The sequence below is a fragment of the Ricinus communis genome, chromosome 1, assembly GCF_019578655.1.
Source record: "Ricinus communis isolate WT05 ecotype wild-type chromosome 1, ASM1957865v1, whole genome shotgun sequence".
In the NCBI taxonomy this organism is placed as follows: Eukaryota; Viridiplantae; Streptophyta; class Magnoliopsida; order Malpighiales; family Euphorbiaceae; genus Ricinus; species Ricinus communis.
In genome coordinates, this window is record NC_063256.1 from 2529719 (window position 1) to 2810371 (window position 280653).

At 33.3% G+C, this 280653-nt stretch overlaps 29 protein-coding genes and 2 long non-coding RNA genes across 67 annotated transcripts in view; 20 read left to right on the forward strand and 11 right to left on the reverse strand.

The window, feature by feature from the left end:
- The window catches only part of LOC8286713 (F-box/kelch-repeat protein At3g61590), a 3126-nt gene extending 258 nt beyond the window's left edge, over window positions 1–2868 (forward strand). Inside the window, exons 1-2 of one of the 2 annotated variants that reach the window (XM_015729099.3) lie at window positions 1–178; window positions 1400–2868. The exon at window positions 1–178 is cut by the window's left edge and continues 258 nt beyond it. In XM_015729099.3, the coding sequence (XP_015584585.1) occupies window positions 159–178; window positions 1400–2642 (1263 nt within the window). In that variant the 5' untranslated portion in view covers window positions 1–158 and the 3' untranslated portion in view covers window positions 2643–2868. The remainder of the gene's footprint in view (window positions 179–1399) is intronic. The other variant, XM_002511901.4, reaches the window with a different exon arrangement.
- A 1749-nt stretch (window positions 2869–4617) lies between these two features.
- LOC8286714 (putative phosphatidylinositol 4-phosphate 5-kinase 11) lies at window positions 4618–7628 on the forward strand. 2 transcript variants are annotated; one of them, XM_015728603.3, is made up of 9 exons: window positions 4619–5165; window positions 5266–5451; window positions 5752–5917; window positions 6076–6186; window positions 6311–6498; window positions 6606–6697; window positions 6824–6983; window positions 7111–7401; window positions 7525–7628. In XM_015728603.3, the coding sequence occupies exons 2-9, from the start codon at window positions 5303–5305 to the stop codon at window positions 7553–7555; spliced, it is 1188 nt and encodes a 395-aa protein (XP_015584089.1). In that variant the 5' UTR covers window positions 4619–5165; window positions 5266–5302; the 3' UTR covers window positions 7556–7628. The 2 variants fall into 2 exon arrangements, with proteins under 2 accessions (XP_048227270.1, XP_015584089.1); XM_048371313.1 differs by having other exon boundaries at window positions 4618–5165; window positions 7111–7628.
- A 1617-nt stretch (window positions 7629–9245) lies between these two features.
- On the forward strand, window positions 9246–13567 carry LOC8286715 (uncharacterized protein At5g41620). Its single transcript, XM_015729085.3, has 3 exons — window positions 9246–9917; window positions 10785–10910; window positions 11783–13567. Exons 1-3 carry the CDS (start codon window positions 9528–9530, stop codon window positions 13133–13135), a joined length of 1869 nt encoding a protein of 622 aa, XP_015584571.2. The 5' UTR covers window positions 9246–9527; the 3' UTR covers window positions 13136–13567.
- Window positions 13568–16301: 2734 nt separating this feature from the next.
- On the forward strand, window positions 16302–17464 carry LOC112537565. Its single transcript, XR_003081299.2, has 2 exons — window positions 16302–16893; window positions 17119–17464. It is a non-coding gene; the product is annotated as an uncharacterized LOC112537565 (long non-coding RNA).
- Window positions 17465–28303: 10839 nt separating this feature from the next.
- LOC8286717 (BTB/POZ domain-containing protein POB1) lies at window positions 28304–32760 on the forward strand. The gene is made up of 6 exons (XM_002511905.4): window positions 28304–28999; window positions 29916–30035; window positions 30770–30891; window positions 30981–31044; window positions 31144–31423; window positions 31710–32760. The coding sequence occupies exons 1-6, from the start codon at window positions 28750–28752 to the stop codon at window positions 32521–32523; spliced, it is 1650 nt and encodes a 549-aa protein (XP_002511951.1). The 5' UTR covers window positions 28304–28749; the 3' UTR covers window positions 32524–32760.
- Window positions 32761–33441: 681 nt separating this feature from the next.
- On the reverse strand, window positions 33442–35106 carry LOC8286718 (protein CURVATURE THYLAKOID 1A, chloroplastic). Its single transcript, XM_002511906.4, has 5 exons — window positions 34823–35106; window positions 34271–34365; window positions 34060–34167; window positions 33900–33971; window positions 33442–33727 (listed from the first exon to the last, which is right to left on the reverse strand). The coding sequence occupies exons 1-5, from the start codon at window positions 34983–34985 to the stop codon at window positions 33662–33664; spliced, it is 504 nt and encodes a 167-aa protein (XP_002511952.1). The 5' UTR covers window positions 34986–35106; the 3' UTR covers window positions 33442–33661.
- A 1004-nt stretch (window positions 35107–36110) lies between these two features.
- LOC8286719 lies at window positions 36111–38339 on the forward strand. Its single transcript, XM_002511907.4, has one exon. The coding sequence runs from the start codon at window positions 37274–37276 to the stop codon at window positions 38147–38149; it is 876 nt and encodes a 291-aa protein (XP_002511953.2). The 5' UTR covers window positions 36111–37273; the 3' UTR covers window positions 38150–38339.
- A 182-nt stretch (window positions 38340–38521) lies between these two features.
- LOC8286720 (GDSL esterase/lipase At4g01130) lies at window positions 38522–40749 on the reverse strand. The gene is made up of 5 exons (XM_002511908.4): window positions 40435–40749; window positions 39694–39912; window positions 39429–39586; window positions 39078–39345; window positions 38522–38983 (listed from the first exon to the last, which is right to left on the reverse strand). The coding sequence occupies exons 1-5, from the start codon at window positions 40694–40696 to the stop codon at window positions 38718–38720; spliced, it is 1173 nt and encodes a 390-aa protein (XP_002511954.1). The 5' UTR covers window positions 40697–40749; the 3' UTR covers window positions 38522–38717.
- Window positions 40503–41121, forward strand: LOC112537541. Its single transcript, XR_003081288.2, has 2 exons — window positions 40503–40644; window positions 40743–41121. It is a non-coding gene; the product is annotated as an uncharacterized LOC112537541 (long non-coding RNA).
- Window positions 41122–52450: 11329 nt separating this feature from the next.
- On the forward strand, window positions 52451–63516 carry LOC8286721 (putative glucose-6-phosphate 1-epimerase). Its single transcript, XM_015728929.3, has 18 exons — window positions 52451–52672; window positions 54003–54108; window positions 54245–54289; window positions 54438–54533; window positions 54623–54703; window positions 54881–54922; window positions 55105–55268; window positions 55408–55456; window positions 55569–55605; window positions 55854–56000; window positions 60322–60395; window positions 60561–60635; window positions 61222–61278; window positions 61365–61528; window positions 61993–62127; window positions 62495–62597; window positions 62801–62900; window positions 63164–63516. The coding sequence occupies exons 2-18, from the start codon at window positions 54040–54042 to the stop codon at window positions 63370–63372; spliced, it is 1647 nt and encodes a 548-aa protein (XP_015584415.1). The 5' UTR covers window positions 52451–52672; window positions 54003–54039; the 3' UTR covers window positions 63373–63516.
- Window positions 63517–65261: 1745 nt separating this feature from the next.
- LOC8286723 lies at window positions 65262–67233 on the forward strand. 2 transcript variants are annotated; one of them, XM_048372117.1, is made up of 2 exons: window positions 65262–66206; window positions 66462–66924. In XM_048372117.1, exons 1-2 carry the CDS (start codon window positions 65479–65481, stop codon window positions 66493–66495), a joined length of 762 nt encoding a protein of 253 aa, XP_048228074.1. In that variant the 5' UTR covers window positions 65262–65478; the 3' UTR covers window positions 66496–66924. The 2 variants fall into 2 exon arrangements, with proteins under 2 accessions (XP_048228074.1, XP_002511957.2); XM_002511911.4 differs by having other exon boundaries at window positions 65289–66206; window positions 66822–67233.
- Window positions 67234–70598: 3365 nt separating this feature from the next.
- LOC8286724 (serine/threonine-protein phosphatase 2A 65 kDa regulatory subunit A beta isoform) lies at window positions 70599–77778 on the forward strand. The gene is made up of 13 exons (XM_002511912.4): window positions 70599–70793; window positions 71828–72242; window positions 72424–72670; window positions 73429–73541; window positions 73801–73880; window positions 74026–74167; window positions 74303–74383; window positions 75071–75175; window positions 75901–76083; window positions 76255–76347; window positions 76836–76975; window positions 77064–77130; window positions 77447–77778. Exons 2-13 carry the CDS (start codon window positions 71850–71852, stop codon window positions 77564–77566), a joined length of 1764 nt encoding a protein of 587 aa, XP_002511958.1. The 5' UTR covers window positions 70599–70793; window positions 71828–71849; the 3' UTR covers window positions 77567–77778.
- Window positions 77779–78311: 533 nt separating this feature from the next.
- Window positions 78312–84277, reverse strand: LOC8286725 (aspartyl protease APCB1). Of its 3 annotated transcripts, none has more exons than XM_015729076.3 (9): window positions 83376–84277; window positions 81336–81453; window positions 80432–80661; window positions 80101–80340; window positions 79389–79542; window positions 79216–79301; window positions 78825–78944; window positions 78665–78737; window positions 78312–78563 (listed from the first exon to the last, which is right to left on the reverse strand). In XM_015729076.3, the coding sequence occupies exons 1-9, from the start codon at window positions 83990–83992 to the stop codon at window positions 78540–78542; spliced, it is 1662 nt and encodes a 553-aa protein (XP_015584562.1). In that variant the 5' UTR covers window positions 83993–84277; the 3' UTR covers window positions 78312–78539. The 3 variants fall into 3 exon arrangements, with proteins under 3 accessions (XP_015584562.1, XP_048226830.1, XP_002511959.1); XM_048370873.1 differs by having other exon boundaries at window positions 78830–78944; window positions 79216–79292; window positions 83376–84275; XM_002511913.4 differs by having other exon boundaries at window positions 78830–78944; window positions 83376–84270.
- Window positions 84278–85308: 1031 nt separating this feature from the next.
- LOC8286726 (actin-related protein 4) lies at window positions 85309–96913 on the reverse strand. Of its 3 annotated transcripts, XM_002511914.4 has the most exons (20): window positions 96754–96912; window positions 96579–96670; window positions 95740–95907; window positions 95555–95628; window positions 95391–95471; window positions 94542–94602; window positions 94332–94381; window positions 93252–93306; window positions 91610–91687; window positions 91451–91504; window positions 90638–90691; window positions 90489–90549; window positions 90198–90249; window positions 90012–90078; window positions 88862–88924; window positions 88700–88762; window positions 87740–87802; window positions 86875–86939; window positions 86077–86145; window positions 85309–85890 (listed from the first exon to the last, which is right to left on the reverse strand). In XM_002511914.4, the coding sequence occupies exons 1-20, from the start codon at window positions 96764–96766 to the stop codon at window positions 85845–85847; spliced, it is 1329 nt and encodes a 442-aa protein (XP_002511960.1). In that variant the 5' UTR covers window positions 96767–96912; the 3' UTR covers window positions 85309–85844. The 3 variants fall into 3 exon arrangements, 2 of the variants coding, with proteins under 2 accessions (XP_002511960.1, XP_048232891.1); XM_048376934.1 differs by lacking the exon at window positions 87740–87802; XR_007216679.1 differs by lacking the exons at window positions 85309–85890; window positions 86077–86145; window positions 86875–86939; ... (3 more) ...; window positions 90012–90078; window positions 90198–90249 and having other exon boundaries at window positions 91618–91687; window positions 96754–96913.
- A 6399-nt stretch (window positions 96914–103312) lies between these two features.
- LOC8286728 (protein ASPARTIC PROTEASE IN GUARD CELL 1) lies at window positions 103313–105443 on the forward strand. Its single transcript, XM_002511916.4, has one exon. The coding sequence runs from the start codon at window positions 103626–103628 to the stop codon at window positions 105111–105113; it is 1488 nt and encodes a 495-aa protein (XP_002511962.1). The 5' UTR covers window positions 103313–103625; the 3' UTR covers window positions 105114–105443.
- Window positions 105444–106324: 881 nt separating this feature from the next.
- LOC8286729 (peptidyl-tRNA hydrolase, mitochondrial) lies at window positions 106325–109237 on the reverse strand. Its single transcript, XM_002511917.4, has 8 exons — window positions 108730–109237; window positions 108562–108646; window positions 108144–108211; window positions 107986–108036; window positions 107831–107904; window positions 106897–106955; window positions 106735–106811; window positions 106325–106643 (listed from the first exon to the last, which is right to left on the reverse strand). Exons 1-8 carry the CDS (start codon window positions 109018–109020, stop codon window positions 106530–106532), a joined length of 819 nt encoding a protein of 272 aa, XP_002511963.1. The 5' UTR covers window positions 109021–109237; the 3' UTR covers window positions 106325–106529.
- Window positions 109238–109768: 531 nt separating this feature from the next.
- LOC8286730 (protein CASP) lies at window positions 109769–119413 on the reverse strand. Its single transcript, XM_002511918.4, has 19 exons — window positions 119006–119413; window positions 118092–118202; window positions 117645–117823; window positions 116830–116979; window positions 116259–116347; window positions 116030–116139; window positions 115737–115831; window positions 115467–115522; window positions 115137–115302; window positions 114508–114600; window positions 113858–113986; window positions 113403–113522; window positions 112867–112947; window positions 111935–112042; window positions 111648–111791; window positions 111459–111560; window positions 110768–110847; window positions 110108–110200; window positions 109769–109989 (listed from the first exon to the last, which is right to left on the reverse strand). The coding sequence occupies exons 1-19, from the start codon at window positions 119088–119090 to the stop codon at window positions 109932–109934; spliced, it is 2049 nt and encodes a 682-aa protein (XP_002511964.1). The 5' UTR covers window positions 119091–119413; the 3' UTR covers window positions 109769–109931.
- Window positions 119414–121325: 1912 nt separating this feature from the next.
- LOC8286731 (wall-associated receptor kinase-like 8) lies at window positions 121326–124435 on the forward strand. Its single transcript, XM_015728173.3, has 3 exons — window positions 121326–122328; window positions 122599–122763; window positions 123185–124435. Exons 1-3 carry the CDS (start codon window positions 121503–121505, stop codon window positions 124390–124392), a joined length of 2199 nt encoding a protein of 732 aa, XP_015583659.1. The 5' UTR covers window positions 121326–121502; the 3' UTR covers window positions 124393–124435.
- Window positions 124436–127977: 3542 nt separating this feature from the next.
- LOC8286732 (basic salivary proline-rich protein 3) lies at window positions 127978–129993 on the forward strand. The gene is made up of 4 exons (XM_002511920.4): window positions 127978–128926; window positions 129072–129143; window positions 129383–129595; window positions 129706–129993. Exons 1-4 carry the CDS (start codon window positions 128116–128118, stop codon window positions 129789–129791), a joined length of 1182 nt encoding a protein of 393 aa, XP_002511966.1. The 5' UTR covers window positions 127978–128115; the 3' UTR covers window positions 129792–129993.
- Window positions 129994–132320: 2327 nt separating this feature from the next.
- On the reverse strand, window positions 132321–150397 carry LOC8286733 (DENN domain and WD repeat-containing protein SCD1). 2 transcript variants are annotated; one of them, XM_015728955.2, is made up of 31 exons: window positions 149903–150395; window positions 149709–149802; window positions 148969–149170; window positions 148602–148743; window positions 148376–148476; window positions 146550–146613; window positions 146253–146366; window positions 144278–144498; window positions 144056–144110; window positions 143871–143954; window positions 142902–143097; window positions 142661–142787; window positions 142478–142529; window positions 142350–142394; window positions 142051–142126; window positions 141842–141915; window positions 141711–141761; window positions 141284–141441; window positions 141015–141062; window positions 139080–139137; window positions 138902–138985; window positions 138112–138367; window positions 137805–138004; window positions 136744–136808; window positions 136497–136620; window positions 136002–136183; window positions 135820–135891; window positions 135572–135732; window positions 135273–135314; window positions 134053–134261; window positions 132321–132755 (listed from the first exon to the last, which is right to left on the reverse strand). In XM_015728955.2, the coding sequence occupies exons 1-31, from the start codon at window positions 150068–150070 to the stop codon at window positions 132660–132662; spliced, it is 3621 nt and encodes a 1206-aa protein (XP_015584441.1). In that variant the 5' UTR covers window positions 150071–150395; the 3' UTR covers window positions 132321–132659. The 2 variants fall into 2 exon arrangements, with proteins under 2 accessions (XP_015584441.1, XP_048228182.1); XM_048372225.1 differs by lacking the exons at window positions 132321–132755; window positions 134053–134261; window positions 135273–135314 and adding an exon at window positions 135342–135466 and having other exon boundaries at window positions 149903–150397.
- A 5361-nt stretch (window positions 150398–155758) lies between these two features.
- On the forward strand, window positions 155759–157727 carry LOC8286734 (cytochrome P450 CYP736A12). Its single transcript, XM_002511922.4, has 2 exons — window positions 155759–156496; window positions 156774–157727. Exons 1-2 carry the CDS (start codon window positions 155822–155824, stop codon window positions 157602–157604), a joined length of 1506 nt encoding a protein of 501 aa, XP_002511968.1. The 5' UTR covers window positions 155759–155821; the 3' UTR covers window positions 157605–157727.
- Window positions 157728–158011: 284 nt separating this feature from the next.
- On the forward strand, window positions 158012–161867 carry LOC8286735 (carbon catabolite repressor protein 4 homolog 3). 2 transcript variants are annotated; one of them, XM_015728165.2, is made up of 13 exons: window positions 158012–158333; window positions 158485–158651; window positions 158737–158802; window positions 158875–158927; window positions 159007–159088; window positions 159520–159606; window positions 160025–160117; window positions 160236–160268; window positions 160422–160534; window positions 160662–160773; window positions 160854–160939; window positions 161024–161108; window positions 161491–161867. In XM_015728165.2, exons 1-13 carry the CDS (start codon window positions 158075–158077, stop codon window positions 161626–161628), a joined length of 1374 nt encoding a protein of 457 aa, XP_015583651.2. In that variant the 5' UTR covers window positions 158012–158074; the 3' UTR covers window positions 161629–161867. The 2 variants fall into 2 exon arrangements, with proteins under 2 accessions (XP_015583651.2, XP_048227420.1); XM_048371463.1 differs by having other exon boundaries at window positions 158488–158651.
- A 312-nt stretch (window positions 161868–162179) lies between these two features.
- LOC8286736 (lipase member N) lies at window positions 162180–170483 on the forward strand. Of its 8 annotated transcripts, none has more exons than XM_025159664.2 (9): window positions 162180–162205; window positions 166304–166477; window positions 166879–167275; window positions 167398–167678; window positions 167760–167828; window positions 167907–167963; window positions 168847–168899; window positions 168989–169064; window positions 169245–170483. In XM_025159664.2, the coding sequence occupies exons 1-9, from the start codon at window positions 162195–162197 to the stop codon at window positions 170179–170181; spliced, it is 2055 nt and encodes a 684-aa protein (XP_025015432.1). In that variant the 5' UTR covers window positions 162180–162194; the 3' UTR covers window positions 170182–170483. The 8 variants fall into 8 exon arrangements, with proteins under 8 accessions (XP_025015432.1, XP_048227404.1, XP_048227413.1 ...); XM_048371447.1 differs by having other exon boundaries at window positions 162188–162205; window positions 166299–166477; XM_048371456.1 differs by lacking the exon at window positions 162180–162205 and adding an exon at window positions 165056–165078 and having other exon boundaries at window positions 166923–167275.
- A 1252-nt stretch (window positions 170484–171735) lies between these two features.
- Window positions 171736–174740, forward strand: LOC8286737. Of its 3 annotated transcripts, none has more exons than XR_001536489.3 (3): window positions 171736–171961; window positions 172040–172237; window positions 174508–174740. XR_001536489.3 is itself a non-coding variant. In XM_002511925.4 (2 exons), the coding sequence occupies exons 1-2, from the start codon at window positions 171854–171856 to the stop codon at window positions 172121–172123; spliced, it is 192 nt and encodes a 63-aa protein (XP_002511971.1). In that variant the 5' UTR covers window positions 171737–171853; the 3' UTR covers window positions 172124–172406. The 3 variants fall into 3 exon arrangements, 1 of the variants encoding a protein (XP_002511971.1); XR_001536488.3 differs by having other exon boundaries at window positions 171737–171961; window positions 174503–174740; XM_002511925.4 differs by lacking the exon at window positions 174508–174740 and having other exon boundaries at window positions 171737–171961; window positions 172040–172406.
- Window positions 174741–175698: 958 nt separating this feature from the next.
- On the forward strand, window positions 175699–181369 carry LOC8286738. 3 transcript variants are annotated; one of them, XR_001536387.3, is made up of 7 exons: window positions 175699–175836; window positions 175920–176082; window positions 176169–176262; window positions 177066–177265; window positions 179189–179307; window positions 179856–180014; window positions 180111–181369. XR_001536387.3 is itself a non-coding variant. In XM_002511926.4 (6 exons), exons 1-5 carry the CDS (start codon window positions 175777–175779, stop codon window positions 179296–179298), a joined length of 627 nt encoding a protein of 208 aa, XP_002511972.2. In that variant the 5' UTR covers window positions 175699–175776; the 3' UTR covers window positions 179299–179307; window positions 179856–181369. The 3 variants fall into 3 exon arrangements, 1 of the variants encoding a protein (XP_002511972.2); XR_001536388.3 differs by having other exon boundaries at window positions 180284–181369; XM_002511926.4 differs by having other exon boundaries at window positions 179856–181369.
- Window positions 181370–190909: 9540 nt separating this feature from the next.
- LOC8286739 (histone deacetylase 15) lies at window positions 190910–201015 on the forward strand. 3 transcript variants are annotated; one of them, XM_015728957.3, is made up of 18 exons: window positions 190911–191119; window positions 191718–191970; window positions 192055–192225; window positions 192409–192523; window positions 192873–192955; window positions 194064–194139; window positions 194291–194355; window positions 194698–194753; window positions 196035–196158; window positions 196237–196362; window positions 196461–196511; window positions 196921–196989; window positions 198587–198695; window positions 199485–199564; window positions 199836–199918; window positions 200027–200072; window positions 200325–200499; window positions 200683–201015. In XM_015728957.3, exons 2-18 carry the CDS (start codon window positions 191740–191742, stop codon window positions 200799–200801), a joined length of 1779 nt encoding a protein of 592 aa, XP_015584443.1. In that variant the 5' UTR covers window positions 190911–191119; window positions 191718–191739; the 3' UTR covers window positions 200802–201015. The 3 variants fall into 3 exon arrangements, with proteins under 3 accessions (XP_048227803.1, XP_015584443.1, XP_015584442.1); XM_015728956.3 differs by having other exon boundaries at window positions 190913–191186; XM_048371846.1 differs by lacking the exon at window positions 200683–201015 and having other exon boundaries at window positions 190910–191186; window positions 199836–199914.
- Window positions 201016–201391: 376 nt separating this feature from the next.
- Window positions 201392–203149, reverse strand: LOC8286740 (transcription factor MYBS1). Its single transcript, XM_002511928.4, has 2 exons — window positions 202281–203149; window positions 201392–202068 (listed from the first exon to the last, which is right to left on the reverse strand). Exons 1-2 carry the CDS (start codon window positions 202697–202699, stop codon window positions 201594–201596), a joined length of 894 nt encoding a protein of 297 aa, XP_002511974.1. The 5' UTR covers window positions 202700–203149; the 3' UTR covers window positions 201392–201593.
- Window positions 203150–205719: 2570 nt separating this feature from the next.
- On the reverse strand, window positions 205720–212237 carry LOC8286741 (protein DENND6A). Of its 10 annotated transcripts, XM_048375182.1 has the most exons (6): window positions 212005–212220; window positions 211779–211834; window positions 209645–211406; window positions 209299–209491; window positions 206070–206404; window positions 205720–205986 (listed from the first exon to the last, which is right to left on the reverse strand). In XM_048375182.1, the coding sequence occupies exons 3-5, from the start codon at window positions 211252–211254 to the stop codon at window positions 206183–206185; spliced, it is 2025 nt and encodes a 674-aa protein (XP_048231139.1). In that variant the 5' UTR covers window positions 211255–211406; window positions 211779–211834; window positions 212005–212220; the 3' UTR covers window positions 205720–205986; window positions 206070–206182. The 10 variants fall into 10 exon arrangements, with proteins under 10 accessions (XP_048231139.1, XP_025015540.1, XP_048231157.1 ...); XM_025159772.2 differs by lacking the exon at window positions 205720–205986 and adding an exon at window positions 208321–208366 and having other exon boundaries at window positions 206175–206404; window positions 211779–212236; XM_048375200.1 differs by lacking the exon at window positions 205720–205986 and adding an exon at window positions 207364–207527 and having other exon boundaries at window positions 206175–206376; window positions 211779–212232.
- Window positions 212238–226671: 14434 nt separating this feature from the next.
- On the reverse strand, window positions 226672–235989 carry LOC8286742. 2 transcript variants are annotated; one of them, XM_002511930.4, is made up of 15 exons: window positions 235607–235987; window positions 235323–235488; window positions 233361–233451; window positions 233078–233162; window positions 232885–232969; window positions 231994–232063; window positions 230735–230804; window positions 229392–229437; window positions 229024–229273; window positions 228737–228942; window positions 228528–228602; window positions 227899–227968; window positions 227659–227739; window positions 227223–227302; window positions 226672–227130 (listed from the first exon to the last, which is right to left on the reverse strand). In XM_002511930.4, exons 2-15 carry the CDS (start codon window positions 235439–235441, stop codon window positions 227052–227054), a joined length of 1407 nt encoding a protein of 468 aa, XP_002511976.2. In that variant the 5' UTR covers window positions 235442–235488; window positions 235607–235987; the 3' UTR covers window positions 226672–227051. The 2 variants fall into 2 exon arrangements, 1 of the variants encoding a protein (XP_002511976.2); XR_007216482.1 differs by lacking the exon at window positions 226672–227130 and adding an exon at window positions 228347–228418 and having other exon boundaries at window positions 227244–227302; window positions 235607–235989.
- Window positions 235990–239218: 3229 nt separating this feature from the next.
- Window positions 239219–247668, reverse strand: LOC8286743 (DNA mismatch repair protein MSH2). The gene is made up of 13 exons (XM_002511931.4): window positions 247455–247668; window positions 247296–247345; window positions 247138–247170; window positions 245692–246765; window positions 244643–245197; window positions 244458–244568; window positions 244260–244349; window positions 244071–244142; window positions 243633–243743; window positions 242558–242684; window positions 241991–242187; window positions 240977–241129; window positions 239219–239858 (listed from the first exon to the last, which is right to left on the reverse strand). The coding sequence occupies exons 1-13, from the start codon at window positions 247489–247491 to the stop codon at window positions 239658–239660; spliced, it is 2811 nt and encodes a 936-aa protein (XP_002511977.1). The 5' UTR covers window positions 247492–247668; the 3' UTR covers window positions 239219–239657.
- A 9785-nt stretch (window positions 247669–257453) lies between these two features.
- LOC8286744 lies at window positions 257454–260958 on the forward strand. Of its 5 annotated transcripts, XM_002511932.4 has the most exons (5): window positions 258650–258965; window positions 259208–259354; window positions 259424–259519; window positions 259640–260649; window positions 260782–260958. In XM_002511932.4, the coding sequence occupies exons 3-5, from the start codon at window positions 259462–259464 to the stop codon at window positions 260845–260847; spliced, it is 1134 nt and encodes a 377-aa protein (XP_002511978.2). In that variant the 5' UTR covers window positions 258650–258965; window positions 259208–259354; window positions 259424–259461; the 3' UTR covers window positions 260848–260958. The 5 variants fall into 5 exon arrangements, with proteins under 5 accessions (XP_048226549.1, XP_002511978.2, XP_048226553.1 ...); XM_048370592.1 differs by adding an exon at window positions 257454–257809 and having other exon boundaries at window positions 258899–258965; window positions 259208–260649; XM_048370596.1 differs by having other exon boundaries at window positions 259208–259519.
- The last annotated feature ends 19695 nt before the right edge of the window (window positions 260959–280653 follow it).

Below are 280653 nucleotides of genomic sequence, written 5' to 3' on the forward strand. Positions count from 1 at the left end.
TTTTGTTCTAATAGCGAGCTGTTTCCACAGTCCCTTTTAGATAAACAGAAATTTCTGTTTTTTTTTTTTCTTCCTTCCTTTCTCGTTTTCTTTTTGCGCCATTTGTTTTCCTCTTTGAATCTGACGCCACCCAGTTGGGCAGCTGCATAGAACGAGGTATGGCGCATCATTATGTAAAGTAATATTTTGCTTTATGTTCTTCTATTTTAATTATTTTGATTCGCCTTTTGTTTTAGTGATCTGCTTCTATGTCTTTCTAAAAAATATCTGTGATGTTTTGGTTTAGTTATTGGTAGTAATTTTTTTTATTTTTTTGTTAAGTGGAGGCTTTGATGTTTGATTGATAACTGAGGTTGGCCTAATTTCTTTCCTCCACCTAACATTGTTCTATTATTTTGACTCTGAAAACTTCTCTAGGGTTTGATGTGTTAAAGCCATGATACTGTTTCCTGTGGGATTAACACCAGTTTGTTTTTATTGGATCAATAAACTCATTCTAGTTAGAATTACTGTTGAAAATGTCAATTAATAGGCCTTCTTTCTCTTGTAGTAATTATTTAGTGATTAATATGTGCATTAATAAGATTTGCAATCTAGATATGGTATTGCCATGTATGATTGCTTGATTTCTTTTGTTTGATATCTATGGCATCCCGGGCGTCTATGTCTAGCAGAATTTGCTTCTGGGCGTGCATTTATTTTGATATTTGGCTTGAGAGTTGCTATATTTCTTGCTGGGTATAATAATCATTCCATTTTCAATTGTTTTTACTTGTCTCAAATCTGAATATGGCATCAGTTTCTCCTCTGAGTATGCAAGTCATTTCAGAAATATGTTATTTCACAATTGAGATCTTTTCTTATGTATGTTTGCCTGGCATGTCTTGTTTTTAGCATTTTTTGGATTAGATTTTCTTATGGAATGCTTGGAGTAATGCTAATGGATAATTTGGTGTGTCAGTTTTGAATATCTTCATTTACTTCGGGGATCTACGATTTGGATATTTTAGAAAAATATGAGACCTCTATCTGCGATGCACTGAAGGTGGTCAGATTATGATAGTGGGTCCTATATAGAACTTGGTCGTTTGCAGGTTGGGTTATAAATGCATTGTCATGGTTGCTCAGCCTTGTTTGTTTCATTATTATGCATAGGGATGTGATCTGAGTGGGCTAAATGTGGCATTAATAAAGTTTGGAGCTATGTAGTAATCCGAGATTCCTTTTGCCTCCCCCTGCCCCCCAATCTTAGTCGCAATTAGTACATTGAAATTACTAGCCATGAGTTTCTGCTATCTTGTATTGTGCTTTAGCCTAATTTTATGGCTATAAGGTTTTCTTTAATCTCCTTTTTCTTATTTTAATTATTTATAACTTGTCCCCCTCCTCTGTCTGCCAGTCTTGTTGTTCATTGCCTCCTCATCATGGAGGGAGAGACATCATGGATCAGTGATTGCTTTGATGATGTGGCAAGAGACATTGGTGAATTTGATTCATTCTCAGAGCTTAGTGATGAAGGCAATAAAGAAGTTAATACCATTTCTGTGGATTTAATTTTACCTGATGATCTGTTAGAACGGATTTTAGCTTATCTTCCCATTGCCAGCATCTTCAGAGCAGGTTCTGTGTGTAAGAGATGGCGTGAGATTGTTAGTTCAAGGAGGTTTTTATGGAACTTCTCACGTGTCCTGCCACAAAAACCCTGGTATTTTATGTTTACAAGCTCAGATGAACCTGTTGGCTATGCCTATGATCCAATCCTTCGAAAGTGGTATGGCATCAATCTCCCATGCATCGAGACATCCAATTTGTTTATTGCTTCATCTTGTGGTTTGGTTTGTTTCATGGACAAGGACAGCAGAAGTGCATTATATGTCAGCAACCCTATCACCAAATTCTGCAAGAAGCTTGAGGAGCCTCCGGGTTTAAAAATTGCTGATTACAGTGCACTAGCAATTTCTGTTAACAGAACTTCACATGGATATACTATTTCAGTTGTGAAGTCTAAGCAAGTTCCAGGAAATTTTTTCCAATGGGATCTCTGTATCTATACTTATGATTCTGAAACAAGGATGTGGTTGACATCTTGGACTGAAGTTCTGACAGGCTGGAGAAGCGGCGATGAGAGCGTGATCTGTGATGGGGTTTTGTATGTTTTGATTTACTCAACTGGTGGTGGCACACCAGAGAATCGGCATGGTCTAATTACATATAATCTCTCTAGCAGATCTTCTCATGGTTTATTGATAAGGAGTTTCATTCGAGTACCTTGTCCTCTCACTTGTGGGCGTCTGATGAATTTAAAGGAAAAGCTGGTCATGGTGGGAGGAATTGGTAAACATGACCGGCCTGACATAATTAAGGGTATTGGTATTTGGGTTCTAAATGGTAAGGAATGGCAAGAGATTGCTCGCATGCCACACAAGTTTTTTCAGGGATTTGGGGAGTTTGATGATGTTTTTGCTAGCAGCGGCACAGATGATCTTATATATATACAGAGCTATGGAGCTCCAGCTCTTCTTGTTTTTAACACGAAGCAGAAACAGTGGAAGTGGTCACAGAAATGTCCAGTGACAAAGAGGTTCCCACTTCAGCTCTTTACTGGTTTTTGCTTTGAACCTAGGCTTGAGATTGAGCCATAATATTTTCTTCTTTTGAATCTAATGTGGCGGTGTTGACAAATTTGTCTGAAAATTCCCACATTTTCCTTTTTGTTTGTTTTGGCTCTGGGTTTCGACCATTATGGATTCTGTTATGGAAAAGTTTATACACAATGTAACAGCAGATAGAGCTGCTCATTTATGAAAATGGGACTATTATTCTTTGCAATGGGAATACTTAATGCATACAAGTACAAATTTGTCACGATATTTTTTTCCCCCTGGTTGGTAATCGATTATTCTAGATGCCCACCTTACTATTAAAACTTTATGCAATGTTTTTTTTTTCTTTCCTAATTTGGAGGAGTATTAATAGTTGAAAGGTTTTGCGGTTGATTATCTTTGTGAAGAATTCATGTGTATAGCTGTGTAGGTTCTCAGAGTTTATGTACAGAAGCTGGGAGTGTTGAAGTTGATTGGGGTAGAGTGCTTTTTTGGTTAATTATGGGGGATAATGCTTCTCCGCTGGAATTCGCAATTCTGCCGTCCCCTCCATATAAAAAATCAGAATAATGTATTCTGTTGTCTTTTTGCAGTCAAAGCTGAAAATATAGAAATGGGGTTCCATTGGATGCCAGTGACTTCACAAACTTTGGTGCTGGTTCTATCAAGTTTCCCCATGAAATTGGGTAGTGGTCATGATGATTGTTGATGTTGTCTTCTTTGCGGGTCCTTGTGAAATGTGCAATTGGCTGGCATTTCCTATGTACAAGGAGATGTAATCACATTTGCTTTTATCTTCTCATTTGTTTGTATCTGTCTGCAGTAATATCTTTTTCATTCTGTGTTTTGTAGTATATATTCATTTGATTTAAGCAACGTTGCTTTCGTATCTTATTTCAAGTACATCTCTCTGTTTTCAATTTCTTTTTTTTCTTTTTATATTAAAAAAAAAAAACCAAGTACACCCTCTGTGATACAGTGACGAGCTGTGTATTATACATAAAACTTTCTGTAGATACGGTGGAAAAAGATGGCCGTCTGCAGCAAAAAGATAGCCCAAATAGTCTCGCTGGCAGTGTAAATGTAAGAGTAAATTGGGTAAATGTACATACAAGGCGCATGCTGGGCCGATTTCTTCTCTTGTGATATCAATTTAAATGACGAAAGAGAAGACGGCCAAAAGCACCAACCAAATAAAAGCATCCTGGAGTTTGGGTTGGAGTTCCAACGTCTTTAGTAACCCTTCCTAATCAAATCAAATCACCGTTTTACTATAAAAAGAAAATGGAGAAAAGTACAAATATACCCTTAATCTAACTTTTAGCGCAAATAAATACAATTTTTATCTTTTATTGTATTGTAAGCCCCTTATTAGACTGTGCTTTCGTCCTTAGCTTAACACCGTTTTTCCTCTACTTATGTGGCAAGTACGTGGGACCATCATCACTATTTTACAATAAAACATCAGATATGTTGACCTTAACACTGCTAGTTTAAAGTCTCATCATTAAACTCTCCATCTTTTCTTTCTTCTTCTTCTTCTTCTTCTCCATCGTACTCTTCTTGCTCTCCTTTTCGCTTATGTTTCCATAAGCCTCTTGCTGTCGAGATTGAGAAAGAGGGTTATGGGTATTATATTTATTTTCTTTTCTCTATTAAACTCAATCATAAAGATATGAAAACTATGCCAAAATTGACATGATTTGATTCCCAAACACAGGACTTCACCTCTGCTTTGTATTAATATATATGTGTATAATTGCTTTCAAAATTAATTTAAAGGCTTATCCACTCTTGACACCAAACATTAGGGGTAAAAATGCATATTTTCCCAAAGAAAATGTAACTATGGCCTGCATTTAGAACTATCTCGATCGTGTTATGTGTTGATCAATATAACTTACCTCTATCTGATTTTCACTCTCCTATTCTCTTCTTGTATTATACCAGTTATTAAAGCTAACAATTCAAAACATTTTAAATGTAAAGACTAAAATTGCACTGCCGAGGTACCATGATAGTTGCTAATTAATTGTTGCTTTCTTTTTCTTTTTCTTTTTCTCTTTTACAAGTGAATAATAATAATAATAATAATAATAATAATTTCTTGAGCTACATAATTGCAGTTCTTAGATATAAAGCTTTTTTCTTTTCTTTTCTTTTAAATTTAAATTTGTTGTTTAATTGGGTCGTTTCGATACCGGTCAAGAAAATACAAGCTGGATTGAACGCGCAAACCTCGAAACGAATAACGCCCTAACCTGCGTTGAATTAGTTTAAAGGTCAGGAACCCAGCAAAAGGCTAACTAAATCTGGCGCCAAATGCTCTCTTTTTTCTTTGGATTCACAACCCAACGGCCATAACAGAAAAACAGTGTCACTTACAATAAACTAACAACAGCATGCCATCACTAATTTTTGAAGAAACGTAAAAACAAAAGTACAACCGCTACAGCTATTTTTGCAGCTGAATCGTATATAAAGAACATCATTTCATCAGTCCATATTTATTCCACAAGACCCACTTTTTCTCTTTCGAAGTTCTTCAAGAACCGAATTAAGGTACTTTTTTCGAAATTTTCTGTTTTTATATCTTGTTTTTGTTTTATTTGAGATAAGTTCAAATCACGTTCTGTCAACTGGTTTTATTTTTTTCAATCAGAATTTTGCTTTCTTTCACAAAAGAAAAAGGGTGGTAGATGGCGGAGTCAAGCGAGAAGTTTAGACCAGTTGCATCCAAAGATTTTCAATATAAAAGGATACAGTATCATCTTGAGGAATCTACTTATCTCGGCCCAGGCAAAGTTACCGAGTTAGAATGGAAAGATTATTGTCCTGAAATTTTCAGGTCTTTTCTTAATGCCTTATTTACATATTTTCTGAATTTACGGTTCTTCTGTAAACTTAGAAAATTCTATTTTGATGTTAATTTCATGACTAAGTAATAGGGAACTGTAAACATGACGCTATTGATTCTTGTAATTAGCAATCACCTGCATCGTTGACATCAAATCCTTTCAAATTTTATTTTTTTTAACAGACCATTTTGTTTCTGGTTTCTGCCTTCTTGATGATGAAACATGAATTATTATTATTATTATTAAAGGAGAAATGGGGCTAAAAATTTTGATAATGCATTTCTTACCAGACACATACAACAGCATGACAAGATAAATCATGCTGATTACACCATGTTGCTGTGTGCAAAGGACATCTTAAAGGAGGTCTCTTCACCGGGAAAACCGGGTCGGGTGATTATTTTGCCAACCAATAATAAATTTGTGATAAAAACCCTGCGAAAATCTGAAATGAAGGTGAGCAAATTAATGTTATTTCTGTTCATCAAGTAGATTTATCAATTTTCATAAAGAAATGTCAGATCCTGTTGTTGAGTTAATTGAAATATGCCAAGGTGCTTGATTTTTTTTCCTATTTACAAATACCAGCAACCTGACAAACTCTCATTGTATAGGTTATCCTAAATACTCTTCAAAAGTACCATCGCCATCTGATGAGGAATCAATCCACACTATTGCTCAGATTGTATGGACTTCATTCTGTTAAACAGTTCGGAGGTCTAAAGGTAAACAAGATTCAGAGAGAAACAGTTTGCTGCTCTCCTGTTTGAATCGATGCTGCAGTTCTTTTATATTTCTTTTATTATTATTACTATTTTCATATCAGTTATCATGATTCTGTATGAACAGGTTTACTTCATTGTTTTTGGCAATCCAATTCTGCTTGATATGAACATCTATTGCGTTTATCATCTCAAAGGCTCGTCAAGAGGACGAAAGGTTCAAAAAATGAGAGTCGATGAGTATACCATACACAAGGATTCAGATTTTGATTATTGTTTTTACCTAAATCCATTGGTTAGAGAAAAACTCTTAGAGTAAGTCAATTTTTTCTGCTATACTTTAAAATTTGATTTTAGAAAAAGTATTATTAAGAAAAGTTACCCTAGGCATTAATTTAATTTCATCGTCTTCTCTTGTCCAGGCAAATCAAGATTGATTGTGATTACTTAGAGGAAGAGGGCATAATGGAATACAGTCTTCTGATAGGTTTAGCTATGCAAACTTCGTATACAGGTGATTTTTCATGCTATAAGATCCTCCAATTCTTATTTCATGGCTACTCAGTTTAGCCCTTAATTTTGTGGCCAGACATCAAAGGCTTATTCTTTTTTTTCTTTTTCTTTTTCGGTTCTTCTCAAGGTACAATTGATAGCAGAAGTCTTTACAGCAAGAACACAGACTCCACTACATCTTCTTCTCCCACAGCTTCAATTGATAGCGAAACTATCTCCAGTCATTCTTCACAGGAGTTTGAGGATACTCAATTGAGTTTTGCTGATGCTTGCCAAGAGCCTGATAGGTATTGCACTCCCGCAGTAGAGTATTTCGAACTCGAGACCTGATCATGCAGCCCTGGGAGGTGGCTTGGGTATCAGAAAGTACATTGTGTTAACCCACAGCTGACAATGTCTTCGTTTCTGTTGCAGTAACATATACAAATTCGGCAGAGGGTTGCCAGCACGTGCAGTCCGAGCAAATACGACAGAAGTAGGAGAACAAGAACCGGAGAGCTTCAATGTGATGTTATATTTCGGAATAGTCGATTTCTATCAGAAGTTCAATGTGGCCAAGCGCATTGAGCACATTTACAAGTCAATACAATACGATTCAAAGTCGATCTCTGCTGTAAAGCCACAAGAATATTCATCTCGCTTCCGATATTTCCTTGAACAAACCTTTCTAGCAGAAGACTCTGTGGATTTTGGAATTTGCAACTGGTACGTACGTCCTCTGTTCTCGATTTTTCATATCACCAACTATTACGCATTCTTATTTCTTCCATAAATTACGTAATTTTGCAATTTGTGTTTTTTTTTTTTTTTTCTTTTCCCCCCTGACAGGAAGACTGATCTACCCTGCCAAAATCTGTGATGGTCTAATTCTGTATTTGGAATAGAGTGGATTATGGTCACTTATGGATATCCTTTTGGGTCTTATAATGTAATTTTCTCTTTTCGTGTCCAAGATGGAAAATATAAAATATATTTTAATCATTAGTTTCTTTCCGCTTAACACAGGTGAATTTAAAATTATGAGCACGCAAATATGAGATAAGAACAGAAATGCTCTTGTTCTTGTATTATTCACATAATTGTGTCATCATTCAGGTCTTCTTCTTCAATTCCCATCATAGTAAGTTTAGTAGATGAAAGCCTTTTACGACCAATCCTCCTGGCCCTGGCTTTTAAAGTCTCTCTTTTTTAAAAAAAATTAAGTTCGCATTTCAGCCCAAATTCAAAGAAAATGGACCAGACAGACAAGTTTTGTCTGATATGGTCAATAGAAGAAATCATGTAACTTGAGTAAGAGAAAACTGGTAAGCAGAGACAGAAGGCAAAAGGTCAAAAAGACGAGCAATAAAACTTGGTAAATGACTTTCATTATTAGCCGTGGGTGTAATGTTTGGTTAATATAATGATTGCTTATGTTGGATGAAATATTTGGGATGTTGCGAGTATTTATGGGTAGCATTGCGTGCCCTTTGGACCACACTACACCATACATTCATCAAGTGGTCCATTTTTGGAGTCTTGTGGTCTTTTTTCTATCTGCCAAAATTTAATACAAAACTCAGTAGTGATTAATTGATTCGAGTTCATTGTTCTTTGTTTATGAATGAGCAACTAACTAGTATAATTGATCGAAATTACATCCTTAAAAGAACACAAAGCAACAAACTTTATTACAATTTTGCACGAGGGGCGTTTCTGTGTATGGACCACAACAAGGTCCGGTTGTATCTGACAGGCTTTACTGGACAATTCGAAGCAAGTCTTGGACTTGAGAGTCGTTTCCTAGCCCTACACGGGTCAGGTGCCACTGCATAAAAAAGAGAGTTCCCAACCACATAAACCCCTAACCAGGCCGAGGCGGGTGATTTGCTGTTGCTGCTCACGCTATTCAATAAGCCGCATGGTTAATAACTTAAAATTCTATTGTAATCTGTGTCCCCAGAGAGATACTTAGCTATCATTACAGGATTAATCATGCATGTATCTTTTAAGTTACAGCACCTCGAATTACTCAGTTGAAGCTTTACTAGTAGCAAGTAGTTTTAATTAGTTGCATGAACGCGTTCTTTAGAAATAGTTAGCAATCTATTTATAATTTAATCAGTTATAAGCATATGCGTTGGCCACATGCCTCTGTTGCTTAATCCAGTTATCTACTAACACCAATACCCTTTTTCTTTTGGGTTTTCTTTTTGGTATATGTTATTTACAAAAAGCCTCAAGAAATCTTCAGATTGTGAATTATATAGTCCACAAAATGAGAACAACCCTACTTATTTTGTGAATGAATGATTACTTATTTCGACTCCAAGAACTCTTACAAGAGTAAAATATAACAGTGAGCACATACGTTTTAAATCTAACATTTTGCTTTTGCTTTGCAAATAGCAAGTGTCAAACTTGAAAAGAAAAAAGGAAAAAAGTCTATGCTAACATGTGAATGACTATTATTTTACCCAGAAAGAGTACAATGAAAAACATGATAAACAATAAATCGGTGGGTGGAGGTTCGGAGTCGCAATATTCCAAAATTCCACCTCCTCAACCTTATATAGCTTAGGTGGCCAAGCTAAGCCGTAGGGTAAGAAAATGTAAAAAGAATTTAACAGGAAAATAATCGAAGAAAAGCCACGTATCCTTTAAAAAAATTTAGTCGGCCAGAGAGAGAGGGAGAGAGAACGACAGTCCAACACTTTGGAAACTCTGAGCGGGCACAGAAATAACAGATGAGAGAATAGAAATGGAAGCTTAAAGATCAAAAGATGAGGGAAATAGAGAACAACCCACTCTTTGAAGTTTGAGAAGAAGAGTAAAAAAAGAAAATAAAAGAAATGGAAAGAAAAGAAAAAGGTTTGGAAGTGGTGGAGGATAGACAAAGGACAGGTAAAAAGAAAGAAGAAAGGAAACGAGATATGGTACTGATAGTAGGGAAAAGAGGAGGCCCGTCTACTCCATCACCTACTTGGAGACTTGAATTCTCTTCTTTGGCTGGAACTAACAGTAGCAGCAACAACCCTATTCAGGAATTCCTCAATACCAACACTGGTGTTTCTGCTAGAAAACTTTGTGCCAATCTTTGGGAGATTCAGCCCCACCTTCAACTTTCACTTTCTAAAATGACCAAGAGTCTTCGTCCTAGAGGGGCTCGCTACCACAAGAAAAAGAAGCCCTTTGAATTTCCTTCTCATTTGGTGGAACCTCCTAATCACCCACCTCATCAGGTTTTTCAATCTTGCCTTTTCTTTTTCTTCTTAATTCTGGTCTTTTACTCCGCTAATAATGCTTCTGGTTTTTGCTTGCTTTCTTTTCTTTTCTTTTTTCTTTTTAAAGGATTTTTGTAGAGTTGCTTAGTCGATTAACTGATATGCAGAAACAGTCAAGTGTTTGGTTGCTTGTTTCTCTACTTTCTTGGATATTGTGGCTCTGTAATTAACCTTTTTAGACTTGCTGTTTAAAAAACCACATTTAGTTGTACTTATAATTACCATCTCTGGTGCTGGTGGTCCCTGAACAGATTTCTTTTATCTATTTTCCTGATTTGGTGGTTTCATTTGATAGAAAGGTTTCTTATTTAAGTTCAGGCGGTCTACATTTTCCCAACTGCTGGTACCGCATTCTACAATTGAGTTTATGACCTGTGTTAGTGGATTCATGCAATTTCAACAATTACTTTATGCATAATGTTGCTGTGAGAAGTATCTATTCTTCTTTGGAAGTGTATCATATGCCAGTGGCAGTGGGGTTCTTTTCCTTCTTGATTTTATTTGGCTACAAAAGTATGTATCTGGCTGGCTACTTTGTTTCTTCCTTTTAGGTGTGATTTTGCTAAGTGCTAATATTTCGTCCAAGTAGCTTTAATCATGGTTATCATATAGGTTGTAAGTATGTAAAAATCTGTCTGACAGGATATAAGCATCCATTGTCTATTTTAATAGCATCTGCGATTTTTGGGTAGTAAAAATTTCATATTTCCTGCTTGATGTTCAATTTTTTAATCTTTGATGATAGAACAATAAATTGATTTCCATTTTATCTGTATCTTGAGTACTATTTTCAAATGGTTGATCCTTACTCTTTCATATTTCCAGCCAGCAAGCGCAAGTCCCTCAAGGAAACATGTGACACAATCGTTGATGCAACACCGGCGATCAGTTGGTAAAAACAGTCATGCTTCAAAACATCTATCTTCTTCAAGTTGTGGCAGCTTAATGGAGGTAACAAAGTAGTCTCCTTGCTCATATTCGTGTACAAGTTTTTTTTTTTATAACATATTATACTTAATTTAAAATCAATAAACTTGAAGGTGGAGCTTTCTACAAGTCCTTTTGCAATTTCAAATGCAGCACTGGAGCTCCATATGTTTTTTTTTTTTTTTTTAACTATATTTACAGTAGAGCAGGAGGCTTTCCTTGGAAATTGTCTCATTTATGAGCTGTGACACTTACAAGATATAGTTGCTCATCTTCTTTAGTGGTTGTCTCTCTGCTATCAAAATCAAGACAACAGTTTAGCATCACACACTTTGTTAATTATATTTTAGTTTTACCCTGGAGATAATTATATATACTATCTTTCTAATTCTAGTATCATGAAAAATGTTGTCTTGTTTTTATGAGCTATGACACTTGCAAGATATAACTTGGATAGCTCATCTTCTTTAACGTTTGTCTCTCTGCTATCAAAATCAAGACAACAGTATAGCATCGCACACTATTGTTAATTATATTTTAGTTTCAACTTGGAGACATTAAAATATATTATCTTTATTATTTTAGTCTCTTGAAAAATGCATATGGCTGCTTGATGATGTTAATAGATAGATACATCAGTTAAAGAAGATGTGCTGCGTGAAATATGTTATTCAGTAGTGCTAATAACTCTTTTTGTTTCAAGGATCCAAGGATATATTGGTTATCAAACTTGGAAGATGACATAGAGATGCTATTTTATTTATAATTTTCTGATTTAGTGTGACGGCACGCAAATATACATGAGCTAATCCCACATCATTATTACACATCTGTTCTCCTTGTGCTTCCCTTCAGTGGCAGAGCTGTTTTATTGATATTGCCTTTCTTCTTCACAGGTAGCGCCATATAAACCTCTAAGGACTCCTTCAAGTTCTTTAAATTCTAAGGGCAAGATAAGGGAATCAAGTTATAGCCTTAAGACGTCAGCAGAATTGCTCAAGGTACTCAATCGGATTTGGAGTCTTGAAGAGAAGCAATCATGCAATATGTCGTTGTTGAAATCTTTGAAAACGGAACTAGGCCATTCTCAATCACAGATAAAGGAGTTGCTAAAAGAGAAAGAAACTAGCAGGCGGGAAATGGATGACTTAATGAAACAAGTTTCAGAAAATAATTACCTTAGGAAAAATAAGGAGCAAGATCGAATAAAATCTATCACTGAGTCGGCAAGAAAAGAGCTAGAAGATGAGAGGAAGTTAAGGAAGCACTCAGAGAGCCTGCACCGAAAGATAGCTCGAGAGCTTTCTGAAGTCAAATGTGCTTTCTCCAGTGCCTTAAAAGAACTAGAAAGAGAGAGGAAAGCAAGGATTTTGTTGGAAAAGTTGTGTGATGAGTTTGCTAAGGGAATAAGAGATTATGAACAAGAAGTGCGATCCCTTAGGCATAAACCAGAGTTGGATCATATTGATAGGGGAAAGCCTGATCGCCTGGTTCTCCACATTTCAGAAGCATGGCTTGATGAGCGAATGCAAATGAGACTAGCAGAAGCTCAAAATAATTGTGCTGAAAAGAATACAATTGTTGACAAGTTAAGTCTAGATATAGAAACCTTTCTCGAAGCTAGACACTCCAATGGATTGAGGAAAGATGGTAGCTTTGTTACTGAAGCCAGAAACAACAATTGGTCACGACGGGAGTCCTTTCCATTAAATGAGGCTGTAAGTGCACCTGAAGATGCAGCCGAGGAAGGAGATTCTATTGATAGCGATTCACGTTTTGAACTAAACAAGAGTGCAGGTAAAAGACAAAGTATAAGCAGCTCTAAACGACGAGGTAATATTTCTTCGGGAGCTCAGCTTGAGGAAATAATGAAATCAGATCGTATGAAGAGAATGGCTGGGTCAAGGGAAAATAGCAAGGGTCGTCGCTTAGCTGGATTGCATGCAAGATTCAACTTAAATGATGAGTTGGATAACTTAGTCAGAAATCATTCCATGTCATCTGAAGGTGATAAAATTCACCCTGAAGTTGATATCAAAGAAGATTCTTATGTGGAGCCTGTTTCTGCGGGACATGCAAGTCCAGTACAGAAGTGGATGTCAAAATTGGCATCTCCAGAATTCGAAAAATCAGAATCTTCTCTGCAATTGCCTAGAGGTGTAAAGGAAAATACTTTGAAGGCAAAGCTGTTTGAAGCGAGATTGGAGGGTGAGAAATCCCGGTCAAAAGTCTCTAAAGCTTCCGTGTAAGAGATATTAGATATGCCTGAGATAACAAGCTTTCTCAGAGCGAAGTTTTTGTATGCAAGTAGCAGTCAAGATACTTTCTTCTAACACGCTCTGTTCTGTAATGTTTCTGTGCAGATGGTATGTTAGTTCTGCACTTGTAAATTTAGGAATTAATTTTGTAGATGGAAAATGTGTTAGTACTTTCATTATGATATGAATGAGCTAGAAATGTAGTCCCTCTTGAACCTTGAAAAGTTCTCTCTGAGAAAGCTTGTTATTTCAGTCATATCAAATATTTCTTGCAAGGAAGCTTTGGAGACATTTGATTCTTTTGGAGACGGGCTATGAAAATGGATTCCATAAATCTAAATACCTGTCATTTCATCTCGAGCAACATCATGTGATTTGAAGACATATCTAACATCTAAGTAATCATTGCGGTTATCCTGTCTGCATTTGGAGCATTGTCGTTTCTAACCTGCCCTCCCTTATTTTGGTTAATGTGGTGTTTGGTTATTATGAATCCATTATCCATACTTTCTGACACACGTTGATATCAGTATTAGTTGGTAAGCGATCAATGGTTGTCGGTTGAAGGACAGTTCACTGAAATTCTAGGATTACGCATGTTTTTATTCCAGCTTAAAAGTACTGAAAGTGCAAATTAATGATGTAGATGGGAATTCGAGAGTGGGAGTGGAAGTAGTTACAGTAAAAATGCTGGTAGTGAAGAAGATTGTGAAAATGATATATAGTGAAGAAGATGATGAACTTGTAGATTCAGACAAAGATAAGCTGGATGATGAAGATGATAGCTGTTTCAGAAATTTGTAGATTAGGACATATGCCGCGTTAAAAGAAATAGTAGGACTGTGGGAGGAGATGATGTGGAATCTAATAAGACTGGATATGGCAAATCCAACTTTTGAAATTGGGATGAAGCCTGCATACAAATAAGCAAAAACGAGCAATGCAAGGGAGGAGGCTTGTCCTTTTAATTTCAGGGTATCTCTAATTTCTAGAAATAGAGAAGCATTTTGCAAATAAAATTAAGGACGCAGTAGGCAGCATGATGATGATGATGATGATACTAGCCATTGCTGATGCATATGCTGTTGAAAGATTTAAGGTTGACCTGACCAGTAGCAGCAGTCAAAGGTTACTACTATTAGTAGGCTCAAGGCATGGAAGTTATATATTTTTAGATTCTTTTTTCCTTTTCTATTTTATGATATTATGATCAATAGCCTTTTTTTTTTTTTTTTAATTTTCTTAACAGTTGTTGGTATTTTTGTATTTATATACATTACTGTAAATTCAATTAATACCTATATTGCTTTATTTCTATTAATGTATGTATTCATCAATATATAAATAGCATTTTAAATTTAATTTAAGATATTATCCTAACCTAAAACTAAACTCATAGATCTTAAAACCAATTTAATAGTCGTGCGTCTTCCCCTCGTTTTTCTTATTATTGTTTTGTGTCTTTCGTCAATTAAAACTAAATCACACGCATTAACACCGACATAAAAGAATGTAAGGACCTCTTTGCAATATAAACACTAAAACTACTGCCCTGCACTATACTATTTACAAATTGAACATAATCTATAATATTATATTAGACTAATTATATGTTGACTCCACTAATGACTATGATTCATTAGTTAAATTAGGATTTATATGATAATGATACGTTTAGTGGCAGATATTCTAGAAATATTCTGCCTCCAAACATCACGTCACCTTAAATTCGCCTAAAATATTTTTGATTGGCCGCCATTGGCTAAAAAAAGAAACTGTGTATTAAAGTGTCTGAAAATTTTTTAAACAAAGAAATTCAGATCGTGCGACCATCTTAAAACGATGGTCAAACTATGCTGACCACTGAGCCAATTTACCCAAAAATCATTTGATCAAATTTTAATCTAAGATTAAAAGGGTTTTACTAGTTTGCTCACATTTTTCAAAATTGCAGAAACATCTTAAGTTTATATCTTTTATTCCATCACTACCCATAAAGAGTTGCAAAATGATGAATTACTTACATCATATGCCCTACAATTATTGGATTATTATGATCTTTAATTATTAAGAAAAATAAGTTAATAGCATTTTTTATGTGCTTTAATTACTAAGATTATATTAATCCAAGAGTTTAATTAACCTATTTAAAAAATTAGATTTCCATCAATTAGAGATAATTTTGCAATTTTATGTAGTCCTAACTCTAAATGTGGTGTGTAAGGGGTTAATTATATATCATTAAATCAGTAATTGCATGCTTCTGACCACTACAAAAGAATACATGTATATATCATGCTAAATGATGCAATACTGTACTTTCACCGAGACCTAAATTAATCAAAAGTAAACCAGAAACTCGAATCGACATCACTTGGCTGAATAAAAAAATGCCTGAGTTGGTTCTTTCAATGGATTAAAGAAGAAAAAGAAACAGCATCTCATTTCAAAAAGAAAGAAATAAAAGACTATACACGTAAGAAATCATCCACTATCCCCACCATAAACAAATAAGCAGGGACTAAAGTGTGTAATGGCGCAGAGATATTTGTTGATTGATAAGTGACAGAGACGCCACTACCTTATTAAACATCTTAATTTATTTACAGTGTAACCTCGCGCAAACTGAGAATGTGATGAAGAAGACAGAGTATTGCATGAACAATTAGGGGTCAATTTTCTAGGGTTAAGAGTTAGCATCAGTTGTCCATTATCTACACCAAAAACAAGATTTAGTAGGGTTAATTGCATAGTCTCATATGATTTTCTCGCAAAAGTGGTGATATTCAAAGTCTGGTCATGGTGACACAGAAATTTATGGATGTACTGGACCACTGAGCTTCTCAGTCTGAGCATACAATAACTAAAATGGCTGAGAAAAACATTATGTGTTAGAGCACTTGTCTTTTAAGTAAGATTTTCTGATACATTAAAGTAATTTTGTAAGAACAGAGAATAATTATGGTGCACCGTTTCCACTCATTATTTTTTTATATAATTCTTTTTCTATTGAAAGAGGAAACATTACCAATAAAACGGCAGAGACAAACGCAGCTTCTCATAAAATAAAAATAATTAGCAAAATGGGACCCTGAAATTATGCTGCCAATTAGCCATGGTCTGTGACCTAAATTGCCATATATAATCCTTAATCATATACCAACCCAACCAATCACCTAAACACGTTAATGGAAAGTTGCAAAATAAAGGTACCAATTATCGAGAGGTTTCCCTACTGTTAAAGAAAGAAAATCCCATCAACAGATGTTTAATATTATTTCAAAAATGAACGATACAGATGGAACCTCGATCCCATTCCTTAGCCTATATAATGAGCCTCTCTACTTCATAAGCCTTGCAAGTTGCGATCAGTTCTTTCTTCTCCATTGTTGTTTCTGTTATCTTTTCCTTTTTTTTTTTTTTTTTTGCTTAATAGCTTTCTGAGGGGCATACTTCACTCGAAAAGTGTGGTGGTACCAAGCCAGTAGGCTGTGGAAATTTAGAATATTTATATGGTTTTCTTGTATTTTAATATAAAGTAGGGTTTCTGGTTAGGCGTAATGGTGCTCTCTTCACTCCTGTTGTAAAAGGAGGTGATGGTAGGCCACGGCTGCTAGTTCATGAATACCCCTGGCTGCGCAGGATTAAAGTAATAAAGTTTGCGCAGGCTAAGGGTTTGCATGACCTGGGAGACGTGGTTACCTTCTTCTTTTTTATATTGGAGTGAAGGGAGCTCTGTTGTCTCTCTCGTAATCCTTTTTTCTTATCTCTTCTTTATATATTTGTATGTCCACTTGTATTAGTATATTACTGCAGAATGTCCTTGACAGCATTTCCATTGAATTACGTAAACCAGAACTCTTTGTTTTTAAAAAAAGAAAAGAAATCAGTCACCAAATCAATTTCTATATGTTCCTGTTTCGGCTGTATATAAAAATTAATATGCTGACTTGGCTGATTTGATTACGTTTCAGGTTTACTTCTGTGGAAGATTCCAGCTAACCGTACAAGAGGGCAATTGCGTATAAGAACTAATGCTGTGTCTGGAGCATAATAAAACGATGAGATAGCTTCTTGTTCCCACAATCTTATCCTTCTGTTGGACATTGGCGAGAATCTGACATAGAAAAAGTTACAGTATGATGGATATTTCATATTTAAAGTTATATAATTGTTTCTCAAGGTCTGAAATGCAGCATTTTGTAAAATCAAAATGTGATTTCATTCCAATTATGTATGCAATCGAAGGTAGTCTACTGGAAGTTTAACTCTTGTTTTCTTTTATAATAAATAAACATGAAGATTATTTCTCCTTTTTTACTATGTTTGTGGCTTTATTCTTTGGAGCGTTATTAAATATAAAGGAATCTCTTGCAAGAACAGTGTGGTTCCATGTAGTCGGACAATGTCTCGTTAGTTTTGGAATTTCAAAATTGAAGATTTCAAACCGTTGTGTCTTTCTTAAATCCCAGCTATGCATATACTATTAACATGGGCTTAAACAAAATCACGATTGCTCTCTAATCTTTACATATGAAAAAACAAGGTGTAAGAAATCAACTTTATTCCCCCTTCATATATACATTTTTAAATTCTAAAATACTTAAATATGTCTATTCGAGAAAAGCAAGCATATTTTAATCATTTTGGTCCCTTTATTTTCATTAGAATTTATGATTGAAAACCCTATATAAATTGTATGGGTCTAAGCAAGCAATGGAATCTAGTGGGTAGACCCTTGTACTCTCCAAATTAGCATATGTTTTTTTTCCTTTGTGCAGAATTTGAGTCAGATGCTCTTTTAATACATATAGTATTTTAATTAAAGCCGAGAAGAAATAAAGAAAATTAATTAAAAGATGGCAATCTTGAAATTGGTCATTTATTCTCCACGACAATTGTAGAAAAATATGAACCTGATAGAGCAAAATCACAGCTAATAATTTGAGAAAATAAAGATAAAGAAAGACAAAATACACAATAGAACACACAGATATACGTGGAAAACCCCTAACCAAATTAAGGTAAAAACCACGGGCAATGATAGAAGAATTTTACTATAAGAAAAAATAATAGGAGTTACAAACTCTCTATTTATAAAGGAGAAAACACTAAAATTCTCTCTTTATAATAGGAGAAAAATAATTGCTTAACTCTCTAATATTTTTCTCTTATTTTGGGATACTTTAATAACAAGGTGAGGCCTCTATTATATAGGCTTGGAAAGTACCTCCACATTGTTAACTTAGCAATGTGGGAGAAAATGCTGCTCAAATATCAACAATCTCCCACTTGAAGATTTGATTGAGGATCAATCAGATCTTCACACCGTTCTTTCTTCCTTGCCTTTCCATGCTGCTTATACTTTTATCAGGCCACTAGAGGATTGACACCAAATAAATTTATCAGTGTTAACTGCCTTCGTCAAAAAATATGCTAGGTTGTCTTTAGTATGAATTTTCTGCATATCCACAGTGCCCTCTTCCACTCTTTCACGAACGAAGTGATACTGGACTCGTATGTGCTTTGACTTTGAATGAAAAGCTGGATTCCTTGCGAGATGCAAGGCACTCTGACTGTCACAGAACAGAGGAATATGCTCTTGTTCGTGCCCGAGTTCCTCCATCATCATTTTCAACCATACTGCTTCCTTACTAGCTTATGTAGCTGCTACATATTCCTTACATTGTTGATGTCGCCACAACTGCGGTTTGATACCCACTCACGAAGTGTGAACACATACCCTGTAGTAGATTTGCTTTTATCAAGATCACTGCATAATCCGAGTCAACATATCCTCCCGATAATAAAGTCCGATCCTCCATAACATAATGCAACATCCGAGGTTCCCTTAACATATCTTAGAATCCTCTTTATGACATTCCAATGCTCTCTACCGGATTCGCCATGTACCGACTTACTACTCCCACTGCATGTGCAATGTCCGGTCCTGTACAAATCATCGCGAACATTAAACTCCCCACTGATGCATACGGTACTCGAGACATTTCCATCCTTCCTTCTTCACTGCTAGGACTCATCTTTGGAGGATAATTTGAAACTAACGGGGAAGTGGGGTAGAAATTGACTTACAATCTTGCATATTGAAGCGTCAAAAGACCTTCTTCAAATAATTTTCCGAGAAAGCTAAATCTTCCTATTGTTTCACGTCTCGGTGAATTTGCATCCCTAGAATCTTGTTTACTTTGGTCCCAAGTCCTTCATTTCAAATTCCCTAGCCAACTGTGCCTTTAGTTCTTCAATATGATCTTTGTTGGGGCTCGCTACCAACATGTCATCTACATACAATGATAAGATAACAAAATCACTTTTACCAAACCTCTTGAAATATGCACAATGGTCTGCATTAAGTCCGTTATATCCAAGGCTCATGATAAAGGAATCAAATCTCTTATACCAACACCTCGGCGCCTGCTTTAAACCGTATAGAGATTTGTTCAACCTACAAACCAAGTTCCGCTTTCCTTTTTCTTCAAAACCTTCTGGCTGGAGCATATAAATTTCTTCCTTAAGATCTCCATGGAGAAAAGCTGTTTTCACATCTAGCTGCTCTAGATGTAAGTCAAATGTAGCACACATCGCCAAGACTACTCGAACAGTTGTTAATCGAACCACAGGGGAAAATATTTCGTTGAAGTCAATCCCCTCCTTCTGAGCATATCCTTTCACCACCATTCTTGCACGAAACCGCTCCACTTGATCATCACTATTTCTTTTGATCTTAAAGACCCATTTGTTGCCAATGGCCTTTCTTCCTTGTGGTAGTGGCACAAGCTCCCAAGTCTTGTTCTTATGTAGAGCTTCCATCTCTTCTTGCATTCGCCATCCAACGAGATGCATCCGGGCGCTCATTGCTTCTTGGAGAGTTGATGGCTCTCCTTCCCTCGATTAGAAGGCGATGTCGGCATTGCTGCCTATATCATAATCTTTATGCAAGGTTGGTGTAAATTTTATACGTTTTCCCTTTCCAAGTTCTGACTCTTCAACTTCGGCTGACTCTTCAAACTCGACTGGTTCTTCCTCTTCGTGCTCTGGTGCTACTTGGAAGAATCTTCTTCCGTAGACTTTCTTTCCACCCTGTATAGTTGTAGTCTCCGAATTTTCTTCTGAATTGCTATCATCTTCTCCCTTCAATTTATCTTCTAGGAAGATTACATCCCTGCTGATTATAACCTTGTGGGCAGTGGGATCCCACAGGCGATACCCCTTCATACCATCAGCATATCCCAAGAACAAACACTTCCTAGATTTTGGATCCAGCTTTGTAGTTTCTTGGATATTATACATCACATACACAGGACTTCCAAATATATGGAGGTTTGAATAATCAACTGGCTTCCCAGCCCACATCTCCATCGGTGTCTTTTGATCAATTCTTTGTAGATGGAGACCGGTTAATCACATAACAAAGTGTTAATCGCCTCGACCCGAAATGCCTTATTTAGGCCTGCGAGCTCCCAACAATGCTCTAGTTCTTTCTAACAGAGTTCGTTCATCCGCTTCCGCCACTCCATTTTGTTGAGGAGTGTATGCCGTAGTGAGCTCTCTTGATGCCTTCTTGCTTGCAAAAGCTATTAAATTCATGACTTGTGTATTCTCCTCCATTATCTGTCCTTAAACACTTGATCTTATTGCCTGAATCAAGTTCAACCCGCGCTTTGTAAGTTTTGAAAATTACAAATACATCTCCCTTGCTCTTGATTGGATACACCCAACATCTCCTTGAGTAATCATCGATGAAGGACACAAAGTACTTAGCTCCTCCTAGTGATGAAACCGGTGCTTGCCATACATCAGAGTGAACTAATTCTAGAACATCCTTGCTTCTAGAATTGGATGTATTGAATTGTAGTCGATGCTGCTTGCTTGTTATGCAATACTCACAAAAGGGTAATGACACCTTTGTGAGACCAGGAAGTAGATTTTTCTCAGCAAGAATCTTAATGCCTTGTTCAGACATATGTCCAAGCTTCTGATGCCACACCATTGCAGATCTCTCGCTTGAACTACTTGAAGCAACAGATGCTTCACGCTTCAGTCTCTCCAAAACATATACAAATTAGCAACAATTTTTTCTCCTTTCATAATTACAAGCGCTCCTCGGCTAATCTTCATGATTCCTTTCTGAACTTTGATAATGCAATTAAGATCATCCAGCTGTCCCAGAGATAACAAATTCTTCTTCGGACCTTCCACATGTCGCACTCCTTGAATAGTGCGACTGCATCTTCAACTGATAGTTCTAATGCCTATAATCTTTAAGGTATTATCTTCACAACTATACACAGATCCTCCTAAGATAGGTTCATAATGATGGAACCACTCTCTTGAGAGGTCATGTGATAAGTTGCTCCCCGAGTCAAGAAGCCATACATCGTGAAATCTCTTCCCGCTTTCGGTTGATATTGCCGCTTCACAAGATAATACATTTCCATCATCCAAGTGCATGCCACATTCCCTCGAGGATTGGAATTCTTTAAACTCCAACAATCCTTCTTCAGGTGACCTTTCTTACCACAATTGTAGCATTTATAATTCTTCTTACTCTTTGATTTTGATCTACCATGATTGTGGCTCCCACTTGGACCACGTTCTGTTGATCTCCCTCTCATCACCATCAAGGCTTCCACTTGTTGTGAACTTGCCTGCTTGTCTTCCTTGTTTCTTCGCCGATTTTCTTCTTTAAGAATAGCGGCTGCTATATCATCAAAGACTAGAATTTCGGTAACAGCATTATTTGTCAAACTGATGATGAGTTGATCATACGAATCAGGTAGACTTTGGAGTAGAAGTTCTGCACGTTCTTGTGACTCTATTTTATAGCCCAACGATATGAGTTGAGAAAATAGAGTATTCAAGACATTAAGATGCTCTGTCACTGAAGTAGATTCTGACATTCTCAAGGTGTAAAGTTTCCTCTTAAGGAAAATTTTATTGTGTAATGACTTGGCCTCGTACAGTCTAGTGAGGTGGTCCCAAATCTTCTTTGCCGTTTTCTTTTCTTCTATGCTGGACAAGATCCCATCTGCAAGTGCTAGATGAAGGTTTGCAATAGCATTCCCATCCATCTCGTTCCACTTATTATCATCTGTGAGTGTTGTCGGTCGTTCAGCGATAGCATGCAAGACAATTGTCTTTTCTCAATACGGCCTTTATCTTTAATTTCCACGTTGAGAAATTACTCTCGTTGAACTTTTCAATCTCAAATTTTGCCGCCATTGCTTCTATCACAAACGGTGCGTTTTAGCTTGTAAAATGAACCGCGATAATGAACACAACTCACTAGGTAAGTTCCCGGGAAAGGCGGAGGGTCCTGGCCGGACCTCTTAAATACCAATCTCCTTAGATGAACCTTCCCTAGATTGTAAGTATTCTTACTACTCCACACAAGCTCTTTTGCACCAAAGAAAACCTCAAACTCCCTGTAAAAGATCGGTGAAATGCAATCACAGAATTTTAAGGAATTTCTTACCAACCAGTGCTCCGATACCAATTGTAGAAAAATATGAACTGATAGAGCAAAATCACGGTAATAATTTGAGAAAATAAAGATAAAGAAAGACAAAATACACAATAGAACACACAGATATACGTGGAAAACCCCTAAACAAATTAGGGTAAAAACCACGGGTAATGATAGAAGAATTTTATTATAAGAAAAAATAATAGGAGTTACAAACTCTCTATTTATAAAGGAGAAAACATTAAAATTCTCTCTTTATAATAGGAGAAAAATAATTGCTTAACTCTCTAATGTTTTTCTCTTATTTTGGGATACTTTAATAACAAGGTGAAGCCTATATTATATAGGCTTGGAAAGTACCTCCACATTGTTAACTTAGCAATGTGGGAGAAAATGCTCCTCAAATATCAACAACAATTTCAGTTTTACCAAAGTAAAGTTTTGAATCAGAATCAAATGCCTACAAAGTTCTGCTCAATCATTTCACCTTTCATTTCAGTGTGTAACATAAAATTATAAATTAGGTTAAAAAGAATTTTCCTCAAAAGAAAATGTTAAGATGAATAGAATATAAATCAGCTAAATAATAATAATAATAATAATAAATCACCACAAGAACCTTAAGATGCACTGCACTTTAAAATAGCTGACCAATCACGTAACTGCAACTTTCTTTGTCAGAAAAAGAATATACCAATAAAATGGTTCCAATGTTAAAGCGAATACAAAAATAATTTGGAACCTTAAATTTGACGGGCATGGCCTACACAGGTTAGTGCCCTAAAAAATAAAAGCCACCAATAATTAGAGCTAATTACGAATAATTGAACGTAAAGTAATTACTAATTCATCTAATAGATTCCTAATGGCATTAATTTGCCTTGGTATTGGTAATGCATTCTTTCTTACGTATTTTATGCATTAACCTTAATTAGTGTTGGAGGTAATTACATGCGTGCATGGGGGCTCTCTTCTAGCTCCGATTCTGAAAGGAGATGATGGTGCGACATGGCTGCTAGTTCATGAATACCCTTTGGTGCGCAGGTCAGTTCTATGTAGTTGGCAAATGGCAATGGTGATGCGCAGCCTAAGAGTAAGCATCTGCTGGGAGCTCTGTTTACCTTTGATATTCTTTTTGGTATTGGGGCGAAGGAAGCTCCTATATTTACATGTTTCTTTCCTGCCACTTTTAGCTAATTGATTACTGAATATGATAATATATATAGTACATGCCTCTCCTCGGAGTTGCTGTAATTAGTTTATTTCTCTCCCCCGCCTTACTCTTACTCTAATTATGATTCTTCAAGTTAATGTATTAATTTAAATCTATTGCTGCCAAATAGACAACTTTTAGTATTTTAGCATTAGTCAATTATTTAAAATTTAATAATTTAATTCGTTAGAATAATAATATATCTGAAGCATTCCATGTTAGATTAAAATATATTTTAAAAATTTGACAAGTCACTGTACTAGTCATTAAACTATTTAACCAAACTTTTAACTTAATTAAAAATTAAACACAACTTTAGACTTCAAAAATCCACTGGACTTTAATAATAAATCTTGGCTGTAATTCTTTTTTGTTTTCTCATTTTCTATTCTTTTTTTTCTTTATTATTACAATAATATTTTCTTTTTTTAGCTTAATTAATTAATATTAATTACTTTTTTTATTTATTTTCATCAAAATATTATTTTCAAAATAATAATAATAATATTAATAATCAAGAAGAAAAGAAAGTAAAAAATAAAAAATGAAAGAGTGTCGAACCATTAAATTAGTAATACTTTTGCATTTGTCTGTATTTAAGATATTATTTTCTTTATGTTTCTTATATGTCCACATGTCTATTTGAGAATGTACTATTAGTTCCTATTTGGTGTAAAGACTTCAATATTGAACGAGTGTCTAACCACTAAATTAATTAAATATAAATGCTAATTGTAAAATAACGAGTATGTATAGTATATGAGAGCATTTTCTCTTAATTGTTTAGGATGCTAGTCCATTGAAATTGATTTTTAAAAATTAGAATTGAATACTTCGCTTCAAAACTTTAGAATTAGAGATTTCATTTTATAGCATTAGAAATTCGATGTCCTAAGATTTAGGAGATTTTATTTTTTTTCGATGAATAAATCACCAGATTTTAGACAAGTGACTAATTTATTATTCAACTTAAAATAAAATAATTTTAATAAAATAAAATAAAAAAGATTAATAACTAAAATAAAATTAAGTGTAAGTTATGTCACTATTCATATAATTATTCTATAGGTTCTTAAGAAAATCCCTTAGCTATACTTTTAACGGTGGCATGATTAGAGGGTCTTACTCTTTCTTTAATTCATCCCATTACCTTATATGGGGAAGCATTACATGTTCCAAGCAAATCTTCAGTCGCAAGAAGATTAAAGAAAAAAAGAAAATTATCTACTCATTTACTGAATTTTAAGAAAAAAACACATGGACTTCATTAGTTTTATAGTTGAAATAAATAAATAAAAACCAATACTGTTCAAATTCTTACACAGTTGTCTTTCCCTAAGCAACAAAAGGAAAATCTGGAAAAAGAAGTTTCAAATGATTATTTATGGCACATAGAGATGGAATGGCAGTGGTTGACTGAACCTCCAGAGAACGCATCTCTGTATCACCTAACAGATAATCTAGCTTTTCCCAAGTAATTAATTCTGAAACAAAAGAATTGGCACATAGTAGAGTATTAGAGTTTAAACTTCCAGAATTAAAAATGGAGATTATCTTGAAAAGAGAACTGACCGTTAGGGATAACACTAACGTCAACCACATATATTCCTTTTATAGCCCTTTCTTTCAGAAACAATTAAGGATGCCCAGTGGCCCTCCATTATGGCTCACTGTTTTCCAGAAACCAACCTCTTGTTTCCACTTTTATTCTACTATTATTATGATCACAATCTTAAATCATCTCCCTCCCCTCGTTTACAGAGAAGATCCATACCCAAAGATTTCCTTCACTTCACTGCCTCCCCTTTTATTTATTTTATTTATTTTCTTCATCGTATCGCATGTTAACCAATGGGCCATCCTTTTCCACCTACCAGGGTTTCCCTTTCTTTTATATAAAGCTAAGCTAACCCTTTTGTTCCTCATCACTTACCTTATGCATTTTCTTAATTAGTAACCATTTTAATTAGTTGGTCGATATAATTTTATATATATATATATATATATATATATGCGGAGCTCCTTTTGGTCCAAAATGAGGACTCTGAAAGAGGGCATAGCAGGTCTGCTAGTTCATGGATACCTATGGGTTGCAGTTGGAAACTAACACATTTTTGCGCAGCTTAAGGGTTTGCATGACCTGGGAGACGTGTTTCCCTTCCCCTTTCCTTAATTGGATTGAAGGGAGCTCCTCCTGTTTATTTGACTTCTCTCTTTTTCTCCATTTTATTATTCTTACTCTTTATTAACATGTGTAAATTTATTTATTATTTTTCCTCAGTTCTTCATGAGTGCAGATAATTGGTCGCGGGATAGAAGAAGCATACAGGGATTTATTCGTTGGCATATATACATAATATATGTTATATTTTTGGTGGTGTAGTGCTAATTTGCTATTATTTATTATAATTATTACTTGCGCTCTCTAACACAGTTCATATCTTATAAAATTATTTAAAAATTATAACATGTGAAATTCCAGGTTAGCTTTTCGGAAGTGTTTTTTTGCTAGAAAATGGTGTTAAAAAAGACTTTGATGAGAATCCAATCAAGACAGAGATGGCAGTGATGTTCATCTTTCCATATTAATGTAATGAGTGAATTTGTTTAGCAATGATGTTTTTTCTAAGACAAGTAAACAATTAGCCCTTGGGGAACCATAATGACTAAAAAGAAATAATATTTAATAGCCCAAATAAAATTAGAGGCCATACAATATGAGCCCAAATCCAAAATCCAGAGTGTGGCCCAATTACGTCAACACATGAAACGGTCGCACTCGCACAGAAAGAATATGACAGGCGAGAATAAATAAATAACGAAACACGCTTTCCCAATATCTTGAACTCAAATTGACCCATAGCTCTCTATGAACTCTTCAACCTTCCTTCTCTACACAATTGCTATTTTTAAATAAAATTATCTTTTCCTTAATTTCTAACATTAATTTCGAATAAATCTTAGTTGGAATAGCTTTTTTTAATAGTATGTATTTCACCTAATTTTGTTTTGTCTCGTATTAATATTTAATTTCTCTTTTCATATATCATGTTTTTCACATGAAATAGGTGACCACTGATAAAAAATATAACACCATAATACAATCAATTATTATCTCTTTGTTTCTAGTCCCTCATGCACGCCATGATTGAGATTCAGATGAGAAATGTCTGCTTTTTTTAATAAAAAACAAAATATGGTGGGTGAGGCCACATAAAATTCCAACTAATATATAATAGGCAGTTTAATGTTCTGGTCAACCGACAACATTTTTATAGTTATTTTTGTTTGAAAAGTTGACAGAAGGGAAAAAAAAAAAAAAAAAGAGTACTTTTTTTAGATGATAAAAATCTAGTTAAACCAAACTGCCTCGTTTCCTTCACCCGCCACCGCCGCCGCCACCACCACCACCACCACCACCACCACCGTACCGTAGAGCACCGACCACGGCCGTCGCTTGATAAGTCTGCTGCTACTCCCCGCGTCCTTCCTACTATCAACCGGATTCTCTTTTGTCTTTGTTTTCTTTTTAATAAAATCTCATCAAAACTCAAACGCCTGAGTCTCTCATTGTAGTAAATCTTTGCTAATCTGATTTTCACTATTTATTTTATGCTTTTCTTTATACCGGAATTAATAACTTAATTTAATATATATATATATTTGATATATATATTTATATTTTCTTTAAATAATATATAAGTGGAGACCGATATTCAAGACTTTCATCTTTTAAAAGCAAACACTTTTACCACTTAAATTAGATATCAAATATTATATATATTTACATTTTGATACATAAAGATTTTATTTTGATACATATACTTAATTTTTTTTTTGCACGTTATATTTAAATTTATATATATTTTTATAATTTTTATTAATTTATAGATGAATAAATTATATTTTTAGTTAAATAATTATTCTAATTCTAAAAAATCTATATTAATTATATTTAATTATTATATTAATTAATAAATTAGATTTAATATTAAATATGATACTGATTCTATTTAAATAAATAATAAATAATTAGATCAATTAATAAATTAATTTTTTAATTAGATGATAATTTTAATTTTAAAAATAATATCTCAAATAATATTTTTAATATTATATTTTATCAATAAAATTAATGTTTAGATTATATAATAATTTTTATTTTTTAAAGTATAATATAAAAATTAGTAATATCGATGATATATAATACTTAATTAATAAATAGTTTTAAAAATATTATTATATTATATATTATTAAATTTTAAAATATTAAAATATATTTATTTTAATTTTTTAAAATATTAAAAATTAAAAATGTAATTAAAATTTTATAATTAAAATCACAAAACAATATGCAATACACCGATTAATAACAATTTGTTATTTAATTAATTTTCCGAATAGATAAAAGTTTGTTTTGTAGACTTGAGCCGTCAAAAGTTTGATAGTTGAGATGCCTCTTCATCTGAGTCTAGTGCCTATCTTGATATGATCTACTTGGCATTGCCTTCAAATTCTTATAATTGGTTCTTCCGTTGAGTTGGTCAAAAATTAGAATCAGCTTAACAAAATAATTAAACTCAAAAATAGGGAATCAATTCCACAAAAACAGAAACGACAACAAACAAAACAAAAAACGACCAAACTACGAGAACTGACTGCACTTTCAATTGAATTGGAAAGAAATGACAGGGCTGATATCTTAATATACCCCAATTTGTAAGCAAAACTGTTAGTATCTTAAAAATATTTCCTTTATAAATTTATTAATTTTCTGTTGCACAGAGATTGTAGCCCGTCACAATTCTCCCTTCCTTCGAGAAACCGCGAGGCTACCCTAAAACGAAAATTAGGGTTTCAATTTTCAGTTTTGCATCTTTATTTGTTTCTGATTTTTGAAGAGAGTTAATGAGAGGATCAAATTCGGATCTATTCGACCCTAGAACGGAAATGGAGTCGGTCTATTCCCGTGGAGCATCTTCTTCAGATGGAGACTTCGGGTTCGCTTTTAATGATAGTAATTTCTCCGACCGCCTTCTCCGGATCGAAATCATGGATGAGTCCCCTGACAATAGATGTGATGGTGAGGGATGTAATAGTATTGCTGATTGGGCTAGGCACCGTAAGAGGAGGAGAGAAGATATCAAGAAAGATAATGGTTTGTGCTTTTCCTTCTTTTTAAATTCCCAACCTTTTTCTTCTTTTTGTTTTCGGTTTTCTTTGTTTACCTTGAAATTCTAGGCTTTGTGTTGAATATTATTTTTTCCCAGCTGTTTTGGTAATCTATTGCTCTTTGTTTGGATGCTGGGAAAAATTTAAGAAATCTAAAACAGCGTCTTGCCCATGGCTTAATTGCAAAATTAATCTAATGCTTCTGTTATGCATATTATCAGCTGTCCTACGAATATAAAGTTGCTATCTTAGTTTGTGGGTTGTTGAGAAAAATCGAATTACTCAATTGTTTCACCAGAATTGCTTTTTTTTTTTTTTTTTGAGGTTTTACGTAGGTTGACATTTAAGATGATAATGAACTATGCCATTGAATCTCCTTCAAGCTTTCTTTATTACCAAGGGTAAATGGTGATTGTCCCATAAAGTTAAATGTTGAACCGGGACAGTACAAAGATAACTTCAAGTAGTAGGAGTTACTTTCTGTTGAGCTGGGATGAGCTAACTCTTGCTGTCTGTACAATGTAATGTTTTGTGAGATTGTTGAACAGATGAAATTTTATCTCTTAGCCCATCTTAGGTAAAATAGAGGGGAGTGAGGAAATTATAAAGGTAAAAATCTTAATCTGTTGCTATGTGCTCATGCATATGCTCTTTGGACCTCGTACCATATGCGGTTTCACCTTTACACACGTTAATGTTATTTGGTACAATTTCACATTGCAATTTCTCTAGCATATAATCTCTTCTTTTGTGGCAGTAATTTTACTGATTTCCTGACTCACAACACTGTCCATTTAAATGGATGTATATTTTTTTCTTCTGATACATAGGATGTAGCTTTAGTTCTAGTATCTATTTGAGGTCGTGCTGATTTTTGGTTATTGTTCATAATGTGCTTTCAGCTGTCGAAGTCTCTGCCGGTGCCGAGGAGCAAATTTTAAATCAACCTGATATGGAAGATTGTGTGGGTTGTGAAAATCAAGATGAGGATGCAGTGGCAATGATTGAAGAGCCACCTTCTGGTACTTTACTGCTAAAAACTCTTATGTAGTTCTTGCATTGAATATTTTCTATGTGCATGCCTGTTCTGTTTTTGGAGGACTGATGACACCTGTCTATCTGTAACGATATTATCATTTTTTTCTTTTCATAATAAACGATGTTATCACTCGATGAGGCCAATATTATCTGAACAAGATTATAAAGAAATCCAGCGGCAAGTATTTTGAAAAAGGATGTAAATCGGTCGTAGCCCTTCCAAAACTATTTTGGAGATTATTTAATGAAGTCAATATTACAAGTTCGATCTGCCTTCTGAAGTTATTTTTATTTTTATTGTTGTGAGCGGACTATAATAGAATGCAGATGCAGATGTATTGGCTAATGGCTATTCTGTAGCCTATTTTCTTGGGGAGAAACTGAGAAGCTGATTGGTCCATTGCCCACCTTATTAGAAGAAGCTATTTGATACACTTTGTGAAATTTGAGTTCTCAGGACTTTCATGTTATATTATTTCAAGCAGCATTATGATTTTTAAGTTTAGACTTAGAATTCCGTGTCATTAACTTTTAACATTTCTATCCGCGTACTGCGTTCAATAACCATGATGTTATTTCATATAGATTAATAAGAAATACTATAGTCAGTATAGATATTGAAAATCATTGTTGCGATAATAAACATGCAGTCATAATTTGTTGTTCTGTTTTCTCCAAAATATTTTGGATCAATTGAGTGTGCCTGGCACTGTTACAGGTGATGAAGCTGTAGATGGTAATGAGTCAACCTGGAGCATGGATTGTTCTACAGTTGTGAGAGTTAAAACATTACACATCAGTTCTCCTATTTTAGCTGCTAAAAGTCCATTTTTCTACAAGGTGAAGGTTCTATTTTTGCCAGTCATTGTCAATGTCTTGATGAAATTGCTGGATTGCATTATAGTTCTTAAATATTTTTTTTGGGGCAGCTCTTCTCAAATGGAATGAGGGAGTCAGAGCAACGGCATGTGACCCTACGGATTAATGCCTCTGGTATATTCAAAAATCACTGCCCAACTATTTTAATGTCTTCCTTATTTTTGGTTAGGAAATATTTAAAAGTACTAACTTCTCCAAAAAAATTTGGAACAGAGGAAGCGGCCCTGATGGAGCTTCTGAATTTTATGTACAGCAATAGCTTATCCACAAATACAGCTCCTGGCTTGCTTGATGTGCTGATGGCTGCTGACAAATTTGAGGTTGCTTCATGCATGAGGTATTGCAGCAGACAACTGCGTAACATGTCTATGACACCAGAGTCTGCTTTGTTGTATCTAGAGCTTCCCTCTAGTGTCTTAATGGCAGAAGCAGTCCAACCGTTGACTGATGCTGCAAAGCAATACCTTGCATCTCGTTATAGGGATATGACCAAGTAAGATTCGACTGTTTCTTTCTTCTTGTTTTTCTTTGTGTTTGAATTTCTTTATACTTGTGTGTCTGGTCTCATTTAGTTTTCCATACTTGTGAGGGAATGGTCCATTAATACTGGAAAATTTAGGCGGTCCTATCTATAATACATGTTCAACTAGCTGCAGTTTCTTAAAAGGACATATATGCCAATAGCTGCAAAAACAAATTTTCAGCTTTTCTTTTTCTTTTTTATATGTATATTGGCCTGAGTTTATGTCTCTTTGTTTAATTGTTTGAAATTAAACCAGGTATCAAGAAGAGGTGATGTCCTTGCCTCTGGCTGGAATTGAGGCAATCTTGTCTAGTGATGACCTGCAGGTTGCCTCAGAAGACGCTGTTTATGACTTTGTTTTGAAGTGGGCCAGGACGCAGTACCCAAAACTGGAGGAGCGCCGTGAAGTCTTGGGTGCACGCCTAGCACGTTTCATTCGCTTCCCTTACATGACTTGCCGGAAGCTTAAGAAGGTTCTAACATGCAGCGACTTTGATCATGATGTTGCATCCAAGCTTGTGCTTGAGGCTCTCTTTTTTAAGGCTGAGGCCCCACACCGTCAACGGTCCCTGGCTGCAGAAGAGTCTGCATCCTTAAATCGTCGTTTTGTGGAGCGTGCATACAAGTATCGTCCTGTTAAGGTGGTAGAATTTGAACTTCCTAGGCAGCAGTGTGTGGTGTATCTGGATTTAAAGCGGGAAGAATGTGCAAATCTGTTCCCATCGGGACGTGTCTATTCTCAGGCATTTCACCTGGGCGGACAAGGATTTTTCTTGTCAGCGCATTGCAACATGGACCAGCAAAGTTCATTCCATTGTTTTGGATTGTTTTTAGGGATGCAAGAGAAAGGAAATGTGAGCTTTGCTGTGGATTATGAATTTGCTGCCAGGGCAAAGCCAACGGAGGAATTTGTTAGCAAGTACAAAGGGAACTACACATTCACTGGGGGCAAGGCAGTTGGCTACAGAAACTTATTTGCTATACCGTGGACATCTTTCATGGCTGACGATAGTCTTTACTTCATAAATGGCGTCCTACATCTTAGAGCTGAGCTCACTATCAGGCACTGAGTCGAAGCTTTCTGCTCTTTAAGTTCTAACCCTTTTTGCTTTCAGTTTCAACTTTTAACTTATGAAATGTAATAAGTAGACACTGGGCACCGAGCTAGTTCTGGTTTGAAGGATATGAACAAGTTAGAAGTTATCCGTTTGTTCCTGGGCAATATGTAGGGAAATGTAAATGCGCGGTTGGATCCTGGGGAGGGGTTTTCTTGGTTTGACCAGTTAATGCAACTTTTTTAAGGGCCATTTAGCTGAGTGCTGCCTTAATTTACTTTTCTTACTATTAATTAATTGGCTGTGTTGTATCTGCATCATGCAATGCTCGGAGTCCTTAATTCTCAGATTCTTCTTTGTCAAACGGTATTGCTATTGGGCCCATTAAAGGAAATGGCCCACGATTATTGTTGATTTTTTTAGCTCGGTAATATGTCGGCTTTCTAATTACAAAGGGTAATAAAAATGATTTTTTACGTTTCTCTTTTTTATTTTTTTTCTTTAATTTAATAAGATATTTCTTTCTTTAAGATTTATCAATTTTCATGAAGTAATATATATTAAATTAAATATTTGCTTTTAATATCCCAACCACTAACTTAAAAAGGCGTTTATATTTCTTTTGTTGGTTTCGCATAAGATTAAACAGATTCCTCAAACCACACAGAGAGATATAGCGGTGCAACATTATAGCTCTTATATTATTATCCTAATTAGAAGTATGGACAAGCGAGATTACAAACTAGTTAAGAGTTTTAAGAACGTTATTATTATTATAATTATCTTTTTTATTTTAAGAAAAAGGCCTTCTCTGTCAATTGCCCTGTGAGTCAGTTATGTACACAAGGACAAAGAATGGTTGTAAAAAATGCTGGCTTCGGTTACGTTCGGAAAGGGAGTAAACTGCATATGGTGTATTTAGTCATTTGATCATATATAATCAAAGATTGTAATTATCCACTTTTAGCATACACATTAAATTGCTGATCCTTATTACAAAAACGAACTTGGGAAATTACAAAAGAGGAACATGATTCATACAAGGTCCCTAATCTACAATACAAGATACAAATATGTCTTACAGCAAGGGTGCAGAGTACTGATATTAAAGATCCACAACAGGGGAAGAATTTTGCATCTTAATCATGTGGATTTATTCACTTCCAGCAATCTTCTTCTTCAGTGCTTCAATATCTGTGGCTAGTTCCTTTCTGCTTGACTGAGGAGGTGAAATATGCTATGTTAGCAATTGGTTGACGAACTTTATATTATAAATATCATCAGCTGTAATCTAATGCTATCTGAAATTGAAGCCATCTTGAGAAGGTAGAAGCCAAATAAATAAAATATATTTTGCATTCAGAGCAGATCAAGCATTCATGTAGTCTTACCTTGAAGAGAAGGTATCTGTAGACAAACCATCCTGTATATCCAAGGCCGACCAACTCCATGATTTTGGGAAGCTGGTATAAAGTAAAGGAGCAGAATATTAGACACCTATTGAAAAGCATAGCCATTTCCTTATCATTTTCATTCAAAAAATTAACCCACCAAAGGTACTGAGTTGATAGCTCCAACAACAATTGATGATAGCCAAACAGCCACTATTGCCCCACCTCCATAGAGAACAACTGTTGACTTGTTTTCGAGTGCATCCCACTAGTAGTAATATTCAAAGCAAATTAATCGAGTACTGTATAATCAGAGATGATAAAGAGAAAAGCTTTTATGTAAAAATAACACTAGGCCTTTTGATTCATACCCTTGCCTTCAAGTCTGTGAAGAGCTCACCAGCATCAACTGGAGCAGACTCTTCTGATGAGGCTCTAATCTGAAGGAGAGAAACCCTGCGGGATGCTGGTTGAAAAAACAAAGGGGGCTCGCATTTATACAATTTGAGAATGTTCAAGTAAACTTTGTATGCAAGCTCATTTCTTTATCACAAACAAGTGTTCGCCATCTATGATAAAGTAAATAATCCCAACTTTTACTAGACACCATTGAACTCATTGATAGCAATGCCACATAAATAACAAGGAGAGAAACTCAACAGTACAATAGAAAAAGTCCACAATTTTGATCCTGATAAGGTACTTCTGTGCTTCAGGCAACTGATTAATGCTTTTCCTTTGTTGGCCAACCAACAAATCTTGCAGAAATTTTTTTTATTTTTTTTTAAGATAATGTTTTTATTCCTAATTGATATGAGCTGTAACATTTATTAAGGTCAATTTCTACAAAAATGTACAAGTGGGATTTACTTAGTTTGTCTTACATTAATGTAAATAAAAAGAAAAGAAATAAGTCACAGTACCTGAGACTTGTTTGATGGAAGGGCGGAGGGAGTTGGATGACAAGCGAGGTGGCAGGTAAGGCAAAGCAGAGCAACGGGTAGTTCTGTTGACAGTCGGAATCAAAGTGGCGGTGGTTGTCGCCATAGAAGAAGTAGCTGCCGCCGCATAAACCGTCGCTGCCATTTGGATATTGATGTGTGGCTGCCCGAACGCTCTACTCCTATCCTCTGTCCTTGGACTTTGATCTTCCGAGTGTTCTTGTTTGTTTTATGTTTATTTTTATTTTTATTTTTCTGAAAAAGTATTAATTTTAATTTTTTGAGTGTTAGTTTATTTATCCAGTGATGATATTTTTGTGCGGAGTTTCTGACTCTCATTTAGCTGATGCCACGTGGTTGTTCGGTTAAATTTGATTGGTCGATTCCCTATCTGCAATCCACGTTTGAGGCGCGCTTTCTTTCTCTCATATATCGCCTGCCCATAGTCCCAGTTTCAATCCTGTGTTCCCGGGTGTATACTCTTAAGTTATACAAATAGTTATCGTTAGTATTTTATATAACTAAAACAATTAATGAGCTAATCTAAGAAAAAATAAAAAAATGGTGGCCCAAATATTAAATTCAATTGTAACACAGAAAAAACATTTAAATTTGATTTTCTGATATAATTGTTTAGTCCTAAAACTCGTAATATTGCTAGTGGGTGGCTCATGGTATTGCCAAAAAGGACCTCGTAGATGAACCCTTTGTGTACTCATATAGAATGTGGCCTATGTTAAGCGTTCCAATTATTTAAGAGAAATGGAAAAACATAATGAACTCTTCAACCAAGCCCCATTTGACAGGCCCATTGATGTACCCACAGGATCTTATAATCTTTCATTCGGCTCTGTGGACCTATTTTTATAAATTCTGGAAATTTTATAGTCATTTTGTCTCTATAAAAAAGTAAAATTTACTTTTACTATTAGATAACTAATAATAATCCCATATGATAGACATAGAAATAACATATATATATATATATATCTAAATTTTTTTAATTAAATGATAATTTCAATTTTAAAAAATAACATTTTAAATTATATTTTTAATATTATATTTAATTATATAATAATTTTTTAGTAATATCTATTATAGTATTAAGCCTTATAATATTTTAAGATAATTTTTATATTATTGTACTAATAAAATTTTAAAATTTTAAAAAGTTAAAAATATTTAAAAATAATTAGTTTTTGTTTATAAAATATTATAAATTAGTATTAAATATAAATTTTATTATTAAATTGTATCTATTAACTTAATTTTATAATTGAAATAATAATAACGATGTAAACAACTAATTTATATATAACTATATATGCACTTCATATTTTCTTTTAGTACCAAATACATCATCATTCACATATAACTCTACATAATAAAAGCCCGATGGAGAAATTCTAACATTAATTTGAACTGCAATCTGCTCATCAATAATTATATTAACATATATAGAAAAAAAAATAATTATACTGCTATATATGGTCCGCCTCAGATCAATTACTATATCTTTAAAAAAAAATAATTATACTGCTATATATGGTCCGCCTCAAATCAGTCGCGATATCTTAAAAAAAAATAAGCCACATGAAAAAAGAGGTTATCAATTGCATTGTAGTCCTATAAATATATACAAAGAAAAATTGTTATTTATTATACATAGACAGAGACATGGAATGCATAGAGATGGAGTAGGGGAACTTTCCCAACTTCACTTTTACCTTTTCATATAATACCCAACTTTATTTCATCTATTTTTGAAAGTTATGGGACACTGCACTTAACTTCCTAATGCCTCCTTGGCAGCTTGGCACTGTTTTTTCATACCAAAAACCTTCTTTTTTAGTGACTAGGAATCTGTTAAAAAGCCATTGTACAACTAAGAAGAAGCCCTTCTTTTTTGGTGCCAGTCTAACATAGGCTCCCCAACAAAGTACATCACCCTCTTGTGACACATATTCTTGTTGCTGTATTTTCTCTTACCTTTTCTTATGACAGCCTAGTTCCCTCTTATTCTTAGGAAATTCTGATGGCATCGTATGATCCCATGTATCATTTGAAAATAAACAATAAAAATAAAAGTCAGATTCTTTCATCTTTTTTCTTCAAAACTACTCCCTTTTGCTAAGGTGTTTCTGGTTTACCTGCTCGGACATTGTCTTTCATCTAATACCAGACCACTTCTTGGGTTTCTATTTTTGCATCATTGGTCCCAAATCTTGATTCTTGGAAAGACACCTAGATCAGTCTTTATTGATCTCATTTCTTATTTATATTTATACCGACAAAGAAACGATTTCCTTTTTTTTTCTTCTTTGAACAAATTTTATTTGGAGTTATTATCATCTGTTAGTCTTCTCTATATATTACCAGTCTTTGGATGGATTTAAGAATTCTTTACTAAACATGTGAATTGGTGATAATCTGATGGGGTATAAAGGAAACTTGCACATTATCCACACCATCTTCTTGTTAATGTCCATGGTTCATGGCTCAAGCAGCAATGATCCCGAGTCTTTAGACGCATCAATTTACAACTATGCAGTGGAAGCATTATTAAGGCAACATACAGGTAAGTTATTAAATGTTTCTCTCCCTTCAAATTTCTCCGGAATAAAAGCATCAGTATTTAGAACAAGGAGTGGTAGTTTATGGCAAAGAGGAGCCAATTTCTCTTCCGTTTATATCCCATCAGGAGTTATTCCATTCCCATTTGTGAAAAGATTAGCTATCGTATACCAGAACTTGGGGAATCGGTCTTCTCATTACTATAAAGTTCCTGGTTATTCTTTAGTTGCTCCTGTTGTTGGTTTCATGGCTTACGATGCTTCAAATTTAAGCCTATTAGGTCGTGAAATGCTTCAGTTGAGCATCATGGGCGATTCCATTGTAGTCAAGTTTTCCAAGATTGTCAGGAAAGATGGCAATCCTGAAGATTTGAAATGTGTCAAAATTGGTGAAGGTGGCACGGTCCAATTTAGGAACGTAACTGAAGGTAATACTTGCCTCGCACAAAGCGACGGACATTTTTCTCTTGTTGTTCCATCTTTATCAGAAAGCAAGGTGAAGAAGACTTGGGAATGGTGGGTGATAGGATTTGGAATTTTACTTTTTGGAATCATATTGGTCGTTGTGATTTTGACTACTGCTTGTAAAATGCTGAGAAGTAAAAGGATTGCAGAAATGGAGGGAGAATCTGAGAAAGGGGTGGCCTTTGATATGAAATGGATTGGGAAAAGTAAAATGCCTTCTGCTTCAATGGTAAGAACTCAGCCTGCCCTTGAACATGGGGACATTCCTTGAGTTGCAGTTCATTAAGTTTCTTAGTAAATTTTTTCTTTCTCAATCTATTGTTCTTTTCTTTTTCTTTTTTTCCCCCCATATATGCATGGACTATTAGTAATCTGATGCATATTGCTGCATCTATGGTCACTATTGGATTGCCAGAATTGATGTATTTATACAGTTATAGCAAATTTTTCTATTTTATTCTCCTTTTGAGTATATACTGATACTGATAATTCATATTCCAAAATGTTTGGGGAAGACAGCAACTTGGCCTTTGTGACAGTAGTAATCATTGGCATGAAAAATGAGAGGATAATTAGGTCGGTACTAGGTTAACAAAATAGTATAAATTATACTCTTTCAAGAAGTTAGAGCGATCTTTGAATCTTTTGTCAGAATTTCAATAACTGCAGTCTTATAATTAAAGATAGCCAATGTTCTGAGATTGACAGATGATCTTTAACTAGAAACAGAATCCCAGAGAAAAGGTATTAATAAGCTAATATTCTCTGTTTGTTATTAATTCCTAAAATTAGGGCATACTAACATTCCCTTGTTGCTTCTGAAATTAATATGAATCCCATCAATGGATAGGGTGGAGGCGACAGTGCTGGAAGGAGAAAGGGGGGTCAGAATAAGAGCCACTGAGGATGGCCATTGCAATAATTTTGTTTGCTGCTTCTGTTGCATGGATTCCATCCCAACTTACATAATTGTAGGGATCATCACAAGCTGCAGCTGTTACTTTACTTCCATTGATAACTTTAGTATTTCCACAATAAACTTGAGAATCAAAGTTGTAGGCACCTCCTCCATGTCCACAACATGCTTTAATACCGTATTTAAGCCCTGCTCCGGAACAAATGCCAAATAATTATTAGCAAATTCAAAGAAATTCAGGCTTATAGAATCAAGAATATTGCGTCAGATAATACAGCCATACCATGAGAAGTGGGATGCTGGAACAGGTCTAGCAGAACAGCATGGATGTCTATATATACAAGGGAAGCATTTGGAAGTGTCTTTCTTGTTTCGGTTAGTGTCTGTTTCAACATGTTATTGTAGTCCATCACTGCGTTGTTGTAAGAGATTAAGCAACCAAAGGCGTCGAGGTCGCTGCTGCGAGGATGACCTACCAGCAGTGAAGGATAACAGCCTACTGGTGCAAGATTCAGCACCAGAAATGTACGCCCTCCTAATCCATATAGCTCCTTTGAAATTTAATTCATCAGCCTCAGCACTAATAACAAAATGAATTCAACAGCCTAATCACTTGGTAAAGCTACTGACTCACTTTTATAGTGCCAGCAATTTGTGAAACTACTTGAGGAAGATACTGCTTGACTCCACTTATACCAACAGCTGCTAAATTAGAAGTGAAATCATTCTGACCAATAAATAATGTGTAGATAGATCTTTTGAAAATATGTGGGGATGGAAGAGTACTCGATCCTGAGCAACAGCGGTATGGTTAGCTTCTATCAGGAACAATAACATTATTAGCTGGTGAACTTCGTAAACAACAACAAAAAGAACAAAGATGTTCATTATTATGATACCTCTTTCATTAGTGGAATGAAATTCTTCGACTTTAACTTTGAATTCCTTCATTTGGTTAAGCTGTATGGCAAGGAAAAAAGGGCTGAGACCACTAACAAACAGTGAAGTGTTCGGCATGAGCACAGTAGAGGCCAATGTTGCATAGTTGGCCCCATGTCTGTAATCAGATCCAATTGATTGCAGGTATGGACTCAGGAATGGAAATCCAAGAGCTTGAGCTGCCAATTTAGTAGTAATCTTTCCATCATGAGATAATTAATCATCACAGACTTTATAACCATAGTAAAGTTAACGTTACTGAAGAGTGGTGGAGTTTCAGGATTTCAATTTTCAGGAACGAAAAAAGCTGATAGGGAGTATTTCTACTACATTGTGATCCTGATTGAAGAAAAGGTAAGCACACATCTAGATAAGGACTCTCTATTTAAAATTGATGTGTATCATACATTATTAGGGACTCCAACCTTTTACAGCTTGGCTTTTTGTCTTCTGATAGGATATTGCCAAAACAAGAACAATGGTCCTGTCAAAATCAGACTTGTCTTCTCTATAAAAGATGAGGAAGAGTAATCAATCTAAAGTGATTCAAACTCACTTCCAAAACGATTTAAAACCATTTGTTAATGGAAAGAATTATCTCTTAAAGATAATTATAAAAGTAAAGAAAAATAAACTATTTCTTAAACATGTTGAAAGTAAAGTAAAAGAAGTGTCGGTGGGAAAATGATCAAAGGTTTTACCTAAGAAATCAACAATTAGCCTGCCATCAGAAGCCCGACCAGACGGTTTCTTGAAGTAGGTCATGCCAAAAGGACCTGACTGCGCTGGAAATGCTGCCCAAAAGCCTCCGGTATCAGAATTGGAGTCACCAAAGTTGAAGATTGCCTCAAATTCACACTTGGAGTGACTTAAACTATTTAGCATTGCCATCATCATTATGCAAAATACTGGTAACTGCCGGAACAAAACCGCAGGTTTTGATGGTAAGCGGAGCTTCGTCATTTTTTCTTACTAAAGTGGGTTCCTCTCTGTTTGCTGCTCTGTACAGGATCAAAACTGGTCTGTCATTTGAAAAAAGGAGGAGGTGAAGGGAGAGCAGTTCCAAAAGCAAATATATTTATATCATTGTTAATTTTTGTGATCACTTGCTGTTATACATAGTAACTGACACGTGGATGTTGATGAAGTGAAGCGGATGCAGATAACATTCTCTTTGGCTATTCTGAGCAGAGCACATATGTAGGAGAAAGAAGCGGTTTTCATGGTCATTTCCTTACCTAAAAGATTAGCAAGTGAGAAATTGTTACATTAATTTGATCTAAAATGTTATCTATATACAGTGACTTGCGGCTATGTATATTCTCTAATTCATAATTTCTTCTACGAGTAAGAAGAGTTATATTAGGAAGTCACTTTATCTTGATTAATCTTTTATGTTTTTGTTTCTTGATCTTTGATTAATCTATATGTTCTTTCAGTAGAGAATATATATATATATATATCCGCTCTAGGGTGTCTATGGTTTGGTTTAGATAATTTTTGTGCAGCCTTATCCAGCCAACGACAATAAAAAAAGTATGAAGAATTGTTGCCAGTTGATCCAATATATATAGGCTTCTTTCCAAATCTGAAATGCAGAGTGAAATGTTCCTTTAAACAACAATATGGTCTCTTTTTCTTCAAGCAACTGTCATGAAATTTGGGCTCGCAGTCTCAAGCTGTTAGGCAAGGCAACCATGGACATCATCTCGGCCAGTGCCAGACCGTACTGGGAAATTGGATTTTTCTCTGGGCCAGACATCGTTTTCCCCCAAGATTGATGCTACTGTAGCTTAATCCTGCTTAAGCTAGAAGCCCAATCTTCTGCTTTGTTCATTCCATAACTGGAGTTTAGTGCTAGTAGTAGCATAGTACAGCACCCAGGTGTAATATCCGTGAATACACGATTACTCCAGGGGTATTTTCGGAGTCAGGTAAGGCGTTCACATTGACCAATTCGGATCCAGAATGGGCGAAAAAGAATAAAATAATAATAATTTAAACAAAAATTGGGGATCCGATCTTTTATTACATTTTCGCTTCAGGTCCACGTCAAACTGGGACCCAATTATGTTGCGTAGCTAAACTATGTGCCTGCAAGACACGTCATCTTGTCGGTAACGATGCCTCGCCTCGTCTCGTCTGGTTAACCCTTACGAATAAAAAGATATATTTTCTTTTTCATAAGAAAAATAAAAGAAAGAAAGAAAAAGAGGAGGCCACCACGTCAGATCCCTCCCGTCATACGTCTTTTTCTCAGCCTACCGCATAACACGCATCATCGTTCATTTTGCCAACTAATCGACGGCCTACGTTTGATCTCTGACGTGGCTCTCTGACGCTGATGTCACACCCCACCAGGCCCAGTCACATGCACGCTTTTAATGTCACATAAGGATTCAAGCACTTTCTTTTTTTCTGTTTTTTACTTCTTTTAGTACTTGTGTAGCTCACAAGCTGTAGCTGCGATGGAAATACATGTGAGTCACCTTTTGTTTTTCAAATAATTCCTCTTTCTAAAAAATAAAAATAAAATCTCCATTAGTTCATTATACTTAAATTCCACTGATAAGATATCTCTTCACCGGTTTCCTATTTATTTAGTATGTCAGAATGAAAGCCTGCTTTTTATTAAAATAAAAAAGAACATAGAAAAATTCAATAATTTTCTACACTTCTTTTTTATAAATTACTTTTATATTTACTTTTTCAAATATTTGGTTATCTTATTTTGATCTATATAAATTATTTTTAATTATTATAATTTATATAAATTTTATAGAATCGTATAATTATTCTCTACAAGTTAAACATTTGGATATTTAAAATTTAGATTTATGAGTTTATCTAATAAATAATATATTCTTATTTTTATAAAAATATAAAAATTGCAAAAAAATTAAAATTAAAATTTCAACGGCATAAATAGACCGTGAATAAAGAAATATTAATTTTAAAATTATTGTGATATTAATAAATAAAATTTTAATTATATTATTTTTTAATTTAAAATATATATATTTAACTTAAATATTTAAATACATGAGTAAATTTATGGTCTAATAAAAGAGGTGAATGTAAAATATTTTCTTTCAATATATAATGATACTGATAATTAAAAGATAAATTTTATAAAAATTATCGCATGGTGAGATAGATAAAGTAATTTTAAAAATTATTACGTGATATATATATTTTTTAAAAATATAATAATCTATTAATATTACTAATGACTAATCCACCAATTATAAAAAATAAAAAGACTTAAAACTATAGAAGAGATGACATGTGAGAGAAAAAAAAGTAAGAGAAAGAAAAATTAGATCTTTTATCATAATCTTTTACTCCTTTTCCATTCCTCTCATGGAAGGGAAAAAGTAATTCAATTGTTGTTATAAAATTCCTTTTAAAGGAAAGACTAAAAATAAAATAGTGGATTAATAAGACTAAACCACCGCAACTGTTCACTGCACCGAAGATCATGAGCATGTACAATCATCAAATAATGCACATAAAATAATATCCTGTTAGAGGGCAGTAAGAAAAACAATCAATAATGGGGTAACACGTGGACTACACCTACGTGGATACTGCATATGACACGTGGGCCATCCAGGATCTCCAGAAAGTCTACGAGGCATTGATAAGTGAGCTGGCTACGCAACCTCCAGTGGACCCAATTATAGTGGGGACCACATGGTTTCTAAGTCCACCTACGTGGGACACGTCAGTATTCAGACCACATCTCACCGACACACGCGAAAGCTTGTGGGGACCGCCTCCTCTAGTACTCGTTAAGATTAATAAGATGCTTTTTTGGAAAAAAATAATAAACAATATGGGCGCCAATTGCAGGAAGATACTCTCTCCTTCATTATGTGGCGTGGCCACTTCACTATCCGTCCGATTAAATCCGTCCTTGCCGTAAGATTAATGTCGTATATGGGTCCCATCCTTCTGATTTAAATAACGTCTTTTCTTTTTTTCTTTTTCTATTTAAAAGATTACTGAAAGTGGGCGAGATCTGTGCGTACACGCGGGCCTTTGTTGAGGTGACTTGGAAAAGTGATTTTAAGATTTAACAAAATGAACGGCTAAGATTAGGGACAGCGTGATATTCGAGTCAAAACATGGAGTGCTCTCCGCATAGGAAAAAAGGTTGAGAAGAGAGTGCCACTGCTGCCGCACAAATTTACTCAACTACCCTTCTTATTCCCTTTTTGACCCTCGACTAGAACGCACACAGGACACCCTTTCTCTTGCGAATGCAATTCGTCATCGTTTTATTCTTAATTTTTTTTTTTTTTTATCGATATTAATTCATTAATATTGTTTCTCATCCATTACCCAAAGATAATCTAAAATTTAATCTAAATGTCATCCGATCGTTATCATATATATTATTAATAATAAAATTTGTATTAAAAAAATAATTCTATAACCAATTTTGTGATAATATTACTTTTTATTAAAATAAAGCTGTGGAAATGAATGAATCGATGATGATGCTCTGTTATCTTGTGGAATATGTCAGTCTTATCTTTTCTTCAAGCATACCTTGCAAATTTTGCTCATTTGCTGAAACTGGATTCCTTTAGGAAGTTGCACTGTATAATTTGAGGCGGCACCACAAATGGCCCCATATGACTACGCACCCAAACTCTATACTGTGGCCGCAAAAATACAAGGGAAAAAAAAAGAAAAGAAGCAGTAGAGCTTTTTCCTTTTGGCTAATCATGATTTGTGCCTGCACGTAAGTTCTAATTAAATCCAAGCAGCAAAAAGAAAATATTCGACTTTGCTGAGATTGCATGTCTTTCTGGTTTTTGGTAATGAAGGTTGCATTAAATAAATAAAAAAATGTACCAGAATTTGTTTAGTCTAAACGGGCAACTTATTTTACTGATCTTTATTAACTAAAAAGAATGTTGTGTTTTTGCCATTTGGATAAATTATTTGTACGACTCTGCTTCACTTAACATGTGTTATTTCGAGAGTTAAGGAACAGTGATGTCAACTTGATAAAGTCAGTCGAATACCTGCAACATAAGAGGGATTGAAAATGGACCAAATTCTCTATATATATGAATTACTTTCACTTAAACAAGTCAGTAATAGTCTGAGTTTGGAAAAGTGTTCATAGGGTTGTAATTAGTTACCTTGAATGAAGGTGATTAACTCGGATGAGTATGCGTGCATCAAATAGGAAGGGACCAATCAATACGATTAGTTCTTAATCCTTTCGTCTTCTACATGATGCAAATTACTCATTCGAATTTAATGAGATTCAAGTTTTTATATATTTTTATAAGAGTGGATGACCTATTAGAGTAAAATATTAGATATATAGATTTTAAGCGTTTGGAACCAGAAAACTGTCAAATTTGAGGAGAAGAGAGTTTGCAGTGGCCTGAGCTGTGGTGGTACTTGTGTGCCAATGACGCCCAGAGCTGGAAATTGTTGAGAGCCTAGACACGGTTCAGTATATACATTTGTTTTGAGCCAACACAAAGTTCACTGTTTTCATTTGCCATTTTATGTAACTGCTCATATTCTCTTATATTCTATGTTTGATTAAAATCTATGAAAAACTATATTTTATTTGAAAAACAAACATAAAAAAAATAATAAAATTAAAAAAAATATTTTAGTATTATAAAATGTATTAATTTACTAAAGTAAAATTTATTTAGAAATTCTATCATTTTTATTAGAATTTAGTTTAACTATAACTAATTTCATATTTTTAAAACTATTCAGGCTTTCTTCCTACATGTAATAGTCGTGATCATAACATCCGTCGGTATGTTATCTAATAGCAAGAGGCGCTTCCCTCGAAAATGTTTTTCGGTCTATCCCCTCTCTAAATTGTAAATTTTTAAAAAAGAAAAATTAGTAATATGATAGAGAATGTCTTCTTGCACCATAATTGAATTTGTCTCTTCGAAAAGTAAGCCCAAAGCCAATAATACTAGCTAACTAATTTTCAGCAGTTAGCATGCTATAAGGAGCCAACAATTGTTTTTTCTTCTTTCTCTTTTTTAAGACATAAATCTCATTCTTTTATTGTTTTCTTATTCTTATTCATAAAAAGAAGAAAAGAAAAACACGTTAGAAAGAAAAAGAAAAAGTCACAAATTTTCTTCTTTTATCCATATTCATCAATAAAAGACTCTCAAAACCGAGCATAAAGAGTAACTATTACGAGAAAGGACTCTTTTAGTGAAGAAATCAACCACTCAATTGCTGAAACACTTATTGAAACAGTGAATATCATCTATGACTGCTGGAACCGTACATCAGCAACTTATTATGTGCGGGAGACTCTTTTCCTTTACCAAATGAATTGCTCCTCTCAACGCCAAAGCCCCCCCAGACTGTCACGGGCTTGGTGTTTTCTACCAACGAACCGTGCGGCACTAGCTACTTTCTCGCGGAAACAAGTAAGCTAGTCAACCTTACTCTTCAAATGCTAGGCAAAATGCTAGCTAGGATGGCAAGAAGAACAAAAGAGAGCTTAAGAAAGCTTAGAGAGAGAGAACTTCTAGAGAGAGAAACTACTTGCTCTTCTATTAAGCTTGAATTGCTTGATGCTTACAAATGAATTCTCTAAGCTATATATAGGCCTCCACCTCCTCAATGGACGGTGGGGATACACTCGATCTAATGGCTAACATTAAGTATCTAGAATGTTCTACACACTTCCATACTTATCTACACATTATACATGCTTCTAGATTATTCTAGAATGTTCCAGATGCTTCCAGATGTTTTCAGATAACTCTAGAATGTTCTAGAATCCCTCCTTGCTTTGTAGCGAACTCTGGAGGCTTCTTGGGCCTTTGAATCTTCGTGCGAGAAGGGGAAATATGCGGGCTGTGACATTCTCCCCCACTCATTATGGTGACGCCCTCGTCGCATCCCCACTGTATGCCTCGATTATGCCCTTGAAGTTCCTTGGCAAATCTTTGGCCTTGATGGCGAAGGAGCTTTACCATCATTAAGCCTCCCTCCTCAAACTCTGAGTGTCTCTTCTTTCCATCCGCCCACTTCTTCATTCTCTTGGCGGTCTTGGTTAGAGGAGCACATGCCCTGTCGGCTTTCTCATGCCATCCCTTGTACTTCGGTAATGGCTTTAACAAACTGGCGGGCTTGTTTTGTTCCACCTTGTCTTAATCCAACAAAGGGAAGTTAGCATTAGTGGTGGAAGCTAAGTTTGCTTTGCTAATTAGTGCATCGGCCACTAAGTTTGCCTTTCCCGGCTTGTACTCCTTCACAAAATCGGACTCCACATAGGATGCTTGCCATCTTACTTGCTTTGGAGTTGGCTTCTTTTGCTTGAATACCGGTGGTTCACATGGAGCCTTGGATGGCCTAGTGTGGCTAGCATCCAACAACTCTTTTGGTTGCCTCCGCAACTCTTCGAACTCAGGGGGTGCCATGCTATAAGGTACTACTGTAAGCGGCCTCGTACCTTCTACCAGCTCCATTTTCTGATCCACCTCTCTCTTCGGTGGAAGCTTCTTCGGTAACTCCGCAGGCATTACATCCCCAGACTCAGTTAGGACCCATGTTATCTCCTTTGGCACTTCATCTTGTGGCGATACTGCCATTTCTTCCTTTATTGCCGTAAAGAATGACGGCTGAGCCTTCTCTACCCGCTCAGATAGTTGCATGACCGAGATCTTCATATCTTTTACCTTGGCTTCTCGTTTCAACGGTACCATGCAAGTATTCCCTTGCTCCAAGCTACACATGGTGTTGGCAAAGGGAAGTGGGAATGCATTCACTTTGTCGAGAAACTTTATGCCAAGCACTATCTCATAATCATCCATCGTTATAATGGAGAAATTCAAGAGGCCAGACCACTCACCGAGGCTTACTTTGACATTTCGCGCAAATCCACATGTTGCGCTCGGTGCCGAGTTCACAGCCTTGAGCCACCCTTGCTCCTTCGCATACTTGATGCCAAGTCTTTCTGCCTCTCTTACCTCGAGGAAGTTGTTGTTAGCCCCAGTATCTATTAATGCTTCTACCGTACGGCTTCCAACCTTCGCTTCCACAAATAACCGGTCCTTCTTTTCGGACTTGGGCATCTCAAATTTAGTTTTGATGGCACTGAGAAGTTGAAGCGACCCCATCTTGGACTCCTCTTGCACTCGTTGGTGTTCTTCCCTTTCTTCGACCAACGCAGAGAGCTTGTTCTTTGTAGGGCACTCTCTCGCCTTATGCGGTCCATTACAGAAGAAACACTTGATACGAGGCTTTTCTCCACCTTTGTCATCCTTGTTGCCATGGTTGCCTCCCTCTCTCGGCTTGTCAAACCTATAGGAGCCTTCCTTTTTATGGTGGCGGTCTCCCCCATTCTTTCCATTGTCGTTCCTTTCTTGGTCAGGCTTGTGCTTGTCTTGCCTTCTGATCTCTATCAAGGATTCGGCCACGGAAATGGCGGTGTTGAGATCTTGGACACCACGGCGCTCCAACTCCAACCTTGCCTAAATTTGCAACCCATCCGTAAATGCAAACAAGGCTTCTTCATCGGTATAGTTGGGAATCTCAAGGAGTGTGTCGGTGAATTCTTTAACATACTCCTTGATACTTCTCATATGTGAGAGTCGTCGCAACTTGGCCCTTGCATCTTGAATAACATTCTCGGGGTAGAACTGCTTCTTCAAATCTTCCTTGAATTCTCCCCACGAGTTGATGGTGCATGTCCCTTTTTCTATGTCGCCACTCCTCCTTCTCCACCACAACATTGCGGTATCTTCTAGGAAGAGTGCGGCAGCGTCAACCTTTTTGGCTTCTTCTACTAAGCCAAGTGCCTTGAAGTATTGCTCCAAGCTTCATAGGAAGTTATCAATTTCCTTCGCGTTCCTCGAGCCTTTATAAGCTTTAGGCTTCGGAACATCTAACTTCGATGGAGTAGAGACTATCATAGGCACGCTTCCACTTCCCTGGATAGCTGCCTTCTTACAGAGGATAAGCTCTTCCTCGGTTGCCAACAACCTAGCAACCATCCTATCAAGCATTTCCTTTAACGTCACAACCTCGGCAAGGAGAGTTTTCTCCACGGTCTTGGCTTGTTCTTGACACTTAGACATCCCCTCGTTCAAGGCAGCTTGCATCCCCTCTTGAAGCTCTTCTCTTCCATTCTAGAGCTCCCCGATGCGTTGGTTTAAATCCTAGAACGTATCTTGTCCCTCGGCCACAGTTAGCTCTACCTTGGCTAGCTTGGCATCCATGTCAGACACAACATCCCTCGACCTTCCTCTCTCATTCCTTGGTGGCTTGGACGGTTCTGGCTGGTCCTTCACAACCTCACTCTGGAGTTGCCTTACCTCTTCCGAAATTCTAGTAGCCTCACTTGCTCCTGATGTTTTTGCCATTTCAACGATTGTCTGCCCTTGCTCTGATACCAACTGTCACGGGCTTGGTGTTTTCTACCAACGAACTGTGCGGCACTAGCTACTTTCTCGCGGAAACAAATAAGCTAGTCAGCCTTACTTTTCAAATGCTAGGCAAAATGCTAGCTAGGATGGCAAGAAGAATAAAAGAGAGCTTAAGAAAGCTTAGAGAGAGAGAACTTCTAGAGAGAGAAACTACTTGCTCTTCTATTAAGCTTGAATTGCTTGATGCTTACAAATGAATTCTCTAAACTATATATAGGCCTCCACCTCCTCAATGGACGGTGGGGATACACTCGATCTAATGGCTAAGATTAAGTATCCAGAATGTTCTCCACACTTCCATACTTATCTACACATTATACATGCTTCTAGATTATTCTAGAATATTCCAGATGCTTCTAGATATTTCCAGATGATTCTAGAATGTTTTAGAATCCCTCCTTGCTTTGTAGCGAACTCTGGAGGCTTCTTGGGCCTTTGAACCTTTGTGCGAGAAGGGGAAATATGCGGGCTCTGACATTCTCCCCCACTCATTCTGGCAACGCCCTCGTCGCGTCCCTGCTGTATGCCCCGTATCCTTCCTTTCTTATTTTTTATGCAAGGCCTTCATCAAAACCACATTTAAAGAAGCCACGACAAGGTGCCACGGACTATAAAACGACTTTTGTTTATTCCGATAGGACCCTTCCCTATTATCCTCTTTGTCAGTCTTCTCACATTCCTTTTGTAAATTGTGAATTCATCACTACGCATATTCGAAATTCATAAGTTACAATATAAAAATCATAAATTAAAATAATAGATTCTTATGTTGAAAATAAGTTTATTAGTAAAGATTAATGAATATATACTTCATATTTAATGAATCTTACACTAATAATATATGAAAATATAATTTATAAGTAATGCACCTAAAGTTTATGTTCAATAGATCCAACACTAATAATATATAAAATACAATTTATGAATAATGAACCTAATATTTATGTTTAATAAATCTGCCACTAATAATAAATGAATATACATTTTATAAGTAATAAATGATAGATTCACATGTTAAAAGCAAGTTCATAAATAAAAATTAATGAATATACATTTTATATTTAATGAACCTTATACTAATCACAAGTGAAATATAATTTATAAATAATGAAATTAAAATTTATGTTTAACAAATCTGACACTAATAATAAATGAATGCATATTTTATAAGTGTTGGATCTAAAGTTTATGTTTAATGAACTCGACACTAATACTAAATAAGTATACACTTTGTAAGTAATGAATATACTGTTTGTACATAAAATAAATCAATATTCATAGGTTAAATAATAACAAGTTCATTATCTACAAACTACAAATTTATTAATATAGTATGCACATTAATATCTATAGAATAATCATTTAGACTGAATTAGCTATTTGTTTATATAATTAAACTTATTAAATTTTTTCTTAATTTGAATAAAATACTATAAAATCATTAATTATTGTAGAATAAAGAAAGTAACTATTAATAAAATTTTGAATAAAAAATAACTAAAATTTTTTAAAAAATAAAATTACTTTTAAAATTTAAAATTTAATAAAATTAATAATTTACCAAATATCAAATATAATTTTCATATTCTAAATTTTATAATTAATTATTAATTTGTAACATGAGTATTTTATTATCCAAAATACTACATAAAAAAACTAAAAAACTATATATATACAAATAAGAAAACATATAAATAAAACTTTAAAAATATTTATTATACACGTATAAGATGATTGAAGTCCACAATACTGTATGAATCTGGATATATCATGCTGCGACCAATTTTTCATATTGTGAGGTTATTATAAGAATCCTCGTTACCACAACCTATTTATGCTAACAATTAAAAAATGATTTTCAAAGTCTATATGTAAAAATCGAGCTTTGAAAATATTTAAACAAAATAATATATATATATATATATATATATATATATATATATATATATATATATATATATATTTTCAAAGTATATATTTTCAAAATTAATGACATGAAATTATTACAATATAGCTATTACATTAACTCATAAATTATTTTAAACATATAATAATTCATAATTTTAAATTCAAATTTATTAATTTCTTCATTATTTGTAATAGTTCTTTACTTGGGCTTATATTTTTCATAAATTATTTGTGATATGTATGCTTAATTCTAGATATATCGAATTTTTATTTTAATAATAATATGCAATCTAAAATTATATGTAATTTTATAATTTTTTTAATTTATTCATTAATAAATTATATTATAATTAGACGCCGAACTCTAATTCTAAAAAATAGTAAATTAATTATATTTTAATTAATAAATAATTTTCTAATAAGATAATAATATAATTATATTCTAATAAAAATCACACTAATTATATTTTAATACTATATTAACTAATAAATTAATTTTTTAATTAGATAATAATTTTAAATTTTAAAAATAAATTTATTATAAATTTTTAAATATCTAATAATAAATAAATATTTAATTATATAATAGATCCTCAATTACAAAAGAATAATATCGATTATATTAATAGTACTAATTAATATAATTCTAAGATTAATTAATAAATATTTTATATATAATTTTTATATTATTATATCAATAAAATTTTAAAATTTTTAAAAAGTAAAATAACATTTGAAAATACTAATTTACTATTAATTTTTAAAATATTTATAAATTAATATTAAATTTTAAAAAATAATAATATTTATTTAATTATGTAATTAAAATAATAATACCAGCCGTCTTAATTTTTTAATTTTGTATTAAAAAATATTTGCGATCAACGATATATTTAATGGAACTGTGGAACAGGAAAATAAATGATAATTATCAAAATAATAATTAAAAATAATAGGCAACTATTTAATTAATTGGTTTAAAACAGCCATGTAAGCATCCAATTAGCTTGTCAATGGGTGGGCCGGTCATGGATTTTAAACGAGCTATTCATTGTGGTTAATGTTTTTAGATTTCTGAATTTGATTTATTTAAAATAAAGCAAAAGAGACCACGTAAGCCACATGACGGGTGGAATAGGTTGGACCCAAGCTCGAGACGCGTAGATCGAGTTGTTGACAAACACGTGTACGGTAGAGGTGACGTTGGAATAAATTAAAGGCCAGCGCGAATATCGATGGGCCAGCTCAACAACCACCACATCCCTGTATATACGGTGTACGTATACACTTCTTATATATACGACACGTGTCTGGTGACGTGGATGTTGGGTTGGCGCTCCCTTCTGGTTCTTCTTCTCCAACCCTCTCTCTCTCTTTTGCGGTTTCTTTCTCTATCTCTCTTTCAGAGAAAAAACAAAAAAACAAAAAAAATCCTCTTTTTTTTCGTTTCCCTCTCTGCTGTAGGGAGAGAAAAATGCAGAAGCTGAGAAGCTACTGGTAGTGTGTTCGTGAAGTAATTCCAATTAGCCAATAGTTGAAGATACTTTAAAGCATTAGCTTGTAGGGGATTTGATAATTTAAGGTATGTAGAATTTTAAGTTATTTTTTCTCTGAAGATTTTAATCTTCCGATAGCGAACTTATTTCTCCAATTGTGCAATTACTTTTTGGTTGGTGAGAAAATGTAGGAAACACAAGGAAATAGATAATTTTCGTACATATAGATGCGAAACGCTGAAAACTTCACTGAAATAGTTCCTTTCTTTTTTCTTTTGATTTTAACAATTTTTTTTTTGCATAGCTATGGATTACAACGTGCCGTTTTGTCATAAAAAAGGATCAGATTATAATTAAGTTTGTATAGATCTCTTGAAGAAAATTTGAATCAGCTTTGGATTTCTCTCTCTTAGTGAGTTTTAGAATTTTTTTTCTCCCTTTGAGTTCTGTTTCTTCTTTCTTTTCTTTTTTTTTTTTCTTTTTTTTGGAAAATCTGAAGAGGACTAATTAGATGAAGGAAAAGGGGAAATTGGGCAATTTGATTTGGAAGATGAAATTAATTGAAAAGACTTACGGCAGAGCGTTCAGCACTGACTGGTTAAGAAATTCAATTCACATGAATTACACAGGGCTTAGCTCCTGTTTCATGAGGGTATTTTTGTCTTTTGGTTTCATGACTATCATGGGGAGAAAGATTTTGCTGCTGCTTAGTCACTTCTCTCTCACTTTTTTTTGCTACGCGATGGCTCATCAAAATGACGTTTACACCCTCGCCTTTCAAAACATTCTCAACCTGTTGAATGCCAGCCCACGGCTCTCCTCTTCCCTTCTTCTCCTTCTTTGTTGTTTGTAAGTTTATAATAATAATTATTTTCTTTTTAAAGACTATTAATCTGTATATAAAAGGGAAACTTCAGCAACCTCTTCACTTGATATTAGTATAATTCTTGAATCTGAAGAAAACTCCTTCCTGATCCATGAAATATAAGCTGATTCTGAATTAATTGTATAGTTTCTTAAGCACTTCATAGTTCTCCCTCTTCGCAAAACGTTTGGTTAAGCAAATCTTGTTGAGCTAGTATTTACTTGTTTAGCATCAGCAAAGAGATAGTCATCTATGTCTTGCTGGGTCATACTCAATAATGGGATGTGGCAAATTAAATATTTGGGGCGAATTAATGCTCTGGTGGGTATCAAGACGCGAGAAAGATGGTTAAGCTTGATATTTTATTTTTTGAAACATATGGTTTACCTTGATGCAGTTGCATATGTCCCGACTCAGTTTTAATCTCAGAATTTTGGTTTCCTTGTGGATTTGTTTTACCTTTTTTCCTTTTATTTTATTTTTTTTCGTTTTTCTCTCTGCTCTTGTCCTCGCTCGTCAATGCTATCTTGACATGTCTGCCTTTGATGCAGGTGACTGAGGTTTCTCAGAAAAAAAAAAAAGAAAAAGATGAAAATGGGAAACAATGAAGAGGGGAAGTCCGCTAAGCGTGATAAATCATCTTCACCTGCACCCCCGGTAAGATGAAAACCAGAAAAAAGAAAATGTTTCTTTTCTGGAAATTAGAATGGGTCGTGCAGTAAAACCTTCAATTCAGTTGTTATTGTGTGATCAATCAACTTCTGAGTATTGGTCAATCCTTCTGTATTAACAGGATCAGGCCAATATTCATGTCTATCCTGACTGGGCGGCCATGCAGGTTATCTACTTTATGCATGCCCTTCTTTCCTTTTTTATGTTGTTCTTCTTTTGCAATCGCTATAACATCATTAAAATGTTTATTCGTTAATGAGCGTTGATAGTCACTTTTGCTGATAGTGGTATTAAGTTGCTTTTATCCTCTTCAGGCATATTATGGCCCTAGAATGGCTCTTCCACCATATTACAACTCAGCCATGGCGTCTGGTCATGCTCCTCATCCTTATATGTGGGGTCCACCACAGGTCAGAGTTATATTTTCCGTTTAAGATCTCCAAAGTCGAAGAAGTAATAAATTCAACCAAGGACTAACATGTCCTATTAATTCTTGCAGCCTATGATGCCACCTTATGGGACCCCTTATGCAGCAGTCTACTCGCACGGAGGAGTTTATGCACATCCAGCGGTACCAATAGTAAGTCTTGACCTTTCTTTCCCTACAACTGCAACAGAGATAGTGTTCCTTATATATTCAGTTTGCTTTGTGCCATAGAGATAGGAAAGTAGTTAATTTTATATATGTTGAAGGTTTCAATATTGTACTCAATACTTGATCGTATTTCCCATTATTCTTTTTTCTTTTGTAAATTAGGGATCACAACCTCCTGGTCATGGTGTTCCGGCATCACCTGCTGTAAGTGACGCTTGATATTGCCTTCTGTGCTCTTCCATTTCCAGTTCTGTTACTTGGTTTAACGTATGTATCAATGAAACAAAATGATTAGGAAATAAGCAGTTTGAAAAGGAAGAATTATCATTGCTATGCGTTCACAAATTGGTATTGGATATAATATTAACATTAAAGCAATAATGCAGGCTGTGACACCTCTGAATGTAGAAACACCTACAAAGTCTACAGGAAATGCAGACCGAGGTTTAATAAAGAAGTTGAAAGGATTTGATGGGCTTGCAATGTCAATAGGCAATGGTCATAGTAAGGTGGAGAGTGCTGAGGGTGGGGAACGCAGGCTGTCCCAGAGGTTCGGGACTAACACTTCTGTTTTGAGAGAGCTACTATTTACTTGGAGAGTGCCCAATTGACTGGGTTTTCTTTCTTAATTTATTATTTTATGGCTATACCAAACTTTTAAATCTAAAGCCGTTTGATCATGTGAACAGCTCGGAGACTGAAGGCTCCACCAACGGAAGTGATGGCAATACAACTGCGGTGAGAACTTGTCTTTTTAATAGCATTTGGGAGCATTGTCAATTTTTATTCAATTTGATTTTGAGTGGACGGCCATGTTAAATCCTAACAATAGTCTTTATCCTTGTATCAGGGAAAGAAAAGGAGCCGCGAGGGGACGCCAACTATTGGTAAATCCTTTTTTCCATAAAAAATATATCTCGATTTAACTGTAGGGTCGACCTGGAATGACAGCTTTTTTAAGCATCAGTTTTCTAATCCCTTTATGTGTTATGCTTGACCATTATTTAAGTTTGTGAAATGGCAAAATTGGCCCCTACTTTGAAGAAGCAGTGGAACCTATATTCATAAGCCTTCTTGTCCAAAACTTCTAGTAATGGTTACTTTCTAATATATCCTCGAATATTTATATCAACAGGTGGAGAGATTAGAACTGAGACACGGGTCAATTCTCTTCCTACTGGAGAGGCGAAGTCAGTGGGATCTGTTATTTCACCTAGCATGAGCACAGCATTGGAGCTCCGGAACTCCCCTGTGAGTGCTGCTAAGACTAACGTTCAACCTTGTCCAGTCCTGCCTCCTGAAACATGGATACAGGTATTGTATATTTGTATGCCTATGGTACTGTCTAATCTTTTTTTTTTAAAAAAAATTGTTTCTCTCTCCAGTGCATCTCTTATCCAGATCCTGAATGCATTTCTCTGCTTTAAGAAGTTCCCTATTGATTTAAAACAATAAATGCATTATTTTAAGCACTCTTTTATGATTTTTGGATGGCCCTTTAGAATGAGAGGGAGCTGAAGCGGGAGAGGAGGAAACAATCGAATCGAGAATCTGCTAGAAGGTCAAGATTGAGGAAGCAGGTAAAGCAAATAGGAATCTGCTGTTGGTTTGAACTTCTTATCTTTTGTGTCAATTGAATATCTGAAACTTTTTCTTTTGCTATTCCTCCTATCTAGGCTGAGACTGAAGAACTTTCTCACAAAGTGGAATCCTTGACCTCTGAGAATTTGGCACTAAAATCAGAAATACATCAAATGTCTGAGAAATCAGAGAAATTAAGGCTTGAAAATGCAGCATTACTGGTGTGCCTTAGTATCCTTTGTGCCAACGTTTACCCATGTTATTTTAAACTCTTCTTTCCCTGATTCATGATTCTGGTGGGTGATACTTGAGGTGTTTCAATATGCAGGAAAAGCTGAAAAATGCAGAGTTAGGACATTCACAAGATATCATGTTGAACAACAGTGATGAGCCAAGGGGCTCTGCTGTTAGCACAGAGAATCTGCTCTCGAGAGTGGATAATTCTGCCTCTGTTGAAAGGAAAACAGCGGAAGACGGTGATATATATGAAAGAACCTCAAACTCTGGGGCCAAGCTGCATCAACTGTTGAGTACAAGTCCGAGGGCCGACGCTGTGGCAGCTGGCTAATTTAAAAACTAGCTCATTAATTTTAGAGGCAACCATGTAGTTTTGGCATATTACAAGCCCAAAATTACTTCTAACATGTAGGAAAAGGGGGGACGGAATGGCTGAATAGGGCTGGTGTCCATCTCTGAAACTTGTAATCCAGTTATAAGTGAGGTGTCTCATGGTAGGACTGATGCATTAACATTGGGTGGGGTGGTGGGGACTGTCATAAAAGGTAATGTACATTGAAGAGAATTAGGTTATTTGGTTTAGGAACTTTTTATATGCATATGTTTGTGCGATTTTACTGATGTAGATACAGTTTTATGATGATATTTATGTGCGAGAAAGATGAGTAATTCGACTAAATACAGGATGATGATCTGCACCGGGAGTCGCCGTGAGGAGAGCTTAAATAAGAACCACCGAGTAACTTGGATATTCAGTATCAGTCATCTTTTTTTTTTTTTTTTTTTTTTGGTAAAAGAAGATTCTCGAAATATCTAAGACCTGTGCGAGACTTTGTTCGTTTGTTATAAAACCTGTGAATTTCACCAAGCTCTTTTAGAGCTTCATCTCAAGGAAGGGATTATTGATTTGTTCTAAGTTGGGTACCGCCATAATTTCCTCTTTTCACGAGCATATGATGTTTGATTGTGGAGATGCGCAAACCAAATTCTTTTTCCATTTTTCTTTTCTTAAATTTTTGAAAATTGGTTTTTCTTACTGTTGAGTTTGAATTCTGTAGCTCTTGAGCTTCATAATTGTGTAAATTTCAGATTACTAAAGCTAAATTGTCTACTTAATTCTGATTTGCCGTTTATCCGATTATTGATAAAATAATAGAAATTTATTAATAGAAAAAAGAAAATATTAGGTCAGAATTTTCATTTCACACTGGAGCATAACCACTCGCTACCTATGTCACTTCTCTACTCTTATCATTTTAAAACATTTGACATAATTACCACCGCAGGCTTATTAATAATATTCAAAGATGTTATGGGAATCGGGTATTGCTATTATGATCTTTTAAGTACCTCAGACAAATAAAGTTGTTCATACTTAGTTTTATTCACATCACCTTGTCAATTTGAATCCCGTCACCAGCTACTTCAGCAACGGATTATTTTCTATAGTGACGTGGTGATATCTATTAGAGTACAAATCAGAGGTTCTTAAGACCTAATTACATGATGTAAGTGAGGGACAAATACATACAATATGGAGACTTGGTTCTCCTTTTTCACCTTCACACTTGATCTAATATAATATAGAAAGCTATGGGTCCTAAGAAACAGAGATTAAGGCCCAACCTAGCTTCATGTAATCCTAACAAACAACCATTAAAGTCAAGCCCATTACGTATGATCATGGATTTAGCATCCGAGTGCAATTTAAGAATTCTGAAAAATTACAGAAACAGTTGCCCCCGCACCCCACCCCACAAAACTGGAAGGCTGGGAACATGATTCAAAACCCCAATCTAAAGTCCACAATTACCGGCTTTGTCTGCTGGTCCCACTCCTGATCTTATCCCCTCCTGTCTCTCACTTGCTTAAACCCTTTTCTTCTTCTCATATTGATGCTCTTATAGAGCAGAAAAGACCATGTCAAAATTGTTCAATTTTCAATAAATTTGTATTCTGTATAGTACACCAACATTGAGAAACTATGTTAAAGTACAATTTGAAGTGATCCACGTACGTTTTGGAGGCATCTCTCTCACTTACCAAATTTCTTTCAAAAAAATAAAACTTTTTGATAAAACATATTTCAGCTGTAAAGATGGAATGGAATATGGACTGTCGAAGGATGATTTTAGAGGTTGATTCAGTTCTTATGGCTTTCGAATGCTAGTGACGGGTGGGATCATGCATCTTATTTATAAAAGTATATATATACTGCTACTAATAAAAAAATATATTTATAAAAGTATTTTTATTTTAATATTTAGTACGATATAAATATTTTATTATTTTAAAATTAATAAATAATTTTAATTATTTATTAATTTAATTTAATTCTAGACAAATCAAGGGTGGATAAAATCTTTTTTAGTACATTAACAGAATTATCGGGACACAAATGGCCATGCTTGAGTCACGTGCAAGCTGAGAGCGAGCCGGGTGCTGTTGTTTTCACCAAAGTAATGGAAGTCAATAGTCAAACCTTAAAAATTTCATAGTCGATGGGCAACCTCCATTATAATCGCAAAAACTAAGAAAATAAAATAGTAGGTGCAGGGCCCATCATCCTTTATATTATGTACTAGTTTAAAATTAAAGGAATAAATATTAATATTAGTATATTCTACATTAAGCAAGTCTTTCTAATTTTTCTATATGTTTATCTTTCTCTGTAATCAATACTATTGAATGAACAGTCTTAATCTAAAATATTCCCTGTTTATAAAATAATTTTGAACCGTTTGTACAGGGTACGTGTACTTCTCGTATCTCCACGTCCCTAGATCTCTGCTACTCCTATCTCTTCTTTTATTATTGTTTTTTCACTTCCTTCTACAATCTTGCCTTCTACTTTTGCTTTCTTCCCCCCTTCACATTTATGTCGTAAGAATGATAATCAATAAGTATAATCAAGAATGCTGTTCTTTTTCTCTTTGTTTTTGCACTTCCCTTTTAGGCTCTGTCTCCGTTCGCTTTTCGTTCTAGATTGCAACTTTTTGATGCAATTTTAAAGGCACTAAAAGGGTTTCTACGTTTGAAGCCATTCTGGGTTTTGATGTTACCAAGTGGGCTTTGTCATAATTTCACTCATAGCGCAGTTAATAGTAATTACTATACATAATATACTTCAAGAAGAATAGTGTTGTGTTTGGTGGATTTTTGTGATTTTTGGATCCTGTAGCTGGGAAAGATTAGATCTTTTTTGTCTTTAGTTTTTCTTTTCCCTGATGAGGGAAAGAAAAAGTTTTGAAACTTTGGAGAGAATATCTCATAAAGGTTATGATTTCATTTATGGTCTTATCGTCTGATTGTCTTCTTCTGATGTAAATGTGACAAGTTTCTGGTGATTTCTTTATCAATTATAGGTAGGTGTTGGCCTATTAAGTTGCCAAATGTTTCAATTGCTCGGTCTCTTTGTTTGAGCTCTAGCCGTTTTCTTGTTACTTCAATCTCATTTCTCTTGCATTTTAGTTTATATAAGAGAGATTAGTATTAGAGTTCTCTAGATCGAAGGTATAGTGAGAGCTTGTGCTTTTGAATTCACAAGGCTCACCAGATATTTGTTGTCAACTATTTTGAAAGGTACTTTTACGTTTCTTTTTAATTTCATTGGTAAGGTATCTGATAATTCTTGGTATTTTTTAGAAGGCTTAATTAAAGATTAGAAGTCCGTTAGGAATCTATTTGGGTGGTGTTTGGATTTCAAAGAGGGTAGAGTACTAGAAATCTCAAGTTTTTCTTCTTCAAAATGGGGCATTCTGCAGCTGTCTGGGATCATAGAGCAGCCATTGAGATTGCAAAGGACTGGAATGGTATCGACCAAGTTGTTCTTCGAAACCCACGAGGGGCCTCTGCCAGGGTGAGATTTTTGTTATTTGTTTCTTTCCAGAGTTAATGAATTCACTAATCACTATTTCTTATTGATGTAAAATAGGGAATTCAACTAATGAGGAGTAGATATGTTCTGTTTAATCTGTGGAAAAACGTGATAAAATTTGATGGGTTTTTGGTTTTATGATAATAGGTAAGCCTGCATGGAGGACAAGTAGTTTCATGGAGGAACGAACAAGGGGAAGAGCTTCTATTCACCAGTAGCAAGGTCCATTGTTTTTCAAAATCTTGACTTATATCTGTCCTGCCATGTAATATTTTGTTTAGTTAGGTAGATGTCTTGCCTGTAATGTACAGTTAGGTAAAGGTTTTAATTTTGGTTTTGGGGCCATTATCCAGAAAATTGACATTCAAAATTATGGAGCTATACCAGTCAAAAAGTTACTAGAGATTGATCTTCTAGAAAAAGATCAGATCGGAATTTGCTTCTGATAAATATTTATTTTTTCTAGCCAACTGCCAACTCGTTAGTGAAGGGGAAATAGGGTAGTTTAGATGTCTTTTTTGTTTTTTTGTTTTTTTATTTTTCGGAAAATTAGCTTATAACTTGCCTACATTGCCCATTTTACTCCTTGAGTCTGCCTCTATCCTAGATGCAGGACTGTCTTTAACTTTTTATCCCAATGTTTTAGCTCCATGAAGGGCTATAGCACTTCAAGTTCACCATATTATGGGATCCTAGTTGTTTTTAGTTGCTAAACAGGCTATCCTAGGTTATGGCTCATCATTAACAACTATTACCTGCTAGAGCTTTTGAGGCTGATCTACTGTGTGTGATGTTGCATTTATTGTAGGCAATCTTTAAGCCTCCAAAAGCAATGAGGGGAGGGATCCCTATTTGTTTCCCTCAGGTACTTTGATCATTCTCTTCTATATGCATGAACATAATTTCTGTCCTGGATTTCTTGCTTATAAATGCCGTCTAATGCTCGTGAAGTTTGGAAACTGCGGATCACTAGAGCAGCATGGTTTTGCTAAAAACAAGATATGGATAATTGATGACAATCCTCCTCCTTTGCACTCTAATGATTCCCATGGAAAATCCTTTGTTGACCTACTGCTCAAACCATCTGAAGAAGACCTGAAGGCATGGCCCTATAGGTATAAGCTTGAATGCTTTAAGTTCCTGTTTATGTAAAAAAAAAAAAGAGAGGACTTTCATGTCTGTCTGCATGACTAAGCTTTTGCTTGACAATAATAGGTTCTTCAGTCTCTAATTTATGTTTCTCCTTATTATTGAGTTATTTGTTTTTTGTGCCCTAAAATGTTTGAATTTTTTAATTGGTCTGTAATGAAGTGAATTTTCTTTACGTTGTAATTATGATATAATTTGCCTGGACAAATTATTCCGAAAGAGATCATAGGTTCTTTCTTTACATTGTAATTACAATCTAATTTGTCTGGACATATTTATTCTGGAAGAGATTGAAGGTTGCGGACACACTGCAGAAATGTTGACTTGTCCCAGAACCACATCTATGTGAACTCAGCTATCTATATCTAAGCCGGCAATAAAAATTAAAGTGATTAGTTCTTTTAACTGATCTTTATCTTCTTTGTTTCAGTTTTGAGTTTCGTCTTAGGGTGTCGCTTGCAACAACAGGAGACTTGGCACTAATATCAAGAGTTCGGAACATCAATGGAAAACCATTTAGTTTCTCATTTGCATATCACACGTATTTATCTGTTTCTGACATAAGGTATAGATTCTTTTCCAAATTTGGAGTAATGCCAATAGGATAGTTGGGCTTTTGAGCATATGAAATATTCCATATTTATTTTCCAAAAGCAAAATCTTGCTCATGGCAATATGGTGACTCTGCGCATTTATGGAACTCATCTGATGAGATGTATTTTGGTAGTTTGAATTGCATAATTCATTTTCCTCTCATACTTAGAAGTGAATGTGTAGTAAGTTTCCCACCAAAATTGAATATATAATATTTTTTCACTTTGCGGAATCCACGAGTCAGTATCTCTCATGCTTCAAATTTTTGCATTTCTGTTATGACAAGTAATTTCCATTAACAGTCCATATGCTTACATGAATGTCAATTCTAAGTTCAGTGAAGTGAGGATCGAAGGACTGGAGACACTCGACTACCTAGACAACCTTTACCAAAGAGAAAGATTTACGGAACAAGGAGATGCTCTAACTTTTGAATCTGAGGTATATATACTGGTTAAAACATAAATAGCAGGTAGACTCGGGAATCATCAATTATCAGACTTACTATTGCTTATAACATAATTTAATAAAAATCCAACTTCTGATACTTGCATGGTTTTGGAATTAGATATAGAATACAGACTATATCCTATTTTATTTATCCATCCATTTGCTTTTACTTATTTATCTGATCTGTCTGGCAGGTTGATCGAGTTTACCTTAGTTCTCCAAATGTAATTGCAGTACTTGATCATGAAAAGAAACGGACATTTGTCATCCGAAAGGAAGGATTACTTGATGTTGGTAAGCTACCATTTAAAAGAATATGTATAAATTACCAACACATGCATGTGCACACGTGTTTTGAGCATGTGCATGTTGGAGCAAAAATACACCAAACTGAGTGTGGTGATGACAATTGTTGAACTTCTTTTATCTGTTAATATCAATGATTGTGAGGAAAGCTCACTGCAAAATCTGCACATGCATAACTTGGTAAGTGCACAAAAGGTTATATATGGTCCCCCCACATTCTTCCATAATATGTTGTAACGTTTTATGAACAGTGGTGTGGAATCCATGGGAAAAGAAATCAAAAGCAATGGCGGATTTTGGGGACGAGGAGTATAAACATATGCTGTGTGTTGATGGAGCAGCAATTGAGAAAGCTATCGCGTTGAAGCCGGGCGAGGAGTGGACAGGGCGTTTGGAGCTTTCAGTTGTGCCTTCGAGTTTCTGCAGTGAACACTTTGATCTTCAGAGAAGAGGCTTTTGAAATGGTACAGGACTAAATGGCTCCTGGTGATGCTTCAAGCTTTTGTTTTTCTTGAGCACATGCAATAGTTTTAAGTATTGAACAAAATGTAACCTTCTCTTCTCTTCCTTTATTATTATTATTATTATTATTATTTTTTTTAAATTGTGAAACATTAAAATGTTTTAATTCAGAGTACTGCAATGGACATAAATAAGGGGCCTCTCGGTTTTGGATTATAAATGGATCAGTACATTTATAACATGTTAATTATAAAAATATTATATCATATGTTATCCTAATTATTTTCTTTTTAATCTCATATGTTATTTACATATGCGTAGCAAAGCCTGTGTGATTAAATATGTCTAAATATGAAAAGGAAGAAGATTAAACAAGGCTGTTCATCTAATAACTATTATCCAGGTTAAGATCTGATACGATTAGTAAATGAATCTGATTAAAGTTTGTCGTTTTTTCTTATTATGGATTCCACAATCCGAATGGTCAAATATAGAATTCAGCTCGGGAAAACCCTTGAAACCAAAATTATAGCTGATGGGTTTTAATTACTGCAGCATTTTACTAGCTTAAAATGATAGTACAAACTATCTAAAATATCTGTCATTAAGAAAGTAAAAAATTGATTTGATTTGTTAAAAGGAAAGAAAACAAATACATTTTTATTTCTGCTTTGTCTTTTCATACTAATTTTATAAGTTTAATAGTATTACATGTACATAATATTTAATTTATAACAATTTTTAAATTATAAAGGACATCTACAAAACTAATTTATTTTAGATCCATGATCCCAAATTAATTATGTGCAATTTTACCATCCAGAGTGTGTCTTTTGTTTGCTTTTTGGATGGCGTAGGCAATTTGAATGTTGAAATCGAATTCAAAGGGCCCTAAAATAGAAAAAGACATTTCATCCAACAGCAGAAGCATTGGGTAATTTTCCAGCAACAGCTCGCATTCACACATATCGTATCCATATATAACACTGTAAAAACATTGCATTGCCATTGGTCAAATCCTTTGTATTTTAGGTATCCAAAACGACAATTTGTTTTTGGTCCTAAAACGACAATATTTTAGGATAACGGCAAGAACAGTGGTGTCCCACGTGGACGAACATGCAGCATTCAACTCATTCCTTGGACGCATTCCAAAATATGCCCCTCCTCACAAATACAAAACCACCTATTCCTTTATATTTTCTGTACTGCTGCTCTTTGGTGAATAATTGTAATAGCTGACAGGATATTGCCTGTCTCAATTCAATTCGAGCAAGATTTTAAATTTTTGTTATTTATAATTAAATGGATTAGTATTATCTAAACAGCTTTTCTATAGTAGGAAATAGATAATCCTCATTAGATTCATAATAACATTCTAAATAAAATGAGCAAATCTTACTTAGCTGCGTACAAGGAACAAACCATGTACATGAATCTGATTGGTTCTTTCTAAGATAAGCAATGTCACGTGATTTTATAAGGCACACACAGGGTGAAAAAGCTTGCCAAATACATGCAAAGGAAAAAGGAAATATCACTGTTAACCTTCCAAGTTTGCCCTTGCTGCTTTATAATATGAACACAAATTGAAAATGAATTACATGAATAAGGTGTCGAAATTGATAAAAGTATTTAATGTATAATTTAAAAAACAAAAGAGAAAACAGGTATAGAATTAGAAATGTTTTCTTCCTAACAATTGACTGAGTTTCCGGTTACAATATCTAAATTTTTCAATTATATTTTATTGCTTTAAACCATTTATCTACTGACGTAATACATTTGGGAATAAATTATTCCCTGAAAAAGTAGGCGATAGAATGCAAAAACTGCCAAAACATTTCCCGCCATGTCAGCAAGTGGACGCCGCGCGTGAATCTCGCCAACTGAATTTCTGCCACTGCCAAGCTTCCCTTCCCTTCCATAAAGAGACAATTCCTCAATCTCTCACTTCATATTATTACATCCCGATTCGATTCCATTATCATCGTCTCCAGTTTCCCTTTCTTTAATCTCTCATCTCATTTCTCCCTGGATCCACTTTTTTAAATTTCAGAATTAGCCTGAATTTTTCCAAAAAAACTTACAAACATCGCATAATATGGCAGCACAGGAGCAGGCAATGAAACCGATTCTCCAAAAACCGCCAGGTTTCAGAGACCCAAGCAAACCAGTTCCAAGACCGCCGCCACCGTTGCGAAAGGCCGCCTTGCCACCTTCATTCCAACCGAGAAAAAGACGCAAGAATTACGGTGGTATGTGCTGCCGCATTCTTGTAATTATCTCATTCACCGTCTTATTAATTCTCTTCATCCTCGGCGGCGTTTTCTACCTATGGTTCGATCCAAAACTCCCCGTTTTCCACCTTCAGTCATTCAAGATTTCTTCCTTTCGCGTCACTACTAAACCCGACGGAACTTATCTCAATGCTGCCACTGTGGCAAGAGTAGAGGTCAGGAATCCCAATTCTAAGTTAACGTATCGATACAGTGAGTCTCAGGTCCAAATGACACTCGGTCAGGATCAGGGGACTCAATTGGGTTCCATGAGTTTACCTGGATTCCTTCAGGATAAAAAGAACACCACCAGTTTCAAGATTCAGATGAGTGTGAAGAATGAGCTGATTGAGGATGGTGTTGGGTCCAGGCTTAAGTCTCAGTTCAAAAGTAGAAAATTGGTGGTGAATGTTCAGGTTACGACTAAAGTTGGAGTGGATGTTCAAGGGTTGGAGATTGGGATGTTAGGGGTGGATGTGTCGTGTGATGGTATTACATTGAAGCAGATTGATGGCGATGATATGCCTAAATGCAGTATCCACACACTCAAATGGTAACTTGTTTCCAAATTTTCCTTCTTTTCCTTTTTTAATTATTGGGTTATATTTTATAATGAGTGTGCTATGATACCTTGATCATTTTGAATGGGAAATATTGGAAATTTCAAATTGGTTCCCTAGGTTTACTGGGCCTTGTACCCTGCTAATAATGACAGAGATTTAGTTATTAACATTTAAAATGGTCCAAATTCTAATTTGGAACATCTAAGAGGTGTTCTGCTCTTCCCTCTTACATTCGAGCTGAACAGGTGGATGCAAACGTTAACGTATCAGATTGATTAAGTGCAAGAAAACTGATGTAGCCGCTGAAAGTCCAACCCTATGACATAAGGTGTCTCTTCTTTTAGGAGGTTGATGATTGCGTACGTTGATCCGTTGGTGTCAATGCCAACAGTAGAATTCCTGTCAAGACCTGAAATCTGATTTTATCGTTAGGAATTTGGATTCTTTCATATTTTAGTATCATCATCAATCATACCCAATTTTATTTGCTTCATCCCTCATCAGGTCTCTCTTTTTGACAAATCTCCGTTTGTTTATCCGAAGTAACTATATATAGTGATCTGTGGATTGACCTTGCTGATGTATATTTGTTGATTTGGGTGCAGGATCAATATAAATTGACAAAAACTTCTTGTGCAAGGAAGTAAATGACGCTAAAAAGAAAGATCGATGATACCATACATCGAATTGCAGGCAAACATTTGTTCCCAAAACAGCTTCCTGATAATTTTGTCCAATTCTAAAATATTGTAATTATTTACTTTAAGTTGAGGATGCATGGAATGGAGATGGAGATCTGAGAGTATCATCGATAATGGTCCAACGTGGGGTCCAAGTTCAACCTTCTTAAATCTTTGATTCCTTCATCCTTCCCTGATGTAACGGGGATACGTAAAAGAAAAGTACATAGCTATAATTATTTGTTTAATTCTGGTTGTTGATATTGTATACCTTTCTTTTTGTCTAAGAATCTCGTTGTTGGGGGTGGGGCTGCAAATGGCTCTCCTGGATTCCTGATGGACTGTCATGGTTACTATTCTTGAATCTTGTTTACTTCTATTTTCAGAATAAGCAAAGAATGAATCAAAGTGAAACAGGGTGCTAAGTGCTAACATCTTAGATTGTTTTTCCCTGGAATAGGTATCGGATAGAGTTAATGTGGGAAAGACAACTTACGACCTACTACTATAAGTGTCTGCCTCGTTAAGTCAGGATAGTGAGAGAGGGATGTCATAACTCCTTTGGGTGACTGATTGAAAAATTCTTCCTAACTCTCCTTCATTTGCATTTCCTTTTAATCAATGAAACTTGAATTCTCACATCCACCATTAAAACGATCTCACTTTATTAATAAATTAAGACATAGATTTATATTATGAAATTCTTCAGAAAGACATTGAACTCATTAGCTATTTTCGATAAATAGTTCAAATATTGAATCCACAACGCAGAGATTTAAAGTTTCTTTTAGCGGAAACAAGTGAAATGAAAAAAGTAAGGTGGTGGTGGGTGCATTTTACACCCTAATCACTTTCTTTTCTGTGAAATAATACTTGTCGCAATAATATAAAGAAGCTTTTTGTTGGAAATAATAAGTTGTCCAAGGAAAGAAAGGACTTAAACCAACAAAAAAAGAAAGAAAGTTGAAATAGAAAATCACGGCCTGAATAGATTGTCAAAGGGTGGAATTAGGCAGGATGTTCATCCATCAGATGAAATGTTTACAAGTCTGGTTATAAGTTTCTATCAACCCGGATGGCATGGGAAAATGGGTTTACATTTTACATTGTTGCTTTGCTTCATGAGTACATAAATCCTACTATGATGACCGACTATTTGTTTAATATAAATACATTTAAACTTTTTTATACTAATATTTTATATAAAATTAATCTCTATATAATAAAAAAAAATTATGGTTCAAATTTAAATAAATTATAAATAAGAATAAATTATCTATTATAATAAGTTATAAATTTTTTAAGTTCTAATTTTAAAAAATATTTCTCTATTATTTATATATATATATAACTTTAAAAAATAGATATTTTATTATATTTTATCTTATTATAATATCATTTTATTTTATTAATTTTATTTATATAATATGATATATGATATTTACTTATTTTATTTCTAGTTTTTATCAATTTACCAACAAAATCAAGTATTAAGTCTAAAGAAAAAGTTTAGTATTCAAACCTTCATTAAATTATAATCTCTTAATAATAATAAATTTTATTTGGTTTCAAGTGTATGACTGTAGACAAGTTTTATTATATACATTTTCACTAATGAAGTCAATTTTTCATTTTAAAACTACGCAGTAAAAATAATTATTTATTTACATTTATTATAAAAAAAATAACTAATTTAGTATAGATTTACGCACTTAAACTTAAAAATTTTACCTCTTAAGAGCATATGTTTAGACGGACAAACATTTAGTTAAAATCTTGATATTTATTAAACAAAAGCTTGAAATTTTTGTCTAACGTATTTTATGGAGAAATGAAATTTTAGTCATTAAGCTTTTATTTATTTGTAAAATAATCTTTAAAGGATATATTTATCATATTTTTAATGTTAATTCATATAAATATAATTATAAAATAATTAATAAGTTACTTTTTAATAAAAATATAATTTAAAGAAGTATATTAATTGTATTTTAACATTAATCATATACATTTAACTAATAATTAATAAAATATCAAATTCTATCTTAATATTTCATTTATAATTTATACATATTTTATTTTAAGGTTGAGCTTTGTAAGTGTTTAAACATATTTTTAGGACATTTCTATGTGTTCAAAATACTGGCATAATATTATTATTTATATAACTAATCTTTTATTTGAACGTTTATTATTATTATTTTAATTATAAATATTTTCTAAAAATATAATATTAATTTTATTTTATAAAAATTATATATTTAAAATATGACTAAAATATATATAAAAATTAATAAAAATTTGAAGTAGATTAATGAAAAAAACTTTTTAACTTAATAAAATTTACAATATTTACGTGTGAGACATGAGCATTGAGAATGTTTATTTTCAAAAGTAAATATAATTTTTTAAATTTAAGTATGACCTTTGAATTAAATGAGTTATTTACTTATTTAATTGCCAACAATTGAAGTAGTCTAGGATTCACGTGTTAATATTGTAAATTTTTTTATTTTATTTTAAGATAATCATAATCTTCAATTAATTGCTTGAAATTATCATAAATTAGATTTATAATAATAATAATAATAATAATAATAATAATATAAATATATTTTAATAATTTTTTCAAAAATATTTTAAAGTAGAATAATTAGTATTACAATAATATAATATTAATTTTTAAAATTATAATCATTATTTAACTTGAAGCTAACTTATTAATTAATATCCTAATTATATTGATAACAATACCATATAATAATTTTACACATGATAAAATTCAAAGTCTTTTTGATAATACCATGCTAGTATTTCTCACTTAGAACTAATTACAAACTAAATCCTAAACCTTACACTTTTTAACAGTTTTATCAAATTGTTTCAAGATTTTAAAATAATTTAATTTATTTTAAAAAACACTTTCTGATGATAATTTTTATAGTTTCTCAGTAAAAAAATTATGCAAGAAATCGATTATACTTATTAAAATAATAATAATAATAATAATTATAAATCAACAAAAAATAGTTATCTTATATTTAATAACATTACCATTAAAAATTTCATGTACATATATTATCTCACATATTTTACATCTAAATGCAACAAATTTTTATTAACTCACTAACTTTTTATTAATAAGTAAAATTGACTTTTCATGTCATTTTTTTATAATATTTTAAAATTGTTATCAAAAAATATTTTTAAAAATATAATTATTTAAAATTTTAAAATAATTAAATAAAATTGTTAAAAAGTATAGAATTCAAGATTTAATTAATAATTAGGCCTATGTGGCAAAGTTTTATATTTGCACTTGTATTTAATACCTATCTTTATATATATTGACTGTCGGTTGGTTGGTTATGTGCTATTTTGATTATAATTTTTATTTTATATAAATTAATTTTTTATCAATTTAAAATTAAGATGTAATAGAAATGTAATATAGAGAAACTTTTTAATACTTCTCTAATGAAAAGAAATAAGGAATATTGAACAAATTGAATTGAAAAACTGAACGAATTGATAAAAGAAAAATCAAACGACTAACTTATTAACCAGCTAATTAGCATAGAAGATTAAATTTAAAATATAATTTAATGGTTCGGATAAGGAAGCTATGACCATGTAAGTAGAAATAATAAAAGAGAAAAAAGGAAAATCCATAGAAAATGGGCTAAGAATACGGGCCGACCAAAAGATCTGAAGTTCTCGCAAAATAAACCCAAACCCTAAAATTAAGAGCAAAATTCAGGGTAAAAAAGAAAAAGTAAATGCTTTGGATCTCTCTATTGACACCAAGAGGATCTGTCTGTTTGCAAGAACAAGTGTCTTTACAGATCGAGCTCCGAGAACGAACCTCTCTCTCTCTCTCTCTCCATTTTCTTGAAGGTATTTCTGATTTCAATTGGAGCCATTTAAATTGTCGAATTCCAGATCTTAACCCTACAAAACTCCAATTATCATTTATTTGTTTATTTAGTTATTAGGTCTATCAATTCTGACGTTGAATATCAGTTATCATGTTACTCTTGTGTTAGAGCATTTTATCATTCAATATCTTTGATCATGTTTGATTATGGAGGTTATTTGTGATTAGTGAATAGTTATTTGCTGCCTTCTTTTTTGTGTTAAAAAAAAAAACATAATTGAAGATGCATTTTGGTGCACTTAAAAATGGAGAACTTTTCTCTAATATTCATGTAGGATCCACATGAAAGATGTGCAATTGAGTTTTACCCACATGCATGTGAGAGGAGAGTGCATTTTTTCTTTAGTACATTGGCTATGTCGGGGCAATATATATATTTTTTTTTGCTATTAGATTGGTGGCTTTGATGTTAATCAAGTGCCAGGAAACCCATATACTGTGCTAAGAGAGATATTTAGTATGCTCTTTATCCCCAAATAGCATATAAGATATGGCAATGGATTTTTTATTTGGCAGTGGCATAGATGATTGGTGGACTAAATGTGCTGTAATAGAGGGGGTAATGCATGGTGTCGGTTGTTTTTTAACACAGAATGGGCCCGCAATTCTGTGCTATCATCCACCTTAACAAATTAATGGCTATTTTGAACGGAATCATATTAAAGGATACAATCACACTGCTAACTAAAATATGTTAGTAAAATCAGAAGATATGGATATAATTGTAAAAGCTGCTTAAGTTTTTTGTTCTTTTTTTTTTCCCTCTTTTTCTCCTTAGGCCTTCAAATGAAATCCAAGTTTGTTTGAGTAGTTTAGTCAGGCTAAGTTAGATTTATTGTCCCATAAAATTAACATCTTACACACTAGTTTTTCCTGCATTGCTCAGCATGCCAGGGGGGGTATCCAAACTTTAATTATATTGCATGTGTCATTTGTAAATGTCTATTTAACATTGATTTATTTGCTGTTAACAATTTTGTTTCTATGTTTGTAGCTGCAAGAGCTAAAGAGTGAATATGGCAACAGTTGATGAGCCTTTATACCCAATCGCTGTTCTTATAGATGAGCTAAAAAATGAGGACATTCAACTCCGGTTGAACTCAATCAGAAGGCTTTCTACAATTGCACGTGCACTTGGGGAGGAAAGAACGCGAAAGGAATTGATTCCTTTCTTAAGTGAGAACAACGATGATGATGATGAAGTGCTTCTTGCAATGGCAGAAGAATTGGGGGTCTTTATTCCTTATGTTGGCGGCGTGGAACATGCCAATGTTTTGCTTCCACCACTAGAGACTTTGTGCACTGTTGAGGAAACTTGTGTGAGAGACAAAGCAGTGGAGTCCTTATGTAGAATTGGGGCACAGATGAGGGAGCAGGACTTGGTTGAGTATTTTATACCACTAGTGAAGGTATTACATACCACTTTAATGCTATATGATTTTTCATCTGTCCATTCCTGTCACCATTTAATGTGCCTGCCATTTACCTCATTTTATCGTTAATAATCTGCTGCTGCTATTACATAGTATGGTTGTAAAATATTCTGTTGGTCTATTTTCTCCACTTTCATTTATAGTTTGTAATGTTCAGAGACTGGCTGCTGGTGAATGGTTTACTGCTCGAGTTTCGTCGTGTGGCTTGTTTCATATTGCATATACAAGTGCCCCTGAGACAATAAAAACTGAATTACGAACAATATACAGTCAGTTATGTCAAGATGACATGCCCATGGTTCGAAGATCTGCTGCAACAAACCTAGGAAAATTTGCTGCTACTGTTGAGCCTGCCCATTTGAAGGCTGATATCATGTCCATATTTGAGGATTTGACGCAAGATGGTATTGCATTACCTCATGATGCTTTTTTTTTTCCTTGATAGTTACCACTATCATATTTATAGTCATATGCATACATTTTTTGTTCTTTGATTATCATTGAAAGATGCGCCCACAATTTTACTTTGAAAAGGACAAGCTGCATCTTACATTTTGCTTATTCCAAAACTCTTCTCTAGACTTTTAAGTGGCATGCCTTTTTATTTAGAGAATAGAGTTATCTCTATTTCAGAAGTTGTACTATTCTTCTACCAGCAGTTCAAAAAGTTCCCCCGTTTTCCTTTTGTTTGCAATAACCTAACAGAGCTAGCCTTCATGCTACACTATACTGTCCTCAGAAAGATGATGAAATTTAATCTTGTCAGCATTTATTAAACACTTTCTTTAAAATGAGTGTAGTTGTCTTTATATTTAAAAAGTATCCACTTGTTAGTAATTTGCATGAAATAGCTACCTGCATTTTGCGTGTAATTGTCTCTGCCCCCCGTTGATTATTTTATACTTGTGCACTTCTATGCAATTGTTTTAGTTTTTCTCTTCCCAATGTTTGTATTTTGGAATACATGAATGAAAAGCTAAGTAAATTCTAATTGCTTGAAAATCATAATCTGTTTGTTTTTATCTATTTATTATATTTATTTATCATTATAGAGACAAAAGAAGCCTTCTTTAGGTTTATTTTAAGCATATCCGACATTACTGCATTAATTCTTTTTTAAATGGTGAAGTATGTCTGAGTCTTTGATTTATCTTCATTTCAGATCAAGATTCTGTTCGACTATTGGCTGTAGAGGGTTGTGCAGCTTTAGGCAAGTTGTTGGAACCCCAAGATTGCGTGGCACATATTCTCCCTGTCATAGCCAATTTCTCGCAGGTAAGCCATGTTTTGGCTTTTTATTTGTTTGCTTAAATAGAATTCTTTATTGTCTTGATAAGTTTATGTTTCATTTTCTTATTGGGTTGAATTTAGTGCAAATTAATTCTAGAAAAAGTATTTAGTTATCTTCTTCCTAGATGTATAATGTGCAAAGGGAGAGTTGCTTCCTTTTCATGTTTTATTATTCCTAGAATGATATTTTGCTTAATCATTAGGATTTGACCATAGCACATTATGCAAAATTTGATCTGACCAGGATAAGTCTTGGCGTGTCCGTTACATGGTTGCAAACCAATTGTATGAGCTATGTGAAGCTGTTGGCCCTGAGCCCACCAGGTAATTACTTTTGTGCCATATAGTAGACTTTTGCGTGTGTTTTTATACAATCAATAAAAAATCCTCAACATATTATGGATCTTCTATGATTGTGAAAGTACTTGTTGCTTGAATCCTAATTTGCTGGTATGATGATATATTTTAGGTCAGATCTTGTTCCTGCATATGTCCGGCTACTTTGTGATAATGAAGCTGAAGTTCGTATAGCTGCTGCTGGCAAAGTAACTAAATTTTGCCGAATTTTGAATCCAGAACTTGCGATCCAGCGTATTCTTCCTTGTGTGAAGGTATTCATGCTCGTGAAATGGTTACCTATTTCAAGCAAGTTTCTTGTTTAATTAAACCATTGTGATTTAGTTCTGGTACAGTTCAAGTGTACCATCTCTAATGATACCTGACCTTGTTAAGTTTGCCTGCTGTAGGACTTGTCCACAGACTCATCCCAACATGTACGTTCAGCTTTGGCTTCAGTTATAATGGGAATGGCACCAGTTTTGGGAAAGGTAAGTATACTGTCTCTGTAATTACATTGTTATTCTAACTTGAAGGGAATAAGGGAGTTGCATTTCCACAGAAGTAAACTATTCTGTTTGTCTCAAACCGTGAATGATATAAAATACTAACTTTTTTGCAGGCAACTGCATTATTCTGAGTTGCATGAACATCTTGTGATCTTATTTTAGTTCTAATGTATTATAGTTTTGAAGTTTTGTTTTCTTGTAAATGGTTTGTGCTCATTTGGTTCTTTGACACATGGCTTGTTGCTTCTACAGTTTGTTGCTTGTATCTTTATTCTTCTCTTTTCTTTTTTTATGCATTAACTGCTTATCCAGAAAGAGGGTACTATTATTATGTGTTCTTGCAAGTGGACAATGTCAGGGCAGTCTCATTCTCAGTTCCTGTTACGATTCTTAACATCTAATACTATTTATCACTGCTAGGTTTTCTTTTGCAATCTGTTATAAATCCTTATATAGCCACCTACAGCGGACATGCCTGCAGATATATCTGTATTTTGTGTCTTTGGTGATGATATCTGCACACGACGAGGCAACTCTCTCTTTATACTGCTTTTGATTGATTTGCCGGATCTCTGATATAATGATTTATTGCAACCCAACTTGCTTCATCCTTGAAGAGAATCATTGTTTCACTTCCCGTATATGACATTTTATATTGATGGTTTACAGGATGCAACGATAGAGCAACTGCTGCCCATCTTTCTCTCTCTTTTGAAAGATGAATTTCCCGATGTTCGTCTTAATATTATTAGCAAGCTTGATCAAGTCAATCAGGTTCGTACAAATTCTTGAATTGATCCTTTCTAACTTCATCTGTTAAGGAACATCTTGATGAATGCAGTTGTATCTTTTCTTCAGTTCTTTTCACCCTCTTCGTTTGAGTAGTGGTACTGAAACCATGAACAGCATCTATGGATGAGACGATAAAAAATGTTTTGGATATTTAGTTTGAATTCTTGTCATGGTTTCCAACAATTTCTGGTTTCTTGGTCTCGAATTTGATGGTTTTCATTCCATGTATTCTGTTCTGGTGAAGAAAAAGTAGCCCCTTCATTTCTTTCATGTTTGCTCTTCCATTGAAGCGTTAAGTCGGCAGGATTCATGTCAAATAATGAGTTGATTTATAATTTCAGCACTAGGGGAAAATATATATGACATGTGATTCCTTACAAGATATGCTGGTTGCTTAGGAGTATTTTTAGACATTAGCACTTAGGTTAACTTTCTTGTGAAACTGTGTATGAAATCTGTGGGGTAGGAAACCAGCTGTATGCAAGTCTAGATGTTAAATTCTCATCCGAAACTTTTTATTAGCCATGTATTGCACAAGTTCCTTCTCTCACATTGGAGGTCTACAGGCTTAATTAGGGACCGACCATGTGAATTAAAAAAATCATGCTAGATCTTCAATTCCTGCTGGCAGTTTTCTTTGCAGTCATTATTCATTACGCCGATTGCTTACCTTAGTTATATTGCTGACATGCCATATGAATTTCCAGGTCATTGGAATTGATTTACTTTCCCAGTCCCTGTTGCCAGCAATTGTAGAGCTTGCAGAGGATAGACACTGGAGGGTCAGACTTGCAATAATAGAATACATACCCTTATTGGCTAGTCAGTTGGGCGTAGGATTTTTTGATGATAAGCTCGGTGCTCTGTGCATGCAATGGTTAAAAGACAAGGTTTGTGAAGCTTCATCACTTTTCATTATCAACCCCTCCCAAAGCAAGGTTGTAGGTTGTTTTTGCAACTTCTGTTAGCTTAACCAAGCATCTTGCGGAACTCAGTAATTAGCATCTTTATGCTGTGTTTTTCTTTTTGTGCTTTTGCTAACTGTATTGGCTAAATTGTAGGTTTACTCAATTCGTGATGCAGCTGCTAATAATGTGAAGCGCCTTGCAGAAGAATTCGGTCCAGACTGGGCAATGCAGCACATAGTTCCTCAGGTTTGTTCAGCTGTATCACAATGTTTTTGCTTGTGATTATTCTTCAGAGGAGGACAATAAGGTCATATTTGCTATTCCATTAGTTTATGTGGGATACAAATCTCACGGTGCTTGAATTGATATTGGAGAGGGGATGCCTCCTGTAAATGGAATTACCCCCCTTAACCTGCCCCTGTGAGGTATAACATTTTGAGCTCGATTCAAACATAATGGCCTTAGCAGAGTTCAAGTCTGGCAGGAAATGATCTGACCAAGCTTGAAATTTGAATAGTTGAATCAGCTCTATTCATTTTATGCTCCTTGGAAAGCTCGTGTGGAATAGGCAAAGATTGGGAATAGAGATAGAATGGGACAGAGTAAAACTATTAGGCTACATGGAAAGGTTCCATTAGCCTCCATCTATAGAATTTTAATTTCTTGATTTTTCTTTTCCTTTTCCATTTTCTTTTGGACTATATCTTCTCAACTACTTGGTAAACTGTTGACAGGTTCTGGATATGATTAACAACCCTCACTATCTGTATCGAATGACCATTCTACATGCAATTTCTCTGCTTGCTCCTGTTGTGGGCTCGGAAATTACTTGTTCCTCACTTCTTCCTGTTGTCGTCACTGCATCAAAAGATAGGTAAAGCAGCTCGATTTCAAAACTTGACTATAAGCAATAAGATCTTTGTCACTATGTAGGTTGTGGAGCTGAGAATTGCATGTTACAGGGTACCCAACATCAAATTTAATGTGGCTAAGGTGTTGCAATTGCTTATCCCCATAGTTGATCATTCGGTGAGTACTTTTCTCAATTTATTTAACATTTATGCCTGGAAGCACTGGCGATGACATGTGATGTTAATGTAAGTGTGCATTTGTTCAGCGCACAACAAAATTTACCATGATTTGGTGCTTAAAACTTCTTTCTTGATGATAAGACTAGGGTTTTTTTTAAAAATTTTATTTTCATATTTATTTATTTAAACATCATCATGAGGCTACATAAAGTTCAGAATATTTTAACAGGGCTGCAGTTTAGCATACTCGATTTATTCCACCTCATACTCTTGCGGGCTAATTGGGAACTGACACTGGTTTATGAACGCTGCAGGTGGTGGAGAAGACAATTCGTCCATGTCTGGTTGAGCTGAGTGAGGACCCAGATGTTGATGTGAGATTCTTTGCTACCCAAGCACTACAATCGAGTGATCAGGTCATGATGTCTAGCTAGATTGAATTTTGTTGTAATTAGGAATTCTTTGTCTTCTCTTCTTTCCCTCTTCAGTTCAGTTCAATCTATCTTACTGGCGTGTGTAATTCCTTACTAACGGTGTGAAGTTTTCTTCCACTGAGACAATCTTTTTCCCTTGGACGGTCTCTTGAAAACATATCAGTCTGTATCATGTCGTGCTAATGGCATATCCAGTTTTTCTATTTATCAAATTTGTTTGGCAAGTTTAGTTAACCATTTAAAGAAAAAAGAGTTGCAGTAATCTATCTGATAGGAGCTGCTGCTAATTGGGGGAAATTAAAAATATGATATCTTTGGTTCGAAATTGTTGGCCCCCTCCCTTTGGAATAGTTGGAAGCACAAGGCAGAGATGGGAATGCGTGTCACTCTCCAGCAAAGGTAATGTTTTTCTAGAAGTATGTAAAATAACCATATAATTATATTATCGTTTTATTTTTAATTTACATGGAAAATCACATTTTAATTTCACATCCTTATAAGTACTATATTCGGATTCATTAAATAGCTTTCAAATGTATGTTCTCGTAACAATTATTTTTTTATTTCTTTTTCAAACACGAATCAATCTTTTATGCCATATTTATCTTTTAAAGAATATCATTATTGTAAATTATTCATTTTTTACATGTAAAAATTAGTTGCTTAAAGCATGATTTTAACAAAAATCATTTATATAACTGAATTCATTGTTTGACTACAATCAATGAACTGAAGTGGATTGGCGTTGGATAATGAACATATATATGTATATATTTTATCAAAACTATTAATAGTATAAACAAATGACCTCATCAAGTAGAGATAATTTACAGAACTGAAGTAATGATGTACAATAACATCTAGTTTTGTACTAAAAACTATCCCTGGAAGAATGGGAGGGTGCTAAATGTTTTAGGCTTGATACAATCTGATTGTGTCCACCCAATTTTGTTGTTGACATTGTCATATATGATCAACTGCCCCCGCAATGATATATCTGCAAGGAGTCGATACGAAGTAAACTGGACTGAATAGAATCCATGTGAGAGGTTTCTTAAAAGCTCGGAGCTTATTATAAAATTTTATAAGCAAATATACCTCCAAGTATAATTGATGATCCATCATGCACATCGCTACCGTCAAGAATGCCCAGGCACACATTGCCTTTATTCTGCAACAAACCAACAGTGATCTCATTACACAAACCATCCATCTTCTATACAATGTACACTGTGTGAGCTTCATAGTTAAGAGCAACCTTACACTGATGATTAAATAGCCTTCTGGAGGAATCCGAAACTTAGTCGAGATAATCCACCATTTGCTTCCAAATTGAAGGGTTAAAGTCTTGAAGTATTGCTTAACATCTATAACAGATCTGCATGCATTTGAAACCTCTGGTTACAGTAAGTATCATATGCGTTATAACTTTCAAAGTAAATACCATTCTGTGATTTTCCCTATGTGCTACTCTTGGGCATTTTAATATGATGCCATTCAGTTATCATTTCTGGAAGCACATAGAGAAAAAGAAAAGAAAAGAAAAATCAATCTTGAAGAGACACTGAAACCTTGGCTAAGAGAAGCTTGGAGACAGTCTTTTGTAGTGTCCTATCACGTTTATAGATATATCTAATTTTCTGCTGTACCTGATTGGGAATTTTGCTCTCCAACAGAAGGGCAATGTTGGATCTGATGTATCTTGGATAAGTGCCTCTCCGGAAACCTGTTTAAGCTATATCAATGCATAACAATCAGAAAAATCTTCAATGGAACAGTAAAAGAAGAAATTGGTGGCATTAGCAGTGATGAAATTACTTACAGAAGCAACCAATTCAGAATATGCTTCTTTTGTGAAGTATGTATAAGAACTGCCACTATCAAACACAATCCTTCTCACTCTTCTCTCCTGCCCGCCTAAACTGAGCGGGCCACTTCCATAATTTAATTTCATAATCTGTGTCTGATATGAATCTCTGAGAAAGAAAATGTACAAAACAAAGATGATAAAAAATATCAAAGTGAGCAAAACAAATTAGTACAAGACCATTTTAAGTGGTTTATAAAATCAAACATGCACACAAATGTACAGATAAAAGAAAAATGAAGAAGGATTATAATGGGAGGGTGCTGGAAAAGTATGAGCAGGAAGGAGACATGGGTGGTTGCATTCCTAATACTGCTACTGCAGGAAGCTTTTGGATACAAGCACACTATTTAAAACTGAAATTGCAGATTTTAACATGCTGCATTTACTAAAAATTGTACAGGAAAACATGAAGTACAGAGCTTCTTCTTCTCCCCTTCAGCTCACTAAGTGCTAGGTAAAAAATGATTAAATGAAAGTGCTCTTACGAAAATTTCAATCAAACATGACATGATATTTAACCAAAATGGTTGCCATTTTCAGATTGATCCGGTCATAGCATTTTCTGCCATGAAACATTCTCTGTAGTAAAGAAAAACATTACTCTAGAGTTTAAAATCATTATCATTATTGTTAGAAAATATGATCTTCATATATATTTACTCACATGGATGGACTGTCGAGCATGGGAACCCATGACATGCCCCATCGTGGTACAAAATCATCACCTAAGAACATGTAACCACCACCAACTACATCATTGGCAAGGCAATGACCTACCACATTATTAATAATCCCGCGGTTTGCCAACTGAGAAGGTAAACTAACTTTAGCTTTGCTCAGTCCAAGAATTCCATCTGTCTTCACCAGTGTGTTTAAAAGTAAGCCTTGCTGATCATATGCACACCTTCCAGAAAAATATAAATGAACGTATCAACACTATGGAATCAAATTAAGTAGATATAAGAAATGAAAATTGGCAAGTAATGAAAATTTACCCAAAATTAAATTTTAAATTAGTTGAAGATCCATTTGCCATAGTTAAGTGAAGTTCATCTCTTGCAAGAACTCCCATTGATGAGCTATGATCAGCATATTCGATCTCATAATCACATTGTTGGCATGTTTCACAATACCCTGCCTTTTGATTTCTGTGAAGTTCCACACATAATGAGTCCTTTGGTGTAACAATATTGTCTCTTCTTGGCTTGTACAAAGCATTGGCTCCCTACATCAACCATATAGAACATTAACTTGATCTCCATAAATTTAATGAAACCTTGAAATTTCACCCGTAAATTATCGTTGGTAGATACAACTTATCTTTTACGGATGTACAATAGTAAGGATGTGCAAGGGAAATAGCAGTTTGTCATTTGACACTTGAATAATAGGATATGTACCACTAGAAGAAGCATGTCTAACACTCTAACTGCACAATAACTTCCTTTTGCTCAACTATTATAACAACAGTCAAGAACAGTAAGAGGTCACAGTTATGACAAGAGTTAAACCACTGCAAGTCTGCAACTGCTTGTCTTCCAAATTTCTCACATGCAAAGAAGATAATGAAATGGACAGTGGCAAGTACCACTTTTATCCACATATTCTTCTAATTTTTTTCTTTTCCCTTCTCTGTTCTTATGTTTGAGGGGCAGGGAGTTGGAGGGAAGGAAACAGATAAAAGCAAGAAAAGGCACAGGCACTGATGTATTCACCAAAACATAGCCGATGGAAGTGAAAGGGCTAAAGAAAAAGTTGTACAATATCAGTTATGACAGCAATCAGAAACAGATTGAATGTAAAATCTGAGGATACATGTCAGATCATAAAGGAATTAGTTGCCCATGTGTCCCATATATAACCCACTGGCTCAATGACCAGTAACAATTTAGGTGTTACCTTGGCACAGCTAGTGCAAGGAGCATCACATTGAATCCATGTTAAATCACTTGCAGTATCAATATCCAGATAGTAAGGTCTTGGAGGGTTCCCAACAAGTATGTATGTGAAGTACAATCTGTATATAAGAAACAGAAATTTTGGATAGGATCAGTACTGATGAGAATTTTAATGCATCCAAAGGAGATAGCGCCAGTTAAGCCATTGCATTGACAAATTCCAATACGCATTCACAGCTAACCAGCAAGAGAAAGTTACATTATGCTCAGAAATCAACCCAATGGGGTTCATCAGTCAGACAAAAACTGCAAAGATGCTTCTTTTGATAGGTAATAAAAAGTATTTTCACGAAAAAAAGAAATAGAAAGAAATGGTTCTTTCTTTTCATGTGTGTGTTGGAGAGAGAGAGAGATGCTTGAAAAACAAAAACAAGAAACTAATTTCAAGGTTGAGCAGGAACTCAAGAAAATATGGTATTCCACTAAGAATTACCCAAAAAGAAGATCCCTAGAACCTCTCTTCTTGAGTAGCTCCACTTGTATCTCCACCCCCTCAACTAATTGACTATTCACATATTCCACATGAAAATTATAAACAACAGAAGATTGAGCAGGAACTCAAGAAAATATGGTATTCCACTAAGAATTACCCAAAAAGAAGATCCCTAGAACCTCTCTTCTTGAGTAGCTCCACTTGTATCTCCGCCCCCTCAACTAATTGACTATTCACATATTCCACATGAAAATTATAAACAACAGAAGATTAGAGCTAAACATTCTCACCCCAGTGTCTAAAGCTATCCCTTAAAATCCCAGAAAGACTCCAGATATCAACAACTAAACTGCAAACAAAGAAATATATAGGGGATGTGGCATCCTGGCCACAGAAAAATGAAGCAAAAAGATGTTGCATGTCTCTAGGTCCCACTTACATGTTCAACACCACTTTCTCATCCTAAAACTTGTCTTTATCAAGTCATTACCTACAGTAAGCATTTTCCACAAGTCACATTTAAACCACACAGGTCGCCATTTTAACTATCCACAAGTTCTAAGGGAAAAATGTCACATTCAAAGAACTTATAAAGCTGCATCATAAGATTTAACCTCAAATTCACAAATTAAAATTGCAATCTCGATCAAGTGAAATCCAAAAATATAATTAGAAACACATTTGGTAATTCCAGCATCCCATCTTCTGGCATTCTTATAGATCTAAAATAGAATCCAACAAATCAGTCCACTCATAAGCTCACTGTAATTGCTTATCATCTGCCCCAATTACAAATTACTCCAGAAAACAGTACCTTCAATTTTTCTTCTCCAAAACATACGTTAGAAAGCATATAAAACACATTAGAAAGCATATAAAAATGGTGTCTGCTGAAAAAATAATAGAAGCAAATTGACTAGCACTCATCTTCTTTAAATTCCTGTGATGCATGAAACTTTGTAATCATGAAATAAGCTTTGATTACTAGCTAAACACCACAGAATTTTTACTGACAAAGCGCACAAACTGATTGACACAGCATTCCACTCCTGTAAAGCACTTTTGCAGTTTCAGCACTTGATAGCTATATTATCACAAATAGATATGCGCCATAATATAGGTGTTCATGCTAAAAGACTTACTATCAGCACATATTCCACTGGTTATGCGACATGAATGCCTCAATCAGAAGATTAGGAGGTGTTTTAAGTTCTTCTATGTAAAGTACCAGTCAAGAAAACTAATAATCAACTTAATACAGAAGAAAAAGAGCTAACTAAAAGTTGGATCATAGCACTAGGTACCACAACAAGATCAATTATCATTGTGTATGTTGCAACTATTGGCTCTAAATATATATACTTTTTGTAGAAAAAAAGCACCTTCAGAAAGCCCAAAAAGGGTGCTTGTTAAAGATATAAAGGGTCCAACAAAAGGAACCTTTAGTAGTCCTTTAAAAACTGCTCCTTCTCAAGTTAAAATTGGCTCTCTTTCTCTTTCAATTGCTATGTATCCAATCATGAATGAATAAACTGGACACATACGTACCCATCTGGATAAACATTGCCTCTAACAGGAAAAACGGAAGAAGAATCCACAGCAGCAGCATTTGAAGAAGCCAACTTATAGTTTCTATTAGGAACAATCACATCATCATCATTAACTGATGCCACCAAGCTCTCCTTATAAACAGACCTAATAGATTTATGCTCAAGATTACTCTGAGAAATCTCACGAATGCCAAATTTATGATACAAAGGGAAGATAAAAGATTTAGTCTTTTCATCATTATCATCATCAGAAACCTTTAATTCTAGAAGGGTATTTGAAAACAAGGACCTATAAACAATAACAGCAAAAAGAGAGATGCACAAAAGAAACAAAAGCTTTCTTGGAGTACTAAAATAGAGACCAGAGAAAGAGAATTGGATTTGTGGGTTCTGTGGTGGTAGAGATGGAGACTGAACTGGAAGTTGAGATTCTCGATGGGTTTGGATTATAGAGGGTTCTTGTTCATGGTTTTGGTGAGATTGTGGATAAGTAGCATCATGATCATCATCAGTGAGTGTAAAAGCAGTGATTGTTTTGCCTAAAGATGGGTTATTTGGTGGTGGAAGTGAAATTATAACTACTTTAACATGAGATGACTGATCATCAGATTCCATTATCTCACTCTCTATCTCTTATCTAGGTATGCGTCGAATTGATAAAAAAACAAGATATAAAGATTGAAACAATCAGAGAAGAGAAGGATGGTGTTTTTTCTTTTTCCTATATATATATATATATATATATTATACTACTCAAAAGGCTTGAAATTCTTCTTATATCAATTGTCTCTAAAGTATAGACAGAGCGAGAGAGAGAGAGAGAGAGAGAGAGAGAGAGAGTTGAGAAGTCAACGTGAAAGGCAATGGCGTAATAGAGATGGCAGGGGGAAGAATGATTCAAAAAGAAATCCGAGTCAAATAAGTGAAGAGTGAAGGATCGAAGAAACAACCTGAACCATTTTTTTCCAACTTACTTTGGCCCCTTTTACATTCATTCCAAATGTTGCTATTTATTTCTAACGTCGTTAAGAAATATTATTTATTCATATTTAAAAGTGTAATTAATTTACATAATAAAAAGTATTTCAAAATATATCTAAATGAAAACTGAAAAAATTAAATTTTATAGATTTTTTAATATTATTTTATTTTCATAAGTATGAATACTTTTAACTTTTAATAAATTTTAGTAATAATTCTTTTAGAGGAATGCTATTTTTATATATATATATTCATAAGCATTGAAACCTGTGGCACATGAGGACACTTCATATTTTTCAGAGGCAGGGAATTGGGTCGTGTACAAACGCGCCAATTGTTGGTTATTAGTAAATGAAAAAAAAATTATTACTAATTAATGTACAAATTCTACGGGAGTCAGTAGAATTCGTATTCTATCTCTCATATTTTAATAACACTCTTTCTTCTATTAATGAGAGTGACACAAAAGTAATCTCACAGCAATTCTTCCATTTTTAGGTAAAGTATTCCTTTTGAGGATTTTTAGTAATGGCTTTCTCAAAATTCATAAATTCTGTCAAATTTTATTGTTTGTTTGAAAAAGAATCCCTAAATTTTGATAAAATTCATCATCCCAGAGAATCTTTAGAATGAAAGATTTTAGAAATTCCCACAAGTAAATTTTTATAAAATTCCTCAATTTAATAAGTGGGAAACTATTCCACTTTTTATTTATTTCATAAATATCTTTAAAATTCACTTATCAGATATATGTACTAAACAAGAAAGCATAAACAACTCAGTAAAATTAAAAACTTGTAAACACCTTAAATTTTATATAATTCATAATTTTTTGAGACCTCGTTCCAAACAAGGCCTTAATAATATTGTTGAAAACTAATCATTCACTAGAACTCGTTGATTTTTGAAAACCATCTCATGTTAAATAAAATATCCTTTGACAATTAAAATTAACAGAAACAAGAAGATTCAAACTCCTTTTGTGATTGCCAGTAGAGCAGAGTGTTCATTAGCATAACCCTGTTTCCAATATAGCTACAATTATAGCCGAAGGCAGAGATTGGAAGACAGTCATATCCCATCTTAACAGAAGACTGCTAATAATGAACATAAATTACCTTTTGCAATGTCTAAAAGTGCCCCAAGTTTCCTACGTCTATATGTTAAATACCCAATCCAACGGCTTCACAACTGATGTTAAAAAGTTCCCCAGAGAACCGGATAACATGTAATCTAAGTTAGGCATACAATGTATAGTTACAGCTTTGTGCTGAGTCCACATACCATAAATTGGATTAGAAGCTATAATAAATCTTTGTCCTATAAGGTCAGTGTTATGGCACAATATTACTTTCAAACCTAAGATGACAAAATGGGAGCTTGAAAATCGCAATTTCTTTCAACCGCTTTTCCCAAACCATAGCTTATCCACCATTATGTGCAGGTACACACTCGCATCCCTCACTTTGCTTCACAAAGAAGGTAATCAAGGGCATTTTCTCTGTACATAAGAAGCCCCGTGCTCTTCATACCTGTCAATATCCACATATTTATACACTAGGAAAAATATTTACTCAACATTGATTCTATTCAGAGTCTTAAAAGGCAAACTAAGAAACTGTGTATTAGAGCTTCTTAGGAGCAAACTTGAAAAGTAAACATCCGGATTAACCAACCACACTTGTATAATAATAATGGACTCCAGACATGGTACTTACTCAGACTTTGAGAACCACATCTGCTGGAATGAACCAAGAGATGCCAATATACTCCCACCTATCCATACACTGCACAAGTAATTGCAGCATCAACATGAAAAGAATGATGCATTAGATCTGGAAGAAGAAAAAGAAATTGCTAGGGAAATTACAGGGGAAGAGAGGCTGGGTGTGTGCAGGGAAAAGAAGAAATAAACAGACTTGTCAACTGCAGCACCAGTGTGACAGTAAATACTACTCAAGATGCTTCCAGACGAAGGAAAGTAACGTGTCCGTTTCGTTACATCTTTTGTGTATATGTGCCCATTCAAGGAAAGTAATCACATCCTAGAGTAGCCTAGCCCTCATGAAAACCCAATGCCTTAAATAGTATCTAACAAGAGCAAATAAGTATCAAGGGATTTAAGCATATAAAACCAACTGACTACCTGCCAAGGTCATACCATACGTAGTAAGATCTGAAGTTGTCAGAGCCCGAGTCATTAATTACGCTAGTTTAGTAGTTTCTAAGTCGCAACAGTTTTTTAACCATATTCCACACTGGTGCTCAGGGACAAACAAAAACCATTTAATGATCACTAACTAATACATTATCCTTGTTCAGAAGCTTTAACCCATCTTAGTGCAGCATCTTTTAGGCGCTCACTGATGAACAAAAGAACGGATACTCTATGTGTGCTTTATCAATTTAAGCACATCGCAATGGCAATCAATAGATTGGAAAAAGCAAATTTCTGACACATGCACATTCACAAAAAACACACCATGTATGGTGAGAGAGAAGCACTCAAATCAAACCTGAATCTCCTTTCTGTTGCATTTCCACTTGCTAGCACTTTAACTCTAGCAGCTTGAGGAGACTCCTGTATAACAATTAATGGCCATTTCATTCAATCAGACCTGAACGTCAAATTTGTGTTCCATTTATTATGGCAGCACTACCAATTTGGCATCTAGGTGAAAACCAGTATGAACAATTTTGCTGTGCAATTTTTCCTATAATTATGAAAAGATGTATTCTGAGGTTCGCACAGCATAGAGCACAAAGGGTGACAAGCACACGCAAAAGAGGTGGGATGTGGGGGGGAGGACAATAAAACAATTATCTTATATGACTAACAAGATTTAGATTTGAAGTTGAAAATGAAAAGACTATTCTTCAAGGGCATGTTTGGCACGATTAGGAATCAAGAACGGAATGCAACTCTTGTCAAAGGATTTACTTGATTGAAATATAAGGAATCCAAATCTTTTATGATTTTTTTTTTCATTTGAATAGCTTAAATTTAATAGAAATAACATCTAGTTGAAAGTATAACTTCATATGCTACCATCTCCTTTTATTGATTATTTCAAAAATAAATTTGCAATTTGACTACAAATCTAACATCCATTTTCAATCCATTCCATCTCCAAGGTGTATCACGGTCAAGCATGTCCCAAGTATCTCAAATAAGGCTGATGATAATGAAATTGATGATATAAAGCATATTATAGAATCACTGAATACAAACAGTGTTTGGCTTTACAAGCCAATAATGTTTAGATCACGAAACCTAGCATTTAAGCATATAGAACAAAGCCCCAAGAATTAACTGCCAAACATATGAGAAGATTAAACAATAAAACAAAGAAACAAATAAAGTTTACAGCAAAAGGGCACCTCAAGCAAATCTTTTTCCAGACGTTCCTTTAACTGTTGCATTGATGCTGTGCCACCAGCAAGCTAAATGACAGGAAGCAGAAAGGACTAAATCGATAAGAAATTACAAGGACTGATGATCGACAAAGTTAAGATACTAAACCATGAACTTCTGGTATAAAAAGCTATAAAGTTCAGATGGAAAAAAGGGTTGGACTTTAATGAACTTCTCGCTGCTTTCACAATTGGGTTTTCATGTTCGGTTAGATGCATAAATGTCATACCAGCGTGCTTATAATTGATATCCAAAAGATTGGACATGAAACTTATGTGATTTTCCTCATAAAGCTACCTAAGGGCAAGAAAACGTTAGTTTTCTAGGAATAACTTTTATGTTTTAAGACAATGAAAAAAACACGACTGATTCAGGTCCATGATGCTCGTAAGATACAGACATTGCTCACACCACTCCCACACACTTTAAAAAGAGAAGTTGAAAAACTATGCGAAAAAGGATTTTCCCAGATACCAATACTTTCAGAATAATCACACTTCATTGAAATACCTGTTTCGTCCTTTATTCACAGAATGATCACAATGTTGTTAACAGGCTCAATTTTCAGCATGTCTCGCAACAACATTAACACTAATGAAAAATATAGTGATTGTATCCTGAGAGGATAATGCCAACACAATTGCAATGCATCTGCATGCATTTTCTCTATGGCAGATAATATATGTCACATATTGCATTTAACTTTAGAGGGAAAGTAATTGAGGTGGTCAAATATCTTTGATGCAAAGGAGGTTTTTGATTCCTTAGCAAATTAGTAATATCTCTGTCTACCAAAGGTTGCTCGACTGTTGTGACAAGACATCCTTGCAAGAGTTATCAACGCACTAAGAAAAACTAAACTGCTAGAGTATGACAATCTCCTACTTCCATAATGAAAAGAAACTTTAACTACTGCAGTGACTTACCAAGATACTACTAAATAGTTCTCTCCGTATATCCACATCACACTTATTAATGCTCTCTATGACCTGAAAACATAAAAAAGAAGGATGCTATGATAAAGATACTAAATATTCGAGATCTGTATATTTATTCAAAATATTAAGTAGAAAAGAGCATGAATTTACCATTTGCGGCAAACCTCGAACATTAGGAGCTATCTCTGGAGAATTCTCCATACCAGGAATTGTCTGATAGTCAGATGGAAACAAGGACCTATTAGTCAAAAAAATCCAAATCTTGGAAGAAATTTTCAAATTGGTTGCAATTTAGCCAAGTTCTCAAATTGGTCACATTACATATGGTCTTGATCATGTGGCAGTTCAATTGAATTAAAATATCATTTAACTAGTGAAAACTATTGCCAACTCATTAGAATAAAAGAGCTCAGTTAAATTTAATAGGAGATCCAATTAATTTATGAAAAATAGATATCCAAAGCCTTTTCTCTCTCCTCAACAGTAATTTCTCTCCTCTCTTTATTTTTCTTTCATTTTCTCATAGTTTCTTATTGCCCAAATACAAAATAAGACTTATTAAAAGGCTTATCTAGCTAATCCAAACCACTCTTCACCAAAAGCTATTGTCAAGGATGTAATGAGTTACAGTGGCTGGAATCGCATGTTACTGCGTGCCCACATGAAAGGTGATGGATGACGAGGTTCAATTTGGTATTGATGTTGTGAGAAGAGGTGAGATGAGATAGAGATGGCTGGAAAATTTAATGCTACCAGGTGCAAGGAGACAAGAAGAAAAGAGAATACTTGATGAAGATTGCCAGAAAAGATAATATATATGAGGTACGTAACTCGGTATTTTTGGATAAGAAGGATATGTGATTAGATTAGTCAAAATTAGATTAAGAAAATGTAAGAAAGACCAGTTTACCTTAACCAAGATTTTAGGGCCTTTAATCATGGGCGTGTAAGTTTTAATTGACTTGGCAAATGATTCCTACCATTCAAATGATAAATCTAAGTCGCCTATCAGCAAGCTCACATACAAACATGTAATGCACACTTCATTTTCTGAAATTTTTAGAAAATGATCATACAATTGCTGCTTCTTAATGTGAGCACTGGCGAAGATTACAAAAATGAAATCGATGTAGGTAAGTTAAAAAATAATATTACTTCTAGGATGTAACAGAAATGTACACATGTCTCCAATGAATGTGAACTGTACAATGGCCATGTCCATAAACAGATATATTTGAGCGACAAAAGGGTTGGAATGGACACAATATGACAGAATGCATCTAAGAATTCATGAGCACACCTGAGCCAGAGGTGGATTGAATAGAATATCTGGAATCTTGAATCTATCAGCTCCAATTTCAATTGTCCTGTTTTGCATTTGAAAATTCCAAATCAGATACTTAGCTAGTAATTATCATGTAGTATGAAACCAAAAGCTGCTTAACCAGAATCCACACAGGGGAGTACAAGTTTACAAGAGACTTACTGGCCATCAGGAAGCTCATATGGAGTCATTGGAATATTTGAGTACGCTTTTTCTGCATTTATGAGGGAAAAAGTGGAGGAAAGAAGGTTAGCAGATTAGAAGACCCAGTATAATTAACACCTTTCATAAAGCTTTTCATGTACTGGCGTCTAATAATGATGATGCAACCAAATGACTGTAAAAGGTATTTAATATAAATATAAAAACAAGATTATCTTCACAAAAGCCAAAGATGCACATGGAAAAATCCACAAGCAAACATGGAAAAACTCATATGGAGAGAATACCGACCATCATAGGCTGTATCTGGGGCTCGACACACGCATTCCTTGATATCACTTGCAATTATCCTCTATTTCCAAAGAGAAAACTAAATAGATGTACAAAGAAAATAGATATCTATCTTCACAAGGAGAAACATTGTGGGATCAATAACAGACCTGGGAATAGAGTTTGTAGCTTTCAGTTGTATTTGGGAAATCAACATCCACTGTCTGAGATTTAAAAACAAGTGGAAAAGTGTCAAAAGCAATACCAGAACAACACACATAACTTAGATCAGGACACAAAAGAGGAAGAAGATTGATGGTCGTTTCACATAAGAAAAACCAATATCCCAGAATAAAGTTAGTTAATTCACCTTGTAATTTATTTCAGCCCATTTAGAGCATACTGACAAAGATGAGTCATACTAAACTCGAGACACCTAGAAAGCTACAGTAGAGTTCTAGTAGTATGAATAATATTCATGATTCCATGCACTCAGTTAACTATTTTCACCAGCAATTATAAAAATGTAACCAGATGAAATTTGCTTGAGGCAAGTATTACCGAACTGTTAATAAGCTATAGAAATTGAATATAACAGAACTGTTTTTAGATGCCACTCCACAAACATTTTTCACTGCTCACAGGTCCTGTGACAGTGCACATGTGCCTTTTCAGTCAATCCTAAAACTCTCTATAGCTATTAAATTGCCAACCGTAGAAACCTACATGCTTTTCCTATAGCTAGACCTGCTCCCTATTTTTAATTAAGTGTGGAAGTACAAATCTAGTTTTTTTTCCTAAAAACACAAGCGGAAATTAAGTAAAATGAAATGAGATTTTAACTGAACGACAACAACTAGAAAATCTGTAGTCTGTACAATCAACATCTCTCTCCCTCTCCATATGCAAATGTGTGTGAATGTGTGCATGTACGTAATTAAATCAAGTTAACACGATAAACTGCAAGCAACAATTTGCCATACCTGAAATTCGCCTGGCCGGTTTTCCTTTCTCCTGAAAGAGTACCTAGGTTTTATCTGCAAAGTCAAATAAAAGTTCATATTAAGGACAAAGCAAAAATAATTACAAGTCTTACCAACGTAACTTGCCTTTCAAAGTAATATTTATAAGAAGTCACTTACTGTGATACCCTTGCTCTCCAAGCTTTTCAATAAGCAATCAGTGAGAAATTCTCCTCCTATAGGAGAAGAAGCCACTGCCTATCATCAAAAGAATGTAGAAAAGATAAAGTAAAGAAAGGCTGTCAGTCTGTGACAGGCTGATAAGTAGGAAGAGAAGAACACAAAGTTAACCAAATTTCGTTGCGCGAAACTCTCCGAGTATTTAAGAAAGGGGAAAGCACAATAAATTCTGCATATTTAGGAAAATATATGGTCTAAAAATAACCATAATCAAATATCAATGGTTATGGCCATTACGTTTTTATACCCCTTAGGTCACGTGAATGCCAGCAAACTTTTTAAAATATTTATATGGCTTTTCTACATAAGTAGCAAACCAATCAGCCTCTGAAACACTATCCATGCTTTCATACATAGTCATCAACCATGAGATTAGCAAAGCATTATTATGTATAACATGCAAGTGCTTTACTAATAAGAGTTATTATTTTGAATAAAGATTTTATCTATATGCACTGAAAGCATTAGTTCCTTGCAGCTTCTGCTACAATTTTGGATTTTTGTGTATTAGATGTAATTTCTAGTCTAAAAAAGAAAATCCACATCATTAATGGTTGCAAGCATTACATAGAGTCTAAAACTGCCCATTTCCACAGCAGCACGACCATGGCTAGGAAGGAGAAAGTGTTCACAAGTTATTCCTAGGAAGAGAAGACGAAGACAATGTTGAAAAGTTGTTAAAGATTGAAAAAAGAGCCTCTCTTTTATTTTATTTTCCTGCTTGGCAATCATAACTATGCAAATTGAATAATAGAATCAGTGGATTCTCTGCAAATTATGGGCAAATCATGTTAATGGATTAATGTTGCAGCTATGAAAGATGCATACTGGTTGATAGAATGCAGAGAGATGACCAGCAATTTCCCAAAATGATAAATAACAGCACAAATAACTGAAGCTCATAAATCCTTGCACGCTTGCACATTCTAGATTTCAGGACACAGTAACAAATCTTTGATTCACAAACAAAGGGGCACAGCACCAGCTATAATATATATGAAGGAGATTACAATGAAACAAGGCAAACGTGCACAAATGCAAACATTTAATTATTTAGTCAAATTACACAGTGATATGCCGCTACTGCTATCAAAATTCAAAATCCCTCAAATTCATTAACTTGACTAATTTCAAATGAAACCAGTGGTGAAGCTAGGAGTTTAGTCTGGGCAGGCCAAATGTATCACTAGTAATTTAAAAAATTCTATATCCAGTAAGATTTAAGGGAGAGTACAAAAAGGTAACTTGATTTAGACACTTTTTCATTTAAAAGTCTGGCGTTTTTATTGTCATTTAAAATCTAGTAATATTTCTTTTCAACTTTAATATCCTATCAACTAATATTGTTAGAATTTTATGATCTCATACTATATGATTTTCAATAACAAAATTATTTATTAAGTGATTAAGCATACAACAAACTATAATGAACTTGTGATAAATATGATTAATATAGAATTTTATTAGGAATAAAAAGAAAAATATTTTAAATCTTTTGTAATATTTTTAGGAGTATCCCAGCAGTTAGTTTAATAGTGCATCACTTAAGAAATGTTACACTTGGCTGTAAAAGGTGAAATACCTTTTGAAGAACATAACCATCGTGCACTGGAGCAACTGTAGTTGATCCTCCACCACTGCAATTGTACCATTTTACTAAAGTTAATTACAATTTAACCAGAACTAACTGATACATAAAAGTAGGATGCAAATGAAATAAAAGGCAGAAAATATTGGAAATAAAACACTTCCACTTTCCAAAGGTTTAAATATTTTAATACTCATCTTAAAAGTATCCAACTATTGATGATTATAGCCATCATTCTAAGCAGGATATTAATTACTGTAGATGCTATGAGATGTCCACAGACAACTAAAAGCACAGGAGAAAAAGAGTTCAAAGGCTCACGGCAAACAGATATATGGTGTAAATTTCACTTATAGGCTTATCATCTGCAATATTTTCTACTTCACAGTGTTCATTTTGTCTTACATTTGTGATTCTCTAAGCAAAGTTTTTGCTGATTCAGTGTTGTCCAATTTCAGGATTCAGGGCTCTTCAGGTAATTTTCAGTTTTGTGAAATGGACAGGGCAGTAATTTTGTCTCTCAAATGGAGTTAAATAAGATGTCAAATTATTATAAAACCATCATTAGTTTACCAGACAAAAGGCTCAAGTTCTCATTTAGAAATCCAATCCTAGTTGAAGTTCAAATACCACATGATTACTTTGTCCAGCATACCCTTCAATCTTCCTAGCACATTAATATCCTCAATGAAAAATCTGTCAGAGTTTCACCTTTCACCACTGCCATTGTTATAATAATTTCTCTTTATTTTATCTATTTCACTTCTGAATTAAATTTTCCCAAATACAGAAAGAAAGATGAGTGGGCATAGACTTTATTTTTCATTAATTGCGTCGGAAACGCAGTAAATGACTGCAAGTATCTGCAATGTGCGTGACATGCCAAGAGTTTTGGCCACAGATAAAATGCAGAAGAAGGTATAAAGTGGCTACTTCAATTGTGAACAGAAATACAAAGAAGTGGCAGCAATCCAAGCACGAAATAATGCCAAAATCAATGAATAAAGTCAGAGCACTAAAAAACAATAATTAATAACAATAAAATAACTTCAACAACAATAATCTATATCCTACCTATCAACAACTAGTGATGTAGGACGTCCTGAGGCAAAAGATGTGAGAACCTGACAATAAGAAGTATCTCAATCATTGTAAATAAAGACCATGATATCTTACTTCAAGGCATGGGAGTGAGAAGAACATTTAACAAAATTTTTTTGAATTATGTTCAAAAACTATATATAAAAGTTAAAGTTATTGGCATAGGATGAATTAAGCCCATACAGCATTTTTGGCCAAAAATAATGCTGGAACATTGTATTTTTCAAACATAAGCTCTGCAGTCCTGTAAGAGATGAACAACCCAATCATCATGAGTAAGTATTAAATCATTATGATTCCAAACACCAAGACAAACAAAATTAGTTGTCTTTCTCTAATTAGTAAAGAACAAAGATGCTAAGCTACTTGAATTTAAGTTAATAACAAAATTTAAGCACATCAGGTTTCTTTTGAGAAAATTTGTTATTGCTACTAGAGCAAAACAAATATGAATCGGTTTAACTGTAGTAATTTGAAGTAAGAAACAAAATATACCGAGCCAAATAAAAACGAATATGTATCTAAAGGATATATCATCATAGTTTGCATCAAGGAAGGTGGCAAGGAAGATCTGAATACTTGCTTTGGTTTGTAGTTATTTTCCAGCAAGAATAAATTTTGCAAATGAGATTATTTCACCATTTTTTAAGCATATAGAATCAAATTACAAAAGAAAAGCAGCTAAATGAGTAAAATATATGTCGAAAGTAATCTGTAGTTATACATCCCTTGCTACTTATAGATAACAATCCTTGATGCAACTGCTATACCAGAAACAAAACTTTCAGCCTAAATGAACTCCATTTTTAGTTGTCACTCTCATATAGTAACAAGAATCAGGTTCATTTGTTTGATTAAAAGAGCTAATTCCAGTTACAGGAGGGACACATGGCTACTCCACATGGCTAGGGAGCAGCATACTCCACATATGTATACCAACCATCACAAGTCACCAATATAATAAATTATGGCAATTGTAATTGACAAGAGAGCTCTTTATTCACTCTCAAACATAAAATGTCTGCAGACTACCTTTCTCTCTGCTGTTGACTGTTGAATGAAGGTTCTGCAAGCAGCATTGGATGCTCTTTAGGATCAATCAATAGACATTCCCTAAATGTATCAACATTTTAATCAAATTACTCAGAATAAAATATTAAAAACAAATATAGTCTCAATAATTGGCCTGCCACTACCTGAAAGCATGGTCCCAGATATTATCGACAATATCCCAGTCAACAACAACTCCATCCTTTATGGGTGACAGGACCTGATAAAACAGTAAAACAACATAAAGCATTAAACATTATATGGCTTACAGATATCCAGACCAATCTTCCAAATATAATTAAAAAAAAAAGATAATTAAAAAAGAATAAACCTCCATATGGTCCCGGCGAAACCCTACAGCTTGAGATCCTACATATAATTTACGTTTTCCCTTCCCTTTTTCAGAATCTTTGCCATTATTGTTCTTAGAATCTGCTGAAGGGTTCTTCTCATTATTGGTAGTATCATCCAATTCCATTTGATCAATTGATCCAACAACCTGTGAAGACATAACATATAAACCAAAACAAAAGTTCAATTACTCTCCTGTTAATTATAAAACTCAAAATCCAACAAAAGAGATTCCAGTTACATTTACTGCCTCTTTGGATTATAAAGTTTTGGAACCTCTAATTCTTCAAATTTCAACCCACCAAGTCGGTGGGTTGGGGAGGCTATAATTTAAAAAACTTTATATTATCTTCTAAACCTTCATTTACCATCCATACCTCCCAAAGAAAGTAAAATTAAAAACTCTTACCTCCTAAAACCTTACCTCCATTTACTTTATAAAACCTTACCTTACCTTACATTACCCTCATTTTTGCCAAACATATCAAACGGTAAAAATGGGAATTAGTTCAATTCACACGTAACTAATGGCTCAATCGAAAGAAAAATAAGAAAAAGAAAGTCTTTTTTTTTTAATGACATTAGCATGCAATTCTACCTTCTAAACTTTAGAACCTTAGCAGTAAAGAGATAAGCATAAAAAGAATTCATGTTATATTATTGGAGTGAGTAAAAGTTCAAGCTTGCAAACCCTAGTTAGGTTTAACTACCTAGAAAATTAAAATCATCGGTTAATCAAGTGCCAAAAGAAAAAACAATTGCAAGGAAAATTGACAATGTAGGTCAATCAAGAGACAGAAGAGTGAGATTGAGACTAACGGAGGGGAAAACGGCTTTTGGTGCATCTTCACCAGCGTAGCCAGCTTTGCAAGTATGAGAACCAAGGTCAATTACTATAGCTGATACTTCATCTGCATTTCAAACACACCAAAAAAGATTTACTGTTACCTGGTTAAAGAATTAAATTACTGTTCTTGAGATATTTTGAACTCACCTCCTCCGTACATGATTGCGAATTAGAGAAAGAGAGAGCGAGGGGTTTGTATGGGGGTGTAGTTAGGGTTTTAGAATATGCTCTCTGGTCATGGAAGAGAAAAGACCGAAACAGCGAGAGAGTGTTGACTTGGATCGGGTTTTTTTAGGTCCATTTTTGGTTTTAGCCTGTTAAAAATTAAGAAAATTTTTTTAAATACAGTATAATTATTTTTTAGTTGTTTGTTGGTTATTTTTTATTTATAAATTGTTTTTATTATTTTATTAAAATAATAACCAATTAATATCATATTTAAAATTATATTTTTGATATTTTAACATAGTAAAAATGAAAAAATTAAAATTATATCTTTTATAAAAAAAATTAAAATATATAAATAATTTCTATTTTTCCTTAAAAATTTTGTCCGCCTCTAAGTAAGTCAATCGTATCCCTTAGGTCCGTGACTCTTGCCTTTAGAATGAACTAAAATCAGTTTCACGGTGTATAAGGTGGCATGATTTTTGTTTAGGTATCAAAATATTCTTATGTCATTTACTAGGAAATATTTCTTAAAATGTTTGAATTAGCAGCTTTCAGGCTTTTAGAACTAATCATTAATTTATTTTCTGTCTTTATTATATATAAGATAATAACATAAAATATATTGAGTTGATATTAGATATTAAATTAAAAATATGATATTTTAATATTCGTAAATATTTATTAATTTTTTATAATACTAAAAATTCAAGAATCCACTGAACATCAGACATGAGATTTTTTTAACATCTTTTCTAAATAAATAAATAAACACCTCCCAAAAGAATACTTAAGACATCAGACATGAGGCTTTGGGTCACAACGAAGTCAATGATAACAATGCTATTCATCGGACCATGGCAGAGATGGAAGCATTGAGGAAAAAAATTATGTATTTGAATGCAACTGTCACTGAAGCAAACCAAGAAGCCAAGTGTTTGAGGTTTAGTAGGGATTTTTATAAGGCTGTGTTTGTTGTTGCAATGTAGTTGTTCTTGTACAACATATATCCTTTATTTATATTTTAGTAACAATTGAGATTTAGTAGGAACATATACTTGTATAAATTGAATGGAAACGTAATAGCAAGTGTTTTATCTCAAAGCTGATATTTTCTATATAGTTATATGTTTGGATATCTAATTTGTAAGATAGCTTTTAGTAAGACAAATATGATTAATGAATTAAAATAAAAACTGTCTTGAATAAGACCGAATATATTTAACCAACAATGCATTAATTAACAACATCCCAAATCATTACAAAGACAGTCTAATTGCCAAATTATAATCAAAATTATTATAATTAAAAAATGAATAAATTATTTTGTATCAATTCACTCTTTACAAAAAAAAATGATATGTAGCTACAAAATGAATAGTTTGGGTGTTATGAAGCCAAAAAACTGTCCTAGATAGTCATGCTCCTTATTTTAGTATTTGTTGAGTATTTCTACTTGAACCAATATTATACCCCTGAGTAACAAACTAATCTGCATTTTGATATTGTATCCCTTGATTCTGCAAACATTTCTTCCATGTTGGTAATTTCTTCTTTGATATATATTCCACTTCAAATCTTCCTTCATTAACTACCTCGTTAAAACTAACTTGTGAACTGTTGCATGGATTCCTCACAATCACGTTAAAAGGACATGCACCTCCTTCTTTGCTGCTACATCCCATATGTGAGTTCTTTACTGTATATCTATCATCTTTACTTTTGCCTTTAGACTTTGTTTGGCTGTAATACTCCTGAATAAATACATTTTCTACCTCAATTTGAGAAGACTGCCCACTATTTGAACTTTTTCTTATCCATTTCCTTGCTTTTTTCATTGGGGTAGAAATCTGTTAAAAATACTAAACATAGTTATAAGACACCAAATAACTTCAAAATATTAGTCAATAGATTATGAGTACTCGAGTTGCTTTTTCTCTATTAGGACAATACTCAATTATGTGAATTGCTCTTGCATATCTTATAATGCATTAATCTTTCTTGTCTTCTTAATTTACCAACTTTCTTCACTTCATCTTTATCTTTTCTCCATGACCTCTTTGGCCTTCTAGGCATCTTTCCAACTTGAGGTGGAGCTATTGGTGTAGTTCCTAGCTTTGGCCAATCCTCTTTACCCCTTAGAGGCTGCAGTGAATATGAATAAGCCTTCATATAGGTGTTTTTGTGATACCAGTGAGCCACAAAGTCTCATGGATCCTTATATTGGCTATACATAGCACAAACTACATGTTGACATGGAATTCCAATCAACTGCCACTCTCTAGATGTACATGTCTTGTTCTCCAAAGGAACCGTGTGCCTTATTGCAACATTGTGAATGAATGTTATTTCAAATCTTTCATCTTTGTTGAAGTCATTGTACCATAGATAACTCAATTCCTTATTCTTTTCAAGCTTTTTTAAATGTCCTAAAGATATCTGAAATCCAACTACTGTCAAAGTTTCTTTTCTTCCAAATTCTGTTCATAACCTGTTTTTTAATGTCATCCAACATTGTGATGATAGGCTTACACCTAGCTTCTAAGATCCAACCATTATAAGTCTCAGTTAGGTTATTATCAATCACATCACACTTTGGTAAGTCCAAGAGAAAGAAAGCCTTAACCCATTGATGCATTGGGTGCTCAAACAAATCATCCACAATTCCTACTCCAAGCTTTTCTAACTCAGTAATATTACACTTCAGTTGGTTTTGGAAGGTGGACTTTGCACAGGCCCATAAGGCTTTTTTTCTCTCATCTCCCCTCTATTTCTTAGACCAAGCAGCATTATATGTGTCTAACACATATTCGATGATGCATATTTGACAATTCTTTTGTTATTGCACTTTCCAAGTCCTGAAAAGAAAACACAATTCGTAAATGTAAAATGATACTGATATATTAATTAGGTAATGTAAATTAAACACTAATAAGAAATACGGACCTTTTGCATGTTAGAAATAATTGTATACCCCTTTTTCATCTCCAATAGGCAGGTCATGTTTCAGACATCTCAAAAACCAAGCCTAACTCTCTTTGTTCTCAATATGTACCACTGCCCATGCTAATGGGAATATCTGATTGTTCCCATCCCTCCCAATTGCATATAAGATCTGCCCCTTATATAGGCCCTTTAAAAGACAGCCATCTAGGCCCAAATTAGGCCGACAACCTTCAATACAACCTTGTTTACATCCTTGGAAACAAACATAAAACTTTTCAAATAGATTTAGTTGTCCACCACTTTTGTTGCTTAATTTCACAATGTATGTACTACCAGGATTTGACACTCTCACTTCTTCCACATAATCAACTAAGTCAGCATATTGTTTTTCATAATCTCTTAATCTGCTTCATCACTTTGACCTTAGTGTTCCTACAAATTGTCATGCTTTCTTCCAGTTTAAAATCTATCCTATATAAAGCTCTTATTTCTTTAATCTTAATGGTAGGTTATGTCATAATTCTTGTTTTAAAAAGTGTGGCTAGAAATGCGGAATTGGCCATCATATTTCTATCCACTCTAGTTCACTTATACCTTGGGTGGTAGGCCTTGACAATGAAAGTTTCATTAGTACTATCAATGCTTCGAAATAAAATCCAAAGGCAACCCTTTTTATAGTGTGCTCTAACTTTTTTCACTTCATATTTTTTACAAAGTGCACTTGTAAATCCTTCATTACAACATATTTTGTAACTGCATATCTAAATTGCTGGACATTTTCAAAAACCATCCTTAAGTAGAAGACTGGGTAACATCAAATTTAACCCTCTTCTTTTAGCCTCATCAACACAACTATTATCATAATTACTGTAATAACTCCCTAAGTCATCATTATCTATGTATTGTGAGCTGTTAGTTGACTCATCATCACTCATCCCTCCTATCTCATCTTCATTATTAACTTCTTCATTTTCTTCTTGGGTTTGAGCCCCATCACCTATGTATTCAATCACCACTTTTATTTTATTCATAGTCTAAAAATTCCTAACCCTCTTCCTTGCTTCCTGCAATTCATCATCCTCATCATCTGTTAATAAATTAACAAGTACAAGGAACTTATCAAAAGTGAGATGAGGCTGGTCATCATCACCATTTTCCTTATTTTGTTGTCTGACAAAAATCCCAACATAATCTATAAAATCATTATAATCTTTTTCAGTCATACCAGAATCTTGACTACTACTGCCAACTTGGACAAAAGGTTGGTTATATTTCTCACCACCACTTGCATTTCCATTTGTGTGATCAACATATATATGCAACTCATTACTAGTTCTTAGTTTTACACCCATTTGCATGATAGTTACATCATCACTTAATAAAATAAAACCACTATTATCTAAATGGTATAAACCAACTATCCTAGTATGTCCCAATTCTGTCACATAAGCTAATAAATTAGGATAATGACAACAAGTCCAAGTCAAAACACTCTTCCACTACATTGGCAACTCCACCTAAGTATTTTAGACTATTTCTTCTAACTAACTACCCTCCATCATTTATAACTAACTTAACATAACAACAATATATAATCTGCAATAAATCACAAAATATATACTCATCATTACACATTTTCATATAAATCACAAGCATATCTCTAATAAATAATGAAAGCATTGGTGTACATTATAACCATATATTATTAGCAAACTGAGCACTTAAACAAACAACATAAAATGAAAATGTTTATTAACGAAGTATTATACATTTAGACACCAAGCAACAAAATGCAATAAATAGACAGAATACAGTAAATAGACAGAATACCAAGCAACTTAGATTTCTTTACAGATATTTCACAATTAACACTGTAACGCAGTAAATAGACAAAATACAGAACACCAAGCAACAGAAAAATGACAATATTTATTAAATAAGTATTATACATTTAGATAAAAGATTAAACAAAAGAAAATACACACACCTTTCTAAGACAAATGGTTCCCCACTATCTGAATAATTAGTCCACCACAAACAGAAAAAATGAATGTCGGTCCACTTTATATATCTATAAAAACTTGCTAGAAACCTATCTTGATGTTCATTAACACTTCAAGACCACACTTCTCAAATGTGAGCACTAAAATCGTCTTCTCTCTCTATTTATATCTATCAGTTTTGTGAAAGCAAAAGGGGGAAACCATTACCTAAATCGATGGCAATTAGAAAGAGCCAAATCTCTAAAATGAACAAGTAGGTTTTCTTTAAAACTGAGTCGTTTTATTAACTTTAAACCCTCTTATGTAATAGTTTTCTGTTTCATTGTCATCGTTTACATGTCTAATTATATCCTAGTCAGCATAAGTAAAGATACTTCACGCTCTCGTTAAGTGCGTCTGGAGCATGCTCAGAAGGACTATCCAAAAAGTCCTTAAACAGAGCAAAACTGATAGTTTAAGAGTTCAATAAAATAAATTATTTGTACAAAATAAAAATTAATAGTTCATAGGCCAATTTATGAATTTTGCCTAAAACAAAATTAATTTCAGAACTAGAGCACAAATAGCCCAACCCAATTATGATGATTAATTAATAATAGCACTTGCAATTCGAATTAATCAAGGCATGTATGATATAAAAATGATAATTTTAATTCAATTCATTTATTCACCACATCAAAAATATGTTAACTCCTAATTTGTATATATTTATTAAACCCGTTTAAGTATATAGGTACTCAAGGTAATTTTTTTATATTATATTATATAAATTTCTTTGAACATATAATTTACGATACTCATTTATAAATATTTAAATACTATATTTATAACTAATATGCATGAACATAATCATTTTTATTTTGAAAATATAAAAAGATAAAATAATTATAATTATTAATAGATTTAAATGAGTTGTATATCATATATTAGCATAAAATACAATTAAATAGGTTATCTCATATTATTTTGGATTACACAAATTAATTTGTTTAATTTTACATTTTGATGTATCATAAAGAAATCAACCTAGTTATGACCTGAATTCTAGCGTGTCTAACTTAAATTTATGTCAAGAGTGATTTATGTGTCAAAAATAGTCAATCCAACTTGATATATACAATCCTATTTAAAGTCTTATATTCAATTATGTGAATATAATTTATTTAGTATATTTAAATATCGTATTAAAATAAGTAAAGATTCATTTATTTTGAGAAAATAAATAAAATATTTTATTTTTTAATTCAAGATATAATAAGTTATGAGGTACATAATATATTCATTACGTTGATAATACATTCTTACCATTTTAGTAGATATAACCAGAAACTTAATACAAACTCTTAATTCTTTATAAATAAAAAGTAATATAATTAAAATATAATGTGTGATAGCCGAAGATGGTAAAAATTTAATGATAGAGAATTAAAGGAGAAAGTTGCATTAAATAAGATAGAAACATTTTAATTATAATAAAAGGATGTAATAGGAAGAAAGAAGATGGAAACATTTAATAAATTCACCGAATGGTGACGAGGAGAGGCTGATGGCTCTTTATGCTGTAGGATTAGTAAAACCAGTCCGTTCCGTCCCACCTAAACGAACCACAAGTGGACCCATCAATTATGGCAGGGTGCGCGAAGGAGCACCTACTCTTTTTTAAATCTTTTATTTTTATTATTATCATCATCCCCTTCCAGAAATCACTCCTTTACACCACTCGCTTTGCTTTCACAACTTTCCTTTTCCTTTTTCTCGAATTTGAACGACCATGACGTGACTCACGCACCCTCTCTCTTTACTCCCTTCTAAATAAGACCCAAATCTTCAACACTTCACTTCAAAACTTGCCTCCTTGGCTCACTCTCTCTCTCTGTCTCTCGCTGCAACCAAACAGGGAAAATGGTAGCACCACCAGCTGCAAAACCATTTTTCTTTCTCTTCACCATTATCTTTTCTCTCACCTTGGCTCTCTCTCGCGACTTATTACCGCCACACGCCACCAAAACGACAATCCTCGATGTCTCCTCCTCTCTTCAACAAGCTCTAAACATCCTATCTTTTAACCCACAGCAACAAACCGCCCTCTCTCAACAACAGCAACAAACTATAGCCATTCCATCATTCCTTAATTCTTCATTCTCACTCTCGCTTAACCCACGTGACACCATCCATAAAACACCACACAAAGACTATAAAGCCCTAGTCCTTTCACGTCTCCACCGCGACTCATCTCGAGTCCAAGCTATAACAACTCGGCTCCAATTAATTCTAAATGGAGTATCCAAATCCGATCTCAAACCTCTCCAAACCGAGATCCAACCCCAAGATTTATCAACACCGGTATCCTCCGGTACCAGTCAAGGAAGCGGAGAGTATTTCACCCGGGTCGGAGTCGGTAACCCGGCGAAATCATACTACATGGTTTTAGATACTGGCTCCGACATTAACTGGATCCAATGCCAACCCTGCTCGGACTGTTACCAACAATCGGACCCTATTTTTACCCCAGCGGCGTCCTCTAGTTACTCACCGCTCACATGCGATTCACAGCAATGTAACTCTTTACAAATGTCAAGCTGCCGTAATGGACAGTGTCGTTATCAGGTTAATTACGGTGATGGATCGTTTACTTTCGGTGATTTCGTTACTGAAACGATGTCGTTTGGTGGATCAGGCACTGTGAACAGTATCGCCTTGGGCTGTGGTCATGATAACGAAGGATTATTTGTAGGTGCTGCTGGCTTGCTTGGATTAGGCGGTGGCCCACTCTCATTAACATCACAGCTTAAAGCGACGTCGTTTTCTTACTGTTTGGTGAATCGCGACTCGGCGGCATCTTCAACTCTCGATTTTAACTCGGCTCCGGTTGGCGACTCGGTTATAGCTCCCTTGTTAAAAAGTAGCAAAATCGATACGTTTTATTACGTTGGACTCAGCGGGATGAGCGTCGGTGGTGAGTTGCTTAGAATTCCACAGGAAGTGTTTAAGCTGGACGACTCCGGTGATGGAGGTGTTATTGTCGATTGTGGAACGGCGATAACTCGGTTACAGAGCGAAGCATATAACTCGTTGCGTGACTCATTTGTGAGCATGAGTCGGCATTTGAGATCTACTAGCGGGGTGGCATTATTTGACACGTGCTATGATTTATCAGGGCAGAGTAGCGTGAAGGTGCCAACGGTGTCGTTTCATTTCGATGGAGGGAAGTCGTGGGATTTACCGGCTGCTAATTATCTGATACCGGTGGACTCGGCAGGGACTTATTGCTTTGCGTTTGCTCCTACGACGTCGTCTCTGTCTATCATAGGGAATGTGCAGCAGCAGGGTACGCGTGTTAGCTTTGACTTGGCTAATAATCGTGTTGGATTCTCAACCAATAAGTGTTAAAAAGAACAGGCCAGGTAGGTTTAAATTAAATTAAATTAAATTAAATAGGTTTGTTTGCTTGGAGGTAATGAAATTACCTTTTTATTTTCATCATTCTCTGGTCAAAACATGTGTTCGTCAAATAGTTGGATTTTAGGAAAAGCAAACAAGTGTGTTGTTGTTGTATTGTAGCGGTAGCGGCAGCGGCGGTGGGTTGGATGATAGGTAGGACCCATCTAAATAAACAAATAATGAAGGTGGGGTCATTAATTAAGGGCATAACTGTACTCTGTGCATTTTCTGGTTTGCTTTTTTAAATTTATAGTAAATTAGTTGAAAATGTTAGGATAACGAAGGGTGTGAGTAAATAAAGATGCAGTGCATGCGTGAAACGTGGCGTGCGGATGGGGAAAGCTATCGGGTTTGTTTGTCTGATTGTTTTTTCTTTGAATTTTGGTTGGGAATATTAAATGTTAAGTAGGATTCTTTAATAATAGGGGTAATATTATCGTGTGTCGGAGTGGAGTCCGTGATATTGAGGGAAGAGGGGACCCCACAAAGAAAAGTGGGAATGGTCGTTACTCGGAGACAAACATAATAATACTCAGGTCAGCTTAGCTTTGATGAAATGATTGTGCAAAGAGGGGAAACACTATTCATATCAAAATGTAAGGGTCCCACCACCATGCACGTGGTACAAGTACCGTGATTGTCGGCAGATTTTATGTCCGCCCCGCTAGATTTATTTTACTAGTATTTGATCTGGAAGTACTTTTCTAATTGGGGATCCCAACAGTTAAATAGTTAGTGGGTTCCGTTAAAGTTTAACAAAATCCTGTTTTTGTCAAAAAATTATAGCATAGCTTTCTTCTATCTTATTACCTTATCCGTTGGTCCCAGCAGACTCTCTTACTTATGGTGTCATGGCAAACACTGTGACTCTTACTTAATAATGGCAGTATTAGAGAATTATGGGGGTTTTAATTCCGGATTTAGTGCATGCATATGCAAAATTGCAAGCGATAAGAATTCATATTTACATAAATTGCTTGGGTCCATCTCTGTCGATCAATTCCTTCACCCACTCTCGGTGCCAACAATTAGGTTCCCAAGCTTCTAACAATTAGTTGACGCATGAACTGCCCAAAATCATTTTCTTCATACACTTCCTACATCAATGCATATCCATCTACCATTTTTCAAATGCCAAATAAAAACTTAACTCTTGCCAATTTCCGAAGAAGAGGTTATAATGAGGTATTCATAATTTGGGGAAAACATTAAATATAAAACATCAATTTGGTGTTTATTTTCTGGAAAAAATAAATAAATTATCAACTGTAAATCGCCTAATTTCTTTGCTGTCTCCTCTTCCAATCCATCATGATTTCCTTTTCCTTCAAATCACTTAAATAATAATGTTTAGAGAAGCAAATATTAACTGTATTGCTCCATAGATTTCGCACTGTTGACAAATGTTGCGCTTTTATTAAATCCCTCAAGTAATAGAATCCGGATGGCTTCTAAGCCCTGCTGAAATGTAAAATCCAACTGAAAAGAGAAATGGTTTGAATACTTAAAATCCACTGTTGCCACAAAATTCCTTTTTTTCATGGGTATAAATGTGGTAAGGTTGACGTACCTCTTCATGTTCTTGTCTGCTGAAGGGGCGAAGAACAAAGTTTGCTGAATCCATTTTCCCAGGTGGCCGCCCAATACCTAGAATGGTTTCACAATTACACACTACACTAAACATGGAAGGAACGTGCTGAATATAGATAGTTGCTAGGCGGAATCAACCTACCAATTCTTAAACGAGGAAAATCACGACTTCCTTTGAAATGATCAATAACACTCCTCATCCTGGAGGAAAGCATAAGTAAGGAATCACATCATCTACTAGTCATATTAATACAAATTCTTAACCACTTCATTGACAAAAACATTCATATTTCTGAAGTTCTCAAAAGGCATTGCTACGGCAAATATGCTGTAGATAATGCAATATTTAACAGTCTATAACTCCCAAATCATATTTATGGCATCTTCAGCTACCCTTGGACTTGGAGTTAAATGGATATCTAGATCTCAAGTATCTCAACCTAACTTTATTTTTCAAGTAACTAAATAAAATTTAGTGAAAATTCTAAGAATTAGACATAAAAAATAGTTGTCATAACACAAAGTCAAGCCACTCAAATATAAGTACATAAGGATTTGAATTCCATTGTGAACCAAAAAAATAAAAATAAGAAAAGAAAAAGAAAGAAATATCATAACAATTGCATTTCATTTCCAGTTCTAGAGCTAACCAAACATGTAAATGGATAAAAAAAATGGAAACACGTTCCCACAAGAGAAGAATGGTAAAATAAAGCTCCGAAAGGCAGCTCAAAGAAATGACATAATGCAGGATATTATTGTAGATCACATCAGGAATCATACAAGGAACAAACATGGAAAAATAAACTCCAAAATAAACTGAATGGTCACAGATTTGCATTAGAAAGAAACACAGTCTACATATTTTATACCTAATGCACGGAAGTCTACCCATAAAACGAACATACATCATATTATGAATCATCATAAGCATGGGGTCAATTAACACGAGCCTCCACAAAGAGAGCCATAAGATCAACTTCAACTGGAAATTTATGGTATAGTGTAAATTAGAACCAAAATCTTTGCAAAGTTAGCACCAAGGCATTAAGAGAAGGGAGGAAAAGGAAAGATACCCATTGTGTCCCCCATGTCCACCTTTTGGCAATAGTCGCAACTTGGCAAAAGGCAAATCTAGGTCATCATAAATCTGTAAAGAGGAATTATGAGATCAAACAAAGCACGAAATGGTCAAGTATAAGCCAAGCTCAGTGAAGGACTAAAATTATACCAAGAGTACTTGCTTCAGTGGAATCTTGTAATACGAGACAATAGCCCCAACCTAAGAAATGCATCAGAAATAAACTGACAGAAACTTAGAGATGCAGACCAAAAGAGAGATATTGACCATAAATGCATGTAAAGCTCCTACCATATTAGCTTACTTACAGACTCACCACTTGCATTCATGAAAGTTTGTGGTTTGGCAAGCATTACTGGAACATTTCCAATATAACCTAGAATGTGGAAACGTCAAGATTACTGATTGGGAAATGCACTCAAAAATATATATGGTAATTCATATATTGTCTTACATCACTAGGATTGATTTCATGACAAACAATCAAATGGGAAAAGACAGAATTCCATTACCACCTACAATTTTTTGCTACGTAACAAATATTGTTTGACATTAGTCTGATGCCTAAATACTGAAGCCACTAGTTACTCCAAATTACAGAGTAAAAAGCTGTAAAGTAATCAGCTGACAAAAAATTTAAACAATAAAGCAGCAAAAAAATAAGCAAAGCTGTGAGCTTTATTCATGAATTAAGGAAATAAGTTAGAATTGTGACGAAGTAAAAACCTTTTCCAAGAAGAGCTTTAAATGAAACGCTACTCAATGGTATTCCTTCAGAATCAGCTACAGCGTCTACCATCTCAAAACCCACCTGTTAATCCAAAAAGAGAATGGGTTATTAGTGTTTTAAATACATGAAAAGAAAATTAGTATACAGCGAGAGAGAGAACAAACATTATGGCGAGTGGATTGATATTTTTTGCCAGGATTACCAAGCCCCACAATCAGCCAAGGCTTTTTCACAGACAACGTGGAGGAGGTGGTAGCGGTGGCGGAGGAGTTTTCGGCGGTGGAAGCAGAGAGAGAAGCAGAACGAATACTAAATGGAGACATGTCGCCACCGACTTTTCTCTTATTCCAATTCAAAAAGGAAAGAGAAGAGAAAGAATGGAGATTTTTGAGAGGAACGCTTAAACAAGTGGTGGTGGCGGCTGCAATTGAACTTGTATATGAACCTAATTTCATGGTTTCCTAAATTTAAATTATGCTTGGGGTTTCCAGGAAGATGAGAGGAAGAAGTAGGGGATTCCTCTTTGAACTTGAATAGAATTAGAATAAAAGAAAATAATAACTCTGCAAACTTAAATTAAATAAATAAAGTAAATGCATTGACTATTAACTAACCATTAACACAACTATTCTCAGGAAAAAAAAAAAAAAAAAACCCCCAATTAACATAACCAGCAGCAGACAATAAGAAGTTTCTTTTGCTTTGGTGAGGTCTGAAAATGAAAGTTTTCTTTCAATTAAGTCCTGTTTGTTTTGCAAAAAAATACTTTCTAAAACTATATTTTATTATTATGGTTGACGCATTTAGAAAATCGGGCAGTGAAAAATATCTTTTAAAATAAAATAATTAATAATACTTTTTTAAATGATTAATAATGTTCTAGAAAAGTAATTTTAACGTATTTACAAAAATAAAAATAAGATGTCCTACGACCCATAAAGTTCATCTGATCTTGATAAATGTAATTTCTAAATTCATTTGGATTTTAAGTTTTCTTCTTCTTCTTTTTTTCTTCTTTCTTTTTTTCTAAAAGAAAGTTTTCAAATTTAACTTGCATACTTCCAGCGGGCTTCAGAATCCAAAATTAAAATGTCAGTTTTGGAAGTTTAGAAAACTTGGAATTTTCTTAAGATGCTGAAGTTTGTTAATTGCCTCCACAAAGTTGCAAATTCAATACAGAGCAGAATTGAATTCACAAGCAAATAAGAAACGAAAATGCTCCCATTTTCATTGCACCTTCAAACTTGGCAAGACAAGTAGTAATAAAAATTGTCATTTTCTTTTTGTTTGTTGTATGTACATTGTTAACCATTCTGTTCAATAATTTTAACACTATTTGCCATTTTATGCAATTACAGATGAAAAACTAGAGTGCGTGAGGGAGGTTCAATTGTTTCTCTCCTGTATAGGATTCCTCGCCATGACTGCAAAAAGGGCAACAGGAATTATAAGTGTTACAGAATCTAATTAAAGACCACACCAGCAGATATAGAGACAACGTAGATGCAAAATAGAATTTGATGAAAATTGAAAAATGATTACCTAAGGTAACTCAGAGCTGACATTCTGTAGAGACAGGTGAAGACCAGGATATGTAACCCAATTGTGTAGAAAAATGCAAAAGTACGAGCGTACCTGCAAAAAATGCAATACAAGATAAAACTCCTTGCTAGATAGTTGACTGGAGCAAAGGATACTTCAGGTCAAGGAAATGTCGAAAACCGGGGAACAAAAAGATAATTTACATGAAGCAGGGAAGAAAAGGACCAGTATTGACTTGCATTTGACAATCAATGAACATGGTGCATTGAAAATTATCCACATAGACTACGATAAGGATGAGCAGAAGCTGAAGAGATAAAAAGATACTCCAGAAAAATATGCCAACGCAATAACAGGACAAGATGCAACATATGCACAATAGACAAGTTAAAGCAACTATGAAAAGAACAGGAAAACATGTAAATGGAAGGTTGAGAGAAACAAGGGTCTAAGAAAAGGAAAAGTACAAGAACAAAGAAGTGGTAAATCATGTATTGTAGGTTACACAGAAATAACCATTATACAGCTCATGATGCTCAGAAAGCATCAAATATAAAGATTACTTAAGTGATGTGTGGTTTAAAATTTAAATCATTTCACCATGTATAAGGAAATTAAATTTAAAAAAAAAACAACACTAGGATTGAGAAGGAACCATACTTGTTGCCGAGAAGAAAACGTCCACTGCTAAGGGTGATTCTATCCCTCAATCCCAATTCCTTGTATCTTTGATCTCTTTCCTAAAAAGAAGCAAAAGAGTTCAGTTATGTTCATGAAAAGTGTGTATAACAAACAATACAAAGATAATATATCCAGTATGATACTAAATGACTCATGCTGCCTCGAAAAGTTCAATATAGGTATATATAGTGGATTTTATGAGATGATAATCCTTATTCACACAAAACAGGGTGCATTCTCTGTGATCAATTTATGTAACAAAATTAATTCCCATTTTTAGTGCAAAAAAAATCAACTTCATACAAGAAGACGGAGGTATTCAATTAGAATACTTGGACAAAGTGATAACATATTTGTTTGGTTTCATTCATTATGCTTGTAGATGAAATTATTAGCGTCTTTAGAGGGGCGAAAAGAAGAGGGGAAAAACCTAAATGGGTATTCCTTACACAAGGACAGCAGTTTCTTCTAACAAATTAAACAAAGCACATGCAAGTACATGGTATCCTATTCTACCCATAAAAGATTTAGACAGGAAAGAGGGCAAGAGAAACATTAACAAAGAATATTGAGTCTTGATGGGCCTTAAGAAATCATAAATGGTAAACTATGCAAGTACCTCATTAGTGAACCATTAACAAGTTCACTACAGGAGCACAAGAATAGCTACCTTCTTGGAAAAGGCTGCAAATGGATTTATATCATCTTCATATATCTTCTTGTACTTGGACTCGACATCTGAGGAAAAGCCACTTTCCAGGTCCTCTGCTTGCTGGTAATGATCAAACAACCAAAAAACCATGAACTTTAGAACGCTTCATCTAATATAAATATGAAGTATGGGAAAGCAGAAAGGTACCTTCTTTGATCCTCTGGAAACGACTTTCTCAAGATTGTAATCCTGGACATAACGTATCTTTCCATATAGTTTGACATTATCAGCTTTTGACTTCTCTAGTTCTGCTGTCAGTAACCCTATCTTCTCCTTTAACTGCCTTACCTCCTAAATTTTTTTAAAGAAGTTTCCATAAGTCTCATTGATTTAAAATCTTCTAGCCATACAAATACATTTATTTGCAATTTTTAAAATGGAAACTAAAATGAAAAAGAAAGGTATTTATACAAAAAGAAAACTGCATAGCTTACTTCTTCTGTCTCTCGCAAGCGTTTCCTGAATCGATCTCGCTGGTTGCAGATAACCTTTAGCATTGAGCTCTGGTCTTGATCCGAAGACACATGTTTCTGGTCTGCGTTCTGCATAAGAAAAGGCAGTGCGTGGAAAAAGGTGAAGACACGAATTTATTCCACTCATGGAAAGATCAAAACCACAGACCAGATACATACACAAAAATATTGGAATTATAATAAAATAAAGAATGCACATAGATTTTCTTTTTCCAAACTAAGTTAGGAAAAACATTCAACAAGAGGGGAACCAAAGATGATGCTCCCAAGTACTTCAGGATTATATATATATTTAAGAAACTTCTAAGAAACAGACTATCACCAAAGTTTAAAAAACAAAAGGATCACACAGAACTCCAATGAAAATGAGTTCCTTACACTTTGAAAAGTCAAAGACCTCCTAATCCTCTTTCTGTAGGTGGCGAAGGATGCTGCTAGATATTTGCAAAAAGGATAATCATAGTAATGTGAGGTTATAAGGAAAAAGAGCACATCACTAGTAACAGTCAATACGCTAAAGGACACTCCATAAAGCCTCTTTATATAATCCATCCACCTAAACAGGAAGATCATGCCATTGATAAAAAAATTCGGCACGCAGCCACAATTGATGCTTTTCTTGAAAGCTGGACCTTTCATTGACCAATTCCTTTTTCCCTTTGGGAAAATTTATACCATCTAATTTGTACCTCGAATATGAATTTAAACAAATATTGGTAGGACTGGCAGGCATCAATATTAAGTAAAGCAAAATGACAATGGCAATAGACTATCATTTACACATTTCATTATTGCGATAATAATATGTCCCATGATAAGCAACTGCAGACTCTGCATATTCATCATAAAACATATACTTCTAAGAAAAAGGGATTCTAGAAAGAGACAGGTACCTCAGATAACTCCACGCGCCCAGCCTCTGAAAGATCCCAATCATCAAAAAGACCACCTTTTTGATCTTTAGAACTATAACCCTGTATTAGGAGGAGAAAGATATTTACAGTTAGATTTTGGCGGGCGGTGGGGGCTTGGTGGTGAAGAAAAAAATCACAGATTCAAATCCAAAGAGAACTCCATGGTTGTTCTAAGACAATGTAACAAGTATCAACCATCAGATCGATACATACAACTCAAAGATGCAATTTGAAATGGGATTTTAAAATTTAATTGTTGGTTCACTGTCTCTCTGCAGAATGTTTAATGCTTATATTTTATGGGCATTAACTCCATTGAAAATAGTATTATGTCCAACTAGAATGATTGTAAGTTTAGGAACTAGATTATGGCCCACATATGGACATTTTACCACAGAGTAACCAGGCAAGAAAATCCACTAACCTCCAGAAATCAGCAGATAACATGAAGCGAGCATAACGATGAAGCTACTAAAATTGTATCTTAAAAATATTCAAAAGTATTTGATTAAAACCTTCAATATATCATCTTCCAACTTCTGTATTAACTTTTGTTGTTCATTAACTTTTGCACTAAGCTCTACTATCTTGCTTTCAGCTGTTTCCAGCGTAGACTCTTTCTCAGAAAGTTTAACCTGAAAAACAGCAGAAACTTTAAAATTAAAACAAGCTCAAGAACCAATCACATTAAGGAGCATCAAGCTTTAATGCCTTCTAAATAGTCCCAAAATAAGCCCTAAAGTGTTGGCTTAGGTGGCAATGCTGGGGCCAGGACAAACAACATTCAACATTCAAATCTGACTGGCAAACTATAATAAAAATAGCATTAATAGATATTGATTTCCTCCATAACGACTTTGACATGAATATAAATGTGGCTATGAGAAAAAGAAAACTAAAAATGATTAAAAAAGGGACGTCCTCAAGACAAAGCTAAAAGGACTAATATAATGCAAAGACTCCTGTATACCTTCAAGTGTGTGAGTTCATGTTCCATTTTCCGATTCTTATCAAGAAGAAGAGACTCCATTTTGCTCATCTCTTCCCCACTGGTAGCTGCTTCCCAATCTTCAGCCTCAATTGAATTATAGCCCACTGCCTGTAGATGTAACAGAGAAACAATTAACAAATGTATAAAAACATGATGAAGAGTAAAACAATAAAGCATGAAAGTACTGAGATATTGAGGTTAAAGAAAACAATGATTCTACCACGTAAACAGGTCTATCCCGGCTGCAAAGGAACTCATCCAAAAACTGGCAGCCTAAAGGACAGAGGACACATACTGTTGCTCTCTTACCTTTTTGTTTTTCTTGATTCATTTTTCTAATTAAACTTGGAGAACAATAAGTAACCTACCGACCAGCTGAACTTCTAAAATAACTTAATTGAACATTTCAAAATTTCAATTAAATTCACAAGTCTGAAACAAAATTAGCAACAGGAATTCTTTGTAACACAAGAATATAAACAAACATTCATAAGCTCTAATGCTTCTTATCAGAAACAACCTACAGGCCAAATGAACTTATGAAAACAATTAATAAACATTTCAAAGTTTCAAGGATGGAACAAAATTAAGCAACTAAAAAGCATAAGAAAGCAGAAAGATGACAATACCTGCAGAATTTTTACTTTTTTACGCAAGTCATCAACTAATTTTGCAGTCGGCCTTGCTTGAAGCTCCTTCTTCATCTCCTCAATAGAAAGTTCCTATATGCAAAATAGAAGCAATTAGCAATAAAAGGAAAAAGTGTATGGAAATTAAAATGTTGGTCATTCTAGTAAAAATTGCTGGTCATCTATCTGCATAAAATGAATGAAACCAAAGATTTCTATTTGCTGTTCATTTTCCATTAACCTCGAGTTATATACAGTTATAATCCACTTAACCTTTCTGAAAAATTTGCAAGTTTTCATCACTTATTGACAATTGGGCTGACATAACTTGAGTAGAACTAGACCTCAAAGTAAATGCTGACTGACCAATAACGAAACTTTAATGTCAAAAAAATTAAATTCTGAATCCAATTTGACAATTGAAAGCCATGCAAAAACCAAAAGCTAAAAACTACCACTATTTAATAATCTGGCACCAATAAAAAACTATTATATATCATTCTTTTGAGCATCATAAAGTGAGGGATATGGAATTCAATCTAAATGGAAAACAAGCTTACTTGTTTCAAGCTCATCAATGTGCATAAGTTGCAAGGACTTAGAAGAACTACAACAACGAAGTATCATACCTTCTCATTGAGTACCATGTTCAACTTCTTGATTTCATTAATGTGCTGTTCCCGCTCATTAGTCAAGGCGGTTTCAATATTGTGGAGCTCCATGTTAAGTTCGGAAATAATCTTTTCTTTGGCACTCAAAGTATTCTCAAGCACATTATTTGAATCCAGACTATCGCTGTAACCATAGCAATTATAATACTGCCTTAGTGCAAAGGAAAGAAAGATGCACGCATTCATCATTGACAGAAAAATGAAGGTCATTGATACGCATATTGAGCCAGAAATTTAATTGAAATAGCATGTTAACAGAAATATAGGCAATACTGATGCGATACTCACCTTTTCTTATTTCCAGTTTCTTCATTTGCTGATTGAAGTTGAGAACGAAGGACACCCTGCAGATGTTCAGTTAAACTTTGGAGCATTAAAAAGATATGAGCCAAATGCTAAAACAAAGAACAAAATACGGACTTAATTAAGCATCCCCCGAGTATTTATTTAGACAAAAAGAAATCTGTTTAGACAAGATAGCAATACAGATCATGAACAAGTAGGGTATTTAAAAAGAAATATCAAATCAATAATTGGAATAACAAGTGTAAAACCGACCTTCTCTCTCTCAAGGCTAAGAAGTCGTGTTTGAGCCCTTTCCACTTCATCCATCAGAAGATTGACCTCCGACTGCTTTGCTGCCCTTTCTTCCTCTTTTTTTTTTTAAAAAAAAAATGATGGAAGAAAAGTATGAGAAAATTGGAAGTAAATTCATAGAGTTCAGATGACGTGCTAGAGGACTTGATCTTAAAAATGAAAGGTAGAAGCTCCATTATAGTTTCTTATGATAACAATACTATAACTGTGATAAATTGAGGCCACAGTATAGAGGCCAAGAATTAGCATATTACCTGATTGCGCATGAACTTCGAACAACTGACTTTGTGCAAGTTCATGCAATTTCTGCATATTGGAAACACTTTCTTTTGCTTGTCGTAATTGATCCTGCAAAGATTGCTCTCTGACAAAAAAGAAAAGAAGTTAGATTCAGGACTTCCATAGCAGGCATCAATGAAAAATGAGAACCTATTAGCGTAGCCCAAATTTTCCTGGAAAGACATCAGACCATACAATAAATACCTTTCTTTCAAAACTTCTAGTGTTTTCTGGTTCTCTTCAGCCAAACTACGCTGCTTCATCTCCACGATTTCCTTCACTTTTTCCTCCATCTGATAAATATATTATAAAGCAGACAAGTACCATTAATTATAATTTTAAAACGAACGAAAACTTTAATCGAAGCAGCTCACATCTATTGTTGCAATCACATTAAAACCCAAAGAGCGTATTCAACCAATTTCAGCTACAAATATTCATCATGCAGTTATCGACTGTTAACCACAGCAACAAACATTAAAGCCTTAAACTCTAAGCATTACATCTTGCACAATAACTGAACTATTCAAATGGATAAGACAAAAGCTTCTACAGAAAAGAGCCCAATATGGACCTAGCTCCCCTTCCTTCAACCTGGAAAAATAACCAGCTGATGTGTTTTGATTATTTAACCAAATATCATAACATTGCAGCCCTGCCACAGTGCAGTTTCAAATTCCTAAATCTAGACAAGCCCATGCAACTATGATCCTTACAGTTATCACATAGCTATAAATTTTGATGACACGTGAACACTATAAAGCCCACTGCTTACCTGTTGCTCTAACTGACGATTACGGTCTTCAAGTCTTCTTATTGTCGCCTGCTGATTCTTTAAATGAGTAGCTTCTGTCCTGAACTCCTCAAGCTCAACTTTCATCTTCCTGTTCTCAGATTCTAGTTCAGACAATTTCAGATCTTGATCCTGCATAGAAGAGAAGCATGTGTAGAAGAATAGATCAGTGCTGATGCTTTACAGAAAAGTAAGAGAATTGAAAATCTAAGATTTAATTTACTTAGAAGAAACAGGATTAAGTTAAATAGTGGCTTTACTTGTCACAAAGGAAAATTGTTTATGCTCTGTATATCGATTAATTGTAAACACAACTTCAAGGAGAAATCTGCAACAATCTAGCATGTTGCAACCAGAGTACTGAAGTGGAATACATTATTGGATAAAATATAATAGATGGACTTGCAGTTTGCACACACAGACAGACAAAAACATGCCAGATCCAAGAAGCCATCCGCATGCAACACAAGGAACAGTTAATGTTAATCTTTTCGTATCATCCATAAACAGGCATTGGGCAATCAAGTAAATGCCAAAACCATCCAATTGGTGCATATTAAGAAAATAAACATTCAAGATCCTTTATTGAGCGTCAGCCACCAGTTTATTCATTACATTAAATGTCACTTGATGTCGTGAAAAGAAAAAAGCCCATTTATAAAAAATGTTAAAATAAAAGAAAGTATACAGCTCGAGAATCAAGATTTTGCCACTTTCTATTTTCCTGTCTTTTTGTGTTCAACTGCTAAGGGAAATCCAATCCAATAAAACATCACAATGGAATTGGCTGTACTTACAGCAATTGAAGCTAGAGCTGGATACGGATCCGGAGCCTCGTAAAGCTTCTGATATATATTCAGGAAAGCATTTTCTCCAAATTTTGCTCTCTTGGTAAGATTATCAACTTCTTCTTGGTAGCCCTTCAATAATGAATTAAACAAACTCAACTTTTCCTCTGGTGAAGCCTTTTTGAAATCTGTTCGTAAGAAACATAAAAGATAAGCTCTAAGCTGAAACTAAAGAATGTGTACAATTGATGGCAAGCAGTCCCATTTGTGCCTTTCCAAATAAATAAATAAATAAATAAATAATAATAATAATAATAATAATAATAATAATAATAATAATAAAAATAACAAAAGATAAATTCATATTTTGGAAAGGCAATTATCCCTGTTCCCCTGCTTGTTTTTTGGCTTCTTAATAGATTTTTAGAATTATTACTATATAATTGGTAATGATACCTCTAGTGCTCTCCGCAAGCTTCCGTCGGTTCTTCAGGCTATTTTCCTGGTTTTCAGCTATCCTCAGTCCTTGTTCATCCAACACAATTTTCTCCTTCTCCAAATCAAATTCTGCACAAAAAAGAGAAGAGAAGTGGTTAAAATCCAATTCAATCAACTACTTTGTTTATGAGGCAAAAATTAAATAATATTAATAAAAAAGGAGAGATTTTAACTACCATAATATCTAATAGAATGCAGCTTTTTCCCATATGAAAGGAGCTTATGATCAACAATGCCATGTAAAAATTAAAAAAAAAAAAAGAGAACAGGAAAAATAGAAGTAAAAAAATATTTGGCAACAACCTAATAAACAGATTGAAATCTACAGCACAGTAGCACTTTCTTTTGGGCATTGTTTGGAGCAAATCATGTGCAAGAGCTCAATTATATAGAATTCTTGGAAGATCATTTTTGGAACATTTCATTTCCTTCGCAATGCCATTTTTCCTTTCTTACAGTTACGAACTTTCTCAACACGAGAATTGAGTAAATCGAATTTAATTGAACTGCAGTACATTGAGACTCTCAAAACACATACTTACAAGAACAAAAGTCTATCACATTCTACCGATTGTATCGCTAGTTTAATTAGGTCATCTCCACATTTTATTAGTTCTTTCAAAAATAAATGATACTCTATTATTTAACAAATGTATGCAACAAGCTTCCATATATTTGCACAAATCTTAACACCATATTAAACTCGATAGCATTTATCACTCCAATAACCACTATATAGCACTACATAACTATTGCTAAAATATATTGATCAGAATTCAATAATTAATATACAAGTGACAAGCTACTAACTGAAACTGGAATTTAAAAGTAAAACAAAATAACCTTAATTGAAGTGGCATTGAGCGATTTACCTTTCCAGAAATTGGAGACGACAGGAATTGGAGAAGAGCTCGGGTTCGATTTCTCCCTGTCGGATCCTCCTGGCGGAGCCTCCATTTTCTTTTCTCGAATTCGGATCTCTGCTCCCTATTCTCCTATCTCTCTTATGCTTTTGCTTCGCGGGTGTGCAGTTGATTCGATTTGAGCTTGTTCGCTTTAAACTCTATTAACAATTCAAAGGCGCCAATTGGGGATCAACGACAGATCTGACTCTGATCAACAAATAATATTTATAATTTTATTTAATATTTATAATTATATCTGATTCTGGTAAAATGCACATTTCTTTGATTTTTGGATTTGATGGTTTTTTCAGAAGAAGAAGAAGCGGTGTTGTGGGTTGGGTCAATCACTGATAATGGCCGCTTCTCACCTTCCGCTTGCTATCTGGGCCTCAAGTTGCGAAAATATTTGGGGCCTGTTTGGTTCGGTTAGAGGATTAAAAGTTCAATTTTCTTTATAAAAATTCTGATATTAAATATTTTACATATTTTAGCCCCACTTTTAAAAAACTTAGTTCAATTATCCTTGTAATTATTTCCCATTTAAATTGTATATTTGATATTAAAATTTTACATGTAAATTGAGCTTACTTTACCCTCACCTATAAAACTATTGGTGCTCCAATAATTAATCATACTGTTAATTGTTATTTCAAAATAAATAAGTTCTTATGAATATTATCTAAATTATTATATGCCCAAAAGTAATAATTTAACAAATATGAAAATCAAATTATATAACCTCAGGATTGAAAAATCATTTAACGATTTTCGCAAGATTATGTCTGTTCAAGACTTTCAGAATATTTATTATATCAATGTCTAGGCCGGCATAATTTGTTATTTTGGATAAGGTAAATAAAATAAAATGACTATTATATCAATGTCTAAGCCGGCTATTTATGTTCTTTCCAAATGATATCAACTTATTATTTATCCAACTGGCGAATTAGGCGAAATTAATTAGCAGGTAATACGATTAAATTAAAGAAAGAAAAAAATCCTTAATTACAATTTATAGCTGGACAGACTTTTCGTAAATGACATTTGCACGTCACTTCTATCTCACAATTGGTTATGAAAATTATGCATTAAAAATAATAATATTACTTTTAGTTTTTATAAAAATTAGGCACAATAGGTGAATTTACTCGTTATTCTAAAACTAGATGTGAACTCCAAATTGTGGAGGGTTTATCTTTTAATGGGGGATTAATTTAGATGCAAGTACATTTCAATAATAAAAAATAATAGTTTTAATTAAGGGTAAAATATGGTAAGACAGGTAAAAAGGACATGATAAATAGCTCTGTTGCTTATAAAACTATAGCTTCTCAATTGGTATTAATATTTTAATTTTTATTACAGGCGACGATGCTTATTAAAAATTTATTTAATTTTTTATGACGCGAAGAGTGGAACTCTATATCAGCATTCCGCTTGCTGTCCACATCATATTTGATTTTGAATAAATTGTTTTGTTGGTATTGAATTTTTTTCACTTTTATTCAAATAATACCAATTTTTCAATTTGTTTTTTTAGTACCATATTCATTATTTATGTTTCAATTAATAGTATTTATTCAGATTCCGATCATTTCTTGTTGATGTGTTAATTAGTTTATGCTTAGATAAACTTCCACTGTCTTATCAACGAAAAATTACCTAAATTCTAATGGATATTAATGTCACAGAAAATGTAAGATAACAAGAGTATAACTCGTTTCAGGATTTAAGGAATAGTGTTTGGAGAATTGTATTAGCATTAGTTTTTCATCAATATTTTAAGCGGGTGAGAATTGTTAGTTATTTTCATATCTGGTCTAGTCTTCAATATTAAGAGGAACGTGAGTTTCAGTTATTCAGGAGTAATGTTTTGTGGGTGTGTACAATAATGGTTCGCCTATTGAGTATGTTAGTAGTCTAGGTGAATTGTCAAATATTAGCGAGTTCTTAACTCGCACAGTGATTCACTTTTAGGCGAGTCTCCATCAACTATTATAGATTGAAATAAAAATAATAAATATGATATTGAAAAGAAATAAATTAAAAAATTTATACCATTTGAATAAAAATAGTAAAATTTTGATATCAATAAGATAATTTATCGAAAAGTTAAATATGACATGGACAATGAATGAATACTTATGTATACTTTTGGCCTCCACGTGATACAAAATAAGATAGATTTTCAACCTTCGTTTATAACAGAAATTAAAATTTTAATAAAATAAATTAAAATATAGGCTAAAGCTTTGAACCCAGAAAGGGATACGTACACTTCTTCAGCTTTGGCGTGCTTTGAAAATTTAAGGCTCAAAATTGTCTCATTCTTTTCAAAATTAGGAAAATTAAATGTAGAATAGCGAAAGGTAGGAGAGAGAGATAATATCTTACACCTTTTCTTCTATCAAATGCACTTTCCTCAGGTGAGGGGAATCACAGAGAGAGAGAGAGAGAGAGGGTGATGGCTGTCCAGTTGGTGCTCCTGTTCCGAATCATCATATTTCCATGGCTAATCAATTCATCCATGGCAGCAGCTTCTGTAGCAAAACCTGGATGTTCAGATAGGTGTGGAAACGTAACAATTCCATACCCTTTTGGAATTGGAGAAGGTTGCTACATGGATTCAGGTTTTGCAGTAACATGCAACAAAACATCTCTTCCTTACAGACCTTACTTAACTAGCATCAATTTAGAGCTACTCCGAGTTTCACTAGAATCCACCCTAGTTCGTGTCAACAATCCTGTGCTCAATTCTAATTGTCAGGATCGGCCGCCAGTCTCCGACTTGAGCTTTTCCGGCAGCCCCTTTTCATTTTCAGATAACAATAGGTTCACTGCACTAGGATGTAACAATCTTGCCTTGATATACAGGCAAGATATGGTAATTGGTGGTTGTTTATCAATTTGCAATGTTACTGTGACGGAAAGCAGTTGCTATGGCATAAATTGCTGTCAGACTTCAATTCCGCCTTATCTTAAGTTTATTAATGCATCGTTAAGAAGCATCGATCCTGTTCCTGATGAGCAGTGCAGGGTTGCGTTTATGGTTGACAGAGAATGGTTCAGTTCTAATGCATCAGATAATATATCTGCATTGCTAGGTGCGAAACAAGTTCCTGCAGTGTTGGAATGGGGTATTAGTAATGGAACTTGCGCTGATTCACCGGGAGCGGAAAACTCAACTGATATCTGTGGTAGTAATGCTTCATGTTCGGTCAAAGTTGGTATAAATTATCAATGTTCTTGCAATCAGGGCTACGAAGGAAATCCATATCTTTCTTGTCAAGGTAAATTAACTTTACTTTTAGTCATAAAATAAAAAAATTTAATGCATTAGACTGAGCTTCAAACTCGTAAGCTGTGGAGACCATCGAGCTAAAGTTTATTGGTTATGGAGCTTAGATACTGAAGCTTGCAGCAAATATTTTTCGATAATCTCAATAGATTGTTGTGTTGGTATGAACAGATGTACTTAAAACAGTTTTTAGGGTCTTTCTGCAAGAGTGTCATCTAATAGGATTTACTTTTTTTATTTTCAAAATTTTACATGTTTCCAGATATCAACGAATGTGAGGACTCACAAAAGAATAAGTGCAGCATGATATGTGTAAATACACCAGGAAGCTACAAATGTTCTTGCCCTGACGGCTATATTTCTATGGGAAATAATTGCTACTTAACGGACGGCTATACTGAACGATTTAGACCGGTGATCGCAATAGGTAACTATTCCCCTTTTCCTTTTACATGGATATTTTCTTCCAGTTGCTTTTATGTATTTATAGTTAATCTTCATTTTACATTATTTCCCTTTTCCTATTCTCATGTTCCTTTACAAAGCCATCGTATAAATACTAAAACTAAAAACATTTATCCAACATGGCTAACCATCTAAGAAAAGAGAACTCAATCCTGTAGTCCAGTGCAGTAGCTCAAGAATTTAACATGTCACAATATTGCAAAAGCTCAAGAGTACTGGAATACTTGACTCTGCTGTCTCTTGTTTAAACATTGTGGAATGACAAACTCAAAGCGCAAAAATGCCCAGATGGAAAAGGCCAAAGATGGAGCAAAATATAAACCTATAACAGAGTCTTCTGTATTTACGAGTATATAAGGATGTCTTGTTATAATATTATGCAGTTTTAAGTGCCGGCCTTGGAATACCCTTCCTACTGATAGGGACGTGGTGGCTATACAAGGTACAAAAAAGGCGAAAAGATGCGAAGCTTAGGCAGAGATTTTTCAAAAGAAATGGGGGCCTTTTATTGCAGCAACAGCTATCTTCGAGTGAAAGTAGTATAGAGAAAACAAACATGTTTACTGCAAAGGAGCTGGAGAAAGCTACTGACCACTATAATGAGAATAGAATTCTTGGTCAAGGAGGGCAAGGCACCGTTTACAAAGGCATGTTAACTGACGGGAAAGTTGTTGCAATCAAGAAGTCAAAAATAGCTGATGAAAGTAAAACTGAGCAGTTCATAAACGAAGTGGTAATTTTGTCTCAGATTAACCACAGAAACGTTGTTAAGTTACTGGGTTGTTGCTTGGAGACAGAAGTTCCACTACTAGTTTATGAGTTCATTCCTAACGGAACACTCTATCAACACTTGCATGACCCAAGTGAGGAGTTTCCGATTACATGGGAAATGCGCTTACGAATTGCCATTGAAACTGGAAGTGCTCTGTCCTATTTGCATTCTGCAGCTTCAGTGCCTATATATCATCGAGATATTAAGTCTACAAACATACTTTTGGATGATAAATACAGAGCCAAAGTATCAGATTTTGGCACATCGAAATCAATAGCAGTTGACCAAACTCATGTGACGACCAGGGTACAAGGGACTTTTGGATACTTGGATCCTGAGTACTTCCAGTCAAGCCAATTCACAGAAAAGAGCGACGTCTACAGCTTCGGGGTAGTGCTTGTCGAGCTCTTAACTGGACAAAAACCAATATCTTCAGCAAGAGCAGTTGAAGAGAGAAGCCTAGCAATGTATTTCTTACTTTCCATGGAGCAAAACCGTTTGTTCGAAATCCTCGATGCACGTGTTCTGAAAGAAGGTGGCAAAGAAGAGATTCTAGCAGTTGCAAAGCTAGCAAGAAGATGTTTGAACCTGAATGGGAAAAAAAGACCTACAATGAGAACAGTTGTGACAGAAGTGGAAAGGATCAGAGCATCACAGCAAGGAACTTGTTTCACCAATGGTGAAAATGATTATCAAGAACTAGATTGTTTTGTAAGCGATTATAATGCTCCATGGGATGTTGCTTCCCCTTCAACTGCATCAAATTCTTATACCAGTTTGTCTGTCTCATCAACTGGCAAACTTCTACTTTATAATTAACTCCTTGAACTATTTTATATGAAACTAAGGTTCGTCTTTGGCACACTGCAATCCATGTATAAATATACCATGGCATTTCTAACTTAATAGTTGCAAGTCTATACTTGCTCTATAGCTCTTGCACTATCCTACTATTTAGCCTCACCGGTTAATCAGTGGTCATTTAACTAAGTTATATTTTGATCACAAAACTTTTTTTTTTATATTTATTTTCAGTCATTTAACTTTAAATTGGATACAAAATTAGTCATTTATCTAAAATCTGGTGGTCTATCATGGGGAAAAAAAGAAAGAGATCTCTAAAAATCCCATAAACCTACAAAATAAAATATCTAATGCTATATGAAACTCCTAATTCTGAAGCTATAAAATCTTGAAAGTTAGGCACTTATTTGACATTGAAGTTCTTGCACCAAATAGTAACTGATTCCACTTTCTTAAATAAATATGTGGACATGTAAGAAACAGAAAGGAAATAAAAACTTGAACACAAATAAGTACAAAAATATTACTAATTCCACTTTCTTAAATAAATATGTGGACATGTAAGAAACAGAAAGGAAATAAAAACTTGAACACAAATAAGTACAAAAATATTACTAATTTGGTGGTTGGACACTCTTCTTTTTTTGTTTTTCACTTTCTTTCTTTTTTGTTTATTATTATTAGAATTATATTTTTTATTTTAAAAATAATATCTTAATAAAAATAATTTATTAATTAATTAATCTGAATTAATTAAGTTGAAAAAGGAAAACATTCTTATAACAACAAATAAAAAAGAATAAAAAAAAAAAAAAAAGAACGGCTAATATTTATTATCAAAGCCTAACTTTAGTGAAATTTTAGATAAATAACCGATCTACTACCAAATTTAAAGTTGAATGACTGTAATGAAACAAAAGAAATATATTAAGTGACCATTGGTATAATTATCCTGCCAACAATGATAATCAATCATTTTTATTAGTAATTATTTTTGCATATATAAGTTAGGAGACAATTTAATAATAGTCAAACATTAACTTTCTGCATATTTAACTTAGAGAATAGTTTTTGTATCAGCATATGCTCCTGGTCACTTTATCAATTAATTAGAGAGAGATTTTAGTTTTAGTGTATACATTACAACTAATAGGAGTGTGACACGTATTGTATGACTGTTTTACACTTTGATATTGGATGATTGACACATACTTTATTGTTTAAAACTAATAAATATGTGTCAATTATCTATCGGTTTAGTGTATAGGTAGAGACATACATCAAGCCTAAATAAAAATATTCCTTAGAGAGAGATTTTAAATTAAGAGTTAGCGGCTAATAGCCTAATAAATATTAAAAAAGTATTATTTGTTTCCGATTTAATAGAAATAGCTAAAATTGAATTATTTAATAGGATATAAGAATCAATTGATATTGAATTTATTATTTTATTTTAAAGAATTTTTTATTATATGATAGCTTATTTAATTATTATTATTTATTTATATATAATAATATTTATATTAAAAATAGTTAATAATAACTTATTTTAAATTAATTTCATATAACTAGTATTTTATAATTCATAATAAATAAATATTTGCTAGAAATAAATAAAAATTATTTTAAAATTGTAATTAATTGTGCTATTCATTTTATAGCATTTGAGATCAAATTATTTTATTAATAGTCCAATTCCTATTTTTAAATAACTTTAGTAAATATCTATAATAATAGATTAATTAAGTGAAACAAAATTAATTATAACATTCTTAATTATTATAACCTATATTTATTAATTTATTTCATTAAAATAGTATTATAAAATAATATATATTAAAAAATAAATTATACTCATAGATTATTTAATCAATCAAATTTTATTATACAGTTTAGTTTAGCAGTTAACAGAGTATCAGCTATTAGTTTTTTTCAACTGCCGGATACATTGATTAGCCAAAATAAATAAGTCTAAGGATAAACATGTATATGAACTTCTATTCCCTTGCTTATATTTGCTTGTTTTCTCAAATTAAAATGTTTATGAAAGCTTGGGTGATATTCTCCTCGATCCTTAAGCGCCTACCTAAAATCATAGAAAAGAAAGGCGATACGATTTTAATTTCCTAAGTTGAAATTAATTGAGATTTTTTGGATGGATTATACAGGCAAGAAAATGCCGTGATGAAGTTGATTTCGAAGGGAACATGGACAGAGACAAAGAGAGAAGGCAAAAGCATGACTTTGAAACAAATTTCCTGGTAAACTGGCACCACAAAATTAGGCATTTACGCGTGGAAAAAGAGAGACGGCACGCGGAAATAGGCCTGGAATAGGGACCCTGGGACCAAATGGACACCCAAGAATGTCTAGTCCTACAGAACCCTGCAAACTTCTTCTGAGATATAATTATTTGGAGGACTGAAAAATGCCGACAACCCCTTAGCTTAGTGGTTCTATTACGGTCCCTTACAGACCGATCCTATATATACAGGACTCACAATAAAGTGTGATGTCTATAGAATAATTCTCTCTGCTAATACGTACTAATCATATCTCTAATAAAAGGACTGCAAATTGAGAGATGCTAAATGACAAGCAGAAGTGCTTGAAGATATGAATATGACAAGGGCTTCTGTATATGCGATGGCTTGACAAATGAAGTACGACCCACATGCAATATGCAATAGATCAGAGTGAATCTTTGTACAGAGTCAATGTGAAAGGCTCACAGAAAAAAATTCTATATTATCTGCACTGCAACATGTTTTTTAGTTACTGGGTCAAAGTAAACTCTCACTAACTTCTGTATTATCTGTCACTTTCCCGTAGACTTTCTATTTTGCATTCTCATCCCTTCAGGTCAACTGTTTGTTTAATCTCTACGTACCCATTCAATTAATTATTAACAATAGGGTTTAATGGTTTTGTTATTTCTTCTTTAGGGCATAAAAGAAATAAGTAATTAATCTTTCGTTGAATTTATAATAATGTTTGCATATTAATGTCGAATTCAGAAAATGTTATCGCTGGACAGTACCTGTTTTCATTCATAAAACCAAATCTGAATTATTTTTAATAGAGGTTAAATGAAAACCATTTTAATTTTTTCTCAATCTATTCAATTTTTAATTTTTAAAAACTAATTAAGCTCAAATAAAATAATAATAATAACACAGTAATAAGATAACAATAAATAGTAATATAGGGTGTATATATAATATAAATATAATAAAAATAAACAATCAATATTGAAACTGAAAATCAAATATTAAAAATCAAAATCAAAATTAAAATAACTGGATTAGTTAACTATTTCTTGGTTTGATTTAATTGATTTTGGTTTAATTTTCAACTCAATTAGTTTTTTTTACTGCTATTATATATACACTATAAAAAATATATAAATATTTTATATTTTAATATTAAATGATGAAAGATATATAATTATTTTAAATTGATAAATATATATAAATTTATTATACAAAATAGCATTTTTTTTTTCCGGCGGGGAATAATGCTATTTTGGTCACTATATAGATTGCATATACAGCTTTCTTTGTGCAAATTGCGAATTTTGTAAGTGTCTGCCTGCGTATGGTAGTGGCACAACACGTTCTCTTTATAAACCATTTCAAAGTCTATTTCCTCTTGCCATTCATTACACTCTTCCCCACTCCTCTCTTCTCTTTTGCCTCTCTCTCCTTTTCTGGTGTTGAACATCGAGAGCAAAGCAAAATGGGACGTGCTCAGGCAGATTCCTCAGAAGAACAACCTCAAGAATATGACCTTCAACCTCAAGAATACCAGTATGAGCCTACTTCTACTCAGTCCTTTGGAACTAATTACTATGAATCAACCCAGCAAGACCCTTACCAATCCCATTTCACCGAAACTTGCGCAAATGATCCACAACAACAACAAGACTATCAGCAAACACCTCAATCTCAGCCGCAGCAAGCACCACAGTACCCACCACCGCCACCACCATCACAAGCAGCTAACCAAGGCTATGGCCCTCAACCAGCCCAGCCCGCACAGTTTCCGCCCAGAAGTGGACTGAATAATTCTGCATACCCACCACCACCACCATCTCGACCCGCACCTTTCCCACCCCAAAGCTCAAATCTGCCCACTGCATATCCGCCACAAACAATTCCCATTCAACCCGTACAGTTCCCACCTGCAAGCTCCCAAACCAATCCAGTATATCAAAATGGACCGAATAAGCCTGCAGCTTACCCACCACAACACCCACAACAGATGACGGGCCAGCCCATATCAGGAAATTATCCTGCTCAAGTTTCGCCACAGCCTTTTCCTCCTCAGAATGCTTTCACTCGGAACGCTTACCAAGCACCTCAGCCACAGGCAGCGTCATTTCCTCCACAAAATAATGCTGGACAAGGGTATAATATGGCATCTTCGCCGTATAAACCTGCAGTTCAGACACCGGTAGCCGCGCAAGGGTTTCCGGTGGGACAGCAAGTGCAATACGGTGAAGGTTGGAGAACTGGGCTATTTGATTGCATGGATGATCCAATGAATGGTAATTACCTTTCTTCCTCAATCTTCATTTATTTAAAAAAAAAAAAAAGAACTCCTTCATTAGCTATTGATAAGAAAACAACTGAAGCATACTGATACCAGTCTAATGTTTCTTCTGTGTTTTTCTTTTCCTTTGGACGTTTCAGCTCTCACAACAGCTTGCTTCCCATGCATCACATTTGGCCAGGTTGCAGAAATTATTGACAATGGCCAGACTTGTAAGTCCTGTGTATTGATCCTTATAAACGAATATATATATATATATCTCCGGAACCATTTTTGCCATGGCCTCTAAGACCATGGCCGGAGTGCTGATTTCTATTGGCTTCGGCTGGATGTGTTCATCGCCACTGGCATCATGCACATGGATGGTTTGGTCCTGAGCAATCGGTTCGATATATATTGTAACTCCAAAATACTGATCGGATGCATTAATATATGTTTATCGTATATGCAGCTTGTGGGACGACCGGATTGCTGTATGGTTTGGTATTAGGGCTTATAGGGTTGCCGTGCATTATGTCATGCAGCTATAGAACAAAGCTTAGGGCAAAGTATGGACTGGTAGAGGCACCAGCAGCTGATTGGGTGACTCATTTCTTTTGTGAATGGTGTGCTCTCTGTCAAGAATACAGAGAGCTTCAAAGAAGAGGCCTTGATCCTGCCATTGGTAAGAACAAATCAAATCAGGGATTCGCATAAAAATTAGTTTTGTTTTATTCTTTTTGTTAAGATACTCGGATTTATTGATGTTAGGGTTACTATTGTGTATTTTTGTAGGATGGCAGGGAAATATGATGCTGCAGCAGCAGCAGCAGCCTCAAGTGGCTATGATGCCTCCAATGAACCAAAAAATGATGCCCTGATAATGTATTGTGTCTGTCTTAAATAATTAAGAAAAATGTTTCTTTTGCTTTTTCGTTTATTGTTTTGGTTAATTGAGTTGAGTTTAATTATTCTTTGAGTCCTACAATAATTAATCCACTTCTCACTGGCAAAGACCATCCTGTACAAATATTATGTTATTATGAAATTTTGTCCAAATGAGATTATTTCTATTTTTATTCCTGTTTTGATGTGTCCATTGTGTTGTTAAATAGACACTACTCATTTCAATGTATAAATTTTGAAACCAACTAAAATATTTTGGGATGTTCCTTCTTTTTTCTTTCTTCCAAAAGAATATATATATATATATATATATATATATATTATTGTCCTTAATGAGGGTAGCTGAATATGTTTCTTAATTTATTAATTTGGTTCAATTTTAAATGCAACACTCTAGAGATAATTTATATTATACGCACATAGAAATGTGTCTTTAATTAAAATAAGCTAGTTATGCAAAAGAAGTGTTTAAAATAAGCTAATTATGTAAAAACAGTGTCCAAATAAGCTAATTAAAGTGTTTAAAATAAGCTAATGTGTTTATTAACCCTTGAATCTCAAAAATAACATTTTGTTGTCTTAAACTTTGAATTAAATTTATTTTGAAAAAAAAAAGAAAAAAAAAAAACCTTAAAATTGTAGACCTGCCGAGTTCTTGAGATATAACTATATAAATTAAAGACTGTATACCTCTAAGATTTATGTGCCAAAGACTACATATATGCGAGGTGAGGCAGTCAATACTTAAAAGTCACTAATTATAAAGCATGACAATTTAATGCATTTAGAATGACATCTTTAAAATTCATAAATTTTATTAAAAAAATAGATAGTAAGAAGTCAGAATTTTTTAAATTTTTTAATTTAATAGATTTATTTATATTCTCTTATTTAGTATATCATGCCAATCAATAAATTTTAGGAATATTTATACAATAAACAAAAAGTTGGAATAATCTATCATTTATTAAAATATGAGGATTTCACAAAAAATTTTAGGAATATGTATATGAGTTTTTTAGGAATATCCATCGAGTAATATTTATTTTGATGGTTTTTGATGGATGAGATATTTATAAACTCCATGAATTTTATTTTATTTTTGTTAGATCAAATGAATTTTTTTTATAAATATTACTCGATTAGGTGCTGATGATAGGTCTAAATTATATATAGATATTTAGAGCATTTTAGATCTTTAATAATATAATTTCTATATATAATATGGTAAAAATATATATTTTTAAACTCCATGAATTTTATTTTATTTTTGTTAGATCAAATAATAGCTAGTGACATTTTATCCATATATTTGTATAAATATTACTCGATCAGATGAGTAGCTGGCTAATTGAAAGTTTGATATATCTTTATTGATGGATAAAATAAAGAATTTTTTTAAATATCTAGGGAATTAGGATGCAAAGTGAAAAAGTCTCAAATGTGTAGAAAGAATAGCGTATGCAAGTTATATGAATTATTTGGGATTATATTTAGCTTGGAGTATGATAAAGTCATATTAAATTTAAAATTGATGGTTGAACTTTACTATTCATAAATTTTTAAAATTTAAATGTATTTTAAATGAGATTTCAATCATTTAGTTAAAATTAAGAATATATATATTATTACAAATATTACCTACAAATGTGTGGATAAAATGTCACCAACTATTATTTATGGCAAGTGGTGCAATCTCAATTACTATTTAGAAATTGGGTCTGGACATTTAGTCTATTAATCGATCAAGCAAATGTTTCCAACTCAATTTTCTTTTCAAAATTTCATTGAATGGGTAATGGGTCATATTGTGCAATAAAATAATAACAAATACATAGCAATTACTTATTAATAAATGAATAAATAAATTGACTAATTATAGATAATGATAATATATTCATAATAATAATAATATAACGATTAGGATAGATAATTACATGATTTAGACGGTTACATTCACAGAAGTAAAAAAAATTCTCTTTGAGAACTTGTGAATTTGTCAACTCACGAATTAAAAACTTTCAGATATTTAAAATAATCAATTTGATAACTTTCAATTCTAATTTAGTTATTTAGAAGGTTCAGCTTAAAATTGAGGTTATGAAAGTCACTCAAAAATTCGGCAAGCTCAAACAGACTCATAGTTAAGGGAGTCGATTTTTCTAAGCAATTGTATAGAATGTTACGAAGAAAATAATTTAAAAACGAAAAAAATAGGGTAAACAAAAATCCAATCGGGTTCCTGTCAGAATTATTTCAGTAAATTACGACGATATAATTTTGCAATACCTTAAATCAGATGACAAAAATAACACAAAACATGTACTCAAAATATAAGATTCTGTTCTAAAATATAACAACATTCAAGAATGCTTTTATTGCATCCCTACTTCAAGGTCTTGACTGTCACTCGCAATAAGCAAGATGTGGAAAGATTCGTAGTCAATTAGAATTCCGCACATTCATCAAATACCTGCAACAACCATACAACAGACACTGCTATCTCGTGGCAAAAACACCATAATGTTACAGCAACAAATAGTTTCCAAGTGTTACATTATTTTCCATGATGAATTTTGTACAAAATCAACATCTCATATAAAGGAAAAAGGAAAACTGAAAGTCAAGCGCCCTTGTCGTTTGTATATATGTTTAACCGTTACAAATTAACTGCAAAAACGGCTCCCAGGTAAGAATTGGGTTTTAATCCTGAGATGATGCTAAAATCATACACTAGATTCCGTGGGTTGAAGAAAATTGAACTCGTGCTACTATACAAGAAACTTCCCACTATGCCTTAAACAATTGAAAGTACAAAGAGATGTAGTATGTAAAATATAAAATCATATGTTGATGGTTGCTTCCCACAACCTAAGAACTCCATTACGACCACCGCTGCATATCCTCTTCCTTTCCAGGTCGGAGGCCACACATCTCACCTGGATGCCAAAAGTGGTATCAGAAAAAATGAAGCCAATGAAACAAGAGACCAGATAGCAAAAGCGTGACCTATTTTTAAGATAATAAAAATGTGTGATTTTGAAACTATTTCCCAAACTATGGTGGATCTGGAGACTGCAAAGATTGTAATCATATTATGCAAGAATTGTCTCTGGAGAAACTATTATAATAATAATAAAGAAAAAAAGAGTTGAAGTGAAATCACTTTTCTGACAAGCAATTTTGGTGGCGCTTAACATGACTGGTAGCTGGCCCAGGCATGTTTGGTCCATTTGATATCGTGGTGTCAGAAAAGCGATTTCTATGCTTTTCAAATTCAATATGCTCCTTAAAGAATCCGAGTCTCCAGTGCAGTTGCATTCATGACTTCTTATGAGACTCTGAGATAGTCCATTCTCTCCCAACTTTGAGACCACTAAGCTTCATAGACCACCATTTTCTCTCAACTCCCAGATAGTATCCAAATGCCGCAGCTAACGGTTTAGTTGAAGATTCAATTGTCATTTTAGAGGTGCTATTTTATTTATCCAATAAATATATTAAATTGCTGAAAACATTTATTATTATTATTATTCTTATAATCACGCATAAGGAGAGAAAGACTCGAATTTTAGACAAAATTCAAGTTAAAATATGTATCTATCATTAGACTAAACTTGAAGGTGCATATTATTATTATTATTATTGGTGGATCCACCATAAGAGCAATGGAGGGAATGAGAGCAAATGCCCGCACTACTCACGTCCTATATCTTTGGTATTACATTGTCCCCTGATATTCACCCCATTGCCCCCAGCCCACAGCCTTGCCTCAGTTTTTAAATTTAAGCCATTAATTCATAAAGTTTGTTGTATAATCGAGTTTTTATTTAGTTTAAAAGTAATTAAGTTGTTAATAGACTTTATCATTTTCATGCAAAAATATATGATTGAACTCTTTTATAAATTTGTTCCCAACATTTTCTTTTTGTATTTGGTTTTATATGTTTTATTAAGGGATACTCAATTATGTTAACATTTATTTACTTCTTTTTTCTTTTTTCTAATTTTAACATATGATTTACTTTGCCCTAATCTCAAGACAGCTCAGTTAGTGGGTAAATTTAACTCTAGTAATTAGTACCCTAGAAAATTATTCTCGATGTGAATGATTTGCCTAAACTTAATATGGCGCATGAAAGTTCATTAATACATATATAGATAACCTTTATATTCAGTGTGTGTGTATATATATATATATATATACACATGAGCACAGAGGAAAGAGATCCATACCATAGCAACATTCTTTTGTGGAGTTCTATAAAGCTGCCACCCAGACATCTTTGAACCAGTACTGGAGAGGCCACCGAGTCTCTCTTGTGGTCGTTGGAACAGAGACATGGAATTGTCAGCGGCTCCAATTCCCAACCAGTGTTCCCCGGCATTTATAGATAATATTGCAGCATTATGAATTGTTACATTCTTCACACATCTTGTACCTCCTGATACATGCATAATAAAGGCCACGAGGGCCAGGAATATATTTAGTTGGATAACAATGAAAGTAACAATTCGAATTGTCATATCATGTAGGACTCTGTAAGCAATTATCAAACTGATACAAGACAATAAAAGAGTCCAGAGAAGAATGGGCGAGAGTAAATCGAAAAGTGATTTAAGATGCACATGTAAAGTACATTTATTGAATTTCACAAATATGTAGAAAAAGAGAAGAGAAAGTAGGCACAATAGCAGGTTAAATAGGTGCCATCTTTTGTATGTAAAAGTCTCTTGAATGTAGAACAGTGAAAGAACAAAAATTAAAAACTTCCTAATCTATCTCAACCAAATTTCTGTTTCTTATAAGAGAGAAGCATCAAACACATTAAGAAACTAAAAGAGGTGATGCCCACCAATCAAGTTGGCCATCGATGATAAACAATGTAGCAATGCTTTTGATAGAGAAAAAGAAATATAATAATACGGACCCGTTTGGTTCAAGATTGGGAATGAATATGGAAATAGAGAGGGATGAGGATGGGAATGATTATATTTTATATGTCGTTTGGTTCAATATAGAATGGGAATCAAATTCATTTATCGTTGACACCAATTATAATACTTAATTATAATTAAAAAAATATTTAATTTGTAATTATTATATACAACAAATATATAAAAATAATGTTTATATAAAGGACAAGTTATTATTTCACTTATTTGAATATTCATAATAGATTTTAACTTGATTTCCATGAAAATGAATTTTTCATTTCTTAAAGGGGAGGAAGGAATGGGTGACTCCCATTGATGGGGTAAATCCCATTCCGATTCCGGAGTAATTTTTGTAAACCAAATACTAACAATAGAAATCACTCATTCTATTTCCATTCCCAACCTATTCTTTCACGAATCAAACGACTCCTAATAGTAATCAAATTCTAACAAAATCCAACTTTTAATAAATTAAAATAGAAAAAAGAAAAATCAAAGAGAAACATTATTGCTCTTACCTTCCTCATTTTCCCAAAATCGGAGTAGTCCATCAGTCGAACCTGAAAATTAATTCAGGTTTCAGCACACATCTAAAGGTATTCTCATTTTTATTTTTCTTACCTTTGTTGGGGTTCACTTAGAAACTCAAGGGCTAGCCTACAGAATGGGGCAGCCCTCTCCCGTCCCCATGACTTCAACACTGCCACTTGGGCTTAAGTCAAGGCATTGAAGAACCAAGCCAACATGGCACAAAAAAGAAGTTCTCGAGTATGAGTCTTCTGCAAATTAAGAAATATTAAGAACAGAAGAAACCAACCTGTTATTATTCCTCTGTCTGACATTGAATAGTCAACGCATAGAATTGCACCAGCATGGCAAGCAAGAACAGCATCACATGTTCCTCGAGAAACAGACCACACTCTTGCCGTCCAATCATCGCTACCAGTAACCAGCGTATCTCCAACCATTCTAATTGACCTGAATGATGAAAAAATGTTTTACTGGCTAATGGACAGTAATTAAAATTTGAAGAAAGAAGAAAGTTGTACTGATTCTTCAGCTTACCGTATCCATTTTGTATGCCCTAATAGCTTGTGCATTTGCCTACCAGCACGGATATCCCAGATGTTTGCTACCCTGGTAGTGCAAATATTCATCAAATTGGCTTCTAGCTAAACAATAGAGAGAATGTAGAAATCGAGTCTGATAGCACTAAGAAAAGAAAAAAGAAGTTTCAAATTACATACGCATCTCTGCCAGCAGCCGCCAGGATTCCAGTGGAGTCATCATACTCCATGCATAGGACTGCACTCGAGCAACGGCCGACTGTTGCTACACAGGTATCAGTCCGAACATCCCACATCTTCACCGTTCCATCATAAGCAGAGGTAAGAACACGTTCACCTGACAACATACGGACACAGCTGACCTACAAGAGTAAAATAACAAGGGTCAACCCTAGTTTAAAATAAGTTTTTAGTTCTTTCTATAAATTTCTAAGCAAAACAATGCAAACAATTGTGCTAAATGCTTGTTTAGATATACTAATATGTTAATGCATTCATACATGTATGCAATGCATGGAAACTCCCCAAAAGGCATTAACCAAAACATTATTTTTGAAGTAAGAAAAGCAAAACAGGAAATGAGAGTATTTAAGGGAGAGACAGAGAGAGAGAGAGAGAGAGAAAAATTTAGCTAGAAACTCATAATAAACTTGGAAATATGAATAATGCTCAAACCTGTGCATCGTGGCCCTTCAGCTCTTCTAGAAGCTGCGATGTTTGCTTATCCCATACAATAACAGACTGATCATCAGATCCCGATACCACCTTTCCTCGATCAGAACTTATAGCACGAACAGTTCTGCATAAATTAAAGAAGAGATGCAAAGCAACAAAATATATTGTAACAAGAGTAAGAAGCGTGGTCATCAGCGCATGTTGACTTCCATCTAAGTAAATCTTAAACTAAAATGAGTTGATATACCGTGTGTGCCCTTTCAAAGTTGCCCGAAGTTCAGAACCACGAATACTAGGATCCCAGATCTTAACCTGCATTGGTTTTTGAAGAAATAAATAAACATAACCTATTCGCACCTATAACAGATAATAGAGCAATGTTCTCCCAAGAATCCAGCATTCCTGATTCAGGCTTAGAAATCAAAAAATTCAATGCATTTGCTACTCCTAACTCCTACAGACTATGAATATAGGAAGATGTTCAAACTATAAAATGTAGAAAACAAGTAGCTAAAAAAATCACATTTAAGGATTCCAGAAACTAAATACTTATGATCCAAGTCTTATATAGGGCTTGTTCGGGAAATTTTCAAGCACATTCTAATTTTCAGTTTGTCAAAAAGTATATTTCAGTAAATTAGCCGGTACGCTTCATACAATTTTATGACATTTTTCTTATTTCCAGCATCTCCAGGTAGGGCTGAGCCAAAGTGTCATAGGTCTTAAGTTGAGTGGAATCCTTTAGGTCTTAAGTTGACCGAAGTAGTTCTACTTTTGTATTTGAAGGCAAAGTTCCATAAGCATTAATCGAATACTGACAGGTTTAGGATTACATTTGGCTCTACAAATAACCAAGCTTATAATGTTTTATTATTTGAATTGAGTGCTGCAATTCAACCCTGAATATGATTCCTATGCGGCCTTCAATCTGATGCCTAAGGAATACAATGTATTTAGAATGTTTATATTTCTTCCCTCTTTACTTTCGCCAGAATCATATCTGGAATTCACAAAATAAATGCAGATTTCAGTTATGAGTCCCCTCTTTTCTCCCCCAAATGCAACCATAAACTCGAATATTCATTCTTATATTCTAGAATCCCGGTTCCCTACTATACAAAATTCCAATGTAAATACCAGTCCTGCAACCTATCCTATGTCATTACCACTCAAATGGTGTTTAAAACTTTAAGCATGATTTTTTAAGGCATACGGTGGCAAGGCGATCGAACACATGAACTTCCAGGAATGATTTTGAGTCTGAAGGAATTATTCTGGGGAAACAATTAATTAGGTATGCTAATTTACCATACAATCTGTGCTTCCGCTGATAAAGAATCCTGCATCTTCTCGATCGCCCACCAGATCCCACACCTCTCTTCGTGTTACACAATGTAAAGCGGTAATAGCACCACTGTGACCCCTAAGTACGCGAACATTGGTCTGAATTTTCTTTTGTCCTGCAGCAGATAAATCCTGCTTGCGGGGACTTCCATTCTCGTATGCAGCTGAATCCCAAAGGTAAAAAGAAAAAGAAAAAGAAATGTTCTGTTATGGAAAGTTAAACTGATTAAATATATTGTAATAGAAGTCCCATTGTTATCAAAAGGCAAACCTGAAGTGCCATCAGAAGTCCATTTACGAACACGAGCAAAAGAGTTTGCTCTTGATGAGTCTCTGCTAAACATACTTTGAACCCAGCTCCTACCAACACCAGAGGCCTCAGCAGGTTGCTGGTTCTCATCTGTCACATCCTTTGGACGTGGGGAAGACAATCCATGAGGTGACAATGATTGGGCTTTCACAGACGAGAGTCCCCAGTAACCAATTCGAAGTTGCTGGATGTGTGACAAAAATCCTCTAAGTTTAATCTGAAACGCAAACCGAAGTAAAGTACAATTGCATTAGATTGCCACTGGCAGAAGAGAAGGAGATCAAAGGGAGCAATTACTGATTACAGTTATGCTTATGGAACTTATCTAAGTGATCCTCTAACCCCAGAGCCTTGTGAGAAACATGTCACTGACAACATGAATTGAGAAACAGAAATGGGGAGAAGAAGAACCAGAAGAAAAGGAAGCCAAAAAACAAACAATTTTAGAGGCTAGTTAGAATGCCAATGTACATCTTCTTCCTCTAGTGTTCCTTGAGCTAGACAATTGAGCAATTCGCCCACTGGACAGGGCATGATTAGAGAATGGACATAAGACCTACTGTCATATCAAGATAAAATAACTACAGTCCAGAATGGTAGATGATTAACCCCCAAACAGAGGAACGAATCTTGCCACAATGAACATCTAAACAACCTGCAAGTTTAGAAGAAAAAAGGCCAGGAGCACGTACTACAGTATATCATAAATTTCAGACTTAGCTATAAACAAAAGAATGAAGAGCTAACTTACCAGCTGTTTGTACCCAATGTTGTTCCTCTCTGCTATAGTCTCAACCATGTACCAAGCATCAGTATCAGGTAGTCCTAATCCAGCCTTAACAATAGCATAGAATAAGGTTAAAACATTAAATGTTTGTAGGGAAAGAAAACAATTGACATGGGGAAAAGTAAAAGAAAAAGAACACCACCATGTGGGATGCCACTAGAATTAGATGCGTAGTGACTAAAGCCGCATAATTGGCTGACCTGACACAGAAACAAAGGAGCATAACGGCCAAGTATTACTTGACAAATCAGCAAATTTTCACAGCACATATACCAATTAATTCTTTACATTTAAAGAGGGAATGCGGTGTAATCTACTATTGGCGATAATATCTTAACAAATGAAAATGAAATAAATGCAATAATTAGTTTCTTCATACTTAAAGTCCAAGTATTTATGGACTTAGACTTGGGTTGTCTAAAAGAATACACTTGCAATACTTTACACATAAAGAAACTGTAGAAGTACTACAAGAATTTCCAATGATTTGCTACTTTGGAATCATATAATGCAATTCTAACCCACAGAGTGAAACTAATGATATATTGGGTTTGATGCATAAAAAATTTAAGGTGTAAAGTTTAGAACTTTCCTTTAGTTTGCTGATAATTTACAGAATTACAATGTTAATTTTCACCATATGAAACATTAGAAATCTTGTTATGAGAACCTAATTTATTTCCCATCAAATAGGAATATAAGAACCATTGTTCTAGGGTCAACCTTTTCTATTACATAAAAATTTATCCACGTGAAAAAAGAAAAGAAAAAGAAAACATATATGGCCATAGTAAAACTGTGCAAATAACAATTGGCCAAAGTTATTGTTCACAGCACTATTACTGCCACTGCCACTGCCCCACATACTGCAGCCTCAACAATCTTTTTTCGTTTGAATTTCAAAATAAAACACATGCCCATCTATTCCTCAACCTTATAAACAAAATTGCAACATTTACCACCTAACCTTTGGAATTCAATTTCAACAACACCTAAAGCTGCCTTTCATCAAACTGGATTGGCATGGGATTGTCAGTTCTCTCCTAATCTGGTTACTTAGTTAAGTTGTTACAATTAAAAAAATAAGGAAAGCACATGATAGAAGTCTCCCTCTGCTACCAAGCAAGCTAAAGAAGATTACAACCCAACTAAACATGACCAAATTAGGCTGACATGCATCTAGACTATGGTGCACAGAAACTTCACCCAATTTAAGATTCTGCGTTTCGGAAAGGAAACCTCCAAGAAGCTTCTCTGAAACATTTCAGCCCTGTTTTTGTAATATGTTAAAATAAAAAATCATTTCCAGATCAGAAATGTATTTCCTCAACGACAAAAGAAAATGAAGCAAAGGAACATGAAATTCCTAAACCGATTAGGAGTAAAGGACTAATCAAACTCCTAAACAGAAAGAAAAAATCAAAAGAAAAGTGCCATGAGTCACTATTTCTTTTCATTTTTCGCATTAATTATTATTAGGGAACTTGTAGGTATATTTACCCTGTAGTTTTAATATTTATATATTTTACTCCTATATTTTAAAATATGTACACATCTCCCCCACATCTCCATCTCCTATATTTTTGAAAAATGCTGTTTCACCATTTTCCCATTTCCATTAGCATCTGGATTCCAATTCACACAATGCATACAGACACATCATCCAAGAAGCAAGTCAAATGCAGAGAGCAGAAGGAAAAGCACTCGTGCAAAAATGGAAGGTCAATGAATCCAACAGGTGAAAATAGAATAAACTTCCTTGGATCCCAGAAGTGTGTACAAATTCCGATTATAATCAATCCTAGATTGTGCTCCTCCTTGGAAGCAAAATTATTATAATTTAAGCATTTCCACATTAACTGTTACTACCAATATCAACTATGCAAGAAAGATAGAGCATTAATTAACTTGACCTCTGACTATTATTTCAGATCTATCTCTTTGTTTGAATAAGAGAGCAACATAGAATCAATGAGCATAAACTATGTAACAAGATCAGTAAACCATGAAGTGAAGAAAAATATGTAACTGATGAGAACTTAGTGAATATACAACTTTTAATAATATGCATTCTTACTTGCTTGAAGAATGCTCCATTAGATGGTCAAAGTAGCCTTCCCAAAACCTACAACTCGAAACGGAGGAAAAGGAGAAAGAAGATCAAATTCAACCACTTATAAGAAAACAAGGGAATCCAAAAATTCTAAAATGAGTATAGTTGGCGAGCCAAGGTTATAAAAGAAAAGTCCATATGGTGCAAAGCAAAACTAACAGAAATTTGGCAAATTTTGAAAAATAAGTAATGACATAAATCAATTCCGTCAGGAATTTACCAATAACACATACCGTAGCTCCTCCCAAATGGACAGCGCACTTAAATGGCGCTGGACATAGTCAGGAACATTATTGGCATCCTTTTTATACATCTCAGCAGATACTTCAAGGGCATCTCTAATCGTTGAGACATCATTCCGGGAAGTTGCACGACTAATTGCCGTTTTAAGCTGTTGCACAGTTAAAGTTTTGGGGATTAAGATAGGTTGACATAAAAGATGAAATAGGTTGGCAAGTGCAAAAGAAACACTCAAAAAGCAATTGACTAGTAAGCAGGGGAAGCATCAGAAAACTTTCACCAAAGTGAATCTGAGTCACTAAATTCAATGTATGAAATTAAGAACTGTATTTAAAAACAAAATTACCAACTTTTACATTTCAGAAATCCGACCAACAGAAATTATCTAAGAAATTAATCCTAGTCATGACATCTACATACCAACTCTTTCACAGCAATGAACTGCTCATCAGTCAACTGAGAGTGCCAACCCTGCAAACACAAATCCAGACAAGAGTTAGCTCAGACACAATTAAGTATTCTATCAGATCATGCCTCTCATGCCCACATACTGAGTGAATATGCTCTCCTATACATTCAACAAACCCGCTGCCCCCAATCCCCTCTGCATCAGACTCGATCAGTGCTGCAAAGGCAGTAACAAAGGCTCATTAATCTAATTTACTCTTTCAGAAAGTATACTAAATTGGAAACAGAAAAAAAAAAAAAAGAATTGTTGGCCTAAAAATCAACAGAATTTTGAGCTCTTCTATAAACATACCAAGGATTGTGCCATATTCAAATGAAGAAAGTGGATCATCAGTGGCGCCCAGTTTCAGAAGACGAAGCCACAAACCCTATACAAGGATAAAACAACAATAACTGAAACCTGGAAAAATATGATAATGGAACTGGAAAATAGAATACTATTTACAAATAAGCTAGCCATGCATTTTCTTTTGACTGGAAAATCATTTCCCACAGAATAAACAAGGCCTTTTTACTTCAGAAAGTGTAAAATCCTAGATCCACAGAACTCAGTACGATATGCAGGGAAAGAACACCATGAGAGAGTTCTACCTGCAGCTTCACTTTAATGTCCAAAACCATGCGGTCTCTTTCCGCCTGTAAAAGTTTGGTAATAATTGTTCAAAATAGTGCTAGAACTTCAATCGTAGAACTACATTTTCACAGTACAGAGAACTTACAGCTCTCTCCATTGGACTAAGAGAGTCCTTACCCACTTGCACAGATGGTGAGCTGGTAAATAAATAAGAGAAATTAGGGAAAGTATTATTCTGGACTAAAATAACACCAAGTCATGAGGATTAGGACCAGTATAAACCTCAGCAGGATACAAACAATATAACCTAGCAAAAATATAGATATACCTAGGAGCATGCTTTATGTATTCAAATGCTCCACTAGCTGCTGCAAGAATCTGCTTTCTCTTCTCCTCTTGCTCTTCTGATCTAATGTTTGCAGGAAACCTATCATAAGTATATTTGGCACCTGATCCTGCAGAACCAAAGACAAAAGGAACAAACTTACACTCCAAAAACTACAAGAAATGTAACCGTATCCATTTCACACCTATAAACATAATTAGCAACTAGAACACCTCAAATTTACCTGAAGTTCCCACATTTTGATCTGATATAGTTATAATCTCAGGCTCTATCAATGACGAGGGAAGAATTGAAATAGGATTCTGACCCCTTCCAATTGCATCTTGCAATTTCTCAAGAAGATTAAAATTGTTCTCATCAGAACCTACACCTCTCTCCAGATAGTCTAAGAAACCATGAGAGTCTAAAAACTGTGCTATCTGCCAACATGGAACATAACAAATGAGCACAGAGAGAAGCATAATATAATAAAGCACATATTAAATTATTGAAGAAGAAAATTAAAATAAAAGGCAAAATTATATAACTCAATAATTCGCAATTCATTAAAGAGCTAATAACCAAAAATCACAACTTTTGTGTTTAGTCTCCTGGGTTTGACCAAACCTTTTAATTTTGGCTATTTTAACAAGATTTCAGAAATTGGCTCCCAGTTTAGCCAACCAGTCAAGAATAAGAAATAATAATCTTTTACTGGTTGAATAACAGGTAATACTTTACTTATTTCCTTTCCCTCTCCTTTCCTCTTTTTCTCCGCTCTCATTTCTCCTCATCTCCACCCATCCCTCTCTCTCTCTCCTGTCTTAGCCCATTTCCCCCTCTATCTCTTTCTCTCTTTACTTCAATGAAAGAACACAAGTATGGGCTGCTTTTTTCCTCCAACAGGCAGCAACAGTATTATTAACTATTGCCTTCTTGTCAACTGACAGAAGAAAAATTTCTCACTCCACAAAAAGCAGCCAAATCACTAAGGGTTTCTCTCTCTCTCTCTCTCTCTCTCTCTCTCTCTCTCTCTCTCTCTCTCTCTCTCTCTCAAATTAAGCTAAAATCTCCAGAATTAAAAGGGTTGATCAAACGTGAAAAATTGTGAAAAATTGTGAAAAAGAATAATTGAACATTTTAGGCCATTGGTTTAATTAGCTAACCAGGAATTGTCATTCAGAAGCAAGTGATCAAGAGGAAAAGAAATCACCATGGGCTCTGGTGGCTGGTTTGTTGATCGAGAGCGCTTCTTCAAGAATGCTTGAGTGTTGAAGACCTGAGTTGCACTATTTTCCTGACACAATTTGTTTTCAGAAAAGTAAATTTCATGGATTACAATGTGAAAGTTTTATAAAGAATTTCATAAATCAAGAAAAATGATATAAATAACCATACAATGAAATTGCGGTAGCCACCTAGGATTGATGCAAAGAACTTTAAGAAAATTAACCTGCATATGGTAGACAAATACGATCAGCACTAAAGTAGGAAAAAAATTAAGACAGATTATTCATATTTTATTTTAATGCTGCATTCTGTGCATAATGGGAAAAATGAGCACTGACACATTCGAAAGAAAGCTACTTCATAAACATTTCACTTTCATCCAAGTATCACCTAAGTTGGAGGTCATGCTCTTCCCCCCAGGGCTTGCTGCAACCTCTAGAATGTTGATCAGATAAACCAAAGATTCCAGCCTTCATATGATCTATTTCCATGACATTAGGGAACAACAACTTCAGAATCTCACCACGAAGAGTACTTAATTCAGGCTCTGGGACAAGCGGTATTTCCTCTGTTGTGCTAATTCGGTTATACTCAAGGTCCACAACAACAACCTACAGCAGAAAAAAGAGGAGAAGAAGTATATTAAATCCAAGAATTTCAATTTCCTAACCAAAAGTGCGAGCGTGCACGTCTGTCTCTGACTTTTTAAACCAATTAAATGAAATGCATTACAAAGAACATCATCATGATTGTAGACTTCAAAAATACAAAAAAGAAGTGGACTTCATACGCCACAGTATAAGCAATAAAAAGAATATGCAGCAATCTGCTATAAAAACCCTTTCCAACATTAAAGAAGCCAGTTAGTGTAATGAGAGAAGCCTTATTCTAGTTACACAGTTGACCTTTTTATATTGCTTCTCACAATGCCACACTCATAGAAAATGCACAGCTAATCAGGATAGACTCACTTATCAGTTATATAAAGACAAATGCCTGTTGACAAAAAAAGAAAGAAAGAAAACAAATATGAGAAGAGACATAGAACCAAGGACCAAATATCTGAGGATGAAGAGGCCAAAATAACAACTAATTGCAGGCTAATACAGCAATAAGTTGATGTCATATGTTTGCATGATAGTGGGCCCAGGTTGTAAAATTCTCAGTCATAACTGTAAAGCAGGTGATAACATATATCAAAACTACCATGATTAGATAATGCAGACTTTAATATGAATTTGTTTCCTGATAAATGGGCTAGGGTAGAACTCATTCTCAAAAGCTAGCTCAAAGGAAGAGGGTGCCTAACCCACTTACATACACTATAATAGCCCAGTAATCAAGCAATGTTGATAAATACAACTTCTTCTAACACCCTCCCTCACGCTTAGCATGACATGCAAACAGGCCGAGTCCAAACTCAACATCGTAGACAAAAGGCCGGCTCTGATACCATTGATAAATGGTCTTTGGGTAGAACTCGTTCTCAAAAGCTAGCTCAAAGGAAGAGGGTGTCCAATCCACTTATATACACTATAACAGCCCACTAACCAAGCAATGTGGGATAAATACAACTTCTAACATTTTCCAACATATAGAAAATGAAGATTTATTGTGGGAGAAGCATAATTACAAAGATGCATCTATATGTTTTAGTTAACTAATTTCTAATGTTTACTTTTATGCATTCCGTTAGTAATTCCCCTAAGAAATGCGGAACCAATTAAAGACCATTCTAGAGTAAGCAGCCGAGCAGGCAAGCATGAAAAAAACTGAAAACGAATTTAGAGAAGAGAAGGTCAAGGAACCAGTATTTTCCTTCTATAAATTAGATTCGCATCTCTAAAAAAATTTAAGAAGCAAACAAATTGTTGAATAAAATGTTAATACCAGTTAATCCAAATAATTTATTAATCAATAATTCTCATTTTAGTTTCAAAATCCCAAAATCCCAATCCAATATTTTCAGCTTTTAAATCGGTTTAAAAGATGTTTTTTAATGGCTTGCTTATCCAATGCATGCCCAACCACAGAGGGGAAGGCACAGAAAGCATATTATGACGACAAACAAGTAATTATTCAACTGCCACATAGCAAAATGGAATTTGCTTTCTAAATGAAATTTGCTATTTCCATAAAGATTTATACAGTTTGCACCAAGTTTTTGTTGTACTTGAGCAAAGGAACCATTGCTAAATTCTACTTAGCTTAATCATCGTGGCAAAATGTTGTTGATCAGGGAACCATTGTCAATTGCAGAATAAAGTAATAACAACTTGCACATAACAGAAGTCATGAAGAAGTATTGCAAACAAAAAACACAAACTTAAATAAATGAACACCAAGGTTTAAGTATAAAACTTACACCATCCATTGCAAGAAGAGACGTATCAACACCTGAATGGAGACCCATCATATAAGGGGTAGGAGCATCAATATAGTCTACTCCACTGAAAAATAGTAATGGAATGTAGACATGCTTCAGCACAACAAACATAAAACAATTAGATGAAGCCGAGACATAAGAACAGCATTAGACTATGTATTTTGAAATCAACAGCAATTTCCAGCAATAGAATAAGGAATCCATAGCATAATGATGCTAAGATAAATATTCTATTCTAGCCGGATATTGCATCAAATTCTTAGATTTAAGACTTACTTGCCACCTGAAAGGATAAATTAAATGGCATATAGCCTCTGATACTAGAGTTAAAATCGAATACCTGCCAAAAGACAAGGTAGGATAAAATTAGCATCTTTGGCAAATTATAAGAATGGAAGCTGTCTATTAAGCTACAATAATGATGGTGAACCTCGATGGCAGAAGCCTTGGCCTATAAGAAGAAACTTACAAGTTACCTGTAGTCATTATTGCTCATCATCATACCATTGGTTTTAAGTAAATTCATAAGAGATTCACAAATTACTTGTGGTCATTATTGCTCATGATTATACCACAATTCTAAGAAAATTCACCAGTATTCAATTTATAGAAATCTAATGCAACTTGGAATACAGATAACACAAATATATAATATATGAACAGTATCAAAAAAGCTATTAGAACTTTTACAGAAAGATTCTTTAAATATATATTAAAAAAAAAAAACTGATAGAGATAGAGTTTTTATCACAAACTATGAATCCATTTTAACAAACACAAAATGTTTGGCACAAGATTCACTACATTAATCCCATAAACTTACTTCAAATGCAGTTTATACTTATAACTTCACATGCTACCTACTATCACTATCTATACATACGTTTAAGCCTTGACAAGCAACTACGCAAGGACACAAAAACATGTAGAATTTAATAAGGAATATAGTAGTGGTAACAACAGTGTTCTCACAACAAACATATTATGCATCCATCGAAGACATGAGGGATATTGAACTTAAAAATTTGGTTTCACAAATTTGTAACAATTTATGTGGAAGTCTGATTCTTTTTATTTTTCATATGGTTCTCTCCTTTTCAATTTTACTGATCTGGATAACAGTAAAACGAAACACGATGTTGTACAAGAAACGAGCTTTGCTGCCATGTGCCAACCACAATTTGAGGATATGAATGCAAGTATCATATTTCTAAGACAGACAAGAGGTACTGGAAACAAAACATGGCTTTAATGTGTATTCATAATTTCCAATATATAGCTTCTAGTTTTAAATTGTAATTTAAATTTGTATGCTAGCAGATTTCATTGGGTTAAAGAAAAGCATTATCAGGTATGTCTCCTGGCATACATGCATAAAAACCATGATTTTACAAATTTTCTAAGCAAACATAATAATCATGTAACTGCAGCTATGAAAATATCTTAAGCTAGATCACCGGTTGCACCAAAAAAAAGAAGCAAATAAAGCCAGTGTTGACTCTTCTAAAAATCAATAAAAGTTCATTCAAGCCAATCTTTAGATAGCCATAAACCGTTGTATCATGTATGCATAAGATTAACTGAACCAATAATTAGATTAATAGCAAAAGCCACCTCTAATATGATAAAAAAAAATTGTGGAGGCCTCATGGTTGCTTGACAACAATAACTATAACATGCCCTTGGACATCTGCTATTGGATATGGTTTAAGCAGATGATAATTGTCTCACTTGGAGCAAGTTACCAAGACCTATAGAGGAAGTACCACATAGTAGTTGTATGCATAATATGCTACAATCAGAAAAAAAGAAGTAGAAGGAAAGGCAACTCACAAATTAGGAGAGCAAGAAAACATAAAATAATGCAAAAAGGAAACATTGTACAGCATATTCTTTAATCAAATATACACATAACCTACACAAAATTTATTGGGGCATCACACGATTATTAGAACTTTATCCGGATGCCGAACCCCAAGTTAATTCCTAACGGCATCCATAATGGCATTGCCAAAATCAAAATGATAGCAAGCTAGGTAATATATCTTCTTTTGATAATAATCAATTGTCAAAGCCTCAAAGGTCAAAGGTAAGAGTGATACTTATTGGATCGAAGTAAAATCCTCCTCTCAAGCAACACAGCAGTAAAGAATTTGATCAAGTTGTCGACATCCAAGCATTGTACCAGTGGCTGAAAAGATATCTGCATTTAATTAAATTGATATTAGTTTACAATACAACCAAGTTTCTGGTAAACACTATCCAAAATACACAATAAGCAATAGTAGATTGCAGCAAATAAAATAAAGAAGAGAGAGGAAATCATACATCAGCATGAGGGAGTCCATCTCTTGGTGGAGCCTCCACAGAGAGCAGACAGTTTTCAATAGCAAACAAGACTCGATCCCTCCCGGCTGTAGGCAGAGGTACATTGGAGATCATGTATGCTATAACATCCCATAACGGCTTACTGAAATTTTATCAGATCCAACGACATTAAGGCACAGATATAATACCATGGATTTCCATTATTTGGGTGTGAAGACAAACTTAATTTAACCCATACTGAAAGATCCCAAAATCAGAATAAATGTTAACATGGTGTTTTGGAGAAACTAAAGGATGATTAAATAAGCATGTCTACAGGGGAAACTAAGTAAACCAAAATGTCTGATCCACACTGAGGGATTCTTACCTACTTCCACTGGGGGAAAAGCAAAGTGCAAATATCTCTTCTAGTGCATTCCGGAGGACACTGAAACTAGGTGAGCGTGAAACAAGACAAATACATTTGTCAGCAAATGAATTTGCTGGTATACGGTAAGCTTCAGCAATATCCTCACTAACTGGATCCCGAAAGGCAATGCAACTAACATAAATTTTTGATCCATCGCCCTCTGCAGAATAAGTTCACATTTGACTAATATCTTAGTAAAATAAAGTAGAATCAGACTAAATGAAAGACAGAAAATGAACTACCCTTCAAAAACAGAGCTCTGTTCAACTAAATAAAGCCTAAATCCTGAACTACTCCCCATAAATTTTCTCCACTCAATACACTTTCAAAATGCATTTGATTTTATATGAAATCAGGCCACTGAAAACCAAGAATGCCTATATTGCACACTCACCTTGCTTAAAAAGTGAAATATATATGGAGACAAAATAGCCTTGTTTAGAATGAATCGTGTGAATTGAATTCTTCAAAAAATCATGACATTTGTCGCATGATTTCATTTCTTACAAAATGCCTTGTTTTCTTTTAAGTTGTAAGGATTAAATTTCTATCAAATATAACCTCGCAAAACATGAGAAGTGAACATTTAGACTTTCTAAACACTATGAAAGTGAAGTACATTGCTTAATAAAGTCAATATTCTTGGAGACAGAGTGCAATACATAGACTAAATAAGTTTCCATTAATGAGATTTTTACCAGTTAGAACAATAGGATAGCTCCTTGGAAAGCTAGAAGCATCATTAGCGTCAAATCCGGAGGAATAAAACTCCACACCAGCAGGAAGCACACACTGCCATTTCAAAAACACATCATAAAAAACAGATCTATAGATTTATTAAAGATCACTTAAAAGAAGAAACGCAAAATTTCTTAAAAAAAAAAAAACATACAGTAGGAAGCTGAGGAGGAGGAGGAGAGTGATGATTATCAGGAGGATATTGATCGAGAAGAGACGCAAGATACATCACTCCTCTTCCATGATATCCTTTGTTTCCGTCTAGGGTTCTTAGCTCTGCTCCTAGTCCACACACCACAAAATACTCGAAGATCCGCGCCATTGATTGATTTCTTAGAATAGACTCATGGCGCGAGACTTGATCTGGTTTATTCTCCTTGCATGCTATTGTATTCTATTTTACTTTAGGCATTCACTAGAATTTTGATTGTGCTGTGCTGTGTTCGGCTGGTATTTTTGACGAGCTTAGCTGCTAACAGGAAATGAATGCCGTGATTGTCAGATGAAGATGATCATTAACCGGAAAATAAAAAGAAAAAACAAAATCTGCAACAATTATGCAGCTAATATATTTACGGATATTGTTTTGGAATATTAATTAAAAATTTGTATAGCAAATTTCTGCTTTTCCCTGAGTCTTAATCTTTGCATTGTATTTTGATCGAAATAAATCTTATAGTTTTTAAATCTAAAATTGGTATATTAGTTAAAATAAATATTTATTTGAAATTTTATATATTAATTTTATGAAATTAAATTATTTTAAAACATCGTCGGAAATCCTTATATCAGTCAAAGACTTTAATTAGGATTATACACATTGTTAACTAATTCATTTATTTATGCAAGTTTATAAGGGTAAACTTTAATGAATTAATATTGCTCATGCATTTAAAAATTATATCTTAATATTAATCATAACATCAAATTTTAAGTGATAAATTTACCAGCAAACTCATCATATTCTTTCTTAATTTTTATTTTAATCAAAAGGTCATCACCAAATTTAATTAATTGAATAATGATTATTAGTATTATTTAATTCATATTTTTTAATTTAACCAAATCAAATTCAACTATAGGGTTAAAATTTTTTCCCCTCTTCCCTGTTTGCATAATTCATAATATTTTCATTTTCTCCACTGAGATTGTCCAAAAAACAACAAAAAAAGAAAAGAAAAATCTCCATTGGGACTTTTCTTTTCCAAGTTCACCTTTGCCGCAATGTTTTATACTATTAATTCGTAATATGGGGTTCTTGCTGGGAGGATACCTTCTTCTATATGTAATATTTGGAATGAGGGTGTTTATAGTGATTTTTAATATGTTAACATATTTATTAAACAAAAAATTATAAAATTTAAATTAATTTATATAAAAATAAATTATATATTAAGATATTATGTATAAATTTAATTTAATTTATATAATATTTATATATATATATATATATATATATATATATTAAAATAAATGACATGATTATAAATGATCACACCTTAGAAAATAATAGAATAGCTTATCTCCAAATTATTATCATATTCTTCAGTTACATCTTTATCCTTGTGACCCATGTCAGAGCTTCTACCTTTATTTCTTGATGTGAAAACTAACTCCTTTCTAATACACGACGCCAACAAGTCAGACTTGTTGCTTTGCACTGTTCGTGTTGGGGTGGCCTTTTTGGCCTTTGGCATCTGCTGGTATGAAAAGGCCTAGCCGGCTTTTGTTAAATATTTTTCATTGATGTTTTTGAGGAAGAGATGTAAAATTAGGTTTATAGTAGCAATATAAAGACTTGTTGAGAGTCACTAAATTCTGATTGGAGCTTTAGCATTTCAGAATTTTCATTAAATGAAAGGTTGATTACAGCTGAGTTGCCATCATTTATTCTTCCAATGGGTCAATGTTTTCGGTCTAAAGAGTTATTTACAAGAGCCATTCGTGGGAAGTTTTGTTGTTGTTGTAAATTGACCCTATCCAATTACATATCAGGAAATTGAGACGGCAATAAAGGGATTTAGCAAAAAAAATGTCTTTAGTATTGGAGGAAATGGACAGGTCCACAAAGTTGTATTACCAAAAAGCGCTGAGATTGCAGTGAAGCGAATTTCCCATGAAAATGATGGGAAGTTTTTGGTTGAAATTGAAAGATTAAACTTAATATTAACCCATAAAAATCCGAAATTAACAAAATCTAATGTTATTCGAGAATTCACTGGAAAATAAAATCAAGAACTTCAATTGGAAGAGAAGCTATTGAAATGAATCCAAACATCAATTTTAGAGTAGGTGAGGAGCTTGAAACTTTGAAAATTCAACAAGTTTCTATCCAAAAAGCAATTGCATAAGAGATTAGGAACCGAGGCTTGTAACTGTAGAAGAAATAAAACTGAAGTCCTAAATAAAGATAATTTATAAATGAAGAAAGAAAAAAAATTATAAAAGATGAAATAAAAATCCTAAAAAAAGAGACGATAAGAAGAAAAAGATAAGATTTATGATAAATATGTTTTGCCACGTCAAATTATAAAAAGATATCAATATTGCGTGTTATAATTTAACAAAGCATGCTCTGCTATATAAATTAATAAGTATTTATGTGTTAGATAATTATCAAATTTATATATCTAGCGATTCAAATTCAAAATAGAAAGAGCTATCTAATCAAATGCATGCATATGTATTCAGCCTAAAAATGTATATATGAACTAAATGTATTTCATTTTAAACGTTTTTAAGTTTTTTGTACATGTTTCAGTCAACAAAAATCGTTTTCTTACAGCTTATTCCAATCCAATCAGTAATGAAATTAAAACTTATGTACCAATGTTTTGGAATGACATGCGACCACCGTTACAAACATTTTAGACGTGCTCGATCATAATTCAGAATCCAATCATATATTCAGATCTATGTGCATGTTATATAGACTTAAAAAAACAAAACAAAAAATAGGGCTGCTAAGCTTAGCATAAAAAGAAAAAAAAAATGAGGGGGGCCCATGTTTTTTTTATACTTTTTCTCATTTATTTGTAATATTCAAATTAAAAGTAAAATTATTTTATTTTAATTTTCAGCATATAATAAATAATTAAAACTATATTGATTTTCTAAAAAGACTACATTAACGGTACAGTTATTTATTTATTTAATTCTTTTAATTAAAATTATATTAATTTCTCTAAGGAAATAACTATATTAATGATAAGATTTTTACATCTATTTAAGTTTCTTTCAACATAGTTGTGTATCACGAATATCAATAAAAATTTAAAAGCTAATGTTTATTTTGCATTAGATCTTTCAATATAGGTTTTATTTATAAAATTTAATATTTTTATATGATTTCTTTTTAATAATTTCAAGGGATAATTTTTACATTTCTATAAAAATATCATATTTATCTTTTATGTGGCTTTGACTCCTTACTCTTATTCATGATGATATATGATAAATTATAAGTTAATCAACATAAATTATAGGTTCATTGGTAGCATATTATAGATTCATCGACAATATACGATTAAAAGTAGTTATAAACAATAAATGTATTAAATAAAAGTATAAATTCATCAATTAACATATAAATTTAATTTATGAGCTATAATTTATAAATTTTAAATGCATAAGTGATGAACTCATTGTTTATAATTATAGATTTTTTTAAAAAAATTTAACTTATAAATATGTGGTTTTCTTATATTTATGGACTGTATTATATGAATCTCAAATATACATATAATGAATGCAAAGCTTAAAATTTGTAAGTTCCTTTCTATTTACATATTATGATTGATGTTTATAATTTTCATTATTGAATTTGTATTCATTTTATGATTTATAATTATGAATTAGAAATTGATTATTGTAATGTTTTATTAATATTACAATCAAATTTTAAGAAAATATTATTATGTAATGGTAAAAAATAATTAAAATTAAATTTTAAAATATATATATATTAAAGTGTTAGATTTTATATTTTCATAGAAAATTGAACCATAAATAAAGTTTCATGTATATATGAAATTTAGTTTTAATATATGATATTTTTCTTATAAAAATACTAGTAAATTATAAATAAATAAATTTAGTATTTGATAAAAATATTAAATACAATGAAAATTAAAATAAAAAATAAAATGAAATTTAATAATAATATAGTAGAAATAAAGAGAAAAACATTAAAATTAATGAAAATAAACAAAGGAAAAAAAGAAAAATGGAAATGCGTGATCTATACTTTTCTTTCTTTTTTTTTCTAAAATCTAAAATCTATTATATTATATGCACATAAATCCTAAATACATTAATTCATATTAGATGACAATTCATAACTTTTTATAAATCTTAAAAACATTGACGTTGAATTTCAACGTAATCCATATTAATAATTTGGTGGTTTCTATGGTGACTTTGTTTAAAATAAAATAAGTTTATTTTATTTTAAACCAATGATTCTTAATTAGATTAAATCTGATCCCTTAATTTTTAGAAGTAAATATAACTAACAATCTGTTTAACCCTCTATAATTTTAAAATTACAAAAATAATTAATATTTTATGAAAAGTAACAATTCTTTTCATATCTTTTACAAATTATGCTAATTTTTCATAAAAATTACTAGTTGTAAAGAAATGAATGATATTATGAAAAAAATAATTACTTTTACGAAATTTAATAATTTATAAAAAGATTGATAAATTCATGAAAAATATTAAATTTTTCATAGTCGTGAAATATATTGCTAAATTACAAAAAATAACCATCATTTTCATATTTTTCGTAAATTATACTAATTTTTCTATAAGTGTTATTTATTGCGAAATAATAAATATTACGAAAAAATAATAACTTTTAAGAAATTTAATGATTTATGAAAAAATTGATAAATTTATGAAAAATATTAAATAATTTTATAATCGCAAAATTTATTACTGAATGACGAAAAATGACAATCATCTTCATATATTTTCTTAACTTAAACTAATTTTTGTATATTTTAAGGGTGTGTGGATTTTTTTAAATTATCTTATACTACTTTAGTAAACTTCATTTTTACTCAGTAACTTGTGATTAGAGATTATCAATTTTTTAAAAAAATTATGTAAGTTAAAGTAAATATTGTTACTTTATTTTAAAACAAAATAATCATAGAATTTCCCTAATACTTTATATTCTTTAATTTAAATTAAATGGTGAATTGAATTTTCATTTAAAAAAATGGGTAGTTCTTTTCTTTTTTGCCTATGCTAAGACTGAAATGAGCATGTTTCCATAGTGCACTACAAAACATTAGGCAATGAGATATGACTCTTTTTCCCGTAAAGCTATTTTTATTTTTATAAAAATACAATGTAATTTAAAAAAATTGTAAAATATATTATATAAATATTAATGAATAGTATAAAATAATAAAATAATTATAAATTTTGTAAAAGCTACTCTAAGTACTACAAATTATTATAAAATTTATTGGACTAATTGGGCCAGTTATTTGTCTCTTTTATTAAAATAGCATGGAGACATATTTTAAATACCAAGAATTTATTTTTAAAAGTAAAACAAAATTGAATTTTTTTCTATATTAAATAGATTTTTTACTTTCTAATTTTCTCACGGCTCATAAATAATTAAAAAAGAATAAAACAAAACAGTAAACAAAGTGGTTCACCCACCACATAGGCCTCATCTTCATTAAGTGCAACAACGGGAACTTTGTCCTATCTACGATATAATTACCTAATAAATATGCACAACAACTATCTATAAATAGATCATTATTTGGTAGAAATGAAACTACTAAAAATAGAATTATTAATTTCTAAAATTTATTTAATTAGTAAAATAAATATAATATGACTAAATTTTATACTTATATTACATATATTTATTAAAAAAGTAATTTATTATTCTATTAATAATTATTTTATTTAATAAAATTTAACAAATTTAATGATTTAAAATATATATAACGCTCCTGAATTGTCCTATAAATAATAGGCACAACTGGCTGTTAGAGTCAAATTCCCATCGTTCCTTTTCTAGCTGGCTGAACCGGAACCACTAATGTCTCCTCTCATGCTAGCCATACTCATCGTTCTCCTTGCATCTATTGTTTCATTCCTTTACATCTCCAAACATGACCGGAAACTACCACCAGGACCCCGAGGTTTTCCAATCGTAGGAAACCTCCACAAGTTAGGCGACCTCCCACATCAAGCACTTCACCACTTAGCTAAGAAATATGGACCGATCATGTCAATGAGGCTAGGTCTTGTACCGACCATTATAATCTCGTCACCACAAGCAGCTGAGCTATTTCTTAAAACGTACGACACCAATTTCGCCAGCCGTCCCAATATACAAGCTTCTCATTATTTGTCTTATGGAAGGAAAGGATTGGTGTTTTCGGAGTACGGCTCTTATTGGAGAAGTACGAGAAAGTTGTGTACGCTACAGCTTCTTTCTGCATCGAAGATTCAGGCTTTTGCTCCGATGAGGAAGGAAGAGTATGGGTTGATGGTTGGCAAGTTAAAGAAAGCAGCGGCAGCGCGTGAAGTTGTGAACTTAAGTGTAAGTGTAAGTGACTTGATTCAGAACATGAGTTGCAGGATGGTTTTTGGGGTATCTACCAATAATGGCGATTTTAGGTTGAAGTCAGTTGTCGAAGAGACTTTGAGATTGGTGGGAGCTTTCAATATAGGGGATTTTGTTCCTTTTTTAGGAGCCTTTGATCTTCAGGTAATTGCATATGTTCCTTGGCTAAATCTTTTTTGTACTCTCTAACATATTATTATTATTATTTCCAGTTTTTGTTTATATTTGAACGATCTCTCGTTCTACATTTTCAATAATAATGGTGGAAAAGTAACTGTTATATATTTATTGATTCTAAATGATAATGTCAAAACGTAAACCACTTGTTTTGTTGTGCTGCATATGACTGTTGGAAGTAAAAGCTTTTACTAAAATTATATATGCCCTTTCCTTGTTTACTTATTGTTGCATATATATGCAGGGAGTGAAGAAACGTTCGAAGGCATGTAACGAGGCATTTGACAAAATAATGGAAAAGATAATTGATGAACATGAAAAGGAAGCTCATTGGGAGAACAAACAACAAAGGGACTTCGTTGATGCCTTACTTTCAGTGGTGAATCAGTCGATGATTTCCCATGACGGAGCAGAGTCTGAAATTGATAGAAGTAATATTAAAGCTATCTTGATAGACATAATTGTTGCTGCAGTTGATACTTCTGCAACTGCAATTGAATGGACACTAGCGGAACTCATAAGACATCCTCAAGCAATGAAAACCCTTCAAGATGAGCTACAAAATGTTGTGGGATTGGATAAAATGGTGGAGGAGAAAGATCTTTCAAAGTTAACTTACTTAGATATGGTGATAAAAGAAAGTTCAAGGCTGCATCCAGTTGCGCCATTGCTAGTTCCTCACGAGTCGATTGATGAAATTACCATCGATGGATACCATATACCAAAGAGATCAAGAATCCTTGTGAATATATGGGCGATTGGACGAGATTCAAATGTGTGGTCGGATAACGTTGACGAATTCTTGCCAGAAAGGTTCATTGGCACGAATGTGGACCTCCATGGACATGATTTTCGACTCATACCCTTTGGCTCTGGTCGAAGAGGGTGCCCTGGAATTCATTTGGGGTTAACCACCGTCAGAATGGCTATTGCTCAACTTGTACATTGCTTCAATTGGAAGCTCCCAGATGGTGACGTGTCGCCAAGCGAGTTGGATATGAGTGAACAATTTGGCCTGACAGTGTCGAGAGCTAGCCATCTGTTTCTTGTGCCAGAATATCGCTTGCCTGTTTAAAACCTTTTCAGATGTTGCTTTAAATATATATGTGCTTCCATGTATACAATTTTAAGACCTTTGCATATTTACGCCTTTGTATTGTGATGATCAGTAATAAAATTGACAAGTTTCAATATTTAATTACTTTTGGTAATTAATCCCATCTTTAAAATGGATTACTGATTAGTTGAAGGTTCAATGTTCAGTTTTTACAGGTATGATTTTCTTTATACATGAATAAATGTATCGATTGTTTTAATATTCTTACACGAAATGTTTTTATTCTTGTCTAATTCTAAAATTTAAGTCTAAAAATTTATACTGTAAAAAAGAATAATGTATTATAGCTTTTGCATCCAACGGCTAGCGTCTGCTCACTTGTCCAAGCTCCCTATCCAAATACTCAAGCTGTCCATCCATCCATATACAAATACTCTTTCCACTTCTTTCCCTGGTCTCCTCTTCTTCTTGGGAAAAGAAAACAATAAATGGCAAGCAATGCTACTTGTTATTGGCTCATACCTGGCGCTCCCTTCCTTAACCAACTCTCACCCAAGCGCCAACTCTTCTCTTTCTCTGTCTCCTGCAAACCCACCATTTCTTGCTGCACTAGACATGATTCCTTATCCTCTTCCTCCTATAACCGTCGATGGGACGATTCTCTTAAGCGCAGGTCGTTCGACGGACCCTCTCCTGAAATTGTTCGCCATTGGGCCCAATCTGATTACAATCCATTTCCATCTCAACGTATGTTTCACTTCATTCTTTACTAGCTGTGGCGGTTGCTATTATTTGAAATGCAAATTTTCTGTTTCCAGTTCTTTTTTTTTTTTTTTTCTACTTGTGATGAAGAATATTAGTTTTGCTCTAATTTGTGAAATTTTTCTTTGTGATTCAGCAGAACAGTTTACGGTTGTGTCGTATAATATATTGGCGGACAGAAACGCTTCGAAACACAAAGATTTGTACGCAAACGTTGATCCTCTTTACCTGAAATGGGCACATAGGAAAAGGGTTATTTGTGAAGAATTAATTGGATGGAACCCTGATATTATTTGTTTGCAAGTAAGCCTTTTTGTTTCAACATTCTCAAAAACTGATTGTCATAGCACTAGTTGAAATTTATGGATGCAAGTGCAATTTATGCTAGGAGGTGGATAGATATTTTGATTTGTTGAAGATTATGGAAAAAGCAGGATATGCTGGTTCTTACAAGGTTAGCATTTTCTTTATTAGTTTCTGTTCTTCTCCAGTTAGCAATACTAAAATCAGTTACTTATGATGGTAGCGACGGACTGGAGATAATGTTGATGGTTGTGCCATGTTCTGGAAAGCTGATAAGTAAGGAAATTATGGTGTTTTTGCTTGCAATTACTCTGTTAAGAAGCAAGTTCTAATTAAGTTTTTCTTCCAAAATTAGATTACGGCTGTTAGGAGGAGAAAGCATTGAATTTAAGGCACTTGGTCTGCGTGATAATGTTGCTCAACTTTCCGTCTTTGAGGTAGCAATTGGGAAACATGCACCAGATAATGCTAACTGTATTTTAAACTAGTGGTGAAACTCTACTTTTGTTAATGTTACTTTGTATTTTGTCAGGCTCATGACATTATTCTTGTTGTTAATATTCTGATACTTGAAACTCTGCAGCACTCTGATTCATTCTAACCTAACAGTGTTCAATAAAACAAGAACTTTTGAAGTTTCTTGGAACCTATTTACTTTTTCATTTATCTCTCTCCAAGAAGTGCAGCTTTGATGGAATATTGAGATTTTTCCCTTTTCCATTGCCCATTTCAGCACATCAGACACTGATTTGTCTTTCGTCATTCATAGCTACATAATTTATTTTTATGACTTTGTTGTAGATTTCAGAACCATATATTGTTGATAGTATCCCTACATTATGTTTCTGACTTCATTTCATACAGGCAGATTTGCAAAGCTGAATCAAGAAGATTATTGGTTGGTAATATCCATGTGCTTTATAATCCAAGTCGAGGAGAAGTTAAACTAGGTCAAGTAAGTGGTCCCTTAATGCCTCACTTTATACAGAAACTATCTATGCTTTACCTTTCCTATGAAACCTAGCCTAAATGAGTTTGATTGAATGCAACTAATGAATGAATTTGAATAGTGCATTTTTATATCTAAACTGAAAATTATCCTTCCTGCAATTAATTTCTGTTGACCTACATATCATTGCTGTGCATGTGTTTGGCTGGCCTGCTAAGTAGCAGCTACTACTCTACAAAGATTTTGGGTTTGCTCATAATGATCAAATTTTTCTGCCTTTGTTTCAACTTTTCTAGTCATCCTCGATACAATTTTAAAATAATTGACCATTTTTGTTCTCTTCTATTTTTTATATCTAAGTAAGAGCCTTGATCTGCAGCTACAATTTGCTCGTTGTCGTAATATCTAACTGTTTGATTTGTAGATTCGTTTTCTTTTGTCAAGGGCGCAGATCCTTGCAGAGAAATGGGGTGATATACCAGTAATTCTTGCTGGTGACTTCAATAGCACTCCTAAGGTGCATTACAAAAAGTTCCTGTTTTTTCAATTCTCTTTCTTTTCTTTAAGAAAAAAAATTGTGTTCACTATTTGAGCTGATTATGGCCATTAACTTAAATTCTTTTTCTTATTGACAGAGTGCAATATATAAGTTCTTTGCTTCATCTGAGGTAAAAAATACTTCTTTTTCCTTCAAGTTTAATGAATTAAATTATTTGGGCTGTGATAACAGCATTTGTAAAACTATATGTATGATGGTGTTATCGTAAATCAAACAGTAAATATTTGGTTCTTAACTGAAGCTGGATGTATTCTGTTTGCAGCTGAATTTTATGTTGCATGATAGAAGAGAGCTTTCCGGGCAGAGGAATTGTCACCCTCCTCAGGTTTTCGGTGTTGAGAAAGAAATGAGGAACCCATTATCTTTGATTGATGGGTATCTTTCTGTTTTCTTTACTCTAGTGATTACAATAGGTTCCTACTTTCCATTAGATGGTACCACCGATTTAACCACTCCATAGTTAATACCAAAACAGAAATTAGTTGAATGCATTTCATTTCAGATATCTGAAGAGCCGCTGGACTGAGGAGGAGGTTAAAACCGCAACTGGAAACAGCGACTGTCAGTTACTCACACATCCTTTGAAGCTTAAAAGCTCCTATTCCACAGTTAAGGTATTTAAGATTCTGCCTCTGGTGGCTCATTTATGAAGTTATTCAAACAAATGTATATCATAAATATAAATGATTTTCAGGCCTCTACACGAACAAGGGACTCAAATGGAGAACCTTTAGCAACTTCCTACCATTCAAAGTTTCTTGGCACTGTTGACTATTTATGGTAAATGTCTTGTATGAAAGGTCACTATAACAGTGCTGTTCTGATAATGATGATAAACTATAAAAATTCTTGTTTTTGACACAGGTATTCAGATGGTGTTGTACCTGTACGAGTTTTGGACACTCTTCCATTTGATATTCTCAGGAGGACAGGTGGCCTTCCATTCAAGGTAAGAGCTAGTGATATGATAGCATCTACCTTCTAATGCAGTTGATGATATTAGAGCAGAAAACAATATCTTAAATTTTGCATGAACAGTTGCACAAAATCAGCAAGGAAATTCTTATTTGGTGGGGGCACGTTTATAAGTCTTGTCTATTTGCTCTCGTGAACAGAGCCGGCCCTATGCCTAGGACCTGACTTCTTTTTTTGGGCCTTTCTTCTCGGCCAGCGTCTTACATTGAAAAAATTGGATCTCTTTTTGTTTTTGTTTTCTTTTTCTGAAGCCTTTTTCTTGCCTAGCAACCCATATTTTTTTATTTGTTATCAGAATATGTTGGGTGCAACTGACTTCTAGTTCTTACTTACACTTTGAATCTAACCTGTTACAGAAGCTGGGAAGTGATCACTTGGCTCTGGTTTCTGAGTTTGCCTTCACACAAGGAGCCAAAGAAGGCAACAACACCACAGGTACAGCAACAGTCTCAACAGCAGCCACGTCACCAACTAGAGAGGATAATGAATTGTGAATGAATATCGGAAATGAAATTCAAAGTGTAGGCCAGTCACTCTCCCTATGAATTTTATCCATGAGAAAGCAATTAATGTATCTTTCCTTTGCCTCAAAAAAATAAACGGATATGCGAATGAAATCATCTGTAACATGAAACATGGTAACCCACTTCAGAAATGCTACTCGCTACCTAGTTCATAGATGATGTAAGTTTTTATTGAATACTAAACTTATGAATGGGATTACCATTTTCAATCTTTTTGAGTCGGCGTTTCTTTTTTTTTAATTTTACACAGGCAATTCTCAAAAAGTTATAGCAAAACACCCAACATAAATTGTGAATTGCATTGCCACATGATGTAAAGCTTTAAATTGAAGGTTGAGTGAGAGGGTCGTCTTTGCAGTTGGACCTTTTTGCAATGGCTGACAAGGCGGAAACGACACGTTTGCGTCCCGAAAATGGTTGTGGACTTTCGGCATGGTTAACCACCTTGTGCAATCGGACATTCAAAGGAATTACAATTACAATGGGTAGTTGGCGAAAATCGTCTGAACAACTAATTCAGGAGTAATGGCCGGCACATGGGTTCATGGTAAATTATCATTATTCCACGTACATAATTTTTATTTTTTAGAATTTTGTTTGGTTATTTTTTTAATTGTAATAATTTTTTTTTTCATTTTCTTTATATAATTTTATGGATAATAAAATAGTTATGTTCTAGAATAATTAATTATAAGATTCAAAATATAATATTTATATTTGGTATTTGATAAATTAATAATTTTATTAAATATTAAATTTTAAACAAAATTTTATTTTTTATCTAAAATTTTATTAATAGTTATTCCATTCATTTCAAATTAATTAATAATTTTTAGTATTTTATTTAGATTAAAAGAGCATTTAATAAGCTTAATTATAAGAAACAAATAGCTAATAGAGACTAAATGATTCTTTTATAGATATTAATGTGTGTACTATATCAAATGAACCTTAAGTGTACATTTGATGAACTTGTATTTTATAGATAATGAATCTGTTATTTTTTAAACTATAAATATTGATTTGTTTTATGCACAGACAATATATTTATTATTTGTAACAATGTATATTCATTTATTATTAAACATAAATCTTAGATTCATCACTTATAAAGTGCATATTTACATTAATTAACATTTTTTTAATATTTTATTTAGATTAAAAAAGCAGTTAATAAGTTTAATTATAGGAAAAAATAATTAATTTGGACTAAATGACTCTTTTATAGATATTAATGTGTGTGTACTGTATTAAATGAACCTCAAGTATAAATTTGATGAACCTGTAATTTATAAATAATGAATATGTTGTTTTTAAATCTATGAATACTGATTTGTTTTTATACACATATGGTATATTTATTACTTATAAAGTGTATATTCATTTATTATTAGTGTCAAATTCATTAAACATGGACTTTAGATTCATCACTTATAAAATATATATCCATACTAATTAACATTTTTTTAGTATTTTATTTAGATTAAGAAAGTATTTATTAAGTTTAATTATAAAAAATAGATAGCTAATTAAGACTAAATGATTTTTCTATAGATATTAACGTAGGCACTATATTAAATGAACCTCAAGTATACATTTGATGAACTTGTAGTTTATAGATAATGAACTTATTATTTTTTAACCTATGAATACTAATTTATTTTATGTACATACGGTATATTCATTACTTATAAAGTGTATATATTCATTACTTATAAAGTGTATACTCATTTATTAATGAACTTTAAATTCATCACTTATAAAGTATACATTCATTTGTTATTAGTGCTAGATTATTTAAACATAAATTTTAGGTTCATTACTTATAAGTTGTATATTCATATGTTTTTAGTATAAGTTTCATTATATATAAAATGTACATTCATTAATTTTTACTTATGAACATGTTCTTAACATGTAAATCTTTTATTTATTAGTTATAAGGTGTATATTCATTTATTATTAGTATCAGATTCATTAAATATAAATTTTAGATTTATTATTTATAAATTATATTAATATATTATTAGTGCTAGGTCTATTAAACATAGATTTTAGGTTGATTACTTATAAATTGTATATTCATCTACTATCAGTATAAGATTTATTAAATATGAAATGTAGATTCATTAATTTTTACTGATGAATTTGTTCGTAACATATGAATCTATTTTTTAATTTATAATTTTATAGACTATAACTTATGAATCTTGAATATATATGTGATCTATAATTCATAACATACGAACTTATAATGTATTTTATAAATTTAAACTATAACGATGATGTTTGGAGAAAGAAAATGTTAAAATTATTTTATTTTTTGGAAACATAAAATTATCTCTTCTTATGTTCACTTAAAACTTCTATTATTTTAATATATAGTATTTTTTTATAAAAGTATTAAAATATTTTAAAAATATATATTTAGTGCTGTAGTAAAAAAATATATAAAAATACAATAAATTATAAAAATTGAAATAAGAATATTATAAATTTTTTTAAGAATAATAATATAATATGAAATTAAAAGATGAGACATGATAAAAAATTATATTATATTAATTTATCTATTTTATTATAAATCTAAATATTTAGTGTTAATTTATTTTTATTTTTTGATCGATTAATCATTTAATGGTATAAAATATCAATTAATGTCTAACCAAATAACTATAGAATCAAAATATATATCTAACTTTATTTTTAATAATACATTTGTATTAGTTTTGATAAATAATAAATAATTATCAATTAATAATAGATGATAGTGGTGCGAGAGTTAAATTTGAATTTGATTGTAATATTTTTGTATTTGAATAATTACCATAAAATATTTATACTGTCCGAGAATTGCAAGAATGCCATTATTCAGAATTCAGAAATCCAAGAAAGCCGATAAGTAAAATAAATGCTACTCAAAGCGAGTTATTGACTGAAAAAAAAAAAAAAATCAGAAAATCTCATCATTATAAAAGCAAACCTAATTAGACATATGTGGCTGGAATAGGATAAGGGCATCATCATTATTCTACGTGTAACACCAATTAATAATACGTGCAAGTCTCCGAAAAGAAACAGAAAAGAAACGTGTCAATATGCCGACACACAGTATAATCATGCACGCACTCTTATTGAACCATATCCACAAACTCAACTTAATCCCATCAGAGCCGTTCACGTTTTCATCTACGACTCACAACATATACCGTCATCCACGTGCGCATACATCAATTCTGTTGATTCCCTCGCAACACTTGCCACTGTCCCGTCTACGTGTCTTAACCGACACAATAATATTAGTTGTTTCCAGAAATGGACGTGACCTCAGTATATCCAATCACATAAGCCCGCGTGTAGTTTCCCTCCCTTGACACAGCACATTTAATTAACTATCTATTAACTGACTTTCATTGTAAGGTAAGAATCGGCGAATTGCCGTTGCTTTTTGCTTCTTTTTTATTTTTTATTTTTATTTTCTTTTGTTTTTATTCTGTCCTGAAAATTCGGGTTATTTGCATTTCAATCTTCAAACCAAAATCGTCTTTACTAAATTCTCATTTTTGTGTTACATTATCCAAGGCTGTTTTGACTGCGATTTCTTTTTTATTTAAAGGATTCCGATTTCTGTTAATAATAATAAAAAAAAAAATGCAGCGATTTGTTGACACCGTTCTTGCCGTTACCAAAGAGTGAGTCCCTTCCTTGAACTACAACAACTGTGTACACATTTATCTAAATTTATGCTAATTGTGATTATATGGGGATTTGATGATTTTGTTTTTGGGAAAGGAATGGTTTTGTGAGTTGTTGAAGGTTAAAGATTCATTTACTTTTGTGTTTTGTTCTTTTTTAATTTTCTTTTCAGTGGTTAGGGTTTTGGTATTTTGTTTTCCGCTTTCTGTATTTTGGACGTCTGATTAAATCATGTAGATTTTGATTCTCTGATCAACCTGTGTTTAGGTGTTAGGCATTCGTTCCCTTTTGTTTTGTTTTGTTTTTTTTTTTTTTATAATTTGGTTTTAGGGGGGGTTCATTCTGATTAGTTTTGGCTTTTTGGGGTCATTCTGATTAGTTTGGGTTTTTGAAGAAATAGTAGAGGAGCTTGTTGATTGGTGAGTTCATTTGAACCAAGTGGATTGTTTGGAACATATTAGATGCAAGAATCTAATTTAATTCTTGAAAAACCATGTGAATGTTGGTATGATGATGCAAATTCCTTGTTTTTATTAAGCTGAAAAAATGGTTGCATCTATGAGCTTTCCAACCACAAGAACTAAATATTATTAAAGTGAATTATTTTGTTGTACTTTTAGGTTTTCCAAACACACTCAGAAGGAGCTGGAACACATTGAAATGAAAGCTTTTAGCTGTTGGTGAAATGAGATGCATGCTATTATAATTTGAGGATCTTGTATTTGTTTTAGAATGTTATGAGGGATTGATGAATAATTAGCCGAAAAATGGGCCTCCTGTCAGTTTTTTTAATCAAGATAGTTATTTAGCTGCCATCATTATTTCCCCTATAAATACCTCCTTCATGGGGCGTTGTCCATCTGCTGTTGAACTTCTTTTACCCATATGAATGCTTTTGCATGCTGGTTCTTTTTCATCATAAAAGTTTTTGTTTTCTTTTCTAGTGCAGGTCGGTGAAGACATTCACTTATGAGTCTCTGCATAATATTGTAAGGCTGATCAATGGAGTATCCGCACTTCTGTTGACTGCTTTGCCAGGGAAGGGTAATATTCTTGAAGGCCTTAATGGCTGGGAGCTTAGGCCAACATTCCGTGGACCTCGATTACCCCGCTGGATGGAGCAGTAAGTTCAGACCAAAATACTGAATTTCCTCTGTTTATGATCAACTGAGTGTTTGAAATCTTTTCCAGAATGATGCTTGGAGTTTTATGATTCTCTTGTTCAAGTTAAACTTGTATCTTGCAGCTAGAGAAGGGAACATTGATTAGCAAATTGCTTCTAGTGTTAGCATGTATGTTGCTGTGTAGACAGTTGTACCATAGTTAACTAGTATATGGATCTGCTTATGATGTTATAGAGAGAGAAGAGATTGTTTATGACTTGCTGGTTTATCTGCAGTTGCTCTAATAACTCCATCCCAATTTAATTTGTGGCTTATTTCCACCACTTTTGGTTTGAAGCTTGTGTGTAGTTGAACACTAATTGTTGTTTATGTTTCTTTTTCTTTTTGATGATAATGATAGTGGGGTATCCTCATTCAACAAATTCATTCATGAGCTTCCTGTAGATTCTGATGGCTCAAATGCTGATTATTCATCAGCAGAAGAAGATGGTGATGCATTATGTCCTGGATCACCATCATCTCAAAGTTCACGAGTCTCTCATACGAGTACTTTCACAAAAAATGATGGGCATCGGACAGGATGGACTATATTTTTCTTGTCATGGATTCTGTTTCCTTTGTGGTTTCTCCTGCGGTTACCTTTACGCCTTTGTCTTTTAGTTTGCAAGAGGAGGTCAACTGCCCCATCTGTGAGGGGAAACCATAAGCCTTCACGATTACATTCTATTAAAAGAATTCCTAATCTGAAGGATCATGTCATTCATCGCACAACTGACAGGAGACGTGGAGTCATTGAGGTTTCTGCTATAACTTAAATATATGATGTTGTCCTTGTCCCTTTTTTTATTTTTGGTCCTCCCTCTTCTGTTCTCTGTCCCATAACATGCAGAATCTCATTAATTTTATATTGTCTTGGCAGGATCTTCATCTTGGAATTGAGATAGTCATAGAAGCTGTATTTGATTTTTTCCACAAAGCTGCACATATTTTTCTATCTCCATCAGAAGCTTTGAAAGTTGTATATAAATGGTGTTCATCTCAAAGCAGTAACAATGACGAACTTCAAAATGGCATTTCAGATTCTGTCCTTACTGCTACACTTGGAGAGACTGATCCAACTCTTAGAGAAAGGAAAACTACTTTTAATCAGTCTTTGAATACAGATGCAAGGACATGTCAGGATGTCATAACAGAGCTTGGGTAAGGACATAACTTGGTAGAATTAGTCATTCCATTCTTTATTCTAAGCTACATATGTTTTTGTTTCTCTGTTTATTTTAGGTACCCATATGAAGCTATTCGGGTGATCACTTCTGATGGATATGTTCTTCTTCTGGAAAGAATTCCAAGGTATTTGTTTGTTTCTCTGGTCATAAGAGTTAAATTGCTTAAGTGGCTGCTGCCTGAACCTGCTGTTTGATGTTCCAGAAGGGATTCACGAAAAGCTGTTTACCTTCAGCATGGGATCTTGGATTCGTCTATGGGGTGAGTTATTCTTTTTCTTGTTCAGTAATGATTTGCAAGACATCAACTGGATCCTTTTTTTTTTTAAAAAAAAAAAAAGAGATGTTGGCATTAGAATTCTACATTATTTATATTCCTATATATATGAAATGTTTGATTGTTCAATTTACTCTTATGAGGTGTGTACCACCTTATATTCTCTAGTCTATATTATCATCTGGCTGACAATGCTGTCAGTGTAGTTCTCTTGACCAAAGTCTCTGCAGTCCTCAGATGGTTGCATTAATTTTGTTAAGAGCCGGACTATTGACGAATTGGAATTAATTGAGGGGAGGTATATACTGATTCTCAAGGAAATCCACAGATGTCAGAATAATACATGATCGAATAGTTCAACAAAGTTCCTGCATTAATCTCAATCATAGTTCATCTGCGGAGCACCTTGAGAAGAAAAGAAAAAAGAACAGTACCGAATATGGGGTGGTGTGGCGGGGGAAATGTGCTTATTTTGATATCTGCATTTGTGAAATTGGTTACCCTACCCTTCCCTTGCATTCCATATTTCTTATCCTGGACGTGAAACTTGGTGAGTATGAAAGTGGATTTTCTTGTCAGCTCACGGTTGCATTTAAAAGCCATCCTGTTCTCTCGGGTGCAAATGCTCATATGGTTAGGATTTTGCCTCTATCTAATAAGAAGTTGCCTATCATGGATGCACCTTCCCCATTTCACCTGTGCTCTCCTTTTATTATTATTATTTCTTCTTTTAGATATGCTGTAATGTAACTACTGGCTTCCTTTTATAGACTAAATGCTGTTACTTTCTTTCTTACCTTTGCAACCCTCTGACTTGTAGCATATTGATATCCTTAATTTATTTACTTACGTGCATTTTGTTGTCCAGTTGGGTGTCTAATGGGGTTGTTGGCTCTCCAGCATTTGCAGCATATGATCAGGGTTTGTACATTTACATGTTATTTCAAGCCTTCATACAGCTTCTGACCTCATTATTGACATTTAAGAATATGCTGCTGATTCTTTTGCAGGGTTTGATGTTTTCCTTGGGAATTTCCGTGGTTTGGTTTCTAGGGAGCATGTTGACAAGAGCATTTCCTCACGAATGTAAGTGCACATTATCCTTCGATTCCTTTTGGTATAGAGTTATTTCTTTAAGCCTTTACCATCTTTTGACACAAAATGGTGGGAACAAGATCTAGAAAAAGTTCCCCAGTTTTCTGTTTGTCCTGTGACATCAATTTGAATATTTTGATCAGTTAACTAAAAGTAGCAAAATACGGGCAGGTATTGGCGGTATTCTATTAATGAGCATGGCACTGAGGATATTCCTGCAATGATAGAGAAGATTCACCAAGTTAAAACTGCTGAACTGAAAATTAGCCAGCCTGATCTTGAGGAAGAAATTCCCAATGATCAACCTTACAAACTCTGTGCAATCTCCCATAGTTTGGGAGGAGCTGCCATGCTGATATATGTTGTAACACGCCGTATTGAAGAAAAGCCGCACAGACTTTCCAGATTGATCTTATTGTCACCTGCTGGTTTCCATGAGGATTCCTCCCTGGTGTTTACAGTTGCAGAGTATATTCTTTGTCCATTGGCCTCTATTCTGGCACCTATTGTGCCTGGCTTGTATATACCTACTAGATTCTGCCGAATGTTGCTAAATAAGTTGGCACGGGACTTTCATAACTATCCTGCTGTTGGAGGACTGGTTCAAACCTTAATGGGTAAAATTTTAGGTGGAGATAGCTCAAATTGGGTAGGAGTATTAGGATTGCCGCATTACAATATGAATGACATGCCGGGAGTCTCATTATACGTGGCTCATCACCTTGCACAAATGAAACGTGCAAAAAAATTTATAATGTATGATTATGGAAGTGCATCCGCAAACATAGAGGTGTATGGATCTCCAGAGCCTTTGGACTTGGGTGAGTACTATGGGTTCATCGATATTCCTGTTGATGTGGTTGCTGGACGAAGGGACAATGTTATTCGGCCTTCAATGGTAAGACAGCATTATAAGGTAATGAAGGATGCTGGCGTTGATGCCTCGTATAACGAGTTTGAGTATGCTCACTTGGACTTCACATTCTCTCACCATGAAGAACTGCTAGCCTTTGTGATGTCACGCCTGCTGCTCGTGGAGCCGACACAGAAGCAACCATCAAATCAATCAGCCTTAAGGTTGAAGAGGAAAGCACAAGTAAACTGTTAGAATACTAAAATTGGGAAAATGCTTCCTGGTTCTCAGATTCAGGATTGGCATGCGTGTTGTTGTATTATAATTTTTAGAACCATGCTGCTGTACATGATTTGAGTTAGGTATAGTAGAACCATACATCCGTGACTGCAGTGTAATTAGTGATAGAGCAGCATAAGGGAAGGTAGGTTTATGTCTCAAATTGAAGGTTGGCAATCAAAAGTTGTATACTTATCTTGATCTAGAAGAATTGCCTTGTTGTGGTTGACAATACTTATCTAATGCAGAGAATCGACTGTTCAAAGGTCTATTTTCCCTTTCCTGTGTTACTGTATGAATTTACTGGTAAAGGATGTCATTGGGTATTATAAGGAGAGAGTTGGTTTCACCAGTGAAATTTTATTTTTTATTTTAAATTTAATAAATGTACTATTAATTTTTCTGTATTACATTAATTGATATTTTTATTTTCTTTCAATTGGGAATAATAAAAGGAAGGGATAATTATAAAAATAGTTAAAATTGAAAATTAAGAGTTTAGATTTTTAAAAATTATAATTTAGTGAACGAATTTCAAAAATCAGATACGGATTATCTATATTACCTTATTATAAAATGGTGTCGACTTGTTAAAATTTAATAAACACAACTTGTTAAAATTTAATAATCAAGTGTCTAAACTTTTAAAAGTTATAATTTAGTATGGTAAATTATTAATATTTGAGTGTATGAAATCAATTATTATATATATAAAAGAATCTAATGTAGATAAATGAACTTTTATTACATTTTCATAATAAAAAATAATATTTAAAAGAAATAGGATAATTTTTCATATAAATAATAAAAATTACAAAAACAAATAAATACTATACATATCATAAGGAGATATATTAGTAATTAATATTATAGTTAACTCAATAATAATTAATTTTATTTTAGATATTTATAGTAATGAGTTGAAAAAGACAAAATATCACTTAGAGTTAGATAGAGATTCTTTTAAAAAGATTGATGAAAATATAGTGAGAACAATGTAATAATAGTAGTAGTAATAACGATGTACTAATCTATTAAAAATATATACTTTTTAAGAAAAAAATTGACATTTTATTTTTTTAATGTACTAAACTGATAATATGTGTTTAAAATTATAAATCTATAATTGCTATTAACCCGCTATATACACTTAATTGTAAGTATTTACTAAATTCATACACTAAATTATAATTTTTAAAAATTTAAATATTTGATTGTCAAATTTTAACAAGTTCACGTACTATTTTAAAATTATCTAGCTTATTTTATATAAATTACTAGTTTCATATATTTAAATGTTAATAATTTTTGATTTCATATATTAAATTGAAATTTTAAGAGTTTAAATATTTGATTGTCAAATTTTAATTAATTCACATAATATTTTTATAATTATTCCTAAAAAAAATAAAAAAATTGAAACTATTAATGTTATGAAAATAAAGCTAAAATAAAAATAAAATACAAAAGATTTATGAATAAATTTTTTTATTTTATATATTTAAATATTTCTTGAATGGATTCTCTTTAAAATAAATAGTATGATCGGCATGCTCCAACTTCCAGGTTTTGTTAGCAAGATTAAGCGGTGCGTTTCAAGGTGTAAAGGAACTAAACAACCTAGCGGTCAGAGTGAGAGAGAGAGAGAATGGCGTTGGATTCCCTGAAATGGGGTTACATACGGATCATTAGTGGCACAATTTTGGGTGGAATTCTAGGTTTCTACGTTATGCACCGTGCAGAAGTCAGCTATAAGGTTTCAATTTCTTTTAACTCTCTCTGTCTCTGGTTATTCATAACAATTTATTTATTTTTATTATTTTGAGGTATATAGGAGAAGATGAAGGAGAGACTGAAGCAATATGAGAATGAACTCAAGAAGAAAGAGAAGTTGAATCAGCTTGAAGACTCCTTTTAGTTTTTTTTCTTTTCTTTCTTTGTCCTGTTTGTTTGCTGGGAATACGTTGGAAAGTGATGGAACTATACGTAGTGTTGCAAATAAAGAAGGAATCCACCAAGCTGAAGACAACAGGTAAGAGCTTTTAAGCTGTTGGCTCTAGATTTTCGAATAGGTTTGAAGTGGGTCTAAATTGTATTGTTTTTCTGCCTAGTTTTCTGTATTTAGCTTTACACTAGGCTTAAGGATGCTTAGATTGTTCTCTTGTCATTTTGGATATGAATGACAAAATACTCTTTGATTTCTTTTCTTGTTAAACTTTGCTGATACTTTATTTAAGGCATTTAATTCTACAAGTGTCACAGTTTCATTCTTTAACTTTACCTGTTAAATTTGATGGTGTTCCATTGTGTAGGTTAATTAGACAAATATATTGTTGAGCTGATATGATACTGTTAACTAAGGATTCTTGTTACTGGTACAATCATGTTCCGTAAAAGACAGCATGATTACAGGACTTTCACGAACTGGAACCAAAAGGGGAGTGTTGATTAGTGGTACACCTGTTACCCATCAGAGCATTTCCTATTGCTAAAGAGCTATAAATGAAAGATTGTAATCCTTAGGAATGGACATGAGAAACTCTTGTGAAGAGACATGTTATTTAAAAGAAATGTCAATAAATATTCCATTGGACTTGGTGAGAAAATATAGAAATTTGGGTAAAATCCTTGAGAGATCGTTATGCTGGCAATATAGTGTTTCTTGTATATGGTTTCCCCAGTTATTGGAGAACAAATTAGAATCATTATATACATCAAGTAACCCTAACTAAGGATTCTTAATTTGCTTTGATAGATGAGTGCTGTCCAACTGCTGTTTATAGTTTGTAATGTGGCAGTTCTAGTTTATGAAATCTCACAAGGAGGAATTTTACATTTTCCATTATAGTTTCCTGCTCTTAATATATGCCTGACTCTCTTATTCTTCTTCCACTTTCCCTTAATGGAAAGTCAGCCATTTAACTATGTGTGTGTGTTGCATCTTAACGCACCACCCTGCTTCAGTGTGCATCTGTCTGTTGAGAGGAAGCAATATATGAAGTTTTGAATTGATCAAATTGCATAAACTGAGGCTAATTACACTTTGTGTCACATTACATAAATCCCTTTCCCTGTTAAAAAATGATAAATACCAATTTTCTTTGACAAATTTGTTGTATTCTAGGAAAATAAAAGTTTTTCTAGTCCTGTATGATTAAACACATGGTCGATTATGGATGAATATAAACGTCAAGCCTACTTAGTCTTAATAGGCACCATTTTTTATGTTCCATACACTTGGATGAATATAAATGTGAAGCCTGCTTAGTTTTAATAGGCACCATCTTTTATGTTCCATACACTTCGATAAGCGTATATATCTAGAGGTTAGATCATTGAATTTCAATGTTTATTTTCTTCATCCAATTTAAAGCATCAAAATGTTGTAAAATATTGTTTCCTTCACTGTTATTGTGCTATTGGAAAGTGAAGCTTCGAAATAGGGATTGGTAATAAGCTGTGGGTTTATGGTGAGTTATTTCATTATTTGGGAGGACCTTCTCTTGGTTTTCTTTCTATTCACTCATTTACTTTCCTAAAAGAAATAAATGCTCCTTTGTGTCTCTCTTCTAGTTTTCCTAAAATTTATTTGTATTCTCTTGAAAAGATAATGTACTTGTAATTTTCTTTGAATTGATGAAATTGTTCTAAATTTTATCACATTTGACTTGGCAATCGCTTGAAAATATCTCTGGCAGGAAAAAAAGGTAAGTAGGTAGGCATGTTCCCTAGAACCAACCAACCTAAATGGAGAGAAAAATAAAATAATCTCAGCGACATGTTTCTTTAAACAAATTCTTTGCTTTATCATGGATAGAAGTAAATGGATTCAGTAATACAAAAACGTCTGTTTTCCTTTTCCCTTCTCGTACCTGTTTATGTATTCCTGAAGGAAGTGAAAAGGGAAAAAGGTTGCCTAATAATGAAAAAGGATCATATTAAATAAGATAGAAAAACCTTTGAATCAGTTAATATTACTATGATTGTGACTCTTAAATGTTAACTTTTAGATGTTGTGGTACCACATTTTATTTTGTCTTGCCAAAAAGCTGGAATTGCTTGATTAGTTTGTGTTTTCCTTGCTATCTGTCTAATAGCCACTATTTAGCTTCACATGGTGGTGAAACCTTCTGTTGCTTGCTTTACCAGATGTTTGGTATCACAAAATTGGAGTCCATCTTTCTCACCTTTGCAAATTTAACCGTTCTGCTTGCTATAATTCTAGTCTCTGGCAGCTATCTATTTCTTTAGTTTATATTTTTTCTTTTAACTTCCTGTTCATTGAGTTTTGCCGCAGGGTAGACATCAATTATGAGATCCTACATCAATTTTTAGCCAGAAACGTGCTGCTGTACTATATGAAAATGTAAACAAGGACAAGGCAAATGAAGTTTATTGGCTTGGTTTTTGTAACAATGTATTGTGGGATTCCTTCAGGATGTACCTTTACATAAAAATTGGAAAATTGGGCTTTAATTAAGGAACTGTGTGTGGCAGTTTATTTCTCTTGTTAATGCATGCAGCACATGTTTTTGGTATTTTGTGTATCACTCTGGTGCTTCCATCAAACAGCCTCGCAAATGTTATGGAAATAAAAATAGGTTACCAAATTGAATTTCATCCTAATATGATTTTAGGATTGATCTTTTGGTGAGATTTTAAGTTCTTATAAATTCCAAATTTTGATTGAGTTTTAGGCTTTCAATACTTGGATTTTAAATTTTATGGTTCTCTTTGGTTGAGAATTTAATTAGTTATCTCTTCATTTTATATTTCATGTTAAAATCGTATCGTCTAGATATTAAAATAAAATTGTCTAATTTATATTTGAGCAATATTAACCGTTTAATTTGAAAAATTTCTCTAATCTATATTTGACCGATATTAACCATTTAATTTGAAAACAGAATGTTTCAGAAATTAAATATTTTTACACTGAATAAAAATCTCCGACATTTATTTTAAAATGATTATTCAAATGTTTTAAATATAATTTATAATTTACATTAAACTATAAAGAATTGTAATTTATATTTATAAAATACTTATAATTTAACAATATTATCTCTAACAAAGACCATTTTAAGATTTATTTTGCTTGTATTTAGTTTTATAAGCATTTAAATTTTTATCTTAAATTTTCTATTAGCAATAGATTTCTATTACATTATGATGATTTGGTTATAATTGATTTTCATAAAATTGTTTTGATATAATTGATTATCATAATAATAAGTAGTTTTAATAAATAGCATTGATATCATTTGGGTGCATAACTAAATCCATCGATCAATCAATTATGCCGAACTTGGGAAAACAATTTCTTAAGTGAATCTATAATCTATAATCTGTAGTCAATATTCAATATTGTTAATCCATCAATATCTTACGATAAACTGATAATATAAATTTAAAATTGATTTTAAAATAAAAGTGAGATTTCTAATACAATCAAAGAAAAAAGAAATAGTACAAAACCTTTCTATATAAGTATTTATATACCGACGGATAACTGAAACAAAGCCATAGTTGAAAACGCGGGAAACTAGAATCAAGTAAATCAAATTAGCAATGGAGCAGTCCGGCGCCATTCTCTGCCAAATCTCTTATCTAAAGGACATGCTCGATCAAGTACTCTTATATCCTTTTTTTTTTTCTTCTTTTTTTTCTCCCATTCAATTTCACTAACCTTAAGACTATTCAAAATCAATCAGGTAAATGAAGAAATTGAAGCGAATATCCAAATAACGAGAGAGATCGAGTCGGAGATCGTTAAATGCACAGAATTTGAGTCCTCGTTGGCCTCTAGAGAATCAGATCTCACAAAGACGCTTTACGTTTCTCAATTTGAGATCAACGGATTGGTTTCCGTCACCAGTAATAACTTCTTTTCGTCTCTTATATATTTGAGAAAACAAAACAGTTTTGTAGTTTGATATTTTAATTTAAATTAATTTGCGCAGATAATTCGAGAAAATCCTTGAAATTAGTGGAGGAGGAATTATTTAGTGTACGGGGAAAGAGAGAGGAGATGGTTCAAAGAATGAACAATAAGCGGTAATATGGCTGAACTATTTGTTTATGCAAATGTGGTTTTTTTTTTTAATTGCATTATTCTCTGACTAACTTTACCCTATTAATTTTAAAATAATTGTAGTTTAAACTTTTTTTCAGTTAAATTTTAGTCAGTTCAACATTTGTAGGGTCTCAATCTGATATAGTTCAATGGTGTTACCAGTGTCTTTTTAGATTCTATCGGTGATCTTTTGAGTAATAATGAAATATATTCTATGTTGTGGACCAAAATAATTGCTTTTTTTTTTTTAATGGAAAAGTCACAACTCAAGATGCACGGATTGCTTCTATTGGCTATTTTATAACAGTTTTAGTTAGTACAATTCTTAACATCCCTATTGCTAGATCAGTTTCCAACTTTTCTCTTCTGTTTTTGGGAAGAAAATGGAAGTACATAATTCTTTTGTAACAGGCTCACAGGTTTTTGAAATTTTATTCTTTCTAGAATTAGCTTCATTGATAATCATCTTGTGCCGACAACTCTTAATAATTAAATATTTGATGTGATAATCTTAACTGGTTGAAATAGAACTATATGCAAATAGAAAATTTGCTTTGTATTGGAATTTGCAGAGTTTTCTTTATTCCTATTGGGTTCTGGCCCTTTATGCCTATGCAGACACCTAGATAAACTCTAGACATGATAATGATTGAATAAGTAGAAAACTAGTTTCTTCGTGATTTTGTTAGGTTTGTTCCGCATCTATATGGTTATTTTGGCATATATTACTTTGGTTTGTGTTATCCTTGCACAGAAACTGATACTGAGTTTATACTATATATAGGGAACAGTTTACCATGCTGTGCCTAGAATTTCAGAGGTACGTTGACCAAGGAGAAAATGATGAAACCATGAAATTGTTGTCGGAGAAAGAATTTCTTGAAAATGAAATCCATCTATTGGATCAGAATAATGATGCTTTAAAGAATTCGATGTTGGCATTTGTCGATGAAGTCCTTCAAGATCTTCAGGATTCTAACTCTGGTAACGTTTATATATTCAGCATGCCTTTGCCTTATTATGTTCAAAGTCATCATTGCTTTAAAGCCCCTTCTTATTGTTGTAATAGTTATCATGTTTTTTCCTTTTCTCATGGCCACAATGGATGTGACCATCCATGTGGATGTTTTCTCGTGCTGCTTATTGGCATATTACTTTCAATTGAACAAATACTTTACAAAATTTACATTTATGCACCGATCCTTCTTTACTGATTTGTTTGTTATTTTCTTCCTTTTAAATAAAGGTGTTTACTGGGTGAGAGTTGAGATCATGTAGTTGAGTTCAATGTAGATTGTGGGAACTAGTTCCACAGCAGGTGGAACCTGATTGCCATGTGCATGTGGTCTTGGTTTCATTTCAGCATATCTGATCATATGAACAGATAACACCTTCACTTCACTATAGTGATTGTACTAAACTCCTGATGGCTTAATATGTCTGGTGACAAACGATTTCTTGGAACTAAATGCAATATATTTGTGGAACTTCGTTGTGAAGTTTAGATGAGATCATGCTGTCTCACCGGACAGGGGATGCGGTAACCTATAATATGAACTTATGATGGATTTTAATCTGAGTCCATCCTGCTAAAGTGGCATAGCTGTTTTTCGGGACTTCTAACCAATAAAAGATTTTGCCTTTTCATTTCCTGTTTTTGGGTCCATCATATAGTAATTGCTAGGAATTTAAAAATTAACAAGAAGTACATATACAACATGGAAATGGTGAACTTAGCACCCGTGCGGTTTAAGGTTAGGAATGAAAACAAGTACATATACAACATGCAAAATAGTGAACTTAGGACCTGTTTGGTTCAAAGTCAGGAATAAAAATGGAAATAAAAATGAAGATGGAGAGGATTGGGAATGAAAATGATTTATCTTTTAAATTTTGTTTGATTTAGTATGAAATAGGAATTGAATTTCATTTATCGTTGATACTGTTCTTGTCAGAAAAACAAATAATATTTAATTTATTATTATTTAATGCAAAAAATATATAAATACAAATTCAATATGTTATTTCATTTCTCCGACTATTTATAATTGGTTTGACTCAATTCTTGTGGATTTAAAAAGTTGATGTCCTAAGGAAGAGGGGAAATTGGTGATTTTCATTGATGCAGAAATCCTATTATGACTCTCAGGTGATTTTTGATAAACTAAATACTAATATAGGTGATCAATCATTTGTATTCCCATTTCTATCCAATTTTTTCACGAACCAATCAATCCTTAGATCAACTATTTAAGCACACTTCCAGCTGCAGTTTTCCAAATTTATATATATCCAAAAATTATTTTCTCAAGTCATTATATAGTAATACCATGAGTCTCTCCCATGAAAATGGAGTTGACTACCTCCAACTGAAGTTTTTTTGAACTATAATAAGATTGGTAGCTCGGGAATAAGTCCACTTCCTTAAAACATTATTCTCAACTACACTGGCATAAAACAGTACTTGACAGATACTATATTCTCAAAAAAACAGCAGAACTAACTGCTGTTAATTATTTGGTTGATAATACTTCTTTTAATTGCAATTCTTGTCGAACTCTTCTAAACTCAAGTCTGGTTTCAAGACTCACCAGATTCTAATTTCATCTTGATTTTATGAAGCAATATAGGCAACTCTTTCATGGCATCAACTTATAAGATTCTAGACTCAGGTTTATTGTCTTTATCTTGAAAAGAAAAATGTAAAACAATGAAAGTTTGTGCTGGTAGCTCCTCATGTTTGGTTTTTTCAATTATTCTCATTGGATTACATAATTCAAAGGTAGAAGAGCTATGTTCATGTTATTGCTTGGACCGTGTATTTGTGGGATTGCTGGGTACTTTACATAAAATTTAGTCTATCATACTCGACTTCTTAGTGATCTTCTACAAGTTGTTAAATTGCAGCCTTACATGTGGAGGTACAGAATAGGAACTATGAGAATGAGAAATTGCTCAAGGATATTGATGATTTGAAGACTATGTTAGTTTTGAATTTCAGCCGCCGTAATTCTTGATCAATTATGGTGAGTTCTATCACTCAATTTTATGCAGCTCTTTTCTAGTCATTTTTTCTATTTTATGCTACATAGCTTTGTTCTGATGGAGTTCTATCTGAAGTTAGTGATTCTTGTATGCTGTCTTACTGCTATTTTGGCACTGGTAAGAAGTATGAGCAACCGATTGTAGAAGTTGAAGAGAAACGCAACCTTAAAAAGCAGTTAAAGTTATATCTCTAAGATATAGGATGCTAGTTATTTTTCTTTTTCTTTTTGATATTTTCTTTCTTGATCTAAAAAAGAAAACACAGGAATCAACTTGTATAATAGACCAAATCTTTGGATAAATAACATTTAACTCATACTGTAGCGATCGTATAGAATTTAAAACCACAGATTCTCAGGGAGATAATTGTGATCTATAGTCTAGTCCTATATGTACTTGTTGCATGATAGATAACATTATTTGTGAGGATAATTAGATATCATAATTCAATTATCTATGTGCATTCATTTTCATTAATTATGATGATCATTTATTTGGCAATAAGCTTGATAATAATCACAACTTGCAGACCAAGTACCTATTTTCAGAAACCTTGTGCAAGTAGAACAGAACAGCTTGAATTATAATTACCAGTAGCAAAGATCATCATCAACTGTATTATTGACCGAGGATGCACTGGTTACTCTGCCTGCAACCTAATCCAGCAAATATACACACATTTTCTGAGGTAATTGATTAAAGTATCTTTACCATTAGTATTGCAAACTGTGCTGCACTGTGCATAATAAATTTGGACTGTTCTGTTCAATTTTTTCACTGATAGAACCTCAGGGAAGTGGAGCTTTCAACTAGCTAACAAGCTTTTGCAGTGATACAGTATTTGTATACAGTGGGCATTAGGCTACTGTATCACATGGAGGGGAGACTGGTCAAACTTTTGACCTCCAGGAATATTTGCACTTACACAGTCGTTATGCAAACTTTTTTCCTTTTCAGTTGTCAGCACTGGGTAGGGGTCCGGTGCCGGCTTCACTGTAAGTTTTGGTTCATCTTCACCAAGTGCATCTTTGTTACGTCACTTTCAGGTAGGGGTCCGTATGGGTTAAAATTCTGGCTGTTTACAGCGGGACTTGGGGAAAATTTTTTGGAACAGAGAGGTAGATTCGCACAGTAGAAATTGTTAGACTGAAACCCGTGTTGGTTCTTCTTTGCTATTAACAGTGTGGATCACAGGTAAATCGAACAGTGCGTTTTTATTGAGAACGTGAAAAAGGGAAAAACGTGCTGGTAAGAGAATGTTCACATCACCTAGTGGAGGACATATGCATGTGGTCACCAAATCATAGAAAAAAAAAAAGAAAGAATCATCACTGAACGACCCTATCTAGTAATTTTTAATATGAAATTGGTGTTAAATGCTTAGCCTTGGTCAGGTACTCCTAGAAGGCTTTTTTGCCAAGTTTTTTGCTACTAATATGCTCTTAGTGGACTGCTCCTGTTCCTAATGATTATATAATCAACGTCATCATCTAATAAAGTTAGAGATAGGGCATTTTGTCACTGTCGTAAGTTGGTGATACCTTCGGAGAAAATTATCTTTAGTCATCTCAATAGTTGGGAAAATAATTGATGGAAGAGAAGTGATACATAGGCAGGCAGTATGGTCATTATTTGGCCATAGGTTAACTGCTCGTTTGAATTCATAGATGCTATAGCCTCTTTTTGTTGCCAGAAACACACACACTCACATCGGGATTTTAATTTAGAAAAAAGAAAAAAAAAAGTTTGTGAAGAAAAAGATAAGAGGTCCCTCTGCTACCAAAAAGGCAAAGCGATAGGAAGTTCCATGCATGGAGAAATGAAAACCCAGACACAAGTAGAGGTCATGGTATGACAAAATAAAGAATGTGGCTCAAAATATATCATAAACTAGGTTGTCTTCCATGTCATGGACACAGGCCATGTCTGTCTCGTGAACATCACGTGTACCCGTAATTTTTGTCCGTACTAATACAGCTAGGTCTTTTCTATTATGTAAAACTCTTGGGAAAATTTTGCTATGCTTTTGGGACCCCTCCTTCACTCCTTCTTGCCCATGGATCACTCGTTTTGTGGCCTATAATTATTTGATAATGCTCTTCAAGTAGTGGATAATATAATTTGTGCATTTGATTATTGTTCATGGATTTCCCCTTCAATAACAGATGTCAAGTTTTAAATCATTCCAGTTCCAATTATGAAAGAAAAATAAAATTCTTTTGCTGTTCACAACCCCACACTTCTGCCTAAATTAGAAACGGAAAAGAAAGGTGGTGAAAGTTGGGAAGGAATAATTATAAAAATAATGTTTAAATTTATTAAGATTTGACTATCAAGTATTTAAATTTTTAAAAATTATAATTGAGTGTGAAGTCAGAAACTATTAATATTTAAGTGTATAAAATCTGGTAACCTATATAGATGAAATTGGATAGTTACAAAAATGATATGTGAACTTATTAAAATTTAATAATTAAGTATTTAAACTCTTAAAAGTTACAATTTAGTACGCGAATTTAGTAAATATTTATAATTAAATATATTATCAGGTTCAAAAATAATTACGGACTTGTAATATTAAAATACTATTATGAGCTTAAGTAGATTAAAAATAAATAATATAACGAGAAAATTTTTATGAGGTATTTATTCTTAATTGTTATACTTTTATCAATTTAAAAAAAAAATTCTATCCAATTTTGAGCCACACGTTGTTTTCTTTAATCCATTACTACAAATATCTAAAATAAAATTAGTTATTATTGAGGATGATAATTTTGATTTAATATTAATTATTAATACATTTTTTTTATGAAATGTACAGTATTTATTTATATATTTTTATTTATTTTTATTATTTACATTAAAGATTTTTTCTCTATATAAGTATTATATTTTATTATAAAAATATAATAGTTTGATTTGTCTACTTTAGATTTTTCTTTATATATATAATGATTGGTTTCACATACTTAAATATTAATTATTTTTAATTTAACATACTTAATTATTACTTTTAAAAGCTTAAACACTTGGTTATTAAATTTTAATAAATTTGTAAACTATTATGTAATTATTTGATATGGATAACTTGTAGCCTGTTATTGATATGTTATATACACTCTATCATAAATATTTACTAGGTTGATACACTAAATTGTAACTTTTAAAAGTTTAGACATTTAGTTATTGAATTTTAATAAGTTCAAATATTATTTTTGTGATTATCCCAAATTGGAAAAAGGTTTCCTTCGACGAGGTATTATTTTTTATTGAGCAGCATTCATAATGCCGATTGCTGTATAACTATTATTTTAATTAAATTTCTTTTAATGGAAACGCAACATATTATATCACATGTTTTTATGTGATTTTTCTTAAAGAAAGATACTATTAAAGGTGTAAAAAAGAAAGGTGAGAATATTTCAGTTTATTAAAATCCAATTATTTGAGCAGAATATTTTCTAATTTGTTTGATCAAATGTTTAATAAAGTTGGAGTTATAGGGTTTATGAAGGAGGACATAACTACCTTTTATATCTATTATATTTATATAATTCGTAAATAACCTAACTCTTAATTTAAAATCTTATTTCTATATGAAATTAGCTAAAGATGTCAATAAAAAAATAATTAAAAAGTAGGAGTATTCTTGAGTCACAACTAATTCTTGGTAGTATAAAACAACTAATAGTAATAAATAAAACACCATGTCAAGCAACGACTCCACTTCGATGTCGTTTGTCAACTTTCGAATGAAAAAAATATCTTTTATTAAATGATTATTTTATTTAGAAAAATTTAAATTGTTAAGTGAAATTTTAAGAATAATTTATTTCTTTTCATCACATCATAATATATGAATGCTTACTGAATTTTAAAACAATAAATAAATAAATAATGTAAGATATCTAGTTAAACCTTTTAAGCATATATGCTTCAATACTATAGTAAAATATCATTCCACTTAAGGACCTAAATGTTAAATAAAACTTAAAAAAATAGTATATATTCTTAACAACTTTTATCTTTTTGTGATAATTAATCTTTATACATTGACCATTACTTCAGTTTGTCCATAATCCAAAATATTACAGCCGCATGGATGGAAGGTAATTAAAAGAAAAACAAAGGAAATAAGAGAAATTGATTTTAATTGTGTTTGATTATTAACAAATTTTAAAAGAAGAAGAAAATAGAAAGGAAATAGTTTTTCTTCATTCTCCTGAGATTGACTGTACTTCAATTTAGAGAGTAATAAATTTCAACTTATGTAAAAAAGTTAAAATTTATTTCCGTTATTGTAATAAAAAATTTAAAATTCAATTAATTATCATTTCTTTCTTTTAATAATAATTTTATATAAACAAACACAAAAGGGTAAATTTTTCTTTTTTAACTCCCTTTCCTTTCCTTTAAAATACCTCTCCCTCCTTTCTCCTTTTTATGGCTATGCACAGTGTTAACAGTCTCTATTATTTTTCTTTTGCTTGCAGTTACAATTTGATTTTTGTTCTATTAGCTAACATCAATCAATCGGAAAAAAGAAACAACAATGATGAACAATAAATTAAAAGTATATGTATAGATATCCTTTAAATATCATCAAGTTAGAAACAACAGAATGTTAAAAGTAAAAGTATTTTGAAAAAGATCAGTAGGAAAATATAATAATAATATTAAAAAGAAGTGGGGTTCTAAAAATAGTTTATATCTTTTTGTGATAATCTATACATTGATCACTATGTACTTCACTTTTCTATAATCCAAAATCGAATAGCAGACTTTCTTCGGGAATTATTGCTTTGAGATCACATGTTTTTATTACTATTTAACTTCTTTCTATCAGTTATTATCAATTAATTTGAAGAAGAAAAAAAAAGAAGAAGTTAGTATTGAACAAGAAATTGAACGTATGTTTACAGATACATTTTGAATTTCATCAAATTCAGAAAGTTATATTTTTTGAAAGGATCAATGGAAAAAATATAACAATAGAGAAATAAACAAATATTTATATAAATTCAATCTACCATATCGTCCATAAAATTAAACTAATTGAACCGTGACATATAATTTTATTTATTACTATTAATTTCATGATTCAAATTCAACTAATAAAAATATAACAATTAATAAATAAAATTATATATCACGGTTCAATTGAATGTACTTAAAAATATCTCTATAACAATAATATAGAAAGGAATCAACATTGATTTTAACTAATATTAAAGTAAGAACTTTTATAAACTTAAGTTTCAAAAGTCATTTTAATACAATTTTTTAAGAAGAAGAATAATAAGTTGTCATGATCAATGATGTAGAGTAAAATAAAAATGCAATAAGTCATATCTGTTTCTTATTAATTAAATTTATATGTTGTGTAACTAGATATGGATAGAAAATGTTAGTGTTTTTAAATTTTTTTTAGCTTAACCAATGTCTCGAGTTCGAATTTTGAATATGCATCTTTATTAAAATTCTTGAGGGAGTATTTTACTATCCATAAGAGTACTTCTCGACATATATATATATATATGAAAAGTTAATATTTTTTTTCTAAAGCATGTGTTGTTTACCGCATCTTATCCCCAACCCGACCCCTTTGTTTGGTACAATGAAATGGTTTAAGAAAGGGCTAATTCTCTGGACTAAATAAGGAATTTCGGAGAGATATAGGTAATTATGATGTATTTTGTTGTTAAATTTGCGAATAAAAAAATTATGAAGAAAGAAAAAGAAGGATATTGCTGGTATGATCTTTCTACACCTAGGCAATCTGAATCGAAATCTAGTAGAATCTATTCAAAAGCCTTTGAGAGTCGCTCCAAAAACTTACCTGGCTTTTTTGACCAACTTAAAACTGTTAAAAAAACTGGTCATTTTGCCAGTGTCACTCCCTTAGTGAGGAAATAAGGGATTAGGAAGTGGACCATCAGAAAAGTAGCCAGAGATCAGAGAAAAAGAAAAAGGGGGAAGGGATTGATGCAGATTTGTTTGGTTTCTAATACATTCCATCCTTTCTGAGTATTGCCTACCAGTAATTTGGAACTTTTGGGGACCCAAAGTGCAGTGCCTGGTGAATGGTGATGATAAAATAGGGACATTATACATATGACCTTGATGAACCACATTTGTTTCTTTTGAGTGGGCCCCTTTGGACTGCAACAACCCCTCTTCTCTCCTCTATAAGAAGAGCCAACTTTCCATGTTCTTTTCAATCAACCCTTCATTGCTGCAAGGTTGTAAAAAGATCGCCTCTCACCCTTCAAATCCTGCAAGTGATCCAATTCTTTCGACGACTAGAAGAACAGAAGAGAGCATTAAGTCATTCTTTTATAACATTTGAGAGTAAGATAGAGAGAGACAGAAAAGAGAAGAATTTCTTTTGAAAAAAAAGAAGAAAAGGACATAATAATTGAAGGGAAGATGAAGATGAAGAATTCTACAGTTGGAGATTCTAAAAAAGGGTTGTCATGTAATAAAGGATTCAGCGGGTTACTTAGACAGGGAAGAGGCAGGCTGTATCTTATAAGAAGATGCGTTGTTATGCTTCTCTGCTGGACTGATTAATAGTTGGGAGGATGATGATGTATATACAGTACATAGGGTATATCTCTGTTAGAAGTTCAAGTGTTTCTTTTTTTTTTTTTCTCCTTTTTGGCTTTTGCTTTTGTCTCCCTTTTCTTTGGAATCGATGCTGATAAGCTAGCTCCTCGTTTTTTGATTCCTGAAGACTATGAGGGATTGGTTCAACTCCTCTATAACATGACTAGTTATGCGAGCCAGCTTAATCCTATAATCCAATTCCTATAAGATCAAAGTGTCCCAGGTTTGGGGGTAAAGCAGACCATTATTTTGTCTTGTTTTGTAATTATAGTAACAGGAAGAGTTCTTCAGTTGAATCAGCAGAAATTGGAATCTTCAGATGCTTTATAAGAACTTTCCTTAGTAGGGTTCATGAATCAAAATATTCACACACACACAGTAAGTTTGTATAAAGGGTTAAAGTTTTCAAAGGTATTTTTGGTGGATGTATGTCTTCCTTGTTGCACATGAGGAAATTCTAGGGAGCTGCATATCTTTGATCTTGATTTTTACCATATCTGGGAGAATTCTTCTACAATTTTTTAATGAAGCATAGTGAAATATGAGTAGTTACTTTCTTATAGAAGTAATGGACGAAAAGACAAACTCAAAACTTTTTCTAATTCTATGAGAAAGAGAACATAACTTTCACTGAATTTTAATAATAAAACCAATCAAATACTATATATGAAAGTAGCTTCCATGAAAACATATTTTTATCTAGTTTTTAGAATTGACAAAGATAACTTTAACTCACCTTTTAAATTTAAAATTTTAGATTAAGTAAAAATTACAACATTGCCTTTTAAAATTTAAATAGTATATTATTCAAAATTTCTGAATAATATCATCTCTATTTTTTAAAATCTTGAACTGTTAACTATTTACTTATGTGTAATTCAAAATGAAAACTAAGATTAGTATGTACTTGAATTGATCTCATTCTCAGTCCACTTTCACTTAATTATTTTTCAAAATTAACATATGCATTAAATTTACATGTATTTTGTATAGCTAATACAATTAGTAGAATCTTATTTAATATTTATAATTTTCTTAGTTTAATAATTAGATATTGCTATAGGTCTTATATCTTTATGGATTAATTAATCCCAGTTAAAATGTTTTAATAAAAACAACTCTATAGGTAGGATTAGATGGTGCTCTAGTCCCTTATTACCTCCAATATTTCAAATATTATACCTACTTTTTCTTATTCATCAAATCGTAGGCCATGATATATGGAGAGTATCTAAGAAAATCTTAATTTGTTTTCCTTCTCAAGCTAGATTTAAGGATTAAAATAAAAAATAAAGAAAGTTAAACAGTTGGACGTATTCATGCAGAATAATTTCTTGTGATGCACTGAAATCGTTAAAGAAAACATAATTTCTGATATGGGTATGAATTATATCAAACCGAAAAAGATATTTTTCTTTTTATTAGTTTGTAAAATCTTGTGTGCCCTCATGATATAATTAATTAGTGAAAAACCATTACTAGATGTGAAGATAACATAAGATTTTGCTGTAGTAGAAGCTGTTTAGCAGAGAATTATTGTGTAGTGTTCAAAAATGGCAAGAAATCCAGAATGCATGGCCAATTGCGTATATATATTAGCTGGAGTGAAGCCATGGTTGGTGCATATTAGAAACACATACACATGTATTACTTGCAGATTTGTCTGGTTACAGGCAATCTGCCTTTGTTCGGTGTTCTATTCATCATGCCTTCAAATTGCAATAATAACTGAAGTTGCTGGCACCAAAAAAGGTGAAATCATATAATTGTTTCTTCTCATTATCTCATATATCATTTTCATACTTGAAAAGATATACATGGATGGGAGCACTCTACCTTCTCATCATATCACCTCACCTCACCTCATCCATCCATTTATATCTTTATATACTAATACAGCTAATCAGTATATGTTCTTTGAATATGTGAGAAGCTTCCAAGTTTGAAGTTTTATCGGTATAATTATTGATGGTTCAGGATCTCAATTAGCCCAAAGAAACCCTTTGTGCATTATGTGGGTCAAATTACAGTTGACATGGATAAAAGTATATATAAATGTGTACCTTTTAATCTCTTCCCGTAACCCTTCAACTTATGAAAGCCAGTTTTTATTAGGGGCATTTTTGTTTGTCCAAATGTGTGTACTTTTGCTTGACTTATGTATACATAGAAGATAGAAAGGCAAAACGGAAAAACCCAACAGAATGTGATTGACCATCACCACCCCACGTGCTAATCTAATCCCAAACCCTACTTTACTTGTCTGATTCTTCTTTCAATCACGTTATGGTCCCATTCTGATTCCACTTTCCCTACGTCTCATCTTAATTAGTGAGGTTCGATGCTGTTGGCGCTCAATATATTGTGCTTTGGGTCTCTTCATATATTATGTCATTTCAGACTTTAAGACTTCTCTTTTCTTTTTCTTCTTCTACCAGATAATTCGTTTCATTATTAGGAATCAAGACTATAAATACTAATACTAGACAATAAAAGCAAATAGCTTACAAAATAGTCATATAAACTGAACACAGAGCAAATCCAATTAAATTCTTTTTTTTTTCCTCCACTAAAATATGAATTGAGTTAAACCCATTTGAGAAATTCAATCTTGAAGAATGAATTGTATGTTAGATCCCAAAAGAAAAATATTGAAAGAAGTCAAAACACCTGGGTTGATTTTTATATGTCAGTTGTTAGCATCAGATAAAGCGAATAATTTTTGATATGGACTATTATAAATTTCATAGTACGATAAAAAGACATTGATGATGTTAATATGATGTATAATTTTTCACAGTTTTCTAATTCATCACAAAAACTTACACTCAAGTCCAACAGTTTTATTGAATTTAATAAAAATAAAATAAAGTTATAATCTACTAATTAAAGTATAGAATTTGTAAATGAAAAAGAAAGAAAGAAAGACAAACAATGATGCGGCTAAAGTGTATTTTGTTGCTCCTTTTCTTGATTTTACTTGCACGTTTGTGAGGAGAGCTTTTTGCCTGTGTTTCTACGTTTGTTGGAGATGCACTTTGTTCACTAGTTATAATTCTCTTTAAGAACGACAAGCAGTGTTCAACGACAAGATATCACTAATTATGACTGTTTGGATACCTTGAATCTGGTTCAAATCCTGTCATGTGAAAAATACTGTTTTTCCTTTTTAGAAAGAAAGGAAAATTAAAAGTCTAATGTTTTTTACTCGCAATAAATATATAAATCGAATTTGAAGAGGGGACAGCTGCCTGATTCTTTCCCGCATTGACGCCGCCTGACCTGAGCTGCAATTCCGGTATCCTTCTGGTACCTTCTCAAACTTAATGAATTTTAACATTTTAAGCTTTTAATCTTTTTTTTTTCCTTTTAATTTCATATTCATATTCTCTTAATTAATATACACACCGAATAAAATAGATTTTAAGAGTATTCATAGAATATAAAAAGGTTAAAATATGAAAATGGGGAATTTTATGAAGACTTAATTCAAACTTGGGTCTTTAGAATATTTCCCTTTGAAGGTTTTGAGTTACTGACAAGTTTTATAAAATCTTTATTGGCTATTTTGCGGTGCACCAAAATAATAAATTCATGCACTTAATTTTAGGTCATTTTTAACCTTTTTAACTTAGATTGATTAGGTAGTTTTGGTCAAATATTATTAACTAACTTTGTTTTTTTAATTATTATTAGGCAATAATTACCATTTGCTCGTTATATTTTCTAATATGATACTATTTATCTTTTGACATTTAATATTTTATATATATATATATATATATATATATATATATAAAATTATATACTAAAATCCTCTAATATAATTTTTTAATAAATGATTATTTGCGAACTTTAATAGTTTATTGATCAAACAACTAAATATAAGATTAATTCTCATGACTCAAAAATCAATCTCTATACAATAGTAATATGATTGATTTATATTCTTATAAACATATAAAAGTTATAATTATTACTTAATATGGTTTGGGATATCTCAATTAATCAACTTAGCTTATCCAAGTTTGTGATTAAAACGACCATTAAATAAAAAAATATCAGAAATATTTATTTTACTAAATTTATAGTTTTTTATTTTTATTTTATTAAAATACTAAAAGTACAATTTTTAATATTTTTTTATGTTTCAAACCATTAAATAATAACTGAAAAATAAATAAAAAAATAATCACACTGTAAATTTAAGAAATTAAAAAAAAAATATTTCTTAAAAAATATGATACAGTAAAAATAATTACTTTTTAATTTTAAGAAATTCCCATCACTAAATTATGAATCAAAAATCCCAAGCGCCTCTTATTCTTATCCATTTCCTCGGCTCGTGTGGGAGCGTGGGCTCAGGTTCCTTTCACACAGCTTATTCAGGAGTTATCCCACTGACTTTATACGGAAACCAATTTAATTTGCTCGTTGGATCAGCGTATTTTCACTGACCGTAACCACTTTGATGCAGCCAGCACCCTCAACTTTCTTTCTTTGTCACGTCACTCTTTAAAACACCCTTAAAGTTTGCTTTAATGTACACTTTGCAACACATACCGGATTTTCATAACGCCTAATTCTATTAAACAAGCAAATAGGCCTAATTTAACAAATATGTTTAAGTAGCAAAAGAGCACAACAACTTGACAAACAAAATATATTGTGCATATAAAATCACACCTTCTTCAGCTTTTAATTATTTTATTTTCTAAAAGAGGTGTTATTTTCTTCATCCATGGGTTTTTTTAGCGTCTCATTTAGAAAAAAATATAAAATTTAGTGTTTCCAGTAGAATGTGAAAGTGAAGAACATAATGCACATATATTTCCTTTCCCTAACAGGCAATATGGGTGAGGGGACTAAAAAGTGCTATTTAAGAAAAAAAGGATAAAATTGCATATTGTGAAAAACCTCAAGGGCTTTTTGTGATTATCCTTCTTTCAAAGAAAAAGAAAAGGACCCTTTTTCTTTGACCGATCCGACCCGAGTCAGTTCGACCGGCCCCGCTGTCGAAGGAACAGAGGTTACTACTACAGCGATTGAAAACGCAAAACGGAAAAAAAGATTTTCCAGGAGACTTTGTTACTATTCTGACACGAACAGTCTCCGCGGTTTCCAGTGTGCTACTATTGCTACTGTAAACAACAGCAGCAACAACAAAAACACAAAATTTAGGTTAGTAGCTCAGTATAAGAACAGCGCTCGAGATCTTCTTTCATTCTTGATCTCTAACACTGTTCAGTTACTTTATTATTCCGTCAGTTTTTCTTTTCCTTTTATATTGGTTTTCTAATTCTGTAGTCTCAATCCTGAGACCTTGTTTTAGTTTCCTAGGTTGGGAGTTATTAGGGTTTAATGTGAACTATCTTAGGGTTTGACTAGCTTGTTTGTTTTCACATCCTAGGATTTTGCTTTAACGTTTCAAATTGTTTATTGAAAATGAGAAAAATAAAAAGCTTTGGTTCTAATATCAATGGCATGCAATGCATGTACTAGTTTTAGTGCATATATAGCGTTGACTGGGAATTTAATGCGGTCTAGAAAGAGAATTTAATGAAATAAATACAGGATTATTCAACCCTCATCTTTACATTATTGGAGCAATATGGTATTTGAGAGTTGTAGTGGTACTTATATCATTATCATTTACCATTGTTGATGTTCATTTTTCAGTATAATTGCAGTATATTTGAGAGTTTAGTTGTACTCTTAGCATTATCATTTTGCATAATTGGCTCTATCATCATGTTTTAATGGATAATGTTTGTGCTAGAAATTCTTTATGCAAAGCCATCATGGTTTTGGGAACACTTCAGACAAGCCGTGTGATGAATAAAGAGTCAGAGAAGAGTTGTCACAAACGAAACCATGGAGCTTCATGTAATGGCAGTAATGGAAAGCATGAAGACTTGGGTACGAATGGAACCAGTGGTAGTTGTAGCTATGACGAAAGTGCCGGTGAAGAAGATACTCTAACGATGCATGCTGATGCGGATGGGGATACACCATCTGATGTTGATGTATCTGTAAGTAGAACAATGCTCCTTATGTTGATGTCTTAACACTTTCAAGAATGTGATTGCCTGGGACATTGACTTATTTAATTGCAGAGAAAGAAAAAGCAGAGAGAAATGACTTTTCAAGGGATGTACAACGTGTTTGATTTTGATGATGATGAAGATGACAGTGACTGGGAGCCTGTACAAAAGCGTCTAGAGATCGTGAAGTGGTTTTGTACCAACTGCACAATGGTTAATCTTGATGATGTTGTTCATTGCGATGTATGTTTAATGTTGTTTTTCCTTATTAAATATTAGCTTCAATAGCCTGGCATTTTTATATTTATTGTTGGTGGGTGCATTATGCATGCCTTGCATCCAAGTCCATATTAAGCAACACAGTGCATCCGAATATGAATGTCGCATAATGTATCTGAATGATTTGGTGTGATCTCTTCTATGCAGATATGTGGTGAACATAAAGAATCTGGTATCCTGAAGTATGGGTTTTTTGCATCTCCTATTTTAGAAGATACAGGTCTTATAGAGATTGAGACAGAAACAAAGGGGAGAGACAAAGGTCATTATTGTGATTGTGTCATTTGTATGGAGAATTTTTCCATAGTAATTGTTTGCTTGAGGAACAATTTACTGGCTGAATGTTACTAAAAATGACAACTTTTCTCTAATTTTGGTTTAATCGAAAGGTTATACTGTTATGTGACACCTAAATGTTATTGAATACATGTGGGCGTAGTAATAATTACTCGGCTTAAAGTTGCAAAGTTTGTTTGACATAAAATATCGACACTGAATTATATGAAAGGAACTAATATTTCTTTTAAGTTAATGACATTATGATAGCCTGTTTTGGCTGAGATTATTTGTATAATTCTAGTGGAACCATAACTTTTCCCTTTGGTTTGTAGATGGGTGCTCACAACAATCGTCTTCATCCTCGAATGGGTGTACAGCGATTGGTTTTGATGAAAGAATGCTGCTACATTCAGAAGTAGGGTGCTTTTCTCTACTTATTTACTTCAAAGCCTATGTTCAGGCCTGCTGTTGGATGCTAATTTTTTTTTTCCTGGTTTTTGTTTTCCATCCCCCTTGTGGCATCCCTACTCTGATTCTTTCAATGATATATCGTCCTTTTTGCAATGTTCAAATCTCTTAAGATCTTTCTCATGTAATTTATTACCTTTACATATTTGATAATGTTATCATTTCTGTAATTCCATCATTACTCACTCCTTGCCTATTTCTGGTCCACCTTGCGTCGTGTACGCCTATAGTTATTAACAATTTTGGCCTTTCAAGGGATCTATGAATGCACTTTTCATTTGTCTTTGGTCTGGGTTATAAAGAAGAATAAAGATACTCTTCAAATATTAAGGTCATTTACTTATACTTGGGTAAATGACAACACAATTATGGATATCTTCTTAAGAAGTTGGAAAACAGAGTGTGACATATCGACTATTAAAATGAACTTGGAAATTGATTGAGACTGATATTTTGTACATGAATATAACATCAAAACCCATTGCATTTTGGTTACAAATCTCTGGAGTCCTGCGATATTTCCACCGATCCTTCAAGTTTCAACTTTTTATGTGTTTCTGCCTGCTTGTTTGCTGATTATTGAGAATGCATGTGTGATTCGATTCACTGTCATGTATGGACAAAGTGTTTATTGGGATTTATTTGCCTTATAATGTAAACTTTGGATCTGTGCACTACTGGACTCAGGTTATTGCAAGCAATAGGCTAAAAGTTGAAGAGAATAATGATAGAATGTAATACAATGAATTGAAATAAAGGAGGTGTTTCTGATTGGATTGGTGTCCTTTCCATCAGGAGTGAGAGTCTGCTGTCTGCATTTATCAGCAAAAATTTCACCAAAATTTGTTTGGCATAAAAAGTTTAAAAATATCTGATGGTTTGGATGTAGCTTGTGCTCAATTCTGAATGTGATTATGCTGCAGTGTGATGTTTGTGTTTTCTTCTCTGTAGTATATACCTGATGGCTATTTTGTTCTGGAAATCATTAGGGGTTTTTCTGTTAGCTGTTCATGCAATTTATTTCTTTTCTTTTGGTGATTACTGTGTTAAAGTAGGTTGAAATGAAGTCACATCCTCATCCAGAAAGACCTGATCGCCTTCGAGCTATAGCTGCTAGCCTTGCTACTGCTGGTATTATACCCTTTCCCCCCTCCTGTAGAGTTTCTTTTCCCTGAATTCTTTTAGGGCATCATTTTGCATCAAAAATTGCCAAGTCATTTGATGTATTATTTAATGTCTTCTCTTCCTGTACAATCTATCAGCATCTTGTTAATTTGTGCAGGTATATTTCCTGGAAGATGCTATCCAATTTCTGCAAGAGAAATTACCCAACAAGAACTTCAGATGGTGAGTGATAATGTTATCTTGGGGTCATATTTGAGACCTGTTGTAATTATATGCTGATGATGTCTCAATGAATCATCTAATAGGCCTGTTGTCCAAGTTTATAAGGAAAAATTGATGGCAATGGGGCATGGATTGTACAATGCCCAAATGATACATTTGAACTGACTGTTTCTGAGTACTTTCTTGATACTCTTTTGTGTCTTCCTCTGGTGGTGTTAACATGCAATAATGAGCAGCTGTTTGATCCACCATTTTGTCCTCATCTCTCATTAAGAAAGTTATTTTTGAGGTTATAAATTAAAAACAATAATGTCTTTGATAATCTTATTTTGAAATGTTTAGGTGCATTCCTTGGAGCATATTCAAGCTGTAGAATTTACAAGCCATATCTTCTCTAGGTATGTCAATGATTTCTTTTATCTCTGTGTGTGTTTGTCCACTGGATTGTGCTCATTTTTCATATCTTCTGCATTCATGAATAATATGAAATACAAGAAAAGATAGGAGGGATGCAGCTAGGAGTAGAAATCATGAGTCCAAGCCTAGCTGAGTAATGGACTGCTTTGTGTTGGCTTGAAGTGATGGTTTACATTCCTCAAGCTTGGCTTGGACTTGAGACGCGCTCGCTCACTTGAGCTCAAACTGAAGCGTAAGAGATGCTTGATTTGTTCTGAAGCTCAGTCACAATTTATCAAAGCAACTACCATCCACGTTGTCATTTTTTGTCTGACACCTTATTCTGAAATATTTGGCGAAAGTCCAAACTGCAATTTATTTTGTGTGGAGAGGACTACATCATGCTCATGCATCAAGTCATTCTGATTCATATCCATAGGCTTCGCTAATCTTTTGCATGATCTGACTTGTAAATAATTTCATAAAACGTTCTTGGACCTATAATATGGACAAAGTTGGATGTTTTTTCCCCATAGTTCATGAGTTAATCAAGTAAAGATTAGACCTTCTCAAACATGGAAATTCAATGGTCGTCTTGGCTTGTGTACTTAATAAATGAGCTCAGACTAGCAGCTAGTGGCATTAAGATTAATTGCAATCTTGGAGCATATTGTATATGGCAGACTGAGTTAGCAGTGTAAATGCCAAATTAGGTTATACAAGGGCGTTGGCATTTGTGCAATCTATAGCTTGAGACTTTTGAAGTCTGTGGTTCTCTTGGTACATGAATCTAGTGTGTAATGCTCTAACGAAGAGGCTGGTGAGTGGTGAGAGGAACTGTATTACATCTGATGTAGTTTTGGTCTTTGATATGCCTTATTTGGATTAAAAGCTGCTTTTGAAGTAGTAAAAATGCCATTTTCTTGAACATTGATGCTTTCCCAGGATATTACATTTTTGGTTGCAGACATCACCTCTTTCTGCACAGGCTTGTTTTGTTTGAGTTCATGGACTATATCTTATTTTTGCTCTATTTTGCTTCCTTTTCTACCTCCCTCGCCCATCTCTGGGGTGCTCCCCTTCCTAATCTTTTCTACTCTATATGTTATCCTTGAAATAGTGAGTAGAGAATGTCTCGTTTTATAATTTATTCTTGCTCTATTTCTCTCTCCTCAGTCGCCACCTTGATAATATTGGTTTAAAGTCTACATGCAGGATACAACTTGCACATATTTCTATGGATTTGATCACATTATGGTTGATTGGTCATTTTTTATGGGCAGTTACTTCACTCCCGATACATATGCTAATGAGCATTCAGCTCATGCTGCTAGGCTAGCAGCAGGTTTGTGTGCTGATATTGCTTCAGCGATTGTTTCTGCCCGTGTCAAAAATGGGTTTGCTCTGGTATGCAGGTTTCAATGTCATGTCATTTATTATGTCTTATCAAGGTAGTGGAGGAAACTGTACCTATTCTTGAATCAGGTCCGGCCTCCTGGTCATCATGCTGGCATAAGGCAAGCCATGGGATTTTGTCTCCACAATAATGCTGCTGTTGCTGCATTAGCTGCTCAGGTTGCAGGTGCAAAGAAGGTTCTGATAGTCGACTGGGTAATGTCCTCTTAACTACTTTGATGTTTTTTCTGCTGATCATGCCTTGTCTCTTGCTTTGATAGGTAAACTGATTTTTTTTTTTTTCTTTATATTAGGATGTGCATCATGGAAATGGCACACAAGAAATATTTGAGCAGAACAAATCGGTGAGCTTCATAATGACAAATTTTGATGTGCATCAGTTATTGAAACTAATAATAAATACTTATTCCTGGTAATAATGGTTTTTTGGAGGTGGTGAAATGGTCTTATCCTTTCTCATTTCTGTGGCAGAACTGCAGAAGAATAAGCCAATTCTAGTGTCATGCCTTTGGTAATTTTTAATAATTTTCCCATGGAGTCCCATGATGAAGAGCTTCTCAATATTCAGCTAGAAATATATTTCATAATACAGATTATCGTATGATTTGAAATATAATGTTAAGCATTCTAAATATGCACTGAACCCAATCTTCCTTCTTTGTTCATAACAGGTTTTCTATTGGTAGGCTTCCATATATTTTTGTGTTGAGTTTAAGTTTCTTTGTTGATCTGTTGGATATATATATCCTATAGGTATTGTACATATCCTTGCATAGACACGAGGGAGGAAAATTTTATCCTGGCACTGGAGCAGCTGACGAGGTATTTAACCAATTGCACATTTTATTTTATCCTACTTTTGTGTGGATTAGTTCTTCTCTTAGATGTGGAACTTGATTAAAACTTTTGCATGTTCTCTTGATATCTTGTCCAGGATTATTCTTTGCTGCATTTCTGTGCCACCTTAAATTTTTTGATGAGCATGACTATTCTTTTAAAGATACTGAGTTCATGGAAATATCTAACAATACCCATTGATATTTTAATTGATCATAATAGTAGTTATCATTGGTGTTTTCTATTTTTGGCTGTAGCTAGATGTTTAATTGTTTATACTACTGTGTTTTGCAATTTGAGACAATTTTCTTACTGTTTCTTAAAATACAGAGTTGATACTGCTTAGTCAAACTGAAAAATGACATTGAGTGACCAACATTAAACATAATAGGACCAATAAAAAGACTTATGTTTTTTTATCGTATTCCCCTCTTAAGATCCACACTGGCTCCTCCCTGTCCCCTTTCCTCCACGAGGCAAACCTGCTTTCTCCTGTTTAATTGGTAGAGGTAAAATTTTATTACCATCATTACTATGACTTAAGGGATATGGATACAGTTAACGAACTGAGCCTTCTCCCAAGGGAATCACTATTGCTGCCTAATGAACATGCATAAATCATTGGTTGATGACGTGAGTTTAGCAAGTGGCCTGAGAGTTAAGAAGGATGCAATATATCTAAGATGGAGGTGAGTGATGCATGAGTTCTGACATTGTCTAAGATGTAGAGTTGCCAGTTGCTATCTTTTTCAAGGCTATCATCAAATATATGTGTTCGATAAACTGAGCCTCCTCCTCTTGAGGAAATTGTGGTTGTTCTTGGCATTTTATTCTTCACAAGATGAGTCTAGTGAACAGCCCGAGCTTTCAGAAGGATGCTATATGTCTAAGATGCAGAGTGATGACATGAGATCCGACATTGTTGATACTCTTTCTCACCAGCAGTCTCGACTTTTCCGCTAAGATCATCCCAGTAGTTTATATTGGAGTTATAGCCGTTTTATTCCTACTTGCTTAAGTAGTGACTCCTACCATTGCTAAAGCTTTCTCTTTAAGGCTGCCAGTAATAAACTGGAGGAGGGTGGGGATGCTTTTTTCCTCTCTTTCTTTTTGTGCTTCCAACCGGGGATCATAGATAAAAAATGGGCTGTTTGACAAAAGGTATAGTGCTAGTCCTCTTACAGATAGGCAGGACAAGGAGACACACCCAAGTTGATTTTTGGAGCATATGAGCTGTCGCCTGATATTGACCTATGCCTGAAAGGTTCTTGCTATATATATTGTGCATATTGTGTGTTTTGAGTTCATGCTTTTGCTCATGCATGGGTAATAGATTTACAATTCAACTTTAAAGGTTCCTTAACTGTTTAATCTACATTCATACATGTATTTTTGCATGTTGATACTTCAATGGTTTTTTGGACCTGTTGGCTTCTTTTTGTTATGTTGGTTTTACATCCCAAGTGAATTGTTGAAGCATTTCAGAGGAGCTACATATAGATGATGTTTTGCATCACATTTAAATTGTGGCGTAGACTGAAATGAATATGTGGAATCATATTTAGAATTATTCTTTTTGCAGGTTGGTAGCAAGGGTGCAGAAGGGTATTGCGTAAATGTTCCATGGGGTCGTGGAGGAGTTGGTGACAGTGATTACATTTTTGCATTCCAGCATGTTGTGCTACCGATAGGTTAATATCTGATGCTGTTATGTTATGCATCTGTTCTGATTACAGCAAGGGGTGGTTGTATGTGGTATGATTATTGGTATTGTGGCATAAAAGTTCAAGCTAACTCTTAAGTAGTCAGGCTTTCATCTGATTATTTTAAAACAAGAATGTTGAAGAAGTCCATGTGTCAATGTGGTAACCAACTGATCGTGATCATAGTTTATCGGTGGTTTTTCAAAGACATTGTATTTAAAAATCTCTTACCATAAATACTTGTGTCAGTTTTTTCTTCTGTTATTCCTTTTTCTGTTTCTTGGTAAATCTATGTAAATGTTATTGTTCAATTCCCTGATGTTAAACTGCGATGGTCTTTTCAGCCCTGCGATTTTGCTCTCTGGTTAATGCCAATGGTCTGAATCCCCAGGATTCCAAGTGCTGGTGCTATGGGATTAGGACAATGTGACTGGAGTGGAAAAGAGACATTAGACAGTATAAATTTGTCATAAACTGTGTACTTCTTTTGTATATCAATATTTAAAGTTTGTGGAGTTGGTCTGTGGTAGTTGAGGTAGGTTGTAGGATGTCATAGTGATTTTAAGCGTATTTGTTCTTGATGGTACCATATTAGCTTTAACCAAGGGTTCATGTATTTGTTGTGGTATAATGCATTTTTATGCCCTCAGTGTGCTCCATGGGTAGGGGCTTTTTGCTGCGAATTTAGTCTTGGGTTTGGTTTGCAGTCAGTTTGGTTCTTAAAGCAAGTGTAATATTAATTGACTGTTTAATGGTGCTTGAATAATAATGATGCAGCTGCTGAGTTTGCTCCTGATTTTACTATCATATCAGCTGGATTTGATGCAGCAAGAGGTGATCCTCTGGGATGCTGTGATGTAAGGACTTTGCTTTTTGACTAACTGATTTGTTTCATTTCTTAATAGCTTATCATTTATGTAGTCATTGCTATTGCTGTGGTATTTGATTATTTCGCTGGTGTTCTCTTTTAAAATATCCTATGACTCAATACCGTTTAACTTGAGCAGCTTTTGCAGCAATCCTGATAGGACAGTCGACTTTTATGCCACTTCTATTTTCGAAAGTTTTCATTCCATTTTATGCTCTTATATCTTTTGTTATGTTTACATCTTAGCAATGCTGTTGCAGGTAACACCTGCTGGTTATGCACAGATGACAGATATGTTGTATAATCTGTGTGGTGGAAAGTTGCTTGTTATTCTTGAGGGCGGGTTTGATTACTTTTCTTCCTTTTTGTTTTGGCCCCTATATTCTTCAGGTTAATTTACCTATTTTCTTGTTGGTCAAGTCCTCATTGATATTAAACTTGTTTGCTGCAGCTACAATTTACGTTCAATTTCATCTTCTGCTACTGCGGTGATTAAGGTAAATGTTAAAAGTTTTGATATGCTCAAAATCATTAGAGTTAACATCCTGTAGAGCAGCGGTAAACGCTCTGCAGTTCTGCTCCTCTTTTCTCAGTTTGAAACATATAGGAATTAGAAAATTGGAACTGTCTTGGCTTGATGGATGTTTTGAGAAAATTTGACTTTTACTGTATCAAATTTGCAATGAATACAAGTATTCTCATAGACTCTTGCTGCCTATTTCTTCTTGGCTTGGCTTTTGTCAACATAGGTATTGCTGGGTGAAGAAGGTACTACATGTGAATTGGGCAACATTGTCCCTTCCAAAGCTGGCCTGCAAACTGTTCTGGAAGTCCTGAAGATTCAAATGAACTTTTGGCCATCTCTAGGGTCTATCTTTGAAAAATTGCAGTTGCAGTGGGTACCATCCTGTTTGCAGAGTAAAAGTAGGTTTGCTGTCTTTTTGCGAAGTTCATTGTTTAGTTACATGGTGATGGTTGAAACTTCTGCATGTCTTACTCAATCCCATCCTTTGAGCGCTTTTCAAATGTAACCGAAGAAATGAAATTGATCTGCAGTTCAGAAAAATTGATTATGTCTCTAATCAACCATTGTTTATTTACTGGCAGAAGAACAGGTTAAAAAGAGACGCAGGATTGATGCGCCAGTGTGGTGGAAATGGGGAAGAAAGAGTTTATTGTATCATTTTCTTAGTAGGCATCATCATGAAAGACGAAAGGGACACTGATTGAATCAATCTTCTATTCATCCATCCTTATCTTGGCAATTTTTGTATATCAGGATTTCCAATGTAACTCGTTTAGGGCGACTGCTGTCTCACTTGTACTTGTGGTTTTTATGTCACGTAGGTCTGAGAACCAACAGTTTCTTCTGTCAGCTTTTCCTTGATCACTTAGAATTTGCACAGTATTTTTTAAACAATGCCTTCATTTTCTCTTAAACTTTTTTTTTTACGAGACTGAAATATTGTGAAGGCAGTGGTTGCATGTCAGATCGACGAAAGCACCAAATTGCAATTACTTAATGCAAGTGCCAAGACCGTCGTATCTACTGCATAATGTTGCTGTCCCTGATTGCAACTGTGCTTGAAATAACTAGGTCATTTATACAGGCGATGGATGGTAAATGCCCATGAGAGCTGTAAATGTTTACACTCCGATTGGTAGGTTCTGCGAAAGATAGGATATTTTCACATGATAGTTAATATTTAGTAAATCGTTAAAAATATGAGTTCTCAATTTGTAACTGAAAAGTTTCTAAGAGTTTAAAGGAACAGCAGATAACAATTTCATAGAAGCTGAGAAATAGAGATTGGGATTGGCCAGTCGTTTCTTATTCTGTTGCATATGCTAAATAGTTTAGATTAGTATAAATACATATCTGAGTGACAAATTTATCATCTAGTATAGAATCTGACCGAGGGAATTACATGCTTATTCTATTGTTACTCTTCATCAATAAATCTCTACTATAATACTCAGCAAAAAAAATGTCTCTTTTGGAGCTAATGAATACATCACTATTGGTGCATCGTCTGTGGTGGTGGCATTGGATAAGCAACAGGAAGAACATAAGGAGGATGTGGATGGTGTCCAGGAGGAGGAAGCATAACAGGAGTTCCAACAGCTGATGCCATATGACCTGGAGGAGCAGCAACCGGATGCCCGACTGGTGCACCGTACATGCCTATACTAGGCATATGGTGTTGAGCCCTATGCTTCACTGCAGATCCCATAGCAGGAGCACCAGCTGCTGGGTTTGTGTTACCTTGTTGTCCTGTAATTGGTGCTTGATGTGAAGATACTTCTCCATTATTCACACTAGTAATGTCATGGATGCTAGACCTCCTCCTATCTCTATTCATTGAGTTCAGTCGAATGAAGTATTTCTGAGCATGACTGGCCACTTGTGTTGGAGTTCTTGATAGAACAAAGTTCCTTGATATGCTTCTCCAATCCCCTTTGCCAAACTTGTCAAGACCAAGTAGAAACAACCTGTCCAAAAAAAAAAAAAAAAGGAAAAGATTTAGGCCTGCGTCAACTACCCTTTTCAGAGTCGATATGTACTTTCACAGAGAAATATATAAATCCTGCTTCATTTTACTGTTTCTTGATCAGATTTGTTCTAGTGAAAGTAGTTTGTAACCTAAGCAATAAGTTGACCTTTGTAGAACTTGGTGCTAAGAGAAAGCGTCATGTAACTATACCTATGCTCTTCTTCTGTCCATGGAATACCTTTTCTTCTTTCTTGGTCTGCCCTGGATCCTCCTTTTCCTCCATGTCCTGAAGAGTTAGGTCCTAATCCCATAAACCCACTTCCGAAACCACAATTCAATCTTTTATCTGTAGTCACTGCGCCAGAAAATCCGTGAGAATCTTTAGACGATGAAGATGTTGTTTCTTCTCCTACATAATTAGGAAGTGGTACATTTCCTGCCTCTATAGCATCAACATCCTCTACTAGTAATCGATAGTGTTGTTTCAGTTCTTCAATATTTCTACTAGGTACCATTGAAGCTATCTTTTCCCATTGCTCTTCGGAATCATCCTCAATCCAGTGAGTAGCAATTGCATTTTCAAAAGCTATATCTTCTTCTCTGCTCCAAGTAATTGTTGCACTTTCCATGATGGGTTTGGTTCAAAAATGATAGCCTTTTAGTTAGTTTCTTTTCTTTTCTATCCTTTTTTTTTTTTTTTCTCTTTTGTGAAAGGAAAATAAGAGCTTTCAGTTCAATGAATCAAAATGGAATGATAATAGTGAAGAAAGAATGTTTAATGGGTGGTGCATTCAAATCTTCTTGTTATGTGGGCCTGTTTCTGCATTAGAAAAAAGAAAAAAGAAAATAAAAATCAAAGAAATAAAGAAAAAGGGTGCGCAGGTTAAAGAAGATGGGAGGGACATATGGGTGTGTAGGATAAGGGAGTGAGGTAGGGCATCAAAACTATCAATTGAAGAGGACCACTTTGTATGATTTGTATGGGTAATTTGTCATGTTCATTTCATACTATCTAACAATTATATACAAAGAAAGAAAGAAAATCCTTTCTCTTTCTCTAGTGTCTTGGCCTGGTGTTAAACCCTTTCTTTTCTTTTTCTCTTTTTCTGACTTATAGTGATGCATTTTGCAATGATGAAGGGTGTAAAATTAGGGAGGAAATGTCCAAAAGAATCTGTAAACTAGCAAGACAAATGCTGCCTCTGCCCACACTCTTCTCCCTTTCATCCTTAACGCGCCACTAACTCCAATTTTAGACCTTACCCCAGCTTCGTTCTTTAATCTTTCATCGCATTTCTTTCATCAATTATTGACTTTTCCAACATTTTCTCTCATTTTCTTTTCTTTTCTTTTCTTTTCTTTCCATCATTCAGTTATACAATATCTTACCAGAATATGTCTTGTATATACATTTTATATTATTTTTTTCATTTATATTGTATTATTGAGTCAGCTTTTATATAGTTCTACACTAATAAAAAATATAAATTATTCATGAAAATATTGCAGGTTTTTCATTTAGATAACAATAATTTGAACTCAGGTAGTTGAGGAGGCGATTTTTGAATAAGCACAACAATAATTGATACCATTGAAAGGGATTGTTTTAATCAAAGAAAAGGATATGGACAAGATCTTATATTTTAACCCAAATACAGTTTAATTACTCGCTTTTCTTGTTTTAATTAAAATTTAAAATCTTTGATAGTGATTTTTATTTTAAAAATATTATTTATATAATTACAAACACTTTTAGGTATAATAAAGAATTTTGTTTAAGTCTAATATAATTTATCATTCATAGACGTTGATAAAATCTTTCTATTTAGCACCCCTTAGAATGACATAATTTTAAAGTTAAGGGCGAGGTTTAAACGAGAAAAGACTTACGGTGGATACCTAGGCACCCAAAGACAAGGAAGGGCATAGCAAGCGACGAAATGTTTCAGGGAGTTGAAAATAAATATAGATCCGGAAATTAATTTAAATATTATAATAAAAAATTTGACATATAAAAAAAAATGGAATAAAGATATTCCAAATGTTTTCAGAATCATTAACCTAAAGTTAACATATATTTAATTTGGTCATATTAAGAATATAACATATTGAGGAGGAATATATAGGAAGAACAAATTCCAACATTAAAATTTTACCTTGACTCTCAAATTGGAGCTCATGGGGTCCATATATTGCCTTCTTCATGGAGTTGGTAGCCAATCTTCTTCAAATTGATTTATCTCACTGATAATCTTCTTCAAAAAAGAGTGTTCTTAAGTTGGTCCAGAGTATACCATTTATGAACTTTTAACATTTAAGTGTTAAGTGTTAGGTACAAAAAACCTTTGAATTAAACTCTTTTTTCAGATTAAATTGAATTGTTTTAAAAGCGTTAAGTGGTTAATTGAGAAAATATAAACATTGGATGATTTGTTACAGTTTAGGGTAAAGATTTCTTGAAAAAGCCCTTTTGGCATTAATCAAAGATTGGATTGATAATGAAGTGATAATCACGCGCTGGAAAGGGATGGGAAGAGAGTAGATTTGTGCATGGAATGAAATTTAGTTTTGTTTTGGGGTTGGATTGAGGACGTGGCCTAATATACATTGCTAGTTTTGGCTAAAATGCGCCACATATCAACGCTTGGCTTCTTCTGCTCTCTTCCTTTCTTTTCTGCAGATGTTTTTTGTATTATTGAATTTATTTGACTTGCTTTCCCACAAAGTAGAAAAATGATTTGTTACTAATAAATTTCAATGAGATGATTGAAACCAAATTCTTGTCTGTGTAAGCAATTTCATACTTGTTCTTGTTTAAGTTCAATTCGATACTTCCATTAAAAAATCAGACGCCTAAAGTCATCTCAGTACACTACTAAGGCACGGGATCTAAGAAAATTATACCTAATACTAATACTAATACTAATACTAATACAGAAAGAGAGTGATGTTTTCCCATAATTTCCTTCTGGAATAACTAATTAACATTTGCAGCAATAAGATTTCTCTAAGAAAAGGTTTTGTGAATCAAAAAGCTAGGCATCCCATTCTCAAAAGGTTAAGAATCCTGACATGTTCTACTGTTGTTTTCCCCATAAGATTACAAGTGACACTGTTAGTCCAAGATTGGTATTTCAAGTCTTCAATTATTTTTTTGTTTTATAATTGTAGCCCTCTCATATTAAAGGTAAACATTGCTCTAACCCAAGAAATGCAATGCTCTCTCTCATCATATAAGCATCATCAGTCGTGAAAAAGAAGTTTATCAAATTATAAAAAGAGATAGGGAGATGGGGACCTAAAGCAGTCTACTAATGAAACAGGAAGGTGAGATATTATGAAGACATGATACATCAGAAAGTTTTCAGTGGCATCAGCCTCAACCATCACTCTCATTTTGAAATTTGACAGTTTATACAAGTGATAAGCCTGCACTATTTGTCCAATCTAATACGAATCTTCCTCTCCTCATCAGTTTAGAAATCTCAGTTTTTCAACAGAAATAACAGACAGTCCATGCCATCCAAAATTTGACATTAGATTCTGGAGTACGCAGCACCAAAATCTACCTATTCATCTTTTTGGCTTGAGTAAGTAATATCTGATTTCCTTGAGGTTCTTAAGCAAACCAAAAGACTTGCACAAAAAATAAAATTAAATGTCCACAAATGCATATTGACCAAAATATATGGAAAGACTAAAAATGTGTTGGAACTACAAAATCTACAGGTGGAAATTTGCCCCCGGTGATTATACACATTGACAGCTTAACAGACTGTAATTCAGAAGAACAACATTAATCCTCACAAGTTTCGAGCAGTCCAATCTGTTTGTTGGGATTGCAAAATAGAGGCAGTCAAGTGCTCTTGGATTAGCGCTCTTGGCGGAGGGCATATACCATTTATCATTCTGTCATCTGGGGAAACAGGGAAAATGTTCAGCAAATCAGATGAAACTAATCAGTTAGACTCGAATATCACATGTTTATGTTAGTCTCACCGAACAGAAGAATTAAGCCCAAAATGGAGAAATTATCTCCAGTCCTGTCACTGGGTACAACAGTTACAAATGCCATCCTCTAGCAACGTGATCAAGTTCTCGTGCTTTGCATACTATCTGGGTGAATTAGAAGGTACAGCTCCAATTTTTAAGGTTGGGTGGCCTGGAAGTTTTAATGGTTGTGGACTTCCTTGTAGAAGGGCTGCTCTTTCTGGGTTCATAAGCAGAAGCTGCTGCATGTCTTTGGGAAGAATATTGAACACTGCCCGGAGATCTTTCTTCAGTTTCAGGCAAGTTGCCGCAGAGTCTGCATTAGCCCTTTCAGACTGTTGGAGCTGAAGATTGCAATTATGAAAAGATAAAAAATTTCACCACATCCATTCTAATAATACATATAACTGATCATTTATGAAGGCATCAGCATGCATGAATTAAGAATGAAATCTGCAAACATACTTAACACGTGTAGTTCAAATGGCACAATAATTCTGATCATTGAGTTTATACTGCTGGTCTGGATTCTACAAATGAGTGGGGACCATGTGTAAGTACAGAGAAATAAGCAAGCAATCTCAACTACTTGTGGTCTAGACAAGTACCAAATACCAAAAAATAGTACCAAAACACTTCAGACTTAAAATTATTGCTGCTGGTCGTTAACAAATCTTAAACATTAGGTCATACTGGCCACTTCAGTACACTTTTGACTTGTTGTCATGTCAATACCAACACATAAGCTGCATGATTTGTAGGAGACGAAGCTTTGCCAGGATAAAAAGTAACTTAATGCCTACCATCATCATCACTTGGACTTCTGCTGATTTCCTTCAAGTATATAACATATCACTTGCTGTCATAGGAAGTTCACTATTTCCCATTCAATTACATTTAAGTGGAAAATGCTTTCATCCTCAACATCAAAATATCTGAAAGAAATTCAGCGCAATAGTTCTTCTAGATGCTTCTGTCTTTAGCCCTTCTTCAAATTAGTAATCCAATATTGATAAGTAAAACTACTTTGCACCAATAAACTTTTACCAGATATCAAATTTTAGGATTATAAAGTGTGAAACCAACTATGCATGAAGAAAACTTTTTCTAGTGCTAAGAGTTAGGATTGTCTTTCTTTTACCACTTCTCCTGATCTGGAATATGCATTAACCAACCAAAGATGCCATACTACCATTTGACTTTTAACATGTGATACACCAATTGCTAAGGACCACTTGACAAAGTCACAAAAAGATTCGACACGCAACCCAATGAATATAAAAAGAAGAGCCACTAATAATACTTCAAATAAAAGATCAAACTTCTCTGAAGTTTTTCCAGCACCATTCAAAGCCCTGACTCAAAATTATTCACAGATTCACCATAGGGATAGCATCCATCATCTTTGGTGTCTGTTTCTCCAATGAGAACCCATCAAGCACTAAGCTCCATCCATCCCTATATTTTCTGCATGTGCAACAATTTGTGTGAGGTGCTGCCTCAGAAAACGGACATCTCAATGATAGAGCTCTCTTCCAAGGGGCACATAATTTTGCTAGTCCAGATTACCACTTGATGCGATCTATCATCCTAATCACAATTTCAATTGCAGAAAATTCCCAAAAGGTCACATTTTTATGATCATAGGAAAACCTATTTCAATTCACTTCCTTGAGCAATAGAACCTAAGAACTTTGCCCAAATGCCTAAAATACTCAGTAATAACAAGACCAAACTAAGAAGACGTAAACAGTAACAAAGAAATTAAAACTCAGCTACTGCTCATTGAGACTTTGCTAGGGTGAAGCTTTTCCTATGCAGATCCAGTGAAAATAACAGTTAGTGGACCGAGCAAAATGAGTATTAGATTTACTACAAATTCCACCTAAAATTTCAAATAGAGAGAGATTACTAAAAGTTATGCTTAATCTTATTACTGGAAGATTAATCTTATCCTTATCCCAATTATGCTTGTCTTCCACATATAATTTCAAAAAGTCTAAACTATTTAAATTAATACTCCAATTAATAACCTTATATATTGAATAAAATTTGATATTATATATTGAATAAAATTTGATAAAACCAACTGCATTCTATAGGCATGATTTATTATTTCTGTTATCTCAAAATTAATATAAACATCAGAAAAAGAATTAATTGATATCGAATATATACCTTGGAGTAGCTTATGAGCTAAAGTAGAAGTGAGAATTGAAATGTCAATAATAGAAACATGAGTGGAGGGCACCTAATTTACCATCATTGCATTTTCTTTTGTAGATGTCCACCAAGGTCATTGGTAGCTACAAACAATATATATATATATATATATTACTAAATTAGTATGAAGAAGACTTTCTAATTACCTAGAATTATAAAATGGCATTAGCAAATATACATGAAATATTTCTTTTAAGATAGATGTTTTATAAATTAATAACCTCCACTAGTTACAAAATTACTGTGCAACAGCTTGTATTAATTTAAAAAGGTCAGATTGTAATCATACAATTTTAATGAATCATAAAGGTCATATTAAGAATTCATAAAGGTAAAGTATTAGAGTCTGGGTTCTCTACAGGCATGATTCCTCAGTAATTCCATAATGCCAGTAAGTCATGAACACATTCAAAATAGAGTAGGCATAATTAGCGAGATGCAATTAATTTACTCCACCCAGATTTTCCCTTAATATTCACTGGTCTCAAGAAAAAATGAGTTGCTAATTTTTAATATACCATATTAGATTGCAAGCAGGAAGATTGGAACAGACTGTATGATAAACAAACGCATAAATCATCGAATATGTAGAACTACCACAAAATAGTATCAAATTGTAAAAGACATTGTTCTTCATTCCCTTGTATAACATTTTATCATCACAGGTAATTCATTTATATGAATATGAATAGATATATCAATCATCACAACAACATTGAAAACATAATTCAAATCATCCTTTGGCCTCTCCTATAAGTAGGATATAGCTGCCCTTGTCATGATTCAGAAACTCACATGATATATTATCTCAGAGATAATGGTAACTCAAAGTTAGAAAGTATTAGAAGTTATAAATGCCTTTATTTAAATCCTTGCAACTATGGGAAAAAAAGTTGTTAAAAGAAGTTTGGAGATTCATAAGATTTAAGCAAAAATAGGAGCAGATGTTAAATTATTAGGCCAATTTATTACACACACATGTAAAGAGGTAAAAAAAGAGAGAAAAATTAGTTACCTGAATTTCCCCATTGAGATGCCTCTCAATTGCATTGAAGGAATCGACAACCTCCAATTCAGACATTTTAAATATGAACAGTTGTATGTCAGTCTTCATTCTTGCTTGCTTCCATAGTCTATGTTGTTCTTGTTCAGCAACAGTGCGCCTTCTTCGGAACCAAGGCAAAAAGTTGGGTCCTTTCAGAAAGCGCCTGAAAATTGATGAGAAGAAAACTTGATAACAAGTATTGGCCCACAGAAACCAGAAGCATTTGAGCAGATTGAAAAAACAACAAAAGAAGAGGAAGAAGAAGAAATAGAAAAAAGATTAATATGCAGACGTAATAGCATTTAACACTAATTACTTGTATAAGTCCAGCCAATTAGATCTCATCCGCTTTGATAAGAACTTCCCCACACCTCTTGCTGATAAGCTCGCCAAGAATTCATCAGTGTTAAATGGAGGGAGAGGGGGAGGATCAACAAATGGAGAAGATCCTTCAAAAGGTGTGGTTGCTCTAAAATATGGGCCAAAAGGAGCTAAAAAGTTTGTGGTAAGCTCCAAGAAATGCCGTCGCAATATTTCATTATTAACAACAGACATTGACTCCTCAACCCTGGGAGACATCCCAACATCAATGAGTCGATTCAAAATAGAAGTGTCCGGCTTGGTTGTTGCAGCATAAGTGCTCCAAATGGCTTCCTTATGTTCTGTCATAAGGCAAAGAGGACCATCTCTTCTTAGCTTAACAGCATTCAATAAACTTGCAGGAGAAAATTTTTTCAAAGAAAGCTGCTGAAGACCCAGTCCTTCTGGTCTTCCAGGAATTCTACCAGTAGACCTGTTTGAGAAGGGAAGCCGATTTGAATTTGAAGCAGGGCTGCCAACTGAAACAATGTGGGGAATATTACGAAGTGATTTGAGGAAAAATAAATTTGTCACTCCCAAAACCATTGGAGGGAAAGAGTTTCCTTCTTGAAGTGAATTCAAGTAAGCAAATTCTGGGTCATGGATGGTGAAATATGGCCTAAAATCAACACTACATAATAGCGGTGCAACCAAACTTACAAGACTTGCAACCGCCTCACTGCACTGGGGAGGTGTGGGTCCTATGATAAGAATAGGTTCACCAATAAGCAACAATTCCCATAACACCCAAAGTTGCAATAATATCCCCCTGAAGCTGCCAAAAATATCTGAATCATGAAACAGACCCTGAGGGATTGACTGATTTGTTGGAAGAAAAGGAGCTATAGAGGAAGCAGACTCTTCAAACATTCCATTTTCCAAAGGCAAGCTATGAGCAGGTGGTAAGTTAACCTTAAGCATGGCATTCCCAATAGGAAGCTCCATTAGCTTACCAGGTAGAGGAGCAGGCCACATTGACACATAAGCAGCAATATGTTCAAGAGCTTTCTTTCCTATGTCAAAGTATAACGGACCCATGATTTGTAACAAAGGTCTAAACACACTAGAGTATGGATCATGAGATAAAATCACCACAGATTTTTGTTCCCCACCTCGCTTTAGCCTCTCATCATGTCTCTGTCTATTAAACACGTAACCATACAAGAATTTAAAATTTTTGTCATTTTTACCAGAGTTTGATCTTTGAGTAACCTTCTCTTCTATGGACTTTGAAGATACTTCATTACTATCAACTTCTATTATTTCAGACGTAGTCACATTTTTTTCTTCAGAACCTTTCCGTCTCCGAATACGGAAAAAGAATATGCAATCATGAATACTCGATCGATTTTGTTGCTGAGAAACAGAATCTGGAAACGAACTAAACGCTACATCTAGTTCCTCTTCATTAGAGAGAATACCAGGTGGGTAACACTCTTCAATTAGCTGACCTTGCTCTAAGTCAAATCTAATAGCACAGAAAGCAACCACCCATTGCTGCAGAGATTCTGGATCAGGTTTTAAATCAAGCTCTGGCTTAACAGAAAATGAAGGTGATCGACTCATTTCTACAACATTCAACACCCTTTTTCATGGATCAAAATATGCAATCAGCATCATGTTTAGCCACAATTTCCTGTACACGACAGGTCTAACTAGGCCACTCCTTGTTTATTCACCTACTTTTTCCAGTCTCTTTCTTCAAGGAAAATCAAAGCCTACAAAAGGAACTCAAAGAACATTACAAAAATATACATTACAAAGTACAAGCAACCCACTTGAAGAGTGTGTTCTACAGCTACACAAACATTTGCTAGGTCGCCGAGAAATGTATGGAAAGATGAACTACTTAAATTACAAAAGCTTATAAATTAACCACAATTACTTTTTGAGCTAAAATTTTAGGTTATTTCTTTAGGAAAACAACACAAGCAAATAATATACGAAATTCAAACAGGACTCATATTTTTCTTATTCTTCTTTTTGCAACCAAGCAAAACAATGCACATAAAATACATTAAAAAAAAAAACCATTATTCAACAGCCAGAATTAAAGAGAAGATCTAAAAAGTGGATTTATAAAAACTTACCGGTACTGAAGAACCCAGATGCACTTATTGCATGAATCAATCTGGATCGGCCGATACTGGATACCCAATTGACCAAAAACAAATGGGTCCCCGTTAAAATTGAAAAAGAAAAACAAAAGTTGCAGAAAACGGAATTCTTTGCAGCTTCTTCAGTAACTACAATTACAAATCTAACATTGATGGTGAATTTGTGAGATTAGAGTTTACTTAATTATCTAATTTTTACCTTTTTTTGGTAAGAGTGGGTATTTCCTTGCAAATTGTAATAATGGGTTTTACATTCCAGAGAAATAAAAGGTCCTCTCAATCTCAAAAAAAGGATTTTGCCTGAATTCGGAGAGGAAATTGCGAAACTATTCTATGTCTGGTATATGTAAAAAAAATTAGAAAACGTCACTTATTCTTGTTTTTTAATTATTATAAACGTCACTTAATCTTGTTTTTTAATTTTTATGGAATTTCCTCTTATATTTTTGAGAAAAAGGAAGAAGAAGAGAATTTGGATATTTTTCTGATTAGAATGTAAGGTGGCACGTACGATGCAGAAAAAATAGAAAGGCCTAATCAGTTAAAAGAAAAAAAAAATCTTTAATACTTAGATATTTAATTAAAATCTATAAAAGAATTCGTTATATTTAAAAAAGTATATGAATAAAAAATAAATAAAATTAATAAAACTAAAAGAGATATTTTAATATTATAGAATATATTAAAAAATTAATATAAAAATTAATTAAAAATTCTATCTATTTTATTAAAATTTAGTTTTGCTATAACTAATTAATATAAATTTGATTATGTAGAATTTTAATGCTATATGTTTTGTTGAAATTTATTAAAGAATTAATTATATTTTTAAAAAATATAAAAAAAATTAAAAAAATTAAAAATAATTAGTGTTATAAATATATAAACAAATTAATGTAAAATTTATTAAAATTTATTATTTATTTTATTAAAAATATAATTTAACTATAACTAATTCTATACAAACTTGATAATGTAAATTTTAAATTAAATTTCACTTTATTCAAAATATATAAATTTTGAATTTACAAATAAATTTTATGAAATTTATAAATTTCAATTAAAAATAGTGTAGATAAACTTTCACTTCACTTGAAGCACAGAAACTTTAAATTTACAAATGAATTCTATAACACTTATAGATTTCGACCAAACACAATATATATATAGACTAGTTTTCAAATTTAATTAATTTATTTTATATATATATATAAATTATTAATTACACTTGAAGTATAGTTCTAATGGCAAGAACGATTATTCTTGGGAGGTGGAGGTCTTGAGTTCAAGTCTCTACCTCCTCACTAGGTGATATCTCACATTTACAGCGAGTATAAGAAGACGGAGGAATGACTACTCTTGTTGTATAATCTCTTGTCTATTAAACTTTCTATAAATAAAAAAGAAAATATCAATTAAATATAAAACGATAACATGCATACGAATAAAATTGAATTATTCAGCATTCAACCTAAAACCATTGGTTTGGAATCATTTTTAATACTCATTTACTAAATAAATTAAATCTAAATTAAATAAATCCCAATTTACTAGACTCATGAATTTTGCTATTTAGTCTTTTAACCACAATTTACTAGACTCATGAATTAGTTATTTAGTCTTTTGATGCTGAATATATAATATCTATCTAAAATTTATTGCTACAATGTAATTTATGTAAAAGTAATATATATTCTCTAAAATTTGTTGACTAAAATCCCTGCTAAGAGAATGGAAGAAAACTAAAAGATACTGAAGTTGAATTTGTCTCACCAGCCGTTGCCTGATCAAATATGCTAAGAAAACGGAATGAGATGTAAAAGATATGAGAGGTTATTAATTATTAGGTTTAGCATAAATATTAGTTAAAGGGTTAGACTACCTTCACTTAAGTGGGGCTCTAATCAGGGGGTCACCTTGTTAGGAAAAATAAAAAAGTTTTAACAGTTTTTTTAGATCATATACAGAAATCTAGCATTGAAATAATCATAAAATAGAAACTAGGTATAATTTACATAATTAAATATACATTTTAACCCCAATTTAAATTAAATATAAATATAAATAAAATCAATATTTTAATAAATTATGATTTTTCTATAAAATTATAACTATAGAAAGAGTTTTACTATGAATTTATTTTCTTAAAAGAAAAAAAGACAATTGCGAGAATGGAAACTAGTAGATGCACAATGGAGGAGGAGAATTTGTAGGGATTGTAGCTTGCTATGAATATGATAGAATAGATCGAACAAAAATCATAAATTCACATTATCTAAAAGAAATAAATTATCAAAAGATGGGAACAATCAAAATCACTTTATTTATAATCCAAATCAAACACATTACCCATGGTTACATGAAATTCTCTAAACGTGATCAAGGAAAATAAGGGTCATCGATACTTGCACGGGAAAAAAGAAAACATAAAAATGTTTTTATCTGCATTTAAAAAATATATATATATATATATATATATATATATATATATATATATATATATATAAGAAATTAGAGTGAAAAGAGTGAGTAAGAGAGAGAGAAATCTTGTAACTCCTCTTGTAAGTCTATATTTTCTTCTTGTTTCAAAGTATTACAAAGTTGTATGTTTATTTAAAGCTTTCAAAAATTGTTTATATGTCCACGTTCAAAGTCTGCTATTATCAATAAAGCATTCAAAGTTTATTTCTTTGTCTATCTTCTTCTTCCCTGTTTCTTTCATCAAGCGTATGCTCTGTGCTTGCCTCGTAAAAGGATCCCGCACATCGGAAACTTACCGATTGTTTCGCTCAAATTTATTTTCAGATCTATAAGTTTATAGGCTGGAAAACAGATTCTGCAAGAGCATTTAAAGCTCCCACAGGCTGTGAACGCGTGAGTCTGGTTACCAACGCCACGAACTTAGATCTAAATCTTCACTGCTCACTATTTCCTTCTATTTCCTAGATCTCGTTCTAATTTGGTATCAGAGCCAATTGGGTTCCGGGATTAGAAGCATATCTACATTATAAAGACTTTACCTCCTTGGTCTGATCAGCATACCAAGATAGTCCAAAGCATTAAAAAACAAGTTTTAGAAATTCCTTGCCTGCATCTAGCTGATCCTTCTGCATTCAAGATTGTAGAAACAGATGCATCAGAGATAGGATATGGTGGGATTCTAAAGCAAGTTCAAAATTCCAAAGAATGTATTGTCCAGTTTACTTCTGCTCACTGGAATGATACCCAAAAGAATTATTCTACTATCAAAAAGGAAATCCTTTCGATAGTTCTCTGTATTTCTAAATTTCAAAGCAAAAATTTCTTTTAAGGATTGATTGCAAGTCTGCAAAAGAAGTTTTACAAAAAGATGTCCAAAATATAGCTTCAAAATGATTTTCGCTAAAGCTATCTTATATGTTTTTGATTTTGAGATTGAATTTATTCGAGGAGAATCAAATTCTATTCCCGACTTTCTAACCGGAGAGTTCTTACAAAAACAAGAGTGATACATAATGCCAAGAAAATCGAAGTCCAAAGAAGAAAAGTCTACGGGCTAGTTCAAAGCCTACCAAATTCAAAGCCCGTTGAAGGAAGTTCTCCCTTCAACTTCAAAGCCCATCGGGACTTGGACCGAGATAATCCAAGAAGAATTAATCAACCGGATCCAGTTTCAACAACAAATGGATCCTTTCAAAGCCGATCAAGCCAAACAAATTCGGGGAATGGCTTGCTCAAAGAAGACCCTGAATTCATTCAAAGGGTGGAAGAATACAAAGACAAATGGTTCAATCCCTACCGAACCATCTACAAAGCAAATTATTCCAAAGCCGGGCGACTCCAAAGTCGTCCTCTTCCTCTACAAAGGGTAAAGGTATACTTTCTATCCCTTTTCAAAATACCGAGATAGAGAATTTCCCTCTAAATCTATCTCAAAGTTCAAACAGTTTTTCAAAGCTAAACTCTCAAGAGATTGTTTTGAGTCAATCAAAACGTTTTAAATCAAATGAGTATTTGGAAAAACCTATTTTTCAAAATGTTTTAACCATTGAGGAAGGATTCTGCACAGAAAGCCCCTCAAAATTGGTTTCAAAGATTTTCCCTCCAGGTTGGTTTTTTAAACCCTCGAATATTTCAAAGCCTCAGGCTTATTACCAGTCAATACTTCAGGTTACTGGTTCAGCCAAATTCAAGCATTTCAAAAAAGACAAAGCCCATAAAGACCCTGCATATTCAACATACACAATCCAAAGAATCCTTCACCCGTCTGATTGGGGTATGGATTTACACTCTCCTCGTTCCTTCCCTACTTCTCTAAAAAGAACCTACCCTTCAAATCTAAACACCTCTTTCTCCTATTGGGATTACCAGCAAGCCTGGTTCAATACCTTTCTTATCCAAAACGAAGGAAGAAGCCACTCCTGGCTATTCTACTTCGACACCAATATCCAAATCTCCAAAATCCCTTACTGGTTTAAACAGTAGTGGAATTACTACGGTAATGCTCCTGAGACTCTTATTCCCGAAGTCTTACCCATGTTCAACCTCTTCAAAGTAAATTACAAACCAAATTCCATGGAAAAGCGTTTTTCCCCGCTTCTCTTTTCCCGTCAATTTCTTTTACCCTGGTATGTGTATGGTACTTTCACTTCAACTGCTTCCGGGATGGTGAGATTACACTTATCCGTCGATTCAAAGTAAAATGGTGGGATAAATTCAACCACCAAGACAAACTGTCCCTAAAAGCCGTTCAAAACTTCTTGACCAAACATAGCTTCTTGCCTCCTCCTAAAGAACAAACAACATTCTTGGCACAGAAGTCTTTTCTCCTTCCAAAGCTTGCTGCAGCCCAAACCGAAGAAGATTTCCTACAACTTATAAAACAGTTTGTCCGAGATGTTTCTTCTAAAGGCAAATCCAAAGCCTCATCATCATCCTCTTCCAAAGGTCGCATTCGATTTGGATGATCCGGTGGGAGACGATTGTTATGGGATACTCAAAGTCTCATAAATATTATCTCCTTCTTTAAAAGCCCATGGGTTGAAAACCAGAAATGGTAGCCCAAGGTTATTTGTGTTGGGCCAAAAAGCCCACACTAAAGCCCAGAAAAAGAAAAAGAAAACGAAAAGAAAAGAAAAGAAAAAGACAAAAGACAAAAGAAAAAGAAAAGTCAAAAAAGCAAAAGATTCCTTCAAAGCATGGCCGACAGCTTTCTCAAAAGACGGTTGGCATTATTAAAAGACTCCAAAGCATGTGAAGCATCTCCACAAGACTCCAAAGACAAGTGGAATCATTTCTACTCCACTAAGCAAAGCATCCAAAGCCCGTGACAAGTATCCAAAACTCCAAGACCTCTATATATAGAGGAGTCCTCCTTCTTCATCCCTCAGAACTTAGAAGAACTTAGAAGAGAGAAAGAAAAGCTCTTCTGTTATCTAGTTCTCACAGAAGAAATTAGAGTGAAAAGAGTGAGTAAGAGAGAGAGAAATCTTGTAACTCCTCTTATAAGTCTATATTCTTCTTGTTTCAAAGTTTTACAAAGTTGTATGTTTGTTTAAAGCTTTCAAAGTTGTTTATATGTTCATGTTCAAAGTCTGTTATTATTAATAAAGCAATTCAAAGTTTATCTTCTTTATCTATCTTCTTCTTTTTTCCCCATCATCAAGCGTATGCTCTGTGCTTGCCTCGTAAGAGGATCCTGCACATCAGAAACTTGCTGATTGTTTCTGTTCAAATTTATTTTCAGATCTATAAGTTTATAGGCTGGAAAACAGATTCTGCAAGAGCATTTAAAGCTCCCACAGGCTATGAAAGCGTGAGTCTGGTTACCAACGCCACGAACTTAGATCTAAATCTTCACTGCTTAATATTTCCTTCTATTTTCTAGATCTCATTCTAATTTGGTATCAGAGCCATTTGGGTTCCGGGATTAGAAGCATATCTACATTATAAAGACTTTACATTCATTTTAAACTGCATCAGGTTTCCTATAGGCAAGTTCTGTTCATTTTATGCGCAGTAGTAAGACCCAACGGATAGGGCAGTAAAGCTGAGAGCTGTGGTCCAGGCTTGTCTAGAAAGTTATTTTGGTTTAGGTTAAAATGAATTTAGAACCTTTCTTCTGTAGATCTTCTTCTTTCTCAAATTCTTCTGCCTCTGAATCACCGAGGTACAAAGGTCTAGTAAATAGTGAAGAAATTACTATTGAAGATTTTTCAAAGCATATTGACGATTGGAAAATATCCAAAGTCCAAAAGAAATAAATTTATGAGTTTTCAAAGTTCCCTCTCTTCAAGACTGATTTTACAATCAAGACTGAAGAAAGAGATATCCAAATTTCAAAGCCTTTTGAAAAGATTTATCTCTTGAATCCAAAGACCCTCCAAAAGCATATGGAAAAGGATTATAAGTATATCCACATAGGTCTAGTCCAGGTAGGAATTAAGCCCCTTACCAGAGAAGGTCTAGATACTTCCATATTAGCCGTCCTTAGGGATGCTAGGTTTACAAATTTCTATGATTCCCTGTTGGGTACTGTTGAGTCGAGCCTCAATAAAGGACCTATTTCTTTCAATTATTTTCCAAATATCACGATTTCTTTAAACGATAAAAATGTTTTAAAGAGCATCGTTCTTCAAATCAAAACTCACAATTACAAAATGCTTGAAGGATCTATTCCGATAGCATTAATTTTCAAAATTCATTACAAAGCTATGATTTATGCCTTTGGTTCCAAACACAAGCTTCACTCACCAAAAGGAGAAACACTGTTCCTACAAACAGATCTATCCAAATCCAACGCAACTATTCCAAAAACCATTCAATGGAAAGACATTACACTTCCAGAAGAATGGATCCTTGAAGGTGCAACCCAACCTACTTCTCCAAAGCAAATAGAACCAAACACAAACCTTAAACACATAGCCCAATATCCAGATGGAAAGGTAAAGATCACATTCAACAGAAAGTCAACTTCCTCTAGATTTTCTGATGATGGTTCTTCAACCTCGACCATAAATATTGGAAGGGTATCCAAAATTCCTTCTGTTATCTATGTCCCTTACAAAGAACCAATTCCATCCTAAACACAACCTAGATTTTCAACATATGATATTCCAAAAACACTCCAAAATGTTGATTACCAAAGTAACATCCCCAGACCAGTCTACACTGATCCAAAGAATGATGACGAAGATATAGAGATAACCTCTACCCCATCTTCACCATCACCATCAGCCATTACCCAAAACCTTGAAGCAGAGATCAACATGATTTCAAAAGAGTTCGAAATTGATAAAAAAACTCTTGCATGAAGATTTCTATTCAAAGAAAAACCATCTTAAGAAACTTTGGTTTTTTAAGAATTTTTTAAAAGAAAAAGATAGTATTCAGGAAAAATACTATCAATTTTGCATTCAAAACAAAGCCCAAATCAAATTTTTGATTGGTTTCAAATTCTGCAAAGAAAATGGCATCCTTTATCCCTTTAAGGATAAGTCCATTAGTCCTCACAAGGAACAAAGCCCCCGAATGGAAGGTAGGAGAAAACCTATGATCCGGTCAACATCCTCCCTTAGGAAGATAACCATTCCTTATGGATAGAGTGAGATAGAGGCAACACCTTACAAACCGGTAGGCGAAGACCTTGAAAAGAATGTCAAGAATATTGTTCGTGAACAATTTCTCAACTACTGTCTAAACACTATAGGAAAGCAACTGGTTAGAATAGAAAACCGGATTCAAAAGCCTCCTATAGTGGTGACATCTCCAATCCCCGACTGGCCAACCAAAAGAGTCGAACAGGCTTAAAACCCAGTTTTTAAGCCATATCACCACAAAGCCAAGCCAAGACCATTTCCAAAAGCAAACTGAGTTTGCCAAAGCTAAGTAGATTAGCAACCTCCGAGTCATCCAAAACCTAGTACCGGATACTCCTCAAAGCGTTAGGAATATCGCTATAGGACAAGCCCAAAGCGATGAGTCTAACGATTCAGAGCTTGAAAGCCCCATTCCAAAACCCTTCAACATCAACAGATTGGGAATCCAAGCTCCTAGATTAACCTGGAATACTCCTAGGAGTACTGCTCCAGATCTAGGAATTGAAAATAGAAATAACATCCTAACCCAGTCTAGATTCAATGCCTCCTCCGTCTATGAATGGAATATAGATGGAATGTCTGAGTACAACATCCTTGGTCTCTTGCAACAGATGACCATGGCAGCCAATGCCTACAAAACCCAAAGTGGTACCTCCGATAGAGCCATTGCTGAGCTCCTGATAGCTAGATTTTCTGGCCAATTAAAAGGATGGTGGGATTATCATCTCACTCAAGCACAGCAACTCCAAATACTAGGTGCTATCCAAACCACAGTAGAAGGAACTCCCATTCTAGATGAAATAGGAAATCCAATTGAGGATGCAGTGTCAACTCTAATCCTCACTATTTCTCTTCATTTCATAGGAGACCCTTCTCTGCTCAAAGACAAAAATGCCGAGCTCCTTAGCAACCTTACCTGTAAGAAGCTTAGCAATTTCCAAAGTTACAATGACACTTTCCTAACCAGAGTCATGCTTAGGGAAGATTCTAGCCAACCTTTCTGGAAAGAAAAGTTCTTAGCCGGTTTACCTAGGATTTTAGGTGAAAGAGTTAGGAATACCATAAGAGAAGCCCATAACGGTCAAATCCCTTATGATTTCTACACTTATGGTGAGTTAGTTAGCCTAACCCGGAAAGAAGGTTTAAAGATTTGTCATGACCTTAAGCTTCCAAAGACAAATGGGAAATGAAAAGACTAGGCAGGAACTAGGTAGTTTCAGAACTAACCGGTTTGAGTATAACCCAATAGAGCCCGTGTCTAGTTGCAAAGGGAAACGCAAAGTTGATTCTTATTCAAAGTCTTTCAAAAAGAAGCGATTTTCCAAATATAGAAAGCCTTCTAAAAGCAAGGAGAATTTCTATAAAAAACCAGCTTCTTCCAAATTTCATTCTAAATTTCCAAAGAAAGACTCCAAAAAAGATTTTTCAAAAATTACATGCTTTAAATGTGGTAAGAAAGGCCATACTTCGAAGTATTGTAAGTTTTCCAAAAGACTTCTTGAGCTTCAAATAGAAGAAGAAGTTTTGCAAAAAATTTCTGCTCTTCTAGTTGATTCATCTGAATCAGAGTTCTCAAACAGTGAGGAAGAATTTCAAATTGATGAAATCAAAACCTCAACTGATTGTTCTGAGACAGATTCAGAGAGCTCTTCAAAGAACATTAATATGCTCACTAGGCAACAAGAAGCTCTTCTTGAAGCTGTAAAGCATATTAGTGATCCTCTTATTCAAAAGTTGGTTTTAAAAGAGATTTTAAAAACTGAATCTCTGGTTCCTTCTTCTAGTAAGAATACTTATGATCTTACTATGATTTTGGACAAAGGGAAGAAGTTGAAAAACCCTCTTCCTACTGTTCAGGAACTCCAGAAGGAGATTAAAACCATCAAAACAGAACTCAAAGAGTTGAAAGAAAAACAACAAAATGATTCTGTTTTGCTTCAAAGCCTGATCCTCAAACAGAATAATGATTCTGATTCTGATGAGGAAAATGATTTTCAAAACCTTGAAGTTTCTGAAAATGTTCCTGAAAACTTTATCAATGTTTTAAAGGAAATTACTTCAAGAAAATATTTGATTCAAATAAAGCTTGTTTTCCCTGGTGATTTCTAGATAGAAACCATCGCGTTGTTTGATACAGGAGCAGACCTCAATTGTATCAACTGCGAACTGTTTCCTAGAAGGTTTCATCAAGAAACCAAAGAAAGGCTGACTTCAGCCAATTCTTCAAAGATTAAGATTGCTGGTAAAACTGAAGCCGCAATTCTTAATAACAATATTGCTTTAAAGAATGTTTTTATTCTTACAAAGGATCTTCAGCAAACTGTTATCTTAGGGACTCCGTTTATCAATTTGATAACTCCCTTTAAAGTGACAACTGCTGGAATCATTTTCAAAGCTAAAGATTCAAAGATTGTTTTCCCTTTTCTAGAAAAACCAAAAAAGAGAAATTTGAATCTTATCAAAGCACATTCTATTTACAATTTTGAAATCAATGCTTTGATCAAAGGTAAACAGACCCATCTTTCTCATCTTTAACAAGATGTGGGTTTGAAGAGAATCCTTGATCAACTGCAAAATGATATTATTCAAAGAAAAATTTCTGATTTTCAAATGAAGATTGAGAATGAACTCTGTTATGATCTTCCAAATACTTTTTGGAATCGAAAGCAACATATGGTAGATTTGCCATATGAAAACGATTTTTCATATAAGCAAATCCCTACTAAAGCCAGACCCATTCAGATGAATGAGTCTTTAGAAAGCCATTGCAGATTAGAGATTAAAGATCTTGAGTCTAAGGGTTTAATTTCAAAGTCTAGATCACCTTGGTCTTGTGCAGCTTTCTATGTCAATAAGAATAGCGAAATAGAAAGAGGAACTCCTATGCTAGTGATCAACTACAAACCCTTGAACAAAGCTCTTAAGTGGATTAGGTATCCTATTCCAAATAAGAAAGATCTTTTACAAAAACTGCATTCTGCATTCATCTTTTCAAAGTTTGATATGAAATCAGGATTTTGGCAAATCCAGATTGATCCAAAAAATCGTTACAAAACGGCATTTACAGTCCCATTCGGTCAATATGAGTGGAATGTGATGCCCTTTGGATTAAAAAATGCCCCTTCTGAATTTCAAAAAATCATGAATGACATTTTTAATCCATTTTCAAAGTTCTGCATTGTCTACATAGATGATGTTTTAATCTTTTCAAATTCCATTGAACAACATTTTAAACACCTAGAAACGTTTTTCTATGTTGTTAAGAAAAAATGGTTTAGTGGTTTCAAAGTCTAAGATATCTCTTTTTTTAAATGAAAATTAGATTTCTTGGTCATTACATCTCTCGGGGTACAATTACTCCAATTGAGAGATCACTTGCATTCACTTCAAAGTTTCCAGATAAAATTTTGGAAAAAACCCAGCTTCAAAGATTTCTTGGAAGTTTAAATTATGTCATGAATTTTTATCCTAATTTAAACTGTCTCGCAAAGCCCCTGCATGATAGGCTAAGGAAAAACCCTCCTCCTTGGTCTGATCAGCATACCAAGATAGTCCAAAGCATTAAAAAATAAGTTTTAGAAATTCCTTGCCTGCATCTAGCTGATCCTTCTGCATTTAAGATTGTAGAAACGGATGCATCAGAGTTAGGATACGGGGGGATTCTAAAGCAAGTTCAAAATTCCAAAGAATGTATTGTCCAGTTTACTTCTGCTCACTGGAATGATACCCAAAAGAATTATTCTACTATCAAAAAGGAAATCCTTTCGATAGTTCTCTGTATTTCTAAATTTCAAAGCGATCTTTTAAATCAAAAATTTCTTTTAAGGATTGATTGCAAGTCTGCAAAAGAAGTTTTACAAAAAGATGTCCAAAATATAGCTTCAAAATGATTTTCGCTGGCAAGCTATCTTATCTGTTTTTTATTTTGAGATTGAATTTATTCGAGGAGAATCAAATTCTATTCCTGACTTTCTAACCAGAGAGTTCTTACAAAAAAAGGAGTGATACATAATGCCAAGAAAATCGAAGTCCAAAGAAGAAAAGTCTACGGCTAGTTCAAAGCCGGCCCAAATTCAAAGCCCATCAGGACTTGGACTGAGATAATCCAAGAAGAAATTAATCAACCGGATCCAGTTCAACAACAAATGGATCCTTTCAAAGCCGATCAAGCCAAACAAATTCAGGAATGGCTTGCTCGGCAAGACCCCCGAATTCATTCAAAGGGTGGAAGAATACAAAAGACAAATGGTTCAATCCCTGTCTGAACCATCTACAAAGCAAATTATTCCAAAGCCAGAAGCGACTCCAAAGTCGTCCTCTTCCTCTATAAAGGGTAAAGGTATACTTTCTATCTCTTTTCAAAATACCGAGATAGAGATTTTCCCTCTAAATCTATCTCAAAGTTCAAACAGTTTTTCAAAGCCAAACTCTCAAGAGATTGTTTTGAGTCAATCAAAACGTTTTAAATCAAATGAGTATTTGGAAAAACCTATTTTTCAAAATGTTTTAACCATTGAGGAAGGATTCTGCACAGAAAGCCTCTCAAAATTGGTTTTAAAGATTTTCCCTCCAGGTTGGTTTTTTAAACCCTGGAATATTTCAAAGCCTCAGGCTTATTACCAGTCAATCCTTGAGGTTACTAGTTCAGCCAAATTCAAGCATTTCAAAAAAGACAAAGCCCATATAGACCCTGCATATTCAACATGCACAATCCAAAGAATCCTTCACCCGTCTGATTGGGGTATGGATTTACACTCTCCTCGTTCCTTCCCTACTTCTCTAAAAAGAACCTACCCTTCAAATCTAAACACCTCTTTCTCCTATTGGGATTACCAAAGTAAGCCCTGGTTCAATACCTTTCTTATCCAAAACGAAGGAAGAAGCCACTCCGGCTATTCTACTTCGACACCAATATCCAAACCTCCAAAATCCCTTATCTTGGTTTAAAAAGCAAAGGTGTGGAATTACTACAGTAATGCCCCTGAGACTCTTATTCCGAAGTCTTACCCCTGTTCAACCTCTTCAAAGCAAATTACAAACCAAATTCCATGGAAAAGCTGCTTTTCCCGCTTCTCCTTTTCCTGTTCAAATTTCTTTTTACCCTGGGTATGTGTATGGTACTTTCACTCCAATCCTGCCCGGATGGTGAGATTACATTTATCCGTCGATTCAAAGTAAAATGGTGGGATAAATTCAACCACCAAGACAAACTGTCCCTAAAAGCCGCTCAAAACTTCTTGACCAAACATAGCTTCTTGCCTCCTGCAAAGAACAAACAACGCTTCTTGGCATGTAAGTCTTTTCTCCTTCCAAAGCTTGTCAAACCAAGAAGATTTCCTACAACTTATAAAGCGGTTGTCCGAGGCCTTCTTCTAAAGGCAAATCCAAAGCCTCATCATCATCCTCTTCCAAAGGTTAGTATCACAAGATTCGATTTGGATGATCCAAATGGGAGACGATTGTTATGGGATACTCAAAGTCTCATAAATATTATCTCCTTCTTTAAAAGCCCATAGGTTGAAAACCAGAAATGGTAGCCCAAGGTTATTTGTGTTGGGCCAAAAAGCCCACACTAAAGCCCAGAAAAAGAAAAAGAAAAAGAAAAGAAAAGAAAAGAAAAAGACAAAAGACAAAAGACAAAAGAAAAAGAAAAGTCAAAAAAGCAAAAGATTCCTTCAAAGCATGGCCGACAGCTTTCTCAAAAGACGGTTGGCATTATTAAAAGACTCCAAAGCATGTGAAACATCTCCACAAGACTCCAAAGACAAGTGGAATCATTTCTACTCCACTAAACAAAGTATCCAAAGCCCGTGACAAGTATCCAAAGCTCCAAGACCTCTATATATAGAGGAGTCCTCCTTCTTCATCCCTCAGAACTTAGAAGAACTTAGAAGAGAGAAGAAGAAGAAAGAAAAGCTCTTCTGTTATCTAGTTCTCACAAGAAGAAATTAGAGTGAAAATAGTGAGTAAGAGAGAGAGAAATCTTGTAACTCCTCTATATATATAGAGGAGTCCTCCTTCTTCATCCCTCAGAACTTAGAAGAACTTAGAAGAGAGAAGAAGAAGAAAGAAAAGCTCTTCTGTTATCTAGTTCTCACAAGAAGAAATTAGAGTGAAAAGAGTGAGTAAGAGAGAAAAAAATCTTGTAACTCCTCTTATAAGTCTATATTCTTCTTGTTTCAAAGTTTTACAAAGTTGTATGTTTGTTTAAAGCTTTCAAAGTTGTTTATATGTTCATGTTCAGAGTCTGTTATTATTAATAAAGCAATTCAAAGTTTATCTTCTTTATCTATCTTCTTCTTCTTTCCCCATCATCAAGCGTATGCTCTGTGCTTGCCTCGTAAGAGGATCCTGCACATCAGAAACTTGCTGATTGTTTCTGTTCAAATTTATTTTTAGATCTATAAGTTTATAGAATTTGGAAAATGATTCTGCAGAGCATTTAAAGCTCCCACAGGCTGTGAAAGCGTGAGTCTGGTTACCAACGCCACGAACTTAGATCTAAATCTTCACTGCTCACTATTTCCTTCTATTTCCTAGATCTCGTTCTAATTTGGTATCAGAGCCAATTGGGTTCCGGGATTAGAAGCATATCTACATTATAAAGACTTTACATTCATTTTAAACTGCATCAGGTTTCCTATAAGCAAGTTATTCATTTTATCTTGTGTGAGTAGACCCAGACTGGACAGGCGAAAGTTCGGAATGTGGTCCGTGCTTGTCTAGAAAGTTATTTTAGTTTAGGTTAAAATGAATTTAGAACCTTTCTTCTGTAGATCTTCTTCTTTCTCAAATTCTTCTGCCTCTGAATCATCGAGGCAGAAGGCTTTCTATATATATATATATATATATATATAAAAGAAAACAAGAGCACACACTACAGGCCACCTGGCTCTGGGGAAGAAAATTTCTGAGGGGTAAATATAACAAATGGACTCGACAGATATCCAACTTCATCGGAGCACGTACCTATGGACTTCTGGCACCTGAAACTGGATATCCAACTCCCCAATGTTTCTGGATATCAAATCAAAAAAGCACGGAAAGGAATGCAGATAAAAGAGAGAAGAGAAAATCATGCAAAAAATTTATGGAACTTTGTGCTCGACATTCGTCTGACTAAATCTACAAATCCCCACCCATCTTCCCCATTCCACAAATCATAAGGAAATATCAAAGTGCACCTGCCCCTCAAACCAAGAAAAAAGAAAAAGTTCACAAACAGTTTAAGTTGTATATGGAGAAAAAAGAAAATCTACTTTTTGCCCACATCTTCACTGGAATCTGAATCATACCAAACCACTGAAATTATGCGTGTCCCATTCAAGAGTGATTTCTGTAAATAAGAGCATATATTATACAACTCTCACATTTCTAGTAGACGTCTGCACAGTGACAAAAGCTTGGGAGTTGAAATGCACCAATCAAAACCAATATTATTTACATTTTTTCTTCTTTTGGAACTAATGAAAAAGAAAAGGGGGTTGATATAAGTATAGCAACTGTGTTTTCTGTACTCTTCTAATGCTTTCTCATGTTACTGTACTCCCTGCTGTAGAAGTTCCAGTCAATCATAAAAGAAAAGAACTTCCCTGTTAAAGTTATTCTGCGTTCTCTGTGCACTCCAATCCATTATCCATTTTTACAAAAAGGCTGGAGAAGTTAGAACCTAAACATCATAGACAGGCAAGCGCTCTTCAATAGAGATCCGGCATATTGGACACTTTTTACACTTTTCACAGCACATACTGCAACACATTTGGGAATCAATAAGTATGACAGAGGAAGAGGAAGAAAAATGATAAACTACAAAGTGTAAGTAACGAACCGAGTCTATTACCTGCAAAGGATCCGATGCCTACAGGGAAGTAGGACCACACTGATCTCTCTCTCAAAGCAAACCCTACATAGCACTTTTTCCTGGGCAGCACAAGAACAATATTTAGATTCAATGCAACTGGCAATTAGAGTGTTAAGAAAAGGGATATAAATAAAATTCAAATTGGCCATATATAAAAGTCCTAGAACAGCAGCAGCAGAGACACCCATTTCATGGATATAACAATGCATAAAGCTTGAAGCATTTGTAAGCTTTATTTGAATGAATAATAATACTATCTAATGCACTGATTTGGAAGCATGATACGTATTGGAACCATAAACGACAGGCACCCAAATATAGGAAATTATTCATGCAAACACACCCCTTTAATCTAAAAATAATCACTTATCAAATCGAAAGAAAAGGGAACCAGTACTTGTAGAAGAAATATTACGTTTTGAAGTCTTTCAAACTCCTGCTGGCTAAATTTGGTAATTTCTGTCTGTTCACCAAGAGCTGCCTGAAGCCTCCAGACCTGAGAAAAATCATACCATAAAATTTAAATACAATAGAGAAGTGTCATCAACGAGTATACAGCTGGCCAACATACACACTGTAGTGGAATAATACGATGAAATCTTGCACTTGCCACAAATAAGCTGAAAAAGAAACAACACGATTAGAAATAAATCACCTCCTCAGCAAGATCCTTTTTAGGCATTTTCTTCACTATCTCAGGAGGATAACCACAGAAAGTGTTGTAGCTGCAAGTTGAGAAAGAAATGTAAAACGATCAGCATAAATGACCAACTTGACCTCATGAATTTCAGGTACTCAGAACACACAATTCAACAGTGGACCTCTTATTGTCACTCCACTGACAGGTAGAAGTGAGAGAGGCATCACTGAGGTGTAATATTCGTTCACATAACTTAAATATCAAATGACAATATTAGCTATCAATAAATAAGAAAAAATGCTACATGCTCCTTAGAGAAATTAGCATATGCACTAGTCAAATGAGACTCGCGTAGTTTTAGACTTAATCCTACTGCTTTTACCTGATTCTTATTTTATTTTTCTTTACTCTTCCACAAATATATAAAAATAAAGAAATTCAGATTTCAAATTCTAGTCCTCACCATTGAAACTTTATGTGAATTTCCAGTTTTCAAGACCTTGCTTCTATTGTTATGTCCTCATCTTTATTTAATCTTTACCATCACAGAAGACTATTTTGTCATACTGTCACCAAAATATCGGGGGAGAAAATAGAATATATGTCCAGTTTATGGAGTTGTAAAATCAATACAATAAGCTCACCCAGAAGCTCCCTCATGGTAGAGCCGGGCTTGTTCCTCTCTACTTCCCTCATCAATTGACCACCATCCCAGTAGCCTGTATTAACAGATTGGAAATGGATAAGACAAAATTATGCAATAATGACACAACTCAAAGACTGATAATGACCTACTAGGGATATGATGTTGCCCATACAGGTTTGACTTCTGACAGAAAGCAAGAGTCAATACCTGGAACCATGGTGCAAGAACCCCAAGCAATCATGAGCTCTTGAAGAAAATCTAAAATATATCCCTGTCCCAGCTTCGTTCCTTAATAAAAGAACAAGCTTCTCCACCAACTTAGATGCAGCAAATAGCACGGCAGCACCTTGAAGTAGGAAAAGGGGAGAGAAAAGAATTGGAAGTGGTATATTTCTAGCACCAGCTGGACTTCCCTAAATTTCAAAAGTCACTATATGTCTGTTAGTGAGATATATCAACCAGTAACCATGATTACAAAACAATCATATGCATACCTCTAAATGCATACAAAGGAGGACTTGGAAACCAACTAATGGAATTTTCATAAGATGGCCGCCAATATCTTGCAAACCACAAATTCTATCCTCATGTTGATTCTCATCGGGAGAAACTACCAAGCCACTGTTCCAGTCAAGATACCTAATAGTAGCTGTAGATGAACTAACTTCTCTTGTCTGGGAATTTCGATGAATCACTGGATTTGACCATTTTGTACAAACGAGAAAGGCAAAGCACTCAGCAATACTGCATAATGAATGTCAACATTTATCACAATTTCTGATACATTAAAACCTTGAAACAAACTGTCGTAAGCTCATGCCAAGAAAATATAAATCAAACAGGAGGCCAAGTAAAACTTTACCCAAAATTTATGAACAAGTCCCACCAGCCAAGAGCTCCCACGTCACCTATAATGTTTATAAAAATTAGAAAATGGTTATCATTTTGAAAGGAATCATCCTATTCAAACTTGAACGGTACAGATTTGATCAACCAATTTCATTACAAGGTCATGATGCAATAAAGAGTGAGGTGCAGAAACCAATTACCATGATCCCAGGGAACATATTATGTGAATATATTTATATTAAAAAGGAAAGGCATCACTTATACTCAAGAGTACACCGAAGTAGCCTCTCAAGTATCTGTCATGAACCTTGGGAGAACCACACCTCAAAGCTAGCCATTAAGGTGGGAGAGCCCGAGTAAATATAAATCCCGCATTGACATCCCAAATTTTTAACGTGGGATCAGTCCCACACCTTGCCAACTGGAATTGTAACAGTATCAGCCAAGATAATTGGTAGAAATTCAAAGATATTATCTTCCAAGAAATTTCTTTCGACTATATATCCCAATACATAATTGCTCTCTACATTTTTCTTAAGGGGGAACCAAATAAGGAACATCAGAAAAGCAAGCATCTAATGAGGACTTGGCTTAAAAATTATCTTGCATTGCACCATATTATCCCCATAAAAGAATTATTCTACATTTTTCTTAAGATGGAACCAAATAAAGAACATCAAAAGAGAAAGCATCTTATGAGGACCACCAAGTATTAATCATATATATTCAAGAGCTCTGCTGAATGTCGATGGCTTAAGCAATTTTTCACGTCTCCAATGATTGACGTAGCTCAAATATGTATGCCACAGTTTATTCACAGTTAACTTGGGATTGAAAAATAAATCAAGATCAATAACAGAAGTATCACAAGATAAATATTTCTTGATAAACACAATCACTAGCCTCCATACAGGACTCATTTGTTTGCCAACCTCCAAACCTTGAATCCCCCCCAAGGGAATAGAAATTCCAGCCCACTAATGGAAAGAGTGAAAGTTTCAAGCTTCCCAGAATTATCAAACTTTTTTATTTCCTTTCTTTTTCTGGTGAAAAAGGCATTTTCAGCTCAATTAACGAAGTTATTTTTGTCTGTTTCAGCCTGAACTTTTCAAAGGAAGGGGCATTGCATTTTCTTAAGCAACAAAGTTCTGAAGTAAAATTATTTTTAACACCTTATAGAACCAAATTGTGATATTCTGACATTCTTACTTTAATTTTTATTGCATTATAGAAAAAGAATGCAACACTAATATTCGAAGCAAATAAAAAATGAGATAAAATCAGATATCGAAAAAATGAGTTGGTCTTGCTTCTAGAGTATTCACTGTATTGCATATTCGCATTTGAAAATATTACCACATAGCTTTAGAAGGGTGAATACTGTAGCAGCCACAAAGAAAACCATAGATATCGCTACCCAGAAGTGCTGCAAAAAACAGACGGGATTATCTCTAACATATAACTACATAGATTCTTAATATGTTAGCATCCAAAACTACATATCAAATTGCATTCATTTGAAATATCATTTTTGCAAATTACCTGAATCTAATAGATGATATCACAAAAATGTTACAAATATCCCCCCAATTTCAAAGAATTTTGTCAATAAAATAGGATGCATCAGGAAAGGGTACTTCATTTTTCCAAATAATGGAAAAGCAGAAGCTTTTTGCTCCAGAAAAATTCAGAAGATAGAACAGATACTGTATGCAAAACAAACGTGTCATGATTCCATTAGTAGATACTGTATGCAAAACAAGCGTGTCATGATTCCATTAGTAGATACTTGTTATATGGCTAAATGCATACTAACACTCAAAGTATGCATGCTGGGTGTAAAAATATGCTTCAGCCTGGGACTGTCAATAGATTTGAGATAAGCTGTTTAGAAAACCATATCAAACCATTATTTTTCAGTTTAGTTTAGTTTAATATCTGTCAGAAAAGAAGAAAGAGAATGAATTTATTCAGTTTTCTCAACTAACAATTTAGTTTGGTTTGTAGTGCAAACTGTAACTTTTCAGTTTAGCTTGAGAATTTCTGATAACTGCATCAAACTAGAATGTAGACATCACTACTTCCTCTAATTTTTTCATTTCAAGATTTAAATATCACTCTTAAATTTTTATATACGTTTAGTTTACTTCTCCAATTATACAAGTTATTTACGAAAGAAGTTTGGGGGCAAAAAACGAGTATAATAAATATATTAAATAAGGAACACAGGGTAGCCCAAACTCTGCCCAAAACCATTCTGTGCTTCAACCTGAGCTCCTGCTCAAGCTTCAAGGTTTTAGTTTCAGCAGCCCAGCTGATAAACTTAGTCAAGCCAACTAGCCAAGTTCATGCAACACCAAGCTAATCTAACCAGCTTAATTTCTAACTTAATGCAAGTGGTTTATACTGTCTAGCATCCTCTAGTTCAATGGTTCACAAAAAATACTGAATGTGACTACATTGTATAATAATTACTATAATAAGAAGAATCATGAGATTTGAACTGTTCAGAGTCATAAACAGTAAAATTACCATGCAGCCTTTTTGGGATATAGCAAAATTATAAATGACTTTAAATCACGGATTAGAGAAAACTCATCTTTCGGAAAACTTACAGGTAATGTCTCCCATATAGCTTCATCACTCATGCTTTCTTCTTCTCCAGGCATTAGAGCCCTACACATTCTGCACAGTAAATCAGAATCAGTTACAGCATTAAGAAAACAATTGACTGCCGTCTCAGGAAAAAAAATATATAGGCATTGGAGAAGCAATGGTACAGAACATAAGAAGATAAACTGAGGTTCTCCGTGCTAAGTAGCGAAGCATTAATAACGGCATCCCATACATAGCAGAAATTCATATTTTATGGACACTGGGTATAGTATATTGATCATGAAGTCTTGTGCCTTTACATCAAGTAAAAATTTTGGTTTGCTCAAAGTTTAACTTTGTAAGTTTCCATTATTTGAGGGAGAAAGGGGAGAAATTTTTTCTATTAGCAAAGAAAGTCTAAGCTTTTTTATGGTTTACAATGTTTATATCATTTGAAGCAACAAGATATAAAATAACTATAGGCCTGCCCTTGTTTGGGATAAATCATGTGCAAGAACTCAAATGAACTAAATTCCAGAAAAATCATTGCACTTTTGATAGAGTTTCCATTTTTTTTAATATCTTGTTCTTTTTGAATTGAAAGAACTAAATTCTAGCAAATATGGATTCCAAACATGAGGATCAAACAATAACAATATAAAACAGGGGACGGTTATGTTAATATTGAGTCCAACAGAGTCAATATATCAATAAAATAGGAACTCTAATTTTTTCTAGCAACACTAAAGAGTAGTCTCTTGCTTAACTTTGATAATGAATGTGAGCAAGACATGTTGAATAAAAAGATCTCTTTGATAGCATCAGCATAAAAAAAAAATTCAAACAGTAGATATGATTTTCAGTACAGTAAATTATTTCTATGAAGTACTGATAAACACTAAGGAAAATACCTGAAATTGTCAATTAGTATGATTATTTCAAATGCCAATAATGGAATAAAGACAATCTTCAAGTTTACAGCTGCAGCACCATGAACTGCAAAAGAAGATGAGGTATTAAGAGACAAAGAATCAAGCAATGACAAAAATAACTAGAAGAATTCTAAGACAACAAAGAAATAATAACAGGGTACTTGCTCTATACCATAAGAACTCTCAAGATAAATACAAAGAAGCAGTTCAAATGCAATAAGCAATGGTGTCGCTACAACTGCATGGCATGGTGCCCACTGTCCAAGAAAGAACACCTCCAAAGTTAACATTCAAATAATACACATGGATTTAAATTTCTATGTTTACAAAAGCAAAACGAAAAATAAAGGGAAACTTATTAGATAGAAAAATATTTTTACCAAAATATTTAGATAAAAGAAAAGCCTTTTTTATATGTATAAATTTTCCAAGTCATTGAGAGCCCATTGACATACATGACGATTGTGTGGAACTGATGGAGCAGGTAATGAAAATCTTCCTCGAGCAACAACTCCATGGAACAACCAGAGAGGAAAGAAAATTAACCTGAAAATGAGAAGTGGATACATAAAAAGATCTCAGTCCATGACTGCATGCTTCCAATTACCAATCCGTTATGTGTTTAACAAGCGAATCACAAATTCAAAATGTACTAGGAAGAGAGTCATATCCAACTTATACTTTATTTCTTTTCTTTTACAGGAAGGAAAAAATAACAGAGAAATGAAATTTTCAGCAATTGAGGGAAAGTGATAGTATTATCTATCAAATCATCTTAGCTTATTTCCTCCCAGCCCAAACTCTCCACTCTTCGTATTATAAAAATATTTTATGCGATTCCAAAATATCTTGCTTATTTAATTGAAATAAAAGATAAATAGTCCAAGCATATGCCACCCTGACTTTAACTCACACATCACATCGAATACCCCAATTCCAAATAAATGACATTACTAGCTTTGACCTTCATGCTTCACTACTTAACCGAGTAATACCCCTATTCTAATAGATAATCTTGTCAGGAAAATAAAGAAGTACTGCCGCACTCGAGGATAAAGAAAGTACAAGGGCCCCAAACAATAACTTGAAGCGGCACCAAAAAGAGATGCTTTAGCCATCAAAGCATTGCTCTCAGTTGCATTGCTCAATTGAGCCCTATGCAACACGTAACTTCCTTTCTTTTTTATTTCACTTGCCTTAAAGAGGAGAAAAGTGCAAGGCGGCATAATTACTCTGTACCATGAGGTCCCCACAGCTTGGATTAAACAATTCTAGGCCACTCATGCTCTGTTCTGGCCACTACCTACATTACTTATATAGTACCTCCTAATCATGATCAGAAACATTACCCACGTAGCAAATTGATGAATTTTCAATAGTACTATCTTGATCTTCATCCCAAACACACTAATATATAGAGACTCCATGTTCTGCTAACTAGCTCTTTCAGCTAAATATCATTCAGTTACTAAATCTTCCACCTCAAAAAATCCTTCAAATGGGAAGCTAACTAATGTCATGTTATGAGTTTGATCTCACAAAGCAAACCTCTCAATCAACCATCATAAAATAACACAATTCACCCGCTCTATAGCCCTTTGCCTTTTTCACATAGGATGAATGTCAATAGTATCCAGGCAAATTTATGCTACCAGAGGTAAGTGGTGATCAAACACCTAAAAACTACGCCATCAACTCAAAAATCCCTTCTCCAAGAAATTGCTCGTATAGCATGAAACTAAAGAACCTTTCCTTGTATGAAATTAGAAGAAAAGAAAAAAAAGAAAAAGTTGTGTATCAACATTACATTCAACTAGCATCATGCTTCAAATATGCTCACCATATGAATTCTTCAAAGAGTTGTACACAAGCTTAGATATGTTCATTGAACAAGCCCTGTTTGATTCTTTATTTATTTTCGTCTCTCTCTTCGCCTTGCTCTTCAGACAAACCAAACATAAGACCTATGATCCCAACCACAATAATTAAAGCTTATATGTGGAAAATATATGTATTTCAGTTTTAAGAGTTTCTCCCGTTCCAGTCATCCTCATTTTCCCTTTACCATATATATTTACTAATACCTGGAAGTTCCACCCACCATGAGAATTTAAAGAAACTCAAACCTTAACAAATCTGCGACCAATCAAACATTGACACATACATTTGTTATTAATGATAATAATAAATTAAGATTGTGCTTAATCCTTGAAACAGCAACAACAACAATAAATAGTAGCTTAACAAAATGATTTCCTAAAAATCCAATAAGAAAACATTCAACAGCCGTTAGATTTCAATTCGCTTCAATCTAGAGCCAATTGCAGTTAAGTACAAATTATAAAAATCTTTTCAAAGTGATATAGAAATCATCATTGAATTTATAAATTACCAAATAAAGAAAAAAAGTAACTAACCACCAAGAGTAGGAGACGACTCCGTCGAGCTTACAGACAAGCAAAAAGGTGAAAAAGAAGAGAAGACTGTGAGCGGCTAACGCTTGTACGGACTTCAATACTCTTCTCCAACTCATCATCTTCTTCTTCTTCCCCCTCTGCTATATTTTTTTTTTGTTTTTTTTAACTGTAGAAATATTGACCGAATTCGAATTATTATTATAAAAAAAAAAAAAAAAGCAATAAGTACAAATTACTAGTATTGAAATCGCAAATCATAGAATAGAGAAGAACAGAAAGAGAACCTCTTATAATTTTAGCCCTAAACAGTAACACTGATATACACACCACAGTAGCTTTTTCTTCTCTTTCACTTTCCCTGATATATCCTTGTACTTTTGAAAAGAAAAAGAAAATTAATTTAAAACAAAAAACGAAACGAGAAAGGAGGTTTCAGTTACAGTGGGCGCGCCATTGGAGACACCGCTCTCTCTCTCTCTCTCTCTCTCTGTGTGTGTCTTTCTTTGATGAATAAAAAACAAAGCGCATTTACTCTCCCTCTCTCTCTCTCTCTCTCTCTCTCTCTCTCTCTAACTTTATTAGGTTTATTAAACTAATGCTCAATTGAGCTGCCTTCCACATATTCCAACACCATTCCTGCCCGAGTTCTATCAATTCATAAAAGAGAGTCGAAAATTAATATTAATCTTTTTATTTTTAACAAAAAAGAAATAAAAATAAAAACCCTACTCAGTTCTTTAACAGAAAAATAAAAAAAATATCGGTTAAATTGTATTTTAGTTATCTAATGCAACTAAATGTGTATTTTCTTATTTAAAAAAATGAGTATCAATTTCTTCATATTGTCAAATAATAAAAAAATATTTATATTTGATAATATTTACAAATATTTATTTATCTTTTACAATAAAATTCAAGTCCATATATTATTTATTCTATTTTAAAAATTAATTTATTTTTAAATTATAAGCGAATTATAAAATTATAAAATTTTCAGTAAATATTTTTAATTTTTATTATAATTTTTTATTCATACTAATTTATATAAAAATTAAATTTTAAAATATTAAAATGAATAATTCATTTTAAATTATCTATTAAAACTGATAGTAAAAATAAACTATAATTTAAGATAAATCATAAAGAAAAGAAAAGAAACTATCTTCTTGAGTTAAAAAATGAAATATTTTGAGAAATCAAATGGGTGGGGCGTTATAATAATAATAATAATAATAATAATAATAATAATAATAAAAGAAATATCCTATGTGTCCCACTTATCCACTTGTCCAGAATTTTCATGTACCAAATTATACAGTTCGTTTTGTCAGCATATACATGATAGCAGCTCAAATAAATAAATATAAATACAAATTAATTGGAGTACGGATATAATAGGTGCTGTTAAAATAATTGATATACTCGATTCCTGCTATTGGATAATTGATATTTTCAATACTCATTACTCTTAACACTTCATCCAAATAGATTAATCATAATATCATTATATACAATTTTTTTTTCTATATTTATTTATTTTATACAACTTTTATAATTTATTCGAGGTATATTTATTTATAAATTATTTGAATATTTTATATATATATATTTTCATATTTATATATGTATATAATATGGATAGCGAACCAATGATTGATAAAATAAGAAAATATTTTTAATTTATTAATAAAAGTCCATTATGATTCATATAAATAATTTTTATATATTATACGAAATTGATTTTTTTTAATTTAATAAAAAAACTTCAAATCGAAATTAGATTATCTCAAAATTCTTTTTTTGTTTATAACTTCTTTTAAAATCTAATGTTGTTCATATATATAAAAATAGAAAGCATGAGATATGCAAATTACTCAGCTAAAAGTGAACATGGAGTAGTAAAATAAGAAAAATCAACATTAATATCAAGAACACCCCATTATTAATTTCTGATTAATTCAATCCTGCCAATATTTTATTGATTGTTCAATTTAGTAGGAACATGGAGCTGTTTTTATGCTTTAATTAAAGTAAAAAAAGGATATCAATATATCACTTTAATTGACCCTACATATAAAATGATAATACTTCGAGTTGGTCCATTCACAAAATATCATCAACATCAAGTTGTCTATATATATGCCATTATTATAAAATCCTTATATGAACACCACAAAAATCAACAAGGAATTATCATCTGACAATGATGTTTTGCCTGTAACTTCCATAGTTTTGACATTATATCCTTATTTAATTCTTCAAAGTCTCACCTCCTCTTAATCAATGGAGTAATTTGATTCACAATTATCATAATTTTGATATTTGAATTATAGTTCCATAAATTTAACTTTTAAAGCTTTGCTACCTCCTAATTGAATAAGAAAATAACCAATTACCATTTCCTTTCTTCTTCTTCTTCTTCTTCTTCTTTGTTTGTATTATAAAGAAAAGTGACTATTTTGGATATTTTCTGAGTTGCAAATGGGTGTGGCTTTGTTGGCCAAATAAAGATGTTTCACATGCAATGAGTTATGACTGAAATGACAAAAAAGGAAAGCTCCAAATTAAGAACCTCTGTGATTTTCTTTTTCTTTTGGGTGGTAGGAGACATCTGCTGCATATTATTAACCTTTGTGATTTTTATAGGGCCACTTCTAATCTTCTTTTTCTTTTACCAATTGAAGAACAAATTGTCCAATAGTAGAACAAGGGCAGGAAAGAAAAAAAAGAAAAGAACAGAAGACCACTCCACATTAATCTATATGTTGGTACACCAATTCAAACAAGATATTGATTTATTGATCATTAAATAAAAACAGCTTTTTAAAAACGAAATGCTCTTATCATTTTAGAATTCAAAATGACCTACAATTACAGGTACAAATTGTTACAGAAACAAATGGACCCGCATGCAAAATGCAACGATAATGCAACATCCGCATCGGAAGAATCCGTGCGGCGGTGCCTCCACTTCAAGTATTTTCCTTTTTCTTTCCCTTTTCTGGACTGAAGCATAAAGCCAAGAAGACATTGCAAATATTAAATGATAGCCAGACAGGTCCACTTTGATATTTCTTTTGAAAAATTAGGAAAAATGTGGATTCCAATTGCATTGGAATTAAGGATCTCAAAAGTCTTGAACAATATTACTATATTCAGCCATCAAAACTTATTAGAAGGACATTCATTATTTATAATTCAAAAATATGAGTAAATACTCTTTGTCGTCTCAAGTAGAGACTCAATAAATATATCCTAAATTAAAAATATATTTAATTTAACTTAATAATAATTTATTTATCACTCAGAATTTTAATATAAATCTTTTAAATTGATTGCATTAATTATTATGAATATTCTCAATGAAAATTTTATGATTCTTTTATTAAATTTTAATTTTATATAAATTTACATATTATACCACTATTGACATTCATTTTTTGTGTCTCAACTTGAGATAAATAGCACTTTTCCTTCCGAAAAACACTCAAATTTCTGGCTAAAAAAGAAAGAGAAACACTCAATTTCATGAAAATTGCCAATACAAAAAGGATGGTTGCCTATCATGGCATATTTGCATGCCTTATAAGCATGTATGTTAACCTCAAAAATGGTGCACAATAACTAATAACTACAAACAAAAGGAACATACCCAGTTATGAGCAATTATGTATAAGCTTTTCAGTGGCTACCACATAATGGTCAAGTACCAATTCGTGATTTTTGATGTGATGGAAGATGTGAAGGATGCAATTTCAATACCTTGTTCCATTGAAGAGTTGTTTCATGTACAAAAACAAGAAAATAAAAATGTCAATAGGAACCAATTGTATTGAAGGTTTTCTTGATTGAGCTACTCTTTGGGTCTGCGCCAGAATATACCTAAATGCATTTGATGAAAACAGCAAACACAACAAAATGGTTGATAAAAGAAAAGGAAAAGGGTTAATTTACACAAGGTGAGCTTCCCTAAATGGGAAATCGGCAAGCCAATTGAGTGGGGGCTGCGCAGGCCCAATAAAATTAGAGAGACTTGGCATCTAACTAACTATTGGCTCTAGGACCGAGTCAGAAAAAACTAACAAAACACACCCTCTTCCATCTTCCCCTCACAAAGTACAAAGAAATTTTGAAAAGGAGAAAGACAGAAAGGTTGAAAATGTCCCGATTTAGCTGAAGCTGAGGCCTGCTGCTTGCTGTTGTATACGTCTGCGTTTCAGACTTCTTTGATACACACAAAAATTGAAGGGAAGAGGAGCATTCTGGTTCCTGATACATTCACAGGCCTTGCAAAACGTGCCAACATGCAAATATTACCTATGTTATACGGGGCAACTAGAAGAATTGCTTAAGCCACTGGCAATTTGCTGCATCCTTCTCTAAGCCCTCTTTCAGCTTGCTTACTTGCTGGAGAGCCTCCTTCAAATCCATAGTCTCTAGTGGCAAATCAGAGAACTCCTTCAGAAATTTGTGAGCCCGAGCTGCACCTCTAGACACATCATCAGGATCACATTTTCTATTTCGTTTGGACCCAACCTGTAAATCATAATAGGAAAAATCAGCATTTTACTGAATATTAGCCCACAAAGTACAGCCACAGGGAGATCACAAATGTAATTTTTTTCACACGAATAAGCTGACCATTAATGCGGAGAGTATCATGAAATAAGTGAAAACAGACGTAATTTAGTCGGACTATGCATTACTGCAGTATTCGTATTCTTTTCTGAACACCTAGCATATATCCAATCCCCCACTGTGTAACCATGTTAGTGTCGATCATCCACTCTAGTACGTTTCTTGGAAGGATAAGAGAATGCATTAACAAAGCTGATAATTGAAACTGTAAAAGATTAAATAGTGGATAACCACTTAACATAAATATTTAGAAACTAGGGCAAACTGTTGCAACCATAAACCAAAAAATTAAATGTTTCATCATGCAAAATCTTATGAACGACAGATTCTGCAAAGTCTTCAATTTGCATGTCATATAGTTCACATCGCATGGCATTTAAGATAGAAGTTTCACAGCTAGAAGCAAACTGAGGTAGTGTGGTATAATAATTTTCAAACATGATTAAAAAAACAGCAGAAATTTTCACTGCATAGCCTACTATGATTACTGAAAAGTAGCTTAAGCATAATATGTTACTGAAAATATAACAAGGTGTGGAATTCCTCAAAATCATCAGCTGATATTACTGAAAGTATCATTACAATTTTTAGCATCAGTCTTTACATGCCTTTTCTTTCTTTTTTCTTCTTTTGTATTTAAAGGTTGGTGAATCAACTTGGCAGTTTGCTACGGGCTTAACTAGTGCATCTAGCCTAACAGTCTGAAACTATCTGGAATATGTAGTGACTTTTGGCCTTGTGTCGAGCAGTAAAGAGGCCATGCAGGATAAGGTTATTAATATTGAACTTTTCCATTAACAAGAAGCATGCATCTTAATAATTGGCTGTCTGGTCTAGACTAGTATGGATTAATATTTTCCAATGCGATACCACAACAATATGACACTTGTCCAACACATTATCAGATCCAGTTTAACCTTATTGAAATTTCTTAAATGGTTCACATACTTACAATCGCACAAATTGAATATACAGAATTGCCCAAACAATGGCACCAAAAGATCACTAATACACACCTTTTCTGTAGTATCATTTGAAACAATAGCATTAGGTGAGAAATCTTCCAACTCAGCTGCCTTTTCTCGAGCAAGGGCAACAACACTTTCAGGAAAGTTTGCGAATTCTGCAACGTGTATACCAAAACTTTGATCGCAAGCCCCCGGTTCAACCTGAAATATGATCATATGAAGTGATGTCAGTGGATACAGTTTTTTTCACATAGTCTAGAGAACGGAGGTTCAAGTATAGTACACTTGTATTTGCTAACCGCCAAAATATGAGAGATGTATTTTCACCTGATGCCATATACCAGTTAAGACAACTAGAACGGTGTTACTATCTTTTCTACTTGAGATGTTACTTAGAGGGATACCTAAATGTTGTTGCATCCATGAGACAAAAAAAAATACAAAGACAAAAGCAAGAAGATATATATATATAAATTAAAAGAGAAAAATAAAATTAGATGTTGAAGATCTATTATTTTACTTGTTTTGGTGAGTGAAACTCATCAAACAAGAAAACAATTGATACAAAAAAGAGTTGGGCTGAAGCTGGTTTAGTGATACATACATTCTCCTCATTTTCATGGTCTTTTCATTCAACTGTGTTCTTGGTTTGAGCATTTTATGCAGTCCTTAGGGCATGCCTCAACACAATTACATAGTTGCCTCACCTCATCAACTACCTAATTCCAGAAACATGATGAAGAAAATGACACAGGGCAAGCAATGACCCACCAAAATCTAGCACCTTCACTGTTGCTTATGACTAACATTTGAGCTCGTCTCCTAAAGAGGGTTGAAATCTAATGAAATTAATCCTCTGTATTTAAACATCTAAATAATGAAATTCTCAGTACCTCTGAGAACAATATACATAATATCTTAAGCAAAACAACATCCAGATACAGAGACTTAGAAAAGCCAACGATACGAAAGAAGCACATGTTTCCTACTATGTATTATCAGCTTTACAACCTAAGGGAAGGCCCAACACTTTTCACCATTTCACTCAATTCGTAAACCCACCTTGTATAACATAGTCAGCTTGCGATTTGATGAGTCAATGTGTGCACTGACATGATAGTTTGCTACACCAGCAATTTGCTTCATATGGGGCTCAGCTTTTTCATCAGCTAAACCAGTCAGTTCATGAAAGTGGGTTGCAAATAAGGTAGGTGCTTTAATCACTTGAACAAGGTGTTCGCATATGGCCCATGCTAAACCTGAACACCAAGTGAAACATGATATTACAGCTATAAGTACTTATGGCACAACTATATCCAACAATTCTTTGAAAATTCGAATTGCACACATCTAGATCGCCATTTTCAACCCAAGTTGGAAAAAAGTCTGAATTTTAAAAGAAGAAATTTCATAAGATAAGATACTTGGTTAAGAGGAGTTTTCTTCTAAATACACCACACAAATAAAGAGAGACAAGTGAGAGAAGAATATCTCATGACATTCATGTAATAATATCAAAAGAATTCACACGATACTGGGTAAAAATAAGAGTGAGGAAAATGCGTCAACCACAAATGTTAAACCACAAAAAGGGATACTCCAAGGCCATACAAAATGTCTTAATCTTACCAAAACCATCATAAGTTGATGTCCCTCGGCCTAATTCATCAATTATTATCAATGACTTATCTGTAGCTCCTTTCAGGATTGAAGCAGTTTCAAGCATTTCTTGCATAAAGGTAGAAACTCCACGTAGCTGTAAATAAAGGGAACATATTCATAAACTTCTAAATGCTTCTGTTCATGTAAAGTATTATATTCTACTGCACGATAATGCACGAGCAGTTATCTGGTGAATGTGGTATTGACTTGATTCATTGTAAATCAGAGATGAGCAGACATTTTCGATGAGACAGTATGCAGCCACCTAAATATTTCATCAATTTCAGTTCTCTGGATGCATATTTGACATGTAAATAATAGAAAAGGAAACAAATATTAATCGTTTCCAGCTAAACTTCATAGAACGAAGGCAGTATAAATTATGAAATTGATCAATCACATCTCATGATTGAACCACTCAAAACTAACTAAATTAGTAAGAAGCATTAGCACTTGTCGTAAATGAATAGTATAATGTGATAAGCCGATTATAAAGACAATCAAAACAATCATTGACAAAAGAACTTTGACTTGAAGTCATTAGTCCCTGAATTAATCATCTGAATCACATAAATTGAGGGTCATGTTTAGGCTAGGTTTGTACACCTGATTCAACTTTAAATCCACAAAAATAAAATCATCTGAACATCATTGATATTTTAATTATCTAATGTTCCTACAAATGAATGTGTCAGCAAGCTAGATTCAAGTTTCTCTAGCAAGAGAGGGTTCAGCACTTTCCTTTCAACTCTGTCTGAGGTAAGAAACATTAGCAGCTTTATCAAAAAATAAATTTTACAAACTGAATTTTGCAAGTCCAAGTTTTCATCTGCAATTCCACATGCTACATGCCAGTATCATTTCAATTTAGTAAAGAGGTGTAGAATCAGCAACAAGAATCTAGAAATAATATATGCAGGAGAAAATAGACAAGGACTAAAAGTACATACAATAGAAACAACATACAGCTTTCATGATACCAATATATGATATAATATTTCAAGATTTTTTTTACTTCAAGAGATGATGTCCTGGAACTTACTTGGCAATCCCCAGCACCAACACGAGCAAAAATGCAATCACGAACCGAAATGCTAGCCTTGTCGCAAGGAACAAAGGAACCAACTTGTGCCATTAAAATATTCACACCAACCTGCAGATGCAACCCATAATATAAAAAAATATAAAAAAAAAATCAAGGAACTTATTCTCTACTAATATAACTCAAAAGGAATTGTTCAACAAGAAAACGAAGGTGTCTCCCATTTATAAAGAGGTGTTCCACTGATGTGACATCGAAAAGAAACCTCCATTAGAATGCTATACTTTCAACTTGTGTATCCAATTCATCAATAAATTCAATTATCAATATAATTCAAAGTTTAAGGGATAGGATAGGAGCAATGTCATAAGATATTTCATGTAATTGGCAAGCAAATGATAGATTAAAGACATGCAAATGAGTTATAGAAAACCATACTTGCCGAATAAATGTAGATTTTCCACCCATATTAGGCCCTGTAATTATTTGGAACCAACTTTCTCCCCTGATCTAATTTTGAAAAAAGAAAAAAAAAAAAAACAAAAAACAAAAACCAACGCATAAGTAATTTTTAACTTAAATTTAACAAGGCTAGAAGAAGCATGCTTCTGAACAACTGATACTCACAAGTTTACAATCATTTGGTATAAAATTCACCCAGTCTTGGGCTTCCACACAAGGATGTCTACTTCCTTCCAATATAATATTTCCAACATCCTGAAATAGTGAATATACGCAATGTCTTATACTGAAGTTCATTTTCCAGAACACGAAACATAAGTCAAGGAAAATAAAAAAATCAACAATTAACAAGTAAATAATTACAGATGGAGTTATGTCAGGTCTTGTGTAGGGGGTTGGACAACTAGTAGCCAAATCAGCAAAACTGAGTAAGACATCCAATTGAGACAGCAAGCCAGCCAAAGATTTAAACACCTGCAATGTGAAACTTCCATTAGTCCAGAATAAGAACCCAACAGAAGCAACGACTCAAAATAACAAATGAATACCTCAGAGAAAGTTGCCGCAGTTTGAACAACTCGATTGACCAGCTCTTTTTGACAATTCTTGTATTCCTCTACTATCTTTTGGTACTGGTCCCCTAACTTCTTAAGTTTTGTGTTTGTGAATTTCACTCCATCTTTTCGGGTTTCGAGGACAATAAATTGGGTGGTCAGCTTTTTCCTTATTTTTGGCTCCTCTTTCTTCGTAATTCTAAAGACATGTCCAAATTGGGTTCCCTTATCTAACTTTAATCCTTTATCTTGAGGAAGATCAAGATCCTGAGCAGTTTGTTTATGCAAATTGTGTATTTGGCACTCCAATGACTCCTGTTCATCTTTCAGCGCAGATAGTGCTGGGTCATAACTTGGTGAAATCAAATACTCCCCATTGTCAAGTTGATCAAGGTCAACAGAAGTTTCTACAAGAGCAATAAACTTGTTCAAGTGATCATCATCGGTCAATGACTCGAGAGGATCCAAATACCTTTCCTTGATCAAGGATGAAAATTGACCATCATACTTGTCCAGAGCACCCCTAATGTATGGCAGTCTTATACTTGACTGCATAAAAAAAAAGCATCCAGTTAACAAAATGGAGGCCCTTCTAATTAAACATTAATATAGTGTGATAATTACTTAAGACATCAAACATGCAAATTGCAGTTAATAACTTAAAGTAATGAAGTGGTCGCCCCTAAATATGAGGGCTAATTAGCACCAAGAAAAAGTTAGTGCTACAGCAGGGACAAAAACAGCAAAGGACAACAGTAGACAACATAAAGTAAGTTCTTTTCCAAAGGTCAACAATCAAATCATTGAATTATCAGTTTTCATTCCATTCTAAGATTATATTATTCTCTTTAAACAAATAAAAAAAGAGCAAAAGAATAATCAACAATATGTAAGAAACATCTGTTGATTTAGTAAGAAAAAGAAAAATCAGCTCTACAGCTGATTCTCTCAATATAATCACTAAAATAGCATTCTGATAACAAGGTGACTATCATAAACCTACCTATAACGAGTAAAGATGGGGAAAATAATTCAGAACTCACCTGATAAAGTTTCACAATATGCTGCAAACCAGCTCTTCTTTTCTCAAGATTGTGTACTAGGCGCTCAATGTCCGAAATTCTTTTCAAATGCTGCCTCAGATCTTGGCGAAGTGCAGTATCCTCCACAAAAGCTTGTACCAAGTCCAGTCTGGAGTTGATTTCATTTACATCTAGTAAAGGTTGTTTTAGCCACATGTGAAGCAATCTTTTTCCCATCCCAGCAGTGCACGTTCTATTCATAAGACCAAATAAACTAAAATTTTTGTTTGCATCAGTTTTGCTCTCAAGGACATTAAGAGCCCTCATGGCAGCAGAATCCAGTCTCATGTAGCTGTCAAGATTGTACTTTCTGATTGTATAATTTCCATAATTGCTCTCATCCGCCAGTAATTCTGCATAAGAGAGTAATGCTCCTAAAGCACCAGGTGCAAATTCAAAACCAGAAACTAAATCTCTAACTGGTTCAATGGAACCTTTTACAAGCCTACCGAGATCCTCCACCAAATCCCTTGTTTTGAACTCATTTTTCTTTCTCTCAGTTAACATCACACCGCATCTAGTCAGTGCATCATGCAAAGTTCTACATTCAATGGATTTACCACTCTCAATGGGCAAAAGGCATTCCTTACAACCAAGGGCAACCAAGGCTGACTCCAAATTTGTAAAGTGACTATCATCAAGAAATTCGGCCAATCCAAGAATTCTCTTTGTTAAATCAACATAACCTAGCCCAATACTGCACCCATTTTCACGAAAGTTCGGGATGACTGCAGCAACCGCAGGGGAATCCTGCATTTCATTGTTGGCAAACAAAACATCTTCAAAACTGCCTAGATTTCCAGGAGTTCCACTTTTCACCAATCTCCAATTTGATCCACTGCCCTCATAGAGCTCAAGTGTATGATCTGTTCTCTCCAGTAAAAGATCTCTGGCAATTGTTTCAAACATATTCTTACTAATACTCACACTGGAAAGGCCATCAGGTCCACTGCCCAATTGTCGTAAAGCAGTAGTCGTATGGTAATATGTCTTTGCAATGAAGGTTGCATTTTCACCATGTGATGTGTAATAGTCCTACACATTTATAAAAAAAGTACTTGAGAAATGAAAGCAATAAGAAACAAAGTAAAATGAGATAAACCAAAAATCTACTAGAGAAGAAAGACAACAATTTTTATCAAAACCATGAAAGCATAAACTCGAATTATGGAAAAAAAATCTGTAGACGTATTATCATCATTGAAAAATGTCAGTAGTGCCAAGTCTTTTAAATCTAACAAGAATTAGGGACACAGCATATCAAGTGGTATTAAGCAAGAATTACACACGTATAACTTTTTGAAAACAAAGATTTTCACAATAGGGATATCACAGAAATCAAAATAGCTTCTAAATTTGGTAGAGAAAATGCACCAATCAACATAAAATCATTAGAATAGAACTGACCCGCCTATCGAATACCCGCACTGCTCTTGGGTCCTGCAGTATTATAAGGCAAAAACAACATACCAAAAAAATTAAGAACTTCGAACCAATAATAATAAAAATGAAAAACAATTACAAAACCATCATTCTCATTTTGCCTATAATAAGAGAGTGCTTACATGAGGTAGAGTTTTGAAGAAGGAGAGAAACCCCTGAGCCTGTTTAGCATCTGATATAAACATTTTTTTTTAAAAAAAAAAAAAAAAAATCAATATCAGCCTGTTTTATTTCTCAAGAATAATAATAAAAAAAAATCTAGGGCTTATAATTCAATTTACCTAGCTTGAGCTCAGGTAGCTTGTTATCTTCATCCATTGGATTAATCAGCAGTGACTTGGTTAACAGATAAAAGTTTTTCTTTTGTATTTTTGGTGTATGTTTGTGTTATTTTTGCTTTTTGGTTATATCTTACACGGCGAATTGGCGATGGCGGGAAAGAAAGCGAGATTGTGGCGGGGTTTTACTGACGCGTGTTTTTCACTGGCTTCCCACGTCTCATTTTTCTTCATAAGAAGACCTTTTACTGCAAAATAGATAAATGCTCCTGCCATCTCGATTGAATTTAATATTATTTTATTTACAAAATATAAATAATCAAAATTAAAATAATGTTTTAATATCATAAAATATATTAATTCACCCATCAAAATTTATTATTTAACTATAATTAATTTTATATAAATTTAATTATTTAAAATACTATAATTAAAATAAAACAAAAAATTAAAAAAATATCTTAATAATATTAGAATATATTGACTTAACAATTTATTTAAAAAATCTATTTATTTTATTAAAATTAAATTTAATTATAACTAATTAAAATTACATATAAATTTAATTATATAAATAATAAATTAATTTTCACTGAATTTAAAATATATAAATTTTAAATTTATAAATAATCAATTCAATTTTTTTTTCAAAAAAAGAAAAAAGGTCATTTCTTTACAAACAACCTTATAAGCTTGTATACAACATCGGAATGTTCAGGTACTTTTGCTTTTCAGCTATCTCTTTATATATAGTTTTTAGAATTATAAAATACTGATATTAAAAAAAAATATCACCTTTGCACTTTATCTTGTAGAAATGGATTCACCTTTGTTATTTTATTGTACTGTTTATTCTAAACACTCAAATATTGGTAACATACCGACTACACTTTGATATATCCATGCTAACATGCACTATTATCATATATCATTTGTTTCGGTTACTGTTTATTAAATTTATTTTATATGATTTAATTTATATATTTTGATATTAAATAATTGATATATATTTAATTATTTAAAATTAATTTAATATATAATAGAGAAATATATTCAGACTAAAAAAAAAGAAAAAGTTTTAGAGCAAAATGGGGATGGTCAAGTCTGATACAGTATGCAAAGAAGACCTAAAAGCTGAGGCTGCGTGTGTGCATAGATAGAAGTACTTGTCATGAAAATATGTCCTAATATTTGCACATTACCATACAACAAACGCATAGAAAAGTCTTTTAGTTCTCTATAGATTCTTTTAATGGAATGTGGCCGAAAGGGAGCCTCAGTCTGTTGACATCATTTCTGTATTGAACTTTAAAGTACTATTGTACTCATTTCTCCATTTCTAAATATATATGGTCTCACTCATAAATGTATATTCCTCTTTCAGAGTTTTCCAAGCTGTTCAACCAAAGCTTCAGCCCCCTGAGGCTTCTCTGAGTCTTCGAGCTTCTTCGCGCTAGAATTTCATTTTTGGAAGAAAACTTTGTCTTCGCCCAAGGACAAATCTAAATTCTCCTTAATCTCCTTCTTATAAATGATAGGACTGAATTACTCATATTCAATGAGTTGTGCAAACATACTGAATACTCATAAAATATATATATATATTTTTTCAAAAAGTTCTTTAATTGTTGACATATTAAATCGGGTTGACAGTTTTTAACAATTATATCACTATCACATGGAAAGAAAAGAAAACAAAAAACAAAGGAAAAGACAAATGCAAAGAAATGAAAATCTGATTTCTTGAGGTAAACCATGAGATGACCAAATGGGTTAGGCAGACAACTGTCGTTTTCTACTTCTCTCTTATTCAAGCAGAATTTAGTGCAAATGTCCATTATTTTGCATTATCTATACCCTGCACACTACTATTATAGCTTTTTGCAGAAAGGTTTTACCACTGTTTTCCTCCCTTTTTATTTATTTATGTGTTTTAATTAGTGTGGCTGTAAATGGACTAGAAGAAAGTGTACTATGTGGCATTTAATGACCTTGTTATTCACACATAAAAAAAAGGAGAGAGGGTATTATAGCAATGTCGTATTGAATACAATCGTATTTCAACCAATTGCATATATACAGTATAAGGTTGAAGCATCAAATCAGGGGTCCCTCCAATATTGGCATCAAAATGGTTTATCAAAGACTTTATAGGCAATCTAATGAAATCATAACAGAAAAGATTGAATAATGCAATCCACAGACCTATCTGGTTTCTTATCATTCAGATGATAAGAGACATTTTCTCTTAATGTGGTCCGAGGGATATTCATTAGTTGTGAACACAAGAACTTACAAAAGAAGGGTCATTATGAAAAGTTAAATAAAAATGTTATACATATAATGTGTTATTCGATTAATGCTTGAGATATAAATTTTTATTTTTTTTAATTTTTTTTATCATATTCTTAAGATTATTAACCCAATTAATGGATATATCAATTGAAATTGACACTTCAAATACGTATATTTAATTAATTATTAATTAAAATGACATTAAATATTTCATAATTATTTATTTTACATATAAAAAAAGTTATATTTTACGTGTGTACTTTCTAGATAAAAGGGATATGTCACACCAAAGCGTGAAGTGTGATGGATATTTAGACTTAGAAATTGGGATTTAGACAGCTTAATTCAGTGCCATCCGCACTGCATTTAGATGTAATGTATGTACATTTCCAACTTATTTATACAATTTCAATCAAATTATTACAAGGCTGAGGCTCACAGTGTAATTTTTGTTTGCTGGTTCGTGTGTTTAAGTCTTAATTGTTAATTTCTTTTCAAAATTTATATAAAAAAATTCAAAGAGCTCATATATTTTCCTATTCAGAATTCAATCATGGCTGGCAACTAAAACTTCCCTGTTTCCCCCCTTGTATCAGGTTATTATTAGCAAGGATGCTTTATATCTTTTTTCTTTTTTAAAAAAAAAAGAAGAAAACTTATACCACATTACTTTAATACAATTATATCACAGACAATCATCAAAAAAATATAATTAATTCAAAATTTGAGAAGGGAGACTTCGAAAATTCAAGCGGCCAAAAGGGTATTTCTTTTTATTTTCTTTTATTCTATGTAAGTTATTGATAATTTTATTATGGATTTTAGTTTATTTAGTCGTGAAATAAAAACTTTTTTAGAAAGGTTTTTGATAAAACTATTTTTCTTATTCCTTTTTAATTAATAATTAATAATTAACATCATTATTATTATTATTATTCTTAAAGCTTTCAATTATTTTTAGAATTACCTGGCCATTAATTGATTGAGTTGTTATTATGGAATGGAACAACGAGAAAAGTTTCATTTGATAAGTTGGTTTCTATAAATAATAGATATTGATAAGTTGTAACGGTTCTGTTCAATTGGGCTTATCCATTTAATACATTTAAAAGAAGAAAAAAGAATGAATGTCATCTATGTATTTTCAAAAGAATGAGTTAGCAATTTGGATACTTAAAAATGTGATTGCTTATTTTAACTATTTTTTTTAAAAATTTAATTATTTAATTAAATATCTCTATAGTTATATTTATAGTACGATAAACCTTTATTCGTTTCCTCAAGAAAATTAATAGCAGAATTAAAAAGAATTTCATATTGCTAAATTCTACGTTCTAAAAATGAAAAGAATAGACAAATAGGGTTATTGTTGGAAAAGGAAGAAAGTCAGAAGGACTTAGAGGCTGCACAAGCTAGGTTGCTTGTGTAGACCTGTCATCATAGTCCTTAGGGTAAAAAGGAGCAACCTTTCCTACTTTGCAGGAAAAGTCACTTCAACCTATACCCATAACAGAAAGAGCTGTTAGGCAACCGTTGGAGTAGTTTTCTCAATACAAAAATCTTGTATATATATCAAACAGTTTCATGTAAAGAACTTAGAATTTTCTCATATATACAAACTACACAACATTCTTCATTGTTTCGTTTTCCACATGGTATCAGAGCTGGTTTAACCAGTGCTCATCACTTACCAAAAATTCCCTTCTCATCCAGCCATGTCACAAAATGACAGGTTAACCAACATCATACTCAAAGGAAACTCAAATTATTTCGAATGGTAAAAAACAGTGTTTATTGCCCTCAATGGCAGGAAAAAACTGGGGTACATCACAGGGACAAAGCAAAGGCCGAAGCCACAAAGATCAGAAGCACCAACAGAAGAAGAGATCAAAAAATTAGAGGAGTGGCAGACAACAGACCATTTGGTCATGTCAATGCTCACAAACACTATGTAGCCTCAAATTTCTCGTCTCTGCATTTTAATGGAACCGTTACGGCCATCAACACAATTTCGCTCATATTTCAGGCTTAAACAAGAGTTATCTCAAATCAATCAAGGAACAAAAAATTCCTCTCAATATGCAACAGAGATACTTACAAGGTGGGAAGAGTTGCAGAATTACCTTCCGCCTTCAAACGACCCAGATGAAATTCAAAAAAGATCAGAACAGGATCTTGTGTATACTTACCTTGGAGGTCTGGAATCAAGCTATGAAAGCTTGATATCCCAGATCCTCCTCGCGTCTGACCTCCCTAAAATCGAAGAAGTAATTGCTAGTGTCCAACGTGAAGAAACACGAAGAAATACCATGAACCCTCCTTCGAATCTCAGTGACAACCACGCCTACGCCTCCCGAAGAGACTTGTCCCGACAACGAGGAGGACCTGGCATCATCGCTCGGTGTGACCACTGACAAAGGCAGGGTCACTCCCGCGACGGATGTTGGTTTCTCTACCCGCACATGAGACCAGCTCGAAGGGGAGGAGAAGGCGTTGGCGCAGGCAGCTTAAGGCGAGGAGGGATAGAAGAAAAGAGAGGAGGAACCCGAAGCTTTCATGCCGAAAGTGAGTGCCAAAAAAATGAGAGGCTAGGGTTAAGAAAAGAGGGAAAAGAAGAAATTTATATGGGGTCCGAATGGCTCTCCACCCGACCCGACCCGACCCAGCAGCATGATGACCCGACCCGGAAGGAGACCGGCCCGACTGGCTTCCAAGCCCATTCCACTGGGCTCGACCCATCTCAGTTGGGACAAACGGGCCGAAAGGCCCAGCAGCATAGTCCGGCCCACATCACAGCCCAAGCCCAGCAGCTCAACCAAGCCCACATAGCAAAAATTCTGGCCCAACTTCAAGCCTTGGTTCAGCAACCCCATGGGTTCGGGTCTTTCCAGCCCGATGGGACAGGTTCGGTTCACACCATTTTAAATTCAGTTCAAAAAAATACAAAATCCTGTCAACAAGCCTGGATTATTGACTCTGGAGCAACAGATCACATGACTTGGGATCCCACAAAATTACACAAAATTAATTCTATCCGGGATCCCCAGCATGTGACAGTTGCTAATGGAAACAAAGTCAAAATTCAAGGATATGGCACCACTAATTTATTTAATTTTAATCTTACAGATATTTTGTTCTTGCCTGATTTTAGATCTAACCTTTTATCTGTTGGCAAAATAACTCATGACTTAAACTGTAACGTTATCTTCTCACCATCTTCAGTTATATTTCAGGATCGAGCTTCTGGGAAGACGATTGGTGAAGGACACCTAGAAAATGGCCTTTATTATCTTCATAATCCTCCCAAGAAATGTTTTGTTTCAACCAATTCCACCCAAGGCATGCTAATGCATCAAAGATTTGGGCATCCTTCCGACAATGTTTTAAATAAACTATTTTGTTACAATTTGAACTCTAGTAATTGTGATGTGTGTAAATTCTCTAAACACTCTCGATTACCTTTTTCTCAATCATCTAGCATGTCTGAAAATGTTTTCGATCTAATACATTCAGATGTTTGAGGACCTGCCCCCGTTACTGCATACAACCATTTTAGATACTTTGTCACCTTTATCGATGATTACTCTCGCACCACCTGGATCTATTTATTAAAAGAAAAAAAAAAAATTTCACGCTTCCAACAATTTTTTAATTTCATCAAAACTCAGTATAATGCAAAATTAAAAATCTTTCGCTCCGACAATGGTACAAAATACATAAATCAAAACTTCTCCACTTTTTTTAAACAACATGGAATTTTACATCAAACCACTTGTATTAATACTCCCGAACAAAATGGTGTTTCTGAATGTAAAAATAGACATCTTCTCAATGTCACTCGTACTCTCCTTTTTCAAAATAACGTCCCCTCTAAATTTTGGTCGGATGCCCTCTTAACCGCCGCTTATCTCATCAATCGTTTACCCTCTGTCATATTAAAAAATATGAGCCCCTTAGAGATCGTCAAAGGTCGAAAAATAGACTTTGGCCACCTTAGGATTTTTGGCTGTACCTGCTATGTGCATGTCAAATGCCAATATAAACTCGATAAAAGTTCTGTCAAAACTCTCTTCTTAGGATATTCCTCCACTCAAAAAGGGTACAAATGTTATGATTCCTTGACTCACAAAACCTATGTTTCTCGTGACGTCACCTTTATCGAGACTAATCCCTACTTCACCAGTCCCATCAGTGTTGATTTCACTCATGAACCCTGTCAGTCTTTATTTCCGCTTAACTCTGATTTACCTCTTAGCAGCTCTGATCAAGATCATCAGTTTCAGGGGGAGTCCCCTCCTGTCTCAAGACTGCTTCCTGCAGGGGGAGAAACTCAACCTCAAGAAGACGAAGAAATTGCCTTGAGAAGATCCACTCGTCAATCCAGACCGCTTGTAAAATTTAGAGACTATGTGTCTCATACGGTAACATATCCAATTCAGAAGTTCATTTCCTATAATGTCTTATCTAACCAATATTGCAACTATCTTTGTCAGATTTCAAACCACACTGAACCCACTAATTTCTACGAGGCCAACATCGACCCTAAATGGTGTAAGGCTATGGAAGAAGAACTCCTTGCCCTAGAAAAAAATGATACCTGGAGTATTGTTCCTCTCCCTCACAATAAAAAACCTGTGGGATGCAAATGGATATACAAGATCAAGTATAATAGTGATGGAACCATTGACAGATACAAGGCCAGACTCATAGCCCGAGGCTTCACTCAAACCTATGGAGTGGACTATCAAGAGACATTTGCCCCAGTGGCCAAAATGAATACAGTAAGAATCCTTCTCTCAATAGCAACAAATCATGGATGAAATCCATTCCAAATGGATGTCAAGAATGCATTCCTACAAGGCAACTTAGATGAGGAAGTTTACATGAGTCTTCCTCCTAGACACAAGTCAACTGCAGACACTACCCGGGTATGTAAGCTAAAGAAGGCTATCTATGGCCTAAAACAGTCCCCGAGAGCATGGTATGCCAAACTTAGTCGTTTTCTATTAAGCATTAACTTCAGTAAGTGTGAATCTGATTCTTATATGTTTGTGAAAAACACTCACAATCACATTATTGTTATTTTGGTGTATGTTGATGATATCATAATAACAGGAAATGATAATTAAGGGATAGAAAATGTCAAACAAAGTCTAAACAGAGAATTCGACATCAAAGATCTTGGTCAACTGTCATACTTCTTAGGCATAGAAATGGCAAAATCCAGCAAAGGGTTATTCCTATCTCAAAGGAAATATACCCTTGATCTTTTGAAAGAAACTGGAAAAATAAGTGCTAAACATGCTACCACTCCTATGGAAACTAAAATTAAACTTAATTTAGAAAATGGAGAACCCTTAACAAACATAGGGCATTATCAGCGCTTAGTAGGAAAACTTATTTATCTTACTGTCACTAGGCCTGACATTTCTTTTGCAGTTAGTATAGTGAGCCAATTCATGCATGCTCCTCGCACTAGCCACCTAGAAGCTATAGATCGGATTCTCAGATATCTCAAAGGAACTCCCGGGCAAGGAATCTGGATGAAGAAGAATAATACTTCTAATATAGTTGGTTTCTCTGATGCAGATTGGGCTGGAAGCTGTGACAGAAAGTCTACAACAGGATACTGTGTCTTTGTAGGAGGTAACTTGGTAACTTGAAAAAGTAAAAAACAAAGCGTAGTGGCCAGATCAAGCGCTGAAGCTGAATATCGTGCAATGGCATCTACTGCAAGCGAACTTATTTAGGTCAAACAAGTCCTCAGAGATATGAAAATTGAAAGTAAAAAACCAATGAAAATGCACTGCGATAACCAAGCTGCTCGACACATAGCATCAAATCCAGTATTCCACGAACGTACTAAACATATTGAAGTTGACTGTCACTTCATCAGGGAAAAGGTTCAAAAAGGAGAAATTGAGACTCCTTATGTCAGAAGTCAAGATCAACTGGCAGACATATTCACTAAGGCTCTGGACAAGCAAAATCACCATTTAATCCTCAACAAGATAGGTTCAATCAACTTATTCGAACCCACCTTGAGGGGGAGTGTTGGAAAAGGAAGAAAGTCAGAAGGACTCAGAGGCTACACAAGCTAGGTTGCTTGTGCAGACCTATCATCATAGTCCTTAGGGTAAAAAGGAGCAACCTTTCCTACTTTGCAGGAAAGGTCACTTCAACCCATACCCATAACAAAAAGAGCTGTTAGGCAACCGTTGGAGTAGTTTTCTCAATACAAAAATCTTGTATATATATCAAACAGTTTCATGTAAAGAACTTAGAATTTTCTCATATATACAAACTACACAACATTTTTCATTGTTTCGTTTTCCACAGTTATTGAATTCAAGTTAATCAGTTTAGTCATATTTTTTCTTGTCATATTATTATCATCAACTCTTTTATCAGTTGAAATAATAATAAGTTTTGATAGTTAATAGGCAATCCTTTATTCACTATATGTTCACTTGATCGGTTTCATAGAGTAGCAAATTTACCTGTCAGTCGGCAACACCGTCTTCGACGGCAACAGTACTTCTGCTGTCGATGTTGACGACTTCTCTCTTCCGGTTGGAGAAACCTAGCTCCTCCATGGTACACTTTTTTCACAAAACATATAGCCTAGCCGAAAATAAAAACAATTTGTTTCAATTTTGATTTCTCTTTTCCTTAAAGTCTTGCTGTTTTGTAGTGAATTTGTCCAGCTAGATGCCATGTTAGCAATAACACATGGCAAAAATTTGAAAGAAAATTGATTTACAGTGCAATAAATTATTAAATTTTTAAGCATAGAATATAATTGAAAAAAGGGTCTAAAATTGGTATTAACATAGGCAATTTACTGCAAGAATTTCTCTTTTCCATCCTTTAGCCTCAGAAATATAATAAAACCTCCCCAGGATTACATAATTTGGAAAAATCTATAAGTAGACTTGGCTCTTAGCAAATCAGCCTTCACTCAACATCTATAATGGTATCCTAGGGATGGGCGTCCAAATATTTATGGTCTCTTGGAAATCATAGGCCAAAGTGACATTTCAGATAAAGACCAACGACTTTCTTTCCCATCACCACCTTTGAATTGGGTTTTTCTTTTTTTCTTTTTTTGCATTAAAGAAACAGAGAACCCAAATAATTAGTCTTGAAGAAAAGAACTAAACCTAAGGGACTGCAAAAGATTAAACATTACAAAATGAGAAAAAAAAAATTGCCATGTTAAGGTACAGCACAAGAGAAATTATTGTACTAGTTAGAAGAAATTGAAACTGTTTCTTGAAATGGAAAATGGTTCATCCCCTAACACACTTGGATTCAAATGAATATGGAAGGGAAAGAGTGAAAGACCAAAAAGAATGATATAATTTAGGACAGACACACACATATATATTTATAAAAATGAATATGATGAAGGTGTTTGATTCTGAACCACAAATGGAGGGGTTTTTGGGTACAAGCAGAGAACTGAAGTCTTCAATAAGGAAATGAAAGCACTTAAAGAACAAGTGAGACTTTAGGGTTTTATGCTCTCATTATCATTGATCACTCAGTCTCAAAATGGTACAATACACCACCTTTTCTATTTCATAGTTATCGGTTTGTTTGAAAGCAACCCAGGAACAACCCCTGTTCTCCATATCATGTGGTCCTCCTAAATTATGCCAGTCCAAAAAAGGCCAGTGAGTCTCACCTAGCTAGAGAGAGAGAAGCAAGGAAATAAAGACTAGATCTTTTAGATAAGTGGAGAAAACGGCATGTATAAATGGAAAGGAGAAACAATATATATGTGTATATATAAATGTGAAGGGAGAGGATAAATAGGTGTATATTATTATTATCAATTGTGGACAGGACTATTTGCCATATTTATAAATATGAATGAGTATATAGAGTTTAAATTGAAGCTATGGCGAGCGGTGATTGGCTAGGGTTTTTGGAAAAGGCCTTGTAGGTCGCAGTAGATAGTACAAGCACCCAGCACACACAGCCACAGCCACAGGACCAGCACCACCACCACCAGCAACCCTTTCTTGACATTGTTCTCTTTTTCTCTTATATCTAATGTAAGTATGTTTCTGTATGTTTATGATAGAGAGAGAGAGAGATAGAGATAGAGAGAGTGAGAGGGAGTTCTTTTCTTTTTCTTTTCTTTTTTTTCTTTTTGGGTTACAAGAAAGAAAGCTTTTTAGCTCCCAAAGAAAAGGTAAAACGATAAGCACGCATGGGTTACCCAACAGCATTCTCTCTCTCTCTCTCTCACTTCTTGATAGAAAGGCATATGAGTGGAAGAGAGAGTGAAGTAGAAATGGATTTTTCTCTTTTAAGTGAAAGGGACATTTAGACACATACACAGTCAAAGCAGTAAATGGCTTCTCTTCATGACAGAGAGAGAGACCTTGCAGATATATGCCCTCATTTTAGTGAAATAATTGTCCTTCTTTCTAGGGTTAGACACAGCCACGGGGAGGTGATCTAATAATACTAATATTATTTTTATTTTTATTTTTACTTTTAATTATTTTGTGAGTCTTCACATAATTACTCACGGACCAACCTGTCATTTAACCAACCCTAACCCACAATCCCCCCAAATCTTGATTATGGAGTTCATGCAACTTCCTTATGCTGCTCGTCCTTCTTCTATATCCCAATGCTCCACTCCCATATTTTGCTTTCTCTTTCTTTCTTTCCCTTTCATGTCTTTTTTTTTTCTTTTTATATATTATCTAAATTCTAACTAATTTATAATATATTATTTGCTGGTGATAAATTACATTCTAAATTTTCTTTAAGATAACTGCATATTTAAAATTCTTCATAATTAAACTATAATTTTTCATAAAGCCAACTAATTTTAAATTAGCATAAAAAGAAAGAAATAATAATTAAGAGTTATTAATCTATATATTTCTATACTGTAAAAATTTTAAATTCGGAATAAATGGGAAATTATTAATAAAATGAATAAAATATAAAAAGAAAAAAAGAAAAAGAAAAAGAAAAAGAAAGAAGAAAGAAGAATCGTAAGTAAGTTATAGGCATCTCTTTGTCTCCAATAAATTCCCTTCTTGGGTGCCTTAACTCCCACCCATCATTATTCAAAATTCCTTTTCTCTCTCTTTCTCTCACTCTCTCTTTCTGCTGTCTTACAGCCCCCATGGACATATGGTACTTGTGCTGTGCTGTCTTTCTCAACCTCTAGTCCTTACTTTGGGGAAGGTAAAATGGACTTTCTTTGTCTCTCTCTTTCACCCACTCACACACACACTTGTACAACCTCAGCACGATCACCTAAACATTATGCATACAATTATATACTGTATTTGTAGTTTCTTGATACATCAACAAGAAAGCAAGCATATATATGTCTTTCTCAATCTATATAGCTGCTCTTGACCAAAGGTTGGCTGTAAAACAAATGGCTGTCTTTCTCAGTAACTGGGTTTTCGTTATACTTGCAGACATGTTTACGATGATAGTTATCAATTGAAAAAGATCGATGGAATGGCTATATTAGCTAAATAGAGCTAATTGTAATAATACCGATGGTGCATATGTCTTTCTCAAGCTCCAGTTCCCGCTCTTCAGTACTTGGCTAATACAAAAGGGTTAGCTTTTTTTATTTTTACTTTTTTTTTTTAAAATTTTTAAATCCTTGAATACATATGTTTGTCCAGAAGCAGTGTGCAAAGTTCAACCAAAAGACATAGCCCAAATGTTTCAGTCAAGCAACAATGGCAATGTCGACCCCATCTACTATAATGACCAACAAGGTTACAACAGACCCTTTTTCAGTGACATCACTTCCAATTCCAAACATGACGAAGATCAATTTCCTTTCTCTTTCTTCCACTTGCCTAATACTCCATTTTCCCTTTGCTATGATCAATTAGAATTACAAGACCATGATTTTATTCTTCATCAAAGCCATGACCTTTTACCTCACCAGCAGCAACAACCCTTGAGAGATACTGCTGCTGATGCTGCTATTTCTACTACTACAACTACTGCTACTACTAACATGGCAAATTCCAAAAGAATCAACGATGCCGACAATGAGCTAACCAAAATCTGCAATAGAGAGTCCCACCATAGTACTACTTGTAACCAGCAGCATGTGTTTCCAAGAAAGAGATCTTCCAAGAGAGATCGACATAGCAAGATTGACACAGCTCAGGGGCCAAGAGACCGGAGAATGAGATTGTCACTTAAAGTTGCTCGTGAATTCTTTGATCTGCAAGACAAGCTTTGCTTTGATAAAGCTAGCAAAACCGTTGAGTGGTTGCTCATACAGTCTAGACCAGCAATCAGGAAACTATTTAGTACTGGCCTTCCTAGTTACAGTTGTAGTGTAGGCGTCGCCAAGAGTGCATCTTCTACTTCGGAGTGTGAAGATGTGTCTGGAATTGATGAGGCTGCTGTTGCCAATATTGAAGGAAGCAAGAATTCTAAAGGTAAAAAGCCCTCATTATCATGTGTTAACAAAAAGAAAAGGCCTAAGGCATCACGTAAAACTGCATTCCACCCATTAGCAAAGGAATCGAGAGAGAAGGCGAGGGCGCGAGCAAGGCAAAGAACAGAAGAAAAGAAGCGGACTCGAAGAATCATCGATGTACCGAACCTATGTCAAGAAGCAAAAGACCAAGAATTGAACCAATTACGTACTTGGAGTCCTTTTGAAACTACAGGTGAAGAATCGGGTACTCAAAGTCACACCATGAATAACAATCCTTCCATGGAGATGTTGGCTGAGATCGAAGAAGCACCGATCAGCTCTCATGTTCAGCAGCAAGACCAATTAGTTACAACAGAAGGCATGATTGATGATTCCTTGGTGATCATGGGGAAGTGGAGCCCATCTTTCATTATCAATCATCTCTTCAATACTAGCATACCGCAAGAAGTAAGTTACAATGACACAATTATTCCTGAATTTCATAATTATATATCTTAGTATCAATTATAGAGCATATACTGTTGAGACAAACTATTATATCCGTTTACAGGTGAAATACTCTTTTTTATATGGTTGCAGACGAATCATCAAATCACAGATTTGCAATCTTTCTGCAAGTCATGGGAAGTGGCCTATAACAGTTAAAGAGTCCTTACGCTCTAGCCACCTATCATGGCTCAGCTTCATGTCTCACACATCCATGCTATGTCAACTGGAAAAATGTTTGAAGAATACTATGTTTGGCTTTTCTTTTCTTTTTGGATTAAAATGTAAAATAGATGCTTGATTATCTTCCTTTCTGCAATTTTCTAATGAAACTGTTTTTGTCAATGATTGTTGAGCAGTCTTTAATTAGTTAACTAACTATCTATTGGAGTCTTTCTTTCTTTTTCTTTATACATATCAACTTAGAGGATTAAATTAATCAAAGCCCAGAACAGACAGACACTAGAGGGCTAAGACTATCACAGATTTCTACTTTGCTTTCCTATTTAAGTATATGACTTGTCTTAAAGTCTATATGTTTATCATATAGCAATAGAAGTCCTATGGAGTCAATATGCATTATTCCACATAGCATGCTACTATTTTCTGTACTTGATTTTTTTCTTTTAAATTTTTTTGTGAGTTGCTTATCTCCAGTTAGAAGACAGTTGTGCCAGTTCTTTATAGTGGAATCCGTTAATGAATTTATCTAAACCTATTTGACATAAAATTGAGTTTACATATAAGTACCAAGAGTCATGTTTTATTAGTTAGTTGACCATAGTGCTACAAATTCAACACATGCATTTTATAGTAAAGGAATAGAAAGAATTCATATCTAGCAGAAGTTTTGAGGTATAACGATATAAATGGTTATCAAAATTAGTCATTCAATTTTAGTTTTAGTTATTATTTAGTCATTTATTAATTAGGGATTGACACATAAAATTTCTTTCTCTTATTTATTTTTTTCCATTGACTATTTTTGCAATGCCTTAGTCTTTTATTTACAAATATAACTAAATTGAAATATAATTAAAATTAAATAATTGAAAAGAAGTAAATTGAAATAAAACTAAATATAAAATTTAGTGACTATTCATGTAATTATTGCAGCTTTCGATTTGTTGGACTAATATGGCTGATGGTGTTTTGAGAATTCATCTATTTAGTGCATGTGTTTGAGAGAGTTCCTATTGTTTCGTAGTCATTGCAAGTAACCACAATCTTCAAGTGTGTGTTTTGTGAGGAATTTTGTTTGTTTGAGATATTTGTGAATAAGATATCATATATCACATATCTATATATATATATATATATATAGATATACATAGTTTGCCGATGATATCTTCGTGAGGATCTTATTTACATAGATATCATCAGTAATATTTTTCTTAGAAACTTACTTTACAAATACCGCACAGAAGTGCAGAAATTTACTTATTGTTTTGTTCGGGTCTAAAATATGTATAGTCGATTACTATGGTGAAAATGGTGACTGAAGTTCCTATATATGGCCTTTTTGTGATCATACTGTTCTAGTTTCTGGGTTTCCTCATGATTATGATGTTTCCTGCTACCAATTGTCATGTTGTTGTTTTCTTGTGGATGTATCTCATAAATATGCAGGTAAATTGATGGCATTAAAATTGGTAACCTTTATCTGATCTTGGCTTAGTGTTGGTTTGAGATGTTCAGCTGAGGTCTTTGCTACACAATTGGTTGTCATGGTTTAGTAACTTGTGGGTTGTCACTTGTGATGGCTCAGAGTGTTGGTTGTTGTTAATGTGTACTCTAATTGTAGCGTTCTTACTGTTTTTTCTTTTCCCCCAGCAAATGGTCCCTCAAGGTCTTCGTGAGCCATTGGGTTCTGCAAAATAAGGCTGGTAATTGGTGCTGATGTACTTTTCTGGGGGGTGTAATTGGGGTCGTCTAATGGCTAAGGGGTAATTTGCTCTAAATACAAGTTGTTTCTCCATTCATTTTTATTAAAAAAATCTTCCTGGTTTATAACGAAAACGAGAAAAGAGCACAACTTAACACCAATTTGTGATGCTCTCTTATCATATTAATGCATAAATTTTGTGCCACAACTTTAAGTTAAACGAATAACAGTTCAAATTTAAGTGGTTGCAGGATTTAAGAAAATGCTAATAACATTTTGACACGGACCTAAGAATCTTCTCTAATCTACTATCCATCGCTAGTCAGGTTTGAACTAATAGATAATCAATCTCTGATTTGCTTGCCTAATTAGGAGCAAGGAGTGGGAATTAACCAGTAAGTTACAGTAGAATGCTATTTATCATCGGCAAGGTCATCGCAGACAGAAAAAAGAAGAAGAGAAAGAAACAGATGCACAAACAAACAATCAAACACATTGTCAAGGTTAATGTCTGAATGAATAACACTTCAATATCAGCCAACGGCATGATATTTTATGCACTAGCCCATTTGCTCCATGCGCTAAAAAATCTTAGTCAATGTTTGATATATTACATGTTTTATCCCCTTATATGTATTATATTTACATATTGATTTTTTTAACACAATATGATGATATGTACTTTTAAAATTTTTTAATTAATTATTTTAAGAATACTATAATATTAATTTATTAATTAATATATTATTTAATTAAATAATAATTATAATCTTAGAGTATGCATATAGTTATTCTTATATATCGTGAGATATAGAAATCTTGCCACATAGAAAAATATTTTAACAAGTATTTTTATTTTTAATACATTTGTAATTTTTATTTGTAATTTTTATTTAAATTATTTTATTAATACATTAATTTATATGTTCTAATAAAATGATTATTCTTATATAGAAAACTTTGACTATATTTTTAATATTTGTTAATACAAATATAAGTAATATACTAATTAATAAATATATAAAAAATGTATATATTATTAAGTATATATGTTATTAAATTATTATTACATATATTTAATTTAGTATTAATTAATTTGTATATAAATAAACGTCTGTAAAATAAAAATCTAATTTAAATTTTATGAATTAAAAATATATATAATTAAAACAATAAAAAACAATCTTATAATGCGCAAGTAGATTATTAATTTTCATCAAATACTAAGAGTTAACAATTACAATTCAAATTTGAAGAAAAAAAGCATAAAATACTATCTAGTCTTAAGCCCTAAACTTAATATGTTGCTTAAAGTAGGTGTTTAGTTTTAAGGCAGTTCATCATAAAAATATTGGCAAATTAGACATGTTACTTTGAAAAAATTAAAGTGTAGATCTGAACCCTAAAAGTTTATAACGAATTTAATAAAACCATTTATATACAATATGCTATAATATTTTTCCCCAAATATAGTGTAGGAATTATTGTAGACGGCAAGAAATGGAAGCCAAAATAACAATAACATTAATAATAATGATAAAGCAGCCTCTTAATTTGTTGACCACTTTATAAAGGTTTGTTTCCTTGAGGGAAAAAAATTGCAATAGACCTAATTGACAAAAAAATTATTTATATATATATATTGAATTTCTTATTATATATTTTTAAAATTTTTAATCACACCCTTTTGACTGTAGTTTTATTTTAACTATTATGCTATGTAAATATTTATTAAGATATATTCTAAAACATATTTTTAAAGACATATGAATTTTTATTATAAACTTCCATCAATAATTTTATTTTTGATAATAATCTCAATTTATTTTATTTATATTAAATGAGAAAAAAAAAAACATATTCTGAGATACCATTTTCCTAAAGCCAATTGGGTAGACATCTCAAGGATATGTTAAAAAAACCAAAATAATTTAATTTTTATTCTAATAGTAACTACATAATTCTAAAGTACTAAAATTTTATGTTAGGTTTATTTAACCAAAAAGAAGCAAGTAATTCTAAAATATTAGTAATATTATACTAGTAGAATTCTAAAACATTAGGATTTTCATGAAGTTTTCTATTAATTTACTTAAAATATTATTTATAATCAAAACAGCATTAACATCAATGACTTATTAATTAAATCTCGTTCATTAAACTATTTTAAATATTTATGTACAATCCATACATGGTAGACAACCAGTAGAAACCAATAATGATAAATATTCAAACATGTTGTATATAATACCCGTATATATTACTTCACTAACACAAACTTATTTCTGATAGATGCTTCTTTATATTAATTTTGTATATACTCTTGAAAGCACTAACCCTTATACATGGATATCTTTGCGAGAGAGAAGATGAAAAGAAAATTACCCCAAGACCATGATATAATAATAAATTAGAAATATAGACACATGCATATATAAAATTCGAAAACTATAAAAAATAACAACTGAACTCACTTATGGTGTTGGTATATACTGGTATAATAATAATAACTATTATTATTATAATCTTCCAATGATGATGGTGACTAATAATAAGCAGAGGCCCATCATCTCCTAGTTTATGGGTAGGCATGTGAAGCAGGAGGTGATTGTCATGATGATAAACATTTCCCTGTATTCACGATAAATATTAGCTCAAGCTTCTCTTTTCTTTTTTTGTTTTTGTTGTTGCCAAGGGACGTACAGATATTTTGTTGAGCAACCAATATCGCCTTCTCTAATGGAATAGAAGAAAACAGAAACTTATCTCATTATTATTGCCTGTTTGTGCACTAGCCACTCAGTTTGGATATTATGTACAAAAAACTTGTTAGCTCAATCAGGGGTTATATATGGGCACATATTTGTTTTGTGCCCCCAGGAGCAATTTCGGATAAGAAAATGACCAACTAGCTTTATAAGCTACAGGACAGCATGTTGTTTTCTCGGACAAGATAGGAATAAAGTCTAAGCTTTGGTCCCCATGTGACTGTTCAGCTTACGAAAAGCTAGCTCTTATATGTATATATATTGTGACATTCAACAGAAATGGTGTCTTGGGGTGGAGTTGGTATGGTGGAAATCTTTGTCAAAGTACAAATGCTATTCTTGAAAGATTTCTTTTTCTTTTTTTTTTTTTTTTTTCTCTTGCAAAGAAGCGCCCATAAATCTAGACTAGTACTGATTGATTATATATATATATATATATATATATATATATAAAGTTCCACTAAAAAATATTAATTCATTGATCTATTTTATATAATTGGATATATAAACGCATTAACTTTTAATTTCTTGTTATTAATTAACTTTGGTTGGAGTTCAAATTGGAGATGTTACATCATTAGATATGACTTAGAATTAAACTATATGCGACTAGTTTTGATGCCTTTATTCTTAATCAAGTGTAAATAGTGAGTGAATAAATAGAAAAAATGCGGACATAATAAAGTAGATAGGAATATAAAGCTTTAGGAAAGAACGGCAGAAATACCCAGGAAAATATATGCCGAGTCACATTCCAATTCCAAAAGAAACAGAGCATTTGGAAAGAAAGCTTGATGTAGTAAATTAGGAGATGACTGAGATGTGGTTTTGGTTTGGGGGTTAATGCCATTGACTCTACTAGGTATATTTCCAGGAAGTCTTAGAATGTTATTCAAACTAATAAATTATTTTTTCTTTTTGTTGGTTACATCAATCAATTCTTTTCATTATCTGTATGCTTTGTGTCATTATCAAGACTTTATTTTAAGACTTCAATTTCATAAAATTTGTATGTAGACATACCTACCACCAATATCAAGCTCTCTCTCTCTCTCTCTCTGTGTGAGATGTGATGGAGCAAGCAATCCAATATTACATGAAAAAGGGACTTGGATGAAAAGAAATTTTACCTCTAAACTAGAGAACTGGTTCTCTCTAGTACTCAAAAATGATACGTTCGGCTATGAATTCTTTCTAATTTCTTCGTTTAATCTGCTGCAACCCTGAACAGGAAGAGGCCAAAGTAAGGATTATAGCAATCTTGGTGTACCTTTCCTCAATGCTATAGTAAGCTCGCAGAAAATAACTTGGTTTTCTGGAAGGGTACTCTTTACCAACGCTTGCGTCGTTATGTTTTGCTTTCAGTTTGGGCCGAGTCAATTTCACTATTCAATTGGTCATGCAAATTCAGATTCTCAACATTTATTAGTTGCCAAATACATCGCATCGAGCAATAATGATGTGACACTCCAATTATAGACGACAAAACTAGTAAAGCACGTGGTAGTTTAATCTTCGAGCTGCAACGTCCAATTAATTTGAAATCTGGGTAAGGGAAAGTTGCTACTGAAACCCAATGGTGATGATGGTTGGCAGTGGTTAAGAAGCCACAGATAGTGATAGAAGAAAAGCCAAATATGATCCTGTGATTGTTTTACAGTGTTGTTTTTCTTTTTTAAACCATAACACTGTCACATGTTTTTATGTTTTAGTATGTGTTTATATATGCTAGGAAGCCATGATCCATGTCTCTAATGAAATTGATAAATTTTAAAGAAAAATCATTTACGATTGATAAGTTATAATTAGTATAGCAAATAATTTAGAAAAATGAATAAATATCACACTAATGTAGGGTATATTTTCCATTTTAAAAATACAAAACTAATATATTGGCACTATCTGTTTTACAAAACGATTAAAAACAAAATAGAAAGTGAATACAATATTTAAAAAAAAAAAATTTCATCTAGGCTTAATAGATGTCTCTATCTATATACCAAACCGATTGACACTTATTCATTAGTTTTAGATGATAAAATATGTATTAATCATCCAATATCAAAATGTAAGATACTTATACATGTTTATTACTTTTTTATTAATTGTGGTGGATTCACCAAGTCTATCTAAGAATCTCTTAAAAAAGTATGTCTGAATAAAAAGCACCTTTTATTAAATTTTTTTTTTAAAATAACACTTTAAAATATAAGGATATGTCAATAAATTAAATCACAATTAGAATAAAACAAAAGAAAATCTTATATATATATGTATATAAAGAGTTGAAATTAATTAAATAAACTGTGATGTATAGTTTGGTTTGGAATTTAGAAGATCTATAATTATAGAAAAGTTGACACTAAAGTTAAAGATATTAAATCTAAATAAGAAGCAATTTCAGTAAAATTTTAAAATAGTAATACTTTATAGTATGAAAGTATGACAATGAATCAAATCATATATTAAAATAGAACAAAAATTAACTAATAATATATTTATGAAAAGTTGAAATCAATTACATGAGCAGTTTTTTAAAATTTGATTTAGAAGTTATACAAATTTTAAGTTAAATGTATTAAGGAAATTTTCAAATCCATCAAAGGAACAAAGTGAAGTTTATAAAAGGCAATATATGCAATTTCTCATATAATCTGGTTTTGAGTCGTTACAAATGATATTTAGAAATATTGTAGAATTAAAGACGAATCAGACAGAAGTTGGTGAGCATGCATATAATAGGCTCACTCAAAGTAATGACCTGATGGGAGTAGAGAGCGGACAATGAATTAATAATAAGATATTTAGACAAAAAAATATCTCTCGAGAGGCTTTTAAGACAACGACATTATAAGGTATAGAATTACGTGAATGAATTAAACTAATAATATAAATGGCCATTCACTTAGTTTTTATTTTAGTCATAAAAACTTTTTTTTTTATTTCATTCATTTAATTTTAATTTTATCACAATTTAGTCACTTTACCAACAAACAATTAATGTATCACATTTTTCTTTTAATAATTCTCTTCAATTTAGCTATTGTTGTTATATTTCAATATTTCAATTGTATAGTGACTAATTAAAATATGACTAAAATTGAATGATTGAAATGGAACAGATCGAGACTTCATGATTAAAACGGAAATAATTACTAATCTTAATGATATTTTCTATCATTATTTCTAAATTAATAATTAAAAATTGATAGATTTTAAAAATAATATATAATTAAAAAAATCAACAAAATTGAACATATAAATCTCATTTTATATTAAGATTATTCTAAAAGGTTTTCTGAATCGTAAAAATGCTTCTTGGATTATACAAATTGATGTTCTTTTTGAAAATATTTTATAGAAAACCTAAAGATAAATAATTAAAAACTAATAATCTAAATTTACTATTATTTAATATCTAAACAACAATTTCAAATACTGGAGGTCCTAGAAGTTTAAATCATCTAACACAATTTCAGCCAATTACACTGCCAAGCCAGCAAAATAGAAAAGGAGTTTTCGCAATTAAATAAAGAACAAACTTTAATTTTTGAAGAAAAAGTAAGGAATATAAAAAAAGAAAAAAGTAGTAAAAGCTAAAATTAACATAATATATATTAAATAATAGATAAACATTAAAAATTTAAAATAGTATTACTTTCAAATTCACCGACAACAATATAAAAATGAACTCTGAGTTGGAGACGTATAATGAGAATATTACCAATACTTGTTTACTTTAGTCCAATAATTATTTCAACATTTGAAAATAAAGATTAACTGGTTGATACAATAATCTTAGTAAAACATGAAAAACTATATATTATGAACACATAAATTAATATATCAATATAATTAAATTAAATAATTTTATTTTTTAACCCATTCTCCTCAATTTTTATCAAAACTTATATTAATGTGTGTATATATATATATATATATATATATATATATATATATATATATATAAATTTAGATTAATTTTAAAAATATTTTAATCAATTTAATAAAACATTTCTTCTTTTGTGGTTTTGTATATTATAAAATTAGCTTAGCTTAGGTTTATTTCCGGGAAACTTGGCTGTGAACACCCATAATTTCTGCCAATTGGGGAAAAAAGACAGCCCTAATTAGCAAAAAATTATATCTCAGGTTTCCTTCCAAAAGTTTATCCTTGATTCCATCACTTTCTACATACTGTGACTACTGAGTGAAGCCTGAACCAAAGCTATGTTTTGGAATCTCTATCCTTCTTTCACTCTCTTTCGCGTATGGATCTATCTACCAAAACTAGAAAGCCAGCCAAGAAGCTGTGACCTGGGAACATGATTGAGATCTTTTGTTGCTCCAGAACGCACTTCTCTCACTAAATGGGGTGGAGCATCTTTCTATGCTTCACGTCATAAACAACTAATTAGACCCCATCAACAAAAAAAAAAAAAGGAAGAACACTCTTAAGATAGATAAGCTTGTTTCTAGATGTTGAAAGCGACTAACCCACTTCATATATCCTTTGAATTTTTCTTTTTTAAAAGAAAAATGCTTATGTTCTTGTAGATCTATACAGCCTTTCGCCAAAAAGGCACGGATCAAAGATGAATCAGGGTGGTTGAAACCCTAGATGAAGAGATTAGAAGCTTGATAACAATTACTTTTACTAACAAGTAAAAAGCTGCAATGGAAAAAAAGAAAACCCTAACAGAACACCAGAAAATTCTAAGGGGCTGATTTTCTGAACAGAAGAAACAAGAATCATCCAGAATCAAACATTAATCTTGAACCAGCAAAGGTAAAAAAAAAAACCCACAAAAGAAAAAAAAAGATAATGATTTATACCCAGATCGAAAGAGGAAGAGGAGAGAGCTGAAGTGAAAAGAACCAGTGAAAAAAACATAATTATTTATACTCTTTTGCAAACCCTAAAATAGTCCCGATTTTTTTACTGAGATTGTCAACATCAAGAAAAAATGGAATAGCTGAAGTGAAAAGAAAACCCTAGGAGAGAGAAAAGGAAAGGGAGGCATATATTCTGATGAAGCACTTGCGGAGAAACCCTAGGAGAGAGAAAGAAAAGGTATTATGATAATAAAGTGGGGCAGATAGCTTGGAGTTGCCCCATTAATGGCGAAAATCATGGTTTCACCTCAAAACATTGCTTTCCAAGAAAAATTGAAGACAACTTATTTTGTCTTTGAGTGGTTGGACCATTTTTGTAGAAGTGGAAAGGAAAGCACCAGCCAACCAAATAAAGGATGACTTATCAAGCCAGCTAAAGGATGGTTAAGAGAGACAGAGAAAGAGAAATAAAAGCAGGCATTGGCCATTGGGTATTGTACTATAGTAATCTTTTGTGCAGAAGATAGAATTGAAATGACTGCCCTTTTCCCTCTTATGTGGGTATATGCAATGTTTCTCATTATTTTGAAACTGAAAATAATTGCTCCACTGCTTTTTTTTTTCTTTCCATAATAACTTAATCTGATACAACATACACAAAAACTTACTTACACCTCACATTTCGTGCCACTTGTAATCTTAGGCTTTTTTGGTTATATATATATATCTTCACATGGAGGACACCTAATAATTGAGGTGTTATAAATATTAAAATATAATTATATATAGCGGTTGGGACTTCCAATAAATATTAGCTATTGATACAATCCAATTGAGAAAATTTAATCTATTAAAAGCTAATAGATGCATAATTATAAGCTTACTACCTATAACCAGAATTCATGAAGTGAAGAATGTTTAATTAAACATACTCCGCTAATTAATAGAGTCCGATGAACTTGACAAGGACTAAATTGTCCTAAGGCCAATTTACTGCAATTAACTCCTGGTTTCCTTGCAAGTTTCCTCCACTAGCTAGTTATCGAACAAAACAATAGATCTTTTAATTTTTTTTAATTTTCTTGGGAAAGTAAACAACGTTAAGTTGCATAATGCGCAAAATGTAAGGGATGAATAATCGGAAGCAGAGTTCCATGTACAACCTAAAATGGATGAAAGGTTAATATCTCGTAAAAGCAAAAACTAGAGAACATATCAGCTCTACCTTGAATATATTGACATAGCTATGATAATCTTCTAGACAAGAAAGCATCATTTGCTGGACTGAAAATGACTTGGATTGAAAATTCTTGGGGGGTCTTGTTTTAGAAACGAAAGCAAATTATCATCTCTCTTACTTTCAATGCATCACCAATACAAATATATAAAAGTGGAGGGGCCATTGCAGATTTGGAATAAGAACTCAGGTCAAGTGCTCAAGCATCTATTTTTGTGGATGCATAGACAAAACATAATAATTGTATTACACGCAAGTACAGACCTCTAATAGTAATATACTGTCCAGGTTGAAGAAAGTAGGAATTCTCTGACAATCACAAACATGAAGCTTTTAGTCTCAGTATGCATCAGAGAAGAAGTGAAGGATATAGAGTTCTACATGACTCTAAAGTCAGGGAACAGAAAAGATTGGTAAGCATGCACGTCTAATTAAGTTTTAGATCAGAAAAAGCTCAAGCTTGAAAGATTAACCAAGCCAATTACTTGAGTGCCTAAATACTTTGAGTTTTTTATTTATTTAACTAAGTGCATTTAGGTTGTTCCAAACTCAAACTTAATTCCACTCCTTAAATAATATGCATGCCTAAGGTGCAATTTGCTCGCAGGCCTTAGTTATGTTAAGGCTTGCAACCTGACATTTCAAGCCTTTGGCTACCCTCATCTAAACCAAAAAGAAAATATCCTTGAAAAGCTCTAACTGGCCGGAATGTTTGCAAAACCGTGATCATTTTAAGAAGATTTTATATTAATGTCACCAAAAAAAACAAGAAAAAGAAAAGGAACAAGAGAAAGAGAAAATGTCCGACCAGGTAGGCTGTATACTAAGAGGATTCGCCGTTGGCTTTTCCTTCAAGGACAAAAGACTAGCTTTGTTGGAGGACAAACAATTAGACATCAATAGGTTGAGCAGCTGTCGCAACTTTTACATGAGAATGATGGCCAGAGAACGATCAGTTATGTCCACAACAACATACCCAAACGCTAGAATCTAAAATATTCCGATGCCAAAGGAGGTGATTTGCCATTTTCAATAATGGGTTTTTGTTTTCTTTCTTCTTAAGAAAATCGAGATATTGAAGCTGTGACAATTTCACACCAGCTTCTGATCTTTGCTAGGTGAACTGCAGTCAGCATTTGTACTAGCTAGTTAATATATGTATGCATGTGTCAATATGCCATGGTGAGCTCTAAACAAAGAAGAAAACATACATAAAAGAGGGCGTAAGTGAAAAAATAAAAGGATGATATTTCTTCTTTATTTAATTTGTTCATTTTTTCTCTTCTTATAAATCGAAAGCTTAGACTAAAATTAGTTATTAATTAGTTTAAAGATCAAATCGATAATGGGTAAAAGCAAAAATCAAAATTCATCTCAGATATGATATAAATAGAATCTAATCCTCTTTCATATTATGCTATGTAACTCTGTGTAGCACATGTTATGTTCATGGAACACATATAAGAGAGAGCTTGATAACAAGCATATAGAAATCAGGTATGCAACTCAATAACCTCATAAAAATGGCATCAGTTAGAGTGTTCTTGACAATGAGCAGGTATAAAGGATTATTTTTAGAATTTCTCTACATCTTTTTTCTTTCTCATTCTTTGAGATCTATAGGAATATAATTGAGTCTTTGGAGACTTGAATCAATTAGCTATGAATTGGATTCTCTACAATGCGGAACAAAATCCCTTGATTGTCAATTTATTTGTTGGTTTTTGGGTCTTGAAATTCTCTATTATTTAATTAATTGAATTTTGGTTTAATTTACAAAGAAAATTGAAACGAGACTTAAAAAAGAGGTTATTGGCTATGATGATATGATGTAAATAGATTAACCCTTTTATTTGAATGAGAACGTTTGGTTGCTAGGAAAGAGGAGGGGGAAAGGGAGGAAGTGATGAAGGAAAAAAAAGAAAAAAAAAAAGAAAGAAAAGGAAGAGAAGAAGCGTACTCATTGAAAAACAAAACCCATGTGTGAAATACATAATGACATGGCATTTTCTTAATCTTAAAACTTATATTTTATTACACCTAAAATGCCATCTCATTAACTGTCAGAGTTCATGCTGGAATCCAACAACAAGAATATTGTTGTTATATAAATTGAAGTTTAATGGATTTAGTGGACAGATTGGAATTTAATTAGAGACTGCATGTGAGAAAAATTTACCAATTAAAATATTCCTGATACTGGAAATAAATTAACAGTATTAAAATAGATTTTTGAAATATTATATATTATCTCTCTTTTTCTTATCTATAATAATATATTTTTATATTTTGGTAAGCTTCATATGTTGGCCTTCTTTCATTCTAATTTTGTGAATTTAAGTCACAAAAATTGAACTCAATCCGCTAGTCCTTCTTCCTATCTTTCTCTTGCTGGCTTGTTTTAGGTAAGCATATTTTGGGCAATACATTTGCATTTTCCATATGGGCTCTAAATTAACACAGCTTTGTTCTACTTGGGCCTGTTTGCTGATTTGGGCTTTAATTTGATCTTCTCTTTTTCTCTGATATTCCATGAAGTGGCCCAAGAAGAAAAAGAATTATATTTCGGATGTAGATTTTTAGAAACATTTGTTATCTCTTTTTATAATGACTTTGTATTCACAGAAATCAATTTCTGTTTGTTTGTAACGAAATGCAAAATGTTACTTTTGGCAAAAGAGAAAAAAATGAAAGCATTAGGGGTTCTATAGAAAGATGGGGGCAACTGGGCATCTTCTTATTTTCTAGGCCCAACATGAGAAATGACACATGAGTTGGTACAATCCTTATAGAAAATAAATAAAAATTCTTTGCTTGTGTTTGGCTGGAGTTTAAAAGAAGGTTACTAATTAAGGAGTTAGTATTTAATTTCTTCTTCTTATTTATTAATATATTTTTGGTAAGGAATTTACTATTAAAATAGTTAATAATTAACCTTTTTATAGTTTTTGTTAATCCCGCCCCTTTAGGTTAGGAGGATTAAAAATAAAAGAAAATTAAATATTTTTTCATTTTATTATTAATTATTTTAAACCATCTTAATTTATTTATGAACAGCTTGTTTTATTTTCTTTCAAAAAAATTTATATTTAATTATATTTAAACCACTAAAACACAAATCATTACTTTCATTTCATATATATTACCGGATAAGATTAATGACTTAACAATTGTACCTTTAATCATTGTGCCTTTTAACTATTACTTTTCTGTGACTGTTAATTTTAGTTTTCTTTTTCCGCAATCCATACAAAAATTTGCTATTGTAAATCTTTGTGATAATACTATATATATATAATCTAGGTATTTTTAAAAGAATACGTATAAATTAATAATAAGAAAGAGGTTTAGTTAGCATTTTTACTTGAGAGAAACAAAGAGATTTCTGGTTTAAATCTCTTCACCATCATTAATTTGAAGACTCAATACTCATACGTCATGATAAATTTGAAATTCTTTTACCTAAATTTAGTGTATATTTCAGCTATATTCTAAATCGATAAATGGTTGACACATCTTTATCCAGTATTAAGTGTGAAATATTTATAAATACGTATCATTTTTCTATTAATTATGTGTATATACCAAACTTAAATGAAAATTTTCAAATAAATTTAAAAAAATTCACAATAGTTATTGGTTTTTTTTATCGCTAAATCAACAAGTAAGATTTATCTAAAATATCCACCTCACACTCTATGCTATGGAGACTCAATTGACTAATAAGTATAATAGTACTAATAATTACCTACCCAACTCCCCAAAGAAACAAAATTAGTTCTATGAAAAAAAAAGTCTATTCTTGTTGTTGTTCTTCTTCTTATTAGACTAGGGACCCACTAGCACTAACATACCATATATATATATATATATATATATATATATATATAACTCTAACCCTTTTATACTCTGTATTATTAATACTAAGACAGATGGCATCTAAAATCTATATACGGAAGCAAGGGAAGCATTAAGTATGTGTTCAGGTGTCCAATGCTGGAACGTAGCTAGTTTATTCCAATTATCTTATTAGGCCTTTTTGTTTTAATTGTCTTTAATTTTAGATAATATTAAAAGAGGGATCCAATGATTTTTATAGCTAGTTTGAAAAAGAAGATAATTGCTAATTAAATTCATGTCAAATGATACTACTTTTTCTACATATGCGTGCTCTATTCTTTGCTTTCTTTTATTTTATTTTATTTTATTTTATTTTTGTTTGCAATTTTCTCACCTGTATTACTACTATGCATGAAACTTTCTACATAAAAAGATTATTATTAAAACCTTAAGTGTCATAAATTTGCTGGTTTTCTCTGATCTTTCCCTGCAAATACCTTAAAAGAACACGAGAGAGAAAAAAAAGAAGGCGGCCAAAGACTGGAGCAACTAAGATATAAAAATTTATTGTTGTAGGAAAGAAACCTAGCTGCAAAATTTGTTTGTCCTGGTGTATGTTGTGACGCACAAAAGGAACAGTTATCATCAACTATATATTAAGATTTTCACACGGACATGCACTAATTAATAATACATTGAAGGAAAGGAAAAAAAGAAAAAAAGAAAAAAAGAAAAAAGAGAAAACCAAAAATTCAAAAGAAAAGAAAAGAGAACGAAGTATAGCTTACTGTTATCTGGGATTGTCTTTTGGCAAGTAGGTATTGACCCCTGACTGCATTCTGATAGGAGAGGATGGATTAGTAGTGTCTTGAGTATTGCTTAAAAATAGTTATTAAGGTAAACGCATGCATAGCTGTGCAAATTTATATGTTATAAACGAGCAAAGTGTAAGTATGTGAATATATATATATATATATATATATATACCGACATTTAGAAGCATTAAAGTGACCCCAATAGCAAGATTCACCAGGCACACGAGGAAATGCAAGACTAATTTGCAAGCAAACCTGAAATCTGCAACTTCACTTGAAGCGAGGAAACTAAAAAAGATGAAGAAAGGAAAGAAAGAAATGGAGATAGACCAAAAGCTTGAAAGAAAATTCCAAGCATAGTTGATTATTTATAGCACAAGTTGAACTGTATATTGTAGCCCCACTAACACTGTGCGAAAAGAAGGCCATAAAGGACAGATTCAACTGCAGTAGCAGTTGGAGACAAATCTAGAAAAAATGGGGGATAAAGCAATAACTAGGCATCACAATTTCTTCCTTGCATTCCCAACTAGCTAGCTAGGGTTTGGTATGATTTTGCTATGTATATTTATTGACAGTACTCATGTATATATATATATATATATATGCACCATGTTTATTACATAATGCATTTGTCCTCTAATTTTTTTTTTTTTTGCTCATGTCTTATGAGATTGATATAAAATGCCAAAACAAAATACTTTTATATATATATATATATATATATATTATTTTTCTATTTGATGTGATGTATACGCGAGATTTATATCAAATTTTTTTATAATTAATAAAAACGGTATTTTAAATTTTAAAAAAAATATAATTTAAGTGAAAAAAATCAAATTTTAAATAAGAAAAGAACCAACTCATTGTTCGACATCAAACAATAAAATATATTTACTATAATGCTTCAAATTTCTTTTTTTTTTTCTATGTTTCAATGATTAAAAATTCAAAAATTCTCTTCATTTCAACAAAATAATTGATTAAAGAAACAACCAAAAGTTGGTTTACTTGTTGGTTTAAGCATGACTGGTTTGGAAAACTCAAAAATTCTCAACTTAAACTAGGAAATAGAAATCTAACTCCAATCAAACTTTGGACCAAGACAGCGTAAAAACAATTTTCTTATTCAAACCAAACATCAGTGTTCTTTTTTTGTTTTCATTGTTGTCTTCTGCTATTATTGTGCTTTAATTTTCAATTATTATTTTTTCAACAAACATCCCTACATTTTAAATTTGATCTTTTTTAATCCGAATGAAGTTCACTTAATTAAATTTGATCTTTTTTAATTTTGGTCCGAATTCTGCCTAGCCTCTCTACATATATACCTAATATTTTGATGAGTTTATCTCGCTTTTAAAAATATATATATTGAATATATTACCGAAGAAACAATAATTTCAAATTCGTCTAACTTATTAAAATCGAATGTCGAATTGAAAATTATATATCCAAACCCGACGAACTTAAACAAGTAGGGAGATATGAACAGGTTCGGTGGGGATATTACTGAAAGATGATTTAAATGGCTAAAAAAGAAAAAGACCTGGCATGGCATGAATAGGTAGGGGAGGAACAGTAAGACCCACATAAGATATTTAGGATTTACTTAATGTTTAATGAGGGGAAAATTGATTGGTTGGAAAAGGAGACAGTTGATTTTGGACTATATATAGCTTTCAAGTGGCTGTGCATTTTACATGGACCGTACTTTTTTGGTGCAGAAAATGACACCTTTGCTTGTGGGGGGCTGCTCTTGGAGTCTCTATGCGTGCCACAGCTTGCTGGTTTGAGAGTACTTATTATTGATCCTATTTGGCATGTCCAGAAAGCATGCTTATTGTTAATTAATGGTGGTTTTTTGGGTGAAGAAGAGAAGTACATTCTTATTATTTAATAGAGAAGTTAAGCTTATTAAAGGTCAGGCGTCAGAAAAGATAAATAATCCAAAATTTTGAGGAATTAAGTCAATATTAGGCAGTGAAGCAGTGCTTGCCGACATTACGCTAATTTCAGCAAACTACTAGAAGAATATATATTAACTTATCCTATAAAATATGTTTTATCCAATCTAGAAGTTGTAATAGAACTCTTGACTTCATAAGACTCCAATTTCTCTTGCCGCAAATGTGTCTTGCAGTAAATCATTTCTCTCTTTGTCTAATTTGAAGGGTTAATGTCTTTTAGGTTCTAAACATATTTTCAAATGATTACTCAGCTTATAATGGAAACATAAAGGAGGGAATCTAAAAAAAAAAAAGATCAATATATTGTAAACTACGTAATTGGAGAAGTCATTCCCTTGTATACATCATAAAAATAAAACTCACCTAATGCAGAAGATAGGACTCAAATCTGAAACCTCCCAAACAAAAGACATACTATAGTTAATTCAACCTTAAAAGATAAAAAATTTGATCTCATAGACAATGTAAACAATCTTGAAAGACTGCTACTTAGATGCTCCAACAACAGAATATGAAACTAAGTTTATTAATTGGACAGACACAAAATTCTAACCCAATTTAAGAAATTGAACATTAATTAATGAACGACACCAGATATTTTGTGATAAAATTGTCCAATTTGGTGCCAATGTACGAGGTGGATTAGGACAAGAGAAATCCTTGAAATCTTTAATCTTTAGTCACAAAAAGTCGGTATGTGCTTAAGCTTTGAGGGTCATGGAATGAAGCTTTATGTGATCGCGCAAACCATAAATATCCCATCACGGGTCGTATCATCCATTATGTTTTGTAATCTTAGGATTAGAGCAATGTATTTGAAATGGTTTCTTAAAATTTGACTCCATATATGGACAACGTGTCGATATCTCTCCTATGCTGACAACATATTCAACATAGAAGAATCTATTCAAATAATGTCTTTTAGTATCAACCATTTTATCATTCTAATTTTGATATATGAATTATGCGGAGTATGTGTATATGCACAGAAAAAAAAAAGGATGTAAAATATGATAAATTATTCTACATTTAATTTGCCTTATTAAATTTTATACGTCTTTACATCCATTTAGTTAAACCTCACATATTCAACATAGAAGGATCTATCCAAATAAATTTGTTTATTTTATGTTAGACTATTGAATGATGGCCCCACTTCTAGCTTTTCCAAATACCTGAAATTGAAGTTTAAAATCATTGATTTCTCAGCTTCATTCATGTTGTCCGGAATAAGTTATCATGCACTATAATCTTTTCAAATTATTGGAATGCATGATACGTACTCGCCGAGTCCAATTGTTCCATAGCAAGGCTCGTCCATTTATAGTTCAAAGCAAACAATACTAGAGCGACCATACAAATCCCTAAGGTCGCCCAATGAATAAGCATTTATTCACCAATGTAGATATGTTCACCACCACATCTTAAAATATTGCAGCCCATCACTCCCACTACTTTTACTCCTGATTCTGCCGTTTTTAAGGAACGTTATATCGACCATTAGTTTGATCTATGAATTATGCGGAGTATGTGTATATGTGCAGGAAAAAAAAGTGTAAAATATAATAAATTATCCTACATTTATTTTGTCTTATGTAAATTCTCCCATATTCAAGATAGAAGGATTTATCTAAACAAATTTGTTTGTTTCGTGGTAGGCTATTGAATGATGGCCTCACTTCTAGTTCTTTCAAATGCCTGAAATTGAAGTTTGAAATCATTGATTTCTCAATTTCGTTCATATTGCCCGGAATGAGTTGTCATGCACTCTGATCTTTCCAAATCATTAGAGTGCATGATACGTATTCGCCGAATCCAGTTGTCCCATAGCCAGGCTCACCCATTTATAGTTCAAAGCAAACAATACTAGACCGACCATACAAATTTCTCAGGTCGCCCAACGGATAAGCATTCAATCTACCAGCGAAGACATGTTCACCACCACATCCTAAAATATTAGAGCCCATCACTCCCCCTGCTTTTACCCCTAATTCTGACATTTTTAAGGAACATTATATCGTCATAACTTTGATATATGAATTATGCGGAGTATGTGTATATGCACAGGAAAAAGAAGGTGCAAAATATGATAAATTATATGTATTTACATCTATTTAGTTGAGCCTCCCATATTCAACATAGAAAGATCTATCCAAATAAATTCATTTATTTCGTGGTAGGTTAATGAATGATGGCCTCACTTCTAGTTCTCACAAATGACTGAAATTGAAGTTTGAAATTGTTGATTTCTCGGCTTTGTTCATATTGCCTGAAATGAGTTATCATACACTCTGATCTTTCCAAATCATTGGAGTGCATGATACGTACTCGCCGAATCCAATTGTCCTATAGTCAGGCTCGCCCATTTATAGTTCAAAGCAAACAATACCAGACCGACCATACAAATCCCTAAGGTCGCCCAATGGATAAGCATTCAATCCACCAACGAAGACATTTTCACCACCACATCCTAAAATATTGCAGCCCATCACTCCCACTATTTTTACTCCTGATTCTGCCATTTCTAAGGGACATTATATCGTTCTAATTTTGATATATGAATTATGCAGAGTATGTGTATATGCACAAGAAAAAAAAGGTGCAAAATATG

What these genes read in the sequence shown, in the direction of transcription:
- LOC8286714 (XM_048371313.1), top strand. Translation starts at nt 5,303, where the DNA reads ATGGCGGAGTCAAGCGAGAAGTTTAGACCAGTTGCATCCAAAGATTTT. An exon ending in TATTGTCCTGAAATTTTCAG is followed by an intron (nt 5,452 to 5,751) that starts GTCTTTTCTTAA and finishes ATTTCTTACCAG; the next exon opens with ACACATACAACAGCATGACA. An exon ending in TATGCAAACTTCGTATACAG is followed by an intron (nt 6,698 to 6,823) that starts GTGATTTTTCAT and finishes GTTCTTCTCAAG; the next exon opens with GTACAATTGATAGCAGAAGT.
- LOC8286715 (XM_015729085.3), top strand. Translation starts at nt 9,528, where the DNA reads ATGGAAAGAAAAGAAAAAGGTTTGGAAGTGGTGGAGGATAGACAAAGG. An exon ending in CTAATCACCCACCTCATCAG is followed by an intron (nt 9,918 to 10,784) that starts GTTTTTCAATCT and finishes TCATATTTCCAG; the next exon opens with CCAGCAAGCGCAAGTCCCTC. An exon ending in GTTGTGGCAGCTTAATGGAG is followed by an intron (nt 10,911 to 11,782) that starts GTAACAAAGTAG and finishes TCTTCTTCACAG; the next exon opens with GTAGCGCCATATAAACCTCT.
- LOC8286717 (XM_002511905.4), top strand. Translation starts at nt 28,750, where the DNA reads ATGAGAGGATCAAATTCGGATCTATTCGACCCTAGAACGGAAATGGAG. An exon ending in CCTACGGATTAATGCCTCTG is followed by an intron (nt 31,045 to 31,143) that starts GTATATTCAAAA and finishes AATTTGGAACAG; the next exon opens with AGGAAGCGGCCCTGATGGAG. An exon ending in CGTTATAGGGATATGACCAA is followed by an intron (nt 31,424 to 31,709) that starts GTAAGATTCGAC and finishes AAATTAAACCAG; the next exon opens with GTATCAAGAAGAGGTGATGT.
- LOC8286718 (XM_002511906.4), bottom strand. Translation starts at nt 34,985, where the DNA reads ATGGCAGCGACGGTTTATGCGGCGGCAGCTACTTCTTCTATGGCGACA. An exon ending in CTATCAACTCAGTACCTTTG is followed by an intron (nt 33,972 to 34,059) that starts GTGGGTTAATTT and finishes ACTTTATACCAG; the next exon opens with CTTCCCAAAATCATGGAGTT. An exon ending in ACAGATACCTTCTCTTCAAG is followed by an intron (nt 33,728 to 33,899) that starts GTAAGACTACAT and finishes TCACCTCCTCAG; the next exon opens with TCAAGCAGAAAGGAACTAGC.
- LOC8286719 (XM_002511907.4), top strand. Translation starts at nt 37,274, where the DNA reads ATGGGGTATAAAGGAAACTTGCACATTATCCACACCATCTTCTTGTTA.
- LOC8286720 (XM_002511908.4), bottom strand. Translation starts at nt 40,696, where the DNA reads ATGACGAAGCTCCGCTTACCATCAAAACCTGCGGTTTTGTTCCGGCAG. An exon ending in GCTAATTGTTGATTTCTTAG is followed by an intron (nt 39,913 to 40,434) that starts GTAAAACCTTTG and finishes CTAAATTGGCAG; the next exon opens with CTCAAGCTCTTGGATTTCCA. An exon ending in TCATTCCACTAATGAAAGAG is followed by an intron (nt 39,587 to 39,693) that starts GTATCATAATAA and finishes GCTGTTGCTCAG; the next exon opens with GATCGAGTACTCTTCCATCC.
- LOC8286721 (XM_015728929.3), top strand. Translation starts at nt 54,040, where the DNA reads ATGAAAATGGGAAACAATGAAGAGGGGAAGTCCGCTAAGCGTGATAAA. An exon ending in ATATGTGGGGTCCACCACAG is followed by an intron (nt 54,534 to 54,622) that starts GTCAGAGTTATA and finishes TAATTCTTGCAG; the next exon opens with CCTATGATGCCACCTTATGG. An exon ending in CACGAGGGGCCTCTGCCAGG is followed by an intron (nt 60,396 to 60,560) that starts GTGAGATTTTTG and finishes TTATGATAATAG; the next exon opens with GTAAGCCTGCATGGAGGACA.
- LOC8286723 (XM_048372117.1), top strand. Translation starts at nt 65,479, where the DNA reads ATGGCAGCACAGGAGCAGGCAATGAAACCGATTCTCCAAAAACCGCCA. An exon ending in AGTATCCACACACTCAAATG is followed by an intron (nt 66,207 to 66,461) that starts GTAACTTGTTTC and finishes CGAGCTGAACAG; the next exon opens with GTGGATGCAAACGTTAACGT.
- LOC8286724 (XM_002511912.4), top strand. Translation starts at nt 71,850, where the DNA reads ATGGCAACAGTTGATGAGCCTTTATACCCAATCGCTGTTCTTATAGAT. An exon ending in ATTTTATACCACTAGTGAAG is followed by an intron (nt 72,243 to 72,423) that starts GTATTACATACC and finishes TGTAATGTTCAG; the next exon opens with AGACTGGCTGCTGGTGAATG. An exon ending in TGCAATGGTTAAAAGACAAG is followed by an intron (nt 76,084 to 76,254) that starts GTTTGTGAAGCT and finishes GCTAAATTGTAG; the next exon opens with GTTTACTCAATTCGTGATGC.
- LOC8286725 (XM_002511913.4), bottom strand. Translation starts at nt 83,992, where the DNA reads ATGGAATCTGATGATCAGTCATCTCATGTTAAAGTAGTTATAATTTCA. An exon ending in GGCAATGTTTATCCAGATGG is followed by an intron (nt 81,454 to 83,375) that starts GTACGTATGTGT and finishes TCTTATATACAG; the next exon opens with ATTGTACTTCACATACATAC. An exon ending in AAGGCTATTTAATCATCAGT is followed by an intron (nt 78,738 to 78,829) that starts GTAAGGTTGCTC and finishes GGTTTGTTGCAG; the next exon opens with AATAAAGGCAATGTGTGCCT.
- LOC8286726 (XM_002511914.4), bottom strand. An exon ending in ATGGTTATGTTCTTCAAAAG is followed by an intron (nt 91,688 to 93,251) that starts GTATTTCACCTT and finishes TTTTGATGATAG; the next exon opens with GCAGTGGCTTCTTCTCCTAT. An exon ending in CCCAGATACAGCCTATGATG is followed by an intron (nt 90,250 to 90,488) that starts GTCGGTATTCTC and finishes TCATAAATGCAG; the next exon opens with AAAAAGCGTACTCAAATATT.
- LOC8286728 (XM_002511916.4), top strand. Translation starts at nt 103,626, where the DNA reads ATGGTAGCACCACCAGCTGCAAAACCATTTTTCTTTCTCTTCACCATT.
- LOC8286729 (XM_002511917.4), bottom strand. Translation starts at nt 109,020, where the DNA reads ATGAAATTAGGTTCATATACAAGTTCAATTGCAGCCGCCACCACCACT. An exon ending in TAAAGCTCTTCTTGGAAAAG is followed by an intron (nt 108,212 to 108,561) that starts GTTTTTACTTCG and finishes TCCACATTCTAG; the next exon opens with GTTATATTGGAAATGTTCCA. An exon ending in GGACATGGGGGACACAATGG is followed by an intron (nt 106,956 to 107,830) that starts GTATCTTTCCTT and finishes GCTTTCCTCCAG; the next exon opens with GATGAGGAGTGTTATTGATC.
- LOC8286730 (XM_002511918.4), bottom strand. Translation starts at nt 119,090, where the DNA reads ATGGAGGCTCCGCCAGGAGGATCCGACAGGGAGAAATCGAACCCGAGC. An exon ending in AAAAAGTAAAAATTCTGCAG is followed by an intron (nt 113,987 to 114,507) that starts GTATTGTCATCT and finishes TTACATCTACAG; the next exon opens with GCAGTGGGCTATAATTCAAT. An exon ending in CGTTTTCTTCTCGGCAACAA is followed by an intron (nt 110,201 to 110,767) that starts GTATGGTTCCTT and finishes CATTTTTTGCAG; the next exon opens with GTACGCTCGTACTTTTGCAT.
- LOC8286731 (XM_015728173.3), top strand. Translation starts at nt 121,503, where the DNA reads ATGGCTGTCCAGTTGGTGCTCCTGTTCCGAATCATCATATTTCCATGG. An exon ending in TCCATATCTTTCTTGTCAAG is followed by an intron (nt 122,329 to 122,598) that starts GTAAATTAACTT and finishes ACATGTTTCCAG; the next exon opens with ATATCAACGAATGTGAGGAC. An exon ending in TAGACCGGTGATCGCAATAG is followed by an intron (nt 122,764 to 123,184) that starts GTAACTATTCCC and finishes AATATTATGCAG; the next exon opens with TTTTAAGTGCCGGCCTTGGA.
- LOC8286732 (XM_002511920.4), top strand. Translation starts at nt 128,116, where the DNA reads ATGGGACGTGCTCAGGCAGATTCCTCAGAAGAACAACCTCAAGAATAT. An exon ending in CATGGATGATCCAATGAATG is followed by an intron (nt 128,927 to 129,071) that starts GTAATTACCTTT and finishes TGGACGTTTCAG; the next exon opens with CTCTCACAACAGCTTGCTTC. An exon ending in AGGCCTTGATCCTGCCATTG is followed by an intron (nt 129,596 to 129,705) that starts GTAAGAACAAAT and finishes GTATTTTTGTAG; the next exon opens with GATGGCAGGGAAATATGATG.
- LOC8286733 (XM_015728955.2), bottom strand. Translation starts at nt 150,070, where the DNA reads ATGGCGCGGATCTTCGAGTATTTTGTGGTGTGTGGACTAGGAGCAGAG. An exon ending in TTTTCCCCCAGTGGAAGTAG is followed by an intron (nt 148,744 to 148,968) that starts GTAAGAATCCCT and finishes ATAAAATTTCAG; the next exon opens with TAAGCCGTTATGGGATGTTA. An exon ending in GCGGAAGCACAGATTGTATG is followed by an intron (nt 136,809 to 137,804) that starts GTAAATTAGCAT and finishes AAACCAATGCAG; the next exon opens with GTTAAGATCTGGGATCCTAG.
- LOC8286734 (XM_002511922.4), top strand. Translation starts at nt 155,822, where the DNA reads ATGTCTCCTCTCATGCTAGCCATACTCATCGTTCTCCTTGCATCTATT. An exon ending in TAGGAGCCTTTGATCTTCAG is followed by an intron (nt 156,497 to 156,773) that starts GTAATTGCATAT and finishes ATATATATGCAG; the next exon opens with GGAGTGAAGAAACGTTCGAA.
- LOC8286735 (XM_015728165.2), top strand. Translation starts at nt 158,075, where the DNA reads ATGGCAAGCAATGCTACTTGTTATTGGCTCATACCTGGCGCTCCCTTC. An exon ending in ATGTTCTGGAAAGCTGATAA is followed by an intron (nt 158,928 to 159,006) that starts GTAAGGAAATTA and finishes TTCCAAAATTAG; the next exon opens with ATTACGGCTGTTAGGAGGAG. An exon ending in AGTTCTTTGCTTCATCTGAG is followed by an intron (nt 160,269 to 160,421) that starts GTAAAAAATACT and finishes TTCTGTTTGCAG; the next exon opens with CTGAATTTTATGTTGCATGA.
- LOC8286736 (XM_002511924.4), top strand. Translation starts at nt 165,310, where the DNA reads ATGCAGCGATTTGTTGACACCGTTCTTGCCGTTACCAAAGA. An exon ending in GTTCTTGCCGTTACCAAAGA is followed by an intron (nt 165,351 to 166,303) that starts GTGAGTCCCTTC and finishes TTTCTAGTGCAG; the next exon opens with GTCGGTGAAGACATTCACTT. An exon ending in CTTCTGGAAAGAATTCCAAG is followed by an intron (nt 167,829 to 167,906) that starts GTATTTGTTTGT and finishes TTGATGTTCCAG; the next exon opens with AAGGGATTCACGAAAAGCTG.
- LOC8286737 (XM_002511925.4), top strand. Translation starts at nt 171,854, where the DNA reads ATGGCGTTGGATTCCCTGAAATGGGGTTACATACGGATCATTAGTGGC. An exon ending in GTGCAGAAGTCAGCTATAAG is followed by an intron (nt 171,962 to 172,039) that starts GTTTCAATTTCT and finishes TGAGGTATATAG; the next exon opens with GAGAAGATGAAGGAGAGACT.
- LOC8286738 (XM_002511926.4), top strand. Translation starts at nt 175,777, where the DNA reads ATGGAGCAGTCCGGCGCCATTCTCTGCCAAATCTCTTATCTAAAGGAC. An exon ending in TAAAGGACATGCTCGATCAA is followed by an intron (nt 175,837 to 175,919) that starts GTACTCTTATAT and finishes AAAATCAATCAG; the next exon opens with GTAAATGAAGAAATTGAAGC. An exon ending in CAAAGAATGAACAATAAGCG is followed by an intron (nt 176,263 to 177,065) that starts GTAATATGGCTG and finishes TACTATATATAG; the next exon opens with GGAACAGTTTACCATGCTGT.
- LOC8286739 (XM_015728957.3), top strand. Translation starts at nt 191,740, where the DNA reads ATGGTTTTGGGAACACTTCAGACAAGCCGTGTGATGAATAAAGAGTCA. An exon ending in ATGATGTTGTTCATTGCGAT is followed by an intron (nt 192,226 to 192,408) that starts GTATGTTTAATG and finishes TCTTCTATGCAG; the next exon opens with ATATGTGGTGAACATAAAGA. An exon ending in ATCCTGTTTGCAGAGTAAAA is followed by an intron (nt 200,500 to 200,682) that starts GTAGGTTTGCTG and finishes ATTTACTGGCAG; the next exon opens with AAGAACAGGTTAAAAAGAGA.
- LOC8286740 (XM_002511928.4), bottom strand. Translation starts at nt 202,699, where the DNA reads ATGGAAAGTGCAACAATTACTTGGAGCAGAGAAGAAGATATAGCTTTT. An exon ending in TGGACAGAAGAAGAGCATAG is followed by an intron (nt 202,069 to 202,280) that starts GTATAGTTACAT and finishes TTTTTTGGACAG; the next exon opens with GTTGTTTCTACTTGGTCTTG.
- LOC8286741 (XM_048375182.1), bottom strand. Translation starts at nt 211,254, where the DNA reads ATGAGTCGATCACCTTCATTTTCTGTTAAGCCAGAGCTTGATTTAAAA. An exon ending in AATTGGCTGGACTTATACAA is followed by an intron (nt 209,492 to 209,644) that starts GTAATTAGTGTT and finishes ATCAATTTTCAG; the next exon opens with GCGCTTTCTGAAAGGACCCA. An exon ending in ATCTCAATGGGGAAATTCAG is followed by an intron (nt 206,405 to 209,298) that starts GTAACTAATTTT and finishes TGCAATCTTCAG; the next exon opens with CTCCAACAGTCTGAAAGGGC.
- LOC8286742 (XM_002511930.4), bottom strand. Translation starts at nt 235,441, where the DNA reads ATGATGAGTTGGAGAAGAGTATTGAAGTCCGTACAAGCGTTAGCCGCT. An exon ending in CTATATGGGAGACATTACCT is followed by an intron (nt 230,805 to 231,993) that starts GTAAGTTTTCCG and finishes TGTTTTTTGCAG; the next exon opens with CACTTCTGGGTAGCGATATC. An exon ending in AAAAGGATCTTGCTGAGGAG is followed by an intron (nt 227,740 to 227,898) that starts GTGATTTATTTC and finishes GATTTTTCTCAG; the next exon opens with GTCTGGAGGCTTCAGGCAGC.
- LOC8286743 (XM_002511931.4), bottom strand. Translation starts at nt 247,491, where the DNA reads ATGGATGAAGATAACAAGCTACCTGAGCTCAAGCTAG. An exon ending in TGCGGGTATTCGATAGGCGG is followed by an intron (nt 246,766 to 247,137) that starts GTCAGTTCTATT and finishes ATAAATGTGTAG; the next exon opens with GACTATTACACATCACATGG. An exon ending in GACCTGACATAACTCCATCT is followed by an intron (nt 244,350 to 244,457) that starts GTAATTATTTAC and finishes TCACTATTTCAG; the next exon opens with GATGTTGGAAATATTATATT.
- LOC8286744 (XM_048370592.1), top strand. Translation starts at nt 259,462, where the DNA reads ATGTTTCAGTCAAGCAACAATGGCAATGTCGACCCCATCTACTATAAT. An exon ending in ATACTAGCATACCGCAAGAA is followed by an intron (nt 260,650 to 260,781) that starts GTAAGTTACAAT and finishes ATATGGTTGCAG; the next exon opens with ACGAATCATCAAATCACAGA.